General features: G+C 43.3%; 12 protein-coding genes across 22 annotated transcripts; 5 read left to right on the top strand and 7 right to left on the bottom strand.

Annotated features, from left to right (window-relative positions):
- Positions 1 to 1,108: 1,108 nt before the first annotated feature.
- Positions 1,109 to 3,857, bottom strand: LOC143331911 (Fanconi anemia group M protein-like). Its single transcript, XM_076749076.1, has 5 exons — positions 3,106 to 3,857; positions 2,854 to 3,026; positions 2,326 to 2,403; positions 1,529 to 1,687; positions 1,109 to 1,180 (listed from the first exon to the last, which is right to left on the bottom strand). Exons 1-5 carry the CDS (start codon positions 3,806 to 3,808, stop codon positions 1,109 to 1,111), a joined length of 1,185 nt encoding a protein of 394 aa, XP_076605191.1. The 5' UTR covers positions 3,809 to 3,857.
- Positions 3,858 to 4,117: 260 nt separating this feature from the next.
- Positions 4,118 to 6,358, top strand: iqcc (IQ motif containing C). Of its 2 annotated transcripts, XM_076749114.1 has the most exons (5): positions 4,118 to 4,203; positions 4,454 to 4,597; positions 4,714 to 5,068; positions 5,345 to 5,466; positions 6,104 to 6,358. In XM_076749114.1, exons 1-5 carry the CDS (start codon positions 4,162 to 4,164, stop codon positions 6,137 to 6,139), a joined length of 699 nt encoding a protein of 232 aa, XP_076605229.1. In that variant the 5' UTR covers positions 4,118 to 4,161; the 3' UTR covers positions 6,140 to 6,358. The 2 variants fall into 2 exon arrangements, with proteins under 2 accessions (XP_076605229.1, XP_076605227.1); XM_076749112.1 differs by lacking the exon at positions 6,104 to 6,358 and having other exon boundaries at positions 5,345 to 5,770.
- A 1,568-nt stretch (positions 6,359 to 7,926) lies between these two features.
- On the top strand, positions 7,927 to 13,719 carry dcdc2b (doublecortin domain containing 2B). 2 transcript variants are annotated; one of them, XM_076749481.1, is made up of 15 exons: positions 7,927 to 8,096; positions 8,278 to 8,583; positions 8,774 to 8,825; positions 10,247 to 10,317; positions 10,682 to 10,813; positions 10,905 to 11,039; positions 11,209 to 11,248; positions 11,374 to 11,439; positions 11,607 to 11,775; positions 11,870 to 11,979; positions 12,104 to 12,172; positions 12,575 to 12,646; positions 12,754 to 12,831; positions 12,947 to 13,024; positions 13,121 to 13,719. In XM_076749481.1, exons 2-15 carry the CDS (start codon positions 8,300 to 8,302, stop codon positions 13,124 to 13,126), a joined length of 1,362 nt encoding a protein of 453 aa, XP_076605596.1. In that variant the 5' UTR covers positions 7,927 to 8,096; positions 8,278 to 8,299; the 3' UTR covers positions 13,127 to 13,719. The 2 variants fall into 2 exon arrangements, with proteins under 2 accessions (XP_076605596.1, XP_076605595.1); XM_076749480.1 differs by having other exon boundaries at positions 7,978 to 8,096; positions 12,947 to 13,194.
- Positions 13,594 to 16,996, bottom strand: tmem234 (transmembrane protein 234). The gene is made up of 5 exons (XM_076749482.1): positions 16,932 to 16,996; positions 16,420 to 16,571; positions 16,260 to 16,326; positions 15,556 to 15,648; positions 13,594 to 14,538 (listed from the first exon to the last, which is right to left on the bottom strand). Exons 1-5 carry the CDS (start codon positions 16,987 to 16,989, stop codon positions 14,429 to 14,431), a joined length of 480 nt encoding a protein of 159 aa, XP_076605597.1. The 5' UTR covers positions 16,990 to 16,996; the 3' UTR covers positions 13,594 to 14,428.
- Positions 16,997 to 17,463: 467 nt separating this feature from the next.
- On the bottom strand, positions 17,464 to 29,499 carry ncmap (non-compact myelin associated protein). The gene is made up of 4 exons (XM_076749347.1): positions 29,189 to 29,499; positions 20,044 to 20,141; positions 19,457 to 19,541; positions 17,464 to 18,568 (listed from the first exon to the last, which is right to left on the bottom strand). Exons 2-4 carry the CDS (start codon positions 20,126 to 20,128, stop codon positions 18,289 to 18,291), a joined length of 450 nt encoding a protein of 149 aa, XP_076605462.1. The 5' UTR covers positions 20,129 to 20,141; positions 29,189 to 29,499; the 3' UTR covers positions 17,464 to 18,288.
- A 2,994-nt stretch (positions 29,500 to 32,493) lies between these two features.
- On the bottom strand, positions 32,494 to 73,749 carry rcan3 (regulator of calcineurin 3). Of its 2 annotated transcripts, XM_076748080.1 has the most exons (5): positions 73,592 to 73,749; positions 71,932 to 72,207; positions 39,935 to 40,108; positions 38,534 to 38,705; positions 32,494 to 35,791 (listed from the first exon to the last, which is right to left on the bottom strand). In XM_076748080.1, exons 2-5 carry the CDS (start codon positions 72,148 to 72,150, stop codon positions 35,637 to 35,639), a joined length of 720 nt encoding a protein of 239 aa, XP_076604195.1. In that variant the 5' UTR covers positions 72,151 to 72,207; positions 73,592 to 73,749; the 3' UTR covers positions 32,494 to 35,636. The 2 variants fall into 2 exon arrangements, with proteins under 2 accessions (XP_076604195.1, XP_076604196.1); XM_076748081.1 differs by lacking the exons at positions 71,932 to 72,207; positions 73,592 to 73,749 and adding an exon at positions 55,494 to 55,816.
- Positions 73,750 to 74,710: 961 nt separating this feature from the next.
- On the bottom strand, positions 74,711 to 80,340 carry nipal3 (NIPA like domain containing 3). The gene is made up of 11 exons (XM_076748079.1): positions 80,115 to 80,340; positions 79,694 to 79,762; positions 79,083 to 79,254; positions 78,853 to 78,912; positions 78,433 to 78,578; positions 77,244 to 77,340; positions 76,961 to 77,096; positions 76,733 to 76,821; positions 76,488 to 76,551; positions 76,173 to 76,267; positions 74,711 to 75,901 (listed from the first exon to the last, which is right to left on the bottom strand). Exons 1-11 carry the CDS (start codon positions 80,148 to 80,150, stop codon positions 75,723 to 75,725), a joined length of 1,143 nt encoding a protein of 380 aa, XP_076604194.1. The 5' UTR covers positions 80,151 to 80,340; the 3' UTR covers positions 74,711 to 75,722.
- Positions 80,341 to 98,330: 17,990 nt separating this feature from the next.
- Positions 98,331 to 107,514, top strand: grhl3 (grainyhead-like transcription factor 3). The gene is made up of 15 exons (XM_076748851.1): positions 98,331 to 98,468; positions 99,925 to 100,099; positions 100,198 to 100,259; positions 101,045 to 101,315; positions 101,434 to 101,673; positions 102,344 to 102,455; positions 102,588 to 102,682; positions 103,222 to 103,380; positions 103,526 to 103,595; positions 103,713 to 103,837; positions 104,673 to 104,698; positions 104,810 to 104,895; positions 105,008 to 105,093; positions 105,257 to 105,321; positions 106,469 to 107,514. Exons 1-15 carry the CDS (start codon positions 98,452 to 98,454, stop codon positions 106,584 to 106,586), a joined length of 1,707 nt encoding a protein of 568 aa, XP_076604966.1. The 5' UTR covers positions 98,331 to 98,451; the 3' UTR covers positions 106,587 to 107,514.
- Positions 107,515 to 107,835: 321 nt separating this feature from the next.
- Positions 107,836 to 112,151, top strand: cldn23l (claudin 23-like). Of its 4 annotated transcripts, none has more exons than XM_076747886.1 (4): positions 107,836 to 108,252; positions 110,237 to 110,289; positions 110,384 to 110,530; positions 110,692 to 112,151. In XM_076747886.1, the coding sequence occupies exons 3-4, from the start codon at positions 110,384 to 110,386 to the stop codon at positions 111,358 to 111,360; spliced, it is 816 nt and encodes a 271-aa protein (XP_076604001.1). In that variant the 5' UTR covers positions 107,836 to 108,252; positions 110,237 to 110,289; the 3' UTR covers positions 111,361 to 112,151. The 4 variants fall into 4 exon arrangements, with proteins under 4 accessions (XP_076604001.1, XP_076604000.1, XP_076604002.1 ...); XM_076747885.1 differs by having other exon boundaries at positions 107,837 to 108,252; positions 110,379 to 110,530; XM_076747887.1 differs by lacking the exon at positions 107,836 to 108,252 and having other exon boundaries at positions 108,309 to 110,289.
- Positions 112,152 to 112,931: 780 nt separating this feature from the next.
- On the bottom strand, positions 112,932 to 137,975 carry cnksr1 (connector enhancer of kinase suppressor of Ras 1). The gene is made up of 21 exons (XM_076748048.1): positions 137,903 to 137,975; positions 136,661 to 136,818; positions 133,588 to 133,790; positions 133,095 to 133,179; positions 126,602 to 126,643; positions 126,350 to 126,469; positions 123,384 to 123,443; positions 121,368 to 121,436; positions 121,086 to 121,211; positions 120,109 to 120,227; positions 118,896 to 119,041; positions 117,997 to 118,172; positions 117,871 to 117,904; positions 117,168 to 117,343; positions 116,949 to 117,022; positions 116,468 to 116,539; positions 115,971 to 116,041; positions 115,465 to 115,526; positions 115,137 to 115,227; positions 114,601 to 114,782; positions 112,932 to 114,273 (listed from the first exon to the last, which is right to left on the bottom strand). Exons 1-21 carry the CDS (start codon positions 137,952 to 137,954, stop codon positions 113,836 to 113,838), a joined length of 2,556 nt encoding a protein of 851 aa, XP_076604163.1. The 5' UTR covers positions 137,955 to 137,975; the 3' UTR covers positions 112,932 to 113,835.
- rps6ka1 (ribosomal protein S6 kinase a, polypeptide 1) lies at positions 137,953 to 191,075 on the top strand. Of its 4 annotated transcripts, none has more exons than XM_076748052.1 (22): positions 137,953 to 138,096; positions 151,329 to 151,373; positions 181,930 to 182,046; positions 182,154 to 182,235; positions 183,246 to 183,326; positions 183,494 to 183,573; positions 183,694 to 183,800; positions 184,557 to 184,594; positions 185,041 to 185,183; positions 185,300 to 185,370; positions 185,487 to 185,575; positions 185,669 to 185,733; positions 185,867 to 185,969; positions 186,215 to 186,345; positions 186,814 to 186,939; positions 187,293 to 187,382; positions 187,475 to 187,633; positions 187,784 to 187,945; positions 188,255 to 188,331; positions 188,421 to 188,538; positions 188,644 to 188,781; positions 189,069 to 191,075. In XM_076748052.1, exons 1-22 carry the CDS (start codon positions 137,953 to 137,955, stop codon positions 189,189 to 189,191), a joined length of 2,289 nt encoding a protein of 762 aa, XP_076604167.1. In that variant the 3' UTR covers positions 189,192 to 191,075. The 4 variants fall into 4 exon arrangements, with proteins under 4 accessions (XP_076604167.1, XP_076604165.1, XP_076604166.1 ...); XM_076748050.1 differs by lacking the exon at positions 137,953 to 138,096 and adding an exon at positions 143,726 to 144,376; XM_076748051.1 differs by lacking the exons at positions 137,953 to 138,096; positions 151,329 to 151,373 and adding an exon at positions 178,741 to 178,790.
- Positions 191,076 to 203,301: 12,226 nt separating this feature from the next.
- asap3 (ArfGAP with SH3 domain, ankyrin repeat and PH domain 3) lies at positions 203,302 to 228,293 on the bottom strand. 2 transcript variants are annotated; one of them, XM_076748285.1, is made up of 26 exons: positions 227,924 to 228,293; positions 222,153 to 222,225; positions 218,907 to 219,052; positions 217,361 to 217,435; positions 216,278 to 216,327; positions 215,612 to 215,735; positions 214,504 to 214,589; positions 214,065 to 214,140; positions 213,015 to 213,101; positions 212,705 to 212,814; positions 211,878 to 211,947; positions 211,672 to 211,759; positions 211,291 to 211,339; positions 210,278 to 210,444; positions 209,987 to 210,120; positions 209,757 to 209,848; positions 209,487 to 209,667; positions 208,515 to 208,600; positions 207,648 to 207,763; positions 207,492 to 207,559; positions 206,420 to 206,527; positions 206,020 to 206,242; positions 205,508 to 205,799; positions 205,081 to 205,291; positions 204,775 to 204,906; positions 203,302 to 204,648 (listed from the first exon to the last, which is right to left on the bottom strand). In XM_076748285.1, the coding sequence occupies exons 1-26, from the start codon at positions 228,047 to 228,049 to the stop codon at positions 204,574 to 204,576; spliced, it is 3,045 nt and encodes a 1,014-aa protein (XP_076604400.1). In that variant the 5' UTR covers positions 228,050 to 228,293; the 3' UTR covers positions 203,302 to 204,573. The 2 variants fall into 2 exon arrangements, with proteins under 2 accessions (XP_076604400.1, XP_076604401.1); XM_076748286.1 differs by having other exon boundaries at positions 204,505 to 204,648; positions 204,779 to 204,906; positions 227,924 to 228,132.
- Positions 228,294 to 231,692: the final 3,399 nt, after the last annotated feature.

The raw sequence follows: 231,692 nt of genomic DNA, 5'->3' as shown, positions 1-231,692 counted from the left end.
GGGATCACATGGAGCAAACAAAAGGGGGTCACATTCTACTTTGTTCTGAAACATACGGCAGAGCCCATTTCATGAGAAGAACTGGTGCTCAGTTACTGGAGCATAGTAACATGATGAGTTCACACAAGAAGGTCACACATGCACAATAGTATATCAGAGTGCAACCTATTACAGCACACTGTATACAGTGTCTGATGGAGATACAACCAGCTGATGGGAATTAAAATGCAGAACTTGGTTTCATTTTTCTGATAAAACAACTTGTGCGTTTGAACATGACGTCTGTTTTTCTCTTCGTAGAAATTCTTCTCCTCTTAGTCAGTAACTTCAAATTCAAATTAATAACAGGAATTTAATATTTGTGGAATGCCACACGAACTTAAGCCAAATTACACCATCGCTTTCCATTATAACACAGCACAGGCTGAATGCTCTAAGATTGGATACAATGGCCTCGGTGATTGCACACATTGTCGACAGAACCTCCATCCATGCTCAATCAAAAATCACAAAGTTGAAACACAAGAAAACAGGAGGCGATGTTAGTGGTTACATGGGCTGATATTAGAGGAAAAGCACACATCTGAGCTCAAAAAACCTGTCTGCATGGTTGGTTCATTTTTCTGATTTGCTCAGCAATCATTAAATTCCGCCTGAATGACTGCAGTGATGCTCATACAGTTTTATCTCTATTTTGTGTACTGTCTGGTCAAATTAAGAGAGGGCAGTGGGAAGTGGAGGTTAACAAACCGGTTGCAGATGGCATCCGGTGAGGCGGTAATATGAGGAGAAGGTGAAAAATTAAAGTCAAAGCGATTAAAGAACAAGCAAGAACAGCTCTGTTATTACAGACAATCCAAAAATAATCAGAAAGTAGGAAAGAAAATACACAAAGAAGAGCTAACAGAGCTCATACACAACAGGTCTAAACTTTCAAATGCGGGTGTCACATTCCAGCTGTCCAACCAGTTGAGACAGATGAGGTGTAGCTGCACACTCACAGCACAGTACAGACAGACGGTGAGCCTGTACGGCCGGTTAATAATCCAAAACTATTTAGTCCACTGGCACTGAAACCCAGACCGCCAAGTGTGACAGGATGTTGCTTTCAAGACAAATCAAATTCATTTCGTATGAACTGACCCAGTAAGAAGCACACCGCGAGAGGAGAGAGGTGATGCTGAGGAGAGGGTTACAGCCGAGGATTTACAACGGAAACAACCAAACTGTGACCAGAAGGTGGCAGCAAAGCACCAAAAACACGTCAGCTGCTTTACACAATGACGAAGCCAAACCAGAATATGTTTTGTTTAAGTTTGTTCGACTCCTGGCGCGTTTGTGTATTTACTGCTGATATGAATGCAAAGGTGAAAATAGCACGGACAGTAAAGATCGACTTAAACGTGTGACCATCACATCTGATAAACTCTGACTGTTCTGCCAGATGACCATTTGTAGGAAAACAAATAAAAACTGTGCAGACATGGAGGAGTTTAGCTCAATATGATGCAAAACTGCCTGTGCCTACCTGCAGGTAGCGCGCCTGGTAAACAGACAGGACCTCTCCCAGAGGAACCACCACTTTGTCCACACTGCGCTGGTGGGAATGGGCCTGGATGTCCGGGCTGTCGTCTGATCGTAGCTCAATGTGGGAGATGAGCAAATTAGAAATGACTGACTGCACCGACTGCGGGGATGGAGTAAGAGAGGGAAGGTGGAATCAGATTAGAGAGTCGCTAAATGAGAGAAGGATCATTTACACACAGAGGTTCCCAACCTTGACCCCTAACTAAGAGACATATACTATGGACACTTCATATAATATTGAATGTATAACAATAACTGTACAGAACAACTGATAAACTGTAAAACGAACCCAAATAGTGAGCACAGTCACTGAAGCAAGTTTGTGGAAAACAAGCAATTTGGAAGAATTTTGAGCAGATTATTTCCTGTGAATATTACATTAGAGAAGTTTTACTGATTTTTTTAGGCACTTTTTCAACAATCATACATATTTAATGGGCTTCTTTTTTTGACAAATTCAGTGTTCTCTCTGGTGCTTGGCCACTGTTCTACCAGTGCTTTGGGTTTTTTAACTGCGTACTTTTCTAACACAGGATGAGGCTGTAGATCACTGTGCCTGATCTAAACCTTAAAAATGACAATTTCCTTTAGGTTTATTCACAGAAATGAATGAAGTGCTGAGTTTCCCCACACTTGTCAAACTCAAGCAGGTCTTGCGACCTCCCTGTGAGGCTTTGGCGGCCTCTAGTGTGGGGCAGGACCCCTCGGCTGGGAACAGATACTGTATATTGCTCTTACCTTTGAATCTCCCCCTGGAGTTGCACTAAGGGCCAGGATGCGGAATTGCAGAGCCTGGCTGCCGAGCTGTCTGATCACCTGAGTAACAGGGAGAGGAGCGAGCGCAGGGCATAGTTAGCACAGTCCAATCATTTAAGTTACTGACAGCATTAGAATACAAACCTAAAGAGGCTTCCCTGCTAGAAAACGTGGATGTAAATCAGTATAAAGTAATTTATCTGTAAAATCAACTGTTTATGTATGAAATAGTCAGATGTGACTGTTACTTTTGGCTCATCCAATTAATTAAAATGAATTTGGCCAACACTTATTTAGTCACATCACCCAATTCTATTAGGAAATACTCTTTGAGAGGAGTGAACCAAAAAATCAGTCTCTGTTGATAATAACTTGTTCCGTAAGTATGACGGCAACAGACTCCTTACAACCACCCTTCAGGCTTATAATGCGTGTTACTTAGTGAAGAAATCTTTTGGTTGGATTATCACTTTATCACAAGCTGTGATCATTAAAGACAGGTTGGTGTACCTGACAGTAGGCATGGTTTCCCAGTGCCTTGTGGGCCTCATCAATCACCACACACTTGACCTGCTGCGCCGGGCAGGTCTCTCTGGACAGATCGTTCACCATGACCTGAGGGGTGAGGAAGAAGACGCGCTTGGTCCTCCACACCTCCTGTCTCTGCTTTGCCGCTGTGCTGCCTGCGGAGAAGGAGATGGATTCTTGTTAACAAAGGCTAAACGAGAAGAGAGTCATGGAGTTCGTGTCATGATTTGTCACCTGTCAGCTCAGCCATGTGCGCCTGCGGGATCCCCATCACATTATAACAGGCCTCGATCTGTTGGGCCACCAGAGGTTTGGTGGGAGCCATGAATACAATCTTCCCTGAAGGATACCAGCGGTAGAAGTTGTACATAACCACTGAGGCTATAAAGGTCTTTCCCAGACCAGTGGGGAGACACACCAGTGTGTTCTGATACAGGGCGGCCTCTGATATCTTCAGCTGGTACTCTCTGATGGGATAGTTGGTGGGGTAAATCCAGACCTTAGCCGAGGAGCTGTCAAAGCCAGGGAAGTCTGGGTATGTCTGCCCACCTGATGGGATGGCAGAGAGGCCAGTGCTCTCTGTTCCTGCAGGGTTGTCATATTGAAAAGAGTTTGCATTGCCTAGTTGTAGGCTCTCTTCAGCTTCATAAACAGCGACCACCATCAGATCATCGTCTTCGTCGTCATATGCAGGTTTAGGTTCCTCTGTCCTAACTGGATTCTCTGACGTGTCTGTGGACCCCTCACCTTGTTCTGTCCACAGAACATTTCGAGAAGGGTTTGTCTTAGTCACCTGTGTAGTGCTGCTTGAAGTTGTGTTGCGCCGTCCAGCGGCTTTCTTTGCCTCCTTTTTCGGTTGAACAACTTTGTTTTGAGAGACGGTTCCGCCCCAAGTCTGGAACAAAGTCCTCTGATTTGAACCACTGCTCATTTTCATCAGCTGTGGCGAAAAACTTTGAGGAAAAAGTGCCTGGTGACGAGCAGCAACATTGCAATCTGAGTGCAAACACACTTTCACTTCCGTCCACGTGCTAACAAAATATAACACTACATACAGAACGACGGTTTTACTTCAGTGTTCATTCATTCATTTGAACCCATTTTCAATCGTAAAGAATTCAATGTTTTGTACTGACATGAGTATATCGAGCTAAGGGCTAAACTGGCACACATACGAAATTAACTGTTACAGTGAGGCTCCTAATTTGAAAGTGTGACACCGGAAGAAAATCAAAAGTTCGAGTTCATCTCCCGCTCTCCGAGAAGCAACGCTGTCACGTTACCATAGCAATGGACAGAAGCAAATGGGAGAATATACTTACCTGTTTTCAGGTAACGACGTTCTCATATAACGTCATAAAGCACAGAGTTTCGTCTTTTTGCCTCCACTAATTTGCAGTCAATGTTGTTTGCTAATTTGGGCTGTTCAGCTGTTTTTGCTAAGCCAGGAAGATGTCTGGCTTAGCAAGTTGCTAGCGTTATTGTTGTTAGCATTGACGTAGCAACAGTCACTTACAAGGCTATAGGAAACAAGTTAGCGTTACTATGGCGTTAGTTACTGTAACTGTCCTCTCTTCTGTAGGCATCTGCACGTGGATACTTGGTGAGAAACGAAGTCCGTCGTGCGCGAGACGACTTTGAGGACGTCGTGAGAGAGATTGATGGAGGCTTGATCCATTTAGAGTGGAGGGAGACGGTTATCCCGATTCCCCACTTCACAGACACTGTAAGCAACAGCCACTTTAATTAATTTTTAGAAGTGTGACTAACATTTAAGAAAGTGTGATGTGATTTGTTTAGCTTTTCGGCACTTTTCTCGTGCTCTTCCTCTTGCACCATCAGGATGGACCATTTCTACAACTCAACAGCTCTCACAGCAATCCTTCACATCCAGGGCTAGATCTGGATGCCAGTCCCCAGAGCCCATCAGCAGCAACAGTACCCTCATCAGAGGAGAGAGAAGATCGCCATGTCCTGCCAGAGAGGATAGAAGCAGAGAGAGATGATTCACAAACCAAAGGACAGGCCTTGCTTTCTGAAGACTATGTACCCAGAAGCAATGTTAGATGGGACAGAGAGGGACAGAAAGAAAGTACTGTGTGGGGTAAAGATGGAGAGGTGACGGAGAGCACAGGAGACTCCACCGCCGTCTGGAGCAGTTTGGAACTGGACATGAATGATGGTCACGCTCACAAAGGTGAGAGTTGAGCACATGATGTTCCTGTTCCCATCTTATTTTTGTTGTTGGAATGAGATGACTTTGACTTGGAGCAACAAATGTTTGTCATTTTTCCTTGATGGCTTGAATTAATGGCTTGAACCAGTTATCAAAATTTGTGTCAATTGAATTATTGATGTATGGGTTCATTGTTTAAGCACCGATGTTGTGTAAGACTCATGTTGAACTTATGTGGTTGCAAACAGATTTGTCTCCTGCCCTAATCAGTCATTTTGAATTTGCCCCCCCTCCCAGGTTCCAGGCAGTACTGCTTGGCCCAGGAGGTGCCCTGTACCCCAGAGGCCCTACGTCTCCATCGGAACACGCTGACCATGGAGCTGCTCTGGCTCCAACAGGCCATTGACAGCAGGAAAAAGGTACAACAGAGATGCAGTGTTTCCCTACATTTATTTAGCAGTGGCAGTCTCCTGCTGTCAGAAAATTGCCACTGCTGCAAGACTGAAATGTATTTAGTCACCTCAAAATTAAGTCAGTGCAGTAGGTCCAAGAAGCATCATTTCTCATCGAAAAACATCTACATTGTAAGTATCCATACCTGAATAATAACCATAATATACGGTCTATGCAGCATCAGTACAATAAACATGTCTGAAGGCTGTAAATCAGCCAACACACACTTGAACTGAGACTGAAGCCACGCGCATGATGCTGTTTCTTAGCATGTTAAACTGTCTGTACCCTTAGCCCTCAGACTGTGCACCAATTGAATTCCTTAATTTATCTTTAACAAAACGAATGTCCTTGTAACTCCTGCATCACTGCATCCATGAGTCACCCTGCAGCGTCAGAGGGTGTAAAGACACCAAGATGTTGAGTAATGTGCACAAAGATCAGACTGAAACATGTATGTATATTAATATGATTGTTTCTACACGTATATAATCCAAAACTTGTGTAGATTTGTTGTCATGCACAGGGAGTTAGTTCACCCAACCATTCAGGTTACAAGATATAACTTTTAATTATTGTTTTCTTCATTCTTCTCCTCTACAGTACTTGTCACTGAAGGACAGGCTGAGCGTGTCCTGACAGCAGAAGTAATCTGAACTGGACTTGATAATGTGAGACTGAAGGCTTGACTGCGGTCAACTGAACGGACTCAAATGGCATCTGTTTAAGCTGTTTTATACATACACAAATATAAAGTAAATTAACTGCTTTCGGTGGTATTCATCCGGTGATTTACAAAAGCTATACATTGTGAATGTTATTTTCTAATGTGAAAAAATGAATAAATTATATTTTTGTAAAAAGTCTTATTTCTGCTGCCTTTGTTGCCACTGCTGCTGCTGATATTGTCTTCACAGTATAAATTGTGAGAGGTTGAGGTAGTTGCTTTTGTGTAGGAGGAAGGTTCATTCAGTGGAATTCTAAGCGAGTTTGTGTTTTGACTCAGAAATTCAAATTTCTATAGAGATCACAATGAATGAGCTCTCACTCAACACATCAGAGGTTCTACCTACAAATGCTTACTTGACTCTCTCATATTAAGCTTGTGCTGTTAACTAACTTAAAAACTATCAAATTCCATGACTTTCTCCATTGCTTATCATAGCCCTTGGACTGATTTCTATGGAAAGGACTCTGGATGGTTTTTCTGGGGAAATCCAGTGAATGTGACATTATGTGTGCTCCTGAGTGCCTCGCCTCTCTTATGCTCCCCTAACAGTGTGCCACACTAGCTAGCATGAGAAATACACTAATATTGTAGTTAAAGCTGGCTGATATTAGCTAACATTAGCTTTGACTGGATAATGTCAGCCAGTTCATCCAGACTCCCAGTGCTGGTTTGGCTGGTAAATTGGCTATTACTATAACTATTACTTCATCAGCTAACACTGCAAAGCAATCAACAGCAGATCTATGCAGTGTAGCTAAGTTACAGCTAGCTGGCTATCCTGAGTTTGCTAGCTAGTTAATGTTATCACTAGCAAAAACTATCTGAGTGGAAATGTTAGCTAGCTGGTGAAATAACTTCACCAGCTAACATAATTCATGCTACTAAGTTTTGTATTAAGGGCAAACTATTGATTTTAGCCAACAATAAGGTAATGATACAAAGCAAAGGTTTATAACTAACAAGCAATGCAAGGCAGCACACTAGCTAACTGTAAGTTACACTAAGGTTAGCCAGCTAGCTATACTTTAACTTTGTGTCATAGATTTGTCCATGGTTGCTTAACATTAGCTGATAAAGTAAGCTAGTTAGCATCATGGAGCCAGTGGTCCAAACAGGATATAGGAACATTACAGATGGTAATATTATTCTAAATATGATTGTAATTGCTTTTCCAGCATTCGGTGTTCATTTCAGTAGTCAGTTTCATGTATGTCACTGTTTTGGCCTAGAGCAAAGAGGATGCTCACTCATGGCTATGGACCACTGGCAGCAGCATGCTGACTGCAGTTTACTGAACAGCCACTGGTGTCATTAACAACAAGGACTTACTGAAAGTTCCACATAGTGCCTTTAAAATGTTGTTTTTATTTATAATATTTGTTTTATTTTAAATGCTATATTTAAAAAATGTCACTTTTAAGAATTTTTTAGTAGTGGTTCTGTCACTTGCTGGTTCTTGCACTTGCTTGGTAATGCTAATATGCATGATGTGTGTGTGTGTGTGTGTGTGTGTATCTTTTTTTTTTTTTTGGACAAAATACAGATGAGTGCAGACGTTATCTTGTTGATTCAGCTTACAACGCAGCGATCCACCCATTCTCTCGTCCTCTGTCTGTCTCTTTTGTTGTGGTTGCTGCTGATGGTTTGGCCCACAAAGCCAGTCATTGCTGTCATGCTGCCATAGCAACCAGGAAATACTCAACACCGTCAGTGGAGTAGTGTGTGTGTGTATGTGTGTGTTTTCGGGGGACAGAGAGAGCAGGACGTGGTGAGTGGGAGTCCAGATAGACTACAACAACAGAAGGGACTAATTTTCACCTTTGCCTTCAATTCCACGGTTTCCTTGCTTCGTCTTCCATCAAGCTTGTGAGTGACTGAGCAGTTTCTGTCCGGATCGAAGACCTCGTGCTGTGTGTTTTTATGAATGTGTGATTGTTGAGCAAGTGTGATCCAAAGACTGAGAATATGTCTGCTGTATGGTCAGAAAATGCAACTTAAGGTTTAGCATGACTGGAGATAATTGCTCTTTGTAAATGTGCGTCTGCAGACTGTGACAGTCTGGGCTGGAGATGGCTGCCAGCACCGCAGCCACCAACCTCCTGCCCCCTGTGAAGAGTGTGGTGGTGTATAAGAATGGAGACCCCTTCTACAGTGGACGGAGGTTTGTGGTGAACCAGCGACAGGTGGCTACCATGGAGGCCTTTTTGACTGAAGTGACCCAGACTATTGGGGCTCCACTTGCCATCAGGACCCTGTACACCCCCAGGCAGGGCCACAGGGTCACAGACCTCGAGGACCTGCAGACAGGAGCTCAGTATGTTGCTGCAGGCTTTGAAAGGTTCAAGAAACTGGAGTGAGTACCAAAATCATATGTGTGGATGGATATTATGGATCATTTTAATGTACGGTTGCTCTAATAGGACACTTTCTGCCTCTAAAATGACAGAAAATGAATTTAGAATTGATCTGAACATACTTTTTGGTGTTTGGAAAAGTTGTTGGAAGGTTTTTCTTTGTCGTTTTTTTGTTGTTTTCATGTACAGTTACCTGAACACAGGAATGAAAAAGCATCCTGCCCCCCGTGAAGAAACCCAGGTAGGCTTTTATTTTGTCATGTGGACAGCTTGCTTATGAGGCCAGCAGCACTCTCCATCACTCATTAATCCCAGTTATACCAAGAGGAATGCACCACCAGGCTGCTTTGTAGTTGAAGTTGATCCAGTTGAACTCCTGCCACATCAAACGGGAAAATGACTGCGGGATTCTCCATTACCGAGCTCATATTTGCCTATAATTGTTAAGACACATTCTTATGTTAGCATTAGCTTGATTGGATGCACTTTGTGTCTGTGTGTGCATGGATCACCCTTTGCACTTACCCTCCATTGATGTCAGTGGTTGTCATGTAAATTACCGGAAACAATGGGCTAATGGTTGTGCTGTCTGTACAGGAGTCATTGAGGCCTTGCAAGTGCCCTTTTAAGGGTCTTGTGTGACATTAGGTTCAGTAATTACAACTGGATATTGTCAGAGTGCAGAAATTCCGAGAGTTTCTGATTGTTTTCATCAAGAAACTCTCTGAATGAATATGAACCCAACTTTGTTCTCTTCGGCTGTTTGAATCGAAACCTTTTCTGTTCATTGAAAGGCAGGCAGGGTAAGGTAATAATGATGGTGCTAATATGCAGGCAGAAGCTCTCTTAACGTTGCACACAAAATTGATTTCACACACAAGTACGCACACAGAACCACTCATGCTGACAAGTGCTCGCTTTGTATCCTGACCAGCTGGCAGGGTCGACCGCTCGGTCTTGGGCCATCAGTGTTACTTTTCTGAAAAACATAAAAAGGAGTGGAGAGTAATTGTGTGTGCCTTGGGTGTCTGCCATTTGGAAAGCTGAGTCTTTGGTGTTAAAGTCTCACATGCCTGTGTTGTGGTTGCTGTGGAGCAGTGAAGGAAGTGTGTCCGTATGTGGGTTGTGTTTGATCCTGCTGGTGAAACAAAGAGTTACGCGACCACACAGTGTTATTAGGGCTATGTGCATGTCTGGGCAGGCCTAATACCCATATTCACCACCCCAAGCCTCCTGTAAATGCATTAAATGTCTGCCACTTGAAAGTAAAAACAATAAAGGAAGATTATCAATGTCTGGTTTGTCCTGAATTGATTGATTTAGTCCACATTTGCTCCAGATCTCATTGATATGGGACGACATAGGGAACAGCTTTGAGAGGAGTCCACAGATCAGACACGGCGTGCAAATCTGCCACCGGAGAAGTCTTGGAGTGACGTTAGTTTCCATGGCTGCAGCACTTGAGTTGGCATGAGCAGAATAGTTAGTCAGTCATTACACTTTTGGACTAACTCATTTTGCTTGATGGACGTGCAGCGTAATTGATGTACAGGACACGGATGACGTAAAACCGATGAGAGAGTGTTCGATATTGTTGGGAAAATGACGACATTATGATGTTCTGCAGTGCCATGAATCTGATTTTCTGAACGTCTTCTGCAGGCCAAAGTAACCCAGAGGCCAAATGTCTCGGCCAAATGGAGGAAGTTCATACCGGTACCTTGCATTTTACAGTGAGTTGAACAAACTGCATGCAAACACACACAATTATCTTTAGTACATTTAGATACATTTTTCAAATGCACTTGAAAAAAATGCATCTGTCCAGTGAAACAAAAAGAGGGACAGACTGTAACGTCTTGATTTGTCTAAGGCAGACCGCTGAAGTCTCATAGCTTTCAACAACAAGTCGGACTTGTTGTTGTACAATGGTGTTGTATCAATGAACCATGTGATGTGGTCAATCAAACTTAGAGTCAAGAGAAAAGAGAAAACATCTTTTCTATCGTATGCAAGATTAGCTGTGGACAGATAAACATGGACACCTGGTGGAGTTTAAAAGTTTTGAAAAAATGTGAACCTATCCTCTTTGTTCAGTGTTTTCCGTAATGGAGATCTCCTGTGTCCCCCATTCCGATTCATCATTCCTCGGAGCATGCGGCAGGACCTGGAGCAGATCCTGAGCCTTGTCACAGAGAAGGTCAGCTTACGAACCGGAGCTGTGCGCAGGTCAGTCACACTGACAGACAGTCGCATACGCAATACGAACAGAGGGAGAATTCAGTAAATACAGCATGATATAACCCCAGTGCTTCATCAGGTTGTGCTCTCTGGAAGGAGTGACCGTGTCCTCAGCTGTGGAGCTGGAGACTGGCCACTACTACGTTGCTGTGGGAACCGAGAGGTTCAAGAAACTTCCATATGTGGAGCTGCTGCTTTCAAAAGCCACAGAGAGGTATTGTTATGCAAGGTCGTCCGTGAGCCTGTGTAAAGATGCATCTGTGCTGGCTGCTCTGCTCTCTGAAGTAACAATAATGACTGCCAGACATCAGAGAAGATGGACAAAATGCTTCTGTGCACTTTTATCTTGCACTTTTTTCACTTTGTTTTCTTTTATTCTGTAGACATTACCCAGGAAAGAGAAGGCTGATGAGGAGAAATGAGGTACCTTCAGTTAATAATGTAATGTATTTCGGTCATGTCTGAGCATTGCTTGCCCTGTGGCCCACAGTCCATTTGCAACATGTCGGGTCTGAGCGGGTCTTGTATGTGTCCTGTGTTTCTCTTAGACCAGGAAAGCAGGAAGCGGTCCAGAAGACCAGTACAGTGACTCAGCTCTCCTCGACTCCCCTGAGGTAAATAAAAAAAACACAATGCCTTCTATTCACACTACAAGAGCTGCATTGGGACTCTTACTTTGTTTGATGTACACCAGTGAGACAAACTGTGCAGAGTGTGTTTTTGTGTCCATGTGTAACACACTGTAAATTATATTTGTTCAGTAGTATCCTGTGAATTTCAGTCGGATGGTCGGAGGGTTAAGTCGACAGGAGATGAAGCTGCAGCTCCAGCAGCCACACAGCCGAGGAGCAGGAGAGAGGGAGCCGAGGAGACCTCCATTTTCTTCGCCAGGCCAGTCAAGATCCGCAACAACAGACGACAGCCAAGACCGCCGCTCAGCAATGGATCAGGTTAGAGTCCCCAACTTCATATATATCTCATTTCAAACTGAAGTGTAATTAATTTTGTGTCAGACATCATAGCTTGACTCCTGTTTTATCACAGTCCAGCCCAGCGTGTTTAAAAGAGCAGCACGGAAGAGGAGAGAGGAGGTGCGAGGGGCCGAGGTGGTGCACGAGGATGAAAACACAGCTACAGAGCTTCCTGTTGACCAGGTTAGCTTACAGTCCTCTCAGTGGCCTTATCACTGTGCTATAATTCAATGCTAAGATATCACTGAATGATTAATGTGTACAGCAGAGGTACTTTCAATCTGAATCTCTCATTTTCTTTGAGAAGAGAGTGGCAGAAATAGTGGAGGATGAGGAACTGAACAACCAAAATGATCCTGTGCACAACACACAGCAGGTGGGCATGGATCAACATGGTTTTAATGTTTCATGTGAATCTGCTCCTTCTCTTACATTCATTCACTTTCATGTACAGTGTGAGGCTTTTTTCCAACACCACAGACAGACACTGAGGGCATAACATTATTTTTTATGCATTATTGTGTCCTTGCAAGGTCACAGTCTCTGCAGCTGACAGTTAAATATGAGCACCGACATGTGACACGATGAGTTTTTGTCTGAAAAATGGAAAAGGAAAACCGTCGACCAGCTCATCTCTTAAAAACAGATCCAAATCAGTCCTGATTGCCATTCCATACATTTCTGTGTCTAACACATAAACATCCAGCATATTTTCCACATTTGTGTATTTCTGCCACAAACACACACATGATACTGAATTCTGTATGTTTTTCTCAAGAGACACGCACAGATTGTAAAGAGTGAGCAGCACAATGAGACAGAAAACCTACGCACGCATAATGGAAAGCAGGTACTGTACATGTGAGTGGATGGTCACATTTATATAATCATACCGTGTGGGTTTTTTTTTTTTGTGTGTGTTAATGGGTTCAGTCTTATATTTTCGTCCTGTAAAAGGCATCTCCATCTGAGCAAAGTGGTGCGAAAGAGACGGAAAATTCTGCTAAGACTGAGGAGTCTGCTGCTGAAGTCCTGGTATAGTACACATATCGGCACACACCCACACACAACTGCTTAGAACATTTTGTAACAGCTTACACTCAGTATTACAGAAAATGTAGTCAGCAATCAATGCGTCTGTTTTCAAAAGGAGCCCGAGCTGAATCAGACCTCTTCAAAGTCACGGCCTTCGTCATCCACCTCTCAGGGAAAGAAGAGGGAAGAAAAGGCAAGTTTACCCACTTCACACTCTCACCGGCATCATCGTGACCCAATGAAAATGTGTGCTTGATTGCCTTTTCTTTTACGCTGTTTCATCAATTAGCTTTAACCGGAGAGTCCACAGGACGCCCTGTCAGTTACAGTATGACAGAACCATCATCAGGAGGATTTTGCACCATCGTAACAGCTTCACTACAGTCCAGTGATTGCTCCTTATGGCAAATTAATGTCTGATAAAACTGGTAGTACTTAAGCTGTGGCAATAAGCCAAATGACAACATTCATTTAAAAGTAAAAATGTGAACAGACTCAAACAAGCACTACAGCAGACGGACACACGATCAATTTTTAAGCACTATAAGCTTCCCAAAGGTAGCGTTTCTTGTGTTAGACAGCTGTTTATGACACCATGTCCTCCCTGTTCTTCGACTCTGATGCAGACATTGTGTAATGATGTTAAATGATGCAATTTATTCTAAATGCGGTATGTACATAAGAAACAATATTTTGGGACATTATTAGCCTGAATGTATTTTGGCTTGCAGAAATCAGTGATGGAGATCATAACGTGAAGACTCGTGTTTTGCCAACAATTTATTAATAGAATATCAGCCACATCAAAAGCTGAATAGATGCAAAAATAACAGTCATCTGTACAGTGTTGTCTGTCAATTAAATACTGTGACAATAAAAATATATACACGATGTGCATTAGTGTTATTTCTGAAATAACAAGGTCCCACACTGTTAACAACTAAGTCTGTGTGACTCCTCCTTCACCAAGAACTTTAGAAAGTAACATTGGTTTGTCTACCTCAGTAATACGTCTTGTAAACATGGCAGCAGGGGAAGGAGGAGGAGGAGGACGAGGAGAAAACAAGTATGAAAAACAGCTTTATGCTTGAGCTAAAAAGCAGTTTGTCCTCTCCTGTGTCGCCATCCCAAAACACACACCACAGCGGACAGAAGGCAGCCGCAGTAAAATGCCCCTGTTAAACCAGGAGGTTAGATCTAATTGGTCCATTTCAAACCCTGGCCTTATTTGCATGTGGTCTCTATTGCGTTTATGCAGATGCCGGTCACATGGCGGGGCCGCAGAGTGCTTACAAGTAAAAGTTAACAGCCACCAACTTCTATGCAAGCGCCATAAATCTAGTCCAGCCTTGAGGTGAACCCTGCATGAACCCAGTTCCCCTTCAACTTGGTGTAAGAGTTTCTGGACAGGTCTTTTGAAGCTCCGGCTTAGTTCATTTAGGCACAATTCTCCCACCAGAACTGGCGCTGTAAGGAGTTACTGTCTGAATCTACACTGCCCCTCTAGTCCTGCTCCGACTCTGCTCTGGCCTGCTTTCATTCCCTGCTGAGGAATCACTTGAAGGTGTAGGAGAATCTGCTTTAATCCTGATCTCTGTTAGTGCCCGGCCTGCGTCATATTCTGCTTCTCAGTGTCTTTGTCATCAATGGAGCTTATAACACACAGAGTGATGCCAGCCATGGTGAGGAACATTCCCGCGACAGCCTCTGCAGAGAGAGAGGCGTGTGGGGGAGGATATGAAAGAAAACGAAAGACAAAAAAAGCACATCTTAAAAAAGACACAACACAACCAGTGCAGTATTTTTCAAGGAGAGGAGAAAAGCACAGACGGGAATTACAGTTCAATAATAAACTGGCGTAATTGGTATGCCAGGAAAGTAATGTCTTGCTTATGCAACAGTACTGAATTGGTTCCTGAAATCTCTGAACGCGTTCCAGTGGCCGAATGTTTGTAGGAGGCATGCGAGGATATGAAAATTTCACGTCACGATTATACTGCCCAAAATAATTGCGATTCGTGATATTATCCCTGTAGTCATACTAAACATACTGAAAACATACTGGAATCACTTTATATTTTTTAAGAAACGAATATTAAGGACATACACCATTTCGTAAGTGAACATCTTTTTTAATGAAAACAAACAAGCTGGATGGTGGTCACAGTGATGGCAGGACGAATTGGAGGTGTTGGTCATCGGGGCAGACACCCTCCTCTGACATCTACCTTCTGCTCTTTAGAATCCACAGTATCACCACATATTTCATATTATTATTATTATTATTATTATTATTATTATTATTATATTACTTCATATATTATTGTGTTATTATTATTAGATGTTATTGTTATTATTATTGTTAGATTATTATACATATTCACTGTTTTTGATGGGCAAGCCGAGCCTATTTTGGACTGAGTGGAAAGATGTGGGCTCCCCCTTGTGGCACTTCAAAATAAATCGGGAAATCAATAAAGGACAACTGCTTCACGTCACTCACATGAGGATATTGACAATTATCCCGATTCATTATTATTCCATAATGGAAACTCACCACGATCAACTTCTAATGTTTTTTAATCGCGATCCGCAATAAAATCTTATACTGTCCCACGCCTGGCTTGTAGCATCTCTGCATCCCAGATTTGTCCTTGTGGGTATCAATATCTTGTGCTGTGTGGGTGTCCTTGTGTATGAGTAGCACTGAAATCAGTCACTTACGTTTGCCTCCGAATTCCTCGCCCAGTAACTTGCCAGTGAGCAGAGTGCAAATGAAGGTGAGAGAGTTGGCAACAGGAACAGCAAGTGATAACTCTGGATGAGAGAAGTGGAGAAAACTGGATTTAATATCATGTTACCACATCAGATGATGCAAACCTCTGAACAAAATGGATATGTACCTAAAGAGTCTGCTGTGTTCTTAATGAAGACTAATGATTCGTTCATATAAAAATCCAGGTCATGCATACTAGGGAATGCATAAAAATGCATACTAAAAGAAAAGCAGTAGACGAGTTCTTAAATTTTCTTTCATTATAGTACATTGAATGATGTCCGGTGCACTGGAATATTTGACCTCTCTTGACATTAATCTTCTTAATAATGTTTTACCTTTACTTGACTTTTGAGATTTTGACATGTCCTCATAGGTGTTAATCATAACATGAATGATGGCTGAATTCCATTTAGCTGCTACAGTTTCTGGGTCCTGGTATTGTACATGCTGGCTCAGTGTCACACTGCCATGGCTCACTGGGACACTTTAATACAGCAGAGCCATCATTAATGTTATTTGTAAAACCTATGCATTTCTACTGTGACAAACCATCTGTGCTTGTCTTTTATAGACTCCTGTACCAGCTGAACCTAATCTCCCCTTCTAGAAACTTCCATCAGACAGTGATCATGTTAATTTTGCGCCTCACCTGTGGTGGACAGTGTGTAATAGTAGACCAAGGAGCCACTCTGGTTCAGGAGAAATGGGACCAGGTACTGGTCAGCAACACAAGGAAGAAGGCGCAATTAAAACGAGGAAAATAATAACGTCATGCACCCTAGTAAACAAGACCGGATCTGTGGATTTACCTTGAGGTTCAGGAAAAGAAACTTGACCTCAGCCAAGAGCTGTGAGACTCTGCTGGTCCTGGTCACGTTTTCTATCCCCTCTGTGCCCCTCTTCAGGAGAGGGTTGGTGCAGCCCCACAGCACCGACACCAGCAGGAGACTCAGCAGCTCCACTGCAACACAGGACAGTCCCAAACAATCACCCTCTCACATCAGATATTACTCTGAGACATTCTACTAGTATTGTTTCATGACTTGTCTGTTTAACGATGAACAAGCTACCCGGTATAAACAGGGCAGATAGGAGAATAGTGCAGCTAGCACCGGAGCTGTGGTTATCGTATTTAGCTAGCTTACTTCCTTAGCATTAGCTCTAAGGTGTTAGCTATGTTTGGGTTAGCTATGCGTTATTTATGCTAACGAGGGAGCAGCTACTCGGGAATGTATATTCGATGTCAAAATACAAAAGCAATCTTGAAAATATTGGCAAATATCATGATTTGAGAGAATAAATTAGCTCGTTAGTCACTCACCTACGGTCACCATCGTGATGTAAACAGTCACGGCGAAGTCGTATTCAAGACTGCTCATCGGCTCAGTTTTTAGTCAACATAATTTAAATGGGCAGATTGATAAAGAGTTTCAGACCGATGTATTCAACATATTTATCCAAGGATTTAAAACAAATTAAACTAAAATCCAAGAACGGAGCAATTTTATGGCGACATCCTAATTTGTAACCTGGAACATTTAGCAACATTTATTGTCATCTTGAATACAGCTTTGAGATTTTTCAATATTGTTGTATCAAAAGGCGCCAGTTGAGGGCGGAATAACTTATGCAACAATAAGTCAACAGCATCATATTTAGGATTATGCAACATTCACCTCACTTCTTTTGTTTCTGCAATTTTTTTCCTCTCTCCAAGTCTTTGAGGAGGTTCCATATGCTTTAACATTTGTTCCAATTTCAAATCACTTTGTCCTCCATATAAAAATAACTGTTCATTTTAACAAACAGGATAGCCACAGTTAAAAATATTCAATTTTATTTTCCATCTCATGTCATTTAAAGAACAACAAACAATACAAATACAGGGAGCAACGAAAATAAAGTGCAAAATCCTTTGGTATCAAACTAAAAAGGATTCACATCAGCGTGTTAGGCTAACACCCAGATGTCTCACAAAATATCTCTGTGGACTCTTCATTATACAGGGTTAAAAAAAATACACTGACATTGTATATATTTTTCAACAAATGCTAATTACATAATCTGTGATCAGAAGACAAAGACAGCATAATCCAAGGTTAACCAGGTCAAGTTAAATCTGCATAATTAACATATTTCCCCTCAAACACAGCTTCTTTCACACTGTCTTTGTCTTCTCTGAAGTTTATACTAATTCTACATTTACTCATGAACCTATGTGGTCCTCTTTAATACAGAAATGTACACACTTAAGAGCAATGTTATCCAGCCATTACAGTCTTCAGTACATATTTTCTTCATTGTATTAGTAGTGATAGGAAAAGTACAAACAGTGAGAAACATATGGCATCTATACTCTGAACACTGACTGCAGCCAAGAAACAATTCTTCACCAGCAAGTCTCAAGTTTTCTGTCATGCAGCATCCTTCATACAATCCATTGTGTCTGTTTTATGGTAGAATTTTGTTCACGATATATATTTTTGCACACCAAAAGGACATCTTATTATCCATGTAGTTGCCAGCATTGGCTCGGCTAGTGGAGATAAGGGCAGTGACAACACCAGCGTCACGGATCGAGTTTCCACAGGTTTCAGTCAGCACACAGTCTGCAGTTACAGATGAAGACAACACATCAGTCAATGCCCGTCCTGAGACTAGACCACACAGTCTTGTTGCTATGTGTTTTCTAACGATGGAGTGTCGTGTATGGTGACTGCGGTGGATCCACTGGTGGTGCTGAACTGCTCTATGTGGTTTTCCTCCACACTGTTCAGCTCCACCCGTGGCAGCCGGAAGCCGTTGTCCGCGGCTGGGTTTGAACTGGGGATGCTGCCCGACACAGAGTTAACTCCCATGGTGCTCAGCGGCATGCTGCTCTGAACTGTCGATTGTGACATCTTCTGACGAGGTTTGGAGCCACCGCTGGCCCCCAGGACTCTGGATACATGTGTCCGCCTGGCAACAAGTAAACCATGACGTTAAACAGAACCCTCATGTCACTCACATACTGTGTAAGAGGCTATTATTTAGCAAAGTGGCCTGTGACGATCAGTTACTGTTTCTCCATAAGGTGTGTTCAACGGTTACATAGAAATATGGCAAATAATTACTCAAGTTGCTAGTATGACTTCAAAAAGGTGGGGAAAAAGAAAAAGTAGACAAATATGCAAGAATATTCAGAGTATTTTTATGTCAAAACTGTGAATAAATAATAAAAAATATACGCTACTACATCTCACCATTTTAACCTAATATAATATTCAATATGTCTATTGGTTCTGACCAATTTACCCAAAATTGATATAAACTTGTGTAGAAGACACATTCTCTCCTTTATCTCATTCATGTGACCCCTCAGATTTATGGTATGACCCCTGGGGAGGTCCCGACCCTCAGGTTGGTGGTGAAAATAGCTGACTCAAATGCTGTAATTAATATACTAATTTATACTTTTACTTCAGAGGGAAATATGTAAACATTGTGTAATACTGGTTAGTTTGACCTCTAAAAATGATTCACATATCAATCTAAAAAGGGAATGTCCAACACGCCCTCATACAGAGCGGACACATGTGATCTGACATGTTGCTGAGAGTAGGCATGTCTCTAAAGACCCACCAGCTAAAAAGGTTGTGAACTGTAAGAACATCTTAATATGCATGATTGTTTTTATTAACATAATTTCACAGTTGGAGCCTGATCAAAAGGTTAAAAGCAGCAGCGGGTTCCTGTCTATCCTTGAAGTGCGTAAAAATAGCATGATTGTTTGTTTCATGGCTTGCGACATTCACTATGTAGAAATTATCCCGACAAACCGGAGGTCAAACAGGAATGTGGCCCCACCTGTTGTACGTCTTCAGGATGATCAACAGTATGGCGAGAATGATTATAATACCTATGACGATGACAGCGATCATCGCCCCGGAACCTGAGACACACAGAGAAAGAGGAGGGATGAGCCATTAACATGTTGAAAGGTCGGTTTCAGTCGTGTGTGCATGTGCATGTTGCATTTAACACATCTTACACAGTCTCTCTGCTCCATGCCATGCAACTTATTCTGTGTATCCCGCAGAAGTAGTGTGTAGTAGCTTAGCAACGGCAACTCTCCAAACAGAGCATGGCAAATATTTCTATTAAATACATGCGTGCCACTCCCTCAAACCAGCAAGATTAGACTGCATGATGCAATAGGTTGTTATTTATGAGGCTTGGCTTATTGTCTAATGTATTTTCCAGTCTCTGCCATAGGGGACACTCTAAGATCTGATGGTGTCCACAACAAAGACCTCACTCACAAGGGTGGGTTTTATTGATGAAGAGGACAAGGGGGGGCCAAAAACAAACGTGAACACAATGCAGATGTACACACACACACACACACACACACACACACACACACACACACACACACACACACACACCCTTACTTTGGATGAGTATTTGTTCTCTGGACTTCGTTACATTTGAAGGTACTGTAGTGCTGGTCACAGGTGAGACAGTTGAGGCTTGCATCTTCAGCAATAACCTGCACAGACAAACAAACAAACAAACAAAATATGCTTTAGTCAAGTGAATACACTCTGAAACCATGATTCAATGGACCTGCATTCAGGTGAGGGGAATTTTTTTTAAGCACAAAAGAGTTTCTGTGACAGTCATACTACAGGTTAAGCAACCAGGCAAGAAAGGGATGAAGAAATAATCTGGGATTTGAAGACTAAAACAACTCCTATTAACAGTGGATTGGTGAGAGGGAGTGGCACCACAGACTGTATAAAACATGGACGTAGTCTCCATGACGTCACCCAGAGGTGTCTGAAGGGCCATTGTGAAGCTCAGTGTCAGTGGCTCCAGCCGTTGCCATCTTGGCAGTGCCAATACCAAACTCCAACAAGGTGGAGCATGGGTGGAGCTAAGTCAGGCAGAATGAAGCCTGGCTGCTGAAACCTAGCAGTTAGCTGTCACTCAAAGCAGCCATGTCCATAATTATGCATAATTTTAAACCTTAATATAATTTAAATGAGTGAGTTATAGAAAAATTCAACGGGGAAAATAGCGTCAAAGCACCAGGCTGTAAACATGCTTATTACTGCTTTAAAGTTGGACATTTTAATGTGGGGGTCTATGGGGTCTATTAATCCTCTTTTGGAGACAGCCTCACGTGGCCATTCGAGGACCTGCAGTTTTTGGCTTCATTTTTCAGAAGCGGACGTTGCGGCTTGAAGTGGCACCAATGAATGAATGATTTATAGAAACCACAGGAATGAGGATGCTCACCTCATTAAGTACAAAGCTTTAATTAGTGATCACTTTACTATGACAGGACTGCCATGCTGGCAAGGTTACAGCTATCATTAGGAGTTTTTTTCACAAGTCAAAGCAGAGCATGTGCTAACGCCTACATCACTCATTGCCACACGACACCATCCTCTCTGCATACGACTGACCTAAAACGGATCGGAAAGACGTGTCTGAATAACTTTCTGTTTGCTTTCAGATCAGACAGCAGGTTATTCATCATTGGCATGTCGGCGAAAGCTTTACAAAAACATTTGTTGTTTTAAATTCGAGGTAGAACAAACCAGTGAACAATGCTCAGACATCTAAGTATGTTACAATGCTGCAGCGCTGCACCACAGCCCTTATTTTGGAGCTTTGAACATGAATTCACTACTTGTTTCTTGTACACACCCTATCAAATCATCATCTTATGTTTGAAGGCTTGTCAGAATTAGCTCAGTGAATGATTGGCCATGTTTCAAGTGTCCAGTAGGATTTAAGTAATAATTATTTAGGTATTTGAAAGGAAGAAATGATTTTTCTGGTGTAGGTTAAAAAGTATGTCTGGTGATATTTCTCACTGTCAACAAATCCTATGAAAAGACCCAAACTGTGTGTGTGTGCAGCCACAATCAATATGACATTCCTCAATGCCACAGATCTCCAACAACATCCAAAAACAATTGGAAACACATCAGTGAGCCACACGTTACATTTGAGTCAAAAACACAGACACCATTCTGCTGCTGTAAATATTCACTAGATCATCAAATGTGTATTCATCTGCTATTGAAAATAGTCCCCAGTAAATGCATTATTTACTCCTGTTTGAGTCATATGTACTAAAATATGGCTACTTGTGTTATTTAAAGGTTTACATCTTCAGTATGAACAGATGAATCAGTCTAACACACTGCAGGTTTTGGTGTTTTTATGTGTAACCTCGATGACTCCATCAAAAACATACTTCAAACCCCAGGTGCTATTAAAAGCACTGTGACAATGATCCCTGTAATGGAACTTTATCATGACGAACACTTACTAGTATAACAATGCATTGATGTGATTTGTGTTCTCTCAGTTGTAGCTCGTTTCATGGTGCAGCATCAACAATGCCTGTTCTCAGGTGTTCTGCTGCTTCAGGCAGACTATCAGGGCAGCTTCATTATGTTTTTATCTTGATCTGGTCTACTGTGTTGGCATTGTTATGCATCATGCGGAGATCCTCTGTCATTTAGGAGGATCCCTGATACCGTTCAGGAAACAATTCACACACAGCTGTAGGTCAGGGCTGTCCCTGCAACTGATACTTCCCCCGAGCCGGGATGATACGCCTTGGTACATAAAGACGCAAGCAAACTTCACATGAAATAATTCATCTGCAGTCACTTTGTTTTTAAGTGCCATAAAAAACTCATAAAGTGTGATTAGATGCAGGTTTACTGCACTATTTTCTGCTGATCCTTTGTTTTAGAAACGTCACTTCAGTTTCCACCAGAGCTGTACAAACGTCATCATGGGAGTTCCTCAACCTCTTGTCACGTAGCGCAACATGAAACAAAGCGTAGATAATGAGGCATTTAAGTATGACTCAGAGATCTGGTCATTAATTCGAAAAGCTTCATTTTCGTGATCAGGTTTAATAATATCACCTGATTTGAATGTCGGCTTCTTCCCAAAAACGTCTCTCTTTACTTTTTTTTTTTAAATGTGCAGTTATTTTTTTGTGCTTATTCACTTCTTTCCCATTGAACAGCTTCAGTGACTAACCTTAAAGTCACGCTGTCAGAGAAACTGGCAGCATTACAATCATGAAACTTTTCAATGGCAGCTCACAGACGGAGAAAGAGGCACAAAGACACGAGTTGGAGTGACGTTGCAGCAGGTCTGCTGGGAGTGAAACACAGCAGCACAATCAGAACAGGTGCTTCAAGCGGACATCATTTGCATCAGCTATAAAAAGCTGGAAACCCTGGCACAAGGAACAGGCACATTTACACACACATCACCCATCCCTCGCTTCTCTAGGTTAGACTGACTGCTCCACTGATTACATTCAAATTCCCAAGCCAGCATGCAAAACCTTTACCTCTATAGCGTCGCTGCATGTGAAGATACCGCTGAACATCATTAGGGTTAGAAACCGCCAGTTAATGAGAGATTTGTTGAGAGACACACGACTGCTGTCACTCTCTAAACCACTAACCGAAGGCACACGGTATTAATTAAAAAAAAAAGTGACGGCGATACAGCAGAGCTACTCACAAGGCCGGAAAAAAGATTATATGCTGTTACATCAGGTATGTCAGGTGTACTGGTGCTGCTACAAAGAACCTGTTATTATAAATGAAAAGGTGGGAGTCCAGTGGCTTTCTGAAAAACACCTGGCTGCTGAAAGATGCGCTGACACACTCACTTCTCTCCTTCACACACATTTACAGGTACAGCAGCCTCAGTATCTTCTGCTACAGATGCCAATAATGTCACGGTTCAAGAAATAGTTTAGCATTTTTAAAGCTACACCCAGCAGCCAGTTAGCAGCCAGTTAGCTTAGCTTAGCAACAAAATCCACCTGCCAGTAAAAATGAACAACTTATATCCAGAAATACTTGATAAAAACAACAAATTGACATTTTTGTGCTTTGGTTTTTGTTTGAATTCAACAAACAGGATATAATGTGTGAATCAGTCAACTTTAGAGGTGCTCGTAGGCGGGTTTTGTTCCCTTTGGACAGAGCCAGGCTAACTGTTTCCCTCTGTTTCCAGTCTTTATGCTAAGCTAAGCTAGCAGACTGCTTGCTCTCTCAGCAAGTGCCTCCCAAAAATCTCAGTAGTTATGCATTTAGTATTACATCTGGATTCTGCATTTCAGCCAGTAATGTATAGACAAACACAGTGGCTTGTGGACATAGCCTAAACCATTACTGGAGCATAAGTAAGTTCATATTTCACCTCCAAGCTGGGCATGTCCTGAAGGTATCGTGAAAGGATCATTTACAGCTCATACATGTGACACTCATACCCTGTGGAATGTAAATGACATAGACTTACAGAGACAAAGAGCACAATCTTTGCCTGCTTAGGGTCAAGATCTGTCAAAAATATTCCACAAACTAAGAGTTTGACTCCTCGCTGAGATGAAAAAACATATAAGAATTTTAGTTAAAGGCTGACAACAGATTCTTGAAGCTAGCACTCGATACTTGTGTGTACTGTACGTCTTATCCAGCTCACAGCAAACATTACACAACCAACTCTCCCAGTGTTGACATACAGCACAGAGATTAGGAATGACATATCTCATTGCTGTTTGCAGAGGTGACAGCCACTGAGAGGTGGCTAACTAATCATATGCTGTATAATGTTGGCAACATCACAGCTTTGGCAACATGGTAGAGAGTACAGTATGCAGTTGATGTTGGCAAGGTCATGTAACTCAAGTCAATTTAAATTATACGGCCCAAAAATCTAAAATCACAGATTTGCCTTACAGGGCTTTTAGCTGAATTTGCATTCACAGTCAGCTGTTTACAGTAAATGTACAATAAACATGAATACATAACGACTGAGGCTAACAGGCTAAATGTAGCATTTAAATATAAAATGCAAACACAGTGAAAGATGTAGGAATGAAATGAAAACAAGAAAAAACCTGACAAGACATCAGTCGTCAGGGGCCCTGATTCACTTGTGCAAATTGTGTAAAGTTGTGTTACAGTTTTTTTTTTTTTTTAAAATAATAATAGCAGCTGATTTAGGCTAAAAATGCCAAACCTTTGGTGACGTATTAAAACATGACAGAACAAAGGCATCCTATCTCCTAAAGCCAGCTTTTTTTTTTTTTTTTTTTTTTTTTGGATTGGGTCAATGAAGTTAATTTGATCTTAACTTTGAGCCGTTCATCTCTTCTGTCTGCTCTGCAGCTCAAGAACAGACGAGGGCGTGATTGTGGGAAGCAAAATCAACACAGCAGAAAAAACATCATCTGTCTACATCAAACTGCTGCCATTGCACACAGTTACTATAACTAAGAAAACTAAATATCAAATTCATTTGATGACTAAACCACTCTTGTTAGAACATTAGCAGCGTCTTAATGGCATGTACAGAGATATATTAGCATTTGCCAACTGCAGCCCTGGCATATGCTGGTGTTTCGTCCTGACGGGTGGGTGCGTCAGTTCCCACGCAATGGGGTGTGTCAGCAATATTGAGTAATCCATCAGATCAAAGTGGGATAACTTTCAGCTGAGGAAACACCCGTGGTTAACACACCTCATAGTCCAATATGCAACTAACCCTTGCACTCGTCACCATCCTACAGCCAGTTCATGGCTTCATGGCTTCAACCGGACTTCCTGGAACACAAACAGCTTGTGCTTGACACTGCCTAAGTAGTGCATACTGTAGTATACGCTTAAAATATGTACCTTTTAAACATTCCTTTTAATGCATGAAGTCACAACCAGCAACCAGTTAGCTTAGCTTAGCATAATAACTGGAAACCTGGTTAAACAGCATGTCTAGATCTGTACAGTGGCAACAAAATCAGTGGGTTTGTTTAATCTGTACAAAAATTGAAGAGTGAAAATGATGGGGGTTATGTGTATTTATTGGATGGGTGCAGTAATTTCCTGGTGCTTCTGCTGGATGCAACTGCTCAGAGACCAGAAATTAACCCCCACCCCTGTAAAACGACAACCTGTTGTTTTTACACTTAACAATATCTATGATAACGCTATATATGTTTTTTAACGTTTAAACAAAAAATATGTGTTCAGTAGAGCACGTTCAAGGTGCTGGCAACCGTATTTTGTTTGCTAACTAACAATTTCCCCTTCCTTCCAGTCTTAAACTAAGATAAGCTCTGCTAAGTGCTAAGTGAAGCTATAGCTTCATATTTTCCATACAGAGTATTCAACTTTTCATATCTCTGCACCAGGAAGCGAATAAGCACGTTTGCTAAAATGTCGAGCTATTCCTTTAACCACACACCATAGGATCACATCAGCTGCTACATAGCGAGGGCACGAATCAGTCAACATAAGCAGCTTAGTTAGCCATAAATTGGAAATGCAATTAGCAATAAACATGCATTTTTTTCTGGCAAGCGCGTTTTGTTTTAAGGCATTTTTTGCTAACCAAAATTAGCATCCCAAATAATATCACATTTAATGTGGATTACAGATGCACCTTGCTAATGAAGTAAGTTAGCTAGTGCCTGACTGACTTGGTGTCAGTCCAATCCACCTCTAGTTCCTCCTCTTCTCCACCCTCTTGTCCAAATATGGTCAAAAACCAAGATGGTGAGAGCCAAATTACCCAACTTGAGGCTTCAGAACGGTAGTCCAGAAACCAATGGGTGACATCAGGGTGGCTACGTCCACTTCTCTTTATACAGGCTATGATTTGGACCCGGGATCTTTTCCCTGCAATATAACTGGCAGGTTTCTGAAACAACTAAAGACTTGGACTTGAACTTGAACAACAGCTTTGAAGTATTTAGGCAAAGGAATTTGTAACCACAACTAATCAGGTCACTTTGTTTAGCCATCAGCATCTACTTCCTCATCAGTCTTCTCCTTTCTGTGATAGCACTTTGTTTGTTGTTCCACAAATTGCAGCTATTCACTAACACTGCAGATTCAATATCCTTTCCTCCAGCCTCAGTAAACAAAGCATTTAGTGGTCCGTTCAGAGAGCGGACTCTCAACGCAGAACAGGAACAATTTAGCTTCCTTGTTTTTAATAAGAGGAAAAAGCAGACGAAGCTGTTGACTGGCTCGACTGTCTCCCGTCTGCACATGTTCGTCCACATGTTGAGTATAACACAGGCTCCTGCACACACATTTGTAAACACATTCAAAGTGTGACCTTTATCAAATGATGGCCAGAGTCAATATTTGAGCAGTCAGTTTGAAGGGGGCTAATAAGACACAGGTGGAGCTATTAGTTCAGCCCTGGAAGAGCAGCGGAGGGGTCATCTGTATCACGTCAGATGTAAATTTTCCATGCTAGTTCTTTTCCAAGTGTCACACTAAAGAGGGACTTCATTATGACTTTTATCAACCTCCATCAGTCACTAGAGGATTTGCAACTGCACAGACAGGTCTTTGGCTCTGCGTTCAGCGGCCTGGTATTGACACGAATGATGAAATTGAAAATTAAAAAGCAGCTAATTAAAAAAGATGTGTGCAGTAAAGAGGTAATATATCATGGTTGTGTTGTAGCTCATAGCGTGAGAGTGAGCTCTGACAGCGGAAATGCTGTGAAGTCAATGGGCTTTATCAATAAACTGGACGTGTAGCGGTGACAGTACAGGCTACACTGTCCAGAATAACCAAAAAGTGTACATTTCAGTGGGCAGCTGTTATCTGTGTACCAAACTGGGTTAGAAAAAGCACGATTTTCAGGATTTTCATTACAGAGCACAAAGTAGCTGGAAGAAGAAAACTGCTTTGTCATTGCAGTCAGTTTGCACAACAGCCTCTTAGCTTAAAATGTATTGTGTGGCTACAAAAAAGCATGACAAATGGATATTTATAGACAGGCAGACAAACATTTATTTACTGTGATCAGAAGCTGAGTTTTACTTTAAATCAGTCAAGGGCATCTGTGTGAGTCAACCAATGGCAACAGTTACCACTGTGTCATTAGGACATAAGACTGACCTGAAAGGGTTTTGTGATCAGGGATTTTGAATGCACACAAGGCATTTATAGGCCGACTGATAAATCTCCTTTAATATAGATATCACCAAGAGGGAAAGCTGCTGAAACTGTCTGGGTTTTAATTTTCCAGTGGGGATATTCTGATTTCCCATGAGTATTATAATCCAATAATAGGACTAATACTTTAAACGGCACATTAAATGACTAACATCGTGTTAGTCAGAGTAAAGTCATCGGGTAGAGCTGGGTTTCGTTTTGAGCCACCTCTCTCATCATGCTACATTTAAAACCTCCATTTTCCAATTAGCGGTTGATAATAAAGATTTGAAGAATCTCGGCAGAACTTTCAAGTAACAGGTGCAGACTGAACTTGGTACTGGTATGCACAGTGTGCTGTCTAAGGCTGGATAGTACAACATTGTTTGAAACAGTGTTTGTTGTTTCAAACAATGCTTATCAGAGTTGAGTATGATAAGAAAAGAAAGCACATAGCTCTGTGCTTATTGTCTGCAGAGCCAGCCAAGAAGATAACTTCCTTTTTCATGTGAAATTCATCAGCTCAGCGGTTGCGATCAAGTTACAGCCTCATTATAACTGCATTCATATATTCAGAATTAAAGTGGCTGGATGTTATATTGTGGGGCATGGGTGGAGGGAATAGCCTGTAGATTGTATTTTGCACCTGAAATACTCAATGTAGTTAATGAGGTAAAACATTAAGAATATTGTGTTTTAGTAAATGATCACATTCTATTTTATTTATGTTTTACACAGTGTCCCAATGTCTTTAGAATGAAGGTTTTAGGCTCTTTTGGGGGTTAAATTCGCCTTTTTGTCTTTCTTTTGTCTGTCAAAAGAAATGAACAAATAAATCTTACACCTACTGTTTATCTTGGCCACTAACCCAGTGACATTTGAAACTGATCCAAACTCTAAATTTAGCCTATTTTTAAGTCAAGCTGGTTAGGTGCAGCTGGTATGCAAACATAGTCATTAACCTTCACAGGAATGGCTGTAGCCTGATTTAATGAGCAGAGAGAACAGGTACCCGTTCTATCATTAGAACCACACAGACCACTGCCCTGGTCAAAAAAAAAAACAAAGAAACAAATCCAAAATGCTGCTTACTCTTTATGAAACCTGACACTGGTGAGCTCTGAATCAGTGCAGCACTTCTGCACAAACAGCAGTCATATTTTCCTACAACGCAGTGGCAGCTGATGAGATGATAAGTAGAGCTGTTCCATCAAACGGTCACTTATCAATGAGATACACGGCAGGCAGATAGTGCTCGGGGCTGAAAGCGACTCTTCCTAACTCAGCTGTAGTAAAGCTTTGACGCTCTCTGGTTCAAACAGCATCGGCAGATTTCTAAGTCTGAGGGCTCTTTGGAATGTGAGCTATTCCCTTTCACCTGCTGTCCCGCCATGATGTCTGGGAGAACCCCTGTTCTCTCTCACACGTGTACGTACACACACACACACACACACACACACACACACACACACACACACACACACACAAAAGACTGACGTAACTAACTTGAAATTTCTCTAAATCACAAAAGGAAATCTGACAAGAGAACGGAATTAAAAAGCAGCTATCGGTCTTGCGGTCTTACCTAACGGTCTCTTCTTTGATTTCAGCCCGAGCCTTCTCCAGATGGGAGCCTGAGCAGCTCGGAGCCCCCTCCCTCAGCTGACTGAGGGGGGCATAGTCCGCAGGTGGACTGACAGCCGCAGCAGGTCTGGGACTGTGAGCTGCCCCAGAGAGGAACACGAGTCCCAGGTGCTGCTGAAGTGACGGTCCCACAGGTACAGACGGACGGGACGCACACAAAGGAAAGTTGTTTAAGAGTTTAAAAACAAGCAGAGATGCCTCCGTGTGTGTGTGTGTGTGGCCTCTGTGGGAAGCTGAATGTTTGTGTGAAGAGGAGGATGTCCCACGCTTGCTGCTCCTGAGCTCCTCGCTGAAAGTAATAATCTCAGGCAGCTGGTTTTTCAGGTCCTTCCACCTGGCCCTGAGGCGTGCCACGGCCGATGATCAAAAATGGAGGCTCGTCTCCAGACCTGTCTGCTCGGCTCGGCTCTCACCATGACTACTGCCTCTCAAAATCAGACCGGCTGCATCTCACAGGACGGGAGCCGCAGAGGGTGGGGTTCCGTGCACTTTGTCAAAGGGGATGAAAATAACTATAAAAAAAACAACATCTCAAATGTTAAAATCCAGTGTGCATCCTATCCATGTGGGTGTGTGCACCTGTGCATGCATGATTGACTGTGCGTGCCCTTTTTTTTGTCTCCTCATGGCCACGGTCAATGGAAACAAATATCATTACCTTTTATTTATGGAGCATAATAAGTCTGCATGTGTGCACATCTTTTGTGTGAGTGTGTAGACAATGTATGAGGCTTCAAAGCAAAGTTCACAAAGCCATTCACCTTTGCACGCACACGCTTTATGCATGCAGTTGAAAATTAACTGTGAATTGCAATACTTGTCCAAAGGACAAGTTGCTGGGTGTGTTTACAGTAAAGATAGAGTATGCAACAGCCTTATTTTCTAATAGGACAATGAGCTCCAATCAAACATTTGTATGACTTGTTGACTAAATGGGAAAAATGTTTCACTAGAAATAATTTGCCCATCGTCCCATCTATCCCACTATCTCACTGCGGCACACAAGCCCCTGTAACACGCTGGTCGTGGTAGCCGCTTCCCAAACAGTGCCAACATGTGGTCAGGATCTCGCCTCACGTTACCCCCGGGGGATAGGTGGTGCCCACGACTATAAAGCAAGTCAGTGTTGTGCCTTTTGTGAGAAAGTGTAACTAAACTTCATTTGGGCAGACACGCATTGTGCCTGCAGACGTGCACAGTGCTGGTGTCCCCATGTCCCCGCGTTCGGCTGTGGTGGTGGACCATTACGTAAGACGGAACGCTGCAGCTCAGTTTTCATAGAGAAGAAGGCGCCTTTCAAGTCAGCATCTCAGCATTGTGTCAGTACAGAACAACTGGTGCAAACACCCGGAGTGTTTGATTCGACTGAAAGTGAAAAGACAGAAATATTCCATTTGTGCCAATAGACCTAAATCTTACACGGTGGTCCTTTAAGGAATCACCAGAGTTGTTATAATTCATCCTTTGGGGACCATGAATGTCTTTAATTTAAATTTCATGTCAATTCATTTAATCATTGTTCAGCTATTTCAGTCTGGACCAAAGTTGTGGACCAACTGTGCCATCCCTCAAACAATGCTGCTGTAGCCTGGTTAAAAGCTCACTATGTTCATAAGCCGAGCATCTTTAAGAATGTCTTAAAAACCACAAACATTCAATTGCCATTGCTATCCTTCAATAATTAGATAAAAGTGTTGATACTCACTATACTTATCACTTCATTGCATTAGGGGACTTTGATATAAAAGCAGAGGTAAATGTTTGAATCCAGGCTGAATAAACCCATTACACAGTACCTGCTGATTCCACCATGTGTACTCTAAAGGAGCAGCATCACCCAAAACTCATTGTATATTTTCCTGTGAACTAATGCATCACTTAAGATTCCTGCTTGAGCAACTGAGATGTTTGTGCTGTGTAGTTAAGCATACCTTCAAGGGAATCTGTAGCTACTGGCCCCATTAACACCCACCAGGGTCACGTTAACCTGATCTGTCCCTCTTAGGCGCACACGCATCTTCACATTCAACAGTAAGGGTCATTGTGAAGAGGAATTCCTCACTCCCAGCACCGTGAAGAGAGGGTTTTTTGTGTCACGGACAGGTAGACATAGGGCTGCACAAAGTATGCCTCATCTCACAGCTGTCCTCTCTGAATGGAAGATACTGACAGCTGTCCACTGTTTTTACCTTTGGACGTCAGCAGTGACACCGGTAACCTTTATGACCTCTGATCCTCTGTATAGCTGCTTCTCAATGTTAAACATGCAGTTTTTCTACATGTTAGGAAGCGTATTTCCTTTTTTTCCCCCCTGTTAGCAAACCTGTACTTGCAACACATCTTTTTTGTTGTCAGGGTCGACAGTGCGCCACTGTTTTGGCTTTGTTGTTTTTCCTCCTCTCACACAATAATGAAGTGCAGTTTGTCAGAAGGAAATGGATGATAGAAACCTATTGTTACAGGATTCAGGAGCAGTCATCTGTCATTTTTTCACGGCCGAAACAAGGAAACTGCATCCGTGAAATTCAATGAGCAGCTGAACTGTAGGTCATGGCTGTGCTGCCACATAGTCACCCTTCCTGGTGTAAATTTCATGTCCAGTGTTGCTCACTGAAAGAATCATTAACTCAACCTTTAGCATCTTTCCTATTGAAACATGGCTGCAACCAGACAGTATTAACTGTTGCTAGGTCCTTGGGGGAAATATGAGGTGCAAAGTGCAAGTGGCAGTACCAGTGCCCCAATCTGGCATTGTACAGCAGGATTTCAATACCTGTCACTGAGGCGATAAAGGCTTTTCTGTGTATTTATCGCCTTATGTGGAACACAAGTCCATGCCAGAACCAAGGGGGGATTCAGGCATTTTGAGTCACTGTCATGAAGTGTGAAAACTTACATAGCACACTGACATGCTGGTGCATGGTAGGCATAATGTTTACCATGTTCAGTATCTTAGTTTAACATGTTAGCATGCTAACATTAGCGAATTAGCACTAGCATGACTAAAAACCAAGAAAGTTGATTAGCAAAACTCACAGTTTTGATGATATTTCCATCTGGATAAAAAATACTCTGTCTTCTTTAAAAGATTTTTATGAAATTACCTCTCATGAAATATGAAACTGGACTTGTGCTAATATGAACATGATGTGTAATAAATCACATTTACAGCCTATTTTCAATACCTGTATTTGCATTCCAACAGTAAAAAAAACCCCAATAACCTAGAATAAACAACACTAAACATGGCTTTTAAGAATAAGTCTTTATGTATTTCTCTATGTGAAACAAATGGCTATTATACTACACAAATAGAAGCGGATACTGTAAGAGACAGAGACCATCTCTGAGAAATAAGTACAGAACATGAAAATACACATACTGGTATTATAGAACTGTAAATTATTGCTTGTTTTGCTACTTTGTTTTCTGGATTCCTACAATACAAGACACAATATTCATATTTCAACAGAAACAGTACAACAGTGACAAACGGTATTATTGACCTTTTTAGCAGACGTTCCCCAGAAAGAAAAGAAACATTCAAACAGAGTCCATGTTGAACACAACACAATGACAGTTGGTTTTTGATTGAGCATCTTCAGGACTTACTGTTTCACATTTTTGTATATATTTTTTTTTTTCATTACAACATTGCCAAGAGAAGCCGTAACAAACCGCACACTGGGACTGGCCTCAGCAACAAAAATGAAAACCAAAAAAAAAAAAAAACCACTTGGCATATGTACATGAATATACATTTTCATTTCAACTGTGACCAAAATGCACCCGCTTTTAAACACCATGACCGAAGAGAGTAAAAAAATCTTCACGAGTGTCGTCCTCCTGCTGCTCGCTGCTTCCTCTTTTATCATAATCCACCTCAGTAGTTCCACCAATCTGCTGTGACAGCTTTACTGTAGCGCCAGTAAAACTGCACTCTGCCAACATGGTGCATTTCAAAGAACTGTTTAACTTTCTCAGAAGATAAGATGAATGTTTCTTGTGGACAAACACGAAAACAAAGACATTGATTTTGTTTCGCAGTGTCATCCTGCCTCACTTACAACCCATAACTGCACTGCGCTGCCTACATCTTTACGGTAGCACACTCGCGTAGATCCAAAAAGGCCTGAAATTCATCCAAGGTTCACACTAGCAAAAAAGGAAGTGGAGTGTTTCACTCACTGCAATATGCTGGTGAAAAGGCTAACCAGGTGTTCAGCTTGAGATAAAAGAAAACAAAAACAAAAAAAAAACACAAGAAAGAAACAGAGAAGAAATGCAATGTGCTTCCTACTGTCTCGAGAAAGACTATTTTATGCGAAGGAAACAAACAAAACACGGACAATAAAGTGCTCACATGCAGACGGACTTGTCTTTTGCGTACTAATATTGTTATATAGCAAAAAAGTCTTTTTAGATTTCATGCTGCCTAATGACAAAGAAGGTTTAGGCTCACCGCTGACACCCAAAAGCCCTGTTAGGAACATTTGTTCACGTTGCTTCTAAAGCACTGACGTTTCATTAAATAAGAAGGTGAAACACTGATATGAACGGGAATGTGGGGAGAGTTAATGCAAAAAAAGGGAGCGGGGGGGGGGGTTATGATCAGTTTATGATTTTTAGTGGAGATTTGTTCAAGTTTCCACTGAACTATATACTGCAAGAAGGTATGTGTGCTCATATGAAGTAAGACAAAAATAATGCATTGAAAGTACTGCAGTGGTGTTGGGAAAATGTTCTTTTCGTCTCACTTGAACAACATACATCAGTGTCTCTGAGTAAGAAAAATCGTTTTGTCATGACAACATGAGGTGAGCAAATGCTTTGGTTGATATCTCATGAGGCTACCTAATTTTCCCTTTTCTCAGCAAAAATGCTTTCAGGTAAACTACAAAATCTAAAAGGACTATTTCCACGAAATCTACCGCTCGGCTATTTACAGCGAGAAGCAGCGCAGTATTCAGGTGCGCAGCAGGAGACGGTCGAGAGCCCCGCAATTGCTTGGAGATATCAAGAAGATACTCAGTGCAAAACAAGCAGTAGCAGGTTTCAGAAGAAAACCCGACACATAGAAAGTGGGTTTGATCAAACGACATAACCGAGACATTAAAGGTGTGAATTACAACAAACGGAGTCAGAAAAGTGAAATCAACATCCCGTACCCCTTGAAGAAAATGAGGGGGATGAACTGTCTCTGATCCGTCAAATCCCGACAAAAGCGACAAATGGAAATTTCCCAACGAGTTGAAGACTGAACCGTCAATCTCACAAGAAAACCATTTTTTCCCCCCCTGAAGACGTCACTTTAAACTCTGCACGGGGATATGCACTGGCATCAAAAGCGTCACACTATTTCCCTGTCATCACAAACAACAACAAAATTAAAAAAAAAAAAACACCTCAGCTCCTCATCTACAGAAGTAACTAAGCATGCAAAAAGTGTTGGGGTATCAAATACATAGTAAGAATACACATCTAGTAGTTTAGCAAAAAACAACACCTCTCCAAATAAAAAAAAGACAAAGAGCGAAAACGAGCAGGAAAGGAAAGAGAGTCGAACAACCACCACAACTTTGTTAGTCACATATGGCGCTTCGTGCTGTGTGTGATGTTAAATAGGTTCCTTTTTCTTGATATATCTCGTTAGTATTTGTGTTTCTGTACGTATTTTTTGTAATTCGGTATATACATGCAGACAAGAGCGGGAACATCACACACTCAATCTTGATGCAAGCTGAAGCGGCAAACCAGCAGATATGAAAATGGGTGAAAAAGAAAAAAAATTATATATGTACATATGGATATATGTATATATATAACCTGAAAACACAATTTATTGTAAAAAAAAAAGAAGAAGAAAAAATGTCTTTGTTCAGAGGTAATGCACATACCTCAACTGAAGATTATTGTACACATGACCGTGAGACGAAGGGAGAGGTACAAGCTAACAAGCTAACTATCAAGCTACTGAGCAGGACTAGCAATGAGAGCTGAGTGTGTGTGTTTGTGTGTGTGTGTGTGTGTGTGTGTGATAAGTGACAGGTGCCTGCGTTGGGACAGGTATTACGACCCCTCTTGCTGAAAACGAGGGGGGTTGGTGGGGTGGAGGCAAAGCATGCCCGCCGCTCCCCACGCTGTCCGCAGAATGTGATGAGTGTGTGTGTGATTCTCATCAGACCCCTTCAAGCCGCCTCATTCCATCGCCACGCTCCCCACAAACACCGTCTTTGAGCAATGTTTGTTGGTGTGTTTTTGCTTGTAGTTGAACTGAAATGAGGGGCATCGACGCTCTCTGTGAGTGCAGAGACGAGAGAGAGAGGGCAGGTGTGTTGCGGGTTTAAGGGGCGGTCGGGGGCCGCACCGGTGCCGGGGGGGAGGCCTCTCTAGTTGAAGACTTTGGGGGGTCCGTCGGGACGTCTGGTCTGGACGATCTGCTGCTTTGGCCGCGCCGCCTCGTCCTCTTCCGTCTCGCTCTCGCACACGTGGACGACCACGCTGGGGGTGGACTCTGTCCCCGCGTGGAGCTCGTACTTTTCACCTGGAGCAGAGGAAGAGGAGGGATGGAAAGAGGAAGAGGAAGGGTGAGCAGGAGTTACCAAAACGATTTAAGAGGTAGTGATGCAAAGAAACTCAACATGTATGAAAGTACTGTAGCTCTGTTAGTTATCTTAAAACAAGAACAATAAGTGATCCTAACACGGGCCAAAGCTTCACATTTTACGTACTGGAGAACCAAAAGTGTATTAATACGCAGCTGAAAATAGTCCCCAACAAATATACAATTTACTCCTGCTTTAATACTGTTCGCTATAACCTACAGCGCCCGGCTGTTTGAGGAAATTAATAAGCCTTCTTAAAAAAATGAAACTGCTTTTTAAAGATTACGCCTCCAGTGGGAACTGGACTGGGATCAGTCAGACAGTGTTTAGACAGAGATAACTACACGGCCGGTTTGTTCTTTTAATGGAATTTTGCTGATAACGTGAAAAATCGAGAACAACAATGACCATATCCTTTATGCCATTTGATGCTAATTATCCACACCTCGGAGAATTATCGTACTTTTTCCTGCACTTCATTTATTTGACGGCTACTTTGCAGATTAAGATTGTACAACCTTTGATCAGCCTGTAGAATCTGATCAGTGATATATTAAACTACCCAACAGAACATTTAAATTCAGGGTTTAATATATAATGGTGTTGAGATTCTGCATAATGTGCTTTCACTTTTGATTTTGAAAATGCTTTGAGTATTATCAGTTTAACTTGAGTAAAACATTGAATGCGTGACTTTTGCTTGCAAACGAGTACAGTGAGACCAGCTTGAGCCGCCCTGGTTGGAATAATATGCCAATTCGTTAATTATTCACTGTTTAATGTTTTGTACACTGTGTGTCTCTCCGTCGCACTGAGAATCAGGTCAGCGCTCAGGTGGAAGGACGTGGCTGCAAGAGAAAACATAAAGGCTTTCCTCGTATTAGCCATTTGCCCACATGCCAAACTCGGCGGACGCAGATTGAAAACACACACTTGCTAGATTGTATCACAGTTGCCATGGCGATGAGATCAGACAGCCGGCAGACTGGAGGAAATTGGTCGAGTCGCTTTTCACCGTGGTGCCAAACAGAGAGACGGACAGTGAATGGAGTCCTGCTGTTACCGCAGAGGGTTGACAGAGGGAGTCAGCGCGCTGTGCTGCAGCCCTGCGCTAATCTGATGTTAGACGCCGGGACGTGAGGTGAACAACAAAGCCATACTGATGCCTCATGTTGCCATGGTAATGGCCGAAATGTGCAGGAAGTGATCCTCTAGGCTGGACAGTGTGTTTGTGTGTGAGCGTGTTTGTAAGTTTAATCATGCTTTTTGCTGATGATGATAAAAAAAAAAGAATACGAAGACGCAAGGTTTTCCACTTCATCAGCATGAGCAGACCCACATACACAAACAGGGAGAGACACTGCGGACACGCGCACCTTTGCAATGTGTGTTGGGTGACATTTTGTAAAGGTTGCTGCAATCTGAAATCTTGTCGACAAGGCAGACAGCGGCGACGTTATCTCTGAGCGGGAAGGCAGCCGGGGAACGAGGCCGCTGGGAAAGATCTTCAAACCTTCCAGATGTAAGTGTGCCGAGCTGAGCGGCGTGCACATTTCATAGCATTACCAAAATTGTGACGGGATGGGAACAGCAAAAACATCTCTTCATGGTGCAGTGACACTGATCTACATTACAATCAATACAGTTAGTGTGGAGTTTCAGATTCTTTTGCTGTCTTCTTCACAGGAATTGTAGCATGCAAAACTAATGTAGCTGGTTAATGGTGTGCTGCTTGGTCATGGAAATAGCGTTTGCTGTATTGTTAGTAGCAAGCTAGCTAGCTAGACATGCTAACAATTGTGGCTGGCGTTTCAATTCATTCTTTGCAGTTTAGCTCGTGTTTTTTTTTGGCTTCGGAAAGGCTAAAAAGAAGATACCACCTTCCAAACTCCTTAAATTCAGAGTGTCGTTTTTACCGCAGCCTCAAACACACCACTTCAACATGTGGAGAAATCCAAAGCTCGAGACTGTTTCTGGTTACAGTTCCTGAGCTACGCCTGGACAATCGCTGGAGATGTGAAGTGCACGGTCAATTTACATTTTACATATTTACACACATCACACAATATTGGCACTGATGCATATTTCCTTAGACTAATAGATGTAATCAGAGTAAGAGGGGGTTAAGCACCCTTGACGCTGACGGATGGTGAGCAGCTGATGGTGAGCTGTGGATTTAATTTATAGGCTTCAAGCTGATTTATTTATTCATTTTTCCCTGTTGCTGCCTGACCAAGACCACGTGCACAGCAGGAAATCCTGCACTGACAACCATTTCACGTAGAATGATCCATTTTAAAATGCCACTCACTTCATAATGACATTGTATGGGCATGTAATTGCAGTCTTACATTAAAATGCATCTGCGATGGGGTAAATTAGACCTGCTACTACTTCCCAGATATTACTGAGGAGCCTCGCAGGAAAAGTCGAGAATAAATCAGCGATGATTCAACAATGTTCACCTCAATTCCTTTGTGAAATTGCTTCCTCGACTCATAACCTTCTATAACACCCTGCTGAGGAGTGTGAAATAATTTCCTGTTTCTATCTTGGTGACTGTTCAGAGATGACTGAGTCAAATTAGGTTTTTTTTATACCTTCATTATAGACTCCATGCTGAATCTGTGCACGTCTGTGTATTCAATATATACGCATACTGCACAAACTTCAGTACTGACCAGGTCCTAGCTTGGCTACAGCACAAAGCAGGTCGTAGTTGATGACGGGCGTAGCGTCTTCGCTCTGGCTCCAGCCCACGGGTGGCGAGGCGGGCGGCGAGATCAGAAACTGTTTGACGGGCTGGGGAGGGGCCAGGTACGACTTGTCGATGTCCTCGTCTCCGTTCTGGACCTATCAGAGAGGAGATGACAACTGATAAAGGTTGCGGTGCTCTAACGAGAAGATCAAAGGGATGTGAAGTGAGTGAAGCTGTTAAATTCCTCTGAAAGAGTATTTCATGTGTGTAATTCGAATCTCTACATGGTTCACTGGTTCAACACACTGGATAGCAGACCTTTGTCATGCAAAGCTCGGCAAAGCTGGGTCAAACTGTACTTTTTACCTAAATGTAATCCCGATAGTTAAGAGCACGAAAAGCAAATTAGCTGCAGTCACAGCTTCAGTCTTTTATTCTCAAATTGCAGGCTCCTGAAGAGATTTTGGCATTTTGATAGCTGCCAATTGCCATAATTACAATACCTACATGTGGCATCTGCCTGAGCGGTAAAATCCTTAATCCTCTTACATCAAAGTACTGAGAGGTGCAGCAGGGGTCATGGCTGGTGATGTATTTGTGATAAAATGGGCATCAATTATAAGTTGATTCATGGTTTCCCAGGAAGCAGGAATTTGATGATTTGCAGGCCAAATAAGGTCGAGGCATCTGGGCTAAATTGAGTGTGATGATGAGACATTTCAGTGGGTTGTTTGACCTGCTTCACATTCAAATATAGTTATTAAAAGGCTGTTGAAACAATGTTTATCTGCAAACAGTTCTATGTCTAAATTTGTGCTTTTCAACTAAATTTAGTCATCTTTTCTCCTGCAGATTACTGAACTCCCACCTACTCCGATCTTAGTGAATATGTGCAATATACGTCACAATTTCATCATAGCGCTGAAGATATATGCAGCTCTTGTTTTTTGTTTGTACTAGAAACACACTTCACTTTATTTTACTTCCCTTTCTCCCCCAAAGGCATCAGACTGACACACAAACACCACGACGGGAGGAGAAATCAAGAATTTATGTGTTCTGGTGCTCAATCATGTGACTGATGAGGTTTGACAGGAGGGTTGGTGGGTTGAGGAAGCAGTCAGGTGTGGCCTCGAGAAGAGAAGCAAAAAAAACAAAACAAAAAACAATGCATAAGAAAGACAGGAAGTGAACAGACTCGAGGAGGAGAGCCTCCTTTTCTCTTTTTTGTCCCTGTTGTGTGGGTGGATTTCTGTGTGTGCTTGTTGCATGAATGATGCACTACAGCGTAACTTTCCCTGTCCATAGGCCCTGCTCTTCCTTAGATGGTCCATGTCCCAGGCCCCCTGCCTGCCCTTTCCCAGACCCCTTCACTGACACTCACTTGGGCAAAGTAGAGTTTGAGCTTCTTGCCGTTGAACTCCGACTCGTGCAGCTCGATGCGAGCGCGGGCAGCGGCCTCTGGGGTGCTGAAGTTGATCCGGACTCTCCGGAAGCTTTTGAACATCTGGAAAGTCGTCTGTTCGTCGTAGATCCTAAACAACGCCTCGAACCTCTCCTGTGGAGGAGAAAAACAGGAGGAAAACACAAAATGTGGTTAGAGATGGATTTGAAGATAAGTCTGACTGAGCAGGTTGTTGTTTCATGTCTTGTCAACGGTTGCATTCGTTATCCACTGATCTGTGTTTTCATTTCTTAATTAATTCTACATCCCCTAAAAGAAAACAGTGACAAATGTCTGCCATCATGTCCCAGAGGCCGTGGTGACAAAGTCCAAAACCCAAAGATACTCAAGTTAGACAGCTATAAAACAAAGAGAAGCAACAAACCGCTATCGAACATCTGAGAAGCTGAAACCCACAAATCTTTGATTGTATAAATTGCTGATTTACCACAGATGAACTGCCTGCTTCAGACCTACACAGAGGAGCTGCTGCTTTCTGGTGAAATGTCCCTTGGAGCAGATTATCAGTATCATATATTTTACATGCTTTAGGGTCCAGTCACACGTGAGCGAATGCAGAATGATCATCATATTTCACACATTTGAGACTGTACCCTCACTTTGTACACAAGCCTTCCATCTCCATTAAAAAAGAACAATGCCATCTCTGCACTACCTTCAGATTTTTGGTGAAAGGATGAGACATTTCAAGGTGAGCTAAAATTTCGGGGTACAAGCTAATCACTGACACGTCCGTCTGAGCATCAGACGTGACTCTAACTGCTTTCCACTCATTTCATTTGCTCTTGAGTTAATGGGGAAATTAGATTTCCACCTTCCCGTCTTTTTGCTGCAGTCTTGTCTGATGCTGTCTGCCTCACAGTCCTCTTTTCTCACTCTCCCTGTCTCTGCTTTTTTCTCGCCTTTCTCTTATGCACCACACTTTGTCTTTAACTATACCCATATGACATATTCCCACATCTCCTGTGTTTTTTTTTCACCCAGTCCTCTCCATGGACATCAAATTGTCCTCCTCAGCTGTGAGCTCAATCAAACAGCTCAGTTGGAGGGCGAAAGGAAAAAGCCCGCTGGGAGAGCTGCTTTCTGAGTAGTCGGTAGCGCCGTTCCTTATCTCCTGGCCAACCATCTCCCGGCACAGGCGGAAACGTGACCCTGAAACCAAGTCTTCTTTCCAAGAATCAAGATGGACAGCATGTCCACCCTGCAACACAATTACAGCTGTACTTATCACCCGGCAAATTCCATCACTTTGCACTAAAACTTTGTGCAACGACATTAATCACAACATGCCAGGCAAATGATCATACTGCGGCCTTTTCCTGTGTCCTTTAATTCATTCATGTGCCTGCTGTCCAGAGTGCCACATGTGCGCTGTCCATTGGTGTGTGCGCCTCATCAAACCAGTCCATAATTATGGTGTTTCTCTTTCAGCCAGTGGGAAACTTAAGACTGAAACACTCCCACAACACCCCCCTTGTTCGGCTGACACAGCACCTCTCACCAGATGGAAAGGGTGTGCGTTACCTGAAGGAACACAGGCGGCTGTGAAATCTGTCTCTGCATGTGAGGGACAGCTTAGTGATGGCAGACACCAGGTCTCAGTGCTCAGATCTGTCTGTGAGTCCTCCATCCTTTTAATGAATCAATAAAAAACTCTGAAACATGCACATCTGGTCTTAACTTATTCTATTTGATAACGTTAACACTGACTAGGATTTAATGCTGTACATCACAAAACTAAACTAAAAGTTAGCTAGATTACAAGACTTGTTTGTGTCCATCATACGAACTGACGTAAAGGTCAGGGTGGACACGGTGGAGGGAAGCTGTGCATCACTTTAGCTGATGATTAAGTAATCTGTCCCTTTTTCTTGTTTAATCAATTAATTGTTTGGTCCATAAAACATCAGAAAACAGTGAAAATGTGTGCAAATCATCTTTGACTTGCTGTGAGACAAGACAAAGCAGACTATCCTCACATTTGAGAAGCTCATGTTTGGCCTTTTTACTTAAACAGTTAATTGATTAATCGACTAACTAATAGTCGATTAATCAACACTAACTTACACTGTTACTATTTGCAGTCCTTGATGGATTTCTACTTCACTACAGTTACAATAGTACTCTTAGCAGTTGTTAGTATGACAATATGCGGTAAAACACAGGGTGTATTCTGCATCTCTGCGGAGAAATCACATCATCACCCTGTCTGACACATGCAGAGTTGTTAATGACTGAACAAGCTGTGAACCACAGTTATGCTGCAGTGTGGTGTACACTGTGGTAAAACAATTTGCATTTAAAGAATAAGCAGATTAATGCTTTTACTCATAATCCCCCCTCCCTCCCTTCTTGTTTTATTTCCAGCTTTTCTCCCCATGTAAGTGCATCTGGTCTTCCCTTGCTAAACGCCTCGGGCTAGCTGGCTAAACTTCAGAGCTGACTTCACCTCCAGGCTCCCTGATACCATTTTTAGTCAGGTTTCTAGTTCACCATACAAGGTGCATTCTAATGAAGCAGGGGAAAAGAGGTCAAGTCAGGAATGTGTGAATATCTTGACTCCTTTTATGCATTTTGGGGAGAATTACAGACGAACTTCGAAATGAAAACGCCACAATCCCAAAAAGCCAGAGGAGAGGGGAGAGTGTGACTCACCACGATACAGGGACAGCCAAGATTTAAGTGCGCTCATTTAAAATTGATTCTCTCACCCCCACAGACGACAAAGTCCACTGCAAAACAGCAGTTAACCAAACAGCATCCTTCCCTTCATTTTGTATAAAGAAGCCAAGCCAAACGTTGTATTAGAGAGGTTGAAGGGTCGGCCTTTGCAAGCCAGATTTGAGTTGTAATCATTCTCGTGAGTCCGCCAGACTTCATGGAATTGAAACAATCACTTTGGCACCCCTTTAATGAAAGTCTTTCTTTTGTGTCTCTTTTTATCAGGTTTCCTGGTGTTTTGTGCCCCTGTTGATGCCAGAGAAACCAGGACAAACCCTGCAGCAGAACAGTTCAGAAATGGCTTTCAAGCGGGCACGGCAAACTTTTCAGTGACCCAATAAGACAGTGTTCTCTAAAATGGACGCTCATACAGAGCAACATTAGCATTCATTGAGGTTGTATTTTTGTATGGCCTATATTCACTTTTACCTCTGTTTTGTTCTCCACCAAATCCCGATAAAATCTTTCTCTTTAGCTGCTAAATTTTGCACTATGTTCACTGGCTAGTTGCTAACTTTGTCTACCTGCAGGGAAAGTAGCCATGCAGCTGGTTTATCAGAGCTTTTCCACTGAGAACAGCTGCTTTTTGTGTCCGGAAAGGACGCTGATGTGAATGGTGAGATTGAACCCAAAAAGTAATGTTGCAGGCTGTAAAACCTAAAACAATTAGCTAAAAATGCTATAACACGGGGGGAGAAGTCCTGGGTGTCCACATGGGAACATAAAAATCTGAAGATAAAATCTTGGCCAAAACTCTGTTGGTGCATGTTAAAATAACAAAAATCAAAACTCATAACAGCATTACAACCGAACTCCCACGTAACTTTGGAGCATTTTACAATAAGCAGCTATTGTTTGTTTGCTGTTTGCTCACTCCTCTAATTAATTGTAATGGGCTTAAGACTGACAACAAAGCATTTGTTCGGCCCATATCTGCAGAGCCCACTCAGGCCCTTATTCAAAACTTGAATTTTCCATGAGCCTTAGCCAGCCACTATGACTCACATGTCATCAAACTCCATGTGTGACAACTGATAAGGTACTCTTTCTCACACACACACACACACACATACACACACATACAGTGGGTACTTCCTTAACCTAAATTGATGTTTTGGCATGAGAGATGTGGGAACGCTCCGAGATCATGTTCCATAATAGCATGTGCTGTTTGTTTTTAACCCCGCGCATAGATGCTGATACACCCGCGGCTGATTGGTGCGTAACAAGTGAGCGTGCTCGATCACTAATTTATGTGGCCTCTATGAGCGGACATCCTGAGGGAATAAGAGGAGGAAGAGGAGGGGAAACGAGGAAGAGGAGAGGGGTGTTGGGTTACACGGGGCTGAAAAGTGGCCTGCTCATCTGCCATCGCAATGTTCCCTGTGGTGACCTACTGCACTCCCTTTGTTCTCTTTGTGCATGTGTATGTGTGTGTGTGAGAGAGACTCAGCAAGTGAGTTAGCATGTATGCGATTTCCACAATGTGTTCAGGACTCTGTGTTTCCACAATTAGTTATTTCTGGAGGTGTGTACACAGGTACCGTACTCACACAGAGGGCATGTCCGCATGGTGAAGTAATGTGGCAGGTCGCACCATCAGAATCTAAGCACAACTGAAGGACGACTGTTCGCTTGTCAGCACTGGTTTTAACTGCACGCACACGCATAAGCACACACACACACACAGCTTGATCCAGCACCTGCTACTACTGTATTTGCAGCGAGTGATGGCTGTAGGACGACAGGTGAGAGAGGAGAAGAGAACAGCATGTTCCTGTTTTTCATTCTCAACAAGGCAGACGACAACATCTATTGAAGACGCCGAACGAAAATATGATTTATCTCACACGCAGTAGCTAGGTAACAGAAAACAAGAGAGAGCTGGATCTGTTTGGAGAACAGATGAGGGGGGAAAAAACACGATTCACAGACCAACATCATCCTCGTGATCCCTCCTCACATTAAAGCCTCTGTTCTACTCGCAGGCTTTGTTTATCTAATAAGAGAAGTCTGATGTGTTCAGGGGTGGAGACAGTCCAGAGGCGGAGGTGTGAAGTCACAGCTCTCAAATAGCTGACAACTCGGCTTGATTGAAAAGGCAACTGCTGTCGTTATTGCTGACCGCATGCTTCTCCATGTCACCTTTACATAACAGCCAGGGTGAACCTCACCAGGTTAAATTCCCTTCCTTTCCCGTCCTACATTGTCTCTTCATCTTGGCCCTGCTGTTGCACAACTGAGCTAAGTCGGGGCCCGGTGCACCAGATTTGCACATGACATGTTTTCCTCTCATGTTACTTTTGACGTTTTTTATTAATGAAGATAACCGCCATACTTGGGAGCCATACATGAGCATGTGAGCTTGCAGAGCCCTGAAACACAGCTGAATGTGTGAGCGGCAACCATTTGTGAACCATGACGCTGCTACGATTAGCAATCAGCCTATAAGCAGTGCTCCCTAATCGCTCTGTCAAAGGGGCCCCTGGAGGAAAGTAAATTAAAAATGACGAAAAGAAATATTTTCTTGTTGCATCAGCAGGGAAATATACTTGGCTCTGAGTTTTCGGTTTCTACAGATTGTCACCCGAAAACACAAAGATTTTTTTTTATTAAATGAGAAATTTCTTTTACCAGGATATTTTTTCCCCATAGACCCAAGAAGCTGCTGCAAGAGCACAACGAACATCACAGTTTACAGTAAACAACCTCCTCCTGATAGCTCAAAAAATGCTGTTGGTAGAAGAAAAACAAAAAAAAACAAAAACAGTTGAACTCCATATAAATATAAGAATGCAAAATTTCAAAAAGGCCTAACAAGAAGAGATAGAAGCTACGCAGCACAATAAAAATCCAATGTGGAGGGATGTAAAGCTCGCTGGTGATGTGCAGCCACTGCGGTGGTGGCTGAAGGGCCATCCTTCAGCAGACTGCCTCTTGGGTAATGAGGCAGTTATGTTCCTGACGGTAATGGAAAGGCTGTCATCGCGGTGGCAACAGGACATGTCTGTGGGCATGACTCACATTCAGCGGCACAAGGAGGCAGCAAGCACAGAGTCTGCTTGTGGTCCTGACACACAATCATCTGAACAAAAGATCAGTCGGCTTAGGGATGAGGCGCAGGGTTATTGGGCGATGTCGACAGGGTTTCATCTGGGGCAAAGTCAGGCGGCAGAACAATAAACGGCAGTGACTGAAAGAACAGAGCAGAGGCGAACAGTATGCAGGCGGGGAGATAGAGCAGAGGAATGAGAAAGCATTCACAGTATATCTACTTCACACATCTTTCAGGTTAAGTGGCAGAATTAGGTGAAACCCTGCGACAGATGACTTAAGTGTTTTCCTATCTTATGTAAAGGAGGGATTGCGTTTCTTCGACGTGTAGGGATCAGTAACAATTAGCAGAGCTTCAGGTCTATCCTGTTCTGTTAGCACGGCAAACTTAACGGCAGATAAACATGAATCCAATTTCAGTTGCACCGAATCGCCCACACAAATACGAGGTTCTGGATGTAATTCTCAACGAAAGCTCCAACGTGCTGTCGACTTTCAGTGTTGTCGTTGTCACCCCATTGAGCTTTTTTTGGGAATTAATCAAGGCTTGTGTATTCAACTCAATATGTGCCTGAAAATATACTACACACACAAAAAAGGCAAAAAAATCACCTCTATTCTGAAAGCTTTTGGATTGTTGGAATGGAATTGAACAACACAGATAATAATAGCACATTAAGAAGTCAAAAAAGCTTTCATCAATAGCTAATTGATTGACTGACTAGTAAAATAGTCTGTATATTAAACTGTAATGAAAACAGCCATTGGCTGCGGTCCTAATTCCGTACCTACAATCATGCTTTGTCCGTGTAGCAATCTGCAGCCACAGCATTTAAATTCACTGACTGAGTCACAATGATCTGCTTTGAGCTGGTTTCTCATTTAAGCTAGTACAGTATTTAAATCACATTGGCACTCCGAAAATCCATGACTGTAATCCACAAGATAGTTCAATTCTATGTTGAATTACACCATTTGGCATTATGGATCAAAATGAAAAGATTAATCGGGCCTAATTGGGACGTAAAGAAGGGTTATTCTGTGTGTGCGTGTGTTTTTTTTTTTTTTTTCCTATAGCGAATCACTCATCTTTCTGTGTGACACGTGCACGGCTTTAGCACAATCTAATCCAGACCCTCGTGCTTGAATGGGATTTGGGTGAAAACCAACAAACTAGGCCACGGAGCCTCGGGGTGAGTCAGTGACAGTGTTACACTAAAAATAGATCATGTTGGAATAATTAAGCAAATTCATTTCTTTAAGTGTGCGGACCATCATTTCTAATTACCGCCCCCCCTTTAGGGCCGAACTGGAACCAGTCTAATGAGGTTGAACCAGGGAGGCAGATTGTTGCGATAACAGACGGAGCTGGATGATAAATCTCATACCTGCACACATGCCTGTTCCGGCACATTTTTGCTTATCCCATTCCATATTTTTTCCATGACCCTTCCATAAAACAGAGCCAACTTTCCACTGCAATCATGTCTGTGCGCAGTTACAGCTATCGCTTGTGACAAGAAAATGTATTATATTTTAAACACAGCAGACCTTTCGGCTGCCAAACATTACTAACAACACTGTCGAAAGTAAAACAAATACTCAAAATATGAAGATGTTTCCATTGCACGAAAGCCTGTTTTACAATGCAGAACTGCACACACATCGTAATCAGTCCGTTAATGATTCTGCTGTTAGTTTCAGTTAAATGTTCTTTTGCTAGTAGCAACCACTGCTAGCATAGCTCTATTATCAGTTTAGCTGTTACAGCCACCATTTTGTCATGTGACCACACAAATATTCACTGGTAACTATTATCTGCTCCCAAATAGCTTTTCTGGAACACCATCCGCTGGCACTATTTTTATTTTAGCTGGCTTACCAGTTTTTAATTTAGTTTCTCTGCGATCAGTTTACCGCTAACTAAACTAGCCGTTATGCTAACTGTCTGAGACTTAAGCACTGCTAATACAGTACAATCGTGTGTATTCAGACAGGAAGTGAAGTCTTTTTTTTTTTTTTTTTTTTTTTAGAACAAATTGATGCGTTTTGACACCTGCATAAGTTCAAAAACGTTTCAACTTGAGTGAAATATTTGTGACTTTAAGATGAGAGGAAAAAGGAGAGAGGCCGGAGGGAAGTAACAGAAGGAACCAGAGTTTCTGGTGAGTTCAGTTTGAGGCTGAGCTAAACACAAGCACACTGATACACGCAGTCCCTTGCTAGCTAGCTTAAAGCTACCATTTACACAATAAATGTAAATGTAAACAGGCTAATGGCCGGATTTGTTGCCATTTGCTTCACTTCCTTCCTGAACACACCCTCAGGCTAGTGATGCTAATACAAAATTCTTTTTGGCTAACTGTTTCGTATTTTATTCTTTCTACTTTTAATCTTGCGTTTACTGGATGAAATACTGCGCTGTACTTCCAGTGGAGGCTTAATGTTGATCTTTAACTGATGATGCTTTTTTCCTCCCAGCAGGGACAACATAACTAATTTGACAGTTTATCTACACATTTGTGACTCCAGTTTCCTTGTTACTGTACTAAGAAGACATGTTTACCATACCTTCGGTCTTATAATCATTTATGATATCTCATCTTTTTCTCATTTGTAATCACTATCAGTGAATTTGTCCTACACCGCTGCTTCCAGAATAAACTTTAAAGGGCCAGCCTCGTCTTGGAACTGTGTTTAGATGGCTGCATAGCCGTGGACCTGCACACATTGTGAGCACAGCAGAAACAAATCAATGTTGTCTTGAAAGTCGACGCCAGAAATAGCCAAGTTATTTTTAATTTTACAACGAAAATATCTGCTTATGTATTTAAAATGCCTGTCATTTTATTGCTTCAGAAGACCTCCGGAGTTATTAAAAGAGTCTGGAGCAACAAGAGTACTTGATCTGTGTTGAGTAATACAAATATGCTTTTGGCATGTATATATAGTCTGCTCAGTGAAGCTACACCACTGCTGGCTCTACACTTAGCTTGGAAGTGTGTGGCAAGTGGTTCAGCACTAGGAATGACTGTAACCTACAGTTAGCGTGCTGACTACTTAGCATGTGTTACCAAAAAAACAAAAAACAACAACAAAAACCTTAATACCAGTGGATAAACGCTGAGGTTATGTGTGTGGTGACCCGACACACAGATGCAAACATAGCTTCTGTCAAAGCAGCCATTAACATTAGCATTGCAGCAAATCCTCAGTATTACAAAACAACAAAACAACTCATGATTAATAGCTTTGTGCACATTGTGAGGGCTGCATAAGCACTGGGGAGAAATGTGATTGGGGCAAGTGTCATTACAGTGGGATCGATAGCTCCAGCAGGGAGCGGTATCGACAGGGGCCGGCGCTGCGGCGCTACACTGTCGCTCCCTCCAGGACAGTGTGTCCACGGCAGGGAGATTGAAATCAGTTTACAGCATGAGGGGACACATTAATCCTATTACCACCAATCTGGTCGTTATGGTTTGTATTGAGGCAGGATCTTTTCCTAGTCAGCAGCACTGAGGCCTCATCTGAACACACACACATGCACGCATAAATACACACACACACACACATATTCTCCTTACATCACACACTCTTAACATGCAAGTATGTCCACAAAGTCGCCCACACAAATTCACACACTTTACAAGCGATGGTAATCCAAAGAGTTACACAACATTACATAAGGTAGCTAAGAGATGCTACAGCTCTTTACTTCGGCCACACCAGCATACGGACAGATGGGCGCTTTCTTTATCTGTCAGCCTGCAATCAGTGCATCACCTTGGTGGTGATGCAGCACCCAGCTCTAATGATGATCAAGCATTATTTGAGCAAAAGTGAGAGCATGGCCGCACAGCTTGCATAATGTAAATGATGTCATGTGTCAGACATCATGTGCAGTGATGGAAAGTAAAGTACTCAAGTATTGTACTCTGTTACTTTATAATTCTGCTCCTTTTTATGTTTCAGACATACTTTTTTTTTTTTTTTTTTTTTTTGCCATTTTTAGTTTGTTTTTATTGGACAGAGTGAGATTGAAGAGGCAGACAGGAAAGGAGGAGAGACAGAAGAGGGTACGACATGCAACAAAGTGACAGCGACGTTGCAGTTATGCAGCATGTGCAGTAACCATTCAGCTACCAAGACGCTCCAAAATATTACTCTCTACTGCACAGGATTTATTTCAAAGCTTAAGATACTCACTACTTTGCAGAATCGCATGACTAAAATACAATATTCTCATTTAATAAATTGTGTATAAATGTATTATTGTATATTAAATTACCAAGCAGCATACAAAGTAGTTCAATTTACTCCCACCTTTACCAACAGCGCCATGTTCATTCATGCATCAATTATAATCCAATAATATATTACATGTTATTCTGAAACAGGACATCCTGCATAATGATACTTGTACTACTTTGTATATTTTGATGAAAGTACTTCATTCAAGTAAAATTTTGAAGCTGAAGCTGAAAATGCTCATGTGTTGAGAAGCTGAAACCAGTCAATGTTTATCATGTCTGCCTGAGAAATGACTTCAATAAATGGTTAATCAATTATCAAAACTGTAGTTGATTGATTTTATGTAGACTGACTGACTGCCTTGATTTCAGCCCTAATACATGCACCTAAAAATGTGAACGCTGCCTCACACGGTATTCATAAAGTTCACCTTTAGCTTGCGGCGTGGCGTAGACAATGGTCTGAAGCCCTACTGTATTCCCTTAAGGTCACTGGTGTGGCATTGCTATTTTGGGCACTGAAGCTGCTTTGTCTTTGTAGAGATGTTTGTGTTGGAAATTCTCTTGGAAATTCTGACAGGAAAATAATGTTCGACCAGCAATTTCAATAACAAAGGCCAATCATTGTGTGACGCTGTTTCCCCGCCTACTTCCTTGGCGAGTAAATTGTGTGCCTCTACATTCCATTGCGAGACCTTTTTCTTTGCTTCTAATCTTATCACTTCATAGTCGTGCCGTCTTGGCCACATCGTAACCAGACACCCCACCCAGGAGACTGTCCTTTGTTCTACGTCACCCTAACGGACACAGCGCTAACCTTTAGCTGACACCTGAGCCCCAGCGCTTCTCTAAGGTTTCAGGCCGATGTGAGCTGCCCATCTCCACCTGCCTAGTGCCCAGACTGGGGGAGCAGGCACACCTGAGCCCACTGCTCTGGCCCAGGATCGCTCAACCTTGCCAAGACGGAGATCTGGTTTCCAACCAGCACAGAACATGATACTGTCGCCGTCTACATCCATCCTGTCTGTCCTGCCTCTGCTCCTCTGCCTCTTGCCTTCACCTCAACAACTGGTCAGAGTGCATCACAACAGTGTTTTTAGATGCTGGACCTGGATCATATCAAAATTCAGACCTGATTCATGTTTGATGAGTGTGGAGTGAGAGGTCAGTCAGTATCCTTTCTATAAATAATAAAACATGGCAGAGAAAATAGATGACTAACTGAATGGTCAGCTGTGTTGCCAGAATACTGAAGGCAAATTTTCATTTCATGGAATGCAAAGTTTTCTTATCTTACCTTATGGCCAATGATTGATTACAGCAGATAGTGAACTGAGACAGGTAATAAATCTGCCAAGGACTTGGCTGGGATGATACTTAAAACTTGATTGTAATATAAAAAACATGAGTAAGGCCTGTCCTGGAGCTGAAACATTAGATGATTAATTGATTAGTCCATCGAAAGAAAATGAACCTGCAAACATTTTGTCATTTTTCAAGCAAAAATGCCAAACATACCCTTGTTGCACCTTCTCAATTTTCTGCTTTTATTTGTCTTATGTGATAATATACTGAATATCTTTGGGTTTTAAACACTCAGACAGACAAAAAACAAAAGCAATTTGAAGACGTCACCATGGGCTCGGACACTGTGATGGCCATTTTGCCAAGTGATTAATTGAGAAAATCACCTGCAGAATTATTAAAAACGATATCCACTCATCTAACCTTTAACCTTTACACAGCCAGTAATTCAGCGCACCCTGAAAAGACTGAGTGTGAATACTCCACATTTGATATGTTAGTACACATCACATAAAACGATGCATTGTTTTGAACCTTACTTTGTTGCTTAGCTGCTCAAAATAGCCATCACAAATTAAAGGGACTGGCAACACGTTATATAAGGTTTATCAAAAAAAGACAGAGGGGAAGAATGAAAACATCGCAGGCGTCAGCATAATCGCTCCAGTTTTGTTGCACTACAAAAAGCAGATTAGTCATCAAATCTCTCCTTCCTCATAACAAGCACAATTTCTGTGACGACGAAGCCTGAGAACAGACACATGACACACGTGACAGACAGAGAGACACACAGTCAGACGGACGGGAGGACAGCAGCGGAAAGTGACCCAGGTGGACGGAAACTTCTCCAGGCGTCCTCGCCGAGGAGTTGTGTGTGTGTGTGTGTGTGTGTTTGCTGACAGAGGTGTTTGTTGGCGTGTGAGTCTGCTGACTCACTGTTGTGGTTGGAGTGTGTGACTGTGTCAGTGTTACTACAGTGTGCTGTGTGTGGGAGAGCGAACTTAAATTGAACGCAGGTGTCCTTTGTTGCAGTCTCTGTTGTGTTTTAACAAGATTCTCTGTAATGAAGTGTGACTGGGTCATAATGTCCTGCTTTCTCCCAGTGCCTCCTAATTAAAACACCTTTAATTCAGTGACACACTGAAGGCAGAGAGGCACTTATCAGGAGACAGAGCAGGTTAACATTCTGGCAAATAATGTACATATATATAAAACAGTGACTAAACAGGCAACTATCAAACTGGTGAGAAAATAAATAAATAAGTCAGATTAAATGCCGGCGCTGAATCAGGCATGCAAGGTAAGTGTAAAGGCTTGCGTCACGCTCTGTGTCCTGTAATACATTCACTGCCTGCCAACATGCTATGACCTTCACCATGTGTCCTGTGCTATCATCTGCTGATGCCGGTAGATTTTCCAGGTAATTACGGTGTTGTGACGAACGTACACATACGACAGCGTCTGCCCACAGCGCTGGCCTCGCTAAACCTTTCAACAACAATAGCCCTTCTGTTTTCTCCAGCATGGGTATAAAGCACCTTCCTATGAAAGCCTACTGTACCACCACCTCTGCCATTATTGCAACAACAACCTGCCCTGTCCACAGCCTGTGTTTGGCTCATTAATGATGTAACCAGCGGGGATCGAGCCAAGGCGTGGGCAAGCCATTTCAACTGTGTCAAAACAATGGCTCCCAAACACCACAGCCAGTCACACAGCACCTCCTCTAATTAAAAACCCACCATTCACTGATTTCCTTCATGTCGCCAATTCAAGCACCATTGCCTAATCTTTCTATAAATAGCAGCAATCCACATATTAGTTCACCCGAAGTGCTTTGCAACAAAACAGGAGTCTTGTGATTACTGTGTCTTATCTTCAGATTTGGAGACATTAATAAAAACAGGGGCCTTAGACGGGCTCAGACCTTGTTGAATGATAATAAGAACAGGAGCGGGGGCTGACACGGAGGTGAGCTCAATCGGCGGCCGCTCCCCACGTGCCCTGCTTTAATCTGCCCTCTCCCCCAGCGCTCTCCATCGCTCTCTGTGTGCCAGAAACCAGGATTAGTGGTGTTCTTTGTGTCATTCGAAAGTCAGCCCTCTGTCTGCTCTTTTAATTGTGCTCAGACCCCCTTTGCTTTGGGTGAGTCTGGGAGAGGTGGCCTGATAAGAGCTGTCTGACAGGGAGCTTCAGTGACGACTGGCCTGTCCGGCGGCCCCGTGAAGCCTGTCTGAGCTAACCGGGTTTCATTAACCAAAGAAAATCAGGGAGAAATAAATGACAAGTGCGAGCCGAGTCTCAACCTGCCAGCGCAAGTCCTGTGTCGATCAGGAGTATCATCGGTTTATACAGCAGAAACCCTGCACAGTCAGCACCCCCGAGGTAGTACAATATGCCCTTACAGCTATTTTTCTTTCCGCTGGAGTCCCTGGGAAATCTTAAAGATGATGACGGCTATCTGATAATGACTACTGAACGGCGACACGTTGGTGTCTTTCACCTTAGCTATTCTGCAGTGGTTAGAAAGTGTAATGAGAGTTGGGAACAAGCACAGCTGCTGCCTGGCTCGCACACCACAGGGTGGATCACTGGCTGGCACGCATTGTTTATGTTCACGTGCTCAGGATATTTTTTGGTAACATCAAATTACGATCACATGCCGTTCTTACTGTACGTGCAATTCATGCCATCACAGACACGAGGACATTTCATATAGACACACATAATCCCCTGGGCAGCCAGTGCAAGGCTTGTGGTACAAAAGGAGTTGCAAAAAAAAAAAAAAGAAGTTGAAATATGGCTGACCAAGGTGCTGAGGGGGATGAGGGTGGGGTGACTGGGTGCTGAAAAACTGCTGCTTTTGGTTGCAAGAAATAGCTGAATTCAGCCTCCAACGCACCCAAGCACATCAGCGCTGAGGAGTGTGTGTCACAGAGGAAGAAATACATGATTGTGTGTCCACGTCAGAAAATGTCCCTCCACCTGAGCACTGGCTGCCCGTGATGATCAGGGTTTCAGGTGAACTTGTGTCAGACTCCAGAGCTGCACTTGGTTTTTATTCCTCCCCATTCTGCGCCTCTTTCCGTGTCTTTGGTGATGAGTCAAATCAGACAAGCAGACAAGCAGCCAGCAGGTGAGGGAATATATTCTGACATGGAATTTCCAAAGGGTTTAGCGGGCGAGCCAAGCTTTGGCAGACCATCTGTGTGGCCTTTTAAGCCCCAAAACTGGCACGTTGCACTGCCAAAGGTGGGGTCCCAGGGCTCACTTTGAACACATTCAAGTGCAACTGCTTTCCTTGCCCTGTGACTGACAGGCTGCATATCGAATACCTGCGCCTTGCCTTCGGGCCAGTCAATAAAATATGACTGTAGAGAGTGTTTAGGTTAATCAATACTGAATTTATAGTGACCTAAATGTACCTTCAGTCAATTTTTACTCAATACTATAATAGAGGGGAAAACTCACACAAACCCTACATCTTTATGGCTGCATTATTTATATTACAGCACATCAGCATTTATGTGACATTCTAAGAATAATGTTCTCTGATTGTTACGGCTCCGTTTTCAGTGTTCCATCTAACCTCATACACCTGCAATGCTGCTGGGATGAGGAGAGAGCAGAGATAAAGAGAGGGAGAATAGGGTCTGTCTGCCACTGCGTCTAAAACTGCCTCACTTCTTCCTCTGCATGTGCCTTGCATGGACAATTCATCACACCCTCCCAGTCAACTTGCGCATCATCTCCCCAAATATCTCACGCTCTAAAACTTACACAACGATACCAACGATTGGCGCATTTGGTGGCTTTGTGTGTGTGTGTGTGTGTGTGTGTGTGTGTGTGTGTGTGTGTGTCCCATTCTTGCCGCGTCTACCCATTTCTGCAATTCATCCAGCGTCAATCACTGTGCCGTGCGCGCGGCGCGGGGCGTGCGTCTTGGCGAGCTGCGGCTCCCATTGATAAAAATCCTCGTCTGACAGAGAGGGAGAGGGAGAGCTGCATTCAATGTCACCAAGACATGCATGCACTTGCACAGGGCAGCATGCAGTCGGTCCCCAGCAAACTGCTGCACAACCGCATCACAAGGGCACAAGCGTAGCGTTTCGCTGCAACGTGCGTTTTGGGTGTGAAAACCGTACCTGCATCTTGTCTGATGTAAACACCTCGGTGTCTACTTCGCAGGCGATGATGGTCACCATCTCCAGTTTCATATTTATCGATGGCATTCCCCTTCGTGGTTGGGAAAAAGAGGAAATGGAGTAAAAGTCTTTCTCTTCCTCTCTGGCAGGTAGAAAAGAGTCGATCGGGGTCCACAAAGTTGAGGTTCCGTCCGGCAGACTGTTCTGGTTGATCAGCTGAGAGAGTTGCTGCTGGACTCTTCGCTGCACTGACGGGAGTGATGCTGCAGCAGCCGCGAAAACTCTCCCCCCTCTCTCTCTCTCTCTGTCTCTGCCTCCCTCCCTCTCCTGCCCTCCCCCTTGGCTCCACATTGACGTCATTACCATCCTCACGTTCGTCGTGTTTTACGCCACTCCAGCTTGACGAACCGTGCACTGCAGAATTCACGGTCCGGTTTATTCCGCTTTTTCCCTCTATTTCTCTATGAATTATGTTCACCGAGATGATTGAGAAAAAAAAATGTGTCACAGCCGTTTTGAAAAATTCAGCTTTATCCGCCAAACTGTACGCGGTGGAACAAGCAGTGTCTCCCTGACTCACCCCCTGCATTCCGACAGAGAGCCGGCTGTTTACATTTGATGCCTTTGAATGATGCTTTTACATACACGCAGTACATTGAACACAACACTGCAGGGGGTGGACATAATACCAGGAACATCTCATAGGTCAAGTTTAGTGTATGAGCCCTACAGTAACTGTGCTGATCATGTTTAATATTTTTTAAGGCTGTCAGAGAAAAATTTGAGGGCATAGTTTGCAGCGATACATGGACAAAATAATAAAAACATCTTACAATGATGCAACCAAATGCAACATGTATTAGTTAAAAAAAAAAAAAACCACCATTGAGTTAATTCAACATCCATGTGACACAATCACATCAGAAATTGAAATATGCAAGGTCATACTTATTGGACTGCATTAAACCAGTATTTCAATTATAGATTACCTTTTCAATCAATTCATTTTCCAGACTATGAAACGACAAGGTGACAAAAATAAATACATTTTCTGTCATTCTAACAGTCCAGAACACGATGGGCTGATTCAGTTTACCATGTTATGAAACACAGAAGAAAGCAAATCTTCAAGTTTGAGAAGCTGAGAGAGTAAATGATAAACAAACAATCATTAATTATTGATGATTCATTTTCTGTCGACTGACTAATCAATACAGTGACTAACTGTATCAGTTCAAAACCAGTTATTATTACTGGGATAGGAAACAAGCATTTTTTATTCATCTTCACTGTGATGTTTGACTTAAAAACGTAGGCAATGAACACTAATAAGGGAAAATGTCTCTTAGATTCAACTGCTCACAACTTAAAGGCACACAAAGTAGGTTGCAAAGACTTTATACATCCTCGCAACAGAAAGCTGTTTTACCATAAAATATTGTTTTATATAAATCATCATCATAAATCACTGGCTCACTGACAGACATCCACAGCTCTGTTCCTTCCTGTCAAGGCATACAGTAATTGCATAACCATGGCTGTCAGCTGCATGCTCTGGAGGAAGCGCTGCCTTCAGCTGCCATGGCTTCACGGGCTTCAGAAGAACAAACAACATGCTTATATGACGGTCACGCTGATGCGTTCAGCGTCAAAGCCATCGTCTGCCTACACGCTGTTAGCAGATACACAGAGTTAACAGACATTAGAGTCTTGGGGGGGCAGATGCCTCGTTGATCCCGGACAGCCTCAGATATGAAAACTTTAAAAGAACGTCTTAGTGAGCGGTTGTTTGCTTTTAGTGCTGACTTGTTGATTGGAGATTAACTGTACTGCGGCTCTTTATAACTCACAATAAAGCAGCTGATGAAGCCGACTGTTCCACTGCTCCTTCCCTCTTAATTATGATGATACAGTGTGAGTTTCCACTTCGGCTGAAGACCAACCATTCCCACAGACATTAGGGCATTGCATAATATCCTAACAAACCATCTTTCCATCACTCAGATCATGCTTCTCTCTCGGCCCCTCCCTCTGTTTCATAATAATAATTGCCCGGCCGGCAGAGACAGCTAAGTCCCCTATAAGCCATTAATATTAAGGCTCTGGGCGCTGAAGGCTATTTATGTCTGATTGTGTCAGGCATTGTCCACGCCGTGCAGACGGGGAACATGAGTGAGATATGTGAGGATGACTGTGACATTCCTCCACCAGACAGCATCAGTCAGTCACCCAGTCTGGAACAATCCGCCTCTAAATGCCAAAAACGCCACACATCAGACACTGTAACACGCTCGCCCGAACGTTCGGCTGCTTCATCTGCTGGGACTGTTTCATTCTTTCGAGTTGCGGTATTAAAAGCAGGCAGCCTGGAAGATGCTGCTTGACAGGTCTAGATACTTTTTCAAAATCACCCCCACAGCTCATTAATCACAAGCTCAGAAGCGATAAAACAGCGCGCCTGTGTCGTCTTTTCTTTCAAAACCTCTCTGTTTTCTGGAATCTAATGTAGTCTCAGCTCGCCAAATGTTGTGATCATTTATTTATGCCTTGTTGGAAAATTCTCTTTTCACTTGCCCCTATTTACACAGCCTTGGGTCAACAGAAGACAGTTCTCTGTCTTGCTGATGGAAACTTCAGCTGTACTGATGCATACTCCTAAAAGCCATCCTGCCTGTGCTCAACCTCGCCTTTAGTCTGGACTAGTTTAATCCAGTCTAACACGATCTAGTCTATCCTATTCAACTCAAGTGTTAGTGCTGCATTATATAGGCACTTGTACCCCAGGTGGACTTCAGTTGTCATGGGATATGTGGAAAGACAAGCATAGCTCAGATAATTCAAAAAACAAATAAATCAGGATTTCATTTATGTATGTACACTCAAATTGATGATGATGTTTAGTAATTTTACTATTACAATAGCAAGCTACAAGAGGCTGACTGTATCCTTCACACCTCCTCCTCAACTTTAACACCTGAACACCACAAGCTGTGATTAAAAGTGCATGAAAACCAGTTAGTAAATGAGCAGAGAAGTCAAAGTAGCTGCAAAAGTAATGGACGAAAGGAAGAAATCATGAGGAATAATAATAAATGATTAAAATATTCAGCTTCTGCCACCTCTAGTGCTGTAAAGGCAATAGACAAAACGCTTGCCTAATGTTAATGGATAGACTGAAATAGGAAGACTGATTGATAAACGTTAACACAGCAGTCTACACGCAATGAGTAAATGGCTGAAAGGGCTAAACGTGATGGATAAGATCAAACTTATGGATACATGTTTTAAACAGTAGTAACGGATAAACGGTTGCTTGATGTTAATGTACATAAACGACTGAAATAGCAAAAATAATGGATAGCTGGATAAAAGGTGATCTATAAGTAGTGAATAACAGCTCGCTAAAAGTAATGGATAAACGATCAAAACATCCAGCTTCATAAACATTGATAATCATATTGATTGAAGAAAAAAATCCACCTTCACATAAGTGATAGTGTCAAACAACGTCAACTTTGGAGTCTAATAAGCGTGACGGGTGGTGCTGATGGGGTCCTTGGGTTTATCTGCGGCTGTGGGGGTGCGTCTGCGTACTGCTGCTGCACAGACCTGCCATTGACATCCAGCGCATTGGAGGAACACAGAAATGTTTGCGGCTATCAAAGCACCGTGTCGATGCCTCCTCTGATCCCTTTTGTCGCTGCTGATAAGTCGGAGGGATCGCTGTGGATGATGAAGCACTTTTCTTCCTCTCTGGCCTCATTCTGCAGCCCTCCTCCTCCTCCTTCTCCTCCTCATTCTCAATTCTGCTTCTCCTCATTCACAATTCCCTGTGTTAGATCTCAGCCAGCACGCCCCGAACGAGACTCCATGTAGGAAAATGTAACACGTTCTTTATCCATTTCAAATAAGAATTTGTAACGGAGACGAGCGACTGCTCATTTCTTACAAACCGCAGATGATTATGACCTTTCAAATGCTGCCGTCTTGCAGAACTTGTTAATAACAGTTTTAGTAGGTGTTTTACTTTCATACCAACAGGATGATGTCGCTTTTTCAAATGGCTGATATCTTATTTCTGGAATACATGTACACACTTACAAAGGGTGCTGCAGTATACTGTATATACATGTTCAAATAAAAACTCCAAAGCTTACTTCAGATCCTTTCATCTACCTCTTGGCAAGAAAGGGAATCAATGCATTTCCAGAAATGTCAAAGAATAATTCATACGTTTCAGCTATAGACGGTGTAGTGATGCAGTGAAAGCCACAGTCAAGTTGCCTATTCTTAAGTTTTTTTTTAAGATGTTCAGATGTTGGAAATATAAATCTTTTCTCTGATTTTTGTTTTTCACTTAATCTATTTTTTCATTTGCATGTAGAAATATATTAATATACTGTACATGTATCACAAATTCACAGGTAAGGCACAGTTGACCGAACAGTAAAAATCTATGTGTTGCAGACTCTCTATTGTGCATGATGCACTTTATAAAAGGCGAGAAGAGGAGGAGGCAGAGCGGCAGCAGAGATGCTCAAAGGGTGAGACGCTGTGTCTCAGACTCACTGACGAGCAGAATTTGTATTCTGAAGCGGAGCTCTGCAGAGGAGCAGGAGGGAGGAAATCAGGGCAGTGGATCATCACGGTGGGCTCATATACGCATGCTCATGATGCACACATGTATGTTAATGCTCGCCTGCACACGCAGAACCAGACGATGCAGCACATCAACACAATGACAAATAAATACTGCGTGCAAATACTGCATTTGTTCATCATCGTCTGTGAATTCAAAGTGAACACGCGCACACACACACGCACGCACACACGCATGCACGCATTAATCAACATCTCTTCACTACAAGAAATCACCCAAAATAGAAATGCATGAAAATATGATAAGTGTGACAACAGCTCTCAGACACACGAGTGATATCAGCTTTGTCTCTGTGTGTGTGTGTGTGTGTGTGTGTGTGTGTGTGTGTGTGTGTGTGTGTTAGACTGCAGAAGAATGGAAGGAATGAAAACAAACTCCGTAGCTCAGCCACTGCAGGCATGCAGATAGGCTGCGGCTGCACTATCCTCATGATCTTCTCTCAGATGCATGCACGCACACATACACTCACTCACTCACACACACACACACACACACACACACACACACACACACACACACCGTCACTCCACAGGACATTACATTGAGTTACATTCATTTCCTGGAGACCTACCCTAACCCTAATCAAGTCCTCACCCTAAAACTGAGTGACTTTATGACATTATGGGGGCTTGCGTTTTAGAAGATGAGTCCCCACAAAGTGACTTATGGTGATTTATGTCCTCACAACATGAGCAATACACATCCACACACACACTTCATCCCTGCACTGCCAACCTCTTGTTACACCAGGCTACCTCACTTGGCCCAGCCAAACCAAACCCTGGTGCCAGCGCCAATGCAGCTGCTGTAATCTAGGCCAAGCTATTTATAAAGCAAGCAGCCAAGTACAGGCGCAGGGAGCCAGGGGGAGACAGAGGGATGGGAGGATAAAAGAGTGTCTACAGGGCAGAGAGACAGATCTACAGAGTGTAGGTGAGAAAGAGCGGGGAAGAACAGAGAAGCACAGAGACGGGATGGCGTAGAGGGAATAAAAGTAGTGAGAGGGTGAGTGAAAACAGAAAGAGACGCAGAGACAGACAGAGAGCGAAGGGTCCTGTCAGGTGCAAAGGACAGCATGAATACCTAATGGATGAACAGACACCAGCCATCATCTGTAAATGACACAACACGAGCAGCCTCGATCGACACTCCTTCAAAGCCCGAGATTTGTTTTATCTGCTGGTTTGAATTCTGCAGACAAGCTGGCAGGATGAAATGTGAGGGAGGGATTGTAGCGGCTGCAGCGTTTAGTGATTTGGATGTGAAAAATGTTGACAGACAAGTTTTACATGACTTCTGGCAATCAAGCATTAATTAATAGTGATCGACAACTCCCAGAGGGCAACTCCAACTGTAACTCTTTTCACCTAATTAACAAAATAGAGCCTGTTATCATGGGAAATGTGTACATGCAACTGTACCAGAATGTCCAATATTCGTACACGGTGGGGGAAATAAGTATTCAGCACATCAACATTTCGTTCATTAAACATATTTCCATTGCAGCTACACACATCAAAATTGAGACCAGACAGGTATCAACTCAATAAAACACTCCAATCTATAAAAAAAAGATATGTGCAATGTGTGAAATGTGGCGGTGAAGTGAAATGGTTCAGGAAAAGGAGTATTGAGCACGGTGAGCACAAGCACTAAACCAGCTGATTCCACTGATTAGATGTCCTACCTGTGCCAATTAGAATCAGCTGGTGCATGTGGGAAGGTGAGCACCTCCCCTCTTTGAAACAAAAGAGCCAAGCAGGAGCGGGAAAGAGCTCCAGAAAGACCTGCAAGCAGAGCAGGAACAGTCACACAATGCGCAGCACAGCCACAGTCTGCACTGAGACTGCATTACTGAAGACAAGGCACGTTGAAGCTTGTTGGCGTTTGCTACACAATTTTTGGAGAAGGCTTTGGATGACTGGGTGAATGTAACGTAGTCAGATGAGACAAAATCAAACATTTTAGCAACAAAACGTCGCTGTGCTTTGCGTCTTAAAGCATTGCAACAAAGGTTTCTCCACCAATATTAAATAGGTCTGTTCAACACTTTTCCCAGTGTCATTCATCACTTTCTCTATGAATTGGAGTGTTCCACTTTTGAGTTAATACCAACGTCTGCTCTCACTTCATTGGTAAAAGCTGCATTGGAAATACGTTTCATGAAAAGCATGCTGGTGTGTTAAACACTTATTTCCCCCTCCGTACACACATCAGATTGGGAATATGAATGAATGATTTTTAGGGACTTAGAGAGACACCTATGGTTTGATAGTTTTCAAACTTGAACTCCAGGTTTGCATACTGAAGTTCTGATGACTCCAGCGAGTAGTGGACAAGTAACTGTGTGAATTCAAGCATGGTGAACTTTTGTGCTCTGTGAGGAGCCTGGAGCTGCTCTGTATGGATATGACCCAACTCCAAGTTAAAACAATCTTCATTTCACACAAAAATAATGAGTGTTTTTGAAAAAGCTAGCTGGTGGTGGGAAAGATTTTGCAAATAATCAGACGCATATGTCAATTAGAATAAATAAATAGATAAATAACACTGTGTACAGAGTGCTTTCACAAACACTGTCCCAACACAGGGGTTGACAGCATTGTATGTTTTTGGTTCACAGCCCACATCTGGTGGGCCACCAGCAGCTGTTCAGTGTTTTAACCCAGTCCAACAGCTTAGGAGCTGGAGAGATGAGCTGCTGTATAGCTGTGTGAGCAGGACAGAGACAGAGGGAGAGGAGGGGGATGGACGAGGAAGCGCAGGGCGACACGTGCCGATGGTTCCACTGATTGCTTTGCTTTGAAATCAGGTCAAATCTTTGGATGGGTTGTGCAAACTCTCCGACCTGCATGCAGGCAGAGCCGCTGCTTGAATACCAGACACAACAAAAGAGGAAAGGAAAAAAACATGCGGGGAAGGACCCGAGGCGGTCTCAGAGCATCGAAGACAACACAGTGCTCTGAGAAGTGGATGCCCTTTTCTGACGAAGGCAAACAAAGAGGGAGAAAGAAATCTATCTATCCCCTTCACCAGAGGATAGGAAGAGCTCTCTCTTCTTTCACTTCAAACAGATCTAATTTAAAGCCATGGGATGGCAACTCAGATGAGAACAAGTGGTGAAATGGTGCACTGAGATTGCAAACTTTAAAGGATGAGGCTGGCCCAAAAGCAAACTATATGAAAAGCCAAAAAGGGTTCCAGATCTGTTTCAGACAAACCACCTGCCACCAGTGCAACAGACGCTCCAACTGTACAAATAACAGGCCCCCAAATGCCATAAACTTGGGTATAGACTGTCAGTAATCAACATGATGGAGACTGTGAGAGGCAGAGAGAGTGAGACGTCCACAGAGGCAGATTTAAACGACAGAGGAGAAAAGTACTCATGGGAGAAAGGAACAATATGAAAGATCTAAACAAGAATAAACAAGAACCAAAGTAAAGCAAACTGAATCGAGCAGAGTCACACACGCAATTGTATTTCCTTTTTCCAGCAAAGTTACAACAGTGAAAAACAACTGCTGAGAGAAAAATCAACATCGGACTGTCAATAGTCCTTTTCTGTAAATGACAACAGGCAGAAATTGATTGGGATGCGGTTTCCTCATCTCTCTCCTCATAAACAACTCCGAGAAGCAGCCTCGCAGGGGAGCAGGCTTTGCAGACTCACAACCTTAAGATGTCAACAAAGTTTTGTATGTAAAAAGAAAGGGAAAAAAAAAGAAAACAAGGGCTGGAGCTAGTACTTTGTATTGAAGCAAAATGTCTCTATTCACATGTAACTGCATTCAGATTAATGCAACCAGCATCAGAAACTGACGGGCAAAAGGGCAAAAATGCCCCCAAAAAATCTCAGAATGCCCCTAAAAACCGTGATCAAGGGGCAAAATTTACCACCAAGATTTTGCAAAAGAATATATTTACCAGTTTAGGCCAACAAAGTGATGCTCCATCCATTTTGTTTTTATTCAGTTCATTTCATTTCCAGCTCTGTCTCTGACACACTCACATACACAGCGCTGCTGTTCTCATGCACTGCTGTTGTGATACTGTTGTTGTGATGGCAGAGGCCAGACAATCCTGCACCTGCAGTGAACTTGTCTGCCACAACAGACCGATACCTCATTAAAAACGCTCCAACTGTTACCAAAGGAATCAACCCAAATCCTGGGCCGTCACCTATACCACCCAGCAAATAAGACGGCAAAGAAAGCTGCCACTAACACAACTACAACCTGTAAACTAGACCGTGAATAAAACGACTCTCCTCGTCTGTAAGGCATCTGGGGCTCACCCACCCAAACACAGCCAGACAGCTAAAAGATAATCGTGACTTTTCTGCAGCAAGTCATCATTATTAATGGCCATTGTCAAACGCGTTCAGTGTGGAGAGATAGGGCTGGCAGCAGCAACACTGTGTGAACACCACATGCATGCAAGCCACTGTAGTTCAAGGAAATAGCCATCACACACAGGTAAAGGTCGGCAGTGTGTCCCAGGCCTCGGCAAACAATGTCAGCGAGACGGCAATAAAGGTCAGCAAGCTGACGTTAATGTTACAGCTGCCTACACGCGGGTCTTATTGGACGGAATGATCAGTGGGATTATCAGTGCCGCTGACTGAACTCAATGCACCACGTGAAGTAAGACTGTAAGTTTAAAATCTAGAGCAGAGTTTTGCAATGATGCAGTGCTGCATACTCATGTCCATAACTTTATTTCATCCTCAAAACATTAGCGGGGCTAAAGGCTGCAGTTTTAAGACACATCTTTAAAGAACAAACAGGATATGGACGGACAGACAAGCAGATCCAAAAATGGTCGCAGTGTGATTGACTAAATTTCCTGTTCGCTGTTTATTTCAGCCCCTTAATTTCACACCTTCAATAAAAGAAACAGAACTTTTTTTTATTTCATGGACTGTATGATTGCAGCTACGTCTCAATTCACTGGAGTCCATTTGTACTTGGCATCAGTCAAATAAGAGATCATATTCTGTTGTTGTATTGTTGACTGCTATTCTTGAAAGCGCCCACAGAGCATTTCTTTTTTTAGAATCGAACTGGGAAATAATCTTGATTTAAATAGAATCACAGGAGCACGACTAAGAACAAATAGCACAGTGGCTTACATAGCACCCTAAATCTTTCATAATCAGCCCCTGTGCTGTGGACGAGGGCGGGGCTGTCTCTTTTATCAAAGCAACCCTACACAAAACCAATCAGAATTACATATCAAAGAGGAAAGTGTATTTCCCTGAAGCTCTGCAGCTGAAGGTGTGGTAGTGCCGCAGGATGAGGACACGAGGTTTGTCTTAAAGTAGATGCTTGAGGTTTGGAAAGTACAATATGACATCATCGACCAAAGTAACTGTGCTTGATTAGCTGTGCTGGTGTCAGAGACTCCTGCTAAATGAACTGATGAATGAACTAATTAATTGCTGAAAAAGAAATTGCAGTTTACGACACATGACGGGAACGTGGCAGTAAAACAGACACAGCTCACAGGTGTTCTGCCTGATTAGATCTCTGCTCAGGCTGAAGGTGGCTGAATTATGAATTACATGAGGACACCGGTCCCCACATACTAATGAGAATGAGCTTCATTGTATTGTTTTTTGGACCCTGAACCTGAGGTAGCTAAATGAAACTTCACCATCATTAGTTTTATTATTTTGTAAATGAACATCATGCGTTTAGAGTAAAATAGACGATACATCAGGGTATGCGTTAGGCCATGGCTATCTCGTGATTGATAAGTGACTACCACAGCTTGTCCTTGCGTTCTCAGTCAGATCCAGTCAGTACAGAGGCCTAGCATTGAGCATCCTCCCCTGTTCCACCCTCTCATCTCGTCTGGCTCCGAAAAACCATGATGGTAAAGTCCATAATGCCAAACTCAAGGCTTCAAAATGGTCGGTAACGTCACATTGGGTCCTTACACTATCTGTTATACAGTCTATGGCCACAGCAAGCCATGTCAAATTTGAATCTTTTAGAGTATTAGTCTGCATTGTTTACGGAGTTGTTGGTACAAGTGGTATTTAGTTAATGTGAGGCACAGTGCTGTCAATTCAAGATGGCAAAAGTGGCATTTTGCCAGGCTGTTTTACATACCCAACTGAAATGAAGTGGGAGCCAGGTCTGACTGGCACGAATGTTGCCGGCTGGGCCTGGAGCACACCCAATTATTGAGGTGTAATTCCTTCTGTCCTATTAAGTAAAACATTAAAGTGAGGAAGATGTCAATCGAGAACAATATATACAAACTGTCCTCAGAGGAGACCTAATTGCCAAAACAATTAAAGTCACCTGTGTGGGTTCACCATGGGTGTGCAGGGCTTTTAACATTTACCTTAAATACTTTATCCCCTTATCCCGTTTAACAGTACTTGTACACAGGCACAGAGACCTTTAATTAATAGATGCGTTCGACCTTTGGAGAAAATGATCAACAGTATATAAACACAGAAATTGCCATTGCAGATAATTCAGATATTCTGTTACACAATCATGTCAGCTTGCCTAGTTATGTCTGCAGCTCAACTGAAGGCTCATTCTGCTTGAAAACCTCGTAGCGTCAACCTGACATACTCATCAAAATGCAAGGGCTATTGTGGTTTAACGAGAAAAATGGAAAACCGCCATTGCAGAAGAAAACACTGTCATCTTGTCAAATGTGAAAAAATACTTGCGCCCTGAGTGCCACAACAGCTCAATTCAACCAAACTGTGCTTTCCATTGTTGTCTGCTTCTCTTAAATTGCTTTTTGCTTTTTTTCTGTTTGATAAATAAAGGCAAAACAAGCACAGCAGGTCGGTGAGACAACCCCGGTCAGTGTACCAGAATAATATCCAGGCCGCAGCAGGAGCAGAGGCCAGCGGCACTCATTCACTCTGCACTGCATCATGTCTGACCTTCAGCCTGCCAAGCACCCGCACCCTCACGTTCACCCCCCGGGAGCATCACCCAAAAATAGCCTGTCTCACACATGCAAACATATCACCAGCACGCGCATGCACGCTCACCGTATGCACATGCATTGTGTGTGCACGTAATGCGCACACGCTGACACTCACTTTACAGCTCACTTTTCACATCCTCTATCACGCTATGTTTAGTCCCTGATGTGTTTCGTTGCTCCACTCTGCTCTGGGGTTGTCTTACTTTATCGCCCGATATATATGAGTCACACTATCAAACACATTAGACTGAAGTGGGACAACTGTGTCAACCAAAGCAGTTCAACTTTGCACGTACTTACAGCACTGCTGTATGGCAGAACAGTTATCTAGCAACTACTGCAGTAGTTTTGGTGTAATGTGCTTACATGCTGTGTGTCTTTGAGCTTTCTGCCTCCACCTGAATACAATGGAGGTGAAGGGAATTTCAATTGTGTTGCTCCACGCTGTTTTTCTTAGAACTATTTTCCACAAAAGAACTAGTCCCAGTGAAACAGTCCACATGAAATCTGTTGATAAGAGCGTAGAGTGGATTACCTACAGTAATGAGGACAGTGTTTCCTGAAAAAAACAAAAAAACATAAGGTGTTGCTGTTGGGTACGAATAGGAATCGAAACTCAATGCTTTATTACAAAATGTGCCCACAGTACAGTGTTGAAAACAAGTCAATCACCTTCTTCTGCCTCAAATGCCCTCAATCAGCTAGCTAGCATGCTATTTCCTGTTGGCATGACAGCTATCATAAATATCACAAATAGTTATGTTGATGAACTTATTAACATCATATTATAGGTAGGTCTAGTTACGGAAGCATGTATTGATATCAATACACGACAGCTACAGTAGCTTGTAAAATAGCAATATGGGATGCTGAATTTGCTAAATTTACTGTTAATCAGACCACAAATGAGACAAGAATTAGCTAGCTCGTATGCTATTTCCTTACTGTATGTTCCGGTGGGGGTCTGGTGTTGAGTAATGGGAAACGTTAATTCTGAAGGACTATGAATTAACAGTTTGTACTATGTGTAGCTTGAAAAATAACGGGGGCACTGAATTTGATGGATTTACTGTTAATTAAACCACAAATTAAACAGGAATTAGCTAGCTAGCCTCAGACAGCTAGTATAATGGCTAGCTTTTGTTAGCACAGAAGAAAGCAAGTTAACAAATTCTAAATCAATCATCACAAAACCACGAGGCGAGAATAGCAAAGAATACCTGTCAATACGTGCTCGGCCACAGATCTGACAGCATGGTGGATGTAAAGATGTCACTTTGCTGAACAGCAACAGCTACTAGCATCAGAATGTTCAACTGAAACCAACTGCTGGTGGCAGAATACACCAAAACCTGGCATCAGACGTTCAATATGAGATTCAGGCCCTTTTTTTAATGACTTTAATGATTTAAATTAACGTGTTGCCAGTTTTTGACACTATTTAGACAAAGCTCTCGTGCATCTGCTTGTGTTTAATTCCTAAAATATCTACCTCCAAATGGGGCATGAAACTCAAACACCCAGCCACATTGTTGAATTTTCAGAGTGTCACTTTCAATGCTGTTAGCATCACAATTGAATTTCATTCACCTCCATCCCATTTTATCGGGTTAGAGGCACATATTATCACTTAACTTAGGCTCATATGGTAAGGCTGTTGTGGTGAATGTGTGAACAAACTGTTGCTTTATTACACACCCAGGAGCAACATTAGCACTCATTTGGAGTCAAGTTTATGGCCACACTACAAATGAAAATCCAATATTCGCTTCCTTTCAGCGCTGTTTTCTCTTTAGCTGCTAAATGCTCCACTGTGTTTCATCAGCTTGTCACTAAGTTGTCTGTTAGAGAGATGCTGTAGTACGCAGTGGGTTTATATGAGCGTTTAAGCTGAAAACACCTGCATGCCGCAGCTGGAAATGAGGTTGATGACAGCGGTGAGAGTGAAGCAAAACAAGAAAGTTGCAGGTTGTGAAATCAAAACAGTGAATTCAAAGACTGAAGTGCTGTGCAGAGCAGAGAGGAAGTGCAAAGTCAGCTCATAATTCTGTGTGTCTGTCATGACGAGCAAACCGCCTTCACATTACACTTCATCATTTAACACATTGTTAACATTGACTTAGTGGAGCTTTGAGCTGGCATAATTCATTTGGTATCACCCTGTAATAACACAGAGCAGCAACTTAAAGACATTCTGTTTGGTTTTCTATAGCTGTAAGACAAAAACATTTTGCTCGGTGTTGTGTTAAGCTTGCAGCTGGTGCTTGCTTGATTGCACTGGTTATGGATTGAGGAGAGCTCAGACTGACAGCAGCAGGAGCAGCGATGAAAGCTTTGCTCTGCGCTGATTAGGCCTGATATACAGTCGGCACAATGAGGGACGACTTATAATGGCTTCTCTGACCTTACTCTTGACAACCACTTTACCTCCTTACTTTGCCCACTCGCACCTCTGTGTCCAACTCCCTCACTCCTCGTACACTTGTTTCGTGTGGGGGCTGCAGATAATAAATCACGTCGAAATTAAAAGCCACACTGGCTGCAGCTATGCTCACTCTGCGCAATGCAACTAATCGTATTCGTACGCTGAATGTAGTTGATCAGGCCTCAGGGTACAATGAGAGCCAGCCTAAGGATGCTAATCAGAGGCACCGTTGAGATGACTCAGCATTTTTAAAGTCAAATCTCAAATCAGAGTCAGAACAATTTCATTTTGGTGCATGAGGGGTTTGTTTTGGCTAATGACGACATTCCTATGATTCATAAAATCCAACAAATTTCGGACAAAAACATCTTTCACAACTTTATCAAAATGGAGACAGACATTAAGAAATATTAGAAGATAGGAGCAAGTTTTTCAGATTAATAATGGCACAGTTCATTAGCGAAATGGTCTTCATGATGTTCATCCAAACATTTGACCTTCGTGCCTACCACCAGCTTTAACTTAAATGTTGCCTTTGTCAGCAATGATGACACACATAATAAGCGCACTAATTTCAGCAGGGAGGTGGGCCGATCTGACCGGACCTCGGCTGAGCTTCCCAAAGAAACAGGAAGCACTTTTAAGGCGTCTCTCCATTTTACCTAAAAGCTGGTCAGGGGAACAAAATACTGCAGATAAAAGAGAAAAGTGTGTCACTAGGTTTTACTTTCTGAAGTTCACTAATGCAGAAGAAAGGAAAAGGCTTTTACAGGTTGCTAAGAGCTTCTTATAAATATGAGGGCACATGCCTCTCTCTCTCTCTCTCTCTCTCTCTCTCTCTCTCGCTCTCCTCCCTCCCTCTCTAAAAGAGCACAGTGTGATTACAGAAACAGCCCCTCCTCCTGCATGCAGGCCTTTGAGAACAGAAACAGAAGGTAATGTCGGTGCTGGGAGGGAGCCAAGAGCCCAAAGACACAAAAATGTAGGTTGCCATGTCCCTGTTCTTCACTGAGAGGATGTAGACACTGAGTTTAGAGATGTCAAGTTTTTAGCAGTTAGGAAAATGCTGAAAATTAGCAATTTCAGAATAAGTTAGAGACTGTGAGAGCGTGTGTGTGCATGTGCTGCTACAAGCCAAAAACAACCTCATAAAGTCCCTGTTTGCGCTCTGAAAATATCATAAGCAACCTGTTTTTTATTGTTTTGTTTTTTTTTATTTCATACCTCATCCCTTCCTGTCCTCATTTTTGAAAGTTTAAATAAATGTCAAAAGTTCTATTTTTAGCGAAGCCCATTTAATAGAGCCATATAGAGAACAATCTATTGACGTGCTCTGACTGAAGGGTGCGTGGGTGGCATTTCCACTTAAAAGCCGGAGCGTGAATCGTAATGAAGTGAGGAAGCAAAAAAAAAAAAAAAGAAAGAAAGAAAGAAAGGGAGGGAAGGGGCCCGACTCCACCGCTAGCAGCAATGGGTGTACAAACAGCAACCTCACAAAGCAGGAGTGATTCATTTAAAGGGATTTTGTGTATGCGCCATATTTAGCCTCTCTGCTTTGCATTTACATACACAGAGAGGATAAATAAAGAACGCTTCGGAGGGAGACTGAAATGGAATATTAAAGGAACAGAGGAGGGGGGAAAAAGTTAACGAGCCAGCGATCAGAAAGAGGAGAGAAACACGTTCTGAAGAGGAGAGCTTTTAGAGAGATACAGTAGAGAGGGAAGGATGGATAGACTTGACAGAGACTGATGCCAACTGGAAGGATGGAGGGATGGTAGGAGAGCATAATTGGATTAGAGGGGCAGAAAATTAAAAGCATTTTCTTTGCATCCTCCTCCAGAAAACAGAATCCAGTGATCCCAAGTATTCCTGCTCTGAGGTGCTGCGACACAGAGACTTTACTCATCCCAGAGAGGCCTTAACAGAAGATATGTGACAGTATGTGTGTGCATGAGTGTGTGCGAGGCCACATCTATAAAGCACACATGGCCGTGAATAACACACTGAATAATGACGGAATGAGTGTGGTGATGACAGGCTCACGTATGTATGGCTCACGAGTCTGTGTGAGTCATATTGTAATCTGCTGCCCTGCATTGATGTTCCCTGGCAAATAAATAACAGCATCAGGATGTGTGTGTGTGTGTGTGTGTGTGTGTGCGTGAGTGTGAGCAATCGGCAGTGCAGCTCAACACCGTGACAAGACTTCGACAGACAGGAGCAAAAGCTGTGGAAGACATCATGCACTTGTTGCTGGGCCTTGAATCGTGGATACAGGATGACTCAAACGTACACAGACTGACGCACCAACCCACAAACACACACACACGCACACACACACAGCACCAAAATTTAACCCTGAAAGTGAGTTTGCGCTGTCTCACCCTATGCGCGTCCTCCTCGAACACGGCTTCATGGACGCTGCATGCAAACAGCGCCGTGGGGAGGTCGCTCAGATCCATCATCTCCTCCGCCATGCCGTCCTGATCAGTCTCCCCAAACACCATGTCCTCTTCTTCCTCCTCCTCCTCCTCCTCCTCTTCGGGATCGCTGCTGTAGGCCTCCGAGCCATTGCTCCACGCCTTGGAGCTCTCTCGCAGCATGCTGAAGCCTTTTAGGAGGCAGCGGACGGGCAGGTGGGGGACCAGAGAAGCTGGGAACTGGGGAGAGGGGAGGTTAAGAGACTGGGAGCTGGGAGATAAGGTGAATATACTGGCTGGACGTTTGAGAGAAAAGCGCAGGGAGAATGAAAGGACACTGAGACAATGGTGTGTGAGGATTACAGGGTCGCACTGAAGTGTTAGTGATGATACCACACAGGCTGTGGGATAGATAAAAGAGAGAAACGGAGAAGGAAAGGAAGGAAAGAGTGACAGTTAAAGATCACGAGGAGAGAGAGAGATGAACAGGAGCAAACTAAAAAAGAAATAAAGAGAAAACAGAGAGGAAAAAGGTGGATGTTTCATGGTAAGATCTGTATTCCTGACATTCTGTTATTTTGATGGTTCAGTTGAATCTGAGTATTTGCTGGTGACTGAAAATCTATCACCTGCTCAGAGTCCAAAGTGCTGCAACGCTACTGTGTTTAACAGCTCAAACAACAGTTGCTGTAAGCATTACTCTCACTTTCAAAAATACTGTACAACATACATTTAGTCATAAAACATCACCTTTAGGGCCACAAGTGGTGATTCTTTTCAGTTTGGATTAATCTGCTGCTTATTTTATGACTGACTGTTTTCATAAAATGTCCATCACAGCTTCCTAGAGTCAAGGTTATGTCTTTTAATTGCTTGTTTTCTCCAACCAACAGTCCAGCATCCAAAGATATCCAGTTCACTGTCACAGACGACGAACAAAATCTGTTAATATTCACATTTAAACGGCTTTAATTGTCGCTTTAATCATTTTTCAAGCTGGAAAACGAAGCAACACGTGGGAAATGGTGAAAACTATGATTATAGAAAGAGGAGATTGTTTCGATGAAGCCCAGTCTGACGCTGATGAAACATTGTACTGGTACAGAGCTCCATCTAGTGGAGCATTTACACGAATGACGCTTATCAATCATATATTAATACCAATTCTATCTGAAAATCAACCTAATGTCAGATATTTAGGAGAAATACAATATTGATTTTGGATATCGATTATAGACCCAAAACTGTATCCTAATGTCATTTAACCTCTGTAGAATCACGTGCAAACAGAGCACGCGAAGGCCATGACATCATATGTCCACAGTATAAATGGCCGAAGAGGGTTGTGACATCAATATTTGCATCGCGTGCGCTCCAAGGAAACCCCTGAATATTACGTAAAGGGCTCGTGCAAAAGCAGCACGGGCGTTTATCTGAAAAGTAACATATTATTTCGTGAAAGCACTTTATTTTCCGAGGTCAAACACGGTTTTTAAGCTAAAATAAAGCGCGAATTCATACGGAAGTTAGCAGAGTCATGGCTGCACGCGCACGGATGGAGTTACTGTTTTGATTTTCCTTTCTAGCCGCTGAAAATGAGAAAATCGTTGTCTGTTTTACTCACCTCACAACTGTCAGTGAAAGAGGCCGAAACGACCCATCGCGTGTGGATTAACAGCAATGTTTTCAGGGGACTTTATCTCATCCAACAGACTGCTCTGATATGTTTGGGGCGCGCTGACAGATGCTTCGGTGTTTGTTATTACTGGATTATTGGACACTATGATGCAGCCTACTCCGGCGTCAGGGCCCGCAGGTGAGACCAATGAAATGCCGGCAGAGGCTCGAAGTGACCAATGAGGCCGCAGCAAGGGGAGGATGCTCCGCTTCAAGATAGGTGGCGACCGAGCAGCGAAGTGGCTCATAGCGGTCTGTGCTTTAATTTGGCAAGGACGTCCTGGAGAGCAGCATCACACAGTCTGTGGAGCGGACTGTCTCACCTGCTGTGTGAAGACAGTCAGGTGGTCGCATTTCCACAGACATATATCGGTTTTAGATACAGTGCAGTTCTCTGGATCCACCTGTTGCTCACACAACAGGAGCTACTTCGATTTTTATCAGTTCAAAGTTGAGTTTTAAACCTTTTTTTGGTTTTGAAAGTACTTCATTTTAAAGCAGCATAGTTTCAAAAAGACACCAGTTGCTCAGGAGGGTTTACACGCACCAAATTACACACTGGATTATCGGATTATGACCCCACAAACACGGCGAAATGAATTAAAGTGTTTTATACACACTACCTACAGATATCAGGGAGGCCAGCTCGCTGAATATTTTCAGAAGAAAGCTAAAATGCATCTGTTTTTATTTTCATCCTTATTCTATCTTACTTTTAATATCATTAGCAAGTGGGTTTGATTCTCCATCTCGTTCTGCATTCATTTTGTAGCTCTTTATGTCCATTCAGTCTTTTCTGTGAAGCACTCACTTGTTGCATGTGATCTTTCTTGTAAAGCACTTTGAGCAGCAACTCCTGTATGGACGGTGCTATACAAATAAAATGTATAATTCTGTAGAAAGGCTCTCTAGTTTCTAGTAGTGCAGGAGATACAATTTATGCAGCCATTCATTCATCGTGGAGTATTTAATCATACACACTTAATATGCTGCATTGTCCTTCAGCTTGTGAATCTTGGATGGTCACATTTGAAAAACATCGTACTACAAAAACAAACACTGCGCGTCAGCAACATTGACTGCATACTTTCAGTTTTATTTCTTGGTTGGTTTGTCATCAGACACTTCAAGGCATCAGGTTAAAGGGGCAGCCACAATGAATTGTATTTAAGTTATTTTTGCAAAAGCATTAGCCTTTCTGCAGTAGACTAACCTTTCATACTTGGAGTACACATTTAACGAGTTGTACAGTTTATCAGTAATTTCAAGATCCAAGCGTGATTAGTTGCCTCTTTATTACTGAACTGCTACAGTGATGCTTCACTGACCTGCCTGGGTTATGTGCCACTTTACAGTAATTCATCCAGTGTACCGCTACTTTACAAAGGCACACATAAAAATGAATCAACACATCACAATAACTTAAAACAATTGCACCCATTGTTTGGTCAGGAAAAGGAGTAATACAATGAAAATCCAAGAAAACGGAGGAAACCTGCTCATACAAGACCGATATGTAAAGTCAAAATGTTCATTGGCAAGTCTTATGAACAAGTCTGCAGCTACATTTATACAACATTGTTGATAACAACCTGGATTTGAAGAGTAACTCAGTGGAAGAACAGATCCATTGTTCCCATCAATGAGAACAAAATTGCTTCAACAGTCATGGAAGTGAGTCCTTTCATCTCAAAGCTAACAAAGAGTACAGGCAGTAAGCTTCAAGGCACGACACCGTCTCCGCTGTCACACTTCTGAGGCCGTGTTTGGAAATCCACAACGACGCGAACAGCTACAGGTTTCTTACCTTCATTTTTGGAATGAAAACAGCTTACATCTTCTAAAAAACAGGAGTCATCCTCAAGATCACGTTTTGGTTTAGAGATTTAGAAAGGAAAGCATGTGGAGAGGAGTGACAGTGAGACAGCATCTAAAACACCCAGTGGACACCCCTACTGGGCTGGAGGTTGGTCTTGTGTATATGTGAAAAAAAAAACAAAACAGAATATATTCCCATCTTGGCCTTTCAAGTGAAAAGTGTTTGGAAAAGGAGAAAAAAACAATAGGAATACTCAGTTTTAATCTTTCTTGAGGTCAGGCGGGTCGTAAGATGCTTCAGTGGAACTCGCGGTGACTGGTGGTTGCTCCAGGTTAACTGGTATGGGAGCAGGAACCACTCCATCGTTGTTGACCAAAGCGCCATAGGAAAAGGAACCATTGAAGTCTACCAGGCCTTTGTCATGAATAGTTGGGACACCTGGTGATGGAAAGGACAGGGAAGCTAAGGTTTAAGGCGGCAACTGCAAGTTCAACTGACAATTCAAAATGGTGCACGTGTAACGGACCTCATATTTAGAGTTAAAAGAAGTGTGCACCTGAAGATGTGGTTGCACCGACACTCACATGCAAATAACATTGAACGTGTGCCATTGTATGCAAATTTCAGGCAGGTTTAACAGGTTCAGACTGTAACAATAGCATATTGTCTTCTTCATATCTTTATGTATTTATGTGAAGTTTATACAAACCATTAGTCATATTCATGCTGACATACGGCTCAAAGGTCTTGGTCTGTTTCTTGTTTTTGGTGATGAGAAAGACCCCCACGAAACAGAACGCAGATCTGTACAGAACACAAAATAATCAAGAGCAGGTGTTACTGATCACCACACCTCCCAGTAAGACATGAAAGCATGACAGTGAGCCAGCATGCAACATACCAGGACCCTGAAGCAGCTACATGTAATTCAGCTGTCGTTAACTGATTATTTACACCTGCTTTTCCAACTGGGACACGTCAAAATGTCTACTGTGAGAAAGCTCTCTGATGACCGATCACTCACCCCAACAAAAACATGCAGATGTGAAGGACGTCTTCATGGTTGAACTCTAAGTAAAACACAGCTCCTGAAAACCAGAAAAGAGGAAAACTTTGATGACTTCTATGTTGTGACTCTAAAGGTGTGTAGCAGGAGCAAAGCAGAGTTTTTCAACTCTTTTTCTATTGAGCCAGGCAGCGATTTGCATTTGCTGCTCAATCCAGGTCCGATTACTAAAACTACCTGCAGCAAAAAATCCAGTAACTCACCAGCTACCATGGCAAAGGCGGTGGAGAGGATGTAGTTGACGCTGGCAATCAGCGAGGAGTCATACAGCTTAGAAGCTTGGGAGAGAAATCTAAGAAGACAATAACACACAAAAAACTTAATTTTCTTCATCTGTAAAGTAAAAACTTTGAAAAGCAAACCAGTGTTTACATCTCTGACATGACAAACAGTCAACCGTGCAAACCATGCTTGATGCTCCTGTCACTCACCTGGCCTGGAAGACCACTGAAGCCACCATGCACACAAACATGACGCTGAAGATGGGGTAGTTAAGCTGCATGGAGCCCTCGATGGTGAGAACCAACATGCCTGACACCGCCTTCACTGTAATGACTGTGATAGAGCCTGTGCACCACAGTCAGACACAGTTAAACACAGAACAAACAGCTTAAGTGCCTTTTGAACATTAAAAACGTGACAAAATAAAAGTGTGGTAATAACTTGACTTTACAGGCGGCATTTAATTGACTGGCTTTAATGCCGGAGACTCACCCAGTAGAGCGACCAGCAGCAGAATAACAACGAGGTAGTTAGCGCGGCGCTGTTTGTAGAAGTATAAAAGCAGGCAGAACGTGATGATCTCCAGGAGCTGTCAGTAAGGGTAGGCAGCAACAATAAACAACAAATGAATACCAAATAAACAGGAAGCACTGCGGTCGTTGCCAGATTCAATAATAGCAAAATTAATCTCATCGCCAAAGACAAACATTTACGCTGATTAACAGCACAGGTCAGAGAAGGCTGGGAAATGTGACGTGTTTAAAGCAGGTTTGTGGAACACAGTTTGTACCTAAAAGGGGAAGACCAAATAATTAAAAACCAGAAAACACAGATGTGAGATACAACACAGCAGCCCTGCAGTAGACACCAATTTAAAAAAAACATTATGGTTGAGACTGACAGAGGATTTCATGGTCGTATCCCACCAAGTGTCTCTCAGTCAGTGCTGACGATGTTTTACTTGCAACCACTGTTCCTCTTCGCTGATGCAGCTGTGCAGTGTTTGTGTGTTTAATGTATTTATTCATGCTTTTAGAGACATTTATCCCTTGCCACATGAAATAATGATGCAATGTTTGGCAACTGATGCACCAGCACCTCAGGGAGTGTCTGTCTGGCCTCTGCTTGCCTCTGTAAGATGTCTTTAAATGTTGTAAATACAGTGTGGTGATTCCCAGACCGAGACTAAAGATGACACACACTGGTAATTGGTATTCCACCTAACATGACTCACTTGTGCAAGTCCCTTTGTAATAGTTGTAATTGTTGTGTGGTCTGTGCAAAAAGACACATATGCCAACACAGAAACGCTGAACAGCACTTACAAACAGTGACTGAATGATGGCATATCTTCTTATCAACACTATAAACTACATCCACAAATACTGAGTTCAACACTCTAGCACTCTCAGTAAAAGTCACCAAACCTGTTGTATTGCATTTAAAGGTGATGGATTTGCACAACATAAATGATGAGGGCAATGGGTGTGTAGTTTGTGTTAATTTACCTATATTTCATCTGCTACTTAGCAACGTCACACACTAACATTTGCCTGCCACACCTTAATCAACTGTTTTATATCGGTTTAGTGAGCGTGGGGTGGAAATTAAGTGCAGTGGAATTTAACAGAGTACTGAGCTTTGTTCTTCCAAACTTCTTGAGTAAATGAAAACATCTCACCAGATACAAGAGAACAGGCCACCCGACAATGTGCGTGACAATGTTCTCCGCTTTGAGTTTTTCATGAGAGTTTGGTCCAAATGCCACAAAGAGGTATGTTCCTCCCATGGTTAGGATACAGCCCAGGAAGGACAGCCCATAGCGCTCTGAAATGACATTAGAGAACTTTTTATGACACAAACAAAGAACACAGTGTCACTTTTATACAGTCTAACTTTTCATCTAAATAGGGCCTGTGCATAGACAAACTTGTTCGACTGTTATCTCAGTCATTATACTGCAGCGGCTGAGCAGGCAGTACGCACGGCAGATTTCCAAAATGCCTTGAAGCTGATTAAAAATTTGCATACAATGGCACACGTTCAATGCTATTTGCATGTGAGTGTCACATCTTCAGTTGCACACGTCTGCTGAGCTTACTTGCAAAGTCCTTTGGCTTAGTCTTCTCCCGGAGAAAAATAAGGCTTAAAATTGAGCTCGCTGAAAACAAAAAAAAACATAATGTAAATTGTGAATACAAATTTTACATTACCTTTACATTTATTTTGTATATTAAATTAGTTATTAATTTGTATTCATAAATTAGTATAAATTGAGTATAATCAATTTCTTCACATCTACTACTAAAATATTAAGGAACAAATACTCACTGAGCACAGACACAGCATTGAGAGGTGCTACAAGAGCGAGGGGGGCAAAGGCATAAGAAACAAAATTGGCTGCCTCTCCAAGGCAGGTAAATACAAAACCACACCACCAGGTTTTAGTGCGGTAGAAGGCACGAGGGTCCTTGGTTCCAGCTAACGTCACGTGGCTGTATTTCTGCAAGTGAGAGGCGTGCGGGTGAAACACGGTGACTAGCGTAAACACACAGTGTGCTTCAGTATACTTTGCTTAGACAAAGCAAACATAAAGCGGGCTCACACCAAACAAATAAATGAAATGTTTCTTCAGAAGGGCTATTGTGAATTACAAGTACAAACAGGGTGGGCAAAAGTGACAAAAATAATGACAGTGATGTACAATGACGAGGTGATAACTGTATATTCTTTCATCCATACAGGTGAAAGCTGATAACGATGACGTAATGAAAACCTTGACGCTGCACTGACACAAAGCACTGAGACGAGAGGACATGGCGGAAAACTATTCCACATAAGAGACATAACAACTTGACTTTACTTTTAATCTAAGGTCTTATTATCAGGGTGCTTGGACATTTAAATGAGGCGTTTGTGGAGGAGGGAACTGAATACTGTACCTGGATATTTAAGGAGATGCTGACCAGCACATTTCCAAAAATAGCGAGTAAAGTCCCAATGAGGTTATCCTAAAGAAGGAAGAGAGCAACATTGAATTCACTTATTTTGAATAAAATCATACAAACTACAGGTTACACCTAGTTGTAGCTTTATACTTGGTTATGTCTCTGTTGTAACGCAATGACGAGTCCTCGGTGAAACACTCAGACATTTGGATTTTTTTTTTTGTTTACTTTCGCCCTGATAACATTACTGCTGTGGTATCTTCAAAGTTTTGTTTGTTGTGAATTTTCTGACGTGAGAAGACACAGATTACAGCATCATAAAACATCATTATACGCGTTTTAACTCCTGCTACGAGAACGATAAGTAAAGCTTAAGTCTTAACGTACGATTAAAAAGTGAATGTAAGCGTCTCACCGTGTAAGAGTCTCCGTCGGGTCTGCTGGTATCCATCTTGTTCGCCCTCAGAGACAATTTATTAATTATCAGCAGTAACCAGACCTTCAGATACAAGATATTTCATCTTGTCGCTGTGACAATATGCGTTTATCACTCATTTTTTGTGTGTTTATCTGACACTACGCTGTGGAGAACACCATCTTTGAGACGAGGGACATCTTACTTCCGGGTTGCTTCCGCCTGTGTCAGGCTGCGCCCTGACGTAACCAGTTACGCTTAAATCACGTGACATTGGACAGCGACCGGGCTGCTGTTCACACAATTTATAATTAAGATGAACAACGGGTACTCTGTGTTATAGGTATGCCTTTAAATATGACTAAAGCCGCTCATTAATTTCATTAATGATAAACGTTTTCCTCCATTTTCAATGCGTTTGTACTTGTTGTTGCACGTTCTGCAATACCACTTGATGACAATAGGCTGTGCTATTGAGCTGGAATTGATCCAAGAGAATTCACAAAGCAGGAGAAAGATATTGATCAGTTTAATTAGTACTCAAGTGCGGTTAAATTCTCAAGTCTTATTCAGAGTACAAGTGGCATCAGACAGATACCCAGAACATATCCAAGCCTGATAATTTTTTAAATCTCTCATATCCATCACAACCAGACTACATGAGATGAATTAGGTGAAAGCTATGGTATTTCTTCACATACATTAATCTCTTGAAAAATCTTTCCCTGAATGTAGGCTGCCCTTCCTGAAATGACTGATAATAACAATCTCACCCTGGCATCATATTGTATTCCTGACTAACACTGATGGTATGTTTTCTCTTCTCTTTGTGTCATTGAGGGACACAGTACAACACGTCAGCAGCAGTGTTTCTATAACAGGAGCAGTGGAACAAAGCAAAGGCAGGTCAATGAAGGGTGTTAGCTGTTGTTTTAAAAAACAGAAGAGTTTTTTTTTTTTTTCATATGTCCTAACCATGTGAGCAACTGATGAGTCATAGTGGCAAAAAATCTGGCAAAGTGCAGTAGCTGTGGTGACACTAGTCAGCAGTGGTTTAACAAAGTTTGTCATCCCTTTTTCAAGGATGTTGGCGCCTAAAAATATATTGTTTATTACTCCAGTGTCAGATGTCGACTTGACTTTTGCAAAATTACAAAATTAGCTCTTCAATTTTTGAGACGAACCCTGAGATGAAGTTTGCTCTTCACATTTGATTTGCTAACCAGCAGAGGGAGTGAAACATCACAGCTGGGAGAACCCAATCAGCTTGTCCCATTGTGCTCAAATCGAAGCTAAGACGCTCAACGTCTCCGCTGTTGTTTGATGTTCGACTGGCATTTAATTTCACTCTTGCCTGCAATGATCTGACACTTGAATGCATGCCTCATATGAATGTAATTATGTATTTTTTGGCAAACAGTGCCTTTGTTTTCTGGCAGGTCAGACTGCTTGTTCATCAGAGGATACATCTGACTGGAAACAGGTATAGTCTCCCTCTTCATCAGAGACCATAAAGCCCTTAAGGTTGTCAGGACAACCACTGACAACAGTTGCTCGCTGTCATCAAAAGGGTCGCATGTTCTGCAAGCGGACTGCAGTCAGGTCACGCATGCATAATACATGATATACAGATCAATGCATTTAAGAGGCTGCTTTAATTCAGCAGCAGCATGCTTTACATAAGAAATTAAAGGCATTCAGACAAGATATAAAAGAAATGCTGGAAAGAAACACCTAGAATTTAAAACAGAAGATAAAGTGGAATAAAACTGATTAAAAAAGAGATTAAAATTACAGTGCAGCCACAAAGAAGTGAGTCTTTGCTGTATATATGTGGTGCAAAACTGAATGCTGCTTCTCCAGGTTTAGTTTGACTCTGGGAACGGTTAGCAGACTTATCCCAGGTGATCCGAGAGGTCTGGTTCTTCATAACGAAGCAGCGGATCAGATCTGAGTTCTCTTCGACACACCAGCATGTTATTAAAACATCACCCCATCATTTCAAACTACAAAGCTCTCCTCGCCTGTTACGCTCTGGTGTGCTTCACAGCCTGCTGGAATGAGATGTGGCGTAATGGCCCATAGATACTCATCACACAGACACTGATTACAGCTCGAAGATGAGTAGAGACAGCCAACAGGTGATTCTTCCTCAGGGTGTAAAGAGGTGTGTGTATAGGTATGCAGGTGGATCTTTTTTCCACTGCATTACCTCATGTGAAGTACGAATCACGTTATTCAAGGTGAAAACACCTTTCAATTATCGTCATTATCCAAATGTCTGGAATATAATGAGAGCAAGAAAAAAAATTATAGCATCAACACCTTAAACAAGACTATAAAAGTATAATGTTTTTAATGAAGTCTTTTGCTTGTGTTTTCATGTTGAGTTTAGTTTTAATTGAATTTAGGTGATTCACTTTGATTACTTTAGTTGTAATTTAGTCCTTTTTATGCTGTTCAGTTGAATCGTACAGCTAATACAAACACTGACAAATGCAGCAATGTGATAGATAAATCTAAAAAGGTATTTTGAAAACAAAATAAATGAACAATTAAAGAAACTGGGAGTTGAGGAAAAGCAAATTAAACTTAAAGAAAAGGTCTTAATGCAACATATTGAAAACAATGCATAAAACTGTCAAAGAACTGATGCAACTTTTCCCACAACAGAACTGCAGTGAGGCTAAATGTGCACACACAACACATTAAACAGCATCAGCACAAACTGATAATGTGACTTTCGCAAGATTTTTGTTGTTTGCTATCATTAAAAAATTGCTTCCAATGGATTTAATGCAATGCAATGATTTATTGATTTGCAAGAAGCATCAGAAGCTCATTTGAAAACCTCTGTCATGTTTTTTTTAGTACAAACATCATTACAGAAACATCAAGAAATCACATTTAATGTGTTTTTATGTAGTTAAATATGCAAATGCTCCACAGCGCGGAGCATCTATTTTGAGTCATTACCATACCCTCAGACTGTTAACTAAAACACAATTATGGCTATTTGTCATGCCTCATGATACTCACAGTGGAATGGTAATAGATGTTTTATTATTAGAAGTTTCAGGGGTTTTTTCATTGTCTTCAGATCCTGCCGGGTCAGAAAATTTGGGGAGGTAAAGGTGTGTTTCCTCCTCAGGACATCCGGTCATCCTGCATAGCGGACAGACCTGTTCACTGCCACCTGTGTGTGTGTGTGTGTGTGTGTGTGTGTGTGTGTGTGTGTGTGTGTGTGTTTAAATCCCTGAGGATGAATGAATGGATTAGCAGGCTGATGCGTGGATAAATCAGTGTGGAAGAAGCTGATCTGACAATAAGATCTGACAAAGAAAGATGCTTATGATTATTTTTATTATTATTATTATTTTCTTGGTTATTTTCTAATCTATTATTATTTCCTTGATCATTCGTCAAATATGTCCAAAACCAAATCATTTATAAATTTACTTTAGTTACTTTTACATACTCTATATAAATATGTATATATATGTATACAAAATGCAGCAAATCCTCATATTTGAGAAGTTGGAATCAGTAAGTTTTAAGCACTTTTACTGGAAAAATTACTTTAAAGATGAATTTGCTTTGAGAACAGTAGCAGATTATTATTTTTTGTCTACTGTCTAAATGATTAATTGACTTGTTTCAGCTCAATGTACATTTTATTGTCAATGAATCTGCCTATAATTTTTTTGTTTAATCAATGACTTTGTGTCAAAAACCCCCATCACAGATTCTCAGAGCCCACGATGACATCTTCGTCCATTGTTGAGTTTTTGCTGAATAAATTATGCAGACAATTAACCAATTATCAAAACTGTAGCTGCTGACATTTCTGCTGATTGCCCGATTATTTAATGGACTGATCATTTCAGCTTTAAGCATCCGGCACAGCCCGTCATCCCTCTGCCTCTGTCACAGGATAGAGGTCAAAGAAAAAACTGACTCATAGGCTTTTTCCTTAATTTGTTTTTGCCCCGGGTTAGAAAGAAGTTTCCATTGACATCTTTTACTTCTGCTGAAATTTTTCCCGTTTGGCGCCAAGTCGAAGCGCCCGCCTTTTAAAAATGCTTTCATATCCTGATCCTCATTTCCAAGAGTTTTGTGTATCCTGTCACTTCGTCTCATTCGGCACACAAAAAGCAGCTGCATTCTCAACGCTCTCAGAGATGACAGATTTTGCGATTACTTTCTGTTTACTATCAACAAAACATCTTTGGGTTGTCTTCTACCAGCCGCTTGCGATGCGTGGGCACCGTCCACCATCTCTGGAGGAATGTGCGAACGTTAGCATGGCAGTGTGTATTTAATGACTGCCTGGCCTGTTTTAAAAAACCAAACAGACCAGCATCCATTTGTAATGACTGAAGAATGTGCGTACGTTAGATAGGAACAGGGAATGAAGGGGACGTATTCATTACGATATGGCACCGTGCAACAGGAAGTCATTACGGCCGTGAGGTGATACTCCATCTTGTGAAGGAATGTTAACACGTTAGAAAGCGGTGGTGGAAGAGCAGGCTTTTCCTAAATCCTCTGCAAGTCCAGGCTTGTCAGGAACATTTCTAGCAATGGAGTGACAAATGACAACATTAGAAATAAATGCTGGGGTGACTGTATGAGCACATCTGAGCACAGCTTGTAACTGAGGGTGTAAGGCTGACTGTGCTGACAAATCAGCTCAGGCCTACCATTGTGATTTTTGGGCATCCCTCCAGAAGACTGGTTTCGATGACATTGTGTGAGCTTTTAACCATCGGGATGAAGAAATATATGACAAAAGGCATACTCATCGATCAGTTTTCAATCGTTCATAACGCCATTCATTTTCGTTCAGTCTTATTCGTGTTAGCTGTCGTGGATATTTGGAGTCTCTTTGGGAGGAAAGCAGATTGAATTATTTTTAATATTTCACCAGAGGACACGTTTAAATTGTTCATGTTCGTGAAACAGTAATTTCCTTGATGAGGAGAATCTCAAACATTTTTAATATCCAGTTTAGAGCCAGAGAGCACTTTAATTTGTTCCATCCATTTAAAAGATTCTCATAATAATCCTGTTTCATTCCAGCCTCTCGGCCTTTTACGTGACAACTGTCCATTTGCAGCTTTGCTAAAATTCACAGTGATCATCCCCTTGAGGAAACTGAGTTACCCTAAATTCAAATGTACAGACTCAGTCATGAAGGAAGCTTGCGCCGAAGCATCTGACTCACCTGAGATAACAATGAAGAGCCAAACTGTGTCCGTCTTCCCTCCCATTGTTCCTGTGCATGCCCAGCTCATTCACAGCTCTGTTGTTCTGTGTGCCATACCTGGCTATTATGTGTGAAAGGAGAATAACAGTGTGATAATCTCCGTAATTACTGATTTCTTATGCATGAACACGGATGAGAGGCTCTCAAAGGCTGGAAATGACATTTCAGCCTCGACCCTATGAGAGACTTGGAGTATGTATGGAGGCCTACTCTACAGAGTTGATTTAGCATAGGCTTTTGCAAACAAAGGACTGCATGTGTTTCCCAACAGTCTTATGAAGTGAGTCCATGTAGTAAGATCCTTTATCCAAACAGGTGTTTTTGGAGCATTCCACAACTTTCCCTTTGCTGCAAATTGGTGATTTTGGGGTGAAACTAGATGAATAAAATGATCTGAATTCTGAATTGTTTTGAGTAATTTCACTTCATTAATCAGAAATGATTTAAATATTTCTGTCAAAGTAAGAAAGGGCTTCAGTACCTGACTTTAACAATCTGGTTTCAAGCCTGCAGTGCTTCATGATGCAATGACACATGATTGAGTACCATTTAAACTGACAATATAACCCAGATACCGTGTTTGCATTCAGCATCAAATATTCCATGACACAAAATAACAGTACTGTTACTCATTTAGTTTCAGGAGCTATTTTTAAAAAACGTAACGTGTGTATTTTTATGCATTTGATCCAAACGCTGGATACCAAACTTTGACTCGGTGACACACTGAGATGTTGTGAGAACCCACATTCAACACTTCTCGTGCTTCGTGGCCTTTTTCTTCTCTCACCTGCAGTTATGAGAAGAGTAAGATAACACTTTGTCTAAACTATTGACCCCGACGTACTGTATATGTTACACGTTTTTTGGAGCGTCGCAGTGCATGCGTGTGTGTGCGTGTGAATGTGTGTGTGTTTAAGTTGCGGTGATGAGCTCCTTTATTTCCTCTTTGCTCGTCAGCTGTACACTTTTTTGGGATTATTATGAGAGATTTAGTTTATTTCTGTTGTGCCCACTGAGGGTACATGATTTATGTTTTTCTAGCACCTTCTGCATTAATACACAGGTGACAGTAGAGAAGCAACATTAAAATGCTGCTGGTGTATAGATGCATAATGATAATGTAACGCTCAGCAATGGGTCATTCTGCATACTTTTACTTTTGCACTTGTAACAGTGTATTTTTACTCAGTCATTGCTGCGTTTACTAAAGGATCTGAGTACGTCTTCCTCCAGTGTGTAAGATATGTTTCTACAGCTATCTTTATGCATTTACTAATGAGTGAGAACTGCACAAAATGCATGAAAAGTGCTTTGACCTGCAGTGAGGATGTGCAGACTTTATTTGACTTTGTGTGTGTGTGTGTGTGTGTGTGTGTGAGAGAGTGTAGCATTGCTCATGAAGACGGACCTCACGGATGCTGCCTGCATGCTTCCTGAAACTGCAGCGTGACCTTAGACACGAGCAACTGTGCACAACTTCAGCCTGTCTGCCACATCTCGTTCCAGGCTGCTTTTGGAGTGAGGCCTTGTCTGTTTGTGTGTGTGTGTGTGTGTGTGTGTGTGTGTGTGTGTGTGTGTGTGTCTGTCAAAGAGAGAGAGGGAGAGACAGCCCTCGTCTGTCTGAAACTTGAGGAGAGAGAGCAGAGCAGAGCGAACAAAAGCCTGTGTTTAATTTTCTTTTTTTTCCTCTGTTGTCTTTGGTAGTTCCTTCATATTTTCAGAGCCCTGCAATCACGGCATCTTGTTAGCTTTGGATTCAGGTTAGACTTGTTGCAGTAGACGACAACTCCCTCCCTCCCTCCTTCTCCTCACATCTTCTCCACTCTTCCATTCGCACTTCTGTCTTGATTTGTGTTTTCTTTTAAATGGGTGACAAGCCGCATTTGTCTTGAAGGCATGACTGTCTCTCCCTGCCTCCTCTATTCATTCTGTCCTTCCCTTTCTCCTTCTTGCCTTCCTCTCCTCCCCCCTTTTGCATTAGCAGGTGAATTCTCTTTTCAGGAGAGACTAAACTCACACAATAGCAGGTGCATGTCTGCCGGACATGACTCAAAAAGGCTGCTTAGATGGTCTGAAACAAGCCAACTATTCACCCTAGTCTGATTAATACAGTATTTAATCCAAGTTGTTTATCCTTGCATACAATGCTCCCATTTACATGTTGTTGAAGACTGAACTTTATGTTTACTGTCCAATTTTCTTTAGTAAATCCTTTAACCTGCAGGGTGGGATGTGCACACAGCCAGTGCATCTTAATTAAATATGCTTCAACTTCAGGAAAAGTTTGTGTGGCAATTTCATTTTTAAATATCGTCTTCAATTGTTGAATCCAAACATTTCAGTCCATGCAGATGATGGCATTCACTGCTGGAAATAATTCCAGTTCACTTGGACAATAAAAACAGATCTCAAATTCAGAAATTATTTCACTTTTATTGAGTTATTTTTTTGTTGAAATAGTTCCAGTCATTTCCTTCTTTGAGAACTTGACGCTTTGCAAGAAGTAATTGATCTGGTTTGCAGTAATGATTGCGCTGCAACCAGAGCGGATGAGTAAAACGTAAATGTTCAATCAATACAAAATGCTGCTTCACATCAAATTAAATATCTTTAGTTCATTTCTACTCCTCTGAGGCCCAAAGAGACACAAGAGCACCCAAATCAGAAATCCAAGGCAGTTAAAGAGGCAGCATCCTCAGACCTTTGATTTCATTTAATTCACTTGTGTTATTTTTTATATTACAGATGCGGTTTTCTTTCCAAAGCTAAATTACGATATGGTTACAAACTATTATAATATAAACTCACATGTACATAATAATATGTGTAACCTTTGCAGTTTTGAATGTCATGTGCACATTGTTTTGGACAACTAACAGTAAATTTCCAACAGTTTTAAAGTTAAGAGCTTGAGCTTCTGACACTGAATCAAAATAACCTTTTTTGGGGGGTATTTTATTATTATTTTTGGGTAAGTAATGCAACAGAAGATAATGCTAATGTAGCGAGTACTCATCAATGATAGCTAAAGTTACAGCTAAGCAAGCGTCAGTCCTATACTGATCCAAACTGCAGGGATTGCATTGCACAAACCAACTCTTAGCAGCCATAGCTATTTGAGTCTGGGCCTCCTACAAAAATCAAGACAAAATAAAATTTAGTAGAACAAATAAAGAGTAAAGAAAAAAGATTTCTGACTCAACAGCTGTGAACTTTTGACCTAAATAGAAAATTACTGTAATAAATCCCCACGGGATTAAATAACAGCCAAGCAGGTAGTTTATTACAGTGAAAAACTGATGAATGTATCTCTGTGTAACAGACTTGGTGGATCAAGCCTAGAGGTCACGGGGATTGCGCACCACTACGTCAGCCTTCCTTGTTACTCCGTGTGCGATGGGACGCGCCCTGCTGCGGTCCTTGAGCAGGACACGCTGTAATTGTTCCAGAGGATTGAGGAGAAAAGGAGTGCGTGGTTCCTCTAAACCTCAGACGAGCCGAGACATGTAGACTGAAACTGGGTGCGAGACGAAGAAAGGAAAAGGGAGGGAGAGAGAGAGAGAAATAGATTATGGGGAAGTATCACGGGTGAACATGGAAAATTTTCTCTTCCCTCTAATCAGAGCTCGCTGGGTGAAAGTCAGTGTGAGCAGTTTTTCTCAATATTTATACTGGTATTTTGAGATGAAAATATATATGGAGAAGAAAATCAATGTAGATGAGAAGTTGATATTTACACCCATTTCCTCAGTTTGGAGTGTAAGTTACAGCATTAACAGACTGCACAAGACGCAGAAAGACAATAAACAATCAATAAATGTGACATAGAAAGAAGAAGATGCAGAGCGAAAGAAGGGAGTGTTGCCAGGAGAGAGACAATGAACAAGTGTAAGACAGAGTCATTAAAAAAAGGTAATGTGTATACAAGGAGGGCATGCCTGCAAAAAAAAATCTGTCTGAGGGTTTCATCGCTGAGCCCAAGGTGAGGTGGTCTGAACATGTTCCCTGCTTTATTTGGGATGATGAAGCAACAGGCCCTGGAAAGCTCTCCTCCTCCACTATCCCACGGGAATATCAGCACTCATCCATAGAAAAAGAAGGACAGAGAGGGATGATGGGTGGATGAGGAGAAGAAGGAGGAGGTGGAGGAGGAGGGGAAGGAAGAGGTGACGGGAGGGTGGAAGAGAGAGATATTTATCGTCAGGGGAAGGCGAGGATGTGTAGAGAAATGTTTCCTGCTTCGTTTAAGAGTGGTAATTGATCGAACCTGCACTCATGCCTGATTGAGTGTCATTTCCCAGACACACATCCTCACCACTGCCCTCATCCTCCTCAGTTTCCACCCGACTTTGACCCGCAAGTGAACATCCATGCCTGTATGCACACTGATACTGCATGCTGACATGGGACAGATTGCATAAACGTACACAACTACAGGCACACACCCTGTAAAATCACGCAGCAACATTTGACTCATACAAATGACTGAAACATCAGGGAACATTTTGTCTTTTAATTGCAACAGCCAACCATTCCATGCAGATAAAGAGCAGATTGTTGCATTGTTGTCTCTTTGTGGAGAATATGAGCTGTACTGTATCTCCTCTGAACCCACACCGCCTGCGTGTAGAGTTACCGCCTGCAGGAAATTTTCGCCAAAATATCAGGCTCGGCTTTTCTCCAGGGTGTCGAGAGCCTGAGGCTACGGGGACAGAGGGAGCTCACCTGGCAGATGTTCATTATGCGTTAAAAGTACTAATGATGCCATGTTTGATGCGTCGTTGTGTCTTGTTGGCCAAATTCCCTTTTCACTCATAATGTCACCTGAGCTGGCAGGCGGACAGCTGAAGACTACTTGAGCAGGGTTTTATGATAGATTTTTGAGTGACAGTGAGATGGATGTGTTTTATGGAATGCTTGTCTTTATAAACAGGTTACTTTAAATGCTATAGCCCATTAACTATACCAACATTGTGACCATACTCCAAGGCATAGATCTTAAGTAAAGTCATTAGAAGCTTTCCATTAACTTTGCATGAAAATTTTAGTGAATTTGGCCCATGTTCTGTCTGGTGGTACAGTACAGTAAGATAGTCAACACATAGGCCTAGAAGCTTGCTTTGTTTCTGTAATGTGCAAATTATGGCATTGTTTGGAGAATGGTCAGCTCTATGAATATCCAAAAATATGCTTATTATTTTTGCATAGAGTCATATGAGAATGCTGTTACCAGTAAATCTGAAGGTATATCCAGCAGCCAGTTAGCTTAGCTTGGCATAAAGTTTGGAAACGGTAACAGGTAGCCTGCTTATGTTCAAAGGCAATCAGTCCCTCCAAAGTTTTAGATCTTCCCATCAGAAAGAAAGTGAATAAGCGTGCAGTTGCCCTGTTAGCACTTAGCCGGTTAGCTTAACTTAGCATGTTGAAATAGAGAAACAGCCAGCCTGGTTCAGTCCAAAGGTGACACAATCCAGCATGAAGCCCACCAGCACCTCTAAAGCTCACTAATTATCATGTGGTATGTTGTAAAAATCAGAAGTTATAGTTTATGTGTTGGACTATTTCTTGGCCAGTACCATCCTGACTCTGTCCTGGTTCTACTGGTCCACACCACAAAAGAAATTGTCTGGCACAAAAATCCACTGTTGAATTAAAACTTGTTGTTTCTACACTTTGTTTTCATATGAATTAAGCAAGCTAATCAGTGGCATTTAGAGGTGCTGGTAGGAGGATTTTGTTACCTTTGAACAGAGCCAGGCTAGCTGTTACAGTTTTATGCTAAGCTAAGCTAATGAGCTGCTGGCTGCAGCTTCATATTTAACATAAATGAGAGTGGTATCAATTTTCTCATGTACTCTTGCTAAGAAAACGCTTAAGCATATTTACTAAAACCTCTGACTAATCTTTTAATGGGTGAAAACTTGCAAAACCATCGGTTAGGCCCTTTAATTAAAAGAGCACTGAGCTGCTCTAAAGTTTGCACACAATTACAAGAACTCTTAAATTCACATTAGATTTTATGGTTATATGTGTCCTCTGTGAAGCAGTCTGGCAATGTTCCATCAACCCAGGCCAGAGTGACTCTCAGCACATTTCTCTGGAGGTGCTGCAGATAAGAGTGTCCTCGAGGAAGGTGACGATGGAGCGAAGCTGCACCCACCTCTGGCCTGAGGGGTCCAGAATGAAACCTGATATGGAGATGAGCCCAATACCTGCTCTCTGTTTGGGTGGGACCACAATCAGTAGCCTAAACACCATAAAGCAGCTGTGTGTGTGTGTGTGTGTGTGTGTGTGTGTGTGTGTGTGTGTGTGTGTGTCCTGCTGTAACATGAGCATTTAGTTTCACTTTTGAATCTTGATGTTGTAACTTAACTGCAACCTAGACGTCCTCATCTAATTCTCCTCTCAGTGGTTTTGGTCCATATGGGTGCAGTGCGGTTTTTGGTTCCAGACTCCGATGATGGGTGTTGGATCTCACCTGTCAACCTGTTGCAGCCTTCATTAAAAATGTAAACACACTCACACACCTCTAGGATTTCAGTTTACCCATGATCTGTTTTCAAATATCAGATGTTGCCAGTTTCAACTCCCATTTCAATATTCTATCAGAGACAACGTTTCTTTAAATCTCGACGCTCCTTGAGTTTCTTGGCAGCTGTTTCCCTCTGACTGACATTACCTCATTAATTTGTCTGATCTTTGATATGGCAGGTGATGCACAGATTGTGTGACAGACAAGATTATCGCCTGTCTGTATCTACCACTTTTGTCTGTGTGTGTGTCTGTCGCTGCGCAAGTGTGTATGCTTGGAGACGTCATGTTTATATTACAGAGAAAGAAAGCGAGAAAGTTTGCATATGTACGTAATTGCAGATCTATGTGTGTGCAACCTTCAGCGTTCATGTGTCATTCCACACGTGTTGTTAGCTTACTGGCTCTTTCAATTGTGTTCATACCGGTCCCCTCCAAAAAACAAAAGCAGAGTCTGAGAACGAAATGAAAGAGGAGTCACTCTTAACAAACACGGCAGAGACTGCAAATACCAACAGATTTTCCACTGTCTTAAACAAATGGATCCTCTCAGTCTGCTTGGAAAGGGGCCTGCATGCTAACCTTGCAGTAGAAAAACACCTGAAAGATTCCACCTGAGTCACCCTGCTGAACTTTTAACTGTTCGGTGAGAAGCTGAGATGTTTGCTCCTGCACGATCAAAAGCTCAGGCACCTTTTTCCTGGGCAAAATTTCATCACGTGTCTTAGCAAGCATAAATCTTCTTTGCTTAAAGAGATGTACACACTGTCAATGCATTTGCTCATGTGGGACACGAGCTAAGCTAGTCTTAGGCGTGTAAACAACTTTGGTCTGGCCTGGTGATTAACATTCTGTTTAACCTTTTTTTGAGCTGTAAAAATCTTCAGGGAGTTAATACCTGGATTATCAGTTGCAGGTAAACACACTGCTTTATTTCTATGTCAGACACAGTAATCATTTGCAGTAATTTTCCCTTCCTGCATTTCTTTTATGGATGCACCAGGCATCCTTTTGTGTTTTATGACATTGTGCTAATTTGATGAAATTGCAGGAACTACACTCCTCATTTTGTTGCCTGTAAATTCCCCTTGTACAGTACCTACTTCATCAACACACTCGCCCCTAAGCAGTGCTCAGAGAAATGCATTCTCATTGAGCAACGCAATATTCTCCTCTGCAGCGTCTCCTTGCCTCAGGTGTGTGGTGTCCGATAGCTAACATGTAAATGTCAGTGCTTAAACCTTGAAGTGACTTCTAGAGCTCCTAACTATGGTTTACCTTCCTGTCACCTCCCCATTTTGTCTCCTGTTCCATCCCTGTCAACATTACCATCAACATGCTGCTTTTTCATATTCTTACTGACACCTTCTCACTCTCAATTCTTCCTCCATTCTTATACTCAACCCCCCCTCCTGTCCTCCCCCAAGCCCTGATCTCTCACTCGGGTCAATGTGGAGTTTCTGGGAGTGGCTGCTGCTGGGTGCTTGTGTGTGTGTGTGTGGGGGGAGTATTAAAAGGAGTGGGGCTGAGAAGGTGTGGGGTTCTTTCCAGACTCTTGGTGCCTCTCATAGTCCAGGCCAAACAAAGTGACAGCAGGATTCTGCTGAAGAGGTCTCACTATTCACCTCGGTATCAGAGCTCAGAGGAGGTCAGAGCACCTGGCTGAGGTCAACGAATCATGCAAACACACACATTAATACACTAGCTGCACACAGTGGCCTAAAAACATCAAGCACACATGCACACACACACACTCTGAAGAAGATTTTACCACCCAGCAAAGGACTCACAAGCATTATTTGGTTTAGCATACCAAAGTCTGTCATGCTCAAAGCATGTCTGCACAGACTGAATCTGAATGATAGCAAATAGCATCACAGCAATGAGAGCCAAATGATCAGAGCAGAAGAAAGAATAAGGTGTGGCTCTGGAATTATGAAAAATGAAACCTAACTTCCACTTCAAAAAGAAAATATGACTTAAAGAAATAACATGTCTGGATAAGAGAGAGTAAATGCATTTAGTTGATACTTACACCTGCAATACACAAGATCTGATGCTGAGACGCTGTACTTCTAAGTCGTAGTTTTTGCCTTTATCTAACAAACAGGAACGCAATCATTTTCTGATTTGCTCCATCTGTGTGTGAACTCCATCTCCTCCTGCTAAATGCTACTTCACAATAAAAGCATTTAAGAGCTGATGATGCTGCAGCAACATTTGGACAATATGGATCCTCAGCACAGTTCAAACATGGAATTTTGATTCTTGTCAGATACGTGAAATATATATAACAAGAGACACTGCATGCATTTACACGCCACTCTTAGTTAAAGTGAAGGTCTAGCAGTACATAGCGGGAAAGGGCGGGAAACGAAAGCAATTGAGGAAGATTGGGAAAAAGTGGAAAAGTACACGTGTCGAGGCTTTATGGTAACAGGTGCACCAGTCGCTGGTTTCCCAGTATGAGGAGCAGATAGAGAGTAACACGCCCCAGGCTCCTTATATCTCTGTCAACCCTCAGCATACATTCCTCCATGACAAACCTGGCTGTAGAGCAGATGGCGAGATAGAGAACAAGATGGAGAGATAGGGGTTGATGAGAAAGATCAGGCGCAGAACAAAAGAATTAGCTTCTCTTTTCATTAGTTTCTTCACCTGGTGTGACTCATTCGCCGCAGTTTAAGAGCGTAAATTTGCATGATCATTATGTTTAGGGGATAAAATGTTCTCAAGCAGTAAGAGCAGGATAGGGTTTAGTGGTTAAACAGTCTTAAGGGAAAGGAGGAGCAGGAAGAGAAGGTGAAAGGAGGAGCAAGTGGGAGACAGGAAAAAGAGAAGAGAGAGTGGGAGGAGAAAGGTGGTGAGAGAGCCCCTCCTCAGCAGCAGTGGTGCGTAGAGCCAGTGCTGATGTCTGTTTGTATGCCACCATGCATGGCTGCATCCTCACACACACACACACACACACACACACACACACTAAACAATCACACACAACAGACGGAAGCAGCAGGACACTTGGGTCTTGGTTTCTTACTCCGAGGGGGAGTTTCAAGGCATGAAAGGCAGCCGTTTGAACATCTTGTGACATCGATCCATCTTCTGTTTCCCCATCGTTCCCGCCCCATCGGGTCTCTATGAGGCCGCTGACACTTTTACACAACGTGACAGTTCAAAACAGAAGAGACTTTGAAGATAGGCTGATAGAACTTTACTCAGACCAGTCTTGAGCAAAGGTTCATTTTCTTAAGGTGATTCTACCTGAGCGTTATGAAAGCCAACAGACTCCCAGCAGAAACTGACTTCCCCTCTTGAGAGCTCGCCTTCCTGCAGAGATAGAGGAAGACGTCTGGGATTATTTAAAACATGAAAATATCATATGAGCATGTTTTATTAATTGATGTCTTGGAAGTTTCCTGCAAAGAACTATGTGATTTAGTGGTAATTATAGAGAAAATAGCACTCTCTGGTCAGTTTAACCCAAATAAACATTAATTTATTATTCATCAGTCTTTTTTTATTGTCCTTGTTGAGCTGTATGGCCTTTTTTTCCTTTGCAAGCACACTAAGTGCAGCATTTAAACCAGAGTCACATTCCTTGTATCTACACACATACTCGGCCAATAAAGCAGATTCTTGTTCTGATTCCGGTTCACTTAATATTGGAAACTTTATCCTCCATATATGTTGGCTTGTTGGCTTGACTCACTGTCTTTTTTTTAAAAGTATTTGCATGTTGAGCTGACCTGCTGTGCTCTTGCCAGCACCAAATTATGTCATTTTTTTCCCCCAGAACACTTTAATTCACTAATCTTCAGCAATTACTATAAAATGTCTCATGATTAAATGCACATTTCTTCTCTTTTATAATTTTTTTGGACTATCGTGTAGAACTTGCTGCCCACCTTGACAGTAAAGAATTTAGAAGTTGCTTCATTGCACATTTCAGAGCTGTTTATTCTGTTGAAAATACAGTGAAACTTTCCTTACATCCACCCAGAGCGTGTCAGAGGATGTGGCTGGCGTTTAGATGTGTGCGTCGGGGCCTTCTGGGATTTGGCCTGCGGTTGAAGTGCAGAGAGAGAAACAGGGGAAGAGACTGAAGTGAGAACAAAAGAGCTTAACATTTTGAAGTGGTAATTTCACAGCGCTAATGAAGGACAGGGTGGGTGAGAGAGAAAGAAACCGCAGGCGAGAGAGAGCGTTCACACCCTAACCGAGCTGATGAAAAGAGAGGCTGGTGGCTTCGTGGGTCCACATCCATCCGCTGTTCACTTCTTCTCTCCCTCTTTTATGACCTATGCTTCTACAGTTTCTATATTATGAATGAGATGTTTGGTAAAGAATATGCACAAGCTGGTGTAATCAGGCTGGAAACCAATTTTTAATCAACCACATTTGGAAGGTGTCATAAACAAGGATGGAGCTTTAACTGGAATGACTTTAATTAAGTTTGATTGTGTAGATGCTCTTCCAGGGCTTAGACTGTATAATGAAGGTGTGCCATCCGCAGAGAAGTCGTCCTTCTTTCTCTTTCTCTTTGGACCTGATGCCAACTTGCCCTTGGGCCTCTGTCTCTATGTGTGTGTGTGTTTCTCTACAAGGGTGTGTGTGAGTGTGTGGGCAACAGCACGCACCCTTGTGTGTTACCACGCCAGATTCCCTCAGGTGTCAGCCGCCAGAGGTGCTCACACACACACACACACACACACACACACACACACACACACACACACACACACACAAATGAACAGATAAACAGCCCCATGCAATTATACACACATATTACTGCGTGTGTGTTTGTGTAAGTGTGTGGGTGGAAGATGATATCCCTGAATGACACGAAGACCTTCCAAGCTTCACTGCATTTGGGTTCCTGGTAGCATGAGTTGTGAGCTGTGGCTTTGTTTGTTAGCAAGTGTGTGTGTGCGTGTGCTCTGCTTTACTGTAAAGTCATTGTGAAAGTGAGCATTTCTTCATGTATACATCAGCCTCTGCTCATTTCCAGGGTTTGTGTACTGCATTAAATACTGCTTCCACATGCAGTCAAAAATGCATTAAGTAGTCGCTGAATTAACTTGTTTATCAGACAAAATATGTGTTATTGGTTAAAAATATTTTGGCAGAAAGAGTTAAATTATTTTGCTGGTCATGGAAAGAGTCAACATCAATTTTATTCTGATGTTAGTGAATTTCAAATGTGGAGAGTGATTTAAAACATTTGCTCAAGTACTGTACATAGAAAAACCTTGAGGTACATGTGATTGACTGAAGTACTTTCTGCTTCACTACATTTCAGAGGGAAATACTGAGCTTGAAACAATTTTTCTGAGAGCTGCTGTTACTTTACAAACACATTTTGTTTTTTACATCAAACAAAATCAGATTTATTGTTACAGATCAAAATGCCAAACATTATATAAAATAATTAAAATGTTCTCCAGTTGGACCAGTTGGAAGATTAAATTGTTACTTACTGTAGGTATAATCACACCTATAACAGTAATGATCCAGTGATATCGTATATATGATACATAATAATTTAAATTGTGGTATTACTTCTTTTACTTAAGGATTACTTGCAAATTAACAGTTTAACTGGTTTTAATTTGACTTTAATTTTGCACATGTGATTTGTGTTGAAAAAAATTCAGAAATGTTTCTTTAAACTTGTATATATTTATTTGACAATGAATTTATTGTTTTTGGTTTTATTCATTTATTGGTTTGTATCAAAATTAGAGAGAAACTCTGATGCATATCTTACTGTGTAAATTCAAATATATGGATTTAAAAAGGATTAAAAAGCAAATTTTCACAGAACATTTAAAAAACTGGCATAAATAACCATATGTGCTTTTATGTTTTTTTAATCCTAAACGTACTCATTTTTAAATCTTGTCACTTTTCCACTGTAATTTGGCTGACAAATCTTCATTTTAAAATCCAAACCCACCTCCTCTCAGGAGCTTTGACACCAACACTAAAGGATCCATTTTTGCATCTTTGATCCTCCGAAAATAAAGAAACCAAAACTTGTGCACGACATGGAAATAAAGGGGGAGAGTGAAAAATGATACTGGAAATCTATTAACACATTAAAGCCGAGTTCCAGGTTATTACCAAACTTTTCACACCTCTGGGATCTCCAATCTCGCCCTTTTATCCAGCAGTATAATGAGATTCAAAACACTCCTGCCTTAGATTGTCTTGCAAAGTGTCCTCTTGGCTGCACACATTCAAACACATGCAAGCCAGTTTCTCTCCAGCCTGGGAAGAGTTAATGATCCTACACCTGTCCTATCAGACACCTGTTTCAGTCCTCTCAGCCAATCAGAGAGGAGAGGGAACTCTTTGCTGGAATGAAATAAATCTGGGCCCCGTTCAGAGGGAATCACAACACTTGACTCATCTGTGTGTCACCACTCACCCTCTGCTAGACTGATCACGCTCACTGACACGGAGAGAGAAGCACACACAAACCCAAGAAGTTGACATTAAAGGAAACTATTCCGGCTGACTTGGACTGGAGACATGACCAAAGAGACTGAGTAAGTTTTGTGAGGATTTCTTTTCCTATTGTGGCTTAAAATGTGCAGATTCCTTTTCCCCAAAAAATGTGCTTTTGTCCACAGTACAATACATTCTGATTTAGCCTTTGTGTAATGCAGTTAATAGTTCATGTTAGACTCTAATGTGGGGGTCAGAAACCGCTCTTTATCCTGTTTGCAATGAGACCCCCATGTGAAGATCCCTGTTTTTAAGGGTTGGTTTGCAGGAGAAATTGATATGGATAGTTTTAGCAAACACACACACACACACACACAGCTGGGTCTGTGGTTGTAGCGGGTCTGTTTCGGCTTGTGTTGTGCCTAACCTGGGGGGCCACAGAGCACAAAAGGACACCAGGAAATAAGAATCTCCTCTTGAGGTGTTAGACAGAGACAGAGGGCAATGACAGCATGTAATGCATTGAATTACATAATGGAGAAACCCTAGACACGAGCCCCCCCACCCCCAAAAACATCTGCACTCGGCTGGTTTTAGTGGGAACTGGAGAGCAGCTAATGGGTGGTGTTTAGCGCTGCGTTTGAGAGGGAGAGACAGGTGCATCTTAGAGCAGGTGTATGAGTTTTGTTTGGGTATTTTTTGATGTAGCTGAAATATCAAGCAAACAGACATAAAGTGAGGCTGTAATCTGGCATCAAAACACGAGTTAGAAAGTACGGTTTTCCATGCGCGAACACAGTGTTTGTAGTTTTCCAGGTGTGGTGTTGGAATCCAGTTAATCCCCGTGAGAAATCGCTGGATTTCTCCTTAAGCTCCAGTTCTGTTGTGGTCGTGAACACATGTGGTCTTTCTCCTCCCGTCAGCACATTTAATTAGCTGTTTATCCAGAGTAAACTGCAGCTATTTGTTCATTAGCTACTTCAGGCCAACTCCTGAGGGGGCTTATCCTGGTAGGCGGGATATTTACAATCCAATGTCACTGCGAGTCTCTCCAAACAAATCCAATCCTCAGAATCCCAGACTTCATTTCTTTTATTGACAAGTGATATGGAAAACCAGAGCTCACCTCAGTGACAGTTGTAGGTTTCTGTTTATTTTGTAAGAGAATCTTGTCATCTCTTTTGAGATCTATGGAAATATGTGAGTTTATACTGTATGTGTGTGTATGTTGGGGGGAAGTGGTGTGTGTGTGTGTGTGTGGGGGGGGGTTATTAGTGGGTGGCCCTTTGCTTTTTAAACCTTTTTGACACCACTGCTTCTGAGGGGTATTAGTCAACTCTGTGGTTTTGCAATCGAAACCCTTTATGCTCAGGGGCAAGTATGTGCGGTGCCCTGAGGTTCAGGTCCTGCTCTTAAACTCAAATATTTCAGATGCTTCAGTACTTTTTTTTTTTCTTTTGGACCACTGCATCATTCCAGAATTGGACCTTTTATTCTGTGTTTATTTTGATTTGTCTGTCTAACCCGTCACTCTCAACTCTTTCCTCCTCTCTGTAGGACTCTGGGACTGGTCTTTCAGAGCGAGAACTTCAACTATAACCGTTACACTAACCACATTATGGACTCCTGGTCCTACCTGGATAGCCCCGTCCCCGAGTCGACCCACCCCAAACCCAGACTCCACCCAGGAGATGACCTGGCAGCCATAACCATGCTTTATGAACAGTGCAAGGTAGATACTGTGGAATCAGTGGCAATGAGAAACAGAGCCCAAGATTAATTCAGAATTTCTCACACTGACCGCCTTCTTTGTTTTATTTATTTTTCCAGAACCAGAAAGAGCAGAAGCTTTCTGCCTGCAACCGCTCTGGCAACATCTGTAAACCAGAGAGGTAAGACACATCCTCCAGGTGTTCATCAAACAGTTTACAGCTGCTCTAAGATCATTCCTATGTTTTCCCTGTGAATCGGGCTGGATTCAAAATCATCATAAAAATGGCAAAAATGTTCATCATGTCTGGGAGAAGCTGCATGATTCAGAAATTGAATATTTTATTTCCATCACTGCTGCTGTGTGACAGAATAAAATGCACTACCGAGAGTTACTACAGAAAGAGAAAGGCAGGGCTTTGGGAGGTCATAAACAGGTGAGCGGGTAATCCTCAAATCAAACACAGTCAGAGGGATTATTGTTTACCTCCCCAGACCCTCCATCCATCCACCCTCTCTCCATCATCATCTCTGCCTCCATTCCTACTTCTTGTTAGGTGGGTGAGAAATGGCCATTGTTGGGGCACAGTGTTGTCCCCTCAAACATCTTAAACAGAGAAACTCAAACAGAGAGAAGAAAAAAAGGTGGATTAACAGACAAATATCAGCCACCCTGACTCAAACTGTCTGTCTGCGAGTTCACATCGCAGTAGCTGTGTGTGCTGAGGGAGCTGAGACACTTGAAGTGCTCTTGCTGACATTTATTTGCACAGGTAGTCTGCAGGCTTCTGTAGTGTTTAAGACGCACTACAGTTAGTCACTCTAAGGTTGTTTGTTTCCTTGATCTCTTTGTACCTGCATGGGCGGGGTGTTACCGAGTCATGGTGACCTCACAAAAGTTGCTTTCCTCTTGTAATTAATCAGCCCTCTTCTTCCTCTATTTCTTCTTTTCTCTCCACCCCACCAGGACCAACACGAATGACTACACTTCACTGGAGGCGTCCGCCAACGTCATGAAGATCCTCTCTGACAACATTCCCTTAAGCCATCCTCAAGAGGTTTTGGGATCCAAGCAGAACACCTCCCTGCCCATCTCTGTTCCCACCACCTCAGACACCTACGCCACCCTGACCAGCGTCGTAGCGGACACGTACGACAAGCAGGAGCTCAACATCATCTTTGACTCCCTGCTGCAGAAGTGGCCAGAGCCCGGTGCTTTCCCCGACGCCAACACTGAGGTATGTTTACTGGTGGAAAGCTGAGCCCTGCTTCCTGTCCAGCTAGTCTTCAGCTTGGCATTTCAGTCTTTAGGCCTTTTCCTCTTTTTATTAACAAATGCCCTTCTGTGGATTTCAGACTCTTCCCTACAGTGATCCCTTCCCCGAGGACCAGTCCAGCCCGGTCTACTCTGGCTCCTACACCGGCTCCCCGCCAGAGAGATTCAGGAGTGATTTCCAGTTTTCCCTCGGAGCTCCTCTGGCTTCTCCTTACAAGTCCAACGAGCTGCCCATGGTCTACCTGAACAAGGGCCAGTTCTACCCTATCACACTCCATGGAGTGGACAGCAGCGCCTGCCTCAACACCACCAAAGTCAAGGTGAGTCACGCTAGACATCATCAGGAAGGAAAGCAAGGAAATCATTCTGATGATGATAACAATGGTTCTTGTTTTTGTTTTTTGTGCTTGGTGGTTATGTAAAAAAAAAATTATATCCATCCTTCCCTTCAGGCTTTTTTCATTGGCTCATGAATACATAAATTCTTTGCGTGCCATCGAGCCAACCCTTCCCAAATATCTGTCCCTCCCTTGGAGCCAGCTTAGAAAGGACTGACTAATTCCCTGCTGACACTCGGCACACTGGGCTGTTACCATTAAAGTGACAGCGACCTGCCCTGTATAATTATTCCTACAGTGGTGTAATGAGGGCAGAGTGCAGCGAGGCTCTGCTCACCACCGTTTGTCTGATCTGACACAAGTGGAAAAAGTAGTAGTGAAAAAGGAGGGGGAGGTGTAGTGTGGCTTTAAAACATAAGTGACAACCCTTTCCTTTGTCAAGCACATCGGAGGATAAGAATATACACAAACACACACCCGCTCACTGCAAATAAGTGATGACAATGTGAGGAGAAAGGGGGGATTTGGAGTGACAAATGAAATGCTTTTAAAGGAGAGTTCTTGGAAATGGAGGCTGGTGAAAGAATCACACTGGGCCTCACAAACGTACCTAATTCTCTGCTTTTCTGTCACCTTTCTTTCTCCACTTCAGACAGTAGTGATGGCTGTGTTTGAGAATGACAAGAGCCCAGAAATGCAGCTCCGCTTTTGGAATCACTGGCATGCGCGTCAGCCAACCGCCAAGCAGAGGGTCATTGACATCGGTATGCTCTTCACACTCAAACAAACACATGCACAGCCGCCGTGCACCTGTGCACGGGCAGGTGCACCAAGGGCATGAAAGTGGAAGAATTTCATCAAGAAAAAAAGATTAAAAATTTATTTTTCTGTTATAGCTGACTACAAAGAAGTATTCAGTGGCATTAGCGACATAGAGGAGGTGGCATTCAACGCTCTCTCCTTCGTCTGGAACCCCAATGAAGAGGCCAAGGTAAAAACATATGAAACAAAAATGTGTTGATATTTTTATATAATGTGGTTCTGTGAGGCTGGAAGGCAGAGCAGGTGGAAGGTTTATAAGAAAGGAGAGGAAAGGTAGAAAAGGGAGGTGGAGAGAGAAGGAGTGGCTGAGGAGGGAGGGGAGGAATCCCAGAAATGTGTTTGGCCCCGAGGCTCCTGTCACCACAGCGGGCGAGAGCCGCGACGGCTCATTCGATCTGCTCTGTGGCCCAAAGGCGTCGAGGTGGGGCCACCAAACCTGCTGCAGGTGGAGAGAAGCAGGAAGGAGCGAGGTTTTCGGCAGAAAGTGTGAGGATAGAGAGGCCTGAGACACACGCAGAGGGAGCAGCAGGTGTTAAAACAACAAGCTATCATTATCCACTTCTAAAACAAATCACTCTGAAACATGCAAACATGTTGTGAACGGCCCCAGCTTCTTCCTGTGTTTTCACTGTCATCATGTCTATGGGGAATCAACTGTGCAAACACATGATGCCGGCACTTAAAATCCCCACTCCTGTTCCTCCACAGGTGTACATTGGCATCAACTCCCTGAGCACAGACTTCTCCTCTCAGAAGGGGGTGAAAGGCCTGCCTCTGAACATCCAGATCGACACTTACGACTTCAGCTCAGGAGCCAACCAGCTCATTCACAGAGCTGCGTGCCAGGTCAAGATTTTCTGTGATAAGGTAAATCACTTGTGTTGCCTAATTTTCTTTCACGCACACACACACACACACACACACACACACACACACACACACACACACACACACACAAAAATGGCGTTTGTTGAGTCACAGTCAAAAATTGAACCTGTGTGATTGTCCTCAGGGTGCAGAGAGGAAGATGCGCGATGAGGAGAGGAAGAGAAGCAAAAGGAGGGGAAAGAACGATGCTAACAGTGAGTCCTGCAAACACACAGCGTTACTTTAAAGATTCATCCTCTGTTATGCATTACAGCAAGCAGCCCTCAGGGAGCGTATTATAACACTGTGGACCTTCCTGCTTTTGTCTCCAGCCAACAAGTCTTTAGTGAGCAGCTCCATGGGCAGTGACTGCACCTTCTTCCAAACCCTGGAGGACCACGTCACCCAGCCAGTTCTCTTCATTCCAGAAACGCACATCTCTTCCTTACAGCGCATGGTAGGCCCCCCCTCCTTTAATTATATTATTATTCCTGTTGAGTCTCCTTGCCTCCTGTGTTGAGTGAGTCATGTTCCCGACCCCTCAATCCCTGCAGGCGTGAGAGAGGCAGGGAAAAAAAAAAAAACTGTGGGAAAGTATGTAGTGGGAAAAGTGGGCTGGGAAGGGGAGGATATAGTGTCAGCCAGAGTGAGGCGAAACATCAGATGAGCTAATTGGAGTCGAAACCAGGCACATGTACAAGCCGCTACAGCTACTGACACTGAGATTAAGCTATGGGGGCTCACGCGTAAACACACACACCTGCTGCAACAGCACACAGACACCTGACATACTGTATTTCACCACCCTCATGCTCTCTTTTACTCTCACACACACACAAAAACAGTGAGGCGAGAGTGCTGTTCAGACAGGCCAGTTTTCCCACACCATGCAGCCTAGATACAATATGAGTGTGTGTGTGTGTGTGTGTGTGGAGAAGAAAAATCCCCCAACTTCCCGGATTTACAGTGAGGTCAAGCTGAAGGGAAAAAAATCTAAGCACTTCCAAAATGGCTTAATAAAGCAATCTCACACAGTCTGTTGTGACTGGCCAAGGCAGAAAACGTCTGCGATTGGCCAGTATGATAAAGCGTGGGACGGCTCTATCGCTGTCTCTCCATCAGTGTCCACGCTTACGTGGTTCTGTTAAAGGTTATGGGAAACGCAGCCTCAAAGTAATGATAAAATTCCTTTTTGAAGGCATTGCGCAGACAGACAATGGTGGGAAGGGGGACATTAAGCAATGCTTTTTATCAGTTGAGTGGTGTCTAATCAGATCTCTCTCTTTCTCCAGGCCCCTCCCTTGGACGAGATCGACAGGTAAGCACAGATAATGAACACATTAACAGCCATCGCAGCTGCTTATTTCCCAATAGAAAACACAAAGTGGTTCGTGTTAGTCTAATGTGAGCGTCTGCTCTGTTTGCCCAGGAGTTCTCTGAAGAGGCTCTATCAGGAGCGAGAGCAGAGCAGCTCTCCACCCAGCAAGCAAGCCCGCAGAGAGGACCCACAGAGAGGTACACAGGAAAATCTAGTATTAAAAAAAACACGCAAAGATCAACAGTGAGTCAATCAGCCTTTCTCGTCATTAACTCTAAATGTTTTGCTTCTTCTCTCGCCTCCCAATAGTTCTGCTTTATGTGAGGACAGGCGCTGAGGAGGTGTTTGATGCGCTCATGCTTAACACGCCAACGCTGTCAGGCCTACGAGAAGCTGTAAGTAACACGCTGGTAAACACTCTGTTGTCGCCCTCCCAACAAACGCGCATACTCGCGCATCCACGCTCGCATAGCATTGGCTTTAGTGTATCTCTCAAGCGTATCGCCTTTCTTTCAGCTGGAGCTCATGCTAACTGTCATCTCATATTCTTTTCCTCAGGTTTCAGAAAAGTACGGTATGCAAAAAGACACCATTGGGAAAATCTACAAAAAATGCAAGAGAGGGTGAGTGTCTCATTGTTTCTTCTGTGGGCCTAATGCTTTGCCATTATACAACCGGCTTAACACACAAGTTGGATTGAAGGAGTTCCTCTGACACAGAAGATGTGCATAAATTCAGGGCTTAGTTTGTGGTTTTAATCTCATCCTCGTTTTAAAGAAGCTCATGTTGACAGACTGGGTAGGTAGGTTTTTTTGGCTTGGCCTGCTGGAATGTGTTAATAGGCAGCTCCTTCAAAAGAAAGACAGGTGACTGAAGGAGGATGAAAAGATTTCAAAAGTCCTGCAGATGCGTCATGTTTTCATAACCTCGTCGAAACATCAGGAAGTTTTTTTCGGTAGTGGAAAAAGTTGGTTTGATAACGTGGAGGGAGTCGTCGAGTTTGGGTTCGTGTGTCACATGTCACAAAGCTCCAGTGCGAGTACTTCCTTCTGTAAACATTAATGGGGAAAAAGGTGGTAATGAAAAGTTGACCTCCTCTCTTGATGACTCACAAAGATCCACTTGTAAAGCAGTTATCATCACAGCTACACGCTCACACAGTCATTATCTAAATTTGAGTCACCTCCTGTAAAATAACAGAGATCGGAGGGCAGATGTTAATCAGGCCTCCGGACAGAGACTGAAACACCTTTTAGGTGATTTTCCTGCTGCTTGCTGGCAGCCGTCACTTCAGGGGGAGCAGCTAAGCTAACAGGTTGGGTTACATTCTCCCCGCAGTTCCCTCCCTCCTCTTTAGCTCTTGTCTTCAATCAGCCCTGTCCCTGCAGGCAGAATGCCTGAGCGTGGTGGTTAGTTTAGTCATTAAAGACTTAAAGGTTAGTGTTAGTGTCGGGGAGGAGGAGGACAGTGACCTGATTTACTACCCCTACTGATGCAAGAGATTTACTGCCACTGTTTTTGTGCCGAGAAGCTTCCGCCAAACACATGACACTTTGTGTTTTAATCCAAACGGGAACCTGGTGACCTGACCTGCTCCTTATGGCACACGTGATTTATAAGAAGACGCGTTTTAGAGCCACTTTTCATGTCCTAGTTTTGAAGATGGTTTTTTTTTTGTATTATTAAAAATAAACTTTGATTAACCTACTTTTCCTGCACCGCTGATAGATTGTTTCCTAACCTTTGTGCTTTCGCTTGTCTCTTCTTCAGGATTTTCGTCAACATGGACGACAACATCATTGAACACTACACCAACCAGTCGGCCTTCCTCATTGAGATGTCAGAAGTCACCGCCGGTCAGTTCCAGGTCACTCTTATTGAAGTATGAACACCACCCAAACAGCCACCTGCGCCACTGAAGGATGTAAGACATGACAGCTGCCATTTTGAACCATCTCTAAAAGCACTGCCCAAACACTGACGACATAAGCTGTGGACTACCAAAACCAGTAGGAGAACCGAGCTAAAGAGACATCTCCAGTTTTTCCAAACCTCAGTTGAAAAGTCAAACCGTTTCTCATTTTTTGTAAATACCACTCGCCCCTGTTCTTATGATTTTGTTATTTGAATTTAATATTGTAACGTAAGAGCAATTATAATGAACAGCCTGTACATACTGTAAATAGATTTTAATATGACAGTGTTTTATGAACTCGCCATGTGCATGTCGTGACCCCTTTTCCACGAAATTGCTGTGTATTTCAATATTTTCTCTATTTTTACAGAGCTCTGTGCATGATGTGTGTACAGTTCATTTTCAGCATTTTCAGAGGTTGCAATTCTTGCTGCTTTCAATGTATTCGTCATTTCTTCTACAAGACCCAATGGTGCGTTTACCCACCCACAGCCTACTCATATTGTTTTTCACCGCCATAAGTATCTTGCTGTAGGTCCCTGTTAGTTTCACGACTAAAAAGGCCCGCCGCTTGGTTAGATTCATAACCAAAAAGTTAGACATTTCCACCCATAAAACCACACAAGAGTTAGTATTGGCCGTCATTTAGCCTGAAGCTGTGGACATTTCCTGACTGTATGGTGTAACCACAGAGTTTTCCTGGAAACCCTGAGGCCTGCCAGAGGACTTTCATAGTATGTGTGTGTACGTGTGTGTGCAAAAAAGTCGGAGGATTCTTTTCCCTTTATATAAGTTACGCATCATTTCAAAACAAACATGTATCCCTGTAATATTTCATGATATTACCATGGCAATTCTGGTTGTATTAGCATATCTTGCCTCTTTTGTAAGAAAATAAAGAAAACGCATAATAGGTTTTGTCTCTATTTGTTGTTATTGCGCACACCAACGCAAAGGTGAGCCATTCACAGCTCTGCCAGGATCAATCATCGCTGGGACAAACAAAAGATAAGGATGAGAGATGCTTCCCGTGTGTGCGTCTGCGTGTTTGTGTGTGTGTGTGACGTGCATGTTTGAAATGTGTAGCAAACAATCAGCTCTCCCTTCAGATCAAAGAAAAGCATGAATCCCATCTGCATGAGAGAGGCTGCTCTTATTTTCTCCATGTATGCCTTAGTGTGTTTTAGGAGGAAGGAGGGGGGGTTATATGCAGATGAACACACAAACAACAACAAACCACACTTTGATTTCCTAGCAGCTCCGTGCCCTCCAAAATAGGGAGCACACACATCTTGGCATATAGGAAAGCTCGCTGCCTTTCCCTATTTGGTGACACTGACAGAGAAAAGCAGGGAGGCACTCTGTCCTCGACATAACACAGATCTGCTTCAGTCAAAGACAGAGGCGCACACACAGAGGAGGCAGCAAGGCAAGCAGGCAAAAAATAAGCGACAGACACAAGGGCAAACAGAGACAGAGGCAGGTGAGGAGGCTGCTGGAGCAAGGAGGAGAAGAGGGAGTAATGGAGAGCTGGTTGCACCATCTGCTGCCAGAGAGGGAAACATGTTGTCGCCATTCAGGCGAGAGCAGGGAGGCAGCCCGCGATCTGCAGTGAGATACACACAGCCCCTCCTGAATGGTAAGTGACTGCATGGACTGTGTCTGTGCTGCATGTGTGTGTGTGTGTGTGTGTGTGTGTGTGTGTGTGTGTGTGTGTGTGTTTACATTCGCTCGACATGTGCCCGTGTGTGAGAGGAAGTGTGTGGGGTATTAATAACACCCAGTATGTTCATCATTTACGATTCATGACCAGCCTCTGCAGGTGTTTGCATACTTCAAAACAAATCAAGCAGCTGGTGATCACTGCGTTTAAATCATTGCAGTGGCAGGAAGTAATGCTCGGCAGGCGCACCCTTTGATATGATTGCTGGTCGGAGGTAACATGTGACACCTGTGTGCAAAAACAAGCCAAAATGAATCGCATTTTGAATGAGGGGAGACTTTATGTTGCAGCTGACTGCAGAGAAGACTCTGTTTCCCATCATGTCAACAAAGTCAAAGCATTCTGGTAGCAGAGCAGGAAACACATGGCGTATAATTTCAGACACAGGTGACACTTGACGACAGGTATGTGTTTATGAAAATACGCCCGCGTGGATCTATTCAGCATCCAGGCGTGGATTCTCGAGGCAAATTTCCATTTAATCTTTTCTATTCTAGTCTGGTCGGGTGATTCTGTGCGTGTATGTTCAGCGTATTATTGTCCGTTCTGAGAGTGACATCTGCTTACTTGTGTTTGATCCTTTCAAAATGAGATTTCCCCCGTTAAAGAATAAATAACAAGAAAATGAAGGTGATTGGTCCGTCCGCTCAAGCTAAATGTCATCAACCCTCGCGTGACATTTCCAGAGGTGACATATCTTTTCATTAATTAGGCAACATTTCCCGCTTCATACCTCATCCAGCTGACAAAATAGATCCTTAGATTATTATTATTATTATTATTATTATTATTATTATTATTATTATTATTATTATTATAAAGTCCAAAAAGGACGATAGTTCCTTTTATCCAGTTTCCAGTTTTGGTGGCCATATTAAGCGCAGGGATTGTGCCAATGCAGTTTATCTGATGTCCAACACGGATTTTTTTTTTTCTTGCTACAAATAAGTCAATTTTACTGTGTCATTGCAACTTATATTGTGAGCCAATATAAGACAACAAATGGTCATTTTTAAATGTCTTTACTTAAAGATTTTATGAAAGTTCAGACTTTGTCTCGTATTTCGTCATCAAATTGGGTTTTTCGTATTAAGCATGAAGTTGGGGGGGAAAAAAATAGGATTTTTGTGAAGGCAAGTGAGGAAAATGAAGCCAAAGGTGCGATTCCACATTAAGTCGTCGCATCACCTCTGATGTGCGTGCGTGTTTATTTGTCCTCTTGTGTTGTTGCTGCTTGTGTTTGTGTGTAGTTTGTCTCCGTGAGTCACACACACACACAAACACACACACACACACACACACACACACACACACACACACCTTCAGGTTGTCTTGTCTCCGTCCCAGAGGGCATTCCTGCTGTCTCCTCCGGGCTGAGACGCTGTAGATGGACTCGCTCTGCATTCAGACGCCGGCCTGACATAATTACTAACCCGAGTGAATTCTTCCAAGGTCACAGCTGGCCATCAATCGTCAGGAAAAAACAGCAGCCAAAACAACACACACCCACACCCACACACACACACGCACAAGCACACATGCACAGCTGAATGCCAACATTTGTGTATTCAAGGCAGTCAGGTCTTGTATAGAGAAGAGTCTAACTACGTGTTGTGATAAATGGAGCCGCACACACACACACTCACTGTCACGCGGAGACTGGCCAACTTATGGTATCCTAGCAACAGAAACAGGCATCGACCGATCAGCCTTTCCCTGTCCAGCAGCTGGAGCAGTGAAGCCAGACCTCCTCCTGCTCTCTCCAGCTGCTGGAGCGCTCGTCTGCCGCTCCATATCACACCTCTGTTGTTCCTTGTTCTCTGTCAGCGTCTCTCTCTCTCCATCGCTTCCACCTCCACTGAGCTCCTGCTCTCGATCTGAATCTCTCTCTTTCACTCAGACGGTTAGGATGAAGAGTCTGCCGCGAAAAGAGGGGACAGCTTCTGTGACGAGGTGAGGGATGAACTTCTGAGACATTTGCGAAATGTGAGTGGATTTTCTTCTATGTGAATCGTCCTTCTCTTGTTGTCTTGTCCTTTCAGTATAGATGAGCGCTGCTCTGAGGGGTCCCACCACAGAGACATATGATAATAACAAGCATCTCTGTCTGGAGCAGCAGCAGCAGCAGCAGCAGCAGCCACTGTCTTCCTTCTTTTGGAAAAGACTCACCTTGAGGACAGCTACCAAGCAGCTGGTATGTTTCATCTTTGCAGAAAACAAATTGCATGTCGTGAGAGCTGAGAAAGAATCAGGTTTGTGCCGCTTACAATGCACACTCCCGCCTCCATGGTGATGGGGATTGTCTTTGCCCCTTTGGGATTGGTCCTTGTCTTCACTGCCGCCATCACCCCTCAGTGGAGAGAGGGACGGGCACGTCTGGGCATGGCGGGACCGGGGTCGCTTCTTCGGTCAGGGGCGAAAGGTCAGGGGACGGGGGTCAGGTCCGGGTCGGTGGAGGCGCTGCTCCTCCTGCGCTCTGATGGACTCTGGGAGAGCTGCCTGCAGGTGGAGCACTCAGAGCTGAAGCAGTGCTGGCCTGTGGCAGGTCCATACCAGAGAGACCCGAGGGTTCGCCTCGCACAAGGTTTGGTCCTGACTTCATTGTTCCTGTGTGGCACCGGCATTGTCCTGGCATGTATCGGGGTCCGGTGTTGGACAGACATACCTCTGAGGGGTGTCGCAGCTACAGGTGGACTCCTGGTGGTGATGTCCGGGCTGCTGAGCCTGACCGCACTCGCAGTGTACACCCACAACCTTGGCAGACTGGGGGTGGTAGATCCAATTCAAGGGATCAACAACCCCAGGTTCCCACACCTCAGCCTGCATCCAGCCGGCTCGCTCTACTTTGGATGGCTAGGCTCGTGTTTACAGGTGCTGGGAGGCAGCGCTCTGCTGTTCAGCTTCAAACGACCACGATGCCCCACCTGCCCGTCCTGCCCAGAGCTACCTGCCTGCCCCGCCTGTAGCTCATGTCCGGAGATCACCAACAAACCAGACACAGATGTGTATGAAGTCAGCTGTTAGAGCATTCAGTGAAGGTGAACATATCTGGACATGTGGCCACTTCCAACTCATCAGCGAATAAATCTGCCAACAAATGAAATTAATCAACTCCTGATTCCTACCTGATAAATAGACTCTAATGTCAGGTATGGACATGATGGATTTACACAGAACTTTGGGGTGTAGAATACAAGGTGATGAATCATAGCGTATAAAGATTGTTACAGATTCACTGAGATCATCGTGGTCGAAACGTTCCCGCTGCCTTTAACTGTGACATGTAGTGAAACATGACTGAAGTGTCTCTTTGTGCTGCCTTTCACAGTGTAGTCATGCCTTTGTACTGTTAGCAAGAAACATTTTTCTGTGTCCGAACAAAACTGTGAAATGTAAAATAGTTGTGATAAATTTCAGGAGTGGACTAGCAGTTGTTTAAATGCCACTGGTCAAGCTCGTTTTAGCACGTAAAATTTCACCTGTACTTTCTAGTTTATGTTACTTGTTCATTAAAATCTTGTTTTAATTTCCAATCTGCTGTTAATATCTTCTTGATTCAGTCACTGCAGGCTATGAATCTGCCAGTTTCTTTGCTTGTCAGGTTAAATCTTCCTGTGATACCTTCACTGAGGAGCCTTCGCCTAATGAATGTGATATTTCTGACTTGATAGCACGAACAGTGAGAACAAAACAAGTGTTTGAGGAGGTGGATGTACATCTGGGTGTTGTTTGTTCTTTGTAAATGATTTGTTGGTGTTAACTTGTTATAGTGTGTTCATACTTGGCACCGCATTCTGCATTGAATAAAACATTTCAACAATATCGGACTGTGTGCGTATTTTTGTCATTGAAGCAATTTTAAAAAAGACCTCACTGAACAGAAATCAAAGAGAATGATGTGACACTGTATAGAATTAATTCTCTACAGAATAAAGGTAGGAAAATCATATTGCTCTTGCACAATCCTTATACATGTAGAGGTTATTCATACAGCTTGTCCAAGTGCTGCACAGTTATTTAAACCTATGGTCTCCACACAAAGCAGAGGGATCATCACAGCCGATGCACAGCAGACAGGGTCACTGCAGCTAAACCCTGGTGAATTAGCAGAAAGAGCCCAGTTGTGTGAACAGATCACGATCTGCTGAGAGAATGAGCAGATCAGTTCTTTCAATCAGCATCATTGAGCGGGTGACTAACAGTCAGTGAGATATCTAGTGGAGACCAGGAGTTCAACATAGTGAATTTGTCTGAGTCACTAATGTGCCATTGTTGAAGAAAGTAAACGTAAATGTAGGCAAAGAGCCGAGTCTTTCACCGAAATAAAAAGAAATTTGGAAAGTGTAATTTGCCAGTTAACTTTGTGCTTCAATAGAACGAGTATGTCCTTGAATTAGAGAGTTTTTTTAAAGGCTCAGACTTTGAAAACATTTTTGAAAGCTACTTTTAGCCTCAATTTCAAAGGCTTGGAAAAGAAAGTAGACTGTGAAGAAACATTACGTCTATTCAGTGAAGTTCACACACAGAGCAAGATGCAAAAAAATGACATTATAATTCATGCACAAAAGACAGACACGCTCACATGTAAAGCATGCATTTTATGATCTTCTCTCTGTATCTCAAACTGAAATCACATACACATACGCACGGACAACCACACAAATCCAAAAAGAAAAAAATCGTGGATGAAATGTGTTCCATTCCCCTGTCAGTCACAGTGACCTCGGTCTGGATCTTCTTGACACATTTCAGTGATCATCATGCTCCCTTTTTATTACGCCAATGAAAATTACAGTGAAAAGGAGCAGGGCTGACATCTCAGCAGCTGAGGAGCCTCCGCTTGTCTTGACTTGGACAATGAGGAACACTGAACCTGAATAATCACACAGCTCTGCTATATGGTTCACATGCACAAGTCCATATACAGTAAGTGTTGTCCACAGGGGCAAGTAGGCTCAAAAATAGCAAAGGGAAAAGTTGGCCAACAGGGAGCCACGACAGTTTTTCTGGAGCAAATTATGTGCAAAACATGTCAAATGTATACCTTTATTAAGGTAATGTCAATAAACAAATACATACAGTATTTATAGTAAACTGTATTTACATATCACATTACAAGAAGCATCAGTTATATTACATTGAATTCTAGGAACAACTTTTCATCATTAGAGGAACAGGACAGGCTTAAGAGTCCTCATAAATACGCACCGAACTCAGATCGACACTTGGCAAGTTGTTCTTTACTCTGGTGTAAACTTGTCATATTTGTTTGTTGTGGGCGAGTCTGGGTTTAAATTTGCAAGTCAAGTCTGCACTGATGCATTTCATTGAAATACTTAATTAAAGTGCTGATTTAATGGCAATTTCAACTAAGCTTTTCTGGCGAATGTCAGCAGAGGACACGGTGAAACGCGGTCACTCCTCTGTGCTGCATGACAAACGTCTTCCATTCGTCTGATTTCACGACTTCACGGTGATGCGACAGCTCCGCGCGTGGTCTTAAATGTAGAAGTAGCTGTCGGCGTCTTCTCCGCTCTCCGCCATTTCACTCAGCTGTTTATTTATTGAATCCTGCAGCGAGCCCAGAGAGAGTTCTAACACCGGACTGGTCTCTGTGCTCGGAGAACCGGAGATCTCCAGGAGAACATCAGACGGTTCCGCATCCACTAGCTGCTCCCCGTCGCTGAGGCTCAGTCTGTATGCGCCTTCCGTCCCCGCGGTGGCTGTTTCCTTAGCAACAGTTTCCGAGGCAACCTCCTCAGTAGGCGTGTCTTGCACCGCTGCGCCGTCCCCTCCTTTGGAGGCCTTGAGAGCGACCGCTCTGTCGATTTCTTGAACCAGTTCCTCGTTCTGCTCCTTCCACTGACGATACTTTGAAGCTGTCAGGTCAGAGTCTTCTAAGAGCTTGTTAATCTGCAGCAGCTCCGCTTCTTTGGCCTGCAGAGAAATGAGGGCTTTCAGTGACCACATAGATGTATTTAGACACCAAACTGTCAGATTCTGACTGTCTGAGACCAACAACTGCGCTGGACAAACTTCTGTGATATTGGTTACTCTTATTTCCTTGGATCAATGAAAGAAACGTACTACAGAGGTGTCACAGGTGAACAGTGAACGTTTACATCTTCTACCCTGATGTACACCCCGTCACATGACTAAAAGTCAGAGTGAAGGTGGTTGACCTGTGTCAATATGTTGTCATGTGATTCTTGTTTGGACAGGAAGTGTAACCTGAGCCAGGTGCTGGTTGACTTCTCCGCTCACCTTGAGGGTGCTCTGCAGGGCCCGGAGTGTGTGCGCCTTCTCATTGATGATGGGGTTCTTGTTGCGTCGAATGAATGATTTCCTGAAGTGGTCGTGCGTGAACGGCTGCTCATGGCCGATCAGAGAAACTCCTCCTTCCTTTATGTTGTTTAACATCATGCCCATCTCATCCACTGGCCCTCCTTCTCACGAGGACGAAGACAAAGCCAGGGAGGCAGCGTAGGAGTAGGTAAAGATGGAGGGACGGATATGAAAGAGACCGAATTAAATACAAAACTGAGCAGTGGGGTTTGCTTGACAACATCACACATGAGGCTGCTATGAAGCATCTATTTGCTGACAGCTGATTGGCCGAAATATCCCCAGGGTGAAGTCAAGAAAACGGCATGTTGTGATGAAGATGACTTTTCCACTCGAAAATGATTAAAGTATCAATCAGAGGAACTCAGATTAAAGAAACTATTCATTCAGGGAGAAAATAAGGAAGCAGCAGAGAAAGCAAGAGAAGAGTTGAGATGGAGTCACACAGGACATACCTGCTCCTTTGCTGCCCCCTGTTGAAGAACTTGATAACGGCGCCTTGTTCGACTTCCCCTTGGGGCGAGGCAGAGTGTGGGACTGCCCTTTCTGAAGCACATAAGGACACACACAGTAATATGAATGGTGCTCCAAATGGACCTTCCTTATGGGGACAAAATGCAATGTCAATCCTTAAACTTTAGGTTTATTAGGTTATGGTTCGGATAAGTCTCCAGGAAATGAATGTAAGTCAATGTAATATTGTGAACACATGTCTGTGTGTGTGTGTGTGTGTGTGTGTGTGTGTGTGTGTTTATGCACACGTAAACCTCTGACTGTGCTGACCTTGGCTCTTCTGCGGGGTGAAGGAGACCTCTCGCTTTCTGATTCAGTCTCACTGTAACACTCTGTTCACCAAACAAACGCATGAACACATTACATCACAGTATGTTAAAAATATTTGATATGCAGATAAAAATATGACTCGCATTCAGCCTCTATGATCATTTTTAACTTGGTGGCAGGACTTAAAATCATTTAACAAACCGCAGGTAACCAGTTATCATAACCATGAATTAATAAGGCTGCAGTATTTAAAAATTAATTACTTTGGTTATTTTCTTTTCTCTTATACACAGCCAACATGAACAGTGTTAAACTATACGGATGCGGAGGTGGAACCTCTACAATCCTGTCGATAGAACAGCTCATCATGCATTCATCACTTCCTTTATAAAGAATCCAATTTGTACTGTCAAGTCACTTCTATTTAAAATAGACCACCAAAACATTTTGAACGAGTGAAACCACTAATTGCATATAAGCCATTAACAAGCAGAAAGTTTCCCCACCTTCTTCACTATCTGGGCCTTTGTGGAACTTCTTATGCTTCTGTATGGCTGTGATCAGACAGTTAATCCACCTGGACGGGAAAACATAACAAGCTCTGTCAACACAGACGAGGTAGGTGCAATTTCTGCTTCAGTAATGTTTAAGATTGAGATAGCACAGCTTCAGATTTGAAAAAGAGCGATCATTAAGTCAGACAGGCAATGCTAAAAGCCAACTGTAGGGGGCAGTGCAGACCAACACCTGTTAGAGTGTGCTGCAACACCTCTAATGGGCTCAGTGTGTGCACACAATGAATGAACTGTTATATTTTGTACTGAAGCACTCAGTCTAACATATTTATTTCGGAGCTGGTCATTTATGTAAGAAGTGTAGAACTGGAGGCTAAAGCAGCATTACTGAACGGCTTTGGCTCATCTGTTTAGCCTCTGGACAAAGAGAAAGAAAGAGAGGATGGACAGGTTGAACAAGGCTTTAGTCTGTAATCGATTCGACTCACTTGCTCATGTCACTGACGTTGTCCGCAGCAAAGAAGAAGTTCTGAAATCGCTGGTGGCACATTTTAAACACGCTTGTGGGGGAGAGAGGGAAATCAGAGAGAGGCACAAACATGAGGCGGATCTCAGGCCACATGAAACTCATCACAGAGAAATTAAAAGGCACACACACACACACACGAAAAATACATTATTTGTCAGTAGAGATGAGATTCCCGGAATTCATGAGACACATCATCTGCTTTTTCATTAACAGTTAATTCAGAAAATGTAGAAAAAAGCTGTTATTCTGCACAGTGTCCCGCGTCACATACGTCAGCCGAGGCAGATCATCCAATGCCCACAGGAACAAAGGAGCTTCTGTTTCAAACCACACAGTGTCTATAACAGACTGAACTGCTTTTTCATTTCTTCCATAATATCCTCAAAATACAAAATGCTAGAAAGCCTGCTAATGTGATCGATCACAGACTCCTTCCTTACTATTTTCTCTTGTGCTCTCCAGCGCTCTCTATGCTGTAGCTGGCGATATTGACAAATCCCTCTGCCTTCTCATCCTGCAGAAAAAACAAACACACAATTCGGTCAAAGTATTGTTAGGACTGTCTGGGAGCAAAATGAATATTTAAAAACTATCGACTCCTCCTCAAACTGAATGCACACAAGTTATAGTACAGCACATTTCCTCAGTTTCATTCCCACCTGTTGGCTGGTGTACCAGTAAAGGGAAGGCCCCTTGAGGACAAACCAGAAGCGCTGCCACTTCTGGGTGAGGAAGACACTGTTCTCCTTCCTCTTCTTCCACAGCCAGCCGGCGCAGTCGGGTTGACCCAGCTCGCGGCAGGACACACGACGCCGACTCAGAGCCGTCGACGTTCCTGGGAGAGAAGAAAAAGAAGAACAGGAAAAGTAATTGTTTGTTTTTGCACAGAGATCAACAAACCCCGGAGCAGGGAGGTATCTGGATGAGGATGAGTCTCTAATGAGGTACAAAAACCACTGTCCTGATGCTGAGGGCTCTTCTTTTTCACCTTTTTCACAGCTTTACTGTTTATAGCCCCTCCACACACCTTCAAAGGATAAACACTCTACCTTGCGCATATTTTCTTCCTAGCATGGTACAGATTCGGGGTATCAGTAACTAGAATTATGTGCATTAGTAATGAGTCCTACAGATAGATCATTCTTAGGAAACACTTTCTAGGAACATTAGGCATGTTTATTCTCTATTCTGCTCTTAAACTACTGCTTAATTTGCTTTTCTATCTGTCTTAAATCGGCCTGAATCCCTATGGACCCTGGTTTTGGTTCTGACTTTGACCTGATGAAGATGGCCTCGACTACAGCTTTGAAGTATTTGAGTATTTTGATTATATTCATACAGCATTACAGCATAAACTGTTACCTTTTGTCGAGCCCTTCTCTCTGTCTTTATTCCCCTGAAAAGAGAAGCAAAGTGTTTATGAGTTGAGGGTTCAAAATGTTTAAAATGTCTTGGAATAAGTGTTTACATCTTTCTTTTTTCTCTCACCATGTGTCCCACCATGTCAGGGCAGGAGCTTATGCTAGCTCTTTCCTGGCTGACTCCCTGAGGTGAGGAACTTCTGAATGACCCAAACACCAGCGGAGAAGGACTTCTGGGTGACGGCGACCGGTCTCGTCTCAGTCTTGGGGAAAGACGGGAACTCTCAAGACTCTCAAACTCCCCTGAGAAACACACATTAATGTCATCATCCTGCAGAAACCGACCATGGGTAAAATTACAGCTGCAACCTCAATGCGTTGACAGTCGAGTGACAGTAAAGCTCATGTTGTGTACTTAAATTCACACTGAGCTTGTGTCAGCAGTCAGTGATCTACATTTAATACTCTTTCATACAATCAGCATCTCCGTATCTAGATGATAAGTCTCATCTGTGTGCACGGTACAGTGCTAATAAAGCCATTACACTAACGATCACTCCGACTGCTTTTCCATTAGGAGAGAATTCACTGATTAGTTGTCATCTCATCCATGTGGGGGTCACAGTTTAAAATCCTTTTAGCGTGACGGCACCATGACAACATTTTCACCTGAGAATCCTAAAAATCCTGTTCTTTAAACAAAACGATCAAAGAAGAGAATCAGTGCAAAAACACTGCAGGTTCCTCAACGACGAGCCACTGAAGGTCAAACTGCTCTTCAAATTTTTGAGCTTTTTTAATATATTTTTTCCAAGTGATTTATTTGGAGGGCTTAAGTGGTAGTTATTCTTTCATATTTCTTTAACAAAGACCACCTGTCTCTGCAGAACACTCTCTCTGCTTTGTTCCATCTAATATCCTGCTTTAACAACTGAAACAAGACGCTCTCAAAATACAATTTCAGCATACAGTATTGAGGATTTTTGAAGAAAAATCTTGGCTCGCGTTCCCTTTGTGTTTTCTGACCTGAGGCTGACAGCAGTGACAGCCCCCCCTGTTGGTTTTGATACGACGTGAGGGTCGGACTCCCCTCCAGCTCCTTGTCAGAGGGCAGCTCTGATTCTTCCTGTCCCATAGGCTGCTGCTGTACCTCTGGTCCGTGAATGGCTCTCCTGGAACGGAAAACAAAAATGACTCACTGATGGCACATTCGAGGCTGATGTGCCGAGATTACATATTCAGCTGCTAAAAAAAAACCATATAACTCACATAGAAACAAACAGTGAAAAGGGTCCCTGAGTACGACCACAATATCATGTGACAACATCTCCGACTATAAATAACATAAACGACTTGTATTGTCTTTTAAAGAGGTGAAATATGACTCCATGTGCCATTAGTCTAAACTTTCCACTTGTTTTTCCTTTAGACTGGAGTTGTAGTGTATCAGGATGTGACAGGATTATTTACAACCTTAATGCACCATCCCCGCCTACACCCTCCATTTGTCTGAGTACGCCTGCTCTCCATCAGCTCTCACTGTCTCCTCTTGCCTCTCCATCACTCTTTTTCCTCCCTTCTCCCATTTTTTCCTTTTTTCTTCCCCGTGTTTGCGTCTTTCTTCATCTCTCCAAAACTCCCTCATCCATTCATCGTCCTCCTCTTCTCTCATTTCCAGTCAGCCGTGGGTTGTGGGTGTGTGTGGTGGAATTTATGGCATTTGCAGCGTGACCTCATCGCAAACCTACCGGCAGATTAACGAGGTCAGAGGTGCTCGTGGGAGGTTCAGCTCTGTCGAGTAAATTCTTGGAAGTGTAGTGAACCAAACCTATGTCGAACCTGCTCTGAGACGACTTATTCTGACTCTTAGCAGAGTCCAGTTCAAGTTCCCACATATCAGCTCATCATTTTATTGGTTATACAGGAAATTAAAACACTTACTTTTAATATTCAAGACAGAATGCATTACAGATGAGAGAACGAAGTACGGAAAGATGATTTCCTTCTACGGTAACTTTTCATTTTTTGTGTGTGGTGTTAATAATTAAAGGTACCCTGTGGAGTTTTCTTCTAAACATCTAATTTTCAATGTTTCTCAACAGAAAGCATTTGTTTTTGCTTAATCACATTGATGCAAAGATCATTTTTAAAATTCTGTCTTACCCACAATCACACAATACACCAGAATTATTTAAAAGAGGAGCTAATTATCAGGGGGAAAGCTAATTCATGCTCTCACCTGAAAGACAGGGACCTGACAGACGCCGCTACCCTCTCAAATATGGAGTGCCTCGGATTCTCCTCCTCGTCCTTTTCCTCTTCCTCCTCTGACTTCTCTCCTTTCTCCTCTTCCTCCTTCTGAAAAAGAATCAGCAGAAGCACGAGCATGTGAGCGTGCACGCTAAACTCTGTGTGAGTGTATTTAGGGGTTAGCGGAGGGGTGAGGGGACGGATATCACGCGGACTGAAATGGCAGCCTTCTCCTCAGGTCTCCTCCGTGGCTTAGGAGATACAACAACAACAACAACACAAACACCAACACAGAGACACAGTCTGTGAAGGTCTTGATAAAAGCTGGGCGATGTCCTTAGGTTTTCTCACCCAGCGGCAGCGACCTGAGCTGAGATTAACATGGTAATGGTCACAAGGGGGAGTGAAATGCACAGTGTGTGCTTGTCTGCACCGCACGATTCAGTGTGTAGATCCAAGACAAACAACAGTCGGCATAGAGACTACTGAGAGAGTGTTTATGGAAACGGATCCCAAGTGAACGAAACGGAAATCAAAGAGGGGATCCTCGTGAACGGGGAAGGTTCAGGCTCCCCTGACATGAGCCGTGTCAAACAGTCCAGTTTCTGAAGGATGATTCGATGTTTCACCCCCCCGTGAGATTATCCTAAACTGAAACTAACTGGTAGAAATTTTTAACTATACATGTGCAACCTCAAGCTGTTGGCTTGAGGTTTCTTCTAATGACTTCACAAACGATAAGACAGTTTCTAAATTAAGTTTTCAGGCCCACAAGCTTCTGGGGGAAAGTCTGAGTAAGAAGGCGACAAGAAGAGTGTAATCCATACCAAATTCCCTGAGTAGTGCAGTTTTCTGTCTATATCAGAAATGTACATTCAGTATATTCAAACGTTTCATTTCCTGCTTTAAGAAGATGATAGAGTTGATGGAGCGATTAAGTGGAAGAGGACTTTACTGGTCCCTGACCTGTGTGGAGGAGAGCTGGATTGGGTGTTTGCGTCTCACTGAAGTGGGAATCTTCTTCAGGACCAGAGTCACTCCGCTGGGATTCTCCCGCAGCTTCTTCACGAGGTTAGCTCTGCTCCAGCCCACCTGACGCAGCACAACAGGCGGTTATTCCCACTCGAAGGTTATCGTTTCAGACACTTTGCAGGAACAGTAAATGTGCACACTCACACTGACATACAGGTTTAGATGGAGAGGATCACATGCAAACACGAAATGGAGCTGTATACACTTAACGCTCACCACGATCTGGTCGTTGACTTGAATCACTTCATCACCAGCCAAAATCTTCACAAAGACGTCAGCCGAAGGCTGTAAGAGGAGAGACGATAAAACCCAGGTGAATATTGTTCACGGTAACCCAATCCAGCGCTCCATCAACTCAACTGGTTACAGACTATGGAAATAATAACCTATTGCTGTTATAGTTATTCGTATTATCTGGCAGTTTATCATAATTTTATAAAAACTATTCACCTGTCTTTTGAAAAAGACCTTCAAATGTTGACGCTGTCTTGGAGGCAACATCAGAAATCAATGTATGAGACTTTAGATATACATTGCAATTATGTACTGGGGAAACTAAAAACTAACTAAAAATAGGTAATTGGGCATAACGTGACAGAAATTGGCTGACCCAGTGATCTAAATACCTGACAAAATTGGATTGGAAGCATCTAATATGACTGAATGTATCAAGAATGCTATGAGGGTGTGGAAAAAATCAGACAGTAGTAAAACTTATATTACTGGATGATCATATCACCCATCCCTAATGTTCTGAGGTAATCCAAAGGTGATTCACTGCACTGGAATAATGACTTTGTGGACACATCACAGTAATAGTACCCAGGCTGACTTTTATAATTATATGTGCTTTCTGGGTACCCAGATCATACTCACAGGCTGCACTGCATGTGTGTGTGTGTGTTTGTGGGCAGTGGTCACATCTCTTATTAGCAGTCAGTCGCAGTGATGTAACTGCAGTAGCAGGGGAGCCGAGGGTACTTTGTTGTTGACATCATGGAAAAATAACATCTCCATCTTTGCGTCCCAGAGGAGAGCTACCCTCGCACTCGTTTTACAAGCCCTCCTTACTCTGTCTGATAAACACTCCTCCATCGCTCCGGAGTTTATGTTGCAAGCCCCCAGATCCTGAACTTCTCAGAACATGATGCATCGCTGCTCTTTCCCATGAAATGATTTTATTTTCCCAGAGAAACCAAATCAATTAAAAATAAAGTTAACAAAACAACTTACTAGGTTTTGAATGTAATAAATTCTATAGACTAGATTTCCCTGTGGTTCTATCTGGGTTAATAATCAGCTACTAAAGGCATTACTATCAATCTATCCAGACTGACACTGGTTTATAAAGAGAGAAAGGGGGGAATATATATACAATGTACAGATTAAGCTGTAGCCTTATTAATGGTGGCAAAATGGTCTTGTTGATTATAAATATAAAGTAAAGCATTGTGTGGCATGTAGTTTGCAGTCAGCAGACTTGTATTTGCAGCACAAGGGCTCAGATTGGTTTCAATTTCAAAGCATTAAGCAAAGAAAGATAAGACCAACAGCTAAAAATAAAGCGTCACACAAAAGTACTTCCAAGGGGATTTCTGCCTGGTCTGGAGCTCATGCGTCCATAACAAATGAATCCAAATTAAAATTTCATACGTCAACTGTGCAGAGCAGAATTCATTGTAGAAAAAGGCATGATTGTACGCTGCCAGTAAATGACTTTTTTTTTTCTTGTCACAGACACAGAAAAAAGGAAAACTGATAATTCTTCTTTATTTTTGCTTCTCACAACTGAAAATATACGTCCAGTTCCTTCTAGATTAAACACCCAGACAGAATAAGTGCAAAATCTGTGTTTAGCAGATCAAACTTTGAAACAGGAGAAGTGTAAACGAGCGTTATCTCCTTCAGCAGTATGTGACAGACCTGAGCCACAGAGTCACAGCTTCTTACCCGTTACACCCTGACAGGTCGGCGCCCTTTTTAACAAGACACCACCGGTTAAGAAGTCAGACACAGTAAGGCACTTTGGATGCCTCTTCATGGGGCTCTTGCAAAAAGACAAACTGCAGCTGAAGTCAATCACTTTGCTCTGCGGTTCAGGAGGAGCAGAGGTTTGAGTCACGCTGCTCTTCAGAGGGTTGGTTAAGAGCACTGAGACGGCAGCCATGTTTAACTCTGCGTGGTCTGTGAGCTGAGTCAACAGTGAAAGCAAAGTAAAGGAGAGAGTCTGACCTCAGCGGCAGTTCCGGTCACGTAGTGGTTACTGGAGCCGGTGGACGTTATCTCAATCCCCTGAGACAGAGAGAGAAGCAGCGAGATGTTATGCATGCTTATGTACAAAGTCAGCTCTGCATATCAGAGCCGCGGTCACAGACCATAAACACAGCCCTGTCATCACTGCTGGATTCTCGTGGAGGTACTGATGTCTCTCTCCGGATGCATTGATTGCTCAGCCTGTATTTACAGATCAGACTAACCTGATTGATTATTTCCAGTCTGAATGCACATGGGGAGAGCCACAGCCCAGATCGCATAATCAATACACATGACGACAGAGACATGAATGGATTTCAACTGATATGAGCAGAGATTAAGAGATCATTTCCTCCCATTGCTCCTAAATCCAACATGCTGTATAAATATATTAGATATGAGCCACAAGTGGAAGCTGGTATAAACAGATAATAAAACCCAGTAATAATACAAACTATGTCTTCGTAGGAGAAGTTTTAATTGTTCATATAGCTGCATACAACCACATTATAGTGTTTTGAACCAATTTTTATTATTCATTATCATCCATAGTATTATTTTATTATTTAGTGCTTGTATTAAATAGGGGTTAATTGGTACTATGGTAATAATATTTTTTTATGGATTTTGGTGATATATTGGTAATAATCTGGAGGGCTTTGGCACTGCAGCTCACTTCACAAACAAATAAGCTATTCATCACCTTTGCTAACATCCACTTATTTTTCTCATTAGCCCAAACAAAAGGCTTTTATGTGACGATGAAGACACATGCTCCCCGTGCCTTAAAGACATTTACCAGCAATGTTCAAAGCTAAACAATTTGTTTAAACTTCTCCTTTTTGATTGGAATAAATTTAAACCTGAGGAAAATGAAATAGGAAAAAAACAAGCTTTTTCTCTTAGATTCTTACTTGTTTCATGAACTGAGAAAGTGTTCATGTGAATTAAAATTCTTCCTGCCTCTCACTTCCCTTTCTGTCTGTTTTTAGTTCCCATTACTTTCAAGCATTTAGAGCGCAGACTTCGTTGCCAGTGATGCACTCCAATCAATCGTGTGTTTTGCTGCTACTTGTTGAGCACATTTGTAAAAATTTTTCTGTTCCACTGACGAAATGTTGTGAAGAATTACCTCCAGCAGTTTAGCTGAACCCCCCCCCTCCTTCACACACCTGCAGCCATGGACACAAACACATAATGTATGCTTGTCTACAGCATCAGAGGTGATGAAGTGGAGCTAGAAAATGCGCATATTTGCTTTTAAGACAACACGCTGGAGATTAGGAGGGCCAACAGAGCGAGTGAGTGAGCACAAGGAAATGGGGCTGCTATTACCATATAACATGAGAGATCTTTGCCTAATGGGCTGAGTACACAAAGGGGAAGAAAAAACTGCGCTGAACAAAATTGCTCCGTCGAAATAAAACTAAAAGGACACGAGATGATGCAGAAAACAGGCAGAGAAGAGAGCTGTAATTGTTGTACTCAATGTACCGGCGGACGGCGAAGGCACTAAGAGAAGAGGAGAGGCTGGAACAGAAAGCTGTTTGTGAACGACTAAACTAGAGAGAAGGTTTAGGAGAATAAAGAGAAGAGGACAGGGAGAACCTTGAGTTTGATGAAAGAAGAGATGAGTGGAACCGAGTGATGATGGAAAACTCCAGGCAAGGATGAAGGCAGAAAAAGAATACTGAAATGACAGAGAGGGCGAGGAAGAAAATAAGACAGAATACGAGTTGATTGTCGAGAAACGGGCGAAGTGACAAATTGAAATTTTTTTAAATGATTGTGATAATGAGGTGAGATGCTGCACAGGCATACAGAAAAGAGTTTTTCAAAAAGAGCTAAAGAATGGTTAAACAGAGCCGAACGACTGAATAATCAAAATGAATGATGTCGGCTTGCAGTTTCTAAAACATTTTCACGTCACTTTTATTGGGAGATTTTTTGTCAGCTGAGTGTTCAACAGTGAATGAACTGCTTTTCTTTAATATGTACAAAATACGACCCCGATTCCAAAAAAAGTTGGGACTCTGTAAAACACAAGTACAACAGAATGTGATAATTTGCTAATCCTTTTTGACATATATAAAGATAATATATTTAATGTTTGACCTCATCAGCTTCATTGATTTGTTAATATATGCTTATTCTGAATTTGATGCAGCAACATGTTTCCAACCAGTTTGGACAGGGGCAACTAAAGACTGGGAAAGATGTGTAATGATCCAAAAACACCTGTTTGGAACATTCCACAGGTAAACAGGTTGATTGGTAACAGGTGATAGTATCATGACTGGGTATAAAAGAGGCATCCTGGAAAGGCTCAGTCGCTCACAAGCAAGGGTGGAGCGACGTTCACCACTTTGTGAAACACATGATTGTATAATTGAGATTACTACATGGACTCTGGAACACTTCGTAGAACTGTTGTCAGTAAACGCAGTTTGTTTGCACATGATTGCATTCTGTCTTTATTTACGTTTCACACAGCGTCCCAACTTTTAATCAGGGTTGTACATAGAGATGCTAATGGTGAACCACCGATTCATGATGGGTTTTATTCTTGATTAACCTCCTGTTTTTCTTGAGAAATGAATTTGTTTACAAAACGCTAGATAACAATCTGACGGTCAGAAACCCCTTCCTCCAAGCTGAGGTTAGATAGGGAATGAAATAACTTTAACTACGACTGTGCTGTTGATCAACTGATCAATTGTTTCACTAATTATCAAATGGATCATTTCTAGTTATCTAGTCTGTGAAATCCAAAGGCAACTGCAGGCACACAGATCGCCATCTGAAAACCTCTGATTTTAATCCTGCATGATTTACTGTGTGTGCTACAATATAGGTATGTGACATGTAAGCACTTTTACATGTGCTCAGACATTAAAAATCTACGTTTAAGAATGACAAAAGGTTATTTAAGGTGAAGGCTTTACCAGCTGATCACCAGGTGACACGGGTACCAGGTCGACACTCTCCAGCTGAGCAGTGTGGGTAAGAAGCGCCTCAGGGCTGGAGCTCAGGATCTCATCACACACCGCCACCACCTGACGGCACTAGAGGATGAAACAAACCATTTACTAGTAACAGTATCTCATACAATCCCCCCCAAAATAATAGGAAAAACAGCTGCCATTACATCTAGCTAGTAAAATAGGCAAAAATACAGACATAGCTGCTGCACTCACCACGGATATGATGTCCTTCTCCTTTTCATAGACAGTGTTATCCTGTTGGAGGAGTGCAACAGCATGGCATGAGTTACAGTTTCACAAAGCAGAGTATCAGAGGCATGGCAGCAGCCTGTGTAATGCTGATATTGATCTGTGGAAATGGGACAATCTGACTCAAAACTCATATCCCATTTCCTCCTCACAGTGTGAGTCAGGAAGTGAAAGGCCAGCAGTATCCAGAGGCATCACTCCAGACCTTTACTGGTTTGTTACAGGCTTTTATCACAGCAGTGCTTTTGTATAAATAAAACAAAAACATAACACAAATTCTATCAAGTTTGAAGCACAGCGAGTGTAAAATCCCTTTAGTGGTCTGTTATGTCCACTTAATCCAAGGTTTTATGCTAATCCCCACATACTTTATGTAATGCATGTGTATGCAAGTGTACACACACACACATGCACAGGAAGTCATTGTCACCGTTACAGTACTGGGATCAGTACACTGGAACTAAACTGCTTAATCTGTGGTTGGGAGGAAGGTGTTGATAATGAGCCTACAGTGAGGGGGTGGCTCTGAATGGGGGAGCTTGATGACATAGGTAAAAAGAGAAGATGGTAGATGTCCATACAGTATGGCATATTCACCGAATGGAAGCATACCACATAACATTACTGCCTAAGCTAATTTGCTATGCCTGATGGTGTGCTGAGTTACATAAAGGACTGTAAAGGGAAACTAATCCCTGTGAAATGTAATAAGGGATCACCAGTGAGACATGGCTGGATTTCTGTGCTAATTAAAGGCTGTGACACGAGGCCTCAGGGAGGGGTACGAGTGGGAGAGCCTGCTGTCATGATGGCTGGTCAGTTCATCTCATCTTGTTTGTTGTGTGTGTCGCTATTCCCCTCAGGCATTTGACTGTGGATACTTGAGAGATGCACAACCTGAGATATATTGATTTACACCACAACAAAGCACTAAAGCTTGTGTATAAACTCCCAAAGTTGTTCAGATCTTTATCTTGAGCCCTACTCGAGCTAAGTAGCCTTGTCATGGCACACTGACTGTATGCTAGCAAGCTAGCTTGTTAGGGCTTCATTCATTACAGCGTAAACAACTTTCAATAAAGGACAGATATTTAAAAAAAACGAACAGCAACAAGCAACTTGATATAAAGATACAGAGGAGCTGAAGCTGTAACCTTCCTCAGAGCCAGCTGGTAGCGTTACCAAAAACATATTATTAGTGCAAACAGTCCACGCATCTGAAAATAGATTTAGGGTTACTTTTAGCCACCAAGAGGAGTTTGTGCCACGTAATAACACCACAAGAAACTAGGGCAATTATAGGAAAAGATATTAAAAACAAGACTAACAGCCATGCTAGCAGCTATGTGAGGCTGTACTGAGTCACAGTGATGCTTCCAGCTACAAGCTAACGTCAGCAGGCTAACATGCTCACTGTGACAGTGCTAACATGTGGTGTTTAGTAGACATAATATTCATCTTAGCTTAGTGTGTTAGCATGCTAACATTTGCTAATTAGCATTAAACACAAAGTGGCATTTGGTCATTAACAAAAGTCACCAAATTTTCAACAGCTGTTTAACTTACAACTGCATACGTAAAACTAAACCTGAACTTCATGGCAATCCTACCATTGATAGTAACGATATTTTATGTCTGGACCAAAGTGGCAGACTGACCGACCAACCAGCAGAACGACTTTGCCAATGCAGCCCTGGCATGGCTAAAAACATTTAATATGCTTTGTTCTGACAATAAATGTGAGGAAAACCTGACATGTGGAAAAAAAAAATCGTGTTGTTTAACTTGTTTAAAGCCAATTTAGATTGCCAGGGAAAGCTAAATGCAGGCAGGATTTACTGTTACAAGTGTTACAAAACCAAAATAATGCTTTAAACTGAGGACAGAAACCATCTTGTGTGGTTGGTCTCTTGTTGCACGTCATCAATGCAGTAACGCCTCTTTCTTTCCCACATCTCACCACTGATGTTTAGACCTACAGTGAAAATACAGCCACATCCGAAACCTCTGATTTCTGTTATATTTGGGGGCTACTTCACTGGAAGCTTCACCACAACAGTTCTATAATTCCTTTTAACTGTACCAGAACAGGAAACAACACATTAATGTGTGTGAGGTGAGTGATAGGTATACTTCTGCCCTGAAACCCATGTACGATCAGGAGGGTGTGGTGGGAAAACAGAGCAACACAGGATGCAAAGCAGTTTTCAGGAAGACTTCTAGACACAAAGAGACGTTGTATCCATATGCAATATTGGTTACAACCACAAATCCATGCACACATAATCACCGTCTGACTCTGAATCAATTAACAAAAGTCCTCAAGAGCCTCCAGCATCGCTCCACTTCAGCTTCTCTCTCAACGAGATATTAACTAAATTGTTTCACTTGAAAACATCGCTAAAGGAAGCCCTCAGGTTTTGTAACACAAGATTTGTCGCGCCAAACAGTACAGTTACTGTAGAGATGAACCACTTTCAGTTCTCCGTCGACTTAAAGCAGAAGCAGGAATCCAACGGCAGCTCTGGCCTTTCAGAATCAGGTTTATTACCAAGTAGGTTTTCGCACACAAGGAATTCCCCTTGATGTTTTTGCTGCACGACAATCACAGAAAACATGTAATTAAAGATAAAATGCAAGTCAAGAAGCACAACTAGCAAACAGAAAGTTGAAAATATGCCACTCAGAGCTCACAATTCCCACAGTGCCATCAAGAAAAAGCAAAAATGTAATACAATACAAGCCACAGACATTCAAGGCTGACCTTCTATTCCACTTCATTGTAACTACGGTGGTTACATATTAGCCACAACTGTACTGTAGACCGTCAATAAATGCAGACAATCCCTTGCAGAATGAGCTGCACTAAGATTCAGGTCATCTTAGTATGAACTCTGAGAAAAAAGAGACAGAAATCTTCCAGTATTGTCATAAAAGTATTAATATTTTGTCTTCTGAGCTGCTAAGGAACTACTTCTTCACTTGATGCAAACAGGGGTCTTGCATTGTGAAGCATGCCGTGTGGCTTGATCAGCTGGTGAGCTAACTTTACAGCAGCGCTCTGTGCCTGAAAGCTGTTCTCTCAATAGTTGTCTTGGAAACAAAGACAAGCTATAACGTGGGTGTTAACATTCTTAAATAACGCGGACAACCGGAATGAACGCAGGCGTGCACGGACACACGCATGCAAAAAGGCAGAAATTGTGGCACAGACATGCAGTGACACATGAATGTACCTGCGTGGGCAAACACAGAGCGTGTTGATTACACACGATTAACCAGATTTCCACCTTTTCCTTTCTTTTTGTTGTTGTCTGCCACTTCAAATACAATATATCAAAGCCTTGTGAATCATAAGCCTTGTCAAGTCATGTTGTGTCTGTCTCTGGGTGTGTTTACACAGAGGACATTTTCTATTTGCCACCAGGTCACAGACTTGCTATAAAAAGATTGTCAGGCAAAACTAGGTTTGATCTCTTTTACACCTGTTCCTCGCCTTTCCATCCAAATCATACAACCCCTTTTGCCTGCCACTTCCTCAGTCAGGTCCTTGCCTTTTACTCTACCGCTCCTATCAGCACTGGCTTTCTCCTGTGCTCTATTTTCCAGCACCATAAATAATAAGCTATAGCATTCAACCCTCTTATTATTTCCATCATGAGCTTTAAATAAGTCCTCCAGTAGCAGTAGTATCAAGCAACAATAGAGCAGTCTGTAGTGTGTTGTTTTCTATTATTATGTCTTTCCGGTTAGAGAAAAGCATTACATAATCAAACTGTCACCTTTTAAACAAAGAAACAGTCATGAATTTGTCTCAGTAGCTCCTTGTTCTTCAAATGTTAATGTTTAAAAGTTAAAACATTAAAATCCCTTAGAGTCAGGTGACGGTTCTTAGGTCAAAGACCCTTTCAGAAGTCACCATTAAACGCACATACCTTAATGTTTTGCTTTGAAATTCACTTTCACTCTCATATCCAAGTTCACAGTTCACAGAGCCCCGTCTCTCTCCCTCGCCTGGACTTTGCTCACAGGTTTGCTGGTTCAAAGCAGACTGAGCGAAACTGAGACCTGACAACGTTATGTGTGGGATCCCGACAACACCAGCTGACTGCTGACCTTGATCACCCTCTGGGTGGGAGGAGAAACACGCAGACACTCTAAACGAATACAGGAAATAATAGTCCTTTCTTCTGTGTCAGGGCTGTGATACAGTTTCTGTGGAAGCAGTTCTCCAGACAAAGATGTCATGATGAAGCCATGGCGTCCTGACAGCATGTCAGAAACATCACAGGGGGCACGACACCACCATCAATTAGCCAGGAAAAAAATTAAGAAGGCATGACCAAAGTAGTGTGAGTTCAGCGGTAATTGTCACGCTGCTGATGTCATCTCCATGCTAAAATGTGACTCAGTTGTACAGTTCATGCTACAAGTGTGTGTAAATCAGCCTGTTCTTCTACAAAACCCTGTGCCTGAAGGTTTATAATGCTATGATGACAGTTGAACCAGCACATGAAGCCTGAACCCACGTGCATGAGATTTCTCATTTCCTCTTGTCTGTTAAACAGCTGTGAGGTCTTCTCAGCTGTCCAAAACTGACCTTTTAGCTCACCTGCACATTTTTTTTTTAATTAATAACTGCCAGCACCTGCCAAAACATGTACCGTCCAAGTTTTATAGATATGAAATTACCCTATCCATTTCCAGTGGTATTTTGTGAATGGAATTAGTTACGATTATGATTAATTTAAACTGTTCTCACTTCACAGTGATTGACCAGCAAGTTTGGCAAGTGAGCTCATCAAAAACCGAATTTACATGACAGAATGGTCTCAGTAGAGAAGTACTTCTTCATTGACAGCGATTCCTACCTTTAAAACACGTGCATGCACAAACGCACAGGTGCACACAGAGCTCAAAAACAGGAATTGAGCAAACAATGGCCAGACATTACCAAACGATGATGAACCTCTGTGAGGGTTTTAACTTACAAATCGCTCGCTCAGTGCCATGCGTCCGTGCGTACGGAGCAAACAATGAATGAAAACAACAGTCAGCAGGCCCAAGTCTGAATCACCTCGCAGTGGCAAAAACATCCTATGAGAGTCAACAAGCTCAATAACTCTCTGAAATCAATGCTTCCTTCCTTCCTCTCTGGTCCATAAGAATAATGTTACTGTTGCTCTACATCAACATAAAGTCTCCAGGTCTCATTTCTCACATGAGTCCTGTAGGCTTGTTCAAACTCTTGGCTAAACGTGTAAAACTGCCATATCTGGTTAGTATAGATCTCACATGATGTCTGAATGATCTCTAACTTCTTATCAAGGCCTTAAAGAAACAGAGCATCCAATAAAAAAATCTACACCGAGTGATTTTCAACAACCAACCAAGCTACACAATGATGTGTCTAAGTGCCGGCTTGAGCCTTTTTAAGCAGTCAAGCAAAGTGCGGAAGCAGCAGATCACCTTGTGGAGAATTATCCAATCAAAGAGGTGGGAGCCTTACCTGTCGTGCTGTGCAGGCGTCCAGAGCTGGCTACAGAGGGCTAAATATAAACTCCTTTAAATACTGAGTGTCCTCTTTCACCCACAGCTTCTCTGCACCTCTGACTGTCTCCTTACCTCTCTCTAATTATCTCTCCTTCTGCCGCTATCCCTGTCGCTCTGTCCTCTTCTCTGCTTCACTTCTGCCGGACGATTTGTCTCTAACGCCGCTACAGCCTCCTTTTCACAGTTAATAGTCTCGATCTGCCTGTTGCTCTCTGTTGTTCATTCAGCGACATGCACTCCCTCAGGAGTCAAAAGTCAGTTAACAGTCTCAGTGCAATCCCTCTCTCAGTCTCCTCCTCCTTTCTCTGCCTTCCCCTTTGCTCTCCTCCCTCCCTCCCCGAGGCACTACGACATATCCAGGCCTGTCCCTTCTGCTACCTGTGAACACCGCTGACCCACTTTGCATCCAGTTATAAATATTTCTTCCCCTCCCATTTCTTTCAGACATTTCACTCTACCATGAAGGAGTAAACATCAACAAAATCCAGCCCTCCTCTCTGGCAGGCCTTTCAATCTAAGCTTCTTCAAGGTACAGCCGCCTCCAAATATGCCAGGAATGTGAAGATAAAGAATACATTTCTCAAGCTAAGCTGAGGAGCAGGATGTGTGAGTGTTTTTCCTCGCTGCTCTTTAGGGGTTGAGTTTAAAAAGAAACAGCCGACCACACAACAGGTCATACTTCCTCGCTGGAAGTTTCGTGTGCATGATAAAACCACTAGAAACACGGTTTACTCGTGTGTGTGGTTCCTGTTAAGATAAAACACCTCCTTTTCATGAACACGTGCGGCGAAGTGGACTGAGCCATTCAGTTTGCATAAAAAAGCCACGTGACGGACAGATTGTAACAGTGTAAATATAATATCACACATCAGTTTTATGCACTTAACTGCTTGAAGCCACAAACCTTGAGAACAATGTCTCCCAGCTCTCTGCAGTAGCTGAATATGTTCTTGCTGCTGGTGGATCCACTGAGCTGGAAAAACTGATACCTGGAAAGACAGGGATTATATTTCAAATAAGTCTGGATAGAGACAGGAGGGAACAAGTGCAAGCGAGCACAGTGAATTAATTTCACACTGGTGGGATAATTAAAAGGGACAAAGACAAGCTGTGGATCTTAGAAAGTCGCCCACAGAGGAAATGAAAGAGATCAAGCAGAAAGGTGGGAACTTTTAAGGAACAGATGTCAGCTTTCTTAATAAACGACATATGAAAGCTACACCTCTAAATGAACATCTTTTTTTTTTTACATAAAAGCTGCAGCAACAAAACTAGAGCTGCAACTATTTTTACAAGACACAGCAGAGAGCATTTTTCGGGTTGAAAAATAACTGCAGAATAAAATAGAACCTGGAGAGCTGTATACATAACGATTAGATAACTCCCTCTTTACAAACCTGTTGAGCAAAGAGAAGAGTCCTTTGGCAGAGGTGATGAGCTCCACTACAAGCTGCAGAATGCCGGCAGGCAGCTTGGTGGTGCTGCGTCCATCGTAGCTGTTGAGGCGCCAGCGGCCCTGGATGCCCATCTGGAGGCTGTGGGAAACGGCACGCAGCTTCTCCGTCAGACCGCGTAGGTTCTCGCCGCCTATACCATACGTCTGGAGAGAGCACACACACACACCAACACACACCGGTGAAAGGTCTGTTTCACCCCTGAAACACTTTAACGCTGTTATACATAATCAATCTGTGATGTTTAATGCATAACTTCCCCTCTTCCTGCCTACGACACTTCACAGGGGCTTGTGTTTAATATGCATTTCATATACTGTGGTACCTCGGTTTTATTTTCACCGGGGACCTTTTGTATGTTGCTGCTCTCTTCTTTCCACTTTTGAATAACGTGATAAAATGCCCCAATGCTGCTAAAAAAAAAAAAACAGTTCAAAGAGGGCAATGTCAACATAACCATGGATTATGCAAGAGGCTGGTGAAAACAATCATGATACTGACTGAAATGTACGTTGAATTAAGAGCAAGGGAGGGAAACGACTGAGGGAAAGCTGAGTGAAAGATGTGCTCCGTACACTAAATACAGTGCTTCTTGATGTATTGCACTCCGGTCTGCTGTTGGTGGAGATATTAGTGATTCATCTCTCTTCTGAGATGAATTTGCTCCTTGTAAAAATGCTACATTGCAGACAAAATTGCCATGACAGAGAAGAAAATACAGATAAAATCATCTTCACAGTGCAGTTTTATGCCATGACATTGATATAGAGTGATGTAGTGATTTTTTTGTAAGATCTTTTGCAGTAATCCAGCAAATATCTTAGAAATAAAGGCAGAAAAACATATGAAAATACCATATTGCCTCAAAGCACTCAGTTTGCAACACTTATAACAGCCTAATGCGCCACATATAGTAAAAGTAGCTCCCCTTTTTGGAGCTAAGTCCTCCGCTGTGGAGCTGCTAGCAACATTACTTTGACTTTCAGCCATGTTTGTTGTTGCTGTGTGTAATGGTGTGACGTCATGACATCAAAATGTCAGAAATTGCTGTTATCATTGTGTGAATTTTGTAGCAATATTAGTGTGACTAATATGGTATAACACACCGCTAAAGTATATACACCTTATCGTGTCATGATAATGTTAATTTTTAGCTCAGTATCCAAAAACACTTCCAAAAAGTTCTCATTGAAAAACAGAAATTACAAATAAAAAATAAATAAATTGCAGTAGCAATGAAGATGTGCTTATTTCTTTTCTTCTCATCTGCACCCAGGTGCCAGCTGATTAGGCACACCTCACTGAAGCTAATGCAGCCGAACAGCTCTGCAATAAATCCCACCTTCATTATAATGTTCGGTTTTTGTTCGAACTGTTTGATGCTGATTCAAGTTTTTGATCATTTCGGAGCCTGCAGTTTTGCTGAGGTGGTTTTAATATTTCGTCCACCGCATTTACATCGGCCCCATCAACCAAAGCTACAACATCAAACAGTGGCTAGAAATAAATATTCCTCCCAGAGTGAGACGGAGCTCCTCTCTCCTGCGCCTGTCATCACAGTTTGCTGGCCAGCAGTGTGAGACGTGACTCCTCGCAGCCACTGCAGAAGGAGCAGGTTTTTGTCCTGAGCCACTCATCGGTGGTCGAGAGGTTTGGTTCTGCTGGGCTTTGTTGTCACATATCAACCAGCCGGAACAATCCCCCGTCAACAAGTGGCCATGAATTTTTCATGGCCTTGTCAACGCTGTAGTTGTTAATTATGTAACAGTGCACTTGAACATGTTTGGTCTGTGTGTATGGTCCATGTGAGCGTCTGATGGCTCCTTTTTATGAATGAGCTCAGTCTTAGCGCTTCACGGAGCATCAAGACAGAGAGGGAAGAGAGGCGGACACATGCATGCGTGCACACACACACACACACACAAACACACACACACACACACTGTAGCCAAGCTTACCATTTAAACTAATATATCTGTGTATGGCCTCTAATCTTGTCTTAGGTTAAACAATTTCACACAAGGGCACTTTCTGGAGACTTTATTCACACATTCGTACAAGCTTTGGGTTAAACCCTTAATGACTATTTCAATCAGTATTATGTTTATTTCAGCGAGTGCACAACAAGCAGCTTAAGCAGCCTGAGCTTTTAGCGTTCACAGACTGTTACACCACCAGAGCTGGAACCTTGGCTGGTACTGTCCTACTCAATTAGTCCTTCTAGTGAAACAAAGGCCATTCTGGAAACACACACACACCCCTCCCCCATACACACACACACACACACACACACACACACACACACACACTAACACAACTAATCAAGTGTCCTAAAACTCCCTCTCAAATTTAGACAGGGAGGGAAATTAATTAGGCAAGGGGGTAAGAAATGGGATAGAGCATCAAAGGGGAGGCAGAAGTGTTTTTTTTAGCCGACTATAAAACTTTGCCAGAAATTTGCATGTGAAGTATCAGGCACAAGCTTTTGTGTTTTAAATCTGCTTTGGTTGCAGTCGAAGCATGACTAGTTCTTTGATGTTTTTAGCTAGAAAAATAAAGTAACTGTTTTACTATGATATGCTTCACTAGGGCGACTTTGATAGAAAAGTGGAGGGCAAAGAGAAGCAATGAACTCAAACTGGCTGCATGTTGCTAAAGGCTCTGAGCGCACTTCAGTGAAACAGGACTTGTATGGCAATAAGAGCAGTTGTGTGTTCTGGCTGGATTTGTCCAACAGCTGCTGGTTCCGCTGTGCAAACAAGAGCAGGCTCTAAAAACAGTGTTGTGGGGAAATAAATACATCTCTGCACTCCAATATCAGGACATGCACAACACTGTGGCAAAACAAGAAGATGACTGCTCAGTAAATATCCAGAGCACAGCTCCACACACACACACACACACACACACACACACACACACACACACACACACACACACAGCCTGTTGTAAGCACAGAGCACTGCTATGGACACATACTGTACACAAACACACATGATTCCACGTCCTCCCTCACCAGAGAGCAGAGTTTCTCCACCGCCTCCAGAAGGAGCTCTTGGTGTCCAATCTTATGCACTCCCATCTTTTCCAGGTCGTGAGAGGTCAACTGGAGCAGATCCAGACCTGACAAATGCCACTCTGAGACTGGGTACTGATGCAGGGGGGCGTCCAAACCTGGCGGCAGGACACCAAAGCACATACAGTTAGGACTTAACCACAGGCAGCGCACATGTGTAAATGGAAAGCCCACATAGTCAGAAAGTCACGGGCATGTACAGGCAGAGACATGCAGAGGGAGCACAGACTAACTGAGGATCGGCAGGGCTGCAGGCATGAAGCATGAAAAAAAAAAAAGCTACATGACGGGCGATTAGGTCTGAATAAAGTACAAGTGATTTATATAATGTATACACAAAATAATTAATAAACTATATTAATCCTGATTTAATATGAATGATTTTAAAGAAATTACTTAAAGCATTTCAAAGTAAAAGCATAAATGGTCTGAATACACTATCTTAAATGTGATTATCCATGTAATAGCCAGGGGTGGAGGAAGTACTGAAATCATTTACTTGAGCAAAAATGGCAATAAATACAACTTCTACTGTACAAATCCTGCATTCAGCATTTTACGTAAATAAAAGCATTTGCAACAAAACGTACTAAAAGTGTCAACAGATTTGAAGAATGGACCCTGTAAATGTTATACTACTATATTACTGGTTCATTATTACGGATGCATTAATACGTAATTGTAGCTACTGAATAAATGTCATGGATGGACTCAAATACAAGTACCTAAAAACTGCTTAAATTGAGTTAACTTAGTTACTCTCTAGCCCTGGTAATAGCTCACCTGTAGACCAATATTCTAGTACTAGTAATAGTAATACAGTTTCACCATGAACCACCAAGAAAGAATCCATGTACTTAACAGTGGGTTGGGCTGTATACTCTCTGTCTATGACCCTCTGTGCTAGAGGACGCATAAATCAATAAGGTCAGTGAACGCAACATATCAAAGAAGTAGAAAACAGGCAGCCATGTACGCGGTTTCTGACGCCTCAGCTGTTGACACTGATCAGAAAAAGAGTGGCTTCTCTCTCAGCACGGGCCACTTCCTCATTCCACCTCCACCTTTCACTTCCAAGAGGATTTGTGTGGCGCTTCTATTCCTGACTCCCCCGTCGGAGCCAAGTACCTGTGAGGCGATCAAGGCGTGAGAAGAGCGACAAAAGCGCAATATGTTCCTCACCTTGGAGCCACTCGCCGACTCTCTCCTCGCTCCACGACGTGATAGGCTCCATGCTCGGAGTCCTGCTGCAGTCGCTCCTTGACTTTCCAGCCGTCCTGGCCGACTTCTACCTCTCCGGGCTGCTGGAAGAAGGAAAAGTTGCTCCTGATTTGGAGTCGGACGATGACGAATGGCACTCCTTCCCACAGGTACAGGTAAGAGTCCCCCTGCTGTCAGCCAATAGTGCGGAACTGTCAGGCTAGACCAGGAGCAAAGACCCCTCCCTCCCACAACCCCCCCACACACTCCCTCCTTACCTGGGGGAACGGTGTGTGTCTGTGTGTGTATGTGTGTGTGTGAAAGGTGCTGCAGCTTTAATGCCTCATAACTTCCCTCATAGTTTCATGCGTAATCACGTCATCCGCGCGGAAAGGGCGCAGGGCAATTACACAGCAGCGTGTAAGGGGTGGACACAATAACAGCAACACCTGTGGCTACAGTATAATGTAATCATTCAGTAATAATACTTCTGTGACGGTGCCAGAAAGGTTCTGATGAGCGCTGTGGTCATTCTGTCACTGTTGAAGTTGCGTTTGATTGCATTAAAGTGCAACAAGTGGCCGTTAACAGGAAAATGAAAAATATGATACCACACACAACTGCACGTGCTGTTTTTCTGCATTTCCCGTACAGTTTTTGAATTGTCACAAGGCTTAAGGGGATGAAGATCTTGTTCTCCCTGTAGCTACACGCCAGCAGATCTAATCCTCTTTTCCCAGTCCGCTGGTTAGACTGCTCTCTTAAGAATTCACCGGAAATGTTGCTTATTTTATCCTCTGAACTGTGTTGACTTCTCAGCTCTGATGAAGCTGCTTGCTGAATTATTTACAGTATCAATAGTTACATCAGGAGCTACTGGAAGGAGCTTATTCGTGAATAATTGATCCATAACAACTCAACAAACAGACAGTTTTTGACTACAGAGAACAGCCAGGCTATTAATGAATGATATTGTGTTTTGTGGCTATTCACAGCTAGGTACAGCCTGTAAAGGCCTGAGACAGCCTTAGTGCTATCTCTTGTTATTTATTCTCCATTAACACTGCAGAATCAATCAACCAATAACCTGGTTTTGGGCTTGAAAGTTCATTTTATGTTGAATGAGTACATCTGTAAAATTCCAACTGGAAATGCTGCTTTTCTTTGAAGCAGCGTAAGCTCCATTCATGCTCATGACGTCAAGTCTAGCACCTGATCCTGTGACCGTTTTGTGGAATCTCTGCTGTGAGCTGCACCAGGGAATCATTTTCAGTGTCACAGTTCCCAACAAACCTGCTGTTGAGTGTTTCCTGAGTAGTAAAGGCCATGGTCGGATGAAAAGGCTATAGTCACAAAAGAGGTGCCCTCTGATATCTGGCACCCCCTGCTGTTATTCTCTTTGTACCAAGAGAAAGAGTCAGTGAAGGGGGAAAAGGCGGGTTTATATATGTCAGCAGGCAAAATGGCACGGTGTCCCTGCGTCCGTGGTTTATGCCAATATTTTCAAATATTTAGAGAAAATCTGTTGGGCTGCCTGCAGAAATACAGTCCTGTAATTTATCTTTGCAGAAGAAAGGTTTGTGTGAATTGCTTGAAATCCACATATTTTGACTGACAACGTGATAGAAAATGTTCTTTGATACAGTACTGCTCATCATTTCATCATCAGTCAAGTGTATTTCAAAGGAAAAACAACAAATTAAAGAGAAAAAGCTGCAGCTCACTGATGGTAAACCCTCAGACTGTATGGTGGAAAGGGATTTTGGTCATCAGTGAATCACTATTGATCTTCTCTTGAGTCAAGATGACCTCTGCTGCAAGTGAGAGGAAAATAACTGACCTTGAATGTCAGTCCACTAGTCTGACAAATCAAAGCTGATCTTGGATAATGGAAAACCAATGGATTGCTAAATCTTTGCCCATTCTTGCCTAAAGTCTCCATGGCTACCCCGTGCTCTTGAACAGTATAGCGCAGTGGTTAGCAGCCCTTTATGTGGTGCATTACATCATGCTGCTCTTCGTCTTTCTTGTTTTCCAGCCTGTACAATAATCAATGATAATAATAATAATTTATTTGAAATAAAATAACAGTCTTCTCATGTACTTATTAGTCTGATTGTTGCACTTGATCTGTCTCAGTGAACTTCAATGACACAGCGATGTGTTACCGTAGCTTCTTTATGCTGAACTTGGTCTCGGATGTGATTTTCTAAAAAGACCTTTCGCTTGGCCCGCCTTTTTGCCCAGCCCAAAATACCAGAGGTACAAATTCAAGCCTCAACATGTTTGCTCTGGCTTGACAGTCATAAGATTATGGAGTCAGCAGACTGTGTTGTGCATTAGGCGCTGTTACTGCAAAACACGGTGTTGATGACAAAAGGGGACAAGATTGTATTTTACAGCCAACAATAGAAAATTGTATAAACGCAGAGCCTCTCTCCCTCTCTGTTCCCTCACTCTCTTTATTTCTATCACCGATCAATACTCCCCTCCGAGTCCATTTGCAGCCACACTGTCCCGACAGCCATTTCTGTGATAAATGATAACTCCGCTAATGTTTGAAATACAATAATGCTATTTGTTCATCGTCTCTGACAGAACAGAGCGAGTCTTGAATTATTGCATTGCCATCTTTTCTTGGCACAGCCAGTCTGCAGAGATTGGATAATTACCCTTGCTCCACCATTGAGCAGCTAATTAATTTGTTCCATGCTGCAGCCCCTCTGACGGCGTTGATCCTTGCACTGCAGACATGTGCTCATTGAGCTCAGCTAAGCAGGAATTATTATCAAAGGTCCCAAAGTACAGTCGTTGAAACCTGACACACCCAGAGTATTAAATTTAGCCCTGAAAGGAAGCGTGTCGTATATGATATGTTGTAGCTGAAAAGTCCATTAGTCATTGTGTGCTGTATTTATCTATATGGGGTATATTTAGTGCTTTAATGTCATGATACCTTTGTCTTTAAGTGGAGTCAGTTCTCAGCGCCTGTGTTGCATCAGCAAATTAATCCCTTGGATTAACTAAGCATTTCGCTAGACACATGAAGTCTATTTTAATCTACTTTAGTTGCCACTTGTGTTTACTCATCCCTTTACTAGTGGGAAGAAATGGAAAGTAAAGCAGAATGACACTTTTTATCAAGGATTTTTAGCTATATGGGTAATTCCAGCATGCACACACATACAGATGCGCTGAACCTCAGAGACATCAGAGTACAGGTGATCCCACAGACACTCAGGGAGCATGCTCGTACGTAAATTCATTTCACTTTCACTTAATAAGTGCAGTAATTAAGGAAATCCTACTATAGCTATTCTACATCATATTTGAAAAACAGACACAGGCAAATGAAGCACAAAACAGCTGCACAAATGAACATAGTTGAAAACATACTCGTCTCTTGAAGTGCGACAGAGGCTGAACAGACTAAAAGAAATAGAGGGATCAGAGGAAAGCAGCTGCAATAATTTAACAAACTGATTTAGAGGTGCTTCATAATTTCCACTTCAAAATTTCAGTGTGCATGTATTTGCATTTTAATAGTCACTCTTTACTGTGTGTGTGTGTTTTAGAGAGGAGGGAACAGCATACAGTGTGAGTCATTGTTTCTTGTTCTGCTAACTCAACATCACTCTCTCTGTCATCCGCCGCTGTGGTTTCAAACTCAACCTGAAAATGAGGTTAAACGCCGGTGTCATCTTTGCGTCTTTTATCTAATTTGTACTCTGCCTTCTGGGGATCAAATCTAACATGGTTCACTCCTGCGCCGACACACAAGCAAGTCAGGGTGGGGTCTTCCTCCATTGCACATGCATGGCAAGCTGGACTGAGTCACATTACCCACCGTGCTTCTTGTCTAGCTCAAGGTGGGGGTAGGGTATCCCTGGAGTCTCTGCCACCAGACAGGAGACACTTCTGAGTCATCGCTGTCACCTGTGACGTCACTGCAGCATCATGAGTAGAAGAAGAAGAGATGTCCTGCAGTCAGAATAGCAATGAGCTTCGTATCTAACAGCCACAGCATCAACATGTCGATCAGTGTCAGTGCACTTCTTGATAGGATCTTGCCCACTGCTGACCCTCATCTTACAATATATTGATTATCTGGAAAGCATCGCTGTAAGAGCCCCCTCTTGACATGACTTTTCATCCACACTGGATAATCTTTCCTATAAATTGTCTTTATTACGCCCTTTGCTTTCACCAGATGATCAAACCAGACATCTGGAACTGATCAGATCACGCAGGAGGATCTGTGAACATTCAGCATCGTCCTGTAAATAATGGACAAGAGGGGATAAATTAGAGGAAAGATGAAGAGAAGAAAAAAAAATTGAGCAGTGCTCCATCGCACTAAATAACGAACACCAGCAGCATTATGAGGTGCCATGAGTGTTCCCGTAGCGGCTGCTAATCCATCATCAAGACGAATCGATGGGGCAATGTGAGCTTTGGGATGGCAGTGACTTTGAATATTGCATACAGTGTGAGTCTGATGGATAACCCTCCCCCGTGGTGTCGTAACCTTCCCTCTCTGACCACCCTCTGAATGGCTTTGTCCGAAAATAAATTAGCTTCATATCAACCTCAAGAGTGCTCTCTGACGTCCTTCTTCCTCCTGCGTGTGGAGGAAAAGGTGTCAGTGAACACACAGTAATATACGTTTGTTGTGTCAATTTGCACAAGTAGCATTGCTTGAAAATGTTATAAGCATGCACAGAAATACTGGCAAATCATCTACAGGAGGACAAACTAAGGCATGAATAGGATGAAACTGTAGTTAATCTTCAGACACGAGTGAACAGACAAGGTGTTGCAAGTTAACAGCTTAGATACAAAGTCCAAAAGTGCCACAAAAAAGGAAATGTTTCTATCTCCAGTTCAGATCTGTGTTTAACCCACAAAGCTCCGACTGGTCCACGATTAAAAGCCTTTTTCAATGCAACATTTTGCAACACATCAATCAAAAGACCACATCATAAGCTCCATTTGCCTTTCCAATGAATGTCTCATTTTTTGTTTCCGTGAAATGCCACCCCACCTTCATTTTAATTTGAATCAAAAATCTATCTGGCAGGTTCATGGTGAGGCGGTTTGATGCTCTCCAGTTGCCAATAGTAACCAAAGCTAGCCAACAGCAAAATCCACTCGGCAGTGAATGAAGCAGAGAAGTGTTGAGGGGTGTATTATATCACTGAAGATTACAAGGACCATTACAAGAGCTGTTGTCAATGGAAAGAGTGCTGCATCAATGTGGTGTCCTGACAGAATCAAACAGCGCTGGTCACGACCTAAATTCTGCTCGCTTCTATTCTTTACATTGTGTAATCTATGTTATGTAATTTTTGCAACAGTGTGTGTTGTTTTTAGACCTGCGGGAAGTGGTGATGTGGCCCTAAAGGTGCACCACATATATGTTTTCATACATCAGTGGCTTGTGAAAATCAGTGCCACTCCACAGTTGCACACTGCATCTTCCTGCAATCCCATTTTTGTGATGAGTTTGCAGTAAAGAGCCTCATTTTTCTTGGCTGCCGTTCATTGATATATTTTTTTAATGAACTAACGGGTTCTTCTTTGAACAGAGGATCTATACTCCTCTGATGCACCTGCTGTACCGCAAGCATCGCAGCCAGCAGGCCATTCATGAGGAGTGGGCTCCGGTCTGCATTACGTATTTGCAGTTCACCTCTCCGCCGCATGGAGGCACGATCGGGCCTGGGCGGAACAAGCAGAAAAAGGGGCCGGATGAAATCCTGCTGGAGTCCGCCAATAATAGCTCGAGTTGGAGCGCGCTCGTACTACGGAGCCACACTGAGGGTGTCTGCGCGCATCGCACACTGCTGGGAACCAGGCGGACGGAGCGAAGTCTTGCCTTTCTGTCCGGGAGGAACCGCAAGCACACGAGGAACGAAGACGTGAGGATCTCATACGGCGTCGACTGTGAAGACAGACAGGCTGACTCCCTCAGGCGGCGTTAGACTCCTGCACGGCCCCGTTTGAAGGATCACACTGTTTGGCTCCGCTCCCTCTCCCCCGCTTGTCAAACCCAAATCCTGAGTGTCCAACGCGCGTACCTCGAAGGATTTTGTTTGGTGTTTCTAGTATTTTCAGCTGGATCATCACTTTAAACAAACACACACACACAGAAGTGGCCAGCCGACGCCGAAGTCAAAGCAAAGGATTACAGTTGTTTGTAAAGCTCTTGGTTGCGCTTGCAGCGTCTGCATGCGCGTCCTCTTCTCCGAGCGCTGATAAATCTTCTCCGCCTGGACTTTGGACCTGAGTGAAGGAGCTGCACTTGACAGGAGCGGCACCGACAAAATCCAGGGAGACCCAACTTCACACTTGAGCCGCTGAGGGGGGGACAGAAGTGAAAATCCTGCCAAAATGCCTCTCGCACAGATCGCGGAGCCATGGCCCACAATGGAACTAGTGCAGCTCGAAACGGAGGTAATGCGAGGTGAAATGTGTCCGTGTTGCATGCATTGTTTGGTCAGTTTCTACCGATTTGATCCAGGTAACATTAAAAAATGGCGAGCGAAGGTGCGCGTTCAGCCCTCAGTTGAAGGTGTCACCAGTTCTAGAAAAGCGATCAAGGGATAAGTTGCTGAAACGATTGAGTCTCCGCTCTGCTGGTTTATTTAAGCTGTGCACACAGCTGGGGGTGAACAGACTTGATAAATAATGCATAATGTATGTCCTGTGATTTAAACAAAGCTTGCATTTTTAATCAGGTTAAGTGAAATTGTGATGAATGGGCTGTTCATGCTTTAGAGGACATGTCAGCTTCTGTTCAAAGACACACTTCTTTGGAAACACACATGTAGAGGCCTGTTATAGACTATGGGAGGTGTTTCATTATTATCTATTCATTTTAGAGTTTTCAGTTGGCTCCAAAAGTAGCTTTCAGAGCTGCAGGTCACAGATAGTTAACTTTCCAGTCTTCCACTGAATGCAGCTCCCTTGCAGAGTTGAGAATCAGACAGCTTCATCATGACTGTCTCTCGCCTGTAAAGTGATTTCCTTCTCTGTCTTTTCACGCATGGCAGGGAAGAAGTGGGTAGGGACAACCTCCTCCAGGCTTGTGAGGACTATTAAACTGACAATTTACACGCTGAACTGTGTGGTACATTTCAAATATAATCATGTGGGCTACCTTTAAGTGTGAGTTTAGGACTGAAGGCTGCAGGATGAGTCTGATTTCTCTTGATTTACAGTGGAAACATGCGGGCACCTGCACCGGTCTCCTGCTGTGTGACTGTGTGCATCCGCTGCAGAGTTGTAAAGTGGAGGATGACATCGTTTAGTATGGACTTGAGTATGGACTTAACCCTCTAAAGAGAGAGATCAGTGGCGGCAGTGTTGTCCAGACCCCTGTTATTCTGATGTAGCATCATTATTCATGAATCCTTCCGCTGCCTCTTGAACAGGCTGCTTAGTGAGTACTTGGCTCTCACATTGTATGATGAGCAGGCAGGAGCTGTGTGGAAGCAGCCTGCACCACATGTAGCTGCAGGAACTGCCTCTTTTGAATCAGTCTGTCAGTTAAGCAGGTGAAGCGGCCTGTGGTCGCCACCTTTTTTTTTTTTTTTCATGCGTCTGATCTCACTGATGAATGGCTCTGTGCACGCTGGCCTCAATCAGCTTCGCAAGACACGAGTCTGATTATAAATTAGGCTCATTTTACTGTCTCTTGGTTCTGGAAAGCCTCTCAGGATTTGATGGGAGTGGAAATTTAATGGATGCAAGAAAGAGCATGAATTCGGTGAAAAATGATTATGATGATTAAACCTGAGGTCTGATCCATGAAAGACAAATTAATGAGTCTTGCCTCATTAAGGAGTACTACCACTATTAAGGAGGCGGACATTATTGATTGTGCAGAGGCAGGTGGTACAGTTAATTGTAGAGCAGACAAATAATATTTTGTAGTGCTTATGATGAATGAAAAACCTAGTTTGCTTGCAGTAATTTAGAAACCGTGTCATCCTGACATAGTTTGTCCTGCAGACTCCACTATTTACAGTATTCTGCAGCACATGAGTTGGCTGAGTAGCGTATCGCAGCTGAACAGATGGCAGTGCAGAACCTGTGAAGAGTGCTAAGTTTAAGGCTGCGAAAATACCCTGCCTTTGGTATGTGTAATGCTCCCAACTCCCTGATAAGCAAAATTGTGAGATCATTGCTAAAAATACAGCACATGTGAGTAAATACTAACATCATATGTGTTGTAAGGAGATCTTATTTTTGCTGTCGCATGCATGCTCTGGCCACCGAAATCCAGAATCTGTAACTGATTTGATGACACAGATCACTGCCATTCACAGTGGGACCTGTGCCATTTATCTCTGTCACCAACCTACCAGCCAGCTGCACACTTCGGTGCCTGATGGCAGAGAGAGAGGGAGAGACACCTCAGGGCTCAGATTGATTGAGCAGTAAGAGCGAGTGAGAGTGGAGGCCATGCCAGTGAACATGTTGGCAGAGTCAATCGGGAGGCAATGGGAGTCTGCCTGGTCATGTGCACAGATGGGACGGACGGAGAGAGACACACTTTTTGGCTGATCTGGAAAAAATAAAGGAAGCTTTGTATCATAAAACCTCCATTCTCGTCAGCACACAGTGATGCGCTATGATATGGCAGCTGATGAGAAGTCTGTTTCCCCCATCGCTCTTTATGCGAGCGCTTGTGTTTTGGAAGGTGTCATGAATGGAAATCAGACTGAAGGGCTTTTGTGCTGGAAACTGTGGCAAAGCAGGCGAGGAAGTAATGTGCAAAGAGAGCTATTAAAAAAAAAAAAACGATTTGTTTGATTGAGCCCCTTTATTCATCGGCAAACCACGACGGTTATGAATTAACTCCTCAGTGAGTCATCTCTGATAAGGCACTTCAACAAATTGTCCCCAGCCTGTCTCAGTTGACTCACTACCACCTGCACAGGCCACTGTCATTCTAGGTTAGCGAAGGTCCTCCAAAAGATCTGAATCATGCTTCTCGTGTCTTTAGTTATTGCAGATTTCCAGCAGAAATACTGGATCCACATTCCCTCAAGCCTTTTGACTCTCAGTCAAGAATCCCTCATATGCCAAACCTGAAAGTCAGGTACAGCTTCTCACCTTTGATCATTTCAGTGATTCACACAGGTGATGCTAAAACTATGAAACCTTATGACAGCTACTGGATATCATTGTGCTGACTGTAGCTTAAAGCAGATGAACTCAAATAGAAGTTATGAGAAGTCACAGAGTGAGATATTAATGAGGGATATTTAGGTCTTTAAAAAGAACAAGAGGAAGTATAAGCAGGTGTGTGTTAATGGGACACCTGAAATGACACTGATGCAGGTGTTCAGTAGTGACTTTGCTGCTTTTTTATCGCTTTATTCCTAGATGAAAACGCTCATCATTTTTCCCATTTTGCAGCTTGATGAGACACTTTGGTTAATTTAGTTTTGCGCTTCCTACCTCTGTGGGGGTAATTTCGTTTGAAATGGTTTCTGCGGTTTCGTTCTGCTGTACTATCCCCCAAATCCTTTCTTTTCTCGGCCTCAGCTAGTCCTGGACATGTCGTTTACATTCTGAGCTCCTATCTTCAACAGCTTCTAGGGCCTGAAAGATGACAGATGAGGTGAGGTGATACCAGTGTGCCAGCTGCAAACAGCATCAGCATTGAATTTAGCTCCAGTTCTGGATGAAATTGCATTTGGAGTCTTGCAGATTGAGGCTTAAACTCCTTTAAATCCATTGTCACTTATTGTGCTTTTTAATGCCTTCTTTCTATTTAAGATTACACATGGAATTCTGTTGGATAGAGGAGACAAGAGCAAAGCACGAACGTGTTTATACAGCAGGGCTACACAAGCCAGGACTTAAAGAGCAGGACTGTGCAAGCCTCGCTGGTGGAGAGAGGAGACTGGAGTTTTTTCAGTCATTACGTAACGCGGCCGCCGCGAAGAGGCGAAAGCAGGGTTAAAAAGACGGAATGTGTGCCATGTTTGCCAGCCAGGCGTGGTCAGCAGTGTGCTCGAGCGTGTTCATGCTCAAGTTCAGCTCCCATACATGCTTTGCTCTGTGTGCAAGTAGCTTATCCGCAGCTAATCTGGGTGTGACCTGCGGCACACCTGAGCAGGGCTGCGGGAGTGGTGGAAGGCTGAGTGGGCATGTGATAACACAGCACTCTGCCTGATAAGTGGCCCCAGAAAGAGTCCTCATTCCTTTTGACTTTTAGAGTTCAAGTAAAGCTGTGAGTGAAGCCAAGACTGTACAACGTCCACCTGTTCACCTGTGGGTAGATCTGCAGATTTGGTGCTGTTAAAACCAATTTCTTCTCTCTTCACTTCACGTCCAGGAGCTTTTAGCACACTCTGAAAAGGACAGAAATAGCTTTTGTCCATTTTCTGGCATTGACCAGAAGAGGACATTAGTAATGTGACCTGCTGTCAATACTCACTGGCAAGTGAGATTACAAGAAATGTAGTCAGATAGGATTACCGGTACGGACAAAAGAATGGATATTGTATTTCTTGGTTGCGTAGCTACAAGGCAGCGCTGCTCAAAACACGCCGTGAAAACCCAGATTTATCCATCAAACGCACACAGCATCAGTGCGCTGAGATTGTTTACTCTGTCTAATCATATAGGAGTCCTGTGAGAAATTAAATGTTCTGCTGTCTGGCTCGCTTTAATAGGCTGGTCTTTAAATCTGTCCGCAGCGTGCTGGTGCCCTGTAAATGTCTTCCAGCGGACATGTGTGCGTCTTGTATCGTTTTTTTTTTGTATGTCTATAGATTTCACGCACCACCGGACATTGTTTTTTTTGGGCATATTTATTCCAATTTTTGCTCTCATTGAGGAAGCCCAGGGGAAGGAAAGCACCAGTAACTGGGCCACTAGGATCAGCCATGCAAAGCTAATGAGGCTGAAATGTGTTGAGCAGCAACGCTGGGAAGGAATTGCTGACCACACACGCACACATCCACACACAAACCCAAGACAGACAGTTGCGCTCATGCACGTAGGATTTCCTCCACTGCGCGTCACCATGCTGGGTTAAACAAAGCCAACCACACAAACCTCAGTGATGGAAGATGAGGTGAAAGGAAGGAAGGAGCCAGAACATGGAGGGAAGTGGGCAGATTTCACTTTTTGCTCCTGAAAATTACATTGAATGTGTCTGCATTGCCCCTCAAAACAGCACAAGTGCAGCAGTTTGGGCTCATTTAAAATGCAGTTTTATAGAGGCGGGCCTACAAGCATGATTTGTGACATCACAGTGGTTCAGAACCAATCCCGATCCAATATCCAACTTAGAGCGTGACGTGGGAACGTGAAGCTTCTGGTGCACAAACCTTTCAGTGATGTTGGAGATATTTCCTGTGAGGTAATTAAACTTTTGACTCACATTTGTTAAATCATACATTCAGGATTTTAACTAAATAACAGAACTTCTTTTTGTGGAAAGAACATATCAGAAATAGTCAAAGTGTTAAGTGCTTTTTTTTACTTCTGTACATCTTAAAACATGTCTGCAGGGGAGCTTTGATTCACGGCTCCAAAAACACATCTGTGCTTGACTTCAAACTGCACTTGGCTGCGTAATTGTTTCCATTTCTCCCATGTCACCTCACATTACAGCTCTTACAGCTTTTATGACTGGCATAGTTTGGCTAAATTAAATTGCCTCCCTCGAGATCATGATTAAAGTCCAACCAGATGAACTGCTGGTCTGTAAAAAAAAATAAAAAATAAAAAAAACAAAAAAAACAATGCCCAGCTTGTCCAATTTATAGCTGTCGGTTGTTGCTAGAACGAAACTCAAAGCAGAAAATAAGGAAGTACAGCCAGTTGCCAAACACATCCAATCTCAGCACAGGGGACGATGTGTTGTGAGGTATTAACTGCCACGATGGATTCAATCCACAGGCTGTGGTCCTTCTCCTCAGAAGGTGCTTTTTCCCCGTCGGTGTGCTTGAGTCCAGCAAAGTGGTTTGATTGTTATGGCCGCTGCCTGTCATTGTATTGACCGCCTGTCTTATTTTGTGCAGTCTAAAGGAAGAGGAAGAGGGAAGAGGGCATGGAGGAAGCGAGCAGCCTCTCGGTCGCCCCTCTGTAATGGAGAAACAAAGCAAAAAGCGGAAAAAGGAGGGAGTTGCTATGTAGGATCTTCTCACAGAAGTGTTTCTTTGATCAGTCGACATAGATTTAACTTCACACGTTTCAGAGGTAGAACACTGTCTTTAAAAGGCTGTTGTTCATGTTAAGGTCGCCACAGGGAGTAGTCAGCCCGTGAATACAGTTCTAGTGTGGCTCTGGAGGAGCTTTGTCACGTCTGAGAAAATCTCTCACCTCTGTAAACCTCTGCAGAAAGACATGGGCGTTTACAAGGAAGGGAGTTGCATTATGGGAAGTGTAGGTTATTGTGTTTTGAAGAGAGGATATCGCGACCCCTGCTGTTTCGATTTTGGCTGTTCTCTGTTGATTTTGAGTCCATGTTTTGCAAGAATGGCAACATTTTTTTTCTTACTGGCCCCATTAGCAAGGTACCTGGTTCATCACCTTGCACCATGACAGCTAGCCCTCTGAAATTGGGTTTATATAAAAAAAAAAAAGAATATATATATATATATATATATATATATATATATATATATATATATAACAGTATTGAATGTTTTACATTCAGTACATTCATTGGTAACAGGTGATTGTATCATGATTGGGTTTGAAAGGGGCATCCTGGAAAGGCTCAGTCGTTCACAAGCGAGGATGGAGCGAGTTTCACCGCTTTGTGGACACGTGATTGTATGAAGGATGTTACTACAGTTTGTTTGCAAATGACTGATTGTGTTTTTAATTGTGCTGCACAGCGTCCCAGCTGTTTTGGAATCAGGCTCGTGTTTCTCCTCCAGTGTCAGCCCGGCCTCTGTAGACCGTAGCGGTGACAAGTGATCCTAATTTGACTTGCCATCGTAATGCTTTTTAAAAGTTACCTCACAGGTGTCTCATCGTGCTGTTGAACAACAAGTAGAATGATGAGCGGAGGATGCTGTACGTTCAGTTAGCCACTCAGTTCTGCTGCAGTGAACAACATGCTGAGTTTCCGAATAGGCCCCGGAGAGCCATTGTTTTCCAAATAACAATGATCACTCTTTGCAGCGAGACTTACCTTCTCACGATCGGACAACTAAGATTATTAGGTTTGCCAGCCAAGGAGCAAAGTGCTGGATACAATGGAGTGATGCCTCCCACACAGTCTTGCAGATATTTGCTCTCTTTCTGTGTCTCCCTTCTTCACACACACACACACACACACACACACACACACACACACACACACACACACACATACATATGATATATGGGCTGTCACACTGACTGTTTCTCACATCTGCTTTCTTGACAGAATGGGCAGAGCACCACCGAGGAAGGAGTCACACCTGCTGTCAAGGTACATGGCATCTCTGGAACACACACAAATGCAAAGACCTACACACACACACACACACGCACACATTAATGGCACTCAACATTCATGCAGCTTACCATCCAATAAATTAGAGGACTTGGACACGACTCCTGCATTGTATTCTCTGGCTTTTGTATCTGCTTTTCTATGAAAGCCAGCAGCAGGAGGCGAAATTCCATCAAAGGGCAAAATTCTTCTGATTATCTCCATTTTGAGCCATTTCTGTGCACAAAGCACGTGTTCGCGCAACGTGCGACGGTGCGCTGATTTATTCATTTAGCAATTGCACTGAAAGCCCTCAGTGGGCATTAGCCGGCTGGACTTTAATGTGTTGAATACTGTCTGAGTGAGGCTGATCGAGCCGCAGCCCAGCTACTGTGTGTGGAGATGTGTCTGGGTCAATATAATAGGGCCATAATAATACCATAGTGCATGTCCTCATGTGTCCTGTTAACATGTTAACACGTCACACAGAGACAAAAACACAGCGAGAATCACCGAGTCAGCCCTTTCCTGCCTCCTGGCTGGCCTCTGCGCTTTATTGTCCGGCTCCGAAACATGATCCTGTTTCCTCCTGTAGATTGTTACTCTCCAGCCATGTAGGAGAGGACGAGGCAATGTTCCTTCTCGCGCAGCTTCTTTTTTTTATTTTTTTATTTTTTTATTTTCTGTGTTTGTGTCCTCGCTCTCGAGGGGGATGGAGTCTGAAGAGCATGTCGTCTTTTCTTTCTGTTGGGAACAATGTGCTGTGACTGAGGCAGAGCAGAGTGCGCTGGATGAGAAAGAGGTGTTTCAGTCAAAGTGGTAGCACGCAGGGGCAGCACTGGTTAAAGCCATTAATGTTTGATGGCAAAGGGGAACAAATACACAGACCTCTTAGCTTGGACAGACCATAACGTAATGCATTTTCAGATTCAAACTCATTTAAATAATATTATGTAAATTGGCAGTATGGGCGAGATCATTATTAAGGCTGAATGGTGTGCAAAACAGATCACATTGCAGATATTTTGACAGATATGAGTCATGATTTCAGTAGAAATGGTCATTTTTGCATTTCATTTTCATGAAAATAAATAGATAAAGAAAGGATGATTTAGTTTTTTACTGGGATCTTGTACCTCCTGCGATTTGCACGTGGCTGTATTTGAGATTTCGATAATTTTTCAGTAAATTGTTCAGCCCTGATCATTATCTTGGTCTCAGTTAGGGTATTTTCAAGTATAAATATATAGCTAATGATGGAAACATGGACTTTTGTCACTGAAAAAGAAACCAGATCACGTCGTGGTAGATCCACATAATAAGGTCAGTATTGGTGCATCTCTAATCATATCATCACAATATGGCTCGATAATATTTAATTACTGCTCAGGCCTGGGTAGTGCAGTTATGTTCATTACATATTGTGCTAATTGATTGGGGAGAACTTAAGTAATCTGATCATTTATATAATCGTGTTTATTAGGACGTCCTCCAGAAGGGCTGCTGGGATGTCTACCTGTGAGTCCACAGGAAGGCCCATGTTTCTGAGGTGCACATGGCGAGATTCAGTCAGCAGTCTTTTATTCACTTTCTGTAATGTTTTCTTACTCTGAGGCATTGGATCAGGGTTGTTGTGGATGGGGGTAGACCTGGTCCCCAGAGTGTTCTGGCACCATGCGGGCAGGGCTGTTGAGATCAGTCGCTCCAGTGATCGATGCCGAGCTGCAGTTTAAAGGCTGGGAATCTGATAATGGCTGCTGTTATCTACTCTAGCCATGGGAGTTACCTGGCTCCAGCAGACCTAATTGGATGGGGGGGCTGCGAATTGAGACTGAGGGAGGGAGAGAGTGGCTGTCCTTGCTGGCTGAACCAATGTTAAAACCTGAAAAAGGGTTTAAAACGGCGAAGTGATTGTCCTCAGCATTAAGCTGTGTGTGTGTGTATGTGTGTTTATGGACGGTGAGGTTAAGTCAGTCGTCTGCCCCTGGAGAAGACCTGCACAGCGCTAATGAGCCATCTTCTGTCTGCTGACGCTCTCTCTCCTTCACCTCGTATAAAAAACTGATGAATACACAACAGCACATTACTCAGATGCTGCTGCTGCTGTTGTCCTTCTAATGTGTTCTTCAGAGCCATTAACCTGATAGTAAAGGTGACTGCAGCAGGTAAGGCTCGCCGACAGGTTGCTGTTCAAAGGGCTTTAACCCAGGGACTGTTGCTATGATTATTTAGCCTTTTTCATTGTCTGTTTTGAGACATGAAAATAACCTGGAAAGAGGCAGAAATCCACCTCCACAGTGCCACTGACGAGGGCTTTTTTTAAACTAAGATAATTAATAAATTCTATTTCAGCTCACAAGAGATTTCAGAATTTATCTAAGTGGATGCAAGATGATTGCTGTGCACACGCACACACACACACACACACACACACACCCCTTGCCTAACCCTAACCCTACCCTTAACCTTAACCCAAGTCTCCACCCTAAAACTTAATAACTTAATGATTTACATTATGGTGACTTGAGTTTTGTCTCCATAAGGAAGGCGAGTCCCCACAATGTGACTGTAAACAGATTTATGTCCCCACAACATGAGTAGTAATGTCAACACATACACACACACACACACACACACACACACATGCACACACACACACACACACACACAGCAAATTTTCGCCTGGCATTACTTTTGACTGCAGGATCATTTGTGTTTATTCTCCTCAAACAGCCAGAACAGTGTTCATTAGCTGGAAGCTAGTGAGCAACAGCAGGCACAGAGGGGGTGTGTGTGTGTGTGTGTGTGTGTGTGTGTGTGTGTGTGTGTGTGTGTGTGTGTGTGTGTGTGTGTGTGTGTGTGTGTGTGTTTGTTTTCAGTTCAACCTGATCTGAACTCAGCACCAGAGTCCGGTTCTCTCAGTCATTTCCTTCCAGTCTCTTTTCTTGTTCTCCTCTCCTTCGTGTCCATGACGTAAAGTACATTTCCCCTCCAGTCAGCAATCAACAAACAGAGACTGATTACAGAACAAGTTGGCTTCTCGGCGGCTCTGCTGCAGACAGGTTGAAGGGAAGCTAATACCACTTTTTAATCCCAAAAGTTTAAAAGATAAACTCTCCTCCAACTGGTAAACGGCTCCGGATCACAGCAGAATCCGGAGTGTCGCCGAGTGTTTACTCCTGCAGAAGCTCCGGTCTGTCGGCGCTCTGCCGGGTCCTCCACACACAACTCTCAGCAATTCAGGCGTCAGCGTTATGGATGAAGCGTCATGACATTTGGCACAAGCCTTGAAATGACTGTACAGTTTCATATTTTGCAAAGAGACATTGCTTCATAAGCGAGTTCGGAGAATGTAAGATGTTTTTTCCCAAACCCAAAGATATTCAGTTTAGACTGAACTGAAACAGAGCAGCTGACGTTTCAGAGGCTGGAACCAGATAATGTTTATGGTTTTTATGGTTTTGGCTCAATGAATTACTTAAACTATTCACTGATTATTAAAATGATTGTTTAAGGATCGTCTGTCAGCTGTTGTGTGTCGATGTTAGTCGTGAAAATACAAAAACCAACCATTTCTCATTTCACTGCACGGTTCTCTCTTTGGCTTTTCTCCCAGCTCTCATCTTCTCCACACAGTTTAAAAGAGATAAAAACTTAGATCCTGGTGACAGTGCAGTAGCCGTTAACAACAAATGGCCTCTGGTGAGGTGTATTGATGGGATGATCAGGCAGCAGAGCACACTCACCTAAGAGGCTACTCATCTGATCTCGTCACAGGGGGATGATATCACCCGGCAATTTACTCCCTGACAATAAGCCAGGCTGACGATGCTCCCATCTGCTCCCACACAAGTGTGGAAATTGGCCTTTTCTCGCAACAAATCACATCAACCTCGCTATCCTTGAGGATACCTGCGAGGGAGATTTGTTCAAAAAGTAGAAACAATGGACGAGACCGCCTCAGTTTCCGAGACAGAAGTGCTTCAGAAAGAAAAAAACAGATGAAGAAAAATGCCATATGTGGTGAGAGTTAAGCCATCTACAGTGGGACTGCCAAAAGGAAGTGAAAACCATGAGCCCAGCAGGCCAAAGTGACCTCACATGAGGACATGAATCAGGCCAGCAGCCGTGCTTGCACCTCTTGCAGTGAGCTTGTATGATCTGGTTGCTGCCTATCGGCGTCACTTTTGGTAATCAGATAATCTCTTGAGTCATTCCTCAAGCACAAACGGCAATAATCGTCTGGTTTCAGCTTCTCCAATGCAGCTGGTAAGTATGAACTGAATATCTTTTGCTTTTGGTCTGTTGGTAAGACAAAGCCAGACAGTCAACAGCATCACCCCGGACTCTTGGGAAACTGTGATTTTCCCTTTTTCGTCTCGGTGCTTAATTGCCTAATCAAGAAAATAATCATTAGTGTCTGTTCACCTTGACCAATGAGACAATCTTATTGATTTTCTCCACCAGAATTTATGAGACCAGCATGTTTGAAGTCAGACAACAGCATTGAGTTTGAGACTATCCCACTGTTAAGGCCCCCCTAATACACACGCAAAACCCAAACGCAGCTTATTGCACACCTCCATCAGTGAGGCGCGTCATTTACGGCCATAGAGCTGATAAAACTCCAGCTCAGAAAATCATTTACTGCTTTGTCAGAAACAAAGGACCATTTGTGCTATTGCACAAATTTATCAGTCATTCCAGATCAGAGCAGTTTTTGATCTGCGGACCTCACAAGGCTCGTGGGAGGTTTTTCATTCAGCCTGTTGTAATCTACCCAACCAAATACTAATGAAGTAACAATAGTCTCATTGCTAATTGTGTTACGCTTTGTTACGGAAGCTGAGTCCCTTGTTCCAAATGAATTCACTGTAAATTACATTTTTTTAACTGAGCCTAATGTGAAATGATTAAAACTGAATTCATACTAAGTGCTCGCACTCATAGTAAGAGCACATTGAGGGGAAATAAAGGGTTTTGAAATGTGGCCATCGGAAAGTTGGTGGCCGCTTTTATAGGCTCCTGACAGGCGCTCGCAAAGATTCAGATGATGTTTCACTTTTTATACTTTACCCAGCCGTGCACCATAAATCACAGCTGATGTCTCCATGACAATAATGAATTAGCCAGAGCTTGATTAACAGTCACCGTTAAAGCAGTCTGGACAAACCTTTCAGGCCTTGTGCTTTATTACCACAGGCTGTTAACAGGTGATACATTTTTACCTTTTATCACATCTTCCAGTGCAACATTAAATTATTCCCTGACCTCAAGAAAATGTAATACTCCCGTAGTGTGACGAGAATTGGTTGTCTTGGTTTCACATCAAAGCAGCTGACAGCCACCGAGGCAAAAGCGAGCAGGGTTATAATTGGATAATTCCAGATTTTCTGTGCTCCTGTAAATGGAGGACTCGTGCTGAGGACTCAGCTTTCAGAGTTGTCGTAGAGACAAGGCAGCCGAACCAAACCAAGACATTTATGAGACTTAATGCTGCTGGATGTAGCAAGGTGGGATGTTTCAGTGTCACTTCACATTTTGGCTCAGCATGGTTGTACGTGAGGATTAAAGGTACAATATGTTCCCACATTTAAATGTCTAAAATGGCTCAACCATGTTATATATTTTGTTCAGGTGTGCTCTTATGTGATCAAACCCCTGAGAAAGCTGCAGTTTTATCGTCTGTCAATGGCATCTTTTAACCACTCTAGTAGCTGTAACTTCCATGGAAACACCAGATGATACGTCAGACTTCCTGATTTGTTCAAAAACAATGGCAGTCCTAGTCTTTGACGCGGACCACAGACTTATTGTTGATAGCTAAATTTAGCTAATTTAGCGTAGCATAGCAGAGGCTACGTAACGTTACCTGCTGCATCCGGTCTTCCACCCGTGCTCTGCCTTGCAGAAGCCTTCCTGTTAATGTCCCAGCAGCTGTTTAGAAAACAGTTACTTATTTCAGAAAAGGCCGAGGATCAGTCTCTCGTCCTGTACACTTCAGTTCTGGTAGCGGGTGGCGCATGCTTGAGACGAGCATGACAGTTTCTTGGATTGTGTTGGCTTGGCGCACTGCCTGTGAGATTGCCCACCCCTCCCTACCTGAAAAGACCATTAGACAGGAATGCTATAGTCATGCTTTGGTTAAAATATGAGGCTAGGGCTCAAGGAAACTGTTGAACATTTCTCACTGTTATTTTAACATTTTACACCCCAAAATATCCCTGTTTAGAACAAACTGAGCATTTGGATTGACGGTATTGAAGTGGACGCTGATGCAGGAGTGGTTTGAAAGGTTTCTTTGGACATTTTGATATTATTTTCTTCTGCAAAGTCTACATCAGGTGAATTTAATTACAGTTTTTAGCAACTTTGGGGCTTTCTTTGTGAAACATAATTTGGAAAAGTATGAAAAGTAATACATAATTTTAAAGGATGTCCTTAAAGTGCCCAGAAAAATGGACATCCTCTGTTTCATGACAGCTGTGCAGATTCACTCTGATGTCTGTTCTTTGATATGATTCAGAACAGCCACTCAATGGGCCAGTAAGCATTAGTTTCGTTATTGTTGAATCTTCAGAGTATTTTCTCCATTACTCGTTTAGTCTATAGAATACAAAAAAAAAAAAAAAACGCATCAAAATGCTTTCAAAACCCAAAAGATATTTCACTGACTGTCATCATATGAGAGACAAAGAAGAGAAGCAATTCTTCACATTTGAGAAGCTGCAACTCACCAAATTGAAAAATGACTGAAACGATGACCTGATTATCACAGAGTTGCTGTGGTGAGAGTGTTTTGTTGAATGCATGAGCTGGGGGTTTCACACACAAAAAATGCTCCTATATGTAACTTGCACAGCATGCAGTTTTGCTTCTGTGTGCTTTTGAGTTCTCGTTTCCGCTGGTGTGAGTCCCCCTTCAATATGAGCCCCCACCTGCCATGCCTGAGGGCAGGAAGCAGAAAGGGTGAATGTGTTTTCCACTGGTGTCAGTGACATTTTTGTAGTCCCTAATGTGGATAATGGCTTTTTACTGCAGCTAGGCGCAGAGCGAGTGGTATTTGTGCTTCACTGACCGAGTGACGAGAGGCCACAGCGGAGGGGAGCGAGGGAGCTGGAAAGAGGGAATGGATGGGAGGAGCAGACCGCATAGGAGGAGTGCAGGAGTGGAGAACAGAGAGGGGAGGGAACAGCGGGCCTCCCCCTGCATAGTTCTCCCTCCAGTCAGTCAGTTGTGGATACAAGTGCCATCGCACAGCTCTGAACTGTGTGACTGCAGAAAGACTCAGCATGCGGGAAACCAAGAAGAAGGAAGTGGCAGAATAACTCAGCACTTCAAAAGACACACTCCGCGTCACTGGGGAATGATGTATGTGAAGCAAATGCACACACACACACTCTCGCGTAGTCCTCATTGTGATCCATTGTACCTCTGGCTAATCTGTCTGTATCCTCAGATCACGAACCGCAGGCTTCCACATGCAGCGCATCGTTCTGCTCTCTAGTCAGAAGAAGGGCTCAGCGCAGCCTCGGGGTTGAGTGTTTCCAGGACTGATTAAATATTTACCAGTGGCAAGAGTATGTAGGCAGGGATTGCAGCTTACACGATGAGCTTTTTGACCTCTGGGCTGCCGTGGAGCGCTGCAGAGCAGGCGAGTCAGGAAATGGGAAAGTCAGGGCTGCGCAGCCTCGCGGCGTACGTTTGTGTTAGCTTAAGCCTCTCTGTGTGCACATGCATGTTGTAGGCATGGCAACTGCTCTCTGTTTCTTTTACAGAACTGACCTCACACTTGATTTATGTGGTGTTACCCACCTTGTGCCCCCCCCCCCCCCCCCCCTCCACACACACAGGCACCCACTGAATACACACTCTCAATGCTTATTCCTCTGAGCCCTCCTCCACAGTTCCTGTATTATCAGTCTGTGTGTAATCTCCTGGATGGAGTTCAGATTATGTGCAGAAAACAGTCTGGATGACTTGCAATCTGTTGTGTGTCCTGAGCCTCTTGTTGAAGGGTTTCGTGTGTTTCATGGTCACTGGGCACATGTCCTATTTGAAGATGAACTTGGAGATGATGCTCTGTATGTCACAATGGTGAGGAATTAACCCCGCACATCACTGCCGTTGCTGCTGCTGCTTCTGCAAGAAAATCCACTTCATACCTTTGTTTAGACGTTCGCTCGTGTAATCTGTGGTTGCTGATTTTCTTCCAGTGACACTAATGAAGATGGTAGAGGGTTGTCAGAGAAGCTGGAGACGGCGTGACACGAACTGGTGTGTAGAAAAGCAGAGGAAGAGAGGAGAACTAATGGGAGACAAAAAAAGAGAAGGGAGTAGAGACGAAGCTACGTCTCTTTCTTTTGACGTACGCTAAATGATAAATACGTGTTATCAGTGAGTTTTAGAGGTGCTGGTAGGTAGATTGTTTGAACTTTGCACAGAACCAGGCTATCTGTTTCCCCTTGTTTTTTCCCTCTGTGCTTAGCTAAGCTGATTTTGACTGAAAATGATGATAATGATCATTTTTCCTACATTTCGTCCCAAACATGAATGTTCCCATACGTTCAGAGAACATGATTTATAGGCTTTTTCTCCGTAGCACCACAATGCTTCTTTATAATGGCATGTTATGACACATTTTAACTTTATCAAAAAATTGCAGCTCCTGCAATTTGCATTTTACACTTGGCAATGTTGTGATTCTGATAATATTGCGATTAGTCGTTCAGCCCTGCTGTAGCTTTGTGTGTACTGGAGAGATATGGGAGTGGCATCAACCTTCTCATCTTACTCTCAGCAGGAAAGCCAGTAAGTATATTTCTGTATTTCTTAAAGGGAAGTCTCCTCATGCGGGCTTTGCTTCCTGCTTGTCTGCTCCTATCTTTCCTCTGTCTGTGTGTTATGCACACTGGAAGGATCGCCCCCTTTGTGGGCTTTCAGTCTGATAAATTCACTGAACTCTCCTCAAAGGAAACCAACAGAAAAGACAGAAAGAAAAGCAGAATAATTTCCTTTCTGCCTCCTCTGTTGCTTATCTTCCTCTTTTCCTCTCTTCCTACTTTAGCTGCTTTATTTTCTCTTGGCTCGCATCCCTGTGGGGGCTTTTTGCATTTTACCTCTTGATGAGATGCATCCTATCAGTTTCAATCGCTCCCCTTCCTTGGCCCTTTTGGGTTTTGCTGACTAATAGTTGGATTTATGTGAAGAAACTGGGCATGTGCGCAGGACAGTTTTGCGGTAGAGGTGTGTGATCTCGCCCCAAGCTCCCGCTGAAGATTATATTCACACTGGGACATTGTGTTGCAACAAATCTTAGTGTTTTCATCAGCCTGCGAGGAATGCCAGAGATCTGACGATTGCAACATGAAACGCATGCATCAGTTTTCTTGTGTTTAATAAATAACCTGACGTTATCTGAATATGGTACTAGTCCTCGACCATCTGCTGTTCCAGTTTGCCAAGTTCCAACGAATGCCAAGAATTCTTAGCAAATCTATGGTGATCACCAGACCTGCGATCCTCCATCACTTTCCTTCATAATACCTGAATTTGAGCTCAGAGTTTCAATATTTGCTCTGCAGATTTGACTTTGTCTCTCTCCTTGCTATTGTGGCCTTTTTCTACCCCATTTTTGCTTCCTGCTTCCTCAAAACATCCACGAGCCAGTGAGTCAACCTCTTGTCTTTTCACTTGCCCAATATGTGATCAGGAATAAAAGATTCAGGTCTACACAAGGCAGCTCCAAGGTATGAATGTGCATAACTGGATGACTGTGCAACAGGATATTGCTGAAAAAGGGCAATGCATCCCCAGCGAGCCTTCAAATGCTTATTAAAGGTTAAATAAATACAATAAAACTTTATGGAAGGAGTGATGATGGGGACAGAGGACGTCAATCGAGCTGTGCTCCTGACTTGCGTCGTGCTCGATGTGTTTTCTTCTTCTGTGCAGCATCGCCAAACATTTTCAGGGCTGGAAAGTGTCAAACATTTCTTAGAAAACTTGATCACGCAGCTCTCAGCGGAGTGCGAAACCTTGCCAGTGGAGTAATACATTATGCCAGCATCTGCTCGGCAGTGATCCCCAGTGAGCGGAGGCCTGTATTAACAAGGTTTGGACACGCCTTGGAGCTCGACGGAGCCGAACACTTCACATTCCACTGCATGGTTAGAGGGATGAAGTGGGGAGAGGGATTGGAGCTAAAGAGAATAGAGCTGTCTGTGACTGATTATATCACTTTGGGCTTCAGGATGCAGCCTAACATGCACTTAATGTATTATTGTCTAGTCAGTGCACATGCTATGGGTGTGTTTTGTGTGTGTCTGTCTGTGGCTGTGTGTGTGTGTGTGTGTGTGTGTGTGTGTGTGTGTGTGTGTGTGAGAGAGAGAGAGAGAGAGTTTGCGACTTCAGTTCTGAACTCAGTTGAACCTAAAATGTTGCAGCTGTCTGGATTTGTTTAGGTCTAGCTGTGTGCTATGCTATGTGACCCTATTTTGTGGGTGTTTCTGCATGTGTATGTGTGTGTTTTGTGTACACATGTTCACCCCCCCCAAAAAAAAGGGACTTTGATTGAATACAGTGCAAAAAAAATGTCCACTTTTATTTTAACAGAGGAAAATTGCTAATGTCAGCACTGTGGCACAGACTCAGAGGTGACATTGGTGGCGCCCGTCACAGATGTGGCTCGAGCACACAAACACGTGTACACACACACACACACACACACACACACACACCCTGACAGCCAGTAAGAATAATAAGCAGTGTGAGCTGTAGGGTTTGTGTTTTTATAGCACTCTTTTGCTGACAACTCTGTCATTATATCATTCAGGCGTTTGACAGCATTGTCTTCGATCACAGTTTGTGACAGTATACCTAGGAGGCAGCCCACGGCCACACACACACACACACACACACACACACACACACACACACACTCACACACTCACACACGCACACATGCACAGGACCCAGATGTAGAGACAGTGTGCAGGGTTTGTCTGTCTGCCTTTAATGTCGAAGTGTTTGTTTCTGTTGGACTGCTCACCCTTTCTTGGTCTGAGATGCGTTCGGCTGTACTATCTTCCCGTTATAACATGACTCAGACCTTAAACAAGCCTCTGAAATGACTGTTGAGCAGGATCATGTGCTGAGAGCTGACAGCGCTTATTGCTCTTTGCAGTTCCCCTACGACCCACTGTTTTTTCTCGGCCTCCTTCTCCTCCCATAGCAACACACATTATTACCCATACTTCAGCACCTTTCATTTCCTCAGCTATCACTGTAATGAGCACAGAGCTGTTCATAAAAGATACACCCAAGGGTGAGCATGCAGGGACCTGGTGTTGGCAAGGTGGCGGCACAAAATCTGTTCATACACACTCACAAAAATCTGTCATTTAAATCACAGCTGTTGCTCTTCAGTGTTGGAAGAATGTGGCATCAAAATGATATTTTCAGATTGTGCCAGCAGTCTGTTATTTTGATGAAATGGCAGAGGATTATGCTTGCATATAATTAGATTTAGAGATTAGAGTCCGCTCTTGTAGTGCACTCTGAATATCTGAATCTTAGATCAAAGTAAAGTCTATACACGCAGCTTAAGGTAAAGAGAGGGATCTTGGAATTATTCTGGTAGCGTAGAAGCATTATATCAGTGCTATCCAAGATGCTTATGTGTGAGGATCCAGACTGAGCAGGATATATAAAACTTTGCAAGAATAAAAAGTCACTGTGTGCATTGCATCATAAATACGCTTACACGGTATTTTTTCAGAGTAATAAAACCTTGCTCACATGGTGTTCCTGCTGTGCTCCACTTCCATTGTAAAGCTGTGTATGTGCATAAGGCCGGTGCCAGCAGTTAACCATAAATTGGTCTCAGCACACCCTGATTTAATCTGATTTGCACGTGAATGCCAGTCATCATGGACCTGCGGAAATAATAGGAAATCATTTTCGTGCAATTAGACCAGTCAGAATAATTGTGCACAGTAAGATCCTCAAATGAGGTCCTCTCAGAGGGAATAGTAGAGCCTCTCTCTCTCCACTCTTTACCTGTTTGTTGGTCATTTCACAGAGCCTTGGAAGTCAGCTTTGTTGTCACAGCATGAGCAAAGGTGCTGCAAAGACCAGCGGTGGATGGACTCCAGTGTCACTCGAGGCCACAGGAGTCGTGCAGCCGTGTCAGGCTGCATTAGGAAAGTAAAATTGCACTGAAGAGAAGATCCTCAGGGTGGCCGGAGAAGGAAGAATTCACAGTAGCTGTATTTTTCATCAAAAGAAGAGCGCACGATTGCTAGACGGGAACCTTTGCCTCACAAAACAAATTATGGCAATTCTGTTAAACTGCTTTTAGGATGGAGATTGCTTTTGGATTGGAAAGCTGGCAGGCATCACATACTGTGTTTCTCTGCCTCTGTTTTAGGCCAGAAAAGCAGCACGTCCCTAAAGACTTGTGCTCACTGTTATCTTGCATTGGCAAGATCCTTGAACAGTACTAAGCAGACAGTGTTTTATTGCTCACAGTGATTACGCACTATGGCTTTACAGCTATATATTATGAGGCTGAAGAGCCTAATGATTGGTTGCTGAAGTTGGTATTGTACTATAGAGATACTGAGACCTAACATAACCTAACAGATTTCTCTCTTCTGCAATGCATTTTTGATGCCACCAGTAGGGAGCATCGAGGCAGAAAATGTTCAGGTTCTACACGCTGTGGCTTTAATTCAGATTTAGGTATTAAAAGGTGGTGCATGTTTCCTTGGTTTGAACCTAACTTCAGCCTTTGTGTTCATGCGCTCATTCAGCTTCACTTCTTGTGAGGCTCCTTAATTGGACAAGCTTTCCTCTCCGCTCTCACAGGACATCATTTAAATAGACGGACAGGTACGTTAATGGTGTTCTTTTTATTCAAATGACTCAGGAATGTTAATGCAGCTTGTGCTGCTATTGTGAAAGTGCTGGGAAAGATTTTAATTAATATTCCACTGAATGAGGGGAAGTGCTAACAAACATGTTCAGCCTTTAAAATTGAAATTATTTCTACCTGCCAAGTCGCTCAGTTCTGCTCAGCATGTCACAACTGTAATCACAGAGCTGCATATCCATCAATTCAACTGAAAAGGGCAGATGGAAAGTCAAACAGCCAAACTCCGAAAAAGCACCGTAACAACACGTCCGTTTGGTAACACTGTGACTAGTCCTATTAATAGGCCTGATTAATAGACCTATTTCAAGACACCTGATGCGTAAATGAAGTACGTAAATAAACTGCAGCAGGTGTCGCTTCCATGATGTAACCAAGGTCAGGTCTAATAGAAATGTGGCTGCACGAGGAGTTCAAATTTCATTACCTTGGGCTGGCGTTATCAGTACATCAGATGTCTGATTCATGTCACCGTGTGGAAGGAACCTTTTTTTTCGGCGTTCGGAGGCACATAATACCGGAAGTGCAGTAGACCTCGGCCGAGCTTACGAGAAACGTTTCAGTCCATGATCAATCAAAGATCAGACTCTGCACAGTGGAAATGGAAACTGCCTGTTTGAGACTCTTTGGTTCAGCTGTTTTGGGTTGAACTTGCACACTGAAGTAGGAACCACTACAGGCCTGAAATGAAAAGCCAAAAATAACTCCAATTTTTTTGTTAGAGGAGGTATTTTATGTCAGAGTGGCAAAATCAGCTTTAAAGCTAATTCAGGATCTTATGAGACGCTAATGAGAGGTAAATAGATCCAAGATATTTTAATGTAGAGGCACCAGCGAAGAGGGAAATGACCGCGACAGCAATCTGTCCATTTAGGTGACGTGAGCACTGGAACTCACTCAGTACTGATCTGATGGATGGAAAATTACGAGGATGATGTTGAGAGACATTGTTTGTTGAAGCTGAAAACACAAAACATAGCTAAGTTTGCGTCGATGAAACGTCTTTGAGGATGGTTTTGATGGTTCTCGCTGATGTTCTGCAAATGTCTGTACCGCACAGGCGAGCCACATCCTGGAAGCTGATCTCAAAGTTTGATAATTAATGTTAAGGAAATGTTGTTTGCATGTGTTAATAAAGCAGCTCAAGGCTTTGAGAGGCAGAGCCAAGATTTCAAGTGGGGCCCCTCTTTTAAAACGAGTGACCTTTACGAGAAAAGAGAGGTTGAATAAACCAAGATTATGGAATGGAAACGCAAGGATTAGTAAGTGAAATTCATCTTCGTGCTTTGTTTGTTTGAATATTTGGTCCTCGTTCATACCTAATCTATGTACTGAGTGCTTTATTTGTTAGTTAAGTTTGTGAGAAGGTTTTTTTCTTACCTTGAACAGCAGCAACCGGTATAAACTTCTAGAACTGCGTGTATCAGCGCTGAGGTTGTGACAACAGAATTGATGAAGGAAAAATTTCAACCAACCAAAAGACTTTTCTCTTGAAATCTCGCCACGGCAGAGCGTTGTTGTGCAGGGAGGTACTGCTTATCTGAAGTGTATTGCTTCTCTGGAAGTAAATTACAGTCCTCCGCGCTGCATCTGTGCTGCAGCAGAAGACATTAACTGTGGAAAAGCTTCTTAAGCGATTGGCAGTGAGCTGGTCTGAAGTATGATTTAGTGGCTACACGATTGTCCACTCAGTCATCCGACGGCATTAGCGTAGTGTTTTCCTGAGGAGGGTGGAAGCACTTTTTTTTTTTATAGAAACCCAGATGTTGCTGAGGGAATTTCTTCACATTTGGCACAAATGTTGACTTGTTTAGATCTTCGGTGCGACTGGGTTGAAGATGTTGAAGACAGCCTAAAGCTTCTTTGCAGCAACATCCATGTTTGAAGCATTGCAGTCCACCACAGGCTCGTTGGGTCTGCTAATATTGAGCTTCAGGTGATTGTTGTTGCACCATGTGATGAAGCTCTCTATCAGTCGTGTGTACTCATGGAGGCGTACAATTGTGTTCACTATTATCTGACATTTCATAGGCACAATTACAATCCAAGAACATAAACAACAGATGAATCAGGGATGGAAATAAATACCAGTTGCAGCTCTAGAATTCTTTTTTTAGCTTTATAAATTAAGATACTACTATAACATAATAGCCTGCAAGGCAGTAACTTGTCATCTCATTTGCATGTTTAAGGTCTGACCCTGAAGACTCGACATTATGAGGCTCCCGACGTGGGCGCCGACACTTGACCTGAATATGTCCACTGTGTCTCTTTTCTTTTCCATGCTCTTTCCGTTTTGGCCGTACCCATCTCTGCTTCTCCACCTATGCACAGCACATCACGCATGATAATGGGATTCAATGTGTCAGTTAAAGAGGCAGCCGGGTCTGGCTCATGTGATTATTTTTGCGAGCGGGGCTGATGAGGAACAACCAGACCTGCCAGTTGCTGCCTTTAATTCTTGTTTGATCAGACGATAAGAATCAGGGCGATAACAGCAAGTGGAAACGGTCTCTGGATTCTGTCAAAGTGCCGCATTGAGTGGACTCTGGTGTTCCTGCAGCCGCTCAGATGACGACAGGGAGGGAACCCTGATGACGCACACACACACACGCACATGAACACACGCACACACACCCCTCCTAAATGAGAAAAAGCACTGAGGCTTGAAGATGCCCTCTTTCGCTCTCCCCCTCTCACTGCCCCTCATCATTTTACTCCGTACATAGCAGTACAGCATCCTCGTCTTCTCCTCCTCTCCCCCTTTTATCTTCCATCACTACTTCTCAGCGCTCCTCCTAATTCATCATTATGTCTTGTCGTCCAGATAAAGCCCGACTACGTAACGATTTGTCGAGCAGGTGTCCTTGACTGCCCTGCCCCGTTTCGTTCCGTTCGCTTTTTGTTCTCGCAAAGTTTCCCAGCCAAACTTCTCATACTTTCTGTGAAGTTAGTCGCTCAAAAGGCGAGGACGGCCTTAAATCAACTCGGGCTGAACACCTTTTGTCAGCTCCTGAATGCTAGTTTTTCAGCAAGGTCACACCAAAGTCTTGCAAAAAAAGAAAAAAGGATGTTTGACATTGTGCTGCCTGATTGAATGGCTTTCGGCAAATCAATAGCTTTCAGTGAATAGTCAGAACCTTGTTTTGGTTCATCTGTTATGTATAAACAACTCTTAGTGTTCCTGCTCCTACGTGGCAAGTTAGTCAGTTAACAAGAGTGTGCAATGGAAAATGAACTTCATTATGCAAGCCGGATGGACTTTGCTCTGAGACACACACGCACAATCTTCTGGTTACAATAAAAAAAAAATCTATTGCCTAGGCTTATCTGCATGCAGGCACACGCAAACATAAGCGCGCACACACCATCATTCACATATTATTGAGTGTGAGTCACAAAGTTGTGTTTATGCACATTAATTGAGCCTCTCCAGAAGGTTTTAACACAAATTAAAATGGATCCTTCGTCTTTGCAGTGGCTAACAGACCTTGTTACAGTATGATTGCCTCTGCAGGCCCAGGAGGGATGTTTGGTGTGTGCGTGTGCATTTGAACGTGTGTGTGTGTGCATGTGCAGCAGTGCTCAGAGGAAGTAAATCAGAGATTGTTAGTGATGTTTCTGTGCGGTTTGTGTGTGTGTGTGTGTTTGTGTGTGTGTGTTGGGGGTTGGTAGCATTTGACTGAGGTGCCCGTCAAGCGGGTATCCTCCTATCTGAGTTTATCATCAACAGAAGCTAATGTTGATGGCAGCAGCAGTTTAGGTGGCTCGGGGTGATGGTTGGTACACAGACACACACACAAAAGCACACATACACACACACACACACACACACACACACACACAGGCTCGGAGATGGTTTACAGCCCAATTACCCAGCCTGCCTCTGTGCTAGAAGGGGCCTCTAAATCTTTGGATTGTATTGTACACAATATAACCTCTGATTCTCTCTCGCCCAGCGGCGGAATAGTTCACCTCACTGCTCTGTTTTCATGGGATGCTTTTAGCTATCTTTTATTTCTCCATCAAGAGTTTTTCATTTCAAATGATTCATTTTGCATCATTAAAAGAGTGTTCAGGTATACAGTAGTCATATTTTTGCAGTCCTGGACACCATTGTTTTCAGTTATGAATATCTTGCTCAGCAAATTTGTGGCTGCATACAATAAACTCCAACACAGCAAGAGGAAGGAGCAGTGAGACCATCAGGCATCAGACATTTAACAACAGTGATGTAAGTTGTTTAAATCAGGGGTTAACGTTTTAAGTTAAGTGTGTTAGCTAGCTTGTTGCTACGGTTGTAGCAACACAGCTACCACAGATTGAGCAGCTAATTGGGGGATGATGTACTGATTACCTTGTCTGCTGATGACCTACTTGAGTTCAAAGTGTCCTGTTGTTGGAGGGGGGATGGTGGAAGATGCAGCACAGATACACATTGCAATTACCACATGAATATCTTGTCAGGTTATTTATTATTCAGCTTTTTTTTCACCAAATTCTAAAGTTCCCTTGTATCTCAGTGGCGTATGCGTCATGGCCTGGTTCAGATCGTCTGCCAAAGGCTCGGAAACAACTGAAGTAACCGCTTTGGAGGTAAAACTGAAAGTTGGTGCACTTAAAATGTTGTAATTATCCCTCATTTCTCAGGAAATCTGTGTGCACACAAAATTATAATAAGTGGTAAGAAGTGTTTTGAGAACGACCCGGCTCTCAGCACTTACCCCGGGGTGAGTACAATGTACTTGTACCAACAAAAATCATGGCCAAAATTACAAAAATGAGACATAGCTTGTGTGAAACCAGTGTTTTTTTTTTTAGTAATTATTTAAGAATGCTGTATATAAGGTACTCCACTGCAAATATTTTCATTGCAAAGTACTTGCTTTAGTCTTTTTTGGCCGCTCCAGGCACCGGTAGTGCAACCAGATGCACATAAAAATCCAAGCGACGGCTGGCTTGACCAGGTTATCACAAATGACCGCTCACTTGACTGCAGTTTTCCTTACTAGCTAGGCTCTTCACGTGCTTGCTAATAATGTAACTGAAGAGTTGCGTTGTGTTCAGAGCACATCATTTGTGCAGAGATGTTCAAGATACTAAGAATTCACAAACTCCGGACTGATTCAGTTCAGAAATTCGTCCAGCTGTCTTTATGGAAGGGAAAAGACCAACAACCCTTCCTCCTGGGCGTGATCATGTTTCATTCAGAGTATTCCTGAATGATATGTAACGATGTGTAACATTACCCAGCCAATCACCAGCATTATTAGCAGACACTGATGAGATTTACTTCTCAGGTATCGACATTTGGTACTTAATGACGAGGCATTTTTTGATACTTGACAGTACTGAAGCAGGTAGGTCGGTGACGTAGAAGTATAGAAGTTTGGTACCCGGCCCTGGAGGCACTCAAAGCTCATATTGTGATGGGCTGCCACAAAAAAATCAATTTAAGGGAAACACTGTTGCCTTTTTAGAAGGACTTCATAGTGCCACATAATGTGTAAGAGTGTGTCAGGTCAGACTGATGTTGATATGTGAATGAAAACATCAATACAGGACACAACCTGTGTGTGTGTGTGTGCAATGAGCATGACAAGTCCAAATATCAGTGGGTTTCATCATCCCAGAACGGACTAAAAACCCACCAGACTTGAACCAAATGCCCCTCAGACTTATGATCCATCCATCTTTTCACTTCATGCCCCTCCTCCATCCATTCATGGCTGCTATGGGCCCTAGTTGTCATGGTTACCGTGTCCTTGCCGTCGCTAAGCCCTGATAGCGACTTGTGCCTCCAGGAGCGAAAAGGTTTATGATAGTGCATATACATATAAGAGCAGACACACAAATGCACACACTCCTCAGAAATCCTCGCTGGTCATGTCATTTTCATTCATATATCAGTCTGGCTTCAAACGCACACACACACACACACACACACACACACTTAGTACAGTAGTGCTACTCCTACAGAGTCAGCACCATTAATCATCCAGTGTGTCTGTGTGAGTGTGTGTGTATGTGTGTGTGTGTGTGTGTGCACATGCATATTGTCTTATAGATAAGTCTGTGTATTCTCAAACGTCTCTGATATTAGAGTCATAAGCTGCATTGCTGACCTTTAAAGGCCAATATAATATATTACTTCCAGAGTAAATGCAGATAAATGCATTCTCCTGCTGTGTGTGTGTGTGTGTGTGTGTGTGTGTGTGTGAGTGTTGGGGGGGGGGGGGTCTGCCATCTAGCTGCATATAGGAAGTGGAGTTTGAAGGCACAGAACTGCTCTGTTTGTGAAGACGAGGCTGGCGAACGTTACCTGGAAGCATCCTGTGAAGGATGCGTCCTCTGTGCTCGTGTGTGGCCTTGCCTCTGGTACCACCTCTTGTCTTACAAAGAGGATGCTGGGAGATGGAGACAGAGGAACACAGTTGCCATAGTTTCACGCTTCTCCCTCTCAATGTCGATCAAGGAAAATGTTCCAGCCTCTCATCCTTCATCGTTCTCATTAACATGGATGATGATGGTGTTTGTTTTCTGTCTCTTGTTTTACTAAAATCTCTGCTGCTTTCTTTTTTTTATTTTTCCATTAAACAGTTTATCCTTCCAGGTTAATGTCTTGCATTTTGCATTTCATTCTTCCTTTTTTCCCCCTTCATCTGTTTGTCTTTCTCAGCAGTTTGAAACCTTGCCCCCAGGAGCATATAACCTCTGACCTTTGTTGCCATGGCAGCGGTGTCATGCAGCACAGTGTCAGCTCTAACCATAGAGGGATGAATGCAGAAGCACTTAACCTAGGTGCTTTTCAAGGAGCGCTTGTTTTACTTTTCTCCTCAGAGCATTTATTTGGCAGTAATGACACACAGTGCAGTTCAGTTTTTTCTTTCGGTGCAGTTGGTTAACCAGTTCTCAGAGTAAACCACAAAATCTCCCTGGATTCAGCCCTGTTTTTTTTCCTCTCAAGTTGGGAAATTCGCCATCTTCTTTTCCTCCTCCTTAAACCAACTCAGGTTGAGGAGAAAACAAACAAAACAAGCAGTTAGGAGCTCTTAGAAATTAACAAATAAAATAAAACCATTGCTCATTTAGGCAGGTAGCGACAATATATACCGTGCACCTGTAATTGCGTCCACCGGGAGAGATTTGGCGATACCGTTTCCACCATGGAAGCTATCCCTTAAGCCATATTTACACACTGTCATTCACAGCGTATGCACTGCTACACAGCGAGCGAGTGGGCGTGTTGATGACAGTGCACAGAGCCGCTTCATACTCTTTTCTGCTCGCCTGTATATTGCTTTCCACGCTTTTGTTGACATTGCTGATGCGTCCGTATACATGTGGTTTTGATATCAAAGCAAAAGCAGTCATCATTACAGACGAGGCCTCCTCCTCCTCCTCCTGCACGCCGCAGGTGCCACCCCTCGCCTAAACCAAAGAGTATTTCCAGTAAGTGAGAACGGGTCTGACAAGGACAAAAGATGAGTTGATGGAAGCAGCGTTAGATTTATTCCTCCTCCCCGGGTGATGCCATTCATTGTTCGGCATCTCAGCGTTGACACCTGATTGTGAACTTTACCATTGAATTTACTCTTTGTGTCAGTAGAATTAACTCATCTCAATTCAACATTGAGTGCTTGGACTTGAATTTTAAGAGAAAAATGGGCTTCAGGAGGAATTTCCTTCACACTGACTTAACATAGTCTGACATGGCCAAAAGCAGGGCTCCAAATTTCCACCAGCCACCAGACAAATTTGTCATATTTGCAGGAGCTTTGGCGAGTACACAAGTCGTCTTCATTTACTCCCTTAAATCTGAACTCAGTCCACAACAACATGTTGATTTTTGCTTCGTACGTCTTCATTTTGTCACCTTATTCATTTACATTAAAATGAAAAGTGTATTCAAGTTAAATCCAGTGAGAATTGGCCCTGCTCTGCAGTGCCCCACAGCTCTACGGAGCATTTTAGCTTCTTTCAGCCCTCAGCTTCACTATTTTGGTTAAGTCTCGACTGTCTGATCCCCTTTATGTGCAGCCACAGAAAGCAGCTTCTTTTATATAACAAGCTTTGATAAACCCAGTGTAAGTAAACTAGCTAGCACCAAACAGCAGAATTACAAAGGTAATGACTAGCTGGTGAGCATAGTGAAGCATTTAGCAGCTAATGAGACAGATATTTCCCTGAGGAGTTGATGGAGACCAAAAAAGAGCTAAAAATAGAGTAAATATTGGACCTAGATTTGCCAAGTGGCCAGAAGCACGTCTGCAAATGAATGCTAATGTGTCTGCTGAATGTGTAAATAAGCAACGGTTTGCTCACACATTTGCCATCTTTTCAGCTTTGTTTCAGTGTGGAGTTTACAGCTGTTGCCTCCAGGTGGCCAAAACAGCAGTCAATACAGCATTAATTAAAAAAAAAAAAAAAAATTCATGAAGGTTTCAGTGAGAAATGTTTGACCAATATTTTTAAAATTAAAGGATTCAAATTTTTGGGCCCTCGAGGACCTGGACTCGATCCAAAAGTGAGCTGTGCATGCTCATCTCACACCCTAAAATCCATTTATAGTCCGTTGGGATCTGTCACCAGAGCACGCAGGAAAAATCAGCGTTCCGGCCTGAAATGACGAAGATTAGAGTGACGTGTTACCTCAGGCTGGAAGGTTAGTTGGCTCTTACAGGATCTGGCCTCACTGGAGGAGAGCAAAGGTGTGGCAGCTCCAGGCTAGTTAACTATTTCCCACAAAATCTTTCAACTCAAGTGTGCCGGCAGAGGAGCTCGCACGTGGACGAGCCTGATAATCGGACATGTTGCGGCACAAGGCGCGAGGTTATCAATGGCGTTTAAGGCCGGAAGGTTCAGGAAGGATGCACCAGTGTTTTGATTCATGTCCGTGCCTGTTTTGAGTGTGCGTTTTTTGGCGAGCGCTCAGGTTGATATTTAAGGAAAGAGGAGAAGCAGGAGAGGGAGGAAGCAGGAAGCATTGAGAAAGATATGAAGCTGCTATTTTCGACTGTGGCTGGTGTGAAGGGTTTGAACTATGAGGGTGGGAATGGTTAGGTGGTGACAGAGAAATAAGATATGACTGATGGAAAGTAGCTCGGGCGATGCTCTTGTTTTTTGTGTGTCTGTGTGTATGCAGGTGTTGCATTGTATTCTGGGCATGGTGATGTAGCATGCTACTCATTTCCACTGCAGCGAGCCAGCATAGCTTTAACTCTGATGACCTCATTGTTTATATTACCAGCATCCACTTGTTTTCTTCCTCCGTCTCATCTCTGTCTCTCCCACTTACCCCCTCCTGCCTTTTCTGTCCCTCATTTTTTTTATTATTTATTTATTGACCCAAGCTGCCACTGTGGATAGGAAACAAGGCCGTTATGGCCTCGTGTCAACTGGCCCCGCGCTGAACTGCCTATCATCTTACTGCTGTTCTTGCTGCTGCTATTAATATTACAGATGCCAACACAGGATTTCCTGTAGCATCTGTGCTAATCCTGCGCCACCTCTGGTACATTTCCTGTTGCATCCACCTTCAGCTTGTCTGATATAAAAGTTGCATCTGTGCCAGTTGAGGCGGGTGTCTGTCAATGATGCCATTTGGTGCAGTGTGTTACGAGGTTTTCTTCATAATATGGTTAAAAAAAAAATCATGTTTCTGTTATTTTGACGGATATTATGATTGCGACGTGACTCACAATTAGTGGGAATGATAATTCTTTCTTAATATTTTCATTTTCACGCAACAATGTTAAATTCATGATGATGTGGAGTCTGTTCCAAACAAACATCTTCTTTCCAGATGTAAGAAAGCCTGTTTTCTTTGTTACATCTGAAGAACAAGATTTGTAAGCGAGGCCATCTCTGCAGCACTACAATCGTTCATTATAAAGCTGTTTTATCTACCTGTGTGTGTGTGTGTGTGTGTGGACACCATGGACGTAATTGGATGAGCAGATGAGACAGATGGTACAGTCTGCTAAATGATGGGTATTAACCCCAGCGTTGGCCTCCACCCATGGGTCAGGGGTCCAAACATGTCACCTCTCCACAGTGACAGACAACCTGTGACTCGTCACAAACCTCTCACCCAGCCTAATGCCCGGAGATGAAGCTCTTGTCTCTCATCTTTCCGTGGGATGACAGAGATAATCACATTAAGAAGTGAGGGATTAAGACCTTCTTTGTTCCTGATGAGCCTTCGGTTTGGTCTGCCAGCTTCAACCTGAGCGTTTTCTCCGTTCCTCTCTTCTTTCATGACGTTCTTTAAATCCGTTCTCCCCCTGCCTGCCCCCGGTTAAGCCAGTGTTAAAGCACCGTGATGGGATGTCTGGGGATTGCACTGGGACCAGGTGAATGTCCATATGCAGCGCCGCCTCTTCCCAGTCCCTCTTTCGTGCCGGCCCTTCAGCCACGGCTGTCACAGCAGGTGTTGCTAGAGGGCAAAAAGAGAAAGCGAGAGAACGGAAGGCACGGGGGGAAAGGACAGAGTGAAGGTGGACAGATGGAGAGGCTGTCGGGCGAAGTGGAAAGAAGGTGTGTCGCAGGAACAGCCTGTTCATCAAAGGGGGAATAAAAAAGATAATGAGCGGAAAAAGAAACGAGCTGAATGAATGAGTCAGACCTGCCCTTCAAAATATGGCGGCACTCCTTGGAAGCTGCCTTCAGAGTCGATGAAGCAGTGATAGAGGTTGAGGCGGATGAAAACGGGACATTCCTGTCACTCAGCTGACGGAGCTGGGGGCCCGGCTGCGGACATATATGGACACTCATGCACAGAGACACAAGTGTTCGGACAGTGAGACACACGAAGCATCTTTTGGTATCTGTGTGCTAATAAAAATATAGTTCAGGCTGTCTGTAATGCATCAAGTAAGAGTTTTTACAAAAGTCCATCGAGTTAATGATGTTTGCTAGAAGGGTTTTCTGCCTTTGGACAGCCGGGCCGTCACAGAGTGGGACGTCAGCAGGTGCTTTAATCTGCATTTGTTCTCATAAAGTCTGCAATTGTAAATGTCAGGATGGTCGTTAAGAAACGTAATTGATAAGATTTGTTCGTCTGAGTGATTTTCCTGATGAACGAATAATCAAAGCAAGTGACATGCTGGAGGAGAGAGGAAACGATTGGATGATTGATCGATTGAAAATGACTACTATTTTAATGATTGATTAGTGGTTTGAGGAAAAATAGCAGACAGTCACCACTTCCTGCTCTTTCAATGAGATAATTGAATGTTTTTTTCTGTTACATTGTTATAAACTGATTATCTTTTGGATTTTGGAGAAAACAGAATGAGGACCTCTTGTCATCTTGTTCAGTGCCATTATCGATTCTGCTCATCTGTCCCATTCTTTGTCGGTTCCTTTACTGATTCCCGATCAGTTTTCTAAGTGGATAATATTAAACCAACACAGGTTTTCAGTATCACCGCAACTGTTTCATTGTCAGTCATCCATTCTTATCAACCTGCAGCACCCGTTTGTCTGTCATCATCTAAAATGTATGAAATGAGAGAGTATTTGCACAGCATTCATTTTCATTTAATCTTTCTAACCTTATCATCACAGGATATTTAGCCTCGCTAATGGACGTGCAGCTCGGTTGGGAACCAGTGGCTCTCGTGCGTCGACTGTCAAACACATTCCTGGAGTTTAAGCTCATGTTGAATAAAAAGTTTCAGCATCATGCTGGCGTTTCCACTCTGACTCCATGCTGCTACTTTCCAGCAGCGTTGACGCATGAGTTTGATATCATTGTTTTGCAATACGCAGATATTAGAAAAACATCCCGACACTTATCAGAGGAACTGATGAGCTCGGAGGCAGATGATTCTGATGGATCAGACAGTTTGGAGCCGGTTCTCAACTGAAACCATTTCTCCACTCCTTTGTGTGTTGACCGTTTTTCCTGCAAGAGCCGACTGATCGAGAATATAGTTGGCAGATTAATTGATAATGAAATGTTGTCAGTTGCTGCCCTAGAGAATTAGTGTGATAAATTATTAATCATGAATCAAGTATTCTTCTTCTCTTCAGATTATAATGTACAATCTTCAGTCACAGTCTAAGTAGTGCTGCAGAGTATCTACAGTACACACATACATGCAGTGTATTTTACCCGTGTGTGTGCGTGTGTGCGTGCGCTCACACAGACAGTCGAGTGTAGGATATTTGTTTTCACAGTAATGAGACTGGACCACATTCGCTTGGATGGATGTTTAGACTGCTCTGTCTCCCTCCATGTACACTGGTCATTTATGCCGTCTCCTCTCTGGACTTTCTCTCTTTTTTTTCTCCTCCCCTCTGTTCCAACAGTCAGAGCTGTCATGCATTTGAAAGCGTGCAGGTGCCGCTGCTCCATTTTCCAGGAAAGAGGAGAAGCTACAGCGAGGGACGGAGACAAATGCTGTGATTGTCTCGTGTTCTTTGAGTGAACTTCTCCGCTTTCGTGCCATTGTGACAGCTCCTTGTCTTTTTTTAACTCATCCAGTCTTTTTTTTTTTCTCGCTCTCTGTTTCAAACCTCATGTTCTCCTGCAGCATGTCAGGCCTCCAGCGTGACCTTTCCTGCTGCGATCGGGCAGTTTTTGAGCAGCAGACGAGCCGTCCTGTCTTCCTTTTTATCTCTCTTGCTTTAATTGATGTCAGAACCAACAGTGAGGTTTGCAAGAGACATGAGCGAACAATGTGAACATGCCCTTACTTGGCCAGGAAGCTCATGTCTCGAGCCCGGGCTGCTGGCCTGGCTGCAGACCAGCACTGGCCCCTTGTGTTTATCTAAGAGCATTACAGCAGCGGGTCTTTCTGTGACAGGAGATACATCTGCTTCCTATCTGTCAGGAAGACAAGTTTACTGAAGGTGCAAGTGCAGACTCACATACAGCGTCTGATTGCAGCCTATGCATTTGATTCATGCCCATGCATTTGTTTTGATTTGCTGGAGTTTAGCCGGATGAGCTTCAAAAGGAAAATGCAAACTTCAAACGGGATTGACATTTTCTCTCAGATTCTTGTCAAGCGTGCATCAGCTTGCAATCGGTGTCCTCCCCTTCTCTGTTCTCTGGTGCCAGTGCCAGCAGAGGCTTGTGTAATCATACAGAGTGCCTAATTATGCAAAGTGAAGAAGCTTTGTTCAACTTCACATCAAAGTGTGTAAAGCGGTTGACTCCTCTGTGCTCCTGCGACAGCGCCTTTCCCCCTCGTCTTCCTCTGTTCACTTCAACACTCCCTGCCCCTGCTTCTCTCTCTCTCCCAATGAGAAAACACTTCCTAAGAGCCACTTCCTGCCACTCTGGAACCATTTCTGTCCCCAGCCAAACGGTCTGCTGCTCATATTCATTCTCAAAACCTCACTTCCCATTTTGGTGTGTGTGCACGTAGATTGTATCTCTGTCACTGTGGTATTGCACACTGAAGATGTTAGCTAACCCTGACACAGCAGCTCTGTATTTGTAAGACTGTGAGTGTCACAGAGACTCACTGACACCACTGACATGGAAACGTCTGCCCACAGACATGTGGAGGCTCTTATTTCGCACCAAAACCCGCACACAACAGGCAAGTGGCCGCTTTTCTCTTGTGTTTCTCATTAACCTCCAGTGGATGTGAAGTGAGCGTCTCGGCGAGAGCGTGGGTGGTGCCTGGGTGATGGATGTGTTGGGGTCTGGGGACGAAGCTTCAGGCAGCTGTGTGATATTTTGGGAGGAGAGGAAGGGGTCTCCTTTGGGCGGGTGGATGTGATGCAGAGCTGCAGTCTTCTCAGCTGTGAACTGAGAGGAAACGCAGTAGGACGTGTTTAACCTCCACCTCCTCTAGCCCTGAAATGTGTACACGGTTTTTAATTGAGCCTAGCCTAGCGGTGTTAGGTTGTTGTAAACAGTCAAACTATTCAGTCAAGCCATCTTAATGTGCGAAAGCCTTTAAATTAATTAAATAATACACATATTTCAGAGACCATGGGCAGTACCCGAAAATGACATCATTAAACTGTCTGCACTCGCTCATTTCTGGATACTTATACGTTCTGAATATTGCGAGCACCTTCACATGTGATTCGTTTGGTGAAACTCAAGCAGCTATGCTTGGAAACGCAGCTCCCCACCGCTAGCGCACACACGTTTAAATTAGCGAGCACTAAGGAAGTGAGTTCGGTTCGAGAAAAGAGGAAGCGAGAAGGAGGAGGAAAGAGGGCTTTCCTGTCACATTAGTGTAGCAACCATCAGCGTCTCGCCCTTTTCTACCCTCCTCTGTGTGTGTGAATGTGTGTGTGAGTTGTACCTTCATGTATACTTGTGAATTCATGTCCAGTATTTCTGTAAAAGGGGACAAAAGCGTTGTATTGATGTTCACCCCATGCAAAACCAAGTATGCCTTGTGTAACTTATTTTAACTTCTCCATTCCAACACAACCATCCTCCCCCTCAGAACGAGCCACATATCACCTGGATAGAGAGGGACTTTGCCAATATTAGAGCCCAGGTAAGCTCTGACACCTCGACCGTACGGCCGCTTTATATCAGGCCACGCTAAGCAAACACACTCTCCAGCTTTGTGTTGCTCACAGAAACATCTGAGTTTCATCCGCTTTTGCATTTTTCTCTCTCTGCCTCCTGGAGACTGAATTCACCAATCAAAACAGAAATTGCTCAAATCAACCTTTTTCTCCCTGCGAGCGTGGACTGCAATGCGGTGTAATCAGACGCGTGTGTGTGTGTGTGTGTGTGTGTGTGTGTGTGTGTGTGTGTGAAAAGTAGGTCTGCTCGCAGCTCGATTATGCTGCTGCTTGGTCAAGAGAGAAGTTGACTCATGCGTTGTGTTTATATGGGTGTGTAATGGCCTATTCTGTCTTCATGGAGAGGTTTAAAGAGCAATGAGAGATTCAGGGAAGGAAAAGAGTGAGAGGGGCACTTCAGGGCTGGTGAGAGCTGTTTTAAGAGACAGGATGAGCAAGAATAGACTATTATGAGAAGGACACGGCCGGCCACAGACAGGAAAATCTCTGTCATCTGCAGGCGGGCTGACCCGTCTCTGCCGTGAGAGGGGGACACCTCATCCTCCCTCTGCCTGCCTCCCCTTTCCTCCAGCTTCTGTTCTGCTGAATTGTGGGTAAAGGGAAGTGGCAAACAACTGGGTTTCTGGAGTAAAACAGTAATATGAGAGAAACCCATGATGTATGAGTTTCAACCAGGGCTGCAGAGAAGCGCTGTATTTTTTTTTTAATCACTATTTCCACCTCTCTTCCTCTTTTTTTTATTATTTGAAATTTTAATCGCCTCTCTCTCTCTCTGTTGAAGAAGTACTCTCTCTCTCTTAGCCACAGATGTGTGTGTGTGTGAGTGTGAGAGTGTGACTTGTTGGGTGCAGGACTGTGAGAATAAGAGCAGTCTCTTCCTTCCTGCCCTCTTCGGTTCCAGTTCACTTCAGCTGCAGTCAGTCACTGAAGACACGCAGGGCTAATCAGACCTGCACACAGAGGATCGGAGAGAGGGAGGACGGGAACGATAATGGAGGAGAAAATGAAGATGAAGAGTTAATAAAAAAGTTATAGCAGGAGGCCCCTGCAGAAGGCCTCTGCAGAGAGAGAATAGATAAAGGGCAGAGGCTGAGAGCTTTTTCCATATTTACATGCTGTCCGCAGAGCTAATCCTGACACGAGTGCACAGATGAGTCTAAAGTGTGCTTGTGGTGAGCTGAGGTGAGGCTTAAGATGATTTGTGTGAGGCACTACGGTGTTCGCCTTGTTATGGACCTGAGTGGGATGATGAAGCAGAAGTTTGGGCAATGCTGACATGGAGAAGGACAAGAAAAAGTTCAACCTGAGCCGCCTGCTGGCCCACTACGTGCGCAAAAAGAACAAAGCTCTGGCCGGCAGCCCTGCTCACTGTAACAGCTGCAGATCACCGGCTGCAACAGGCAACAGCGGCACTGACTCCTTCCGTGCTCCGAGGAACCACTGGACGGTAAAGTGAAACCTCCTCATGCTGGCATCTTGAAAAATCTTGAGTCGTCTCCAGAGAGCTGCCGGTGGTGTTAATGCCCTCGTTTTTTAAATGAACAGGCACAGAGGTGGGATTTAATCAGACTGCAGAGTGCAGGCAGCTCGCTGTTATCAGGATCTTGTTTAGACATGAGCTGCAGCTGAAAACCTACATGTTCAACCCACTCTGGTTTCCTGTTGTCAAATAAAGTCCCATGCTGCTTTAGTGGCCTGTGGTATTGGCTGTCACAGGCGTCTTGTTGCAAGTCTAGCTTTCTTGTTTCGGGGGTTGTGTGATTAATAGCTACATTATTTAGTTTAGCAGCTACTTATTATTTTCTGATTTTTTTTTTTTTAATTTCTTTTTCGGTGACTTGCGTGTTAAAATGGTGAAAAAAGCCAATCACAAGGTCCCAGAATCCAACATGTTTTCGTGTTTGTTGTTTTTTCTGATCCGAATAGTATGAAATAAAAAGATATTCAATTAGTAATCATTTAAAGTTAAAGAGAAGCAGCAGATGCTCTCATTAGAGAAGCTGGAGCCACAGAAGGTTTTTAGTGTTTTGACTTCATTGATTTAATGATTATTAAAATTGCTGTCAGTTAATTCACAGTCTTCCCACAAATTGAGTTGTAGTTTAGCATTTAATCCAGAAAATGTGAAAAATAATGATAAATGCCCATCACATGATATTCTCACTTGATAAAAGCTGTGCAACAGCCAAATTCGTCATCAATTAATTCTTTTGGTTAATCAGTTCATCTCTTTTCAGCACCACTTAAACATGTTTAAGGCTGCCAGAGCGAGTTGTGCTGAGTCTCAGCCACGTAGATTCAAATGAATTTGCTATTATTCAGCGTTCATAATGTGGATTGTATCTGCTGGGGATAAATTCAAGGCACGATGTCCCACTTTCTAGTCCCAAATTTTGAAATAAAACCTCCAGGGAAGAAGAGAAAAAGTTCCTCCAGCAGCCACACTGCTGAATTTAAAATGCTCCCTGCAGGTTACTTCAGAGCTGCGCCTCGCCGTAGGCTGAGGGCGTGAAGCTCAGGGGACTGTGAGAACAGAGAACTGAAAACCAGTCTCTCGATAGAGCCTTGTTGTTGTTGTTGTTGTTGTTGTTCGTGCTCTTCTGTGGGGTGTTGGATGAGCTGTGGGTGAGGTTGACACCAGGTCAGCAGCGGCGAATGTTCATGTGGTGGAGATGTCAGCAGCGCTGCTCCACCCTGTAAAGAAGCAGAGAAGCTGCATCAAAAGTCTCTTGAGGTTACACAACTTGCGTCCAGGGACGTATTGCACCGTTTGAAACAGGCAGCTGCCTGTTACTTGTCACTGTTACTTTGCTTGTAATGTTGTAGTTGCCATCATTTCCAGAAACTCCTTAGAAACCAGTCACCACTGTGTGCAATCACTCACTCTCACATCTCACGTGTTACTGTGCTTCCTCTTTCTCAGGTATTTTATTTTGATATAGTGCTATTCAGAGCAGGAGGCCCTCCTTCCTATGAAGGAACTGCTGTGTTCTCTCTGACATTTTCTACCCTTACACACATACAGCATCCTCCTTGTTTTAGCCATTTGTTCCTGTGGTTACTGACAGCTTTATTATACTTTCCCCCTCTGTTTGCCCTCTTCAGGATGATGGAGACATCAAGGAGATCAACATCACCCATGTGGTCAAGGAGGGCTCAGAGAAGGCCGATGCCTCTCAGTTTGAACTGCTCAAGGTTTTGGGACAGGGATCCTTTGGCAAGGTGACACTCAGGCTCTGTCTGCGGCTCCCTTTCTCTCTCTTTCACGCTCTCAAACCCCTGATCTGACATAACACGGTGTTGTGGTATTGTTGTTGTGCTCATTGCAGGTGTTCCTGGTGCGAAAGGTGACCCCTCCCGATGCTAACCAGCTGTATGCCATGAAGGTCCTGAAGAAGGCCACACTCAAAGGTACAGTAGCCTGTGATACGTCTCTGCGGCTGATCTTCTGGTAGAAAGGAACAGATGACGAGACAAATGTTCCCTCGAAGCTGCAAAAATTTTGGTTGACAACAGAAGTCAAAACACTTGCAGGCTCCAGCTTCTCAAATGTAAGGATTTGTGACTTTTCTATTACTTTTGGTTTTAAGCAATTTGAACCTTAAACTCCAAGAACTTATGATGAGCATTTTGAACTATTTTCATTTTATTGACAAATCACTTAAAAAAAAAGAACCAACAGATTAATAGATAATGACAACAATCATTTGCCAGCTACACTTTTCTTAACTCCAGGGTCCTTTCAACAAGCTTTCTCTTTGGCTTTTGTGGTGATTGCATCAGTTCCTTTCAAGTGGCGGTACCCTCAGTTTCATGTAAGAGGGTGTATGCCTTTCCTGTAAGTCACAGAAAACTACAGTGTGAATATGTTAGCCCACCACAGCTTGCAGTGGATTTACTTTCGACTTGTGCACTCAGGTGGTGAAATTATCTTGATAAACATCAGGGCTTTGATTTGTTCTCACAGTGCCCCCCCACCCACCCACCCACCCCAGAGGATGCTCAGCAAAGTGATTTATTTACCTGCAGGGAACCAGCAAAAACACAACTCATCAAAATGCTGCATGCACTTCAGTGAATCACCAGTCTGCGTACACAAGACATTAGTTTGTTTTTGCAACATTTATTTTGTTTGTGTTTCTTCTATTATTCATCCAAAACCTTAAGTTGGACAGCTCCACCAAACTTAGATTATGTATTGGATGCGCGTGGCCCGACAGCCTCTGCGATTTAAAGCAGCGAGTGTTGATCATTTATCGTGCAGCCGATTAAAAACACAATTTTTGCGACCTGATCAGACCATGCTTTTGCTAGACTGCAGTGAGTAAAGTGAAAATCATCATTACATTTTAAAATATTGCTTGTTGAAGTGACACATATCTACATACACACTAAACTCCCCGCTCTTACTCGTCCCTCAGTGAGAGACCGTGTGAGAACCAAGATGGAGAGAGACATCCTGGCAGACGTCAACCATCCATTTGTTGTCAAACTGCACTATGGTGAGTCAGCCCGAAGCCTTATTTCACTTCACTTCCCAGACCTGGAAAAAAAAACGACGTTTTTATTGGATGTACTGATTTCATTCTGTCTTATTGCTTTAAATTCCAGACATTTTTCCTGATTTACCGTTGAATCAGATTTGATTGAAACTTGTGTGTATTTGTAGCATTCCAGACTGAAGGGAAGTTGTACCTGATCCTGGACTTTCTCAGAGGAGGAGATCTCTTCACTAGACTCTCCAAAGAGGTGTGATTCATTGGATTTTTGTGCTTTGCTGGCCTGGGGTCAGAGTAGTATTCAACTTGTTATTTTCCATCAGCTCACACTTGTGATGTTGTTCTTTCTCGCTGACCTCGTGCCGCCCAGGTGATGTTCACAGAGGAGGATGTGAAGTTTTATCTAGCAGAGCTGGCGTTGGGACTGGACCACCTCCACAGCCTAGGCATCATTTACAGAGACCTCAAACCTGAAAAGTAAGAGCAGATGGACACAACTGAACGCACAGAAACAGCAGCACATATAAACAAATGCATATTTAATGAGCCGTGCTTCTTGGATCCCAAACCATCTGCAAAGTCAGAGTCTTGTTCCTCAATTTGTAACGGCAAATCCACAACTGTACTCAGACAGAAATGTGTCCCTGCTGCAGTGCCCTCTGAAGAGGCTTTTATTCATAGTAAATTAATAAATTATGTAATTGCCAGAAACCTGGACCTGGAATTAAAACTAAACCTCCAGTGTGATACTTCATTGTATTGCTCTTTAAAGATAACCAGTTAAATTTTCAGTGCGCACTTTAAACATATCTCACCGAAATGTGTTGTGTGTATCCCTGAGGCCTAACACACATTATGAATGCAAACCTACTTCATTCAACAGCTGCAAAGCCTTTTTAAGTTTGGAACCCTGCGCTGTTTACATCAGCTCTCGGCCTTCTTCTTCTCCTCCGCTTTAATTGGCGCATTACTTCTTTTTATGGTGCGTTACTGGCAGCAGTTGTTCATATGTATTCCTCAACCGCTGAACTTCCCCCACGCTCGCATCGTGCGTGTAAACACAAGACACAAACCCAGAAATGAAAACAGGGCTTTATGGTGCAGCTAGTGATGGAAAAGTCATCAGGGTACCTTTAAGTTGTGATTGTTATTGGTGTGTTTTGCCAGTGAGATCCAGACTCCAGCAGAATGTCCACACCTTAAAAAAACATTTTAACTGTGTTTTCCTTTCAGCATTCTCCTGGATGAGGAGGGACATATCAAACTCACAGGTGAGTCTCCTGTTACTTCTCTCTCTCTCACACACGCACACACACACGCACACACACACACTTTCCTCTCCTCTACCTTGTTGACCTTCATTAGTCATAGTGGGGAAACAGCCTTATCTTGCTGTCTCCAGATATCTGCAAATGTGCCTGCATCTGTTCAGGAAGTTAATTATTGCACTTTATCTTCTCTGTTTATCTCTATCGTCACCTGTAATCACCGGCATTTATTTACCCCCCCCGGCTGCTGCCACCTTTGAACCGAAGGTGACATTAGAACATGATAGAGAGGCAATATATCACGTCACACTGATGAAGAAAATCCCCGATAAAGACGACAGTTCTGCTGCTTTTACGCTACAAATAAAATAAAAAATAGTGTTTATTATTTTTAATTGTTAGCATATTGATGAGGTATTGCTGACTATACCTTGTGGTGTGTTTTCCAGATTTTGGTTTGTGTAAAGAAGCCATTGATCATGAGAAGAAAGCTTATTCCTTCTGTGGTACTGTGGAGTACATGGCACCAGAGGTTGTGAACAGGCAGGGACACACCCACAGCGCCGACTGGTGGTCATTTGGAGTACTAATGGTAAGCAGGAAGAAATTATATTTTAGATTGTTTTCAAGAAACCCTTTGCCATTTAGCAGTAAATATGCTATGTGTGCACATACACATAGATTACAGCCGTATGTTCTGTCTCCCAGTTTGAGATGCTGACTGGAGCGTTGCCGTTTCAAGGGAAGGACCGCAAAGAAACTATGAACCTGATTCTGAAGTGAGTGTTCTTGAGGTGGAAGAGGGATCCAGCTGGTTGTCACATACTGCTGCAGTTTAAAAATGCCTCTGTTGATATGTGGTGAAATCATTTGAGCTGTGCGTCTCTCCCTGCAGGGCACGTCTGGGAATGCCTCAGTTCCTGAGCGCAGAGGCCCAGTCTCTGCTCAGGGCTTTGTTCAAGAGGAACCCTGCCAACAGACTGGGTTAGTATCAACTCGTGAGCGTGGCTTTCACAAATGGCGACAAATACACTTCGTGCTGCTAACTGTTGATGTGTGCTTTTGTGTATTTTGCAGGATCTGGAGCTGACGGTGCTGAGGAGATCAAACGGCATGGTTTCTACTCTACCATTGACTGGAATGTGAGCGACAGTCAAAGATATTTTAATGCTATGCACAAGAAAAGTTTTGTTTAGAACAACCATCGATCGCGGTCTTTATGGGCGGAAAGCCTTCAGCTATGTGGCACGATTAAGAGTCTTTCATTCCTTTCAGAAACTCTTCAGAAAAGAAGTGAAGCCTCCTTTCAGACCAGCGGTGGCGCGTCCGGATGACACCTTTTACTTTGACTCCGAGTTCACCTCCCGCACCCCTAAAGGTCAGACTCTGTGTCTGTTTCTTCTCTGGTTTTCCTCCCTGAAAGCAGGGTGGTGGACCTATTAGATGTTTCCTCTCTCAGCTTAAAAAACAAATCAATACACCAACACCAGTAAATGCAGTAACACTTAATTAGCTCCTAAAAATACATAAGCCTGAAAGTGTGGTTTATTGCAATGGCTTATTTGAATTCGGTCATATCTAACATGGCTTTCCTTTTTTAACACTTTGCTCATTATCGTCCAGACTCCCCTGGCGTGCCCCCCAGTGCCGGAGCTCACCAGCTCTTCAGAGGCTTCAGCTTTATCGCCTCGACTCTGCTGGATGAGGAAGGTTCGGCGGAGCCAGTCAATCCCCCGCCGCACCCAGTGGTCCAGGTCAGACTTAAGTGACTGCCTCGATCTGTTTTTGTGCACGTGAGCTAACGAGCAGGCGATACGGTTTAAAATGCACGTTTAAGTCTAAAAATATAGGGATTTCTTTTTTCTTTTTTTTTTTTGAGGACAACTGATTCACAGCTAGATGTAGCAGTGTAATTGCTCTCACAGTTGGCGATGACATGAAAGAGGGAATACAGATACAGTGTGCGAGGTGTGTAAGGCAGGAAAAAGAGAGGGCTTAACAGAGACACATGGCTTCAGATCCTGTTTCGTGCCTGGCAGGGGCAGTAATTAACTCTGTGTGCTAGGTCGAGAGAGACAGTTTTACAATTGCAGAGAGAGGAAAAAGAGTTAGAAACGGATTCGGCTCGTTCCTCGCAGTCCGCCGACATCCCTCTACCTCGTTAGCTCCATCGCTCCTCCACACCTTCATCTCACCACCGCTCCTCAACTCTCCCTCTGCAGCAATTACACGGGAAGAACCTGCTGTTCAGCGACGGCTACATATTGAAGGAAGACATCGGCATGGGCTCCTTCTCCGTCTGTAAACGATGTATCCACAAAACCACCAACACAGAATACGCTGTCAAGGTGAGAATGCACACACACACACACACACACACACACACACACACACACACACATGTATTAAGACAAAGAGTCCCGGGACACACACCAACTGAATTTTTAAGTGAAAAAACTGAATGAGAATCCTTACTAATTGCTTCAGAATTAGTTTTATTGGCTATGTATGTGTGCACATAAAGGGAATTTGACTCCCCTTTAAACATTACACTCAATTCACTTGCACAGGAAAAAAAAGACTGAACACTAAAAGAAATTCTTTGCCCCAAATTTGCATCTGAAAAGAGAAAAAACATTTAACCATTCATCATTTATCTTAAGATATGAGCTGTGTGTCACTGTTGTGTTTGTGATGGCAGTTGATTGACAAGACCAGCACAGACCCCTCTGAGGAGATTGAGATTCTACTTCGATATGGACAGCACCCCAACATCATAACGCTGAAGGATGTGAGTCCCGTAACACACACGTACACCACGCTGTGATTTGCCTCGGGCATCAAGTGCGCCGTTGGAGATATGAAAATGTGTTTCTGCCTCAGGTGTACGAGAACAGTAAGCAGGTGTTCCTGGTGACGGAGCTGATGCGCGGGGGAGAGCTGCTGGATCGGATCCTCAAGCAGAAGTTCTTTTCGGAGAGAGAGGCCAGCGCTGTGCTTCACACCATCACCAAGACTGTGGAGTACCTGCACTCACAGGGGGTGAGGACCACTGCTAATACTAATGCACAGCACGCGACCTGTTTTTGTTGAATGTTTTATGGTCAGTGTCTTCTGGGGACAAGAAACCTGCATGAAAATGTCATTGTCGATATCTTGTATAACTCCATCCTACTTTCTTTCATCCTCCAGGTGGTGCACAGAGACCTGAAGCCCAGCAACATCCTCTATGTGGACGAGTCAGGGAACCCAGAGTCTATCAGGATCTGTGACTTTGGCTTCGCGAAGCAGTTACGTGCCAACAACGGCCTGCTGATGACCCCATGCTACACTGCTAACTTTGTAGCTCCTGAGGTGAGTCTCACACCTCAGAAGTGGCAGAAGCCATCATTCTTGAGCTTCATAAATCAAATCAACGCATGTTTTGCCAGTTAAATGCTTTTAATTTGAAGCTGCAGCAGGAAATGTTCGGTTTGCATTAGCAGGAACTTAATATGCCATTTTTTCCGGTCATGTCCAGGCAAACATGCAGTTTGTTGTACTGTGTATATATAGAAATATTTAGAATAGAAAAATCTTTGAGTTTATAACCCAGATTAAACTGAAAACATTGCAGACATTAAAATGAAATGTGAAACGTGTGTTTCCTGGACTTCATCACAGGTGTTGAAGCGTCAAGGCTATGATGAAGGATGTGACATCTGGAGTCTGGGAGTCTTACTGTACACCATGCTGGCCGGGTGAATACCAACACCTTTTTCTTGAGCAGATTCGTGTTTGTCTTCCTACTCACCTTCATACTCACTCTGTTATCTGTGCCTTCCACCAGTTTCACTCCATTTGCCAACGGACCCGAGGACACCCCGAATGAGATCCTGAACAGGATAGGCAACGGTCACTTCAGTCTGACAGGAGGCAACTGGGACACTGTGTCCGACGCCGCCAAGGTAGAGCTGCGAATCTGACTGACTGCTCCTTCTTCCTCAGAGAGAACTGCAGTGTTCCTCTGTCGCGACATCAGCAACATCATATTTAATGTGTGCTCCCTGTAGGATCTGGTGTCCAAAATGCTTCACGTGGACCCCCATCAAAGACTGACTGCGAAGCAGGTCCTCAGACACCCCTGGATTGTCCAGAGAGACAAACTGCCCAACAGCCAGCTCCCACACCATGACCCCAAACTGGTCAAGGTAACAGAGCTTCTCCTCAAACCACATTAAAGCATGGATGTCTGTGCTGATCAGATATTCTGTTCAGCGAAATAATTGCAGAAATTAAAACTAACAATATAAAAACTAATCAAAATGTTAAAATCGCCCTGTAGAACAATGTTTCAGATCGATTTTGGGCTTAGCACTTTAACGATACCTCAGTTCCTCTGATATTAGCTTGTGGTCGTCTGCTTTCTTTATCCTGCCCACATTTTGGATAGTTGTTTTATTTGTGCTGAGCTCACCGTGCTGCTGTTCACGTACAGGGTGCGATGGCAGCCACCTACTCTGCCCTGAAGAACTCCCAACCAACTCCAGAGCTCAAGCCCATTGAGAGCTCCTTCCTCGCCCAGAGGCGCGTCAAGAAGCTTCCCTCCACCTCCCTGTAGTGACTCAAAACAACCAATCAGCTCACTGGAGACTGACCAAAACTGCACCTCCTGGCTCCAACCACCCAGTCAGCTTGCTCGGGGACTTGGTGTCCATCCGCCTACTAGCCAAGGAACACTGACTGTGGTCCTGCCCCCATCTTGTGACATCCGTTGCCTCGCTCTCGCTATCATCCTCCCTGATCGGGCTCATCAGCTGCTCTTAGCCAACCTCCTTCGGACTGGCCAAAGATCGTGACGATGGATGGGGGCGATGAGGACAAAAAACAAACGAGGGGGTGCAGGTTTTTGGCAGATGTATTAGTGCTGTGTGAGTGTGTGTCTGCGTGTGTGAGCGTGTTTGTGCATGACCTGCCACAGAGTCGATGCAGCCATGTTTTCGATTGTGACAATGACGGTTTTCTCTCCTCATCACTGCTGTAATCGGTTGTTGTTCAGCTTGCTGCACGCCTGTCTGTCTGCCTGTTTTCGTTGTCCGTCTTCCTGTTCTTTTTGTAAAGTCGACAAGCTTTATATCGCTGGGTGTGCTGCCAAATCAACCTGTGCCGACAGCACAAAAACACAGCGGTGGCCAACTGCTGTTCAGTGTTTTTTGAAAGAGCATTATTAATATAAATATCAAACATTTCTGCCGTAAATGCCTCTTTGGCTTTGGTACAGCCAGAATATGTGGATTCTGGGAAATGTCAAATGCTGATGTTTTGGTTAATGTCACTCTCTGCTTGTGTTTTGTTTTACAGAGTGTGTGTGTGTGTGCGCGTGCGTGCGTGCGTGCGTGTGTGTCTGTGTGTGTGTGGGTGGGTGGGTGTGTGTGTTTGTGTGTATGTGTGTGTGGGTGTGTCAGTTGCATGACTTGCAGTGTGTGTGCGTGTACTGTCTTGCGAGATGCTGCAGGGTCATGTGCATGGTCCAGTGATGTGATGATGTCATGTGGCTTCCTCGTTTCTCTCCTCTCCCTTTTCTCTGCTTGGTCAACCTGCTGGCAACCATTTGAGATGTCTATTATTTTTATTACTACAAAAACTAGTAAAATAGGTGGCTTTCTGTGAAAGAAAACTTGCCCAAGGAACAATGTGGCATGTTAAAAATTCTATATTTGCCATGTTTTCTTGTTTGTTTTTTTTCTGTTTTTTTTCCACTGTGTTTCTTGGATAATGCATATTGAATGCTGTTTCCTGTGTTGGCTGCTTTTGTTGTTGATTGTTTTGTTTTATTTCTTTTTGTCCAAAGGAAGTGGTGATTAAAAAAAAAAAAGAGAAAGAGAAAGATACGCTGAGCACCAGTTTGTGGACTTTATGCCGTACAGGTCTCTCCTTTGGTTTGGAAATGGTCAAGGGAGGAAAGGCTGACTGTGTCTTTATTTGGACCTCCTTCCCCCTGAAAAACTATCAAATCACAGGTTGTTTAACATCACACAGACCTGCCCTCAGTGTGGAGGATCTTCAGCAGTCTTGTGTGTAACTCTTTCATTCATGATATTTGAAATTTCATTGATTCTGATGGTTACATGACCTGTTTTCATTTTATTGACGCTCAATTTGAGACATCCTAAAGACAAGTAAATGTGTCTCACTGTAAGTAGCTTCATAGGGTAGGTCCTGCTTTCAGCTCTGTGCCTCTAGGCCTACAGGTGAGGCAGAATGTCTTACATGGACAACACATGATAACAAAGCAAACAGCCTGTACGAGTGCCGAGGGGAAGACCTGTGTGGCTAAATATTCAATGAACCAGCTGTCTTACCTCAAAAGGGATCAAAGTTATAATTCTTGTTTGGTGGCAAAACTCTCCCTCCTTTGACTAAATTTATGGTAAGATGTTATTGTATGATAAAGATGAAGATTTTTATATCTTACAAATATTAAAAATTCAGTTGCTACAACAAACTGTCGTCTGTTTTTTTTTCTGCTTTAAAGGACCACTCCATTGCACTTTGTGCCGCTACGGTGGCTGATGAGGCCAAATGTCTTCGCAGTTTTACATCTTAGGTTAGCATGCTAGCATGAAAACATTTGGTAATTAATAGTAAACACAAAGCACAGTACAGAATCAGTATGGCTAAAAATCTGATAGCAGGGTTAGGGATGTGTCCTTTAAGCAAGCACCTTCACTTTACTACATTATACTGGTTGAGTAGTCCCCCTCATGACTAATAAATCGATATCAGATCGATATCTTCGCTAATGCTGACTTTGTGGACCTGACATGAGGAGAGAAAATGTTGCATCGTTGTTATGAACCTGTTTGCGCCTGCCTTTTTTTTTTTTGGTCCTCAGCCTGGTGTGTTTCCACAGCTGGCCACTGGAGGGAGATAAAGTGCAAGCCTGTTTTCATGTAAAAGTGACATGAATCCCGGCTCCAAGTTATCAGGTTTACCTTCAAGACACTCAGCACTGACCACGACTGATACCACTGACTCTGGGTCAGAATATACAGACATATATATCCTTTCCAAATTACAGCTTCACATAACTATTGCACAATTTGTACCATGTTATGTCTTTATGTCATTGCCTCTCCATCTGTCTCTTCTTGCCTGCAGCATTTTAGCTGTCATCATATGCCATCTCCTCCTTCCCCTCCATGCTATCTTTTTCCCCCAACACAGTAACATCATGAACCAGATTCTGCTTTACAGTAGCAGCAGTATCACCACATACTTGTACCTGCTGCTGCCTGCCTCTGTGTGCACAGCAGCACTCGTTTACATAACCTTCACACACTCACTGCTGCTCCTGCTTTACGACTGCTGGCTTCTTCATCCTGCTGACCTGATTTGTGCTGTAAAGATGAGCTGTACACAACATTTTCCAAGAGAAATGCAGTCTGAAATTATTCATACACTGATACACATTCATACACTGATATATTCTCAATGGGCTCTGCTCTGTGTACTTTGACGTCACCTTACCAGTAACTCACACTGCAATGAATGACTTCCTGCTCTTTTACATACAAACACACATTCGCACACACACACACACACACTCTCAAAGAGAATGACTAACTCAGCCTGTGACAGCAAAACGAGGCAACTGATATTGATTACAGAGCAGCGGAAAACCAGCACCATCATCATCATTTGTCTCCGGTCTCGGAGGAGAAGGAAGTGGTGCAGTTTTATTCGGGTCCTGTCTCCTCAATTTACTGCACGTGTCTGCTGAAGCAGCTCCGCTTGAATGGAGGCAGAATTTTCTTGGGTTTTTGTAAGGGTGGGAGTGTGTGTGGGTGTATGCAAGAGTAGATGTCTGATTCAAGGCGTAAAAGGGATACTGTCCAGATCTGTATCTTCCAATAGAAGTTTCTCTCTATTTACAGAGGTCTTTTTTTTATGCGTGTTGGTGTTTTTGTTTGTCTTTGGCTGATGTGAGTTGTAGTTGGGATGTGCCGCCAAGCATCCCCTGTGGTTCTGTTAAATTGCATATGCAAGCACAAAAACCTAAGATTGACACTTAATCTCACTCGTGCTGTCTCTGCAGCACATGTCTGCAGGGTAATGGATCATTTTTATGGCAACAAAATGGTCACCCATAATTCATTCTGACCCTGCACACACACACACACACACACACACAAACACAGTGTTAGCTTTTCTACATACAACACATGCTACACAATTCATGCTCAGGGGAAATTATGCAAGTCTATCTGTCATCCAGTGACAAGATGCATGTAATGTATGGCACTGTACATGCAATGTATATAATAAAAGCTGCACCAGCAATTAAGGTTACCAGCAATGCTTACATAGAGTCCCATGAGTGACAAAAAGTAGAACTTGATACTTAAATACAAAGGAAACAACTTAAAAGCTTAGCCCCTGTCATGTCCTCTAATATACTTTTCCCCATATATACTTGCATGCAAGGTTTTCATCACAGCTTTTCCTGTTGTTCTTGTTGCTCATACAGTAGTAATGAGAACAATCTGTTTAAATAACCTGAGCATTTTTTGGGCTGCTGGGGCAAAGTGTGAACATTGTAAACACAACATTGATGTATCATCACCTGATTACTTATGGTGATCTTGTTAGCCAACAGTTGCTACTTTACACATCCTACAGAACAACATAAGCATTCATTTGGAGTTGTGTTTCTGGCCACCTGGCAAGGAAAAGTCAAGCATTTGCTCTCTTTTCGTCTTGGTTTTGTCAGGTTTTGCTGCTAAATGCTCCACTTTGTTCACCAGCTAGTCACTAACTGTGTCTGTTTGCTTGTTGCTAAGTAGGTCGTCTTCATAAAATCCATAAAGTCACCCTAATCCTGACCTCAGTATATTGTTTTTTCTTGCTAACTGCATAATAGGTAAGAAATCCATTCCAGTGTATTTGCTGTCACAGACTGACGTATGAGCTGCAGCTGTTTCCCCATCCTCACCTCTGCAGGTCAGACTTCGCTCAAATTAAACCTGATGATGTAATGTTTTCAGTATAACTGCTGCCATGCTGCAACCTGCCGCTAATATGCAAACATGCAGTTCTGCAGATGCGCAACTCTGATGCTAGAAAGAAAAGAAAAAAAGAAGAAAAAAGCAGCTGAAAGAAACTTAAAATACTTAATCACAGGCATTTTTAACCCAAAGTAGACTGGACAATGTAGAGGCACACAGATGCTCTCACTTCATCATGTGCACACACACCAAATACACACACACACACACACACACACACACACACACACACACACACACACATACATACACACACAAACACACACACACACACACACACACACAGGCCAGATTAAAGTAATCTGGAACAGAGGCTGGGGTATGAGAGATTGAGAGCAGGCTTTCATCACAATTTTCACTATAAAGAGAGAAGAGAGAGAAATAGATGGAAATGGGTGGTGGAATAGAGTTAGAGATAATTGTATTTTGGAAGGATTACTGGAGGCATTTAAACACTGAAATTAATTCTGCGTACTAAATGATGAGACGTAGAACAACTTGTCTTGTGTGTGTGTGTGTGTGGGCGTCCTCTGTGTGTCAATGTGTCCAAGCGCATGTGTTTGACTTTGTCATAACAAAGCAGTTTTTTAGTTAAGCATCCCTCTGCAGGCAGGCCAAGTCCTGCTGCTCAAGATGTTTGCCAATGATGATGGCAATCTGTGCGTGCAGAACTCTAGGCACCATGTGGGATTAGTTTAGAGTGAGTGGTTTTAACTGCGGGACGTTGCGCAACCACGAGAATCTTCCAAAAATGGGCATCATGTTAAAAAAAAATAAAAATACTCAGCTGAAGTATCTCATCTTGATCCCTAAAATCTTTACTGACTCAAGCAGTTGTGATCATATTGCACAACTGTATAAATTTAAAGGAAATTGTGCAAGTAAACCTCATAGGGCTGCACCACATGGCCCTTCCTCTCATATCAGCAGATATTCTAAACATGTAATTTGTTCACCTCTTAACATAGTATCCAACACACCCAGTCTTTCAACGTTGTACCTTTCTATTCTGAATGTCATGCAGCTCCACAGCAGCACAGTTCTCTTTCCATCCTTTTTATTATTCAAATCCTTTTGCAAAGGTCTTTCTGGCTTTTTGAAAAGCAGGATAAAGACCTGGACAGCATCTTTGGGGTTTCCATTTATTCCTTCAATGGGTACATAAAGTACAACCCTCTCTGCCTTTCCCTCTCTACTCTCCAGAGATCAGTAGATCAGTGAAGCTAAAAGTGTGTGTGTGTGTGTGTGTGTGTGTGTGTGTGTGTGTGTGTGGTGGTGGTGGTGGGGGGCAGTCAGTGCTACTGCTAATGCAATGCCAGTCCTGAGATAAAAGCAAAGAGCTAAGTGAACACTCTAATATGCAAGCACACAGACACGCACACCTCTGACCTGCTAAAAGCTTCATTGTTTTGATTCACTCTAGCTGAAGGGAGTTATTATTTAAACCATCACTTCTTCCTGCTCCAAATGCACCAGTGTTACCCTTTTTAGTTCTGTATATAAGAGTGTGTGTGTCTTACTTCATGCTCATCATCACTTCATATCATCATATCATATCACTTCTGCAGTACCGCAGCAGAGCCAGTCAATAATGTCTAGACAGACAGGAAGAGCTTAGCTGTTAGTGGAGGGGATATTACAGCGAGCAGAAGAAGAGGGCAGTATTATATCATGATGATGCAAGTAGTTACTGTCAGATCAGTCAAGTCAAAAAGTAGAAACCGGTCATCATTGCTGGAACAATTCTGATTTGAAACATCAGGTTTTCATGTTGCAGCACAGTTGTAATGAAGTGACTGAACAACTGACGGTGGGGGGGTCTGTTCATATTTAGCAGAGCTGGCATCAGATTAACGTTCAAGGTATTTAGATTTGGGATTATACCCATCACAGTGGCTTTAATTTGGGTTGAATGGTCTGAAAAACTGGACTCCGAAGATCGCTGCCTTTTCACTTCATGCTTTGCTCTTCCACTTCTATACTGCTTTACATAGACAATTTCATTTGCCACCTTTGTTTGACACACTTTATCTGTCACGTGAATAATACATAGAATTTGAAATAGTGTATTTGAGGGCACAGAGCGAGATGAGAAGCATACAGAGGGCTCAACATCGCACTATTTCCAGTGGGAAAATGTCTTTATAAGCCTGGTATGATTTCTTGGTACCACACTTAAATGCAATTGGTCTGATGTACCAGAGAGTAGTATGAAGTCGACTTAAATAATCACATTTGCTATGTTTGAATACAATCTTTTTCCCCAAGGCCACCAACAGTTTCTTAGCAACAGCGAGTCTTCAGCGCTTGCCATATGAGTACTCCCTAAAATATGCATGTCAATAGTACTGTATTCATTTTATTGTCACAGCAATAATACATTATGTGCATGTGTGCCCTGCTGACATCGTTGATGATATGTGACTTAAAGAGGGAGATATAGTTTGTTGGAAGGCTCTGAAATAGGTCAAAAGAGGGAGGGAATGGGGGGAATGAGTACCAGGAAATGGTGATAACGCAAGGTGATAAAGGGGAGAGTGAAATTGGAGCATCACCCCTCCCTCCTGCTTATGCCATCTGATGTGGAGACGGTGTTGCTAGTGGCAACCATGCGAGCAAGAGGAAGGGAGAAAGAAAAAATTTAGAGGCCAGCTGGTATGAGGAAGGAAGCACAGGGAGTGAGCCAAGCAGAATCAGCGAAGAGGAGAGAGAGACCTGGTGCTTCTGCATGTCTTGCCTCACCCTGCCTCGCTTGACTGAGCAGAGCTGATTGAAGCAGAGCTCCAGATGACGACAACGAAGCAAAACAGTCAAGCAGAGGACACGACAGCCTGCCAGCATCAGCAGCAAAGAGGCAGACTGCCCAATCATCAGCTGACGTGCTCACATGCTCAGCAGCCAATGAGCTGCCGGGAGGCCCCTCCCGAGCACAACCACTCAGATGCAGAGACAGCGCTAGCCTCTCTCAGATCTCTTATTAATGAATGGAGCAGTTCCCAGGCTGGATCACTGCACATCTCGGCGCTCTCTGCTCGACTGTTTGGCTGCTCTGACACAGAAGGACCGAGGGAGAAACATCAACACTGACAACAACGACGGCAGCAGCACAGGAAGAGCTAAACAGTGGCCATGAAGAGACGACAAAGGAACACCCACGATGAGGACACAACCGACTACATGGCAGCAGCTATTAAAAACAAGGACCCACATCCTGAACTCCACCCACCGGATTCACCTTCACCATCACCTTCCTCTCCTCCTCTTCCTCCATTAGACATGCCACCTTCTTCATCTGCATCCGCTCTCCTGGCTCTGGCCTCTCCGGCCACCAGGCGCTCCATTTCCATGGGAGACTTCCGGAGGGTGACAGGGGCTCTGCTAGCCGGTTCAGATCCCCCATCCACCTCTGCCACGGCCCCCTCCTCCAAGCTCGTCACCCCCAGCTCCAGCATGGAGTTTGAGGCAGCTCGACGGCGCCTCCTGGAGGTCGAGGAGCGTCAACGTGTCATCAGAGAGATGGAGCGACGGCTGGAGGAGCTCAGGGAGGTGTTTGTGCGCTCAGAGCAGGAGGTGGTGGTTCACGGGGAGCTGGTGTCGCGGATATCTAGCGGAGCCCAGCAGGGGGAGCTGTACGTGGCGGAGAACAGCCAACGGCTGAAGAAGGGCCTGAGGTTCAAGAAACATCGACCCACCATCGTCTTCTCCTCCATGCTGGGACTCCGCACGTGCCTCCCCTGGCCCGTGAAGCTCAAGTAGGATGGGAGGAGGAGGATAGAAGCTTGCATTTCCACCATCGCTTTAGAAATGTTCCTTACATTAACAGGAGGACAGACGTCCATTCTTTAGCTATCACTTATTGACACGGCTGCTCTCCAGTTTCCACCTTTCTGCTCTTGTATCCTGAGGCTGGTCCTCCAGGTCTTCAGAGTGCCTACAATAATCACAAATGCTAGTAAGGAGCTTCCTGTTCAGTGCATTTCTGAGGAAATTCTCCAGCTAGCAAACCAATCAAGCCACTATCAGTGCAATGTGTACAGGATGTCATTATGTCTTCATTGTTTGTGAAGCTACATTGCTGCTTGCAGTATGGCGTGGTGTTGAACTTGCAGGGGAGAGATTGTTTATTGATAAAGAATCCATGGCGCATGGATGAGTCATGATTCAGGTGATGTGGGAGGAGAGGCTCGGACTGGCCTGTTGGGTAACAAGAGCTTTGCTGTGCATCTCTCAAGTTATGCTGCAACGAACGAAAAGCCAATGAGGATTATGTAATGTAAAACTTAGCAGACGAGGAAGAGGAAGGGGCGGGGTGGGGGGGTAAGAGGGAAAGAAAAAGAGACGAAGAGATAGAGGACAGCACTGAACAATCTGCCTCTACAGCATGTTTTGTGAGAGTAGTGAAGGGCAGTGAAAGAGATTCAGAGGTGAAGCCATGATACGGATTGCTGCACTGTTATATAAAAGGATGCAGTACAGAGAAAAGAGTCTAATAAAAGAGAAAATGTACAAAGTGCAGAATTTAGATGGCTGAGACACACACACAAAAAACGTGCCTTGGCCTCTCTGTGATCACTCGGGCCACAACCACAACCTCTGTTCTTGGCAGCATAAACAAGGAAAAGCAAGGGAGCAGGAGAGGAGTTCATGCTGGGATGAGTCCACCTGTGGCCTCTTTTTATCCAGTCACCTAAAATCTGCTTCCACAAACCTACAGAATGTATCCAGCAGAGCAGAGCTACAACACTGTTAGACAGCTGTAGAGGTCCCCTTGGAGGATTTAGCATAATAACATACCTGCTGCATTTATTTAAAAGTAAAACCGGCTGTATAGTCGAAAATAGCATTGATACAAGCTGTTGTTGAACGTGCTCATGTATTTGATGATAAGGGGTTTGCACTTAAGTTAAGCTATGCATGCATTAGCAAGGAAAGCTAAGGTAAGCAAGTCACTGTTTGCTGAATGCGTTATGGTGTTGTATGTGTCACTGGTAGGTTATTTAGAGCCTTTTAGAGTGTGTGAGCACAGGAGCAGTCTCACTGGTATCATAATTTGCTTTTTTGTGGCATATAGAGAAATTAGACTATATGTCTTCATTCAGGGTTTGCATATCAAAGCCAAAAACGGTCTGTTAGGTTGGTTTGATAGATGAATCCTTCACATGCACAGCTGTATCTTTGTCCATATGCAGTGTATGACCTGATTTCTACATATAGATCACACTCATTTTTTGGCCTAATTCTTCCTCTCTTTCCTCCCATTTCTCTTCTCTTTGGATTCGCAATGACTCAGTATCTCTTGCATTCATCTATTCCACCAATCCCTCGCTTCAGCTGTATGCATGTGTGTAGAAAGCACAGCCAATACACCAGGGATACCTATTTTTGGCATTTGAAGGTTATAGCAGAGAGGCAGGCATTCAATCTCAGCGCAGTGTTCGGTGGAAAAAGCGTGCACAGCGATGTGAGCACATGTTTGTATTCATCTATGTGTGCTACTTTCCAAAAGAACGAGAAGTGAAGAATCCCTGATGTTGCTTTGTTTGCTCTCCTATTACAAATGACCTCAACCAAGAACAACGCAAGACTGTCTCCAAAGGGAGGCACATGGTTTGACTTTATAATTGTTTAGGTTTCCATAAAGTCATCATGTGCAATTATATATTCCACTTTTAATTGCTCCCTAGTTGCAAAGATACGCACGACTGGGTTCCTGCATCATTTGAGATGCATTAGAAATGTCTCTTTGTCTCTGTCAAGTCAAGGGTGGAAAGAAAAGGCACTGATGTGTTGCTCTGAGACCAGGCTGCCTGTATCAGGAACCCTGGAGGCAAAGTGGGAAGAAAAAAACGTGACGTGAAGACTAAATGCACGAGTTTGTTCATGTAGGTGGATGCAAATCAAACAGAATGAAGACATAGGTTGGCTTTGGTTATTTTCTAATACTACAAGGGCTTCAATGATCTGTTCGTCTAAGTTGATTGGGAGCACAGTTAAAGGGGCACTCCACCAATTTCACACATTAAGGTCAGGTTACTCTAATCTAATGATGGCATCCAGTAGAATTATGGGAAATAGAGGAACGGATCCACACAGGGACTAAAAATCAGGACATCTTGTGATTTAATTTTCACAACTCTTTTTTATCTGTCCAACGGGAGTCCCCCGACTTCATGGAAGCACAGTACCAAATCACTGGAGTACCCCTTTAAGCTAAGAAAATATTATATATTCAATGTTACTGTTCACGTTCTCAGCTTTCAAATTTGTGACAGCCACGATGACCTTATTACTGAATGTTGATTCACTCTATATAAGCATTCCACCAGGCCAAGGGAAGTACTGCTTGCCGTCTTTGTGCACATCTATACCAAACAATATTCAGCTAAGCTAGTTGCTAGCAGAACGCTTGTGCAGACTAGAAGGGTCTCATCGGCCTTAAACATATTCATGGTCCTATGTACATAGCTAGGGTTCTAACTGAATATACAGCCGGCCTATATATTGCTTTTCATATGCCTTATGCAGTGTTTGTGCATTGGCAGTGATGGTGATAATGCTGATGATGAAGGTGATGGTAAACAGGCGAACATCATTGACCTCATCCAGAAACATCATCATCTGGGCAGAAGACAAAAAGAAGTACTCATGCACTGTTGTAGGACTGCACCTTTTGTGTTTTTCTATGAATGAAAAAGATTTCCCAAAGATCTCTGGGCCCACTTGCAGAATGAATGTAATGTTAATTGTTATTGGAGTGTTTTTTTCCTCGACACTGAATACACGGTATAATCACATCTCTCTTGTTTGAACCTGTGATTGGCGATAAATCCTCTTGTATTCATTTCCAGGCCCCTGGAATTACATTTAAGGTCACGTGACTTTTGATACAAGAGATTTCAACCAAAACAAATGAATGTTTGGCCAACTGGAAACTACAATGGCGGCTCTCACTGACAAGCACAGGTCCAAATGGACGGATGTTTATTTCTCCTCTGAATGTTTTCATATTTTGTGTTTGTTTATGTGACGTGTGGTACGTATTTAAGTTCTGGTGGAACAAGCACAGAACTCTTTTTGTTTTCTCTAAATCAGGTGTTTATGACCTTTTATTTACAGTGTGATGACACGTTTGATTGAAAGCTGTATATTCTACTACTAGTATGAATGTTAAGTCAAATTTTAACTTGGAAAATATTATATGCTTAATAGAAACAGCAGGTTTGGAGTCAACTTGCTTTCAGTTCGAATCGTCAAATTTATCAGCTATTTGCGTAATTAGAGCCTTAATTCCAGTAATTTCTGACAGATTTCTGGTTATGGGACTCCCGCTTTCCGAACATAATTGATCACCAGCTGGACTGGAAGTTAGTTGTCTCCAAACCTTTCTCATGTACTGTACTAGCGCTGCTTCTGAAAAGGCTTTTGCTTTGTGCTGCGCAGTGAAAGACTGAATGTTCTGCTATGTTTAATGCATAAATTTGCTACCACTGTATTTTAATTCCTCAACACTAGAATTTACTTGAGCACAGAGCTACAATGTACAAAACTGGCAAATGTTAATAGATTTCATTTTAAGCATTATCAGGTTTTGTAAGATAGACTGAATTATTAGAATAAATGGACTAAATGACTGAAATGTTGGCTTCTTCTTTCATGTCTTCTATCCTAAATGCTAAACAGGCTACAGTCTCTCTTTGGGATTCTGCTGGAAAGCGCTAACATGAAGTGTTTCAGGTGGGATCTCTAAATATTAAATGCTTTGAAATTGCGTGGGGGGCCTAGGAAATAAATGGGGTCACCTTGCAGCAGTGGATCAGCAGAAAACTGCTCTCAGATGTAACAAGCTGCTGCAGGCGAGAAGGAGACAAACTGTGAAAATGCTACATGCAGCCATACAGTCAGACCAAGTCATTATTTGGTTAAATGGAGGTTAGATAACCCTGTTTTCTGATGGAAAGCACAGTTACTGGAAATACATCCGACTTCGAAGTGCTCATTATTGCAAGCCAGGATTTGTGAAGTTACATTAAGCTGATGTTTCTGCTGCTGCTCGCTTAATGAAAGGCATTATCCATGTAGATGGCTTTCAGACAGGCGGATCTGACCATCTAGGGTATTAGAAAGTTAGAACATCCTCTATTATATTTTATTTTCAGGGATTACAGACACTGATGCATACAAACTTGACGTGCTTTTTCAAAAAGAATGCTAATAAAAGACTCAAGCCACACTTGAACCATATAAATCCAGAGATTAGTGCAGGCTTTATTCTGCATTTCATGGATTACTATTATATTCCACAGAGTGTACATTACATTAAATTATATGTGTGTCCTGTCTGTGTGTGTATAAATAAACATAAAGTGGATGAGAGCATTACTCCACTCGCTGCATGCATTAGGACAAAGAGACAGGCCTAATGGTGGGAAATGGGTGTGTCTATGGGCTACTCAGTTGGCAGAGCAGAATAAGCCGCAGCATTCGCATCCTGGCTGTTAGCGAGGTGGCCGGTTATGTAAGTGACAGGTTGGAGTTTCATCATCCTGGATCAGGGCTAAGTAACGTCCGGACGGAGACAAAATGAGGCTGCAAGGACAGAGAGCGATGGGGAAACATGCCAAGGAAAGATGGATGGAGAGAGATTTAGCTTTAGGAAGGCATAAAGGGTAGAAAGAGGGGACGGGAGGCTGTGGGGATGCCAGAAATGGCAGGAAGAAGAGAAACTTCAACTGTCAGAATGTATCTACACAGGACACAGGTTCCAACTGGATCCCTTATTTACTCCAGGGGTTACTTCACTGAGATTAATGATTTTTTTTTTTTTTTTTTTTTTTTTTCAGAAATGCCTTATTCACACTCACATTTTTGTGTAGAATTTAAACAGGTAATGGGTCTCTTTGTGAGCATAAGGGAGGAATACACTGGGGGATATTACAAGCCAGAGCATAAAAGTAAAAATTACACTGTTCTAAATCAATTAATCAATCATTAATTAATCTTCTGTTTATTTTTTGTAAGTCCTAAACTCCACTTGTATCTAATTAAGGTTCGTAAATGAATTTGAGTCTATGGATTAGTAAATAATGTAATACATTTTGGTGCATCCAAAACAGACATTCATCCAGTTGTATTTTTCTACATATTGTGCAGTACAGGTGTGCAGAAGGTCATCATGGCCACTAAAGCCTTTACAGTCAGCTTTATGCTACATAAATGCACTCGACTCACACTGAACACACAGAAATATTACATCATTTATACTATAAAAAAACTGTATGGCACTTAATTAAATGTGTTTTACGTATTACAAATGTACTGACTGATGAGTTAATTTACTGTTGACAGAGTTCCTACTTACAGTCATCCACCGCCCCACAGTTATCTGATAACACGCCTGTCTCTTGATTTGTTTGCTTAATCATCAGTGTCGTAACAAAGCGAACACACTCTGTGCCTGTTTGTTTAAGCTCAGGAATGATTAAAGGAAGTGAACACCTGCTTCCTGCTGCCTTTGCCCATCACTGCCTGTTTTCACTTTGGTGAGACTGAATACTGATTATGCAAATGTGTCTGTTCCCCTTCTTTTCTCTCCCTGACAGCCATTTAGACATCTAACGAAACAGAACAGCGGACGCACGACAACAAATCAGAGGACATGAACTTACCAACATGAAGTATCTGTAATGATATAATCCTTTATAATGCATAACAGATGAGAAAACAGGTGATATATACTGTACACAAGTGGACATTTTGAGACATTTATGCACAAGAAATGGTGTGTAATAGCTGTGAAATGTGGGTTTTAGTATAAAAAGTAGAGCAGTTACACCCTCCTCTCTTCCCTACAGGATCCTACAGTAAATCCTGGAAGCTACTCTGTGTGTGAAGTAAGTGCAAGTGTGCTTGTGTATATCTGGTGCAACACACCTGTCCACAGTAATTGTGTGTGTTCACTGAACACATTACTGCAGTGGGGTGCTGTTACTAACAAGCTCTCTATAAGAGCCATTTCCTGGTACAACAGAGTCTTTTCTTTTTTTTTGCTTCAGAACACACCGTCATTATTCCAGGTTCTCCAGAGACAGATGCTTGGAGCCAGAAGAAACTGGATCCTCCACTCTCCTTGCGGCCACTGAGCTGTGCCCAGAGCCAAGATGGCTGAGTTAAAGTTTCAGATCTCTCCTCGGGCTGCCCAGACGCCTGCCGCTTTGTTGCAGACAGGCTGGCAGGCACAAAGCCCCTTTGAGAGTCCCAGGGCAGGCTGCAACAGACACTGAGCAGGTTTGAACCTCAATCCAACTCTCAGTATACTGTGATTTAAAGGACTAGACAGTTTCCGTTCACAACAAAAAGCAGCTACATCCCTCTACAACAGCTGGTTAGGTACACATTTACAGCTCTGCCAGCTCTTCAGAAGAGGAGCTTAAAGTGCCTTAAAAGGGGGAGGCCCTGCAGGTAAGTTTTGCCTTAAACATCGTCAATATAATGGCTAAATGGACATTAGAGCAGTTTCTACCTCAACCACAAATACACTTGTACCTATTAATAGTGGTTCTTGGTGGTAGACAAGCGGAGAAACACGATGCAGTTAAAAAACCAAGGATAGACCAACAGGGGAGGAAATATCGTCCTTGGAATGAGAGGTTTTATGTGGTTGTGAAAGCCTTCAGTTCCCTTGTTGGTTTCCAGGGTGAGTAAATGTTAAAGGGTATAAATCCCTAGAACAGTGCTGTCTATATCCTCAGGCATCCTTTGGCTTGCATATCCTCATGTGGAAATATTCTGGTTTGAGTTAGATCCAGGAGAACAACACTGTCCTCTCCCGTAGATAAAATCCACTGTGTGGTGACGATAACTTTCCAGTAAGCATCCCGTGCTGGTTCAGTTCCTCTGCTAAGTTACCATACAGTACAGTCATACTTCCACGTCCCCTCAGTCTGTCAGTTTGTGCACATAGTTGACAGGAAAGGTCCCATTCCTGCATGGGTCCCCCTCTATGTGACCAACCTGTCAGGATAAACAGTGATGGGATGTTTATGATGTGAACACAGAGATAAATGTATTTCACATTGCTACCCAGAAGATGAAGCGACAAAGCACTGGGATGAATCAAGAGGTTGCAGTTGCACTTACCCACCAGTGGGTGTCATTAGCGGCCGTGACCACAATGATCTCATCTTTGAAAAAGGCGAGCTGCTCAGAACTGACTGCCCTGCAGTCCACTAAAGCCTTGACACGCTTCTGATGTGGCCTGCTGCCAGAAACCTGGAGGAGACATGATATCTTTTACAGCGTGCCACCAGCAAATTTAGACTGACTGTGAAATCTCACCGGCCCTTTCTGATTCTCCACAGAAACAGAAAAGTCCCGCGGAATAGAAGCTTGTGATGTGAAACTGTCAGCTGAATATGATTGAAGGAGGTTTCTATGTGATTGTACCATAGCGTTCCTGCGGGGTCGTGGGGCACATGTCACGGTAGGTGAGGATGACGGTGCTGGAGCGGGGGCTGCGGTGAGGCTGGGACTATTCCCCACTAAGCTGCAGTACAGCTCTTCCTGGCTTCCCACGCAGCTTGGAGAAAGCACGCCGCACTTCCCCTGGCTGCCTCCTCCACTGCTGGTCCGACGGTACGATGTGGTCTTCTCCGAGCTGGGGGGTGGAGAAGTCGCGTGAAATAAGCAAGATCGGATGAAGCCTCTGTCATATGCAGTCGTTTACGAACACATGAGGACAGGTGGATAATAATTTTCATCTGCGTGGCATTTAAGACTGTCCTCAACAGTTTTAGGAAATATTGATATTTAAATTTGAGGCCTTCTTCACACCTGACAGAAATGTGTTGGCGGTGTAGCAGTGCTGTCTCACCTGACAGGCCCTATGTGGTTCTGAGAGGACGTTAGCGTGGCGCTGCTTTGAGACCCAGAGCTAGCACCAGGCTGGCCGTCCCACATCTGCTTCTGTCCCCTGAGCAGACCTCCGTGTCCATGTGGAGACCTAGGTGGTCTCCCCACTTGGCCTTGGTGTTCTGGGTTTGGTGAAGGTGAGCTATGTCTGGCCTGTGTCTGGGGACTGGAGGAGTGGGAGGCTGGGTTAGAGCAGCGACGTGGAATGGGGTTGCCTTCCTGCGTTGTGACTGAAATCTGGGGGTCTGAGCGACCTGTGGAGGGCAAGAAAATGAAGTCAGAAATTTGAAAAAGACATCACTGTACACTGTTTTTGTTGGAAAACCAACATTAATTTAATTAAGTTAAATCATTCAAAAGTATTCAAACCCACTGGCACACAGACGGATGTTGTTATTGTTCTTGATTAATTAATATGAACTTTTCAAAGGTGACAGCGGTGAGGTTTTTATAACACAGATAAGCCTTACTCACCTCTCTGGATGCATTTCGCTGGCAGTGGTGGTGGTGCCGATGCTCCAGAGGGGGCGCTGTTGGTTGGAGGATTTCTGTACAGGAAATCCAGATTCTCATATGTCTGACAAGGCCTGATTCCCGCCCCACCGTTGGCACTATTAGCCACACTCCAGCGGGCAAAGGAAGTCCCACCACCCCCATTAGAGGTCGGAGGAGAGCGGTTTTTGGGTAACGGGCTCACCTGGAAGAAAGTGGAAACCATCACAGGGTTCATTTCTAATTCCTCTCAACTTTCAAGGCATTTTTCTTGTAAGCAGAGCACAGACTGCAGTGGAAAACCCCTCCAATGTCCTTCTCCAAACTGTCTGAAGGGATTTTTGGCAGAAAGACAAAGTCAGTAATGAGACTGGTTTCTTACCCTCTCATCCAGGTCGTCCTCACTGTCATAAAACTCCTGAGACTGTGTCTCCCACATGAACTCCACGTGGATCTGAGAGTTAAACTTTCCGCTCTGGGCCAGCTCCAACTAAAACACGCACACAGAGCACAAACACTCAGAACACTCTCATCTCCACATTACACATACAGCACACGCACATAATAGCAGGACTCAGCTATGATGCAGTAATTTGTGTACTTGGCTCGAACAAGCCAACTACATTTCCACTGCTTTGCTGGAGTAGCTCAGCTTCTTGGCTGTTCTTGGGTTGAAGTTTGGGGGTTTTAGGTACAGTTAAGTGCAGATATTTTAATGTTTTTGGAATAGCTCTTTGATATTTTGAAACTGATACGAAGGAGCAATGAAAAGGGAAAAAAATGGGCAGTTAAAGAGCAGGATTATAAATCATATGCACAATTTTGGAAAAATCTACTGAGAGAAAATTCCCTCCTGTCTGACAACGATCCGTCATATCAAGGTGAATTTGGGTTCAGTGGAAAAAAATTTAATGAATAACAATTAGGAAAGAGCTAAGGGGGTTATATGATATCACTGAAGGACAGTCCAGAGCCAGCCCACATCTCACTTCGGCCTCAGTGCAAAATGAAATTCAGCCAATTGGGGAACAGGGTTAATTGTAAAGCTGCTCACTTGTTTAACCTTTTTCAGTCTCTAATCAACAAAGCCTGTAAAGCGTGGCTGTGCACAATCAAACAGGATGTTACACAAGGCAGGTCTGATTCAGCAGGGCAGATGGCCGGTAAGAAAATAAAACCAGTTCATAAATGATACACACTGGGGCCTGATGAGGATAAGATTCCTCGTCCTGGGAGTGCGTCCTCAGCCGAGCTTTGCTGCACAGGGAGTTATTTCAAGGTAGTATTTCCAGCCGTGGAAGTTGCCTTGTTTTGTTTCTGGAGTTGGCTTTCTGCTAGGCATTTTAATGCTGCAACTCGATTCCTCAGTTGAACTTAGGTCCTGACCGTGTGTTCTTTGAATTTATGAATTAAAACTTAAAGATAAATTAGGAGAGAGGAAAACGGGGTCTCACCAGCTCGACACACTGAGTGTGCTGCAGCCTCCGTGCAACATCAAGGGCCGTCTCTCCCGCAGAGTTCACTACAGGAGACGTAAAAGAAGAAATGGCTTCAGTGTTTACTGATTGCACTGGGTGAAAGAGACGGAGAGTCAATGGAGTTAAAGGCACCTGTGTGTAGGGCTGCCTTTGCTTTGAGCAGCAACTTGAGAGACTCAGGTTTATGATGCAGGACGCTGTAGTGAAGAGCTGTGTTTCCCTCTGCTGTTCTCTTCTCCAGACAGTTGCTGTGGAGCGAACATACGGCACAAACAGATTGTCTTAATTGTTGCAAACTTTCTAAGCACGCTGAACAATAATGACTCCAGAGTTTAAAGGACTAGTTAGTATTATTTAAAGTAGAATTATAGACAATTATAAAGGTCCATGACAAAAAAAGTCAGTGTCAGTTTATGTATACACTACATTTGGAATATTTCCACTGTTTTACCTTTGCTTTGACTCCAAACAGCCTTTTCCAGCAGGAACTGAAACTGTTAATATTGCTCTCTCCAAAGCCACCAGACTCCTTAGTCAGTTACTTTGTTTGTGTTATTGTGTAACTTTGGTGAATCCTAACCAGCCCTTTCAAACACCGAAGTCACACAATAACACAAACAAACTGAACGGTCGAGGCAGCGATCGACCTCCACGTTCTGTGAGGTAAAATGAGTGTTTTTGTCAAAGGAGTCTGGTTTGGACTGTAGCTTTGGAAAGAGAGATATTAACCACTTCAGGTCTTGTTGGAAAGGGCTTCTGACAGTAAAGTAAAGCAGAAGGAGCGTACACTTTAAGTTATATTGATTTTTATGGACAGGCATTTTTTTTTTTTTGCTTCTTCTTACTTGCTACACCAATACTCCTGCTCCAAACTGGGGGCATGCTGATGGCCACCTACTGTGGGTAATCCACTACCTATTGATAAGCACCTCACACAACCCCACGTCTATCCCTTTAATCCTCTTCATACAAAGGACATACAAATCATGCGTGTCTGACCTGTTCTGGCAGAGGAAATCCACCAGCGCCAGAGAGCTTCGTTCCTCTAGACGCACAGCAAGATGGAGAGCTGTCTCTTTGATCCCCTTAAACAGGAAGAAGGGAGTACAAATTAGGTCAAACTGCTGACCCTCACATGAGGCCGTCCATCTGTACAAAACTGTTCAGTTGCATTTTGTATCTGACAATCAGGTCTAAAGACAAGCCGCTTGGACACAGTGGAGCTAACATCAGAGGTTGACCCAGCAGCTCATTTGTGCCTGTGTGTTAAAAAGTAAAAACAACGTCTATTTATGTGAAGTGCACAAAGAGGGGCAGAGGAAAGACGGAGAAGTGCCTGCGTAATTCAATGAGCTCGTCTCGCTTGTTCTCAAGAGACGTGAGCTCTGACCTAAAAGCTGCAATAATAAACGAGGGCCAGGCAACACAAACAAACACACACATACACAAACGCGCGCGCGCACACAGTGAAGTCAGTGGGGTCACACACGCTGCTTATGCTGAGCAGGAAGTGTATGACAGGATGGTAGAGCATGATTAAAGACGCGAAGACGAGGCGCTGAAGAGAGACAGCAGAGGCGGAGGGGAAAACACGATGAGAGAATGAGGGGAGGGAAAGATTATGGATTAGAGGCCAGACGCGATGGGAGGGCGTGCGACTCCCCACCCACATGAACTTTGCACACAAGAGGACAATTAACACATAGTTCACATACTGTGACTATCCACACGCCTCCTACTTACTGTACATCTACACATTTCTTTAACACCCGGAAGATTTGTTTCCACCTTTAACCATTTCAGTTACAGTTAGAGAGTGAGAAGCCCGGTGGGCGGCCTTGTCAGGATGTCATTCAGCCTAAATGCATGACATCTGTTGGGATGTTAAGAGTTTAAATTTGTCACAATGTGCGATTATTACTCCCACCAAGCAGGTGTGTCAAACCCCAGGTGGCTCTAAGTGATCTGTACCTGTCCATCAGACACTGTGAGTGGTTTGGCCAGGTCCGCTCCCTCGGCGTAGAGCTGTAGAAGAGACGTCAGGTCACGACTCTTCACAGCGTCATACAGCCGGCCGGGATCCGCTTCCTCCCTCCGCACCACATACCGACGCTCGGCGTACTTCGCCACGATGTACTCCTTCCTGGCATTCCTGCGTGTTCAATAAACAGATATTAACGGAAAACACGATAAATACAATAAACAGCTTCATCAGTAGTTTTAAAGAAATCAGGCACTCACATGTCACTTTGTGGCAAAGGTTTGATGGAGTCATTTGGAAGGCCCGCCTCCATGATGTCATTGAATCTGGTGTTGCCAATACTGACAGCCAACTGAAGTGACACACAATGCAGCCACAATGATGTGATGTTAAAGTATTTCAATGAAAGGCAGACGCTTACATAATGTGGGTAATTAGGAAAGTAAAACCACCGAGACTTTTTGTGTGTTTCCATGTGTGCGTTTAGTACCAGGAGCTCAGAGGTGCTCAGTAGGTCCAGAGTGAGTGACTGGATCCTGGAGTAGTGGACACCCAGCTCTCTGTGGATGCCAGAGCACTCTATACAGGTCAGGATGCCCAGGTTGGTCGACAGCCATGTTGGATCTGAGACACACAGAGCAAAAAGTCATGAGACTCTTAGAAACACATTGAGTCTATAAAAACAAGGCTTGACTGCTCGTAAAATAAATTAAACTGGTTAGAAAATATTGTTTAATCTCCTGAAGTATTTCCTCATTTATCAACACAATGACTGGCTGACCTGCAGCTCCACAGTCAGCGCAGGCCTCGTTGCCGGGCATGTGGCGAAGCTCTGCGATGATGGCGCGGGAAAGTTCCTGGAGCCCGCTGTCCTGGAGGTGGAGCTGGTCTCCTCCCAGCGCGGTGTTCAGGGCCTCCTCCTTGCTGTTCTGCAGCACTGACACCCAACTGAAGCACACATGAAGATACATACAGACAGAAATGGTTTAATTGAAAGGCAAAATTTGTTCTCTAATTTCCACATTTCTTAGCAGCTCACTTGGAGGGGAAACCACAGTTTGTGGCACCAAGAAACCAAAGCACTGATCATTGCGTTCTTCTTCCCGGAAGATCAAAAGCAGTCCAGCATGTGTTTTGCATGTGTTTTTTGCTCAGTTGTCTGGCTAAACCATCATCACTCTCACTTTCTCAGTTTCAAGAGTCCTCTGCCACCCAGACTCATACTGAACCTCACATCTTTCATTTCTTTAGTCTGGTACTTTTCTTTGCAAACCATTTCCATCTCTCTCTGTCCCTAAACTCACATCAAACAATCTGCCGGGTGGCCCACACACAGGGGAAGGCTATGGGACAGACAAACCCACATGCACTCCCCTCAATCCCAACATTACAAAACAAAGTTTTCTTGCTTGCTGTCTGTGGCTAAAAAGAGAAGTTCCACCCAACACCAGCTGGGCCAGGGGGCTCCTAGAGGACAGCTTTTTCTCCCCTCATCCTTTAGTGGCTCTGCCTTTATGTCCACTGTCAGCCCTACTTCACTGCAATCATCATCAGATTACAGACTCTTTCACCTTACTACACAATCTATATCTATTGTTCATCAGATTTGGTACACCTCTTCATTATGAGTGCATTGTTAGCTGTTTCTACCGTTGCACTGCTTCTTTTCCATGCAGGCCTAAGCTCAAATAAAGCTGCACGACATGTAACGACTTGCTTATACAATGAGAAAAACACGAGAGATAAGGAAGTGAGTGAAGCTAACATGCAGCCTACTGCTGTTTTAACACTTACATCACACATTCCTGCTCATCCTCTGCCTGAAAATGGTACGTCCGATTATCTGCGGAGAAGGAGAAATGGTCGTTAGACACTGTCAGTGCAATAAATTGCTCAATAGCAGAGGGCGTGAAGGTGGGTTTAAAGTTAACAGGACAGCAGAAATAAAGGTTGCATAACTCTATAAAACAAGCATGACGCACACCAATCACCTGTTTCAGGCACCAACATTCGAGATAAATCATACAAATTCTACACTACAAGATGTGTCCAATTTCTCCTAACGTAAGAACAATATGCAAGTTTCCACACAGCTGCACTGCAGATGACTCTTTTAGTCTTTAATGATATGTGGAGCGTAACGTGTTAAGGGTCAAAAGTTAGGAATGAACCTACGAGTGACCAGGTCAAAGGTCCTCCTGTCCTCTGGGTTCGGTCGCACCTGACAGGTCAGTAAGTTCAACTTGGCTGGCGGTCGATTGATCTGAAGACAGACACACATACGCTTAGTTCAACATTCATTATAGAATTTGGACAGATTTCAGTTGACATTTTGATCAGAATCTCAATGCTTGGCGACAGTTCGGCCCATGGGTCCTCACCGTACTGTGGGAAATGGTCAGGCAGCCAAATTTCACTCCACACTTCCTCTTCTGCCACACTTTCCTGATCCTGCAGGATGACATGTCCACAGAAAAAAACAGGATGATTTGTGCGCAGTGCATTAAGTGATATCAGTGTTAACATGTTCCCTTGAATTGAGTGATGGTGATGTACACACCATGCTGGCCCGGCTCACTGCTGTTCACAAGGCTTCACTCTTGTTTCATTATCATGATTGAATCGTGTAAAATGGCTGAGAACGTGTTCTGTTTTGTGTCAGTGACTGAAGGAAAGTTTGCTCTCCTCCCGTCTCCCCTTCACCCTACTGAACCTCATCCCCTCTCCTTATTCTTATCACTGTAATCTAGCTCTGTCTGCATGCGTGTGTGCGTGCGTGTGTGTGCATGTACGTGTGTGCGTGCATGCATATGTGTGCGCGCACATGACGCAAAACTTGGATCAGCTCAGTTAGCCAGTCTGCCAATAAGTTCCACAAGAGGGGCCCCTGCTTGAATCTTCATCTCACGATAATGAAGACCAGGTGGGGCAGACAAAGTTTGACTTCCCCTTTCTCTCTCTATGCCTTACTCGCTTACTCTTCACCCAGCTCTGATCACTACCCCCGAGCAGCGTTTATCCCTTTAAAACCATTATAACTTCTTAAAACATGCACAGAGAGGATTTTGATCAAACATGAATGTTTTGTAGTTTGAGTTTCCAGCATATTCTGATGTTAATGAGCATGTTGCAGTTCTAATACAATACTTGTGTTATAAGTGCCTGTAATATGACGTTTCCTGACACTGTAACTAACGCTTTTACACACCCGTCACTCTTCTTGAGCAGGAAGCCAGATTTCTCGGTCCCATACTTCTTGTTGCCCTGTGGTTGGTGGATGCTGTACCCGTTGCCAGAGTTCTTCCTGTTCAGATACTCCTGGGATAAAAACATTGACTTTACATCAAAGGCTTCGAACCAGCTCTGAGGATCATGAAAATTTTAAACATAAAACAACTGTGGCAAGACAAAGTCATGTGACAGTAATAACTAACAATTAAAGCCATCTGCCACTGACTTTTTCAGAGCACACAATGTTTGCATACTGACAACTGAAGATCTGAGAGATGCCAGCATACCTCTTTACCCTCCACTTGCAGTAGTAATCTGAGAGAATCCCTCAACTGAGTGAGTTGTTTTACCTCCTCGTCCTGGTCCAGACGCACCTACAGCACACACAGCGCCATAAAAGTCTGTTTATTCAATCGCAGCAATAAAAAAGCAATTAGCTGGAAGAACAGCATGTTTCTCTCCCCTGTTCACTTGATCATATGCATGTTTTTTTTTATTTGTTTCAGGAATTGGGTGTGGAACGACAATACATCAGAGCTTTGTGTAATGGCCTTAATAATGCAGAACAGAGCACAGTGCTGGGGTGTGTCATCCTGGGAGGCTGTGCATTTTGTGTTAAAGCAGCAGAGTGACCAGTCTTGCATGCAGCACAAGTCGGTTTAACTGAAATATTTCAGCATTTTTCCCGGGAATCATAACAGATTCTGTCTGAATTTCCTTCTTTGAGGTCTGGCATGTCTGAGCGGGTCTGTGTTCTGCCCATGCAGAACCAGAAAAACCTCTAACGTTCCCTGTATCACAGTTTACAGTCTGTTTCCAGGGCTCTATCCAGCAAAGGAGAAGAGGGCAAATTGTGTGCAGACTGGAAACCAGTTTGAGTGGTTGGAGCAAAAGGTGTGCATCAGGGAAGGAATGAAAATGAGGGATGCTGTCAGTTTCATCTTTTGGAAATAGGGGGAAGCATTTCTGGGAATAGACTCCAATAACAGTCTCTGCCTGTGGGTTCAGAGGAGGGGTAGAGCCTGAGGTTTTGGCTGTGGTGAAAGAGTAACAGAGAAGAAGTGCTAAAGGGGGCTCTACAACACAATGTGATTTACGGTGAGAGCTTTACTGTAAGTGCCTTCTTTTACCTGCTGTTGTGACTGAGCAACGGATGACAAATGAAGAAGAAAAGTCACGAAAAAGAGTGTGTTTTGTGATAACATCTGCTTGAGTCAGCAGCAAATATTCTTCTGAAATCATAACAATCCTGTCTGCAGAGATAAGACAGCTAACATTTACCCGTCTGAGCACTGACATGATGCAGGCAGACAGACAAACAGCCTCTGTGGATTTACCGTGTGAACAGACGCAGCGAGCTTCTCGATAAAGGGGGCGAGATTCTCTGCGGCTTTCAGGCCATCCTGAAAGAAACTGAGATCAGAAAAAGAACAAATGCTGAGTCATGATGGTACTTGAGCCCAAACATCCGAGTTCACACCAACCAAAACATCACATGCTGAAGCTGTATAAGCAACTCTGTTCCCACATAAAACCCTCAGTATGATTAAAACGGGTGAACGGTTAACGACAGTAATAATAGCTGGTAAAAGGAAAGTGAAACGCAAAGAACCTCAACTATTATACAAAATCCTTCAGTGAAACCCTGAGGTACAAATCAAATCCATATGCCTTTTCAAGCCAAGAAAAAGTCCAAACTTTTTTTCCTTCTTATTTCACACACACACACACACAACAAAATGGCAAAAAGGAAATGTGATGTCGGCTGAGACTGACCTGAGCTGGGCCTGGAAATATTTGATGAGGCTCTGAAGAAGATCGGGGCCCTGACGCACTTTGAGCTCTTGGATCTTCAAAAGATACTGGAAGTATAAACAAAGCGAGTTAAAACCAGGGCAGGATAGAGCAGCTCTCCATGGAAAGGCCGGACTGACCCACAAAAACATGGAGCCTGAATACAAAAGTGAGGCATCAAAGGAATCGGCCATTTCTCTGATTTGAGCTTGTTTTCACTGTGTGGCTCCTTTTTTTTCTACAACACAGACTCATATTGTCTCAAAGGTCGTGTGCCTTATTTCAACACTTCAGCCACTCAGTGAACTTTGTAGACTGAAACTGGAAAATAGGAAAGCACAGGCATACACTGGAGGCTTTATTGTGAATAATTTCCACCTTGCCCCAAGTCTAAAGTCATATTTTAAAAAGGTAGAGAAAAAGCTTTGAGGGAAAGCTGTAAGGGGTTTTAGCAGCATGTGGAAGGAATGACTGCATTGTCTTTGCTCCATTAAACTCAAGTCTGAATCCATCTGTGTCTCTGCAGACGGTCTCAGCGAAGTGTTTCTCTTCTGTGTATATTTGTGTGTGTTTGTGTGTGTGTGTGTGTGTTGTATGTACAGTAGAGACAGACGGAGGGGTGGAGCCGCTTGCAACAAGTGGAAATTCCATTTTCCCTGCCTCTCCTCTTTGTCTCAACAGCTGGTCTCAGTCAGGGTCAGCCCACTGTTTCTCAGGGTTTTCTCCAGCTACATGTGCACTAACACACTTAGCTCAGACTGCACCACCTGTATGTAACAGCACCGTCAGTGCATTTCACAAGAATTTCCCCTAATTTGGCTTTCAGGTGTGGGTCACTTTCATCTGCCTTTGAACTACACTTTCCAATGTGTGTGACCCAGCTCTGCTGCAAGCCTGCGAAACTCAAGCAACTAAGCTTCTTCTAGTCACAGAAATTACTGGAGACACACAAAAAGGACTGAGCCTGGGCATGCATTTGGATGGAATATGGAATCCACAAGGCAGACCACCCATGTGAACTGAATCAAGCCCACCTCAGGTATGTGAAAGGTGTCTGGGTCTGGTATTTTGACTGGCACTAATCCCCCACCTCACACATTTGCAGCTGAAAGGTCCTCCTCTCCCTCTCCATGTCCTCCCCTCCGTCTGATCCCTCTGTCCTGATCAGCCCCAGCTGCCTGGTCTTCTCCTTCCTCTCCTTCTCTAGCTTCCCTCTGACGGGGGGAGGGCAGGAAAGAAAAAAGAGGAGAAGTGAGACAGAAGAACTGTTATCCTGAGTCATTTATGTACACACTTATGGGTACTTAACAATTCTCTTATCTGTCTGTCTCTTTCTCTCTGGGTCGTCTTTCTCTGCTAACTCACCTTCCTCAGAGAGAGAGAGGTGAGAGGAAGTCAGAGGAAAGACAATAAGAGAGAGTTGAACTTTCCTTACAACATTAAAAAACACTTTAAACCGACACCAGAAAGAGATCAAATGATGGCTGCAAAGTGCAGAGCCTCAGTTTCATTTCACAGCGATGTAATGGAGAAAGGCCAAGGGAGATAAACTACTGTCCTATTAACCTTTGCAGTTACACCAACTTCTGTGATCCAGTGAAAGACGAGCTAGAGCTGTAAATGTGCAACGTGATTCTCCTTAGGCAATAACATCTGTCTCAAGTGTCGGCTCCTTTTCTGTCATGAAGCAATAAGCCTTGAAGATGAAGAACTGAATGTGTGGTAACAGAGTACGTGTAAGAGTGTGGTTAATTACATTTTTACATCGTACTCCTTCCAACTCTTCTCCATCTGTTTCTTGAGCTCCTGCAGAGAAGAAGAAAAAAGTCTGCATTGAATAAAGCTGTTTTCATGTAGAGTAAATTCACCACAGGGAAGTTAGTCTCTATGTTACTGTCAGACGGTAGTGTCTCCATGACATGGCTAATAGACGTACAGTCAGGTGAAGCAGCAACTGCCTTATGTTTTGGTTATTAAATGTGCAGATCTGGGTGGAGTCAGGCAGTTAATGCACAGAGACATGATTACTCATGTTATGCTAACCGGTCTGCAATCTGGCTGAACAGGATTTCAGTAGCAGTTTGCCTTCCTTCGCAGTTACAGTGAAGCAATGTTTATCTGTCAAATCAGCTGTTTCAAACACAGGGCAGTGACAGGAGCTTACAGAGGCATTAGCCTGTTATTACTCATTAGTCTGCTGGCAAATCAAAAGGCCAGATACTGGGCAAGACAGGTCGGTTCAGTATTGGAACATAGCTCGGTCTTACGTATTAATCTGCATAAACAGCCTCATCTTATCCAATATCTTAGCAGGCTCAGCTGGGTCTACGACACAGACAGACCGCATTATGTGCTCAAAGAGGAAATCCACCGTAACACTGGTTCTACACTGTGATAGTGAAGTTATTTTGGTCACTGGAGTCAACATCTACAAATGCAGACATCCGTATTCCTGAGCTGCAAATCAGAGCACTGTGAATAAATGGAGTCATCAGAGTGCCCTGTTTATATTTGGTTCACAGAAACTGAACTTGTCCCTGACTCAACAGCTTTCGTGTGAATTAACTGAATCAGAACTGTGTTTGTGGGTGCTGTCTCATAAGCTATTTAGGTTCAGGATATGTCTCTAGGTGACCGCATTACTACAAGCTGCCTGCTGTTCAAGTTCACAAATTAGAACTGCAAAATGTCGTAGAGGTGAGGCATATTATAGATGGACTTCCTCTTAGGCAGGTATAGTCTCTCTTTCCTACAATAAAACATTGAAACAAGTCATCATGATGTGCATACCACAAGTTTTATTAATATTCAATACATTTTTAATAAAATCTAGACTCACTAATCTGCTGTCCCGGAGTTCTGACTTCAGCACATTTTCCAAAGGAAACGCCATGATGTTGTTGAGGTTTTGCACCTGTAAGACATGTAAGAACACAGAAAACGAGTAAAAAGGTTAAAAATAGTCCACATAATGTTACAGGTGGCTCTTATCTCTTGCTGTGTGAGCAAACACGTTCTACACACTCTCCCTATGGACTTACATTTCTGGGAATGAGTGCAGATAACCCAAAAACATGGTGAGTCAGTCATTTTGAACTGGTGATTCACTGAAAGAAAACACTGGGCAATAAGCTGCACCATTAAGATGTTTTTGATCCAAGTCGGAGCGTGACGCAATAATTTTTCTGACTGTTTGTGTAAAGTGGAAGCCAAGATTAATTTGAGGTTTGGATGGAAATGAGTTGAACTGAGTCTATAGGGGATCTGAGGAGGATGAATCACAAAGCAATCAGCATAACCCCGACAGGTTGAGCTTTACAGTAATACATAATTAGCACAAATTCCCGCGTGGAAATACGTCACATTTTCACCAAGGCATGCAGCTTGGCTACGTCCGTTATCCTTCATCTCCTGTCCACAAATCTCCAGTTGACCAGCGTCGAAGTTTGCAGTCTGTTTGTAATATGTTCCTGCAGCCTCTCAACCAAGCTGCACCCGGCCCTTAACATAAATAATGTCCAACCACTTCCGTGAGCTGGCTGCAGAGGTGACCTTTATGTATTGACACAGAGGCCTGGTGACTGGTAAGGTTGTTTTGGTTGCCATCCAAAAGCTGAGGTAAGTGATGAAAGATACACTGAGTTCTTACACGGGGAAATACCAGCTCCCAAAGTGTCAACATGTGTACGCATGACAAGGCGGTATGCACACTGTAGCGCAATCACAAAATCTCACACACACACACACACACACACACACACACACACACACACACACACACACACACACACACACACACACACACAGCGCTAAGGGACACACTTAGGTTGATTTTGTAGTACAAGTCCTTAAATCATCCTCTTGTTAGTGTTTCGGACCCACTTCCTCCTCACATCTGTAAGGCCCAGTCTCCCCTGTGAAGCCTTGATTGACACATGGGAGGAGTGTGTGAAACGGTGTGTGTTGACTCACACATGGAGGTCTGGGATGAATTATCATTGCCATAGAAACTATCAGTGGGAGGGTTCCGGACTGCCCCAGATTTTAGAGTTGAGAAGCGCGAGCGTGCAGCTGCTGAAAACCCCCTTTTCCTCCATGCAGTCATGCGCGTATGGGGGTGCACACACATTTATCACTCACACATACACCCAACATGTTATGGAGAGAGATTTGGGGATCTTTCCTTCTACTTTTTATCATTATTTGAGTATTTTAGAGCCAAATAAAGAGCTTCTCTTTCAGTTTTGTCTTTATTTCCACCCCTCCCCCTGCTGTCTCTGAGGTTTTGTGTGTGTGGTTTCAACTCTCCACTGAAGGCAGCTAATTTTAGGAAATCTCTCCATTCCCTTGCCCTTTTCCTGCACACTCTTCTCCTCTTTCCTCACCAGATTTTTGAAGAGGGCCGTGACCTCTCTGGTGAACACGGCCAGGTTGAGGAAGCCTGTGGAGACTTCGTTGTTGTCCTGGGTCAGGTGGCTATTCCCCAAGTTCTCCAGCACCTCGATATACTGCTCCTTGTTGTCCACATGGGCTGAAAAACAACACGTGCACACAAAGTGAGTAAAGACATAGACAGTTAAAGGTGACTCAGACTTGAGCTACATGTGCAGGAAATCTGAAGAAGACTTATCCTTTTGCACAAAGAGTATTTAACAAGACAAACATGTGGGATAAATTAGTACTGGTTTCCACCCATCGTGGTACGGGAGCCAGGCAAATATATAGAGACCCATGTTTCTCTGGGGCTTATAGGTCACTTTCCCAAGGGCCATGACCTTAGTTGGCTCGCAGTCTGCTGAATTTATGTGGAAAAAGGCTGATGGAAAAGATTCTGAGCTCTGACTGGCACCACTTTGGTTTATGTTACACTAAATGAGGTTTTACCCTACAGCTATTTTAAATAAGGTTTAGATGAGGACATCAAATAAACACAAGATCCAGTTCAAGCAATGGAAGTCATCATTTTCAATCAGCAAAGATGGAAAATTGATGAATAATTAAAACCAAATGTCTGTTCACTGCAGTTATATAGAAACATCTTAGCTGACTTTAGGAAATCCCAACAATGAGGTCCAATTTCCAAGATTTTCATTAAAACAAACGTCTGTTCAGTCACTGTTGCCGAATGAGGTAACACAATGGAGATGATCCATGATCCACGCATGAAACTAGTGCAGTATTTCTATTTGCAGTACTATGAACTGGAGGTCTGTGGCTACATTCCTGGAAAAAAATGCTGTATTAAGTTCGGCTTAGTGCAAGTTGAACATTTCCTACTGCTGCAGCTTCACATTAAAAGCATTTAACAGGCAAAACACAAGCTGACTTCTATAATGAAAGAGTCACAGGAAATCCAATGTGTTATCGTTCTACATCTATCTACAAAACAAGACAATGGTCATTTTCAACATTTTTTGACAGTGGGGGGAAGTATTGCAGGGAGTAATGGAACAAAAAGGAGCAGCCACAGTGAGGTGATAGTCGAAGAGCTGCAGACGACAGGCTGCACACCTCCAACTTCTCAGAGAGGTAACAAAATCCTTTCACTGAGCCCTCCTGTTTGCATAAAATCAGATCATGATTGCTCACAGAATCTTTAAAAAAGGTCAATTATTGCCTGACTTCTTTATTAATACAACATTAGTTTGTTTTGCTGCCCCCAAAATGATGTGGCTTCTCTCTGCATTTGCCAAATCGACTCGGACTGAAATCTTAAGGATTATAACTTTAAGGTAAAATGAAATCATTTTTGGTGGTTGTGCACCAACAATTTAAGGAATCAGTGAAGGGACATGTGGACCAGACATCTGTAGAGGCGCCCGAAGCAGACTAAACAGACGAAAGCAGATATAAGCAGAAAGAGTACAGTAAGCTCATCTGTTCTGCTCCAGTTTCCACTTCTAGACAAACATAAAATGGCAAACTGACTGTAGCTGGGAGACAGGCTGACACAGCTGTACCAACTGGCTGAAAAGCAAAAGTGAAAGACTTTGGATGACAGAAAAAATTAATTGAAGGAAAGAATGCAGACACAACTGCAGGATAGAGGAGACAAGATCGGGGGGGAGCAGGAGAACTGAGCTGGGTCACGGTCATTACAAAAAGTATTATAACAAACAACAAGCCTGCATCTATCAAACAACAAACAGCTGAGTCACAGAGGAGCTCAGAGGATGATTTTACAGCTGACCTTTAACTACCAGATACCAGCAGGGCAACTCAACTCTTTCACTCCTCTGCCAGGACACACACAGACTCACAGGCCACAGCATCTTGGCAGAAAAGTGGTACTTAACGGTTTATGGGAATAGAGAACGAAAGAGGAGAACATCTCACCATGTGTGTGTGGGTTTTTTTAACATGTGTGACACAGTAACGGACAATGAGACTGCATGGGGGAGGAGTGGGCGCACGATTGAATCTGTATGCATGGTGAGTCAGACTGTTGATCAGCATCAGGACTGACTGAGGGGTTCAACAACATACTGACACAGTGGAGGGGCTCCTGTTGTCTTTTTACTGGAACTAATCCATCTGATTTTATTTAGCTACAGAAGAAGACATAAAGAAGTAGAGTGAATACGTATGGAGGAGAATGATGGAGCACTTCTCAGCAGCTTCAGTGCTGTTGCTGACTGTATCTGGTTGCCTAATTCTGGGCAGCTGGCTATCTGACTCATTTTAAATAAAAACTATGAGCTGAAGCCTCAAAATGGGAAGTGAGGACAGAAAAACAACTTCAGGATATGCAGTTCCTGAGTTTCTCCCGCGCATTTTTGAGGCGAACACTCACATCTTATGCATGTTCACTTCTGACAGACCCGCGGTGACGTACTGCAGCACTTCATGACACATTCGCACACTCACAAAAACATTCACTTAGTGACCCAGCGGATCGGTTGGGTCACTGTATGGCAGCTTGCTCTGGCAGAAACCGCACATACCATTTACTTTAACAGAGACACACACATGCACCACAGAGCCATACACTCTGTGTGGATATAAACACAATCACCCAACAGCCCACGCACCCTGGTCCCATAACAAGGGGCCTCACTCATAAACACTACTGCCCGCATGAGCTTGATGAAGTCATCTCAAGCAGGCTTGTACAATGAATGATGTTGATGCTCCCCTATAGACTGACTCCTGCCATAACAGAGGCTAACCGCTATCTCAATCTAAATGCAAGCAGGCATGCTTCATTTGTGGATTTCTTCATGGATTTTGTCAAAAGTTGTAGCGTAGTATTGTGTTAATACATTACAACCTTTGTACAATATTGAAAGTTAAAGTTAATTCTTGACTTGGTAAATAGCAGTTTGGCAAAAAAAAAAAAAAAAAAAAATCCCAACTCGAGGTCAACTTGCTGTGTTTTTTTGCGGTGTTTTCTTCTTTATCACCTTTTCCGTGTGCTGATGAAAGCTCAATGCCAAACTACTATTGCAAGCTCACGAATGACCTTTCATGCACAACCTCAAGCCAACACGGATGAGAAGCCCTCAAAGTGCAGTGGATGAAATCATAACAGCCAACAGTTGAAAGGAAATAGCTACTAAGTGAGTCTTGAGGATTGTTTCCTAAACATAGTGATGCATTGTGTGACTGAGATGACATCATGTGACACTTACAGAGCCCAGATGTGTGTATAGTTTTGATCATCTTCCTCATCCTCTGCAGAGTCGTGTGGTCCACCTCCAGAGACTGCAACAGAACAGTGAGACAAAAACGAGTGTGTGACATTAAACCTCAAAATAAAAGATGTTTGCACTTGACAATGTCTTATTTTCTTGTTTATATTATCAATCAATATATTTTGTAATGCATTTTATGGAAATCTGTTTCAGAAACTGTCTGTTTTTGCCTTATCTGGTGAATTAAATAACAAAGTTTAAGCAAGACGTTAACAAACTGATGCAAAATCCACTAAACCCAATATTGCCATACAGTGCAGTGTTTCCCACCAATTAAAGAGACTGTGGCGGCCCTCCACAGTCTCGTTTGGGCCCGCCACAGTCTCGTCCCCACCCCCCCGCTTTCCACCCTCCTCCCCACCTAAAAAATAATAATAATAACCAGATCCGTCAGTCAGCCGATTACACAGCTGTAGCCTACTCTACTCTATAGCCCGCGAGCGAGAGCGCGCGCGTGAACACACACGCACGCGCCAACAGGTCGCGTTCATAGACGGTCCTACTGTCTGCTGCATTTGGCGCGATCCGGCGACACCGCATCCATACAGTCGGTGATCCATACATGACAGCAAGCCGGGACGGCATTTCAAGATTGTGTGAGTGCTTGGTTTACGCTTCTGCGTCGCGGCGACGGCGTACCTACGGCGTACACCCTACGCCGTTACTGAGCATTCATAGTTCTGCGTCGAGGGAACGCGTTGCTCCGCAATTCACCTCCAAGCCGCTAGGGGGGTGTTGCTGTGTCTTTGTATGGTTTCGCGGGGCTCTTGCTGCCGCGAAGAGGAGTTGTAGAGGTGGTCGTACTTGCGTACCTCCTTGATAATTCTTTCTTCGGCTTGGTCCAGTTTTTCTTGTAGCTCTCACCACAGAAACTTTGAAAATGGCGGTGTTGTTGTGCTGCGACCATAGGGCTGCGACTGAACCGAAAATTACGTTCTGAACGGACCAATCACAGTCCTCGACGTTCACGTCAGGATTTTTTGGAGGTGCGCGTCAGGCTACGGCGTAGGGTCCGCGTAGGGGTCTGCGTCGACGGCGTAGGTACGGCGTTGACGCGACGCAGAAGCGTAAACTACTAATAATAAAAGTGGCAGGTATCAAGTTCGATAACGGAGCAGTGTCGGCCATGTTGCTGATCTCATTGCACCATCAACTTCTAAACAGAGTCTAACTTTCCGCTATCCCTGGTGCTGATTTCCCGGTAGCTAGCTACTTGTCCGCTATTTCTCCCTCTCCCGCTATTTCTTTCTCTCATCCCTCTGTCGTTTGTGTTCTCTCTCTACCCGTTTATAAAAATTAACATGAAATTAATTATTTAATATCTCTCGTCGGCGAGAAAGAAAAAGAAAAGAGGGATCCGACAGCACTGAGTCAGTGACTCTGCCACAGCCATCGGTGAAGAGGGGTGAGGTTATGGCTTAAAAGCTGTAGCGGAGCCGGCGGGGGGGCAGAGGGTGCGGCTGCCCCGGGCCCACGGTTATGAGGGGGCCCATCGCAAGGCTGATGCCGAAAAAACAAAAAGGGAAAGTCGGTCTCTTACTGCTGTATTTGTAAAGATATAAGTGTAAAAAAAAAAAAAAAAAAAAAAAAAACGGGGAGAAAACAGTCTGAATCAGAGCGTTTCTGAAGATTAAGAGGACATGCCACCTCTCTTGCACTCTCTCTCTCCCTCTCTCTCTCTCGTATGTTCTTAAGGATGATACCAACCTGTTATGTTCATATACAGCAATTTATATTACATTCAGTGGTCTCAAAATGCCCTAACGAGATACATCAGGCTTGAAAACGTACACACACACCCAACCCCGAGGGTCAGAGACCCTCCCACCACAGTCTCCTAAAATCCTGTGGGAAACACTGCATACAGTAATATGCGGTTTGTTGATTTGCACCATTGCCTGAATTGGACTAATTATACACCAAGGGATATTAGGGGGGATTACTGAATCAGCATTACAGGAAAAGTTCAGATTGCTGACAAATACATCCTCTTATCACCAAACCATACTCCTCAAGGCTTCACTCTCTACAACAAACAGATTAGAGGGTACAATCTTTCACGGACGTTAGTAATTAGTGCTCAGCTACACCGATATTTGACTTGTGTTTGTTTTACTCTACAGGTTTACAGCAGGTGTGCGTGTCTGCGTTCAGTTGCGCTTAATTTTCTCACGATGTGTGACTAAGGTGAACAGGTGAGTCAGCGTTCGACAGCAAGGCAGTCTTGTGTTGTCATGTACAACCCCGAATGACGCCACTGCATTTATGTCACACGTCTGACTGACTGTCACTTTCCAGGCTTAAACAACACTTTCTCACATGGAGACCAGACTGGGCTTCTCTGCAGGAAAACAAGCCTTGCCGTAAACATGACACATGATGCAGACACAATACAAACAGGCTTGATTGTCTTTGGGTAATAAATCTCTTCCAAAGCGACAGCAAGGTTTGAAACTACATCCTGTTTATTCTCCTCACACAGGCCACTTGTTTCACCGAGCTAGACATGCTGCACTCCACCTACAGCGAGCGCCACCAGAAATAGTTTTAATGAGGCAGTAATCTGGACTAACAGAGACTCTGCCTTGTTAGATGGTGTCTTGTTTACGCGCCCCAGCCTTTCCTGGTCAAGTCCACTCCCTGAGTGTTGGTTCACTAATTAAAAGGCAGCATGGGTGTTGTGTAATGTGACTCTGCAGAAAATGAATGGCAAAGTGATTTAGTGGAGACTGGAGATGGGAGGCGCTCGCTGCTGCTGCTGCTGTACTTTCCTCTGCTTGGTAAGATGGCTGGCAGTCGGTCTGCCCCTTAACGGTCCACCAAGTTATCATTGGTCAGCTAGATGCAGTTTGGGTGTATGGGAAACAAACGTTAGATTAATTTGTAAGTATACATCATCCACGGTGTTGATGAGCATTGGTTTGTGTGCAGTTGGAAATCATTCCCGCGTTTTGAACAACTCGTCTTGTGTGATGTGATACTGTGATGAACTAAATTAACAAAAGGTTCATTTTCCTTGCAGGTTTTTTTTTGGACACATTCAGAATCATTATCGCTATTGCTGTTAGCATTGCCGCTAACAGGCAGCTCGCAAATGCTCATTATTATGGTTTTGTATTTCTCTGTAATGTAGCTTCGTATTAATGCGATTTATAACATTCTCTCATAGCCCTGCAACTCAAATTGTCTGATGTCCCAAAAAATATATATATTTAAATAATGAAATGAGTATCACTGACGGATGGTCCACCAATGGCTTGAACTGAAGACTACCAGCTGACTAGGAAACCCTTTGGTCGGGGGCAGCCCTTGTTGGCAGACAGGGGGATAAACAGTGGAAACAAGCTGGTGCAGGTCAAAGAAACAGACTGTGTTTGTTGAACTTTGTGGAATAAATCAGGGCACATTGACACACAAACAGACAGTCAACCCGCCCTTCAGTCAAGACAGACAAAAAACAACATGCACATCCCTTCTGGACGGCGATGAGCTCCACCCGTGAGTGTGCTGATGTTGAAAAACTAGCATTCACAGTCTTTTACAGTGCCTCATTGTGCTTCTATGTGAGGTTTTGGACACCTGCTGTCGAGGTGTGTGCGTGTGTGTGTGTGAGACTGCTGGCAGCAGAGCAGCAGACATGGGATCCGTATTTGCCGCATTACCTGGGCATGATGACACACTTCGCTGCAGTATTTCATTTCAACATCAACACATGAACCATAGGAGAAAATTTGAGAGCCGTCTTCAAAAACTTTCATGGAAAATTACATAAAGACCATTATAGCTCATAGCTATCGCAAACGAAACTATCCCTTATCCGTCTGTCTTTCTGTCTCTATCTTTGCCTCTAATTAGGAGTAATAAGTAACAAGCAGTGGAGTGTGTGGCGGTAAATGGAAGTCTCTGTCTCCCTGCCTGCCACCGTAAACCACACACATACCCACACATTGGCCTAGCCATTAATCAAGCTGGTCCCAGCTGAGCAGACTAAACATAATAATCCAAAGATCTATCTATAAAGGGACTGTTGGCTTTACATCTGTGTGTGCCTCTGCCTGCCTGCCTGCCTGTCTGTCTCCGTCTGTCTGTCCGTCTGTGTGCACATGTGTAGGATTCCAGCATGTCCCTCCCCAGAGCAGCTATTCCAGCTATGTGTTTTCCACTATGTTGTGGCCATAAATAAGGACATTAGGCCAAGATAAATACATCAGACAGCTGTCTGAAACTATTCTCTTTATAAATCCTGGACCCTGTTGTCTCCATCTCTGCTCAGCAGTCTGTTGCTAGCCAGGATTGAAGACCTTTCATCTCTCAGACTTTTCAAGGCTCTATACCTTGTTGGGCGATGCATCAAATGGACATTCAGCCATATATCAGGATATCTGGGCTATAGACTGGATTACTGCTTTATACTGAGCAGAGCTTAAATGATCGATCGATGAACTGATTTATCGAGAAAATAATCGACAGACTGCTCCACAATGAAAATAATCATCATTGCAGCCCTGAGACTGAATTACTGCTGTTAAACAACTGTTGCATAGGGAAATATATCACTTTCCTCACGTGGTGCATAGAAAAAACATCGTCAGTTTTCAATTTGTAACAGCAAGCCCATGGTGGTTCAAACTAATGACAGCTAACTGAAAACAGAACTCCATCTTGGTCTGCAGTGTGAGCCGTACTGTTATATCACACAGAGGACACACAAGGAAGGACCGACTTGTGTGCGTACTTGGATTATTTGTTTAATGGCAGCGTTCATGGCAGCCTCACTGTGTTTCCTCCTTTGCCCGAGGAGCTTTGGGAGAACAGATTTCAAACAAACACACACACACGGGCGCACGCACACACACACACACACACACACACACACCTCAAACAGGCCTTCAGCCAAAGCACCAGTTCAAACAGACAAAACGCACAAACTGGCCTTCACAGACGTGTTTGCAAGCACGCTCCCAGTGACAAACAAAACCTTCCTGTGTCACACACCGTCTGCTGTGCCATGTGTGTGTTCAGTTTGTGTCCCATCTCAGCCTGACTCCCACCACACAAGTAAACTCTCTGTGTGCTGCTTTACCTCATGTAACCTCAGGTAACCTTAACTTTTCTGCTGAACCTGAAGTGGATCACCATGAGGGCCAACATCCAGCACAGAACACGTTGACAAGCAGGACAAAATAAGTTGAGGGTCTTAGAGTCTCATGAAAATGGTGCAAAAACACTTCTGAACTGTCCAAGTCTCCAGATCAGAACCAGAATCTTAGTCCCATGTCTTAACAGGGGCACCAGGGGCACCAGGTCACCCCAAAACTCAGAATACTGGACATGCATGTCTAAGAAACATGTTGCTCCAACACTATAATAATAATAATAATAATAATAATAATAATAATAAAGACCTTGCACCTGCAACTATATCCCATTGCTGTAGCATAAGCTCCAGCTTTCGGGGTGAAATGACAAAACTAGGAGCTAAGTCTCTCTCAGTCAGCTGTGCTCACCTGGAAACAATGTTGAACAAGCTCAAAGACTGTTTTATGATGCCATAAAGCACCCAAAGCTGTCATGCTGGAGCGTAAGCTAGCCTACAGGTGAGTGTACGGCTATTCCTGAGCCACAGCTAACATGAACGCTACACGGACAGGTAAACAGCAGACAAAGGTGCATGTTTCTCTGCGCCGCCTGCCCTCCACCTCTCTCACCTCCTCCACCACCGAAACCGTGTTCCGACAGTCGCTCATTTTGGACTGAAAACTGGACGTCCCCGGCGAAGACAAATCCTCGTTGGTCAGGACCACAAAGTCCGAAATGCTGATTCGCTCCGGCATGTTTGGAGCGAAACGGGTCAGACGATCACTGAGGAGAAAAGTGAGCCAAAGTTTCACGCGCGCACGTCATTCCCATTAGAAGAAAAAAAGATGAATAGTTTATTCCTCCGTTGTGTGCAAGAAGGCGACTGAAAAGAGACTGTATTCCTCTCAGTGTTTGTCCCTGAACGCGTCGTTAAAGGTGAAAAGTTGCCTAAAAGCGGACCTGCGTCTTGACCGAGTTTAGACTCCGCTCTGCGACTGTGTGCGCGTGGAGGTGCGCCAGCGCGCTATTGTCCGCCCCGCGAGGGAGGGAGCAAGCTCCATCATCACGTGGGAATGTTTGTGCTTTCTGGCACACTGCAGACACAGAAAGAGAGCGCGTGTGTGTGTGTGTGTGTGTGTGTGTGTGTGTGTGTGTGTGTGTGTGTGTGTGTGTGTGTGTGTGTGTCCTGGCCCTCGTCTCTTTTCATTCTTACTTCTCATTTCAATGCAAACTCCTGAGAGTCTGCACTGTGGTCGCCATGGATATGCAGAATGCCTCATTCATGGACTGAACTGAAGGAGAGGAATTTCAATGCACGATGGTTCTGAGAGGAGCCTTGCAGTGAGGCAGGGACATACTTTATCAATCATCAGTACTGTTACAACTCAAAGCTCTGATGTTTTACAAAAAAAGTGATTTGGGGCTTTTGCACAAAACACATGCAGCACTTGCGCATTCATCACACGCAAGGCGTATGCAGCTGTGAAACTTCCCTTTAATCCGGAGTTTGGAGGTGTAACACCTCTTTGGGTCTTAACACCTTGATCTTCTTGCCTGCAGGCTCCAAAGTTTCTTCCTCTTCCTTTCCTTTTCATGTCATGAAAGGGCATTTTTCAATGAGGCCGGATTCCTGAAGTCCCTCCCCGCTGACCTTCTCCAAATCATCCGACAATGTGAACAAAAAGGAAAGAGTGCATCAGGGAGGTGGGGAAAAAACTACACGAGCTGTGTATAGAACATAACTCCTGCATGCCTGGCATTGTCAAGCATGTCAACTCCAAGAAAGGAGGTGTATCACTGAGCCTCGCCTCAGGCAGAGCGGTGATACAATACACTATGAAGTGCAGATGGGTGATTTCAGGAAGCCGCATCAAATACAGTGGTTCCCTTTGGTTTTACCACAAAACCACATATTTGCCCACAGAAGTTTTACAAAGAGAAAATTAGTCGCAGCTCTATAGGCAACTTATTTTAACTATATTCATCCAAGGGAAAAAAACAGGCCTACTTTGTGGTAGAAGGGTCTTATCCGCCCTCTGTAACTGCTTATTACTGCCACTCAGTGAATGGAGCAGGGTGGATGTTGTGTCTCAACAGTGGTGCTGTGTTTACATTCACCAAGACAGACAAACTCGTTTTTGTCTTGCATGTCTCTTTGCTCGACAAATAACTCAGAAGCACCAAGCTGCGCATGCAGTTTGATGTCTGTGTTGTGTTGCACTTACACGCACACACACACACACACACACACACACACACACACACACACACACACACACACACAGCCTTTAAAGCGAAAGCTTGAAGGGGTGGTTATCTAAAAATTCACTGGAAGACCAAACAAAGACCTCTCCTGCTTTTTTTCCACACGAGTTGAGGAAATACACCATTGAAAATGTGCACTGCAGTCTCCAGAGGAAAAGCAGCAAAACTATTCATCTTTAAGAAAAAATAAACCCACTCTTGTGAGGAAGTGAGGGCACGCGACAAACTCCAAACAATGCAGAGCCACATAAATATCTTTGCTGACCCAGTTTACCAGGCCCTCATTCCACCATTGTTTCTGTTGCATGCTTGCATGTTTGTCATCAGTGAGGGACAGAGGTACAGCAAACAGCTTACAGGGATACATCTAGGTGTCTGTTGTTGCACTATATGTGCATCAAATGTGTGCTTGCATTCTCATTTTGCATGCACTCATTTTTTGCATGCATGTCTGGGCTGATGTAATGCAGAGGCTTGCTGTGTCCCAACAATACCCTCCTTCAGTTTCTTTGCGGCTCCTAGTAAAGAAGCAGAGCCTTTGTGCGTCTGCCAGCCTTCCAGCCTGGGTCCTATTGTAAAACTGAACAAACCGGTCTGCTCAAGCAATGAGCGAACGTATGGAGAGCACAAGTACAAGGACAGGGAGGAGGGAAGGAGAGACGGAAACGAGGAATCGACAGGAAAATAGTTTTTGGAAGATGGACGATGGTGAGGGAGGGGGAGATGCACAGCACGGGGAGGAAGACAGAGGTGGAAACGAGAAAGAGAAAATTCATTGTCTGAGGACACCGACTGGAGTGACTCACTTCATAATTTCCCTCCTTGTCTCCACCCTTTTCCTTCCTAAACTCCACATACCTACTCATTGTCATCTCCCATTGGAACACTCGCTCTTGCCACTGCTAATGGACGTTCTACAGAAAGTTTTGGCTGTGAGGGAGTGAGGTGCAGCGCATGCAGCTCCTCTCTGACGCACGCAGCAGCAGCAGAGGTCGCAGCGACATCTTCCAGTAAAAACTACGGCTGCCAGGATTTCCTCGCTGCTTCCCAGCAGCCCAGTGTTGCAGCACAAGGCCCTCCAACCTCCCCCCCTTAAAAATCTCCCTCCCCGCTCTGCTTGTTGACTCAGCTCCACCAGTCCTGCTATCAATTTACTACCCCTGTCAAACCAGGAGGCCCAGGCTTACCGTAAAATACCCCCTCTTCTGGTCGACACGGATGACTGAAAATGGGAGGATTGGACAGAGTAGGAGAAAGAGAGAGAGGGGATTTGATTTATGGGTCAACGCGGGTCTTCAGTTTCCCTCAGGAAGAAGCATATGATGTGTCTTGAAAAGGGCTGGGCCCCTACTGAAAACAATCTGCCTCAAGAACCTGCACAACTGCACTAAGAATAAGCACGAGAGAGCACCTCTGCTGCAAAAAGAGCTGTGACATGTAGTAAGACGTCACGCCTGACTCACTCGACTGAGCAGCGTGTGTCTCAGTTTAGTGTCGTGCCTCATGCTCTCTGTGACATGGCGTCTCTGCTGGCATCATATGCGGTGTACCTGCCCATCGGCCTCACCCTCAGACAGACACCCTCTCCAGCATGCCAAACTTTTCCAGCCTTGCAACAGGTAGACGAACTTGTTTGTGATTCATGATCCGCTGTAAACGCAGCATTAAGTAACAACTCCCAGCGTCACAGTGTCGTTTCAGACGCTGAATAGGAATCCTGAGAGCAATTAAATTCACTTTGCCTTGAACTTTTCCTCCTGCCCGTTGAATAACTCCTATTTATCCATTTAATATCTGTTAAATGGATAATTAAATCTGCTTCGATACCTCCCAGGAGAAAAACACTGGACTAAATCAAAGCCTTTCATGCAAACACGGCCTGTTCAGACATCTATCAACGTACTTTGTGCCAGATTCAGTTCAAGGCTTTCACTAGCTCTAATGAGATTGTGTGTGGCCTTAAACACACCCCACCATCCATAGTCACTAAATTGCTCCCACCCTTAATGGAAAAAATAGCCCCATTATGTCTCTTAAGCAGTTGAGGCCCCAAACAAAGACATGCAGTGTTTTGGCCACAGGTCGGTGCTGTTCTTTGACGAGCTGTCACGTCACTCACGCCATGCCAGCACA

The sequence above is a fragment of the Chaetodon auriga genome, chromosome 14, assembly GCF_051107435.1.
Source record: "Chaetodon auriga isolate fChaAug3 chromosome 14, fChaAug3.hap1, whole genome shotgun sequence".
Taxonomy (NCBI): Eukaryota; Metazoa; Chordata; class Actinopteri; order Chaetodontiformes; family Chaetodontidae; genus Chaetodon; species Chaetodon auriga.
Note: the sequence above shows the minus strand (reverse complement) of the source record. Positions and strands in the feature narration are given on the sequence as shown.

Coding starts and splice junctions, on each gene's coding strand:
- iqcc (XM_076749112.1), top strand. CDS start 4,162: ATGGACAGAAGCAAATGGGAGAATATACTTACCTGTTTTCAG. Junction 4,204..4,453: donor ATATACTTACCTGTTTTCAG/GTAACGACGTTC, acceptor TCTCTTCTGTAG/GCATCTGCACGTGGATACTT. Junction 5,069..5,344: donor TGATGGTCACGCTCACAAAG/GTGAGAGTTGAG, acceptor CCCCCCTCCCAG/GTTCCAGGCAGTACTGCTTG.
- rps6ka1 (XM_076748052.1), top strand. CDS start 137,953: ATGCTCGGAGTCCTGCTGCAGTCGCTCCTTGACTTTCCAGCCGTCCTG. Junction 183,801..184,556: donor AGAGACCTCAAACCTGAAAA/GTAAGAGCAGAT, acceptor TTTTCCTTTCAG/CATTCTCCTGGATGAGGAGG. Junction 184,595..185,040: donor GGGACATATCAAACTCACAG/GTGAGTCTCCTG, acceptor TGTGTTTTCCAG/ATTTTGGTTTGTGTAAAGAA.
- nipal3 (XM_076748079.1), bottom strand. CDS start 80,150: ATGGATACCAGCAGACCCGACGGAGACTCTTACACG. Junction 78,579..78,852: donor TAAGCCAAAGGACTTTGCAA/GTAAGCTCAGCA, acceptor ATGTCATTTCAG/AGCGCTATGGGCTGTCCTTC. Junction 76,552..76,732: donor CGCCTTTGCCATGGTAGCTG/GTGAGTTACTGG, acceptor TCTGGTTTTCAG/GAGCTGTGTTTTACTTAGAG.
- ncmap (XM_076749347.1), bottom strand. CDS start 20,128: ATGCAAGCCTCAACTGTCTCACCTGTGACCAGCACTACAGTACCTTCA. Junction 19,542..20,043: donor AGAACAAATACTCATCCAAA/GTAAGGGTGTGT, acceptor TGTGTGTCTCAG/GTTCCGGGGCGATGATCGCT. Junction 18,569..19,456: donor ATCCTGAAGACGTACAACAG/GTGGGGCCACAT, acceptor ACTTGTTGCCAG/GCGGACACATGTATCCAGAG.
- cnksr1 (XM_076748048.1), bottom strand. CDS start 137,954: ATGGAGCCTATCACGTCGTGGAGCGAGGAGAGAGTCGGCGAGTGGCTC. Junction 117,905..117,996: donor CTGACATGGTGGGACACATG/GTGAGAGAAAAA, acceptor TTCTCTTTTCAG/GGGAATAAAGACAGAGAGAA. Junction 114,783..115,136: donor AGGGGGCAGCAAAGGAGCAG/GTATGTCCTGTG, acceptor CCTCGTGAGAAG/GAGGGCCAGTGGATGAGATG.
- rcan3 (XM_076748080.1), bottom strand. CDS start 72,150: ATGCTGCGAGAGAGCTCCAAGGCGTGGAGCAATGGCTCGGAGGCCTAC. Junction 40,109..71,931: donor TCGAGGAGGACGCGCATAGG/GTGAGACAGCGC, acceptor TCTCCTCCACAG/GAGAGGTTCGAGGCGTTGTT. Junction 35,792..38,533: donor TGTAGCCAAGCTAGGACCTG/GTCAGTACTGAA, acceptor CCTCTGCTCCAG/GTGAAAAGTACGAGCTCCAC.
- LOC143331911 (XM_076749076.1), bottom strand. CDS start 3,808: ATGAAAATGAGCAGTGGTTCAAATCAGAGGACTTTGTTCCAGACTTGG. Junction 3,027..3,105: donor GCACATGGCTGAGCTGACAG/GTGACAAATCAT, acceptor CCTTCTCCGCAG/GCAGCACAGCGGCAAAGCAG. Junction 1,688..2,325: donor CTCCAGGGGGAGATTCAAAG/GTAAGAGCAATA, acceptor CCATCCCCGCAG/TCGGTGCAGTCAGTCATTTC.
- tmem234 (XM_076749482.1), bottom strand. CDS start 16,989: ATGAGCAGTCTTGAATACGACTTCGCCGTGACTGTTTACATCACGATG. Junction 15,649..16,259: donor TTACACACTGTCCACCACAG/GTGAGGCGCAAA, acceptor TCTCTCATCCAG/AGTTATCACTTGCTGTTCCT. Junction 14,539..15,555: donor CGAGGAATTCGGAGGCAAAC/GTAAGTGACTGA, acceptor CTCTCTCTGCAG/AGGCTGTCGCGGGAATGTTC.
- grhl3 (XM_076748851.1), top strand. Junction 103,381..103,525: donor TCAAGATTTTCTGTGATAAG/GTAAATCACTTG, acceptor GATTGTCCTCAG/GGTGCAGAGAGGAAGATGCG. Junction 104,699..104,809: donor CCCTTGGACGAGATCGACAG/GTAAGCACAGAT, acceptor CTGTTTGCCCAG/GAGTTCTCTGAAGAGGCTCT.
- cldn23l (XM_076747886.1), top strand. CDS start 110,384: ATGAGCGCTGCTCTGAGGGGTCCCACCACAGAGACATATGATAATAAC. Junction 110,531..110,691: donor GGACAGCTACCAAGCAGCTG/GTATGTTTCATC, acceptor ATCACCCCTCAG/TGGAGAGAGGGACGGGCACG.
- asap3 (XM_076748285.1), bottom strand. CDS start 228,049: ATGCCGGAGCGAATCAGCATTTCGGACTTTGTGGTCCTGACCAACGAG. Junction 219,053..222,152: donor TATACACACATCTGGGCTCT/GTAAGTGTCACA, acceptor GTTGTTTTTCAG/CCCATGTGGACAACAAGGAG. Junction 204,649..204,774: donor CTAATGACACCCACTGGTGG/GTAAGTGCAACT, acceptor TTATCCTGACAG/GTTGGTCACATAGAGGGGGA.
- dcdc2b (XM_076749480.1), top strand. CDS start 8,300: ATGGCTGCCAGCACCGCAGCCACCAACCTCCTGCCCCCTGTGAAGAGT. Junction 11,980..12,103: donor CAGAGCTTCCTGTTGACCAG/GTTAGCTTACAG, acceptor TTCTTTGAGAAG/AGAGTGGCAGAAATAGTGGA. Junction 12,832..12,946: donor AGTCTGCTGCTGAAGTCCTG/GTATAGTACACA, acceptor TGTTTTCAAAAG/GAGCCCGAGCTGAATCAGAC.